We start from the raw sequence: 282,174 nt of genomic DNA, 5'->3' as shown, positions 1-282,174 counted from the left end.
CCCCCAACACGTGGCCATAGGAAGTGGCAATGAGGAAAAGTGGAAGCACAAGGATCAGCACCCCCGAGGTGGACAGCGCCAACTCGTAGGCCGAGGTGTCTGCGCAGGAGAGTTTCAGCAGGGCTGGCACCTCGCAGAAGAAGTGGTCCACGATGCGGGAGGCGCAGTAGGGGAAGTGCAGAGTGATGGAGGTCTGGACGGAGGCGTTGAGCACCCCTGCTAGCCAGGAAGAGCCCACCATGAGCAAGCACACCTGGCGCCTCATGAGCACGGGATACTGCAGAGGGTGACACACGGCAACATAGCGGTCATAGGACATGAGGGCCAACAGGATGCCCTCAGCCACGCCCATCAGAGTCAGGAAGAATATTTGAGCTGCGCAACCCCCGAAGGAGATGGACCCGTCTCCCTGCAGAAAGTCGGATGCCATCTTGGGGATGGTGACCAGGGGGAAGCCAACATCAAACAGAGAGAGCTGGCTGAGCAGAAAGTACATGGGTGTGTGGAGCCGGGAGTCCGTGCGGATCACGAAGAGCAGAATGGTGTTGCCCAGGAGGCCCATGGTAAACGTGGCAGCCACCAGGGAGAAGAGTAGCTGACGTGACCCTGAGTGACTGAAGAGGCCCACCAGAACGAAGTCAGAGGTCACTGATTGATTCACATCCCCCATGTTTCACACAACGTACTTTTGCCGCAGGAAAGACACCAGTTGCAAGAAGGCAAGTGAGTTTTGACCCACATGCCAAGTGCCACTGCTTGGCTGCCTGGAACACTATTATGAGGTCACAGCCAGAGTCAGCAGTTGGAAATTCCATGATTAATTAGCAATGTCTGTCACAGGCATGGTATGGGAAAGCAGGAACTTGCATCTCTGAATGAGATACTTGGCCACACCCCAGTGAAGAGCTACCCACTTATTCTTGAGGTCCAAACACTGAAGTCTCAGTCAAAGACAGTAACTTAGCTCTAGTAGAATGTCTCAATACCTCTCCTCCCAATAGTCCTGGGTCCAAAGCAGAGGTGAGAGTCCAAGAAGGCTGGTAGGTGAAATAGAGGATGATGAAGCTGAAGCAATTAGCCAAGGAAGAAAACAGAGAAAAGCCTGGGTCCAAGTGCCTGGATGACACTCTGGAGGAAAGAGAAATAGATGAGTAGCCTACCCTTGGTTATACTGAGGGTATGAATCTAGGGGGCGTGTGAGCCATAGAGGGTGGCTATGGGTGGCAGCAGGCTGGGAATCAAATGGCCTGGGTTTGGGTGGAGGAGGACAGTTGTCAGTGTACTCAGTGGTTATTGGTGACTTTGTTGCATTAGAGGAAAAGTAGTGACCTGCGGATGGTCAGACTGTAGGTACGCAGGGGATGAGGGTGGTCAGAGAGGGCTTCACAGAAGAGGAGGCATTGGAGCCAGGTTTTGAAGATCAATTAGGAGTTTTAGAGGCATCCAGAAGAAGGAAAGTCGTTCCAGGCAAAAGAAATAGAGCACATGGGATTGGTACGAGTTGGTGGTGCAACAGAGGTCAGATTAAAATGAGCTTGGATTCCAGCTCAACTGCTTTGTAGTAGCATGACCTTGAGTAGCTACTTAACTTGTTTCTTCATCCATAAAATGGGTGGCAATCATCTGTGTCAAGGTATAGTTGTGAAGATTAAATAAAAGGATGAATGTTGAGGAGCCTGGGTGACTCAGTCAGTTGAGCATCCAGCTGTTGGTTTCAGCTCAGGTCATGATCTCAGGGTCCTGGACTCCTAGGGTTCTCAGGCATTGGGCTCTGCCCCTAGCATAGAGTCTGCTTGAGATTCTCCCTCTCCCTCCCCCACTGCCCTCCTCCCCCCCCGACTTAAGTACTCTCTCTCTCTCTCTCTCTCTCTCCCTCTCTCAAATAAATAAAATGTTTTTAAAAGATAATGTTAACAGCTGACATGTGGCAACTGCTCAATAAATTGTAAATTATATATAATAAATATAATTTATATAATTATATAATGAATTATACATAATACATATAAAGTATATAATTGTTTTAAAATTATTACTAATTCTCTAGATAGGAAAAACATTAGAGATCACTGGCTGATGCGTGCTTAGCACGATGCCAGGCACATAAAACATTCTCATCAGTGTTGGTTTCTGTTATTATTATTTTTTTTTAAATTTTTTTAAAGGCTTTTATTTATTTATTTTTTAATTTTATGATAGTCACAGAGAGAGAGAGAGGCAGAGACACAGGCAGAGGGAGAAGCAGGCTCCATGCACCCGGAGCCCGACGTGGGACTCGATTCTGGGTCTCCAGGATCGCGCCCTGGGCCAAAGGCAGGCGCCAAACCGCTGCGCCACCCAGGGATCCCTTCTGTTATTATTATTATTCAACACTGTGGCCCCTTCCATGGTCAAGCCTGACCTGTCCAGTTCTGTCATCCTCTTTAGTGCTTCTCTGTGATTCCCTTGTCCATACTGTGTAGAAACCCATCTGCCCTTTTTCTAACCTCTAAGATCCCTTAGAGTCTTTAAAACTCCATTCATCCCCAACTCCGTTGCATTACAACAGGGTTTTCCACTGTGGCATTACGTGAGGACAAATAATTTTTTGTCACAGGAAACTGCCCTTTACATTGTATGAAGTTTAGCTGTATCCCTAGTTTTAACCCACTAGATACCAGTAGCACCCTCAACCACCACCCCTCATCATGGAAACCAAAACTGGTTCCACACGCGGCCAGACGTACCTAGTGAGGTAGAATCACCCCCAGGTGAGAACCTCTGGCTTAGAGACAGAACAACTGTAACCTGCACAGGCTTTACTCAAATCTTTTTTCAGATGTTTATTCTTAAATTGGATTAAGCTCAGACCCCACATAAATCCTGGGAGTATCTTACTATAATTACCATGTCTCCATACAGGAAAAAAAAATTAACTCTTGCAATTTCCTGCTATCTTATACCCAATCAGTTCCCCCAAACCACCAAGTATCCTAGCCAGTGAAATAGCTTTTACCACAAGCTCCTGTCAAGAGCTATTTAAGTGTCCAAATGAACCTGGTCTTACTCTGTCCACTCATACATCCTCACTCTCAAGAAGCTGACACAAACTGAGTACTGACTGTGTATCAGGCATCTGACTGAGTGTTTTACATGTTTAACACTAAAATCTTCAAGTCCTGGAGATGGATGGTGGAAATGGTTTCACAAACAATGTAAATATACTTAATGCCATGAACAGTACACTTAAAAAGCGATTAAAATTATAAATGTTGTTCTGTGTGTTTTACCACAATAAAAAAAAACCTGCCTGTAGGCTTTATTGATCTATATTTTTGGGATGAGAAGACATGGACAGGTTCAGAGAACTATAGTGACTTGCCCAGCACCACCTAGCAAAGTAACAGCCAAAATTCGAACAAATTTTGGAATCTGATTCCAAAGTCCCTGTTTTTTCCCTTGACAGTCCACATATCTCCCAAACACTGTAAAAGATATTTCAGGATTTGTTGCACATGTTCACATACTCAGCTCTATGTGCCCCCCAACTTGCCTTTCCTTTCAGGGTTCCCAGGTATTCCTCCTGTTATGCAAACACCCGGGGTTTTGAGATCTCTAGCCAGCAGTTTCTCAGTGGCTGGAGATTCTGGTTATGATGCCCTTGTGTCTTGAGCTTTTGACAAACTCTTTCCCAACAAGACCTCTTTTGGAAAAAGATTGCATCCACCCAACCTCCCCAACCTCTGCCCTGCAAGTCAGACAGGGAGAGCTGAGCAAAGCTAGCCATGACTCACTCAAACCTGGGCTGAATCATCTGTGACTCCTAAATCAGTACTTCTCTTCTGGGTTGAAGAGAAGACCCTGGCAAGTCTCCAACATGTGATTTTACCACTTCCTTTCCCATTGTCCTCAGTAATGCCAAACTTGGGTCTGGGGGTCCCTTTGCTGATTCCAAATGACTAGGGAAAAGACACTGGCATTATTTACCTTCCTGTTGCCCATACAACTCTACAACTTTCATATTTCTCCATCATGACCAGGCGTGATCTGGACCCTTGGTCACCTAACTAATCAAATGACAGTTTTCAGGACACTGTCATTTATATTGTTTATTTAATCCTCACATCCAATCACACCAGTTCAAGGATCCACAATAAAGCTTGCTCAATAAATAGTTGCTGAGTGAATACATTCTATAAGGGAAGCAATATTTTGGTTGGAACTAAAGTTATTGAAAAATGAGATGAGGAAGGGTATGTGACTTACCTAAACTCACACAACTCCTGAGAGGACAGGCTAGGATTTGGAACCAGCACATCCCCAGATGCTGCCTCTTTCTTGCAGCTCTTGTGCTCAGGAGGTGAGAACTGAGAACTCCTCTGGGGAATCACTGATGTGGATGGCCAGTCCTGAAGGTTTCCCAACTCATGCCAGAAGGGTTGTTCTGGTACCAGCCCCATGACCAAGGTCAGATGCCCATACCTGGCTGCTTCCAACAGCTCTTATGGAAGGTCAACATGGGATGACCTTCAACATTGATTGAACATCAGCGTAGTTGACCTTCTGCTCTCTAGAGACCTGGCCACCTTGGGTTCATAGCAATGAAGACAGAAAAGAATAAACATTCAATAAAACAAGACAACTGCCTGAAGGCTGGCAAATGTCAAAGAAGTAGACAAGAATTCATCCTTCCATTCTATTCCTGTCAACCCAGCTTCTCAACAGGGAACAATATCAGTTCTTCAGATCCATCCTGCCAGTAATGTCTAGTATCTAAATCGTGCCTGGACCCCCAATATCCCCACAAGCCTGGGTTCCAAGTTCTTGCCTCCAGGGTCTGGGTGTAGAGTAAAGGACCTTTCTCAATACCCCATAAGCATGTCAACACCTCTCATTCTAGGATAGTCCCTAATAACCTCCTGGATTCCAGAGTCAAGGGTTTAACCAAGGCTGCCTCTGTCTATGCAAGAATAGATATCATGTAGGGATGGGGGCTCTAGGGAGACCTTTTGCATAGGAAACCACTCTGCATCTCCCTTTCTGCAAGGGGGAAAATTAATTGCAGTGGGAGCCTAGAGCCCCTGATATTTTGTCCCTGGAGGTTGTGGAAAAATATTTACTCATCTCTCAACTACAAGAAGGATGGGCAGCACTAACGTGAATAAATGAATTTGACAGATGTCCCAGTATTTTTGTTTGGATCTAATTAGGAGGAGAAAATGAGGGAATCCATCGTTTCAAATGGATCCCTTGCTCCCCAAAGAAATTTTATGTCCAGGAGATTTCTTCTGAGTTAAATAATGAACCAGTGATGGTGGTAAAACAGCTACAAGACAGCTTCCCTGGGCTGTGATATTTCCTCCTCTAGACTCCATTCTTTAGGGGCTTCCAAGACTCAGGAGATGCAATGGCCCAAAGGTAGTTGTCCAATGGTTCTAGTGCCTGTGAGTATATTATGCATCCACAGCCAGAGCCAGAGGAAAGGGCAGACACCAGAGAGCCAAGCTACCCTAAGCAAGGATGCCCACTGAAGGAAGTCACAGACAAGCCTCCCAAGCCCAAGTGAATTATGAAGAGTGTTGCTAAAAGCAAAGGTGGGTCAGACAAGTGGCAACAGGGTGGAACCAGGATAGAAGCAGGAATAAGTGACATGTGTTAAGGACTTGATATACAGTAGGCAACTACCAGCAAATTCCTTGTGCCATGCCACCACACTTGACTCCCAATCCCATGGCAGACATTAGTAATTGGACTCATGGCTTTCTACCTCTAAGCTTGGATGGAACTTCTCAGCTCAGCACACCCTATAGCCACACCTTACAAATTGGATTTGACATTCCCATGACATCTTTCCAAGCAGATTCTAGAGCAGTACTCAAAGCAGTTGTGACAATCTGCCTGGAGATAGGGAGCTTATCTGAGTGCCAGAAAGTTACTCAACACACTGCTTCCTTAATTGAGAAAGTCTTGTTCTGGAAGAAACATCAGTTGAACTAAAGCTTAGTGATATTGTTAATTTATAATCTGTTTCAAGGTCCTTTTCTCCTCAAGGGCCAATACTAGCTCGTGGACTACACTTTGAGTAACACTGCCATAGGCCATGAGTTCCTTGACATCAAGGCTCCTGCTATTATTGATTTCTGTATCACTGGTACCCAAAGCACATGGACACATGGATGTTTATTGAACAGGGATAGCTGGAGGAGATAGGAGTTTGAAAAGAGAAATCAAGATATGGGGTAGTGAGGAGTGGGTCCTGAATCCTCAACACCTAGCATGTTGAACTGTGTCAAGGATGGATGGATGGATGGATGGATGGATGGATGGATGGAACAAGCCATGCTTAAAGTTATTTATGGCTGAACCATGTTGTTCTAAAGGATGGGGGAAGAGATGAAGATAAAGAAATTGTTACCACTCTAGACGTGTACCTCAAATATCAATCCATTGCATACCACCTTATTTGTTGCCATTTCCATGTGCCATCTTATTTTAACAGGTGTCTCCTACTTAGCATTAGTTATCCATTCCTGAAAATGACATGAACATAGAACTGTCAACTGGGACTCTCTTCTACATTCTTTTAAATAGGAAAGGTTGTATTTTACATCAACTCCAAACTTTCAACCAATTTTCTGAACTGTACCTAAAACTAGTAAAAAGCTTATATATTGGTAACAAACTCTTGTGTTAGGGTATGTAATACTTCAAACATCGCTTCCTGTTGACTGCAAAATGAACATGTTTATTTACAGTTGCTTGATATGAAGTGATATTTCTCTATTGCTTCCTTTTCCAAGATATCCTTCAGTCCCTCAACTCTTTGAGGACTCACTGTAGAAGTGTTTAACCTTTGCTTTTGCCAAAATGTAGAAAGCGCTGGGTCAGCACACAACAGCAGACAATGATTCACGTTGAATAAGATGTTACAATAATCTCTCTTAACGCTGGCAGTACGTGAGATACACACTCACCTTGGTTATCACTTGGCACACTTTCTCTATATGTTGCTTTCTTTAAAATCTTGTATTTCACTTGATGCAAATATAAACAATTCCCTGTGTAACCATGAGCCAGAAAACATATTGAGAGATACATACATCATATGAAGTTCAAGCATTAACACTAGGAGAGTTTGCATTCTCCTGGAAAAGATTAACCAGGTGGTCTGGTAGATAGTCTGCAGAATATACCTGTATTTTTCTTTAATCAACTGACTTTTAGTTGTTTTTTGAATTGACTTACTTTGCCCTTTTTTGCTGACAAACTATCATCACCTTTTTTCTTTGGACAAAAGCCTAAATTTAAGGAAATCACAAAGCAAGTCTTTTCTCGGTTTTTCTAGCTTTTTACTCAAGAAACTTTAAACCTACAGAAAAGTGGATTACCCATATGCCCTTCACCAATTGTTATTCTCTAACCATATAGCTTTATCTCTTTATATGGACATAAACACACACTTTTTTATTGAGACAAAATTCACATAAACATAAAACTAATCATTTTGAAGTGTATAATTTGGTGGAATTTAGTACATTCACAGTGTTATGCATCCATCACCTTGATCTAGTTCTGAAACATTTTCATCCTCTGAAGGAGACTCCATGCTCATGACGCAGTCACTCCCATTGCCCAGACTCTGGTAACCACCAATCTGTTGTCTGTATCCACAAATTTTATCTATTTCATATAAATAGAATCATACATGACCTTTTGTGTCTGAAATCTTTTACTTAGCATAATGTTTTAGAGATCTATCCATGTTGTAGCATTGTTATATGCTGAATCATATCCCCTTAAAATTCATATGTTGAAATTCCAACCCCCCAGGACCTCATTATATGATTGTCTTAAGAGATAAGGCCTTTAAAAGGTAATTAAGTTCAAATAAGGTTCTTAGGGTGGGCTGTAATCCAATATGACCCAGGTCCTTATACCCAGAGATGAGCCACAACATCAACAAGATGGTGGGAAGCCCCAGACTTCCTTTCCCATGTGGACACACCAAGCCAACAACACACGGATTGATTCTCTTTGTGAAAAATTCAGAGGCTAGTTGAGGGGGTCCTGCACCCCAATCAAGCATGAGACCAGCTGCATCGAAGCCAGTAGGAAAGTACATGACACCTTCTCCCCATAATGTCTCCCCCATCACAGTACCACACAATCAGGAGGAAGCTCCCAGCTCCCAGCTTATCCCTGAGAAGGTAAGGAAAGCACTAAACTATAATTCAGTTCTAATATCTAATATCTTGAGGGACTCCCCACGGGGTTGGTTTCTGTTTTGCCTGAGTCTGAGAACTGATGGGAAGGTGCTCCAGATGGGGAGCCACTGAGAACAACGGTGATGATTTGGAAAGCATACTCTCACTGGCCACAGACCTTTACCCACCTCAGCACAGAGCAAATAGAGCACAAAACCCAAATCCTGGCTTCCTATGGAGGGAAAGAATTAGAGCATTCATCCAACATTTGGGGTAGCTACCCAAAGGACTGGCTCCTATGAGAGTCTTTTCTGGGAATCAGCCAGTCCAAAAAAGAAAACAAAACAAAAGACATGCACAAATAACAACAAAATAAAACAAAAACTACCACTAAGGAAGCCCCAAGGATACAGCCGATCCAGATCACCCTAAATAGAAAACCAAAGCATAAACGAGACTAACTCATGTTCACAGAGCTTCCAATCACCTTCTTACCCAATTAACCAAACAGTATCTCGTACAAGAGACAGAGACCACAACAGTCGTACTGAAAATGAAAGCACTTTGGAGAAAACAGACTGAGGGAAGAAGACATCAAAAAAGAAACTCTTAGTAACATCAGAGCTATAACTGACTAGTATTCAGAGGAAAACTAAAAGACTGTATCTGTGAAGCAAGAAAAAGATTTTTTCCTTTTTTTATATTTATTTATTTATTTATTCAGAGAGAGTGAAAGAGAGGCAGAGACACAGACAGAGAGAGAAGCAGGCTCCATGCAGGGAGCCTGACGCGGGACTCGATCCCAGGTCTCCAGGATCACACCCCAGGCTGAAGGCAGCGCTAACCGCTGTGCAACCGGGGCTGCCCAAGATTTTTTTCTTTAAATAACAAAAAGATGTTAGAATTTTTTAGTGGTAGGAGAAATGAAAAACAATAGGAGGATTAAAATATAAAATGTAGGAAAACATCACAAAACAAAATTAAAAGGCACAGAGAAAAATAGTAGAGAAATGGTAAATAAAACAGAACAGGTGGCCCAACATATATGTATGTATGTATATACATATGAGATTCACATACGTGTGTATATATGTCTGCGTACAGTAAATTCCCATTCACAGAATCCATATTTGAGAACTTATCAACTTAAATGTATTTATTATAACCGAAAACTTAGTACTGCTGAGACCTTTATGGCCATTTGCGGACACGTACACAGCAGCAAAAAATCTGAGTTGCCTACATGTTTCTTCCCAACTGAGTTCCAACAAGGCAAAGCTCTGTCTTCTTGTTGCGCTTTCAATACCATAAGCAAGTGCCTTTTCACAGTCTGTTTAGTGCCTCGGGTTTCACACTTTTGTGTTTTCTTCCCGTGGTTTCACTGTTTAAATTGGCCGGAAGCATCGTGCCACACTGCTGCCTAGCCTTTTCACGTGCAAGAAGACTTTGCTGTGCCTTGTAGAGAAAATGCGTACGCCTGACAAGCCTCATTCAGGTGTGAGGTATAGTGATGTTTGGCTGTGAGTTCAGTGTTAGTAAGATCAATAGTATTTAAACAGAAACACGCATAACACAAAGTTATGTTTTGAATGGTTGATGAAAATGTTGTAACTGGAGTTCATCACTGTTTGTGGCAACTTTGTAGAACATAACAATGGCATTAAACAAAGAGAATCCACCACTGATTCCCTGAGCATCTTGCCATAAACCCTGTATGAGTTGTGTCTTTTATTCTGTATTTTTTTTTCCAGCTTCATGGAGATGTAACAGACATGTAACACTGTGTAAGTTCAAGGTCTACAATGATGGATATGCTTGAATACTGCAAAATAGTTACCACCAGATGTTTCACATCTCATAATCACTATTTTTGTGGTGAGAACATTGAAGATCTACTCTCTTAGCAGCTTTCAAGTATATATTATGGTATTGTTAACTATAGTCACTACTGTACGTTAGATCCCCAGAACTTACTCATAACTAGAAGTTTGTACCCTTTGACCAACATCTCCCCATTTCCCCCATCCCACAGCCCCTGGTAACCACCATTCTACTCTCTGTTTCTACAAATTCAGCTTTGTTAGAGTCCACATATGAGTGATATCACACAGTGTTTGTCTTTCTCTGACTTACTTAGCATTAGCATAATGCCCTCAAGTGTCATCTATGTGCACAAATGGCAGGACTTCCTTCTTTTTCATGGCTGGATAACATTAATATATTTTTTATATAATACAGCTATATCTTTTATATAATAAATTATGTGAGTGTGTGTTTGCGCGTGTGCGGATATGAAGCTTTACTATGAGAAGTTTTCCTTTCATCCCCCAGATGTCTGCAAGGCTCCAGACAATGCTCCTCAAAGTGGAATCAGCCAACTGGGAGCAGGAGCATCACCTGGAAGCTTGTTAGGAGGCAGATGCTCAGCAGGGCCATGGACCTGCTGAATCAGAATCTCTGGGCAGGACCAGAACTCTGTGTTTTAACAAGCCCTTCTGCAGATTGTCGTACACATTTAAGCATGAGAACCTGCTGATCCCAGAGAAGTGCCTCACAACCCCAGACTCCCAGTCCATCATTTCTGATTACCAGGGGGAATTAAGAATTTAAGATTTAAAAAAAAAAAAAAAAAAGGAAGGAAGGCAAAAAGGAAGAAAGAATATGAGAATGTTGAAGACCCAGATCAATGGACCTCCACTTGCTTCACATTAAGATCTCCTGGGAGCATTAATCACCCCTGCTTTGTCTCCATCTGCAGAGCTTCTGACTCGAGTCTGGGGTGCAGCCAGAACACGGGGATTTTTTCCTAAGTTCCTCTGGTGATCCTAAGATGCAACCAACCTTGTGAATCCCTCAGCAACTGAGGGAAGGTCTTAGCAGAAAGAAAAAGAAGCTGGTGGTCTTGGGTGCCCTCTCTTGGCAGGAAGCTGTAGGACTGGATTCCCAGCTACCGCAGGAGGAGGTGGAAGGCGGGTTGCCCACACAGGTTTCAGATAAGCCCAGCGCACAGATCTGAAGTCTGGATGATGTGTTTGCAAAAAACATGCCCTTTCAAGAGTAATGCCCATGTAAATCCCTAATTCCATTGCAGGGCTGTTGCTCAAATGTTTTCGTTTGTTTTTTAAGATTTTTTTTATTTATTCATGAGAGACACAGAGAGAGGCAGAGTCATAGGCAGAGGGAGAAGCTGGCTCCCCACAGGAGCCTGATGCAAGACTCGATCACAGGACCCCGGGATCACGACCTGAGCCAAAGGCAGATGCTCAACCACTGAACATCTAGATGCCCCTTGTTTTTTAAGATTTTATATATTTATTTGAGAGAGAGAGAGAGAGGTAGCAAGAGCTGAGGGAGGGGCAGAGGAACGTGCAGACTCCCCATTGAGCAGGGAAGCCTACGTGGGGCTCCTCCATCCGAGGACCTTGAGATCACAACCTGAGATGAAGGCAGATGCCCAACTGACTAAGCCACCCAGGTGCCCCATACTCAGATGTTTCCACTTACTGGTTACTCACACACACAACTGAAGTGCGCAATGCCTGTAATCTGTGTAAACCTCACAAAGCATGATGTCCTAGTCACTGACCCAAACACTTCACAGATAACTCATCCGTCCACATAGCTACCCTTTGAAGTCAGTACTATTATTACCTCTAACTTGCTAACAGGGAAGCTGAGGCACAGAGACATTTAGTAGTTTGTCTCGCAAAAAAGCGAGGGGAGCCAGGGTTTAAACCCCAGAAGTCAGCTCTAGATCTGTGGTCTTGGCCATGTCATTGCCTTGCTGCCTCAAATCATGATGCTCTCTGTCCTGTTTGCCGTGGTATCCAGGAATGAAACATCTACTATGTGCCAGACACAAGAGAGGAACCTGAGGCCAGTGGAGTCCCAGCCTCTATTTCTACTATTTCAGATGGATCTCAGACCTCACAATTTTCCAGACCCACACTCAGTCACTGCAGTCTCTCAGAGATCTGGGTTCAAATCTGCTCCTGTTCCATTCCAGCTGTGTGATTCTGGGGCAAATTACCTCACCTGTCTGAGCCTTTATTTCCTCCATCAGAAAAAAAATGAGCATACCACCATAAAGATGCAGTGAGAATTTACCTGACCCTCATTCCAAGCTAGCATCTAGCATCCCTCTCACTTGCCATGATGAAATGTTTATTTCTGTCTTAAATGACTATAACCTTAATTCACCAAAATACTCTTTCAGGGAGGTCAAGAGCCCATCCTCCAGAATGATGGGGAATAATGGCAAGCATTTCCCCTTTGGCACATAGCTGCATCACTAGCGATACCAAAGGCTGGGCAGTCTGTTCAATTCTTTACGGAACAGTCCGCCTGAACTAACATGCTGATGTTTAAAACTCCATCACAACCTCACGCTCATTACAATAGCTATAATTAAAAAGGAAAATGGGGATAAAATAGGTAAAAACAAGTGTTAAGAATGTGGAGGAATTGGGACCTTCTACATCGCTAGTGGGAATGTGAAATGGTGCGGTCACTATGGAAAAGAATATGATGGTCCCTCAAAACGTTCTCCACGTGCTTCCACGTGGGAGAACTTTGAGGAGCATGATGCTCAGTGAAATAAACCGGTCACAGAAGGACAAATACAGTAGGATTCCACTTCGAGGAGGTCCCTAGAAGAGTCACATCCATAGAGACAGAAAGTAGATGGTGGGAGCTAGAGGTTAGAGGAGGGGAGAGGTGGGGGGTTGAGGTTTCATGGGGACAGAATTCATTTCTTGCATACACATCATCCAAAAGAGGGTGCATTTTTGATGAAGGAATTGTCTCAAGTAAGGACAGCAGGTTTCACAACAGATCAGGAGAGTTGCCTCCAAATTTACTTTTGCTGGTGTTAAGTATCACCTGTTAATTAAAACAAATTATTAAGTGTGTGTGTGTGTGTGTGTGTGTGTGTGTGTGTGTGTTAAAAATTGCCAGCCCCGGTGCTAAATGTCACAGGAATATGAAAGTAAGAAGGCTTCATGTCCCAGTTGTGTCCGGATTTAACCTGGGCCAGGTTGAGTTTTTAATTAATTGATTGATTAATTTTGTGTGCAGTCTGACACATGTTTTTGGAAATGTTCATTTATTCAGCTGTTTCCTTTTTTATTTTTATTTTTTTATTTCTTTTTTTATAAATTTATTTTTTATTGGTGTTCAATTTGCCAACATATAGAATAACACCCAGTGCTCATCCCATCAAGTGCCCACCTCAGTGCCCGTCACCCAGTCACCCCCACCCCCCACCCACCTCCCCTTCCACCACCCCTAGTTCGTTTCCCAGAGTTAGGAATCTTTCATGTTCTGTCTCCCTCTCTGATATTTCCCACTCATTTTTTCTCCTTTCCCCTTTATTCCCTTTCACTATTTTTTATATTCCCCAAATGAATGAGACCATATAATGTTTGTCCTTCTCCGATTGACTTATTTCACTCAGCTTATACTCAGCTATTTCTTGAGGGCCCATGAACTTCCCCACCCCTACATTTATTGCGATGTAATGGACACTTAATATCGCCTGAGTTTAAGGTGTACAGTGTGTTGATTTGATACACCTGTATATTGTAAAATGCTTACCATTAAAAACAGAATTACCAAAAAAATTAAAATAATAAAAATAAAAATAAATAATAATAAAAATAAAAACAGAATTACCATATGATCCGGCAATCCCAATTCTAGGTGTATGCCCAAGAGAATTGAAAGCAGGGGCTTGGAGAGATATTTGCACAACCAGGTTCATAGCAGCATTATCCACCAGAGCTAGAACATGGAAGCAATCCAAGCATCCCTGGACAGATGAATGGATAAGCCAAATGTGGCGTATACACACAATGGAATATTGTTTAGCCTTAAAAAGGAAGGAAACTCCCTGGTTCTGTCCTGCCCCTTTTATCTTGCTGAAAGTTCCTTTTTGGATCCCACAGAGCCCCCCCTCCCACCAAGGGGAAGCAGAAGAAATCCCTAGAGAGGAGGTGGACCCCCTTCATCACCACCACCACGTGGTTGAGGGGAGGGAAGTCGGGGAAGGCTTTCAAGGGGAGATGGTGTCTGGCTGAGATTTGAAGAGGCAAATTCCTGCTCTGCGTGAACGGGGCAGGGAGACTGTGCCAGGTATGGGGGAGAGCAGAAGGATCAAAGAAAAATACAGGGGTGTCTCTGCCTTTCCTTGCCCCCACCCGCACCCCAAGCAGGCTTCTGTTTCCTTTAGGAAACCAGAAAGCCACACCAGCCAGCCGACCACCTTCTGATTAATATTCCAAGGGCTAATATTTTAAATTAATTCTAAGATTAAATTCTAAGGAGCCTGTGGCTAGCTCTCCCTTACCACACCATAAAGAGCTTCAAAAAAAGAGAAGGACTCTTGCATCTTACTGGGCTCGGGATCAGGGACCTGGATCAGAGGTCTCTCCTCAGGCACCCGTTAGCCCCCTCCTCCAAATTTGCCACTTTGGGGGTATCCAGAATAGACTAGTATTCTGGGAGCTTTCTGGGGCAGAGAGGGGTTTATCCTCACGCCCTCCCCTGTATTGTGAAGTCTTCTGAAGGGGGTAGCAGGCAGGGTGATGTCATAGACCACCAGCTGGCTTCTCTCTCTGCCTGTGCCTGCCCCTGGTGGGCCTCAGCCTTTTCTCCTCACACCCCTGCGCCCCAGAGGAAAGTAATCAGCTTGCCCAGTAGCTTACCCAGCCACCTGCAGCCATGGATGCAAATCAGTCCAGCTCCCCAAAGCCCCAGCCCTCCCCAAAGGCCTCCAGGGCTGACGTGAGCCCCAGCTCAATCCTGGTGAGCAAGACCCTGCAGGAGAAGACCCCCAGCATGGTGGGGGACAGGTTACCACCCAAGACCGGGGCAGTGGTCATCGACATGGGCACAGGCACCTGTAAGATGGGCTTCGCGGGGCAGGCCCAGCCCACCTACACCGTGGCCACCATCGTGGGCTGCCAGCCCAAGAAGCCGACCACCACTGGGCAGCCGGAGCTGGAGACTTTCATCGGCGAGGCCGCCCGCACACGCCCAGAGCTGACCTTAGTGCAGCCGGTGCGGAACGGCATTTTGGTGGACTGGGACGCGGCCGAGCTCATCTGGCGGCACCTGCTGGAGCACGACCTCCGCGTGGCCACCCGGGACCACCCGCTGCTGTTCTCCGACCCGCCCTTCAGCCCCACCACCAACCGCGAGAAGCTGGTGGAGGTGGCCTTCGAGTCACTGTGCTCCCCTGCCATGTACGTGGCCTCCCAGTCGGTGCTGTCCGCCTACGCGCACGGGAGGGTCAGCGGGCTGGTGGTGGACACCGGCCATGGGGTCACCTACACGGTGCCCGTCTTTCAGGGCTACAACCTGCCCCACGCCACGGAGCGCCTGGACCTGGCGGGCACGCACCTGACCGCCTTCCTGGCAGAGATGCTGCTCGGCTCGGGCTTGACGCTGGGCCAGCAGGACCTGGACACCGTGGAGAACATCAAGCACCGCTACTGCTACGTGGCCCCCGACTTCCCCAAGGAGCAGGCCCGGCTGGGTCAGGACTGCCAGCAGATCCTGAAGCTGCCCGACGGGCGGACGGTCACGTTGGGCAAGGAGCTGTTCCAGTGCCCGGAGCTGCTGTTCAGCCCCCCCGAGATGCCGGGGCTGGTGCCCATTGGCGTCCCCGCGATGGCCAAAAAGAGCCTTCAGAAGGTGCCCCTGGAGGTGCGGGCCGATGTGGCCCAGAACGTGCTGCTCTGCGGGGGCTCCTCGCTCTTCCAGGGCTTCGAGGGCCGCTTCCGCGCGGAGCTGCTCCGCAGCCTGCCCCCCGAGGCCCACGTGGTGGTGGCGGCGCAGCCCACCAGACACTTCTCCGTGTGGATCGGGGGCTCCATCCTGGCCTCGTTGCGCGCCTTCCAGTCCTGCTGGGTCCTTCGGGAGCAGTATGAGGAGCAGGGGCCCCACATCGTGTACCGCAGATGCTACTGACGCAGGGCGGCGGGGTGCGGGGTGGGGTGGGGGGCGGCAGTAAAGCTTCCCATACCCTGCCAACCCTGTCCTGCATTGCCCCTGGACCCAGCCCTGCCCACTCCTGGACCTACCCAGACATCCTGGTTCTGCCCTGCCCTAACTCCCCTCCCTTGATCCAACCCCAGAGACACCCAGCTCTGACCCCCCAAACCCACCCTCCCGGTGATCAACCCACAACACCTGGTCCTAACCCTGTCAATCCCTTCTCCTATGACCCCTCCTCCAAAGCACTCTCAGGCCAGGAGCTTGCTGAGGCCAACCCCAAGACATCCCCAGATCTTCATCCCCTAATCTCATCCCAATAATCTATTGCTTTTGATATAAACCTCCCCCAAGTTTCTCCTAGGCCTCTAAGCCCCCAATTAATTCCCTCCCTATGTCCCTGAAGGACCCCATCTCCATGACCTGTGCCTCCCCAAAGAACCTGCACCAGGTGCTCCAATCCCCCTCCCAGAACATTTCCATGAGTGTTTGAGTGTTCTAACTCCTAGGTGCGCCCTCATAATCTTTTCCCATTTCTAATTCCCCCTAAACGTACCCCCAAGATCCACTAGCCAAGACACCCTTAGCTCAAGCACCCCCAAATCCACCCCCTCCATGGTTTCCCCTGTGTGATTATCCAAAGTTCTCCTACACCCCGATATTCTGAGCCTCCCCCAACAAGTGCCAAAACTCCACACCCACCACAAAGATTCATGTTCTGATCCTCAAGGGTCTCCTCTACAATGACCCACTACAGGATCCCCCAGTGTCCAAAGCCCATCCCCCTGAGAGTTTCCATAGTCCCCCATAAATCTGCCTTCTCTGTATGATTTGTTCTTCCAGATTCCTTCCATCCATCCCACACCCATCCCCCATCCATACCGCCCACAAAGAACACTATGTTCTCCCTCCCCAGACCCCCAGATCAGCCTCACTGCTCTCAGCTTACCCCCTTGCTCTGTCTCCCACATGGTCAGCCTTACAATGTACCTTCTATCCCCCTTTCTCAGCCCTTCAAATCCTCCCAGGAAGGTTCTACTCCCCAGGACCATCCCATAATCACCTCACTAATGCCCTAGGCCCTCTCCTGCGTTCTGAACCCCCTCCCCACTCGCTCTCCAAAGACACTCTCCTAGGGTTGCCCCATGAGGGACACCCAGGACATTCTACCCCAGAGTTTTCAGACTCCCCAGAACTACACCCCCACAACCAGGCCAGATCACAAACATTCAGCATTTAACCCTCTTGCGTCACCTCCTCACCAGGCAGGTGCCTTTTATCCATAGCCTAGACAAGAACCCCACAGGTTACAGGCGAAACTTCTCATTCTTCCCGCAAGGGGGCATCACCTCCAAGCTCAAGGCACTAAGAATGGCATCACAATGAGAACCACAAAGACTGCAGCACACCAGTCCTCCCAGACGTCAAGTGAGACCCACCCCACACAGTGGTGACAGGGCACTGCCAGCCACACACACAGAAGGGATGTGGGACAGGCTGGGTCTCTGATGCTACAGGAAGTGAGGAGGATGCAGAAACTCCCACCAATCCTGAGCTGCTGGGTGGTCTTTCCTTTAGATCAGACTGAGGTCCCCCAACTCCAAACCTTCCCTGATGCAGAAATTTTCTCTACAACCCTTATGATATGCATCCCTCCCTTTTGGAACGCCCAGGGATAGAGAGCACATCACTTCAAGCCTATTGTTAGAAATCTCATCTCCTCCCTGGGGTAATAGGGAAACCTTGGCATTCTCTGCTTGCCACACCCTATGCGGAGCACCAGAGACCCTCATCCTCCCCGTGCCTACACACCTCCCTGGAGTCTGCTCTTCCATGTGGATCAGGGGCCCCATCCTGGCACAGGCTGTGTGCATTCCTGTCCTGGGTCCTATGAGAGCAGTACCAGGAGCAGGAGCTCCATATCATGTACTCCAAAAATAGGGTTTAAGGAGATATGTGTATACCATGTTGACACGAGGTGGACATGTGATGGTTAATTCTGTCAACTTGGCCAGGCAATGGTGCCCAGATATTTGATTAAACACCATTTTAGATGTTGCAGTGAAGGTATTTTTATTTTTAAGATTTATTTATTTGAAAAAAAAGATTTATTTATTTGAGAGCAAGAGAAAGAGAGAATCTCAAGCAGACTCCACACTGAGCATGGAGGCTGAGGCAGGGCTCAATTCCACAACCCTGAGATCATGACCTGAGCTGAAATCAAGAGTAGGACCCTAAATGACTGAGCCATCCCAGGGGCCTCTGTGAAGTTATTTTTTTAGATGAAATTAAGATTTAAATCAGTAGACTTTGAGTAAAACATTACCCTCTCATGATGTGATGAGCGCTGGGTGTTATACGCAACTGATAAATAACTGAACACTAAAAAAAAAAACAAAAACCACATTACCCCCTCATAGTGTGGGTGGGCCTCATCTAATCAGTTGAAGGCCTTAAGAGAACAAAAACTAACCTCCCCCAAGAAAGAAGGAATTTTGCCAGTTGGCTACCTTTGGATGACCCCTTCCTGGGTCTCCATCCTTCCAGCCTATTCTACAGATTTTGTGTCAACCTCCACAATTTTGTGGCCAATTCCTTAAAATAAATATGTCTTTCACTACATATGCATCCTCTTTGTTCTGTCTCTCTGAAGAACCCTAAGATACCTGCCAAGCCCCCTTCCTACCTCGGGACTTTTGCACTTGCTATTCCCTGTACTCACAGTGCTCCTTCCCACTTCCCATCTTATCAGAGGTAGCCCCTTCCTCAGGATGACACAAAGCCCAGAAGCCTAAAGAGAATGATTAAAGCAGTTGGCTTCATGTAAACATCAAAAAAAAAAATCTGCAAAGTAAAAATCACCCTGAACAAAATCAAGACAAATGACAATTCCTTAGAAAAACAAGTAATACCTCATTTTTAAATGACAAATGGAGAAAGCTATAACTCATAACACAAAGAGAAAATGCCCATGATATGTAAAGACCTCGTGGAGAGAATCAATAAGAAAAATACTACAACAGTTAGCAAAGGATATGAACCTTAAGCTCACAGAGAAAGAAAGACAAATGGTTCTTTGACCCAAGAGAAGTTACACAGTCTAGTCAGGGAAATGAATATGAAAACTATACTGCGGTATCATTTTTAACCAATCAGATTGGCAAAGACCAAAAGGCTTGATAACACCCCATGTTTTCGAGGCTGTGGGGAAACTGGCATTCTCTTACCTTGATGATGAGGAAGGAAGTTGGCACAACTCCTATGCAGGACAAATCTCAGTAACTACTTAAATGACAAATACCCACACCTTCTGGCCCAGCTATGGCACTTCCAGGAATTTCCCCTTCAGATATAATCACTCGTGTGCAAAATGATGTACACTGCACCACCTAAAGGTGGCAAAACATCGGAAACAACGTTAGGTGTCTCTGATGTCGTGTGACCATCCAGGAGAACAGGTTAAATGAATTTCCCTCAAACATAGAGGAATACTACATGACTGTCAAAAAAGGAACCCCAGCAAGCTGTGTCCACGGACACAAGGTGATCACCAAGATATATTTTGAGTGGGGAAAAAAAGGCCCAGGGGCACCTGGGTGGCTCAGTGGTTGAGCATCTGCCTTCGGCTGAGGGCATGATCCCAGGGTCCTGAGATCGAGTCCCACATCGGGCTCCCCACAAGGAGCCTGCTTCTCCCTCTGCCTATGTTTCTGCTTCTCTCTGTGTGTCTCTCATGAATAGATAAAAATGTTTTTTTTTTAAAAAAAAGCCCAAAAGGCTATGTGAATTCCATTTATGGGGGAAAAAACAGGAATAAATGAATACGTAGAGATTTGCTTGAAGATATACAGAACATCTCTGGAAGGTTTCACGAGGAACCTGAATTGCGGCTGCTTCTAGAAAAGACTTTCCCAGTATCCCATCCTAAGGGGCAGTCACTCATAGATATTTTTTCCTAACTGTCCCCCATGAAAATTTAACAGCACAAATCAACTGTGTATCTGTATTTCCGTGTGTATCTGTGCTTTATACTTGAAAACACATTTTCCCCACACTCTCCCCCAACTAATTTTTACCCCTTTGGGGACAATATCACCTCCACTGAGGGCTGATGCTTGTGGGAGGATAGCCTGAGCATCAAGACCAGAAGGGGGCTTCCCACTGCCCACCCTTATGAAGTATTAGAATTCTGAATCACGTGTTTATGGGTTTTTTTTAATATGAATGTTTCCTTTAAGTTCCTCTGGCATCCACTCAGGCAGCTCCAGCGGTGATCACCTGATTTGTTTGATCCTTGTTAATAGATGGGGTCTCCCACTGAGGCCATAAGTTCCGGGGCCCCACACGTGTTATGCACCCGGCACTCAATCGAGTCCAGGAGATAGATGTCTGTTGAATGACTGAATGAACGAGCCAGGAGTTCAGCTGAGCTTATAGGAATCCTCCTACGTAGGGGCCCCTCCCTCTCTCTCATTCTCTGGCACTGGTGTCAGACAGACATGAATTCCAGTCATGCCTCCTCACAGGCTATGTGGCCTTGGACAAGTGACCCGATGTTTCTGAGCCTCACTCAACACACCTGTAAAATGGGGGTGATATCAGTGCTCACTGCAGGGGGGGAAATTTGTAAAGATAAAGCACAACACAGGTGCTCTAGGAACTATGGAAAGACACATCTGAAACCGTCATTGTCTTTGGAGCTGCAGGGGATGGGGCTGTGATTTCTCATCTACTCTAGGTATTAGTGTATCATTAGAATGTTCTGCAATGCAAACACATCCATAAAAATAATTTCTTAAAGCCATTTCGAATAATACATAAAACTAACTTAATGCACTCAGTACACAGTAGGGGCCAAATAGATGGCGGCCTCTTCAACTAGAGTGTGCCAAAGATAGACCTCAAGTCCTCCAGCCAGCCAGCCAGCTGGCCACCAAGGGTCTGAAGACCCTCTTCCAAGGGTTTGAGCAAGAAGAGGATCCACCCAGCCACTGTCAGGGCTCACCCCAGGTCCAGGCCTTCTGTTCTTTGGGAGACCCAGGGGAGGACATATTTGGAGGAAGTGGGGGCATCCCATAAGGTAAAGCACAGAAAGGGATGGGATTAGGGTGTGGTAGGTGAGGGACACAGGGCCAAAGAGCACCATCAGTGCTTGTCTGTGTTTTAAAATGTGACAGCTTTGCTCATCAGGGGATTTTTTTTGCTTAGCTTTTTTTTTTAATATTGCAATAAGTGGTGCCTAGATGGCTCAGTCAGTTAAGCATTTGACTCTTGGTTTCGGCTCAGGTGATAATCTCAGGGTCATGGGATTGAGCCCTTTGGTGGGCTCCACACTCAGCACAGAGTCTGCTTGAGATTCTCAATCCCTGTCCCTCTGCCCCCCACCCTGCTTGTCCACTCATGCTCAATCTCTCTCCTCTCTCTCTCTCTCTCTCTCTCTCTCTCTGATAAAATAAATAAATAAAGTCCTTTTTTAAAATCGCATTGATGGGGGGATCCCTGGGTGGCGCAGCGGTTTGGCGTCTGCCTTGCCATGCCTTTGGCCCAGGGCGCGATCCTAGAGACCCGGGATCAAATCCCACGTCAGGCTCCCGGTGCATGGAGCCTACTTCTCCCTCTGCCTTGTCTCTGCCTCTCTCTCTCTCTCTCTCTCTGTATGACTATCATAAATAAATAATAAAAAAAATTTAAAAATCGCATTGATGGGACACCCGCGTGGCTCAGCGGTTAAGCACCTGCCTTCAGCTCAGAGCATGATCCTGGAGTCCCAGGATCGAGTCCCACGTCGGGCTCCCTGCATGGAACCTGCTTCTCCCTCTACCTGTGTCTCTGCCTCTGTGTGTGTGTGTATCTCTCATGAATAAATAAATAAAATCTTTTAAAAATAAAAATTGCACTGATGCCGGGGCCTGGGGGAGGGAGGTATGGGGAGTGACTGGAGGGGTACGGTTCATTTTGGGGCATGTTCTGGAACTAGATGGTTGCACAGTCTTGGGAATGTACTAACTGCCACTGACTTGTACATTTTCAAAAGGTAAACCTTAGGGTACGGGAGAGAATCTTGATGTAAAACACTTCTTTGTTTTTATGTTTTGTTTTGTTTTAAAGATTTTATTTATTCATGAGAGACACAAGAGAGAGAGGGAGACACAGGCAGAGGGAGAAGCAGGCTCCCTGCAAGGAGTCTGATGCGGTACTCGCTCCCAGGACCCCAGGATCACGACCTGAGCCGAAGGCAGATACTCAACCACTGAGCCACTCAGGCACCCCTAAAACTCTTCTTTGAACTATGATTTACCTTATAAACCCCAGGGATCTAACACCCAGTGCTGTGAAGACAGAGAGCAATGCTGTATCATCATCATCATCACACACTCGCTAAGACACTAGAACTTCGTTGCGCCAACCACTGAAAAGAAATGATAATTATGGAACCAAAAAGAGGTGCTAATTATGGCCACAACAACAACCTCATATTAATACCTAAATGTATCGAATGCAGCACACCTTAAGTTTGCAGTGTTATATGTCAAACCCATGTCAATTAAAATAAGAAACACTGTGCACTTTGATTACTGAGATTTCAGGTGGATCCTTAAGTTTTGCTCAGACAGATGCCTCACTTGCTGTGCCCTAATGCCAGCCTTGCAGCCAGAGACACCAGGGAGGTGGCGGGGGGGCTGAGACTGCCTGTTTGCTTGCGTGAGGCTGGCCCAGGAAGGAGAGACCGGAAGATCAGGCTCTTCGAGACCACGGCCGCAGGGCCTGCTTCCCACGGAAACCAGGAAATCACCCACACTGCTGCCCCCACCCACAGTGGGGCACCTGCATCTGCTGGGCCCACCATCACCCTGGCACAGCCCCCGGGGGAGGAAGAGTATAATTCCCGACAGACAGGGAATTGTGGCTTGAGCAGAACCTTTCATACACTCACACACCTATACCCTCACCCTCAGCTGTCACCTGGGCATCCTGAAACTTTGCAGGGACAGATGGGGCTGCCAGATGTAGGGAAGAAAAGGGAAGGAGGGCTGGGCTGGGTGACAGGGTTCAAGATTTGTTGCTCATTGATTTCCCCAAAACCCAACTGATGCCTGGCTAACCAAGCCACTTGGCAGTTACCCCACAGAGGGTTCATCTTACCTCCTGGGCTTTGCTTTCCACCCCCTTCTCCCTAGCCCCATGCCCCCCACATAGGCCAGGTTGCTATTCCCTCCTCCCCGTGAGCACCCAGCATACCCATCTTCCCCGTCCGGTCTGCCCCCCTACCTCGAGCCTCAGGAATCTCTTCTGCCAGAAGCAACTCTAACCATGCTCCTCTCACATTCAATATCCTTTTGCGGGTTATTTGCTGGTTCCCCACAGCCCTTGGAGCTAAAGGTTGTTCCCAGAACCCCACTGACAGCTGAACCAAAGCCCTGCTCACCCCTCAGGGCTCCTCACTGCACATGCATTCCATTCCTGCATACTTCAGCACTCTCCCGCCCACCTCAGGGCCTTTGCACAAGCTGACGCCTCCACCCAGAACACTTTCTTTCTTCCTCTCTCCTTAGCTGATGTCTATCCCTGCTTCAGATCTCACCTCTGGGAAGCCCTATGTGACCGCCCAGGTGGGTCAGGCCCATTAGCACCAACCTGATATTTATCAGGCTTACACATTCTATCTGCCTGTGTGACCCAACGCATGTTGGCCTCTCCCAGCAGACTATTACTTCCAGGAGGTAACTGGACCCAGCATGCAGGAGATTCAGGTTCTCAACCAACACTTACCTGTTGCTGATTTCAGAACTTTCTGCCCAGCAGAAGAAACAGACAATAAGTGCAAAGAGAAATAAGAATTTCAGATGGTGAAAAATGCCCTGGGGAGTTTGCAACAGAGCAATGTGACTGGTGATCACGGAGGATCTGAGAAGATGAGGGGAGAGCATTCCAGGCAGAGGGAACTGCAAGGGTAGAGGCCTGGTGGCAGGACGAGCTGGGTGTGTGTGAGGAACACAGCAGAGCAAGAGAAGGAGAGAGAAGAGGAGATGAGAGCAGGGAGGGGACGGGGCAGATGGGGACCTTACAGGCTGGGGCAATATTGAACTTTACCCCAGTGTTGTGATCTTAGAAAACAGAGAATGTTAGGGAATCCCCCCACCCTTTGTGTTCCAGGAAACTGTTACTGCAAGGAACACCCTCCCATATGACTTAGATTAGACTCCCGGATGCTCCCTGTGATGGCTGGTTTTATGTGTCACCTTGACCGGGCCACACAGTGCCCAGAATATTAATTATCCTGGGTGTGTCTGTGAGGGTGACGGTGTTTTGGGATGAGATCAACACTTAAATCAGTAGACTGAGTAAAGTAGATTGCCCTCCCGAATCTGGGTGGGCCTCATCCAATCAGCTGAAGGTCTGAATAGAACAAAACAACCGACCCTCCTCAGAATAAGAGAGAATTCTATCTACCTGATAGCCCTCGGACTGGCTTGCTGGCTTTTTTTTTTTTTAAGCCTTTGGCATTGAACTGAGACCCAGCTCTTCCTGGATCTCAAGCCTGCTGACTCACCCTGCAGATCTCAGGTCTTGACAGCCTCCACAATCCCATGAACTAATTCCTTAAAATAAATATATATACCAGGCTACAGGTATAATTCTAGACAGACGTAGATGTTTATCTGTCTATAGATCTATCTATCTAGATAGTTATCCGTAGCCTGGCATACATATATCTATCTATATCTACTTATGGATATCTAATAGATAAATATATACATAATATACAGACATTAATGACAAATAATGTATAAAGATATCTATAAATACCCACTGATCTAGATACATCTCTATAGATCTATAGATATGCATATTATATAAGTATTATACAGATTACAGCTACACGTAGAGATAGTTATCTATCTGCCTATAGATGTTTGGAGAAATAGAACAGTAGGACCACAGACACATATGTTCACACATCACCCTATATCATCCTATTGCTCCTGTGTCTCCAGAGAATCCCAAGGCAAACCCCCTTGTTTACCTACGACAAGGCCAGATGCAGACCCTCCAAATTCCTACTCTGCTGCCTCAGAAGTGATCTGCCAAAGTGCGGGTCCCCTCTGACCCATCAGCACGCAATGCCTGTTAACCAAACTTTGGTTAAGCCCCTCTCACTCCCCGCAGCACCCTGAACGTAGGTGCTCCGAGCCCGAGCCCGCAGACAGCCCCTCCAGAGAACAGGCCGGCCCCAGGGGCACACCCTCTGATCCGCTCTCCTATCACGCATCCCCCACACACACACACCTAGCTCTCACCGGCCTTGTCCACTTGTTCACACAGCAATGGCTTTGTGCCTAAGTCCTGAGAGGTTGCAGACCTTGTGATCGGATCGCTCACTCCCTTTCCTCTCCCTTGTCCTTTTGAATAAAGGCTCTTCTGACCGAACCCAGATCTGTGTTTCATTCACAGCTGCAGGAAGGCTTTGGATTTTCTTTCTAGGAGTCATAGGGAGCCCTGGGAGGCCGTGACGCATCAGGGCTACCTGAGGAGGTGCAAGCTGGTGGCCAAGCTGGGAAGCCGTAGATTCAAGCTGTGTTTTAGGGGATGAGTGGGTAGACCATGAGTTCGAGGCAGGTCTCTGGAGGTCCCCGAAACCTCCGGCACCATAAATTCCAAGAGTGTCACACTGTGGGGCTGTAACAGCCAAGGAAGGTGGCTCAGCATCCAGAGGAGCAGAGTAAGCTGGGGATGGAGGGTGCAAAGTGAGGTCATTCATCAGGAAGGCTTAAACCACAGAGCATCAGACTAGGGAAACTGAGGCACGGGGCCATGCAGCCACCCATCAGGGGCTAATCATCACATCTATGGCAGAGTCAGGCTCTGAACCCAGGTTCCCTGCCTCCCAGCCCCAGCTGGTCTCACTCTTGTCCCTGCTTCCTGTGGAACTGGGATTCGAATGACCCCTGGGTTTGAGCAGGGGGATGGGAGTGAGGGCATTCTGAGTGGAGAAAACAGAAGATAAGGTGCAGAGCCTGGAGCAGGGAAAGTAAGATGCCGGAAGTGGATAATAATAGCAACTAGCATTATCAGGCCCTCCCTACCTGCCAGACACTTCTCTAACCACTGGCAGGTGTTATCTTCTTCTTCACTCCTCCCTCCAAGGTAAGAACTCATCTCCACTCTACAGAGAGGGAAACTGAGGCCCAGAGAAGCAACGTGAGGCCTCAGAAGCAGTGCAGAGCCCTCTCCCCTCTGTCTGGGGACCTGGGCTGAGAGAGGGCAGTTCCTAGCCTCTGCCCCTTCGCAGCCCCCACCCAGGCCCAAGACAGGAAGACAGTGGCCAGGACAGCCCTGCTAGAGGATGGGGGAGGGGCCAGGCCAAACCACGGACAGGATTTCTCAGAATTTACAGTAAAGGGAGGGGAGGGGCGGGGAGTAGAGGCTGGGGGAGCCCCCAGGGCCCGCAGCAGTGGGGAGAGAGGGGGCAATGGGGGGCCCACACCTGTGGCCTTATGGGAGGCGGGCCCCTCTCCTCCATCCTCCCACATCTTTGAGCCTCCAGCCCAGGGGGTAGGGGCCACATAAGGGGAGCCTTGAGGGGACCCCTGCACACCCAGGCTCTAGCACAAGTGTGCATGCGTGTGCTACACTCAGGTCCAGAGCACACACATGCACACTCGGGCCAGAACGTGCGAATGTGCACGTGTATGTGAGTCATCCCTCCCCAGACAGGCCCAGGCATTTCACCTCAGTCCCCTAGGCACCCCACAAGGCCAGGGCAACAGGGATGCCTCCCCACAGCCCCCTGAGGGTCATGTGTCCAGCCCGGGGTCCACTGGAGGCACCCCCTCCCACATCCCCTCTGCTTGCTGCATGGGTCCCTGATCTTTCTCTCTCCCCAGATAACCCTGTGTCCTCCATCCTCCATCCTCCGGGCACAGGCAGGCTCACTGGCATTGTTTTAAATTGAGGTGATATTCACACAACACAAAATTCACCATTTTTCAGTGACCAGTTGAGTGGTATTTGGTGCATTCACAAGGTGGGGCAACCGCCACCTCACATTTTCATCTCCCCAAAGGAAACCCCATACCAAGTACACAGACTCTACTAGCTCTCCACTCCCAGCCCCTCCCGGCCACCAATTGCTCTCTATCTCTATGGATTTGCCTATTCTGGATATTTCGTATGAAGGGAATCACATAACGTGGCCTTTGGTCACCAGCTCCTTTCACTCGTGTTTTCTAGGACTCAGTTCAGATATACTCAGAGGGAGCTTCCTTGCCCACCCCCCTAGTCCCTGACTGCCCCCACCTCCTGCTCTCAGCTCACAGCCCTTAGCAGCATCTGAAGCAACCTATACATCTCATTCATACTCGTTCACTCAGAGTTTTTCCATCTCCTCAAAAGGGCAGGCGCCAAAGGGCAAGGAATTGCTTTCAATCTCTCTGGAAAGTCCTGAATGGATGGATGGATGGATGGATGGATGGATGGATGGATGGATGGATGAATCACCCATGTGACATTCTCCTTCTTCCTTGTCTCCCTCTACCCCACAGCATGGTCCCTGCTTCCTTGTCAAATGTCGACTCAATTAGACAGCCTTTATCATCCACCTACTGTGTGACAGGCCCCATCCCAAATACCAGGGTTCCTGTGGTGAACACAACAGAGAAGCTCCCCATCCCCATGCTGTTTTTGTCCTCCAGGAGGGACAGGCCATCACACCTGATGACACAGGATTGCACTGCACTCTAAGCTGTCATTAGAAGAATCAACTGTTCCTATCTGATTCGCTCATTCATTGAGTACCTACTATGTGTAGGGTCAACGTAAATAACCAGAAGCACATTAGAGCAGGTGTTCAGTGAAAGCCTTTCCTGAGAAAGCAGCATGTGAGCAAAGACCTGAAGATGGAAAAAGAGAATCATTCAAAGACGCAGGAAAAAGCACTATTGCAGAGGGAACAGCAAGTGCCAAGATCTGAGCAGAAAAGGACTTCACAGGAGAGAAAGCTGGCGGTGAGGCCAGCGCAGTGATGAGGGGTGAGATGGCCCATTCTCCACCACATGCATGTTAGGCAAAGCATGTAATGCTCCAAGCCTCGTTTCCCCATCTGCTAATGAGGATAATAACAATGAGGCCTTTTGCAGAGGGCAGGCGAGACAAAATTCAAGGCGTCCAGGAAATGAGCCCACTTGTCCTGGGTGACAGACTCCTGGGATCATGGTTATTGAGGGGCAGGTGTAAATCTCTACCTCCTTCTCACCCCCTGGCCTTGCAGGGCCGTCCTCCCCACTGTCGCCAGCTAGAGCCATCTTATCTCCAGATTAACCCCAGCTCTTCTGGTTTACCTGAGCACACCACCCCACCTCAGCTATTCCTGGTCACTTCCTCACTGACCTCCCCCACCTCAGCGGCCCTTCGCCTTTCTTGTGTCCCTCACATGCACCCAACAGCCTGTCCTCCCATGTCTGTCCAAAGTGGCTATGGTGGAAGGCAGCATGATTCCTCCTCATAGAGCAGCTTTACCCGCTTGCTCCTCAGGCCTCAGAAAGGGTCAGAATCGGGGATGGGATGAGCATCTTGGTTCCAAGGGAAGGCAGCATGTGGCTGCCCGTGGGGAGATGAGCTACACTGACACTGTGGTCAGTCACCCCCTTTCTCAGACAGTGAGCCACCTCCCCTGTGCTAATGTGGTGGGTTTCTTTATTTTCACTCAGCCTCACACGCCACAGGATGGAGTGGGGTGGGAGGAGGGACAGTTACAGCAGAAATACATTCAGAAACTCCCCGGCACCCCCATCTCACTTATAGAAAAAGCCACGACCCACAGTCCCTGCATAAGCAGCCCACTAACCTCCTGTCCTCACCTCCTCCCTCTCAACCCCTTGCTCATTCTTTCTTCACCCCCACAGGCCTCCTCCATGCTTCTCCAACTCATGAGGCAGAGTCCTGCCCCAGGACCTTCGAATGGATTGTTCTCTCTTGCCTAGGCAGTGATCTTCCTCCAATACATGCACAGCTCACTTAAGCCTCTGCTCAAATGTCACCTTCTCTGCAAGAGAAGGGACCTCCCCTCCCTATTTCAACTATTATAACCCACCCACTGCCACCTCTCCTAAGTCATCTGCCTCTTTTCTCTCCATGACACACAGCACCAAGGATTCTATTTTGCTTCTTTATTGATCTATCTCCCCAACTAGGCTGCCAGCACCGTGGAGGCAGGAACCACATGTTTTGTTCACTGCTCTTTCCTGTGCCTTAAACATGGTATATGATCAAGAAATATTTGCTAGATGAGTAAATTAATTTTTTTAAAGTAGGCTCCACATCCAGCGTGGAACCCAACGTGGGACTTGAACCCTGAGATTAAGACCTGAGCTGAGATCAGCTGAGTTGTATGCTTAACCAACTGAGCCACCCAAGTGCCCCGAGTAAATTAATTTTTTGAATGAATGAATGAATGGTTGTTATGGTTTAGCCCCGAAGCCCCTGATGACCAAAACAAAAACTGAAATATGGTTACAGTCTCCATGGGGATAAACAATCCAATTCCCAGAGGAAAGCCCTGTGCCAAGCCACATATGTACTTCTTCTCACTTAAACTCTATAAGAAGCCTCTGCAGGGTAAGTATATTCAGAATCTCCATTTACAGATAAGCTAGGGAGGCCCAATGATGTGCCTGAGATCACCCAGCCAGGACAGGATACTGCTCAGCTCCCAAAGCCATCTGCTCACCACTGCACCATCTTCTCCATAACTGGTCTATTGTTAAGAATCACCTAGATCCTAGCAAAAAGCATAGATTCCAACACTTTCCAGATTCCTAGAAAGTCTGATGCAGGAGGTCTATAACTAAACAAGCACCTCTAGGTGATTCTTCTGATCAAGAAAGTTTGAATAATGGCACTTCATACAACAGAATGAGACAGAAACAGAAAGAGGCTGGTCTAAATACTTAAATGTGAAAAGCAAAACTTAAAAACATTTCTAGGAACACTTAAGAAACTATGTCCATGACCTTGAGACATGGAAGGATTCTTTAACGAGACAAAAACATACAAACCACTAGAAAAGGTCGATAAATTTGAATACATCCCATTTTCCAACTCTTGTTGAAATAAAATACTCCGGGAATAAAATGAAAAGACAAGTCAGGAGAAAAAGTCTGTGGTGTTCCTATGTGACCTGGAAAATATGAAGAGCTCTGAGAAATCAATAGGAAAAAGGTTAAATATCCTGACAGAACAGGCAATTCATAGAAGAAGAAATCCAAGTGGCCAATAGATTTTGGCAAAGATGTTCAACAGAGGAATGCAGTTTAAACCATTTTACACCCTCCAATCCATGATTCTATTCCTGGGGCTACACCCCATCAGCACACTATGGCCAACCAGCCAAATCTGGCCACACCTGTTTTGAGAATAAAGTTTTATTAGAACACAGCTACACTCACTCATTTACATATTGTCTATGGCTGTTTTCAAGCTACAAAGACAGAGCTCAAAAAAAATAAAAAGAAAATAAAATTTAAAAAAAAGACAGAGCTCAATAGACACAACAGTGGCTGTCTGACCCACAAAGACAAAAGTATCTACTCTCTGGTCATACAGGAAAATTTGCCAACCTCTGCTCTGGATCGATGCTTCTTAAACTTTAATGTGCATGTGGGTCTTCTGGGGGTTGAATGCATTAAAATGTAGGTTCTGATTCTGCTGTTCTGGGAGGAGCCTAAGGGTCTACGTCTCCACCGGGTTCCCAGGCAAAACTGGGCTGCTGGTCCATGGACCATGATTTGAGTAGGAAGGATCCAGGTAACACAGATGTCAGCCATGATGTGTCTGTGAATCCTTGATAGACAAGACAGGGAACGTGTTGTCATCAGCATCTTCAATTCCTTTAATTTCTATCCCCAGCAATCACCAACCAAGCAGGCAGAATCTTTCATTCAATGTGTGGATCAGACATACCTGAAGCAGGAAGGGAATTTCACACTCATAGTCAAAAAGATCTCACTAGCCTTCGAGGATGGGTGTCAAGGGACATAATGTGGTTGTACAGTGTCCTAAAATTTGGCCAAGTCAACCATGAGTGTGATAAACACAACCTGCGGGGCCCACGGATCACTCCAGGGTGGGATGTGGCACTAACGGTCTTATAGCAGCAGCTCCCTGGAAGCCACATGGAAGGTTACCAGCTGCCCACTGTGCCTCAGAGGGCAGAGGCCACCCCTGTGGTCCCAGAGTCTATCACAGCAGAGTGTGATCAACACGACCTGGGTGAATGTTCTAGATGTTTATGCAAGTTTCCTCTTGTAAACTCTTCAGTCTGGAGCACCATTTGTCTCATCCAGGTTTTGTTTGACACACTGTAGAAGCGGAAATATATATTTGTTGAAAAGAATATATATTTGATGAATGAAGATATGTCATATTCACTTCCAAGAGTCACCATATATAAATAGCATTGACAAAAAAAAAGCCAGATCAGAGCAAATGGAAAGAATATTAAAGAATGAGAGGATATTCCCCCTGAAGAGAGCACTACTCTGGGGATGGGAACATGAGAGCTTTCTAAAAAGCAAAGAAAGGGAGAGAAGTTAACATTTGTTGTGTATAAAGTGCTATGCACACAATAAATGAGATTTAATCTTCTCAAACTATCTGCGGTGTGTGTGGTGTTCTCTCCTTTGGAGAGGAGGAAACAGGTTTCTACCATGCCAGCTACTTCTGAGCAGAGGGAGGGAAGGGGAAGGGTGCAAAGGAGTTCCAAGTGGCCCCTTGTGGCAAGAACAAGATTATAGTGGAAGTGTGCAGGAAGCAGGTTTTGACTCTAGAGAAGGAGTAGCGATGAGTTTTAGAGGAAGCGAGTTCTCCATTCCTAGAGTATTCAAGTAGAGACTAGATGAGCACCCATCAAGAGATTCTAGGGGTCCCTCCTAATGTGGAAAGTCTATGATTTGCTTTAGGCAGATTCTTCTCTGGGCTTTTCCAACTGGGGCTGGAAGGTTAAAAGGGACCTGAATGACCCAAGGGTGGCCAGCCCCTGCTCCTGTGCCCACAGGACATGAGCGAGCTAGTCCCGGACACCTCAGACACCAACCGGGTGGCACTGTCAAGAGGAAGCACCAAGCCACCCACATCTCAGCAATGGGGTGCTACACAGCCACCCCAACCCCCTTCCTCCCTCTCCCTTGAGCATTTTTTAATATCCCTCTGGTGAGAGCCAGAGCTTCATTAAAGGTCTTTGTGCAGGCTTAGCCACAGCTGTGTGGCACCTTTGCGTTTGAGGTTAGCTCCTATGCACCCCCAGTCTCCACCCTCCCAGCTATGAGCACTGGCTGGGGAGAAATAGGCCAGAGCCTCTTCCTCCAGGAAGCCCTCTTTCCTGCTTCCCCAGAACACTCTTGGGAGATAGGAATCTCCAAGCCAAAATCAAAGGCATTGGATATCTCCCCCACCTGCTGTGTCCAAGGGCAATGACAGTTAGCAGCACATCTCCTCAAAAGGGCAGTGCTGGCCAAGCCCCCCTGGCTACACCTGTGACCAGCAAGATGGGGGTTCCTAATAAGGTGCTTGTTCTCTGCTCCCACTGGAAGATCAAGCACTCGGGGTGGGGGTGGGAGATGACCTTGCCTAGTCCCAGTCTGGAACCAGAACTGAGGAATAAGCAGGTAGAAAGGGGCTGGACAGTGATGTGTGGTTTTGCCATGCTGCCCACTAGGCGCAGGGCTCCTGGTTGGCACACATCTGTGCATCCGTGACTCTGATAAACCCATAATGACCATGAATCGCCAGCCCCTGAGGCTTCTGGGGGATGTGCTAGAGGCCCAGTGACCCAGCTGGTCGGGGGCATCCAGTACTGAGAGACTGTATCAGCCCAGAGTGCTCCTTCTCACCCAGTTCTCCCCACAATCAAAGTTGGGGGAGTTTTATCCAGAATCTAATAAAAACTCTGACTTTTTTTCTTTAAAAAAGTGGTATCTGAAGGAGAAACTGGGGAGGGACAGTCTTTGATGACCTCTGGCGCTCCAGGGTCCCTTCTCCTGTCCATCCAGGAGTATGTGTGCTGGGCTGGGAAGCCCTCAGAGACAGTGCGCAGCCAGGGAAAGAGAATAAATGGACTCCCACCTCCACCCCACCCCCGATATTGCTGACCTGTTCCAGTTGTTCAAGACCCTGACCCAAGACCCAGAGGAAGCTATCTGAACTGGGTAAATCTGACTCCCAAACTAGCTGGTAAGCAGGCTCCCAAGGAGAGCCTAAGACACATGGATTCGACACCCTGAGACATCCCCTCCTCCTTCAGCAGGACCCTCAGTGTGTGTCTCTCCCCAAGGCCCCACCACTACTGCCAGAATAGGAACCCCGAAGCCAGGAGGGAGTCTTCACACTTGTCACTAAGCTGAGCATAGGGGGAGGGTCCAAAGATTATGAGTCGGGGGGCAGATAAATTGTAAAACTAAATGGGTGAGAGAATGAATGGATGAATAGATGGGCACGTGAATGAGCAACTAAATGAATAAATGAAGAAAAGAAGGGTGGATGGATGAAAGTCAGGGAGAGAGGAGGGTGGGAGAGAAGAAGGAAGGAGGGAAGGAAGGAAGGAGGAAGGAAGGAAGGAGAGGAAGGAAGGAAGGAAGGAAGGAAGGAAGGAAGGAAGGAAGGAAGACAGACTACCCAAAGCATATATTTTAGGCAGATGGGAACCAGAGTATGATCCAAGAGGAAACCCCATCCCTTCCTCCCAGAGGCCTAGACACTGAGAAGTAGACTCTCCCCGCAAAGGCCCTTGTCTGGAAGCTGAGTGAGGCGCAAGCGACTCATCTTCCCAAGACAAACCCATACTCAATCCCGACACCACCTTGCAGGCCTGGCTCTGCCCAGGGGAAGCTCTCAGAGGGGGCCCCGGCCATCCCCCCATCCTGGAGGTGCTCTGCCCAAGGTTTGGGACTTGATGCGCAGTTTGTGGGGCAAGGAGGGCTGAGGCAGGCCCTCGGGATGGTTCCCTGGGACAGGATAGGCCACCCCGGGAGGAAGCTCCATCAGATCTGCTGTGGGTGTTAGCAACACATCTGAGGGCCCAGAGGCCTGGCAACCAGAGGCCATGGGTGACCACAGCCCCCAGAAAGGCCTGAGCTCCGGTCTGGCCCCCCCACGTCCATCCAGGAGGTGATAGCTGAAGAAGGCAGCTGGGAGGGCAGCCTGCAAAGCCATGTCCGTTCTCTTGGGGTTGGAAGGAACAGGGTCCTGGGGGCACCTGGGGGAATTAGCCAGACCAGCCCACTTGTGAGCCATCAGGCAGCCCCGGCATCCTGGAACCCCAGTGTCCAGAGTGCATGGTCTCAAAAGGCAGCCATGGGAGCCAGGGAGGGAGGGGAGTGGCTCAGCCCTAGAGCGGGAGTCTCCAGTCCAGGGGGGCTCCCACAGCAGCGCCTGCAGAGGCAGGGTCCGGGAGCCTGCAGCAGAGGGCAGAAGGCCAAAGCGATGCCTGAGTGCCCACAGCTCAGCCCTGAGCAGAGCGTTCTCCTCCAGCAGCGAGGCCAGCTTGCCCTCAAGGGCCGCATCGTTGAGGCGTCGCTTCTCCCGGGATCTCTTGGCCGCTTCATTGTTCTTCCTACGCTTCTCCCAGTAAACCGTGTCCTTCTTCTCTTCGGGCATGAACTCCCGCTGCCGCCGCACAGTCGGGCCCCTACCCCGCATGCCACGCAGGGTCTTACTGCCACCCTGAGCTACAACTGGGAGGCTGGAGAGACCCACGTCCATGGCCACCTGGGGGACCTGGGGAACAGGAGAGAGGTCTTGGACAAGAGGCAGGAGGCTGACCTGGATGACTGTCCCTCTAATTTATCCTGTGATCCCATGGGTCACTGATGGGGGAGGACACAGGTAGAGTGGGAACCAGGATGGAGACCAGGATGGAAGCCGAGAGAGATATAATGGAAAGGGAAACTGGTGGGATGGTTTGGTCCCTGATGGAGCAGCAGGGGAGGCTGCCAGAGAGACCATGTGGCTGGAAAAGGCTTAAAAACAGACCACAATGTTTACAGAGAGGTAGCAGGGCACCATATTCTCAGGAGGATGAAGGCTCCTTTCCCAGGGTTCTTACCGCTGAGAAGGTCAGTTGACTAGCCAAGCGTTCAAGTCAATCTGAGTTCCAGGCTAAGTTCCTTGGGGATTCACAGGGAGATAGAAAGAAGGCTGAACCTAGAAAGAGAGAAAGAATGTGTGTCCATGGAGTTAAGCTGAGCCAAGCTGGGGGTCAGAAAATAAGCCACTACTCATCAGAACTGGGCCTAGGTTGTGTCCCAAAAATCTCCTCAACATGTGGCCAGAATTTTGCATCTGCCCATCCATCCACCCACCTACCCATGCATTTGTAAGGTGATATATTCATCTGTCCACTCACTCAACTGTCCATTTGTCCATCCTATTACCTACCTACTCAACCAACTCACCATCCTGTTACCTACCTACTCAACCAACTCACCATCTATCCATTTATCCACTTAGCCACTCATCCTCTTATTTGTCCATCCATCCACTCATTCAAACATTCATCTATCCCCCATCTATACGTCTACCACACACATGCTCATCCATCCAATTGTCCATTCGGTCACTGATAGATTCATTTTTTAATTGTAGAATCATCTATACGTCTACCACACACATGCTCATCTATACATCTACCACATCTATACGTCTACCACACACATGCTCATCCATCCAATTGTCCATTCGGTCACTGATAGATTCATTTTTTAAAATAATATTGTGCCTACAAGTAACAAAAGAAAAAAATAGACAAATTGGACCCCATAAAAAAATCTTAAAATTTGTACATCAAAAGATACTGCCCATAAAGTAAAAAAACCCACAGAATGAGAGAAAATATTTGTAAATCATACATCTGGTAAGGGATTAATATCCCAGAACCTACAGAGAATTCCTACAACTCAGTAACAAACAAACAACCTGATTCAAAATGGTCAGAGAGCTGGAATAGATATTTCTCAAAAGAAGATACTCTAATGGTCCATAAGCAGACAAGATGCTCAACGTCACTGATCATTACAGAAATGCAAATCAAAACTACAATGAGATACCATATCACATCCATCGGTGGCTACCACCAAAACAAAACAAAACAAAAGATAGGAGGTGTTGGCCAGGAAGTGAAAAAATTAGAACCCCCGTGCACTATTGGTGGGAATGTAAAATGGCGCAGCCATTGTGGAAAACAGTATGGCGTTTCCCCCAAAAAATTAAGAATAGAATTACCCTATGATCCAGCACTTCCACCTCTGGGTGCATACCCAAGAGAATTCAAAGCAGGGTCCCAAAGAAATATTTGTCCATCTATATTCACAGTAGCATTATCCATGATAACCAAGAGGTGGAAGCAACCCAAGTGTCCATTGACAGATGAGTCAATAAGCAGACTCGGGTCCATCCATACAATAGAATATGATTCAGCCTTAAAAAGGAAAGCTATTCTGGGGCTCCTGGGGCTCAGTTGGTTGAGCATCTGCCTTCGGCCTGGGTCATGATCCCAGGGTCAACACAGGATTGAGCCCCTCGTCAGGCTGCCTGCTCAGTGGGGAGCCTGCTTCTCCCTCCATGCCTCCCACCTCCTTGTGCTCTCTCTCTCTCTCTTTCTCATGCTCTGTCTCTTAAATAAATAAAACCTTTAAAAAAAAAAAAAGGAAGTCCATTCTGAAACCTGCTACAACCTGGATGGACCTCAGTGAAATAAGCCAGACACAAAAAACAAACACTGTAAGATGGCACTCATAAGAGGTACTTAGAGCAGTCAAAATCATAAAGACATGGGACGCCTGAGTGGCTCAGCGGTTGAGCTCTTGCCTTCAGCTCCAGTCATGATCCCAGTCCTGGGATCAAGTCCCACATTAGGTTCCCTACATGGAGCCTGCTTCTCCCTCTACCTGTGTCTCTGCCTCTCTCTGTGTGTCTCTCATTAATAAATAAATAAAATATTTTTTTAAAAAATCATAAAAACATAAAGTAGATTGCTGGGTGCCAGAGGGCTGAGAAAAGAGGAAATGGGGAGGTATGATTGAATGGGTAGAGTTTCTGGTTTACCAGTGTATAGGGGATGGATGGTAGTGATGGTTGCACAACAATGAGAATGTATTTAATATCCCTGAACTGTATACTTAAAAATGGTTAAGACAGTAAATCTTATGTGCATTTTACCACAATAAAAAAATTTTAATACTACCACTAATATGACTTTACTGAGTGCCAGGCATCTTGCCATCCATATATTCACTCACTGGTCTCACCCCTTCCATCATGAACTCGTCCCTTCCTTCAACTATCCAAAAAGTATCCCCGCTATGTGTCAGCCAGCCTTTCACAAATCCATTCATTCATCTGTGTATTCAACCATGGGTCCATCCATCCACCCAACCAGTGAAAAAGCAACCCATGAGGACTTGCCATGCACCTAGTTTTGAAGAACCAGAACAGTGAATGACAGAGGTGGAAAAAAGAATCAAAATCATGAGACTCCCAGCTCCTAGGGTTGGGTGCCTGAAAGGATGCCCGGGGTCCCAGAGATGCTCCAAGAACGGGGGAACATGTCCTTAGCATCAGCCCAGTTTCTCCTACTGGCTTTCCTGAAAGTTCTAATCCAGGGTCTGGGCTCCATTAACTTCCTTAGTTTCCTGAGCCTAAAGATCTCCTTACCTTCTGTGATCCTGATATGAAACAGGTTGAGAGAAAAAGAGAAACCCCAGAGCAAGTCATGGGGGTTTTCCTGAGAAGTCAAAATGGGCTCCAAGAAAGAGTAGACATTGAGATCTGGCATCCTAGTTCAGAAAAATCTATGACTGACCCTCATGAGGGCAGGTATATGTCTTTTTTTTTTTTTTGCCTAAAACTGTATCTCTGGTGCCAAGCATTGGTAGACAGTAAGTGGTAAATAAACATGGTTGAATGAATGAAAGAATGAATGAATAGATAAATGAAAACAGAACTTTGTTCACAAATAGAAAATATTTGGCCCTCCTAAAATAAGACAAAATCAGAGAGGGAGGCCAACTATAAGAGACTCTTAACCATAGAAACCAACTGAGGGTTGCTGGAGGGGAAGTAAGTGGAGGGGATGGGGTAACTGAGTGATGGGCATAAAGGAGGTTGATGTGATGAGCACAATATGCAATTGACAAATCACTGAAGTCTACCTTTGAAACTGATGAATGGAAGGAAGGAAGGAAGGAAGGAAGGAAGGAAGGAAGGAAGGAAGGAAGGAAAAATTTGGCCCTTCTGTTAACTGTCAATAGAAAACCATGAAGCCTACCACATTTCCCTTTTTGCTTTCGCCACCAGGAAGCTTAGCACTCAGTTTCAAGATAAACTAATAGCCTTCTTGATTGGGAAAGGAGTTTTTCTTCTCCAATGTTATTATTTTAAATTTAGTCTTTTGCTCTGTGCTAACAGCACTTGGCTTTTGAGTCTATGGCTGCATAAGATCATTCAGATCACATATGAAAGAGGATTGAGGCATAAATCATCAAAAAAAAAAAAAAACAACATTCCTCAGAACTCTGACCATGATTCTAAGTCCACAATTCCCAAAATACGTTGTCAGGAACCCCAGTGCCAAAGGTGCTCTGCCAAAGAAAAAAAAAAGATACAAAGCATTTAAGAAATACTGCATATCTTATTCTTTATATGAGAATCATTAAAGGCTCTGAATAGTCCTGAAAAAAAGGAAACCATATTTAAACTTTGGTTGATTTAAAGGTTCTCAAATTTTCTTTTTTACCCACGAAATACTTACTTTACAAAACACCTTGGGACATATATTTATTCATCCATACAACATAGTACCAGGTCCTACAATGGTTACTAGGGCAACAGAGGAAAATCAAACAGCCCCCTGTCTTCACAAAGCCTCATGGTAAAGGTGAGTGAGATGATAATGGAAAACACTAAGAGAGGGTCTGTTATCTGCCCAAGTCACACAGTAAGTTAGTGGCAGTACAAAGATTTGGACCCAATCTGTCTAATGTGTGGGTCTGCGTGCTTACAGCTCCAAGGGGATGCTATGTCTGGCAATCGTGGCAAGGCCTGGAGACAAATGCCTTTGTGGGGCTCTGCAGTCACCTGAGTGGCCAAGAAGTCCTAGTCACCAGAGGAACTCCCATGCCAGTGCCTGGGACCCCCTATGAGAACTCCTGGTTACTGGGGGGACTTCAGCACCAAGACCCAAGACCTTGTCTGAAGCCCAACAGGCATCTGGGGCCAGCTCCCCAACTGCTGGTGCTTACGGCCACGGGAGGCAGCCCCACACTGGCCCACGTTGCACAGGCTAGAGAAGCATCAGCGGTCCGTGGACCCTGATCTACTAGAGCCAGTGGGGAGCCCTAGGTTTGCACCTGCCTATGGCTCATACCCGGACTGTGTTCCCGGCAGCCAGACCCACTAACACATCCTTGTTCAGGAGGCCACGTTCACTGACCCCTTTCAGATGTCTGAAGCCACCACACCTCCTAGCAGGAGTGTATCATCCTGCTCAGAGAAGAAAACCCAGGCTCAGGAGCTTACCTGGCTGACCTGGGGATACTCAGCAATTTCACACTCCTTCCCATCCTTTCCTCCCAACCTGGTGAGGGCCACCACCAATTCGAGCCCCAGAGCCACTACTGACACCCCTGGCATCCTCCTCCCCTGGCCCCACTCACCCACCCCCGCTGATTCCCCATCCACACATGCATGCACCCCCTCCACACTCCCCACAGCCCAGGCTGCAGCCCAGGCATCTCCTATCCTACCTGAGCCCCACCTGCCTGCACCCCGCTCCCTTCAAATCCATCAGCAGCCCAGAGGAGGCTTTTCAAAACCCCACTTATCCTCAGCTTGGAAACCTCTGGTGTGTACTTATGAAAATGCAAGCATCTTAGGCTCCTGAACACATTGCTCATGCACACCTCAGTTTACCCTGTTTGCCATCCCACGATCTAAAGACACTGCATGAATGTTTCTTTAGAATGAACCAATAAGTGCATGAATGAGTATTTGAAAAAAAAATTAATGAGTAAAATGCAAGTGAATGAATAAGCAGATGAAGTAATGCTTGAGGGTCAGGGGCCCTGAAAGTGGGGTACAATAAGCCTAAATGAATCCTCTCTCCCCCTTCAAGGGCTGGGTGTGGGCCTTCCACTGCCCAGACAGCTCATATGAGCCCTAACCAAAACAAGCCCCTCGATAGGCTCTCACCCAGGGTCCCTTGTCCCTCCAGTCACAGCATTCTCCTGCCGCCCACCTGGCCCTGTATGGGGGGCCTCAGATGGTGTCCTGATCACCATTTCAACTTCAAGGATGCTGACAAGAGCCCAGGAATTGATGTGCACCAGCATGGAGGGGCCAGCGTCCGAAGGCACCATCCCGGCTCAGGGAGAGAGGATGGAAGAGAAGGGCAGGCAAGCCCAGAGACAACTGGACCAGGGGCCAGATGAGCTAGAGAGGGAAGAAATGAAGCCCAAGGGTCCTTTAAGACCAAGTCAAAACCAGCAGATGCCCAAAGAAGACAGTGTGGGCTGGCGGTCAGGTAGAGGAGGGACGGGGGCTCTTGCACCAAAACCAGTGGAGTAGATGAAGGCAAGTCTCACTGTCCAGCTCCCTTCCTGAGTACCCCCCTCCCTGTGGCTTGGCCTGAGCTCCCCTTAACCACCATCCCCACCTCCACAGGAACCCAAAGGGAGATGGGGCAGTAGATAGCTCAGCTGCCTGAATTTATTTAGAGAAGATGCAGCGAGGCCTGGGCCAGGCCGGGCCTTCCTGTGGTCACTGAGGAAGCACTCATGGAAGGTAGTGAGTCAGGGCACTCCTTGTGCAACAGCCTGCCAGAGCAGCAAACAAAGAAACTGGAAAAGGGTCTCCTGGAGAGAGACCGGCCCCAGGCAGTCCCACCCAGCCCCCTCAGCCTCCGCAGCCTCACCGACCTCCCCTTTCCGGTGGCAAACAAAGCTCTGCTTGGTCTTCTGGAGTGATGGGGCTCTCGTTTACTCTAAGTCAAGCCACTGTCAGGCTGCATGAGCGCTCAGGATCAAGGCTTTCCTGCAATGGAGCTACTACTACCCACCTTCACCAGACCTTTCCCTGTTTGAATTCATTCTCTCTGCTCGTGAAAAACTCCTCCTCCCTTTGGCCCCTAAATGCTCTGGGAATTTGATGGATTGACGCTCACATCCCCCCAGCCTCCGACTCTGGTCTGCTTCCCTCAAAGGAAAGCAGCTGTGTTGGTTGAGTACCTACTGTGTGCCAGGCACGGAACAGTGTCTCACTTTTCACTTATCACCACTCAGAGAACAAAATTCGGTCATTACCCTCATTTGACAGATGAAAAGACAGAGGATCTGAGAAGTCAAGTGACTGAGCTGCCTGGGTCAGCACTGCCTGAATACAGGTGAACGGGCTTCACAGCTCACATCTTTCTAATGCACCAGGTTACACCTTCCTGACTTTCTCTGCTCCTTCCACCAAAGACACAGTTTTGAGTTCATTTAGCACCTGTGACAGGTTGAGATCAGTGTCCACAGAGGGAAAAGGGATCCAAAAACCACACAGCTAACAATGGGATAGGGCTGAAATGAGCCCACAAGCCACCAGGATGATGCAATGGGTGACAGAGTTAAGACCTTCAGTCTGCTTGAACTGGGTTCAAATCCTTCCTCCTAGCTAAGTGTGTTTGGGCACATCACATCACCTCTATGAGCTTCCAATGCCTCATCTAAAATGAGGATAATAGTTGTACCTACTTCATTGGTTATATAAAGAATAAATGAGATCCTAAGTACTAAAAGCTGGTACATATAACAGTAAACTATCCACCTGGCCACTTCTTATTTAATGGTAGTGGGGGGTGGTATTAGAAGTCTCTCCCACTAGGCTTCCACTGAGCTGCCTCCATGGTTATTAATGTTGAAAATACCTATAAGAACCTCAGAGACCACTCAACACACTGTATCAGTTTATAGATAACAAAACTGGATTTCCTTTCAAGATGGTGGACCAAGTGCACACTGAGGCCTTCACATTCCTCCCCAAACACTTAGAAATGACAGGAAAATACTAACTTGAATGAGGGACCAAAGAAAAAGTGCCTTATGACAAAGGTGTGCCCACCCTTGTAAAAACGGGGCCCCTAATACATGAGATCAAAAGCACACATTCTCCAGAGACTCTGACCAAGGAGAAATATCCTGAGGAGATGAGGAATTCATGAAGTTCCCACAAAGTCTCCAACTGGGAGAATTTACATCAGAGGAAACAGAGTATTGACACAATCTGAAAGGAGTTTTGCAATGAATAGATTGAGAGACTCAAAAAGATAAAGGATAGAACAATGGATGCCTGGGTGGCTCAGTGGTTGAGCACCTGCCTTTGTTTGGCTCAGGGCATGATCCTGGGGTCCTGGGATCAAATCCCGCATCAGGAAGCCTGCTTCTCCCTCTGTCTATGTCTCTGCCTCTGTGTGTGTGTGTGTATCTCTCATGAATAAATAAATAAAATCTTTAAAAAAAAAAAAAGGACAGAACAATGGCCATAAAACAAGAATAGGAGGTTATGAAACAAAAATAGGTAGATTTTAAAAAAATCAGAGCTCAGATATGAAAAATATAGTTTCTAGAAAACAAAGGAAGTGAGTTCTCTACCAGAAGGGGAAAACAAAACCCGGAACTGGCAAGGACTTGCCAAGGTCACACGGGATTTTAGTGGTAGAAATGGAATCAGAACATGGAGCCCAGATTTTAGAGGACCAGAGCTAAGGCCAAACTCAGGAGCTGAGCCTTGGGGGCATTTATGGAAACACTCTTCAGGGGTGTCCTGTGATTCCTTCCCCCTGCTTTCTTGGGTTTTTTTTTCTTTTTTCCCTTGTATTTTAACATTGCCACTGAGCTGGACTCTATAGCTCCTCCCTAATGAAGAACAGAGCTTCCATCCCCTAACTGGTCAGGGTGGGACAATGGGTATGGAGAAATGGCCACCATTCTCCTCCAAAATTAAAATTCAGTATTACTCAGCCATCGGAAAGGATGAATATTTACCATTTACATTGACGTGGATGGAACTGGAGGGTAGTATGCTGAGTGAAATAAGTCAACCGGAGGACAATCATCATACGGTTTCACTCATACATGGAATATAAGAAATGGTGAAAGAGATTATAAGAAAAAGGAGGGGAACTGAGTGGGAAAAATTAGAGAGAGAGACAAACCATGAGGGACTTCTAACTCTGGAAAACAAGCAAAGGATTGTGGAAAGGGAGGTTCGCGGGGAGATGAGGTAACTGGGTGATGGGCACTGAGGAGGGCACACTTGAGGGGATGAGCACTGAGTGATACTATGTTGGCAAATTTAATTTAAATTTTAAAAAAACAGAATTTGAACGTCAAGAAAGGAGTTCACTGGGTCAAACTGAGAGAAGCAGCCAATACTGGCCATGGGATGCTGGACTGATAACATCTCTGAGCCTCAGATTCCTCAGCACTAAAATGGGCTCAAGGGTCCATGTCGCGTGCAGATGTTTTGAGAATTAAATAGAAGGTTGTATGTACAAGACACCTGGCATATCCAGGTGGTCTCACACGGAACACCTCCCTGGGGAGCTCAGCAATGCTCTTTTTTGAGTCCGTAGAAACCCCAGATGAGGACAGAGCTGCAGTCACTTGGGCCACCAACAGAGGAGACAAATTTAAAACTTTGAAAGAGCAAAAAAAAGGTGAGAAAAAAAAATGAATCAAAGGAGAGAGGGTAGGCTGACTTACAAATCCCCCACCTACGTGGTCAGAGGACAGCCCACAATCTTTCCCTTTACTCTGCGCTATGAAGGGAACTAAAAATGACCACAAACTCTCCAGTGGGTGTAAGCCTTCTTAATACTCACAGGCAAGAGATGACATTTGCGTGGCCAATGCACATCTGGAAAAACTGTTCACCTCCTTCCCTAACAAAATAAATACTCATTTATTTTCAACTACACAATGAGACACCAGTTGTTTTTGTTTTTCTGGCTGAAATAGGCAAGATTTAAAAACAATAAAACCCAGTGCTAGCAAGGATGCAGTGAGATGGGCACTTGTGTCCCTAGAAGGTGAACGTATATATTGCTTCCTGGCAAAGCAATTAAGCAATATGAAACAAAGTTGGACTCGCTCCCTGTTTGAGGAAAGAAGATGTCACTTCTCTCCCACTTGGATCATTGCTCCAGCCATCTCCCTATTCTGGCCTCAGGAGCCCTGGTGTCCCTCCTCAAACACAGCATTCCAGCCACTTAGAACCTCTTTTGCTTCCTGAAAAAGCACTCTCTCACCTCCACACACTATTTCTTCTGTCTTAAACATTCTTCCATGTGTCTCCCCTCTTCCCCAGCCAAATCCTACTCGTCCCTCAGGACTTCACTTGGATGTTACCTCCTATAACAAGCCCTCCCTCTAGGCTAGGCCAGGAGCCCCTTCTGGGCTTCCAGCATTCTGGGGTGGTCACCGCATCACCATCAGTGATCACTCTGGGTCTGTGTCCCTCCACCCCCACCCCATCCACAGATTCCCCAGAATAGGTACTTGATAAATACAGGAGTGAAATATTTGAAAGAGAGGGTATGCTCCACGTGGTCCCAGAAGGTTGAGGCAGGACCACAGATTGGGGGATAACCGTGCAGGCTGGAGCCAGCATCTAAAATTTTCTAGGGGTGCTTAGTCGGTTGGGGGGTGTCCAACTCAAGTCATAATCTCAGAGTCGTGAGATTGAGGCCCTCCCACCCCACCCATGAGGTCTCTTACTCTCTCTCTTAAAATAATGATGATGATGATAATGAATTTTCTAAAAATTCCTGCTTACTAACCCAGCAGAAGCTGCCTTGAGAGGTGATGAGCTGCCCATCACAAGAGGTGTGCAAGCAGGGGGCTGGAAACCACTCCTCTTGCTCTCCGACTCCTCCATTCCTCCTTGCCCAGATTCAGGGGGCCAGGGATGAAGAAGACGCCCTCCTCCCTACGTTGTTCCACGTGGCTTTCTTCTGACGCTGAAGACTGCCCAAGGAGGTCTATGGACCCACAGAGGCTGTTCCCACGGAGCTGGTACAGCCCAGCCCATTCCTCAGAAAGCCCGCAGAGTCCCAAGAGGCTACACTCTCACGGGGTTTGGGGAGCCTGATGGAGCCTTGGGGCCCTCTCACTCTGAGAAAACCCCTGCCTCATAAAAGCCCCAGTGAAACCGACCTCTAAAACCGAGAACCCTCTGTGGGAACTCAGATTTCAAGGGGAAAATGCAAGGCACTCTGGGACTGCAGCGGGCCCTACCCCTCCCCGCAGCCCCCTCCCGGGGCCCTTGGAGAGGCCGGAAGCCGTTGGTACTTCTGTGCCCAACCCACAAGCCCAGCTAGAGTCCCAGATCCAGGACCAGACTGAGAGGCAGGAAGAGGGTGGGGCAGGCATCAGGGTATCTGCCGTCTGTGCTGTGATCATGACACACTGCATGACCTTAGACAAAGGGCAGCTGCCCCATGAGCCTCAGTCTTTTCACTGTCGAATGGGTACAAGGTTGGTGCCTGGGTTGGTAAGTAACCCGGGTAAACGTTTAGTCCCAAAACATAGCAGGTGTTTTATTCTTGAACTCTCTGAGCTTCCAGGAGGTCCCTGGGGCTCCTGGGGTCTGATCCAGTGTCACCCACAAGTGTCAGCTCAATGGAAGTCGACCTCCTGAAACTGATGAGGAACAAAACTCATCTCGGAGATTTTAAGTCCTCGGCTCCCGGCTGCAAAGATCTCTCAGGCTCCACCACCCCCTCTGTTCAAACCAGAACAACCCCCAATATGAGAAGAGCCTCAGATCCTTGGGAGCCCAGGTAGGCTGGATGCCTGGCGGAAGGCCCCCTAACCAGCCTGGAAAGGGTGTCACCAGGAAAGGGTGAGGGCACCTGGCCCCAGTCACCACCCAGACAGTTCAGAGGTGCCCCACGTCCAACTAACTCCAGGACCCAGCCGATCCCTGCTCCCACTCAGGCCCTAGGTCTCTCTTCCGGGCACCTGCGTCCCTAAATGTCCCCAAAGTTGTCTAGACACCATCAAGATCCATGGGGCCCAACCCACGCATCTCGCCAATCCTGCTCCAAGCCTCGTGGCTGTGACTCCTCTCACTCACTCTGCTCCAGCCACACGGATCTCCCCTCTGCTCTCCCAACACTCCAGGCACGGTCCTGCCTCCTGGCTTTGCACAGTCTCTTCACACCTCCTGGAATGCTGTTCCCCCAGATACTCACATAGGGTCCCTTCCTCACCATCACCATGAGGTCTCTCCTCCTCAGGAGGATCTGTCCTGACCCCTATGGGCTAGATCACCGCCCCCACACACATACACCCTTCATTTCCTCTCCTTCTTATCCCGCTTGGTGTTTATCCAGGGCACTTGCCACACCCTGACCTTTTCATTACTGACTGTGGCAGTCCCTCTGCTGATAGAATGCTGGCCCCTCAGTGCCTAGAACAGCACCTGGCACACAGTAGGTGCTTAATAGCTCCTTGTTGAGTGGATGAATGAATGTATGTGGACAGTGTCAATTCTCACAACCTCCCTGGGGGTCAGGTTCTCCCCTTTCTGCCACGGAGGCTCAGGGAGCTCACAGGGCTGACCACACTGTCGCGGGCGGGTTTGGAAGCTGGACAGCTGGACCCCAGAGTCCACCCTCCGGGGATCTGAGATACAGCCCGAGGTGTAGCAGGTCCCAGAGGCACCTTGACACCAGGACGCAGCTCCTGGCTTGGGATTCGGTGCCCATGGAGGCCCAGGGCCTCAGGCTCCGTCCTGTGAAATGGGCCCAAGGATGTGCCAAGAGAAAGACCTCCTGGCTCCGGGAGCCCTGCCCTCCACCCCAGCAGTGGCTGTCCCTCCTCTTGTCCCTCCTTCACTCTGTCTCCGGAACTGCGCTCAAAGAAGCATCCCACTTTCCCCACCCCAACCCCAAGCCTGGAATACACCTTGTTCCCGGAGGCAGGCCAGAGCTGTGTCCCTGTGGCCTTCGGGGGGCAGGGCCTGGAACCCCGTGACTTCTCTGGGTTCTGAAACACCCACTGGCCTCATCCAGGCCCTTTCTGGGTGCTTAGCTCTGCCTGTGCTAAGCACTTTACAGACACTATCTGCCAGAGGGATCTTTTCACCACACAGATTATGCCACTTTCCAGCTCAACACCCTCAGCAGATGAAGACCGAGCTCCTTCGCACTACCTATGGAGCCCCCACGTGGTCCTCACGGGGCTGGTCCCCTCTGTGCTCCAACCACTGGGACTCACCACAGGGCCCTTGTACCTACAGTCCTGCTGCCTGGACCGCTCTTCCTCCTTTCTCCCTGGTTTCCTCATTCTCATCCTTTGCAACTTCTCCGGGCAGGTGCCTACTCGATGCTTACTGAACATCAGGTGTTTCTGCTTCTTAGCATTGATTACCTAAGTAATTTCACATTTACTTGTGTAACTTATCGACTAAATCTCTCTTTCTCTCATGAGGTGTTTCTCCTCCCCAGTGTATCCCCTGCCCCAGGGCCTGGCACATAGTAGATGCTTGATAAATACTTGAATGAATGATTGCACTGGATCCCATATCATCCCCAGGCTCCCATTCTACAGGTGAGGAGATGGAGGCTTGTTCCTGACTCCTCCCCCAGGCAGCCTCCTACCCCATCTCCAGCTCTGGCCAGTGGTTCAGACATTTGTTAATGTTTAGGGATGTGTTTGGTTGTCATGACAAGGGGAGAGTGTTACTGACATCTGGTGGGTAGAGGCCAGGGATGCTGCTCAACACCCTGCAGCTCCCAGGACAAGCGATTATCCTGCCTCGAATGTCAGTGTGTGGTGGAGAAACCCTGCTTTAGGAGAAGTGCCCACACCCAAGCCCAATTGATGGAGACCAGCTAGGCCTGGGGCCGGGGACCATGCAATCAGAATCAGTGCTAGCTGTGACACTAGGTCCTAGGATCGATTTCGCCTGGACCCAGCCCACTGTTTCAGCTATAAACAAAAAAAAAAAAAAAAGGCACCATCAGAAGACACTAACCACAGCGTAAAAAGACAACCCACGGAATGGAAGAAAATATCTGTAAATAATAGATCTGATAAGGGATTAATATCCAGAATATAGAGAGAATACCTACAACTCAGCAATAACAACCAAAAAAAAAAAAAAAAAGCTCAAATAAAAATTGAGCAAAAGGCTTGAACAGACATTTCTCCAAAGAAGATAGAATCTACTTAGCCAATGAACCCATGACAAGAGGTTCAATATCACTAATCATTTGGGAAATGCACATGAGAACAATGCTGGCCCTCGGGCAGTGTGGGTTGGACCTCGCGGGTCCACTCATGCAAGGGTTCCTCTATAAACACCGTCCAGGACCGTAAACGCACTTTCTCTTCCTTATGATTTCCTTAACAACATTGTCTTTTTTCTGGCTGACGTCGCTGTAAGAACACAGCCCACGATACATGGAACACACAAAATCGGCACTCATCACCACCGAGGCTGCCGGTCAACGGCGGGCTGATGGTAGGTTTTGGAGAGCCCAACATCGTACGTGGATTTCCCACTGGGGAGTGGGGGAGGTCCCACGCCCCCAAATCCCACATTCAAATGTCAGCCGTGCAGTGAGATACAGCCTCACACACATGAGGATGCTACTATCAAAAAAAAAACAAAAACAAAAAACAAAACCAGACAATAACCAGCACTGGCAAGGACGGAGTGAAACCAGAATCTTCGCGCACTGTTGGCGGGAATACAAAATGGTGCAGCCCTTGGTTGCGGAACACAGTACAGGGGTTCCTCAAATACTTAAAAATGCAACCACCGTACAATCCCAGTTCCATCTGGGGGTCTAGGCCCAAGAGGATTGAAAGGAGAGACTCAAAGAGGTGTGGGCACACCCATGTTCGCACCAGCAGGATTCACACAGGAGGTAAAACGTGGAAGCAGCCCCCAGTGTCCATCGACACGTGGATGGAGAAACCCAGTGTGCTCCATTGACACGATGGAACATTCCACCTAAAAAGGAAGGACGTCCTGATGCCTGCTACAACCTGTATGGACCCTGAGGACACCCTGCTTAGTGAAATAAGCCAGTCACAAAAGGACAAATGCTGTATAAATCCACTGACATGGGGTCCCCAGAGGAGTCAGAGACCTAGACAGAAGGTAGGTGGTGGGCGCCAAGGGCTGAGGGAGGGGGAGGGGAGTTAGTATGTAATGGGGCCAGAGATTCAGTTTGGAAAGATGAGAAAGTTCTGGAGATGGATGATGGTGACAGCTGCACAACAATATGGATGTCTTTAAAATCACTAAATAAATAAATAAATAAATAAATAAATAAATAAATAAATAAAATCACTGAGCTGAAAAAAATAAATAAATAAAATAAAATAAAATAAATAAATAACTGAGCTGTAGACCTAAAAAGGGTTAGAAGGGCAAATTTTATGTGTATTTTACCAAAGTTAAAAAAATTTTTTTTGAAAAAAAAAAAAAGATGGGGAAACACCATGCAAGTGGGCATGTCTGGAGGACCCCAGACATGTCCAGCCCTCCAGGGCTCCCACCTCCCATAAGGTAAAACCCCAAGTCCTCCTCGAGGCTCAAAAGGCCCCACACAATCTGCCCCACACCCTCCCTGCCCTCCTGCCTTCATGTCTCCCCTTTGCTCACTCCACATGGTCCACAAGGGCCTTCTTACTGTTCCTCCAACACACCTGGCCCAGTCCTGCCCCCAGGGCCTTTGCACGGGACATGCCCTCCCATTTCAACATCTGCATGGCTCATCCCCTCTCTCAATGTCCATGACTCTCTGTGCAGGACAGAGTTGTTGCACCCACCCAGTCCCCTCTAGGTCAGACTTGAAGTCTGGGGAACAAGCCCTGAGCTAGGCAGTGGGTTGTCTCTGAGACACAAACATCCAGGTGGTTTGCACCAGGTGAACCAGTGATTTCCACCCTTGGTGCCAACCATGGCTGGGTGCAGGGTGTCTCACCGGCTCTTCCCATCTGAGCAGGGTCCAGAGACTCCCAGGCACCTGCTGCCACCAGATGGCGGGCACAAAGCAATTGTTCAATAAACATGTGGATAAAAGTGCATTGTGAAGAGACAGAGAAGAGAGAGAGACAGAGGAAAAGAAAGAGATTCAGAGAGAAGCAGAAAAGGCAGGAAGGGCAGAGAGGGAAGGAGAGAGGAAGGCCTGCAAAGAGAGAGAGAGAGAGAGAGAGAGAGCAGATTGCCACTAACCCACGAATTACAGCCCCACACATGACAGATCCCAGAGGTCTGTAACCTCCAACTGTCTGCAACAGATGCTCACTCCCGTCCTCACGGCCACTGGAACCTCACAGCACTTGCGCTGGACTCCAACAACCCCCAAATCTTGACCACGAGTGCATCCCCACAATAGTCAGACCCCACAACAGACAGACCCTGAGGACACGCGCCCACAGGTCTCCATGGCAGCTGGACACCCCCCCCCCAACCACCACATCCCGGAACACAGTGGGAACCCTCACCCCCGCCAGTGACAAACCCGACCCTCCCCTACGGCCAGACCCCTAGACGACCACACCACAGTAGACCTTCCCAGGTCCCCGCACACCCTCTTTCGCGATGTTGGCCTCTACTCGGTGCGCCCTCCACACACACACACACACACACACACATACACACACACCAGTGGGTGTAGTTACCTGTAAGAACCGGCACGACCAGGTGATTTTGGGGGTTGCATGAAGCCTGTGATTTTCCACCCCTGGTGCTGACCAGGCGATAGCAGCTGTCTGCGGCCTCCTAATGTGGAGGACAGGGGCTGGGTGTGGGGGCAACACCCCCAGATGGAGCAGAGATGAAGGCGGGAGCAAGGAGAGAAGGGAGCAGAAGGTGGGGTACACAGGGAAGGTGAGCTTCAGAGCCGCCCACTGGTGGCTGCTAGAGGGCCTTCCCCCAAAATTGAGGCAGGTACAGGGGGGTGAAGCCAGACACTCCCACCCGCCGCTGCGTGAGTCCTGGACCTAGCTGCCACCCCACCGGCCAGCCCTTCCTGTCCCTTCCCTGGGGCCACACCATGCAGGGTCTCCCTCAGGGCAGCCGGGTCAGAGGACACAGAGCCCAAGAGGGGAGAGGACGGGCCCCTCTGAGTCGGAGAGAGGCCTGTCCTCCCTCGCCCAGCCAGGAGCAGGGCTTGGATGAAGCCACAGAGACGTGGCAGACAGAGACAAAGAGACACGCAAGTAGGGAGACACCCAGAGAGAATCCCAGAGAGCCAGAGACCCCCGACACAGAGAGAGACACAGAGAAAGACAGAGAGAGCCGAGGCAGGGAAGCTGGAGGGAGCAGAACAGGCTGACACAGAGACAGTGTGAGAGAGACAGAGATGGGGGGGAGGGGGGGCGGGGGGCGGGTCCCCGAGGTGCCCCCGAAGCCCTGGACGTTGGCCAGCCCAGGTGGGCCTCTACCTGCACACGGGGCTCACGTCCCAAGTCGCTGTTTCCCCAGCAAGCCCTGCGTGAGCACCGAGCCACACCAGCTGCGCGGGGCCTCCAGACTCCTCCGCGGTGGAGGGAGTCACCAGCGCTTCCGTGAAGGTGACACCCCGGCCCCCAGCCTGCAGCTCGTGGCTTTCCCTGCAGAGCTGTCCCCCCCACCTGGTGTCTGCCCAGGGAGCAGGTGCTGTGGGCTGGCTCCAACCCAGGCGGGGGTCACTGGGGAGCCGACAGCCCCACCGGGAGGCCACAGAGGGAGGGGGACCTGCTGGCCTCACCACTGGGAGCCCAGCAAGGGGGCAGGTCTGGCTGGCCAGAGCTAGAGCATCTCATTGCACCCCACTAAAACCCTTCTAGAAGGATCGGAGGGGCCAAAGGAAGGGCCCCTTTCTCTCCTTCCATGTGGGGATGCTCTCCTGCTCAAACATCCTCTGGGGCTCCCCACTGCCTTTCAGAGATTTTCTTATTCCTTGCCCTGGACATACCCTCTCTAAGCCACAGGAGGAAACGAGCACAGAGCAATGTAGTAATGTGCCCCCAGGGGGGGAAACGAGGCCCCATCTTTAACTTCAGTATGAATTTTTCTGAGTGGACATCAGTAAATGGGGATGGAAGGGTTTCCGGGCAGAGGGAACAGCACGTGCGAAGGCTTAGAGGTAAGGACTGCATGGATATGCTTGGGGGATGCTGGGAGAGAGGTCAGAGCTGCTTGCAGGAAAGCCTTCGCACATGGGCCCTGGGAGCGAACAGACTGGGGGGGCAGGGTGGGGGTCTGCAGGTGGAGAGGAGCCTGAGGCAGGCCCCACGTCCTGGGCCCCCCCACCCCTCACCCCTCCCCACCCCACCCCCACCCCCGCTGGATTTGAAGATCCGCGGAGGTGAGATTGCTTGGGCCTTGACTTGGGAACAGCGGCACCTGGTGGGTACCGTGTGGAACTGCACCCCCTTCGGGGGTTCATTCAGGGGGTTCATTCACGAATAAATAAAATCTTTAAAAATAATAATAATAACTCCCCCTGCCTGTAACAGAAATTCACCTTCAGCAGATAATCATGAAATGGAAAACCTGTAACAGCCACAAAATAAACACAGATGGCGAAAATTTAATTAATATCCTTTAGAAAAATATGTACAAAGTGGCCAGTAACTAAGTGGATTTTATTTTTTTAATAATAAATTCATTTTTAATAATAAATTTATTTTTTATTGGTGTCCAATTTGCCAACATACAGAATAACACCCAGTGCTCATCCCAAGTGCCCCCCTCAGTGCCCGCCACCCAGTCACCCCCACCCCCCGTCCTCCTCCCCTTCCACCACCCCTAGTTCGTTTCCCAGAGTTAGGAGTCTTTATGTTCTGTCTCCCTTTCTGATATTTCCTACCCATTTCTTCTCCCTTCCCTTCTATTCCCTTTCACTATTATTTATATTCCCCAAATGAATGAGACCATGTAATGTTTGTCCTTCTCCGATTGACTCATTTCACTCAGCATAATACTAAGTGGATTTTAATGAACCTGCAAACAGCACAGTGTGGGAAGCCACTAAGTCATACCACTGATGTACCATTTTCTTTTCTTGACTCATTCATTAGTGTTAAAACAAAAGACGATTTAAAAAAAAAAAGTTTTCTACACTTTTAATACCTTACGATTTGGTCAATTACACTGCAAAAAAAAGAGAAAAATAAAGAAATAAAAAGAATAACTTTCCATTTTTAAGTAACTTTCCATTACTCCAACTCAGCACTGTAGTTCATGTGTGAAATAATATTTACACTTGCTTGCCACCGAAAAATATTGTCTCATGGCTTGCAGTGCTTCCCTGGGTTTGTTTTTTTTTTTTTTTAAGATTTTATTTATTTATTCATGAGAGACACAGAGAGAGAGGCAGAGACACCGGCAGAGGGAGAAGCAGGTTCCCTGCAGGGAGCCTGAAGCAGGACTCGATCCCAGGACCCTGAGATCACAACCTGAGCCAAACACAGATGCTCAAACACTGAGCCACCCAGGCGCCCTTGCTTCCCTGTTTTAATAAACACAAATCAAATCTCCAACTGTCATGGAAAAATACAAAATGATAATCATTACTATTAATAATACCATTTATTATTATTATTATTATTATTTGCTGCCAGCATGATTACTAAGTGCCCTGCACTGTTCTGATCCTTTACACATAATAGCTTTCATTCTTCACCCAAACCTATGAGTCAGGTACTATTATTACCCTATCTTACAGAGGAGGAAACTGAGGCACAAAGTGATCAAGGTAACGGATCAGAGTCACACAGCAAGGAAGAGGAGGATGGAAATATGAGTCTGGAGGGTTCGTGTTCTTGATGTCTGGGCTCTGTTGGCCTAGACTGAGATCAGGAGGAGGGTGGTCAGGGACCACTGTCCTGAGGACATGGCTCAATGGTTAACCGAGAGAAGATGGGAATGGCAGGCAGAGGGACAAGTGGTGGGGGACAAGTCAGGAAAAATTCAGTGATTTGGAGGAATGGAGAGGAAGCCTATGAAGCTGGAGCCAAGTGAGGTGGGGACAGCAGGGGGAAATGAGGTGGAGACTGGAGCAGAGGCTGCCTCATCTGGAACCTCAGGGACCCGCTAAGGCTCCACACAAGGAAGGAGTGACTCAGGCTTCCTCTCTCCTGCCATGCAGCCTCACACATCACCTGGAATCAGTCAGGTGACCCTTGGGTATAAATGACAGAAGCAAGAGACTGGATCTCACACAGGAAGAGGGGTCCGGGCATTCTGGCTCTGCCCACCCCTTGGGAGAATTGCCTTCCCCTCTCTGTGCCTCAGTTTCCTCATCTGTGCAATGGGGATAAGACAATATCTAAATCAGAAGGTTGTTGGAAGAATTAAATAGGTTAACACAGGTCAAGTGGTTAGAATAAGGGTCTGGATGTAGTAAAGGCTACATAATGTCACACATCATTATCTGCCTTATCACAATAAAGATGACAGTCTAGCAGCTGCAGGTGAAGTTTGATCCAGGTGCTCCCATGCTATCATCCAGGCTCTGCTGTCTTCCCGCTGCTATCCCAGGCTGCCTGGGCTTTATGTTCTGGCTCCACACAGCCCTGCGGTCCACAACATGGTCACTGCCATTTCTTTCATCCTCAAACCACACTGTCTAGGGCCAGATTGGGAGTCTCTTCCAGTTGACCCAAAGAAAAAAAGGTGGGGCGGAGAGACAGGAGTCCCCAGAATCCCCAGTCAGTCAAGTCTCCCTGACTCTCATTGGCTCCGAGTGGGTTACAGGCCCATTCTTGAGCCAATCGCTGTGGCCAGAAACATGAGGTAGAGGCCGGGAGCTGAGGTTGGAGGCAATCCCAGCTTGGGGGTGGGGAGCAGTGCATGGTCAGAAAAGAAATTCAGGGTCCGATCTCTACTCCATTGGCCCTCATGGGCCCTGTGCTGGAGTCTTAGTTCAGTTACCCTACTCTGCTGCAGCCCCCACACTTCACATCAAGTTAATTTCACGGCACAGAAGTGGGGAAACCAGCCTCATGCTCCCAGGGAAGGGGGGGTCACTTTCAGGCATTTATTCCCATCGATGCCCCCCAATAACCCACCCCTTTCCCAGCTTCCACCCTCACTCCCCTGCCCCAAAGACCAATGAGGCAGCTCACACAGGACAGAGGCTGAGTTTATTTTGAGAACTCGTTGTCTGGGGACTTGTAGGGTCATCCTTCAGTGGCCAGAGGAAGGGGCTCCTCAGTGTAAGGAACGCCCCTTCCACTCCAGAAGGACCTGAAAATACCAGGGCAAGACCAGGCTACACAGCCTGTGTGGGTCGAAGAGGACCCATCCGCTCCAGGTCTTCCTCCACCCCACATCCCTCCTCCCCCAGCCAGAGAGGACAGAAGGGGGGATGCGAAGGTTAGTTTTGTGCCAACCTGGCTAGGCTAAAGTACTAAGTCATTCAAACACTCATCTGAGAGTTGCTGTGAAGGCATGTTATAGATGTGATTCCCATCTTCAATCCCTTGCCTTTGAGTAAAGCAGATTACCTTTTGCTATGTGGGTGGGCCTTGTCCAATCAGTTGAAGGCCATAAGAGCCGAAACTGGTTTCCCAGAGAGGAAGGAATTCTGCCTCAAGACTGCAGCATGAACTCTTGCTGGTTTCCAGCCTACCCTGCAAATTTTGCTTCAGCCAACTGTTTAAAATAAATCTCATAATATATATATTATACACATGTGTATATATATGCACATATATGTACACACACACACACACACTTATATGCTACTGGTTCTGTCTCCCTAGAGAGCCCTGACCAATAGAGAAGCCTCACCCCCTACTACTGCCAAGCTTGGGAGAGGGGAGGAGTTGAGCTGACCCCAGCCAAAGTGAAGGCTCTGATTGTTAAGGGGAGGCAGAGAAGGTTAAGCCAGGTCATGAGGGTCTCCAGCCCCAGGCAGGCAGAAGCTCAGACACCCATATTCTTGGCCCCCTGTCCAAGCCCCATGGGCCCTTTGGCCTCACTGGCCAAAGTGTACCACTCCACCGTCAGGAAATCTGAATGATCCCCCCATCTACAGAGGGCAAGACCAAGTAGAGTCAGGTCACAGTCGACACCCCCCAGAACCTGACCACAGGCAGGGTGTGAGCAAACGCACCCTTAGGGGGTCAAAAAAAAAAAAACAAGTGATGGCATGTTAGGGTACAGAGTGACAAAGAGATTCTTAGGTGTGAAAACACTGGGTGTTAGCCTGGTGAGGAATTCAGTCGTGGCTGTGTCAACCTAGCACAAGGACAGCTATTGACACTGATGATGGGGCCACCCTATGTTGAGTGTTGGCTGGTGAGGACCGGGGAACAGAACTCACTGGGTGTCAGGGCACCACTGCACAGGGAGCCGGCCTCCAAGGCTGGACTAAAGGAATGCACAGCGAGGGCCGGGCACTGGTCTGCTCTGTCCAGGATCCAGGGGAAGCTTGGTGAGCTTGGCCAGTGGAGAGTTGGGGGGTTAGAGGAAGGGCTGTCGACATCCATGCACCTTGCAGGGTGTTGGAGGTAGGCCCCTTGGGTATTGGGGCATGTTGGGTGTTTTCTGATTGCAGCTAGTTACCAGATGTTGGAGAAGACACATACTGCCCCTTAGGGTGTCCTTTTGTTGGACCATTTTGGTGTTTGGCTGCCAGACCTTAGATGGTGGCCAGTATCTGGGATGCAGGTGTTGGAACACCCACACATCACATCAAACACTCGTCTAAGAGTTGCTGTGAAGGCATGTTGTAGATGTGATTCCCATCTTCAATGCCTTGCCTTTAAGTAAAGCAGATTATTTTTTGCTATGTGGGTGGGCCTTGTCCAATCAGTTGAAGGCCATAAGGTACAGCGCAGCAGCCTGTTTGGGTGAGCACCTTGCCAGTCGTCTGACAAGAAGTTGGGGTGTTGACAGCAGTGGGATTTGGGATGTTCACATGTTGGGCTTCAGCCATTCAGAGGTGGGGAGTCAAGGCACTGAATGCTGGGGTGCTTCAGTGTTGGCCTCAGGACTGGCCAACGTGTTGGCACTGGCTGATGGGAAACTGGGACTTTAGATGCTAGAGATGCTAGAGTATTCACCTGTGCCCTGAGTGTTGTTCCACGTGTGGGATAACAAGATGCTGAAAAAAAAATGATGGAGTATCGCAGGGCCAACGTGTTGGATGCCAGCTGTTGGGAGCCGGAGATTGCAGATGCTGGCACACTAAGGTTCTGGAAGTGTCCACAGATTGGGTGTGTGGGTCTTGGCCCAGTTGCTGCAGGGTCAACGCGCTGGGGGGTTGAGTATGGACATAAGAGAGCTGGAGGTGCTGAGTGCTGAGAAGACCACAAACTGGGTGAGGGCCTTTGGGTGGGACTGCATCGGCCAGAGATCTGTTGGAACCTGCTGATCGGGCTCCAGGCACTGGGGAGAGCAGGCTTGGCCTTCCTCCCCCAGGTCCAGCAGTGGATTCGGCTAATCCCTTTCCCTAATGAGTAGACTCAGGAGTGTGCATATTTGGGGCAGACACCCTCATCTACCCTTCCCACACAGCCCTCACCTGCCTTGTAGGGCATCCAGGCATAAAAGGAGACCTCACCTATGGTGACTCAGGACATCCAAATGTCACAAAGGCTGGAGAACAGGGGATAGTTAGTGCACTCCGGTATATACCAATGGACCAGTCCATCCTCATCTCTCTGGGGGTAGGAGGTGCTACTAGGATGGTACACAGGTTCAGTCACTGATGTCAGCACCCACTGCCAAGGAGAGACCAGAGTGACCTTGGCATTGCCTGATTGACAAACAGGACACTAAGGGGCCGCTAAGAGAGTAAATCCTAAATGCTCTGACCACAAATAAGAAATGGTAATTATGTGAGGTGATGGAGGTGGTATCTAACACTATGGTGGTGATCATGGTAATCACCCTGCAACATGCAAGTATATCAAAGCATCCCACTGTGCACTTTAAACTCACACAACGTTATAGGTCAATTATATCAAAGCTGGGAAAAAAAGAGTAGGTACAGATTAAATTCAGGGGAAAAATGTAAATGCGTAACAATTGCTGATGGATTAAATAAATTGAATCATCCATCCAAAAAATATTTTTAAAAGATTTATTTATTTATTCATGAGAGACACAGACTGAGAGAGAGGCAGAGACACAGGCAGAGGGAGAGGCAGAGACACAGGCAGAGGGAGAAGCAGGCTCCTCACAGGGAGCCTCATGTGGGACTCGATCCTGGATCCCAGGATCACAACCTGAGCCAAAGGCAGGCACGCCCAACCACTGAGCCACCCGGGCACCCTCCAAAAAATGTTTTTAATAAAAATTTAATTTGAGGGCACCTGGGTGGCTCAGTCGGTTGAGCATCCAATTTTTTATTTCAGCTCAGATCACAATCTCAGGGCCGTAGGATCCGGCCCCACACTGGCTCCACACTCAGCACAGAATGTGCTCAGGATTCCGTCTCTCCCTCTCCCTTGGCCTTTCCCCCTCACTCACATGTGTGCTCGCTCCCTCACTCTCTCCCTCTCTCTCTCCCTCTCAAAACAAATAAACAAACAAATAAAATATTCAAATAATAACAATATAATAATAATAATTTCTCAGTCCCAGAATCACCTACTTGCCTGGTATGAAGAAATCCGGCTAAGATACTGGGAAGCAGTGCCCAGGTCCCTTCTGGAGAAACAGATGATAAGATTTCTGGATACCGCATTAGCGTTCACTCTGATTGACAAGACGTGATCGTATGATTAATTACCAAGGATGCGACTTAAAAATCCACTGTGATTTAGCCCAACGCTTCACAGAAGAATACGGGTTTCAGGAACTTTCATGAACAATGACAGTAAGGGATGGACCACATTCTGATGTTTAATCTATTTTATGTTGGGCTGAGGATCCTTTCCAGCAGCATCAGACATTTGCTATAGACTCTTCCCTTTTGATTTGTCACTTGCTACAACTGGACTCCTAAAGGAACGTTTAATGGTCACGACTATGGCATGGTTAACAATTGGTGGCAGAGGTCACCCTTGATGTTTGAAAAACAAAAACAAAACCTAAAACTAAATGTATTGGCAATCTAGACACGGTTTATAGCTCGGAACTATTTCCACGTTCAGAGGAATGAGAGAAATCTGACAAAGGAATTATTAAAACCAAGTTGAAACTCTTTTTTAAAAAAAATCACCTTACGCCATGATTCCCAAATTGACACCTCTGTTTGCATCCTAGGTGGCCCCTGGCGACATCTCAAAGGTCATGTGACCCGGTTGTCTTCGCCAGCTCCGTTCAAGACACATCAGTTCTCCACTCGCTCAGGCCAGGAGCATCGGGGGGTCCTCAGCATCTCTCTACACCGCATATCAAATCCCTCAGCAAACCCTAGAAGCTCCGGTTCAAAATCTAGCCAGAATCAACCCACTTTCCTCCTCCTCAGCCCCACCTGGTCCTATCCTATCATGGCCTACCTGGACCAGTCCTGGTCCCCAGGCCACCCCTGTTCCCATAGTCTATCCTCCCCACACCAGCCCCCAGAGGGCACCCGTGAGCCCCTGAGCCAGGTCCGCAGCCCTCCAGGGCTCCCACTCTCCTCAGAGTTAAAAACCCAAGTTCTAAAAAAATAAAAAATAAAAAAACAAGTTCTCCCTGCCTCTCCGCCCCCCTCTCTCCCCTTCCCTCACTCTGCTCCAGTCACATGGGCCTCCACGTAGTTCCTCCAACTTCCAGGCACAGTCCTGCCCCAGGGCCTTTACATGGGCTGTTCCTGTGCCTGAACCACTGTTCCCCCAGATATCATCAGGCTCCCTCCCTCACCTCCTTCATATCTCCTCAAAAATCACCTCCTCAGAAAGGCCTCCTCTGATCCCTGAGCTAAATAACCACATCCCTCCTCTGATTCATTCTCTCTCCTTCTTATCTTGCTTTGTGTTAATTCAGGACACTGATCACTATCTCCTATCTCATTACTTACTGATTTGGGTAGTGTTTGTCTCTGCCATCATCATGCCAGCTCTTGTAGGGCAGGGACGGCTCCTCTCTGTGTCTCCAATGTCTCAAACCGACGCAACTGCCTCGGATCAGATCTCAACTTCATCCCCTGCCCGGCAGTTGGGACCTAAAGCAAATGTCCCATGTCAAGTGGGGATCAGTCCAGCCAATGAGCTCACACAGTGGTGGACATGCAAAGTGCCTGGCATGAGACGGGTGCCCAGTCAGTGCATGTCTACGCCAGGTGTCCTCGCCTATGCATCAGCATTTTCCCAAAGGTGTGCATACACAGGCAGGCCTGCACCTGTGAGTCTGCACACCTGCATGTCTACCTGCAGGCAGGACACACACCCAGAAGCAAGTCAAGTCAACCGCCACAGGCCAGGCCGAGCCCCCTCTTCCTCCACCCCGTCCAGACCCAGTGCCCAAGGACCCCACTCTGGTCCTGGCACAGGCCCCACCACACCCCACCTCCACCAGCTTACCTGGTTCAGGATTGGATCTTCCAGCTGAGTTGAGGGTGTCCGTCGACTTCCAAGGCTAAAGGTCATGGGTCAACACGGTCCCAGCCGTGGGGGCAGGGGGGTACCTCTGCTGCCACTATGAAACCCACAGTTTTTGGAGGACTCCACAAGGACAGTGCTGGGAGGGGGCTCTCTTCGGCTCCCCAGAGGACCCCTCCCCTCCATCCCATCCCTGCTGGGGTCAGGATTCATCTCACACCCACCCAGCTCCACCCTGGAGCCCTCACCTCTGGGATGCCCACCTGACCTGCAGGGACCACTGTGGGTGGGTGAGCCAAGAGTCCAAGAGGAGCAGCCCTGGGGGAGGCCAAAGGGACAGTGACTGGTGTGGGGGTCTCCCCCATTCAACCCCTGGCGACTCACCTGAAGCGGCGGCCGAGGCACCATCACCTTTACCATCCGGGGCAGGGGCTCCTCTTCTCCCATCACAGCACTGGACAGACAGGAGAGCATTGAGCCTCAGGAATGCACTAGTGCCCACCTGGCCCTGACTGGGGAGGTTTCCCCGTAGATCAGGAACAGCACAGGTATGTCCTGCTCTTTCTGGGGGTGGAGGAACAAGACAGGGAAGTCACCCCAGCAGCCACCTGGCCTCCCTCCTGTGGTGCCCCCCTTCTGGGCCTCAGTTTCCCACGCACACTTGTGAGTTCCACACACCAGAGCTTCATGGCCAAGCAGCAGGGACTTGGGGAGGCAGGGCAGGCCCCACCCAACCTCCAGACCTCCAAGTAACAGGTGGAAAAAAGGAGTGGACGAGGGGATGACAGTGCTCACAGGCAAACACTCCGTTGTCTGTGGCAGTCACTGGCCATCCACAGCCAGACACCTGCCCATCCCCAGGAGGCCCTAAGGCCACTCACAGAGGGACACGCCGCCTCCATCAGCTGGGCTTGAAATCATTCTCTTGGAGAAAGGAAGAGAGTCATTTCCATACTATTAGCTTCTTCCCCCCCCCCCCCTTAAGCTTTTATTTATTTATTTACAAGAGACACGGAGAGAGAGAGGCAGAGACACAGGCAGAGGGAGAAGCAGGCTTCCTGCGGGGAGCCTGATGCAGGACTCGATCCCAGGACCCAGGAATCACGACCTGAGCCAAAGGCAGACACTCAACCACTGAGCCACCCAGGCGCCCTTCCATTCCATTAACTTTTTGCGACTGTCATGACATTACTACAGACTTTGCAGCTTAAACAACACAAAAGTATTGTGAGGTCAGGAAGTCCCTCCCAGGGCTCACCAGGCTAAAAAGGTATCCACAGGCTGTGCTCCCTTCTGGAGACTTCAGGGAAGGATCAATATCCTTGCTCATTATGGTTTGCTGGCAGATTTCAGTTCCTTGAGGTTTCCTTGCTGACCGTCAGCTGAGGGCCATTCCCAGCTTCTAGAAACACCTGCATTTCTTGGCCCATGGCCCCTTCCTCAGCTTCAAAGCCAAAGCAACAGGCCAAATCCCTGTCACCCTTCAAATCTCCCCTCCCCTTCTTCCGTGTTGCTTCCGTCCCTGCCAAGGAGGGTTCCCTGGTTTTAAGGGTCCATGTGGTGAGATTGAGCCACCCAGATGATCCAGGATCACCTCCTCATTTCAAAATGCATAACTTTTATCACATGCACAGAATTCTTTTTGCCATGTACATGTAGGGGAATATACTCAAGGTTCTGAGGATTAGGACGTGCACAGCTTGGGGGGGGTGCTTTTCTGGCTGCCACATGCACACGGACACCACACAGGCAGACCCCGGTCCATGGCTGGCTCCCAGGGCACCTCCATACAAATTAGAACAAGTCACCTTGTCATCACATACACTTCAAAGTCATCGCCATGGACCAGCTTAGAATGAGACCCTTGACTGCCCTCTGCTGGAAAGTAGTCAAAATAAATGTACAAACCCACCATGTCTCTGACGTGAAGGGAGCCCCTCAAAGATGGGGCCCTAGAAAGGAAATCAGTGCCCTCGCCCAAGACATATACACAGAGAGAGCACCTGGGTGGCTCAGTTGGGTGAGCGTCTGCCTTCGGCTCAGGTCATGATCCTGGGGTCCTGGGATCGAGCCCTGCATTGGACTCCCTGCTCAGCGAGGAATCTGCTTCTCCCTCTCCCTCTGCCCCTCTCCCCTGCTTGTTCTCTCTGTCTCTGTCTCTCTCTCTCTCTCTCTCTCATAAATAAATAAAATCTTTAAAAAAAGAAAAAGCATATACACAGACCCAGTTAGAGGTGCACGCCTACTCCCTCACATCCCACAGTGAAACCAGTCACCATCTCCCGCCAAATACTTTTGTTTTGAGTCACCGGTGCAAGGGTTGAGTCTAGGGCTCAGTGAAGATTTCCAGCAGAGGAAGGAGGACAGCTCATCTGGGGGGCGGGGGTGGGGGTGTGTCTGTGGACTTTGTGGGCAGCTGACCGCAATCACTAAGAGGCCACACTCAGGATTCCAGAGGCTGGTGGGTGCTAGACAATAGGAAGTAGCCACTTGGATGGCACACAACCTCGGAGGCTTGGGCCCTGCCTGTAAACACGCATTCCCCACACTAATATTTATTGAGCGCTAACTGCATGTCAGGTGCTGTTCTAAGGCAAGAGGGAGACAAGACAGGTATGAGCCCACCTTGCCAGGGGATACTTTTTTAAGCCAAAGAACAGAGAACTATCCCCAAAATTGCCGTGGCAGGGGACAACCCCATCCCATCCATCCCTGGACAGCATGTTCCACTGAGAACAGCGCAGGGAAAGACTATACGGTTCCCAGGCCCACTATAGTCTGTTCAACCCTTAATGCAGGTGAAAGGTGGAGAGGTATGGAAGGGGGAGGGAAAGATGGGAGGATGCAAGAGAACCCCAAGACAGAGAAACACAAGTACCCGATACAGAGGAGATCACTTGCCATAACTACACTGGTGGGCTAGCTTGGAGATTTAGACTCTGAGAATAAGTTCTCTTCTTTGGAGAAACAGAAACACCCATTAGGACCAAAACTCTCTAAGTTTTAAGCTGATAACTCAATACCCAGTCACACACCAGCAAATGGGTCTGGGATGCTAAGAGAGAGGAACAAAACATAGCCTCAACATTTGGCAGCTCCTCCATCAAGACGTGGATTCTGATTCTCTACTTCTTGAATCTGAGCTTGACCATGTGACTTGTCTTGGCCAATGAAACATTAGCAATCACGCCACAAGGGGAAGCTTGAGAGGTGCTTGCATGCCAGACTTGCACCCTCTGCCTTCCCTGGCAACTCTGCACCACAATGGGAATGAGTTGGAGCTCACCTGCTAGAGAGGCCACGTGGCAGGGACCCTAGGCACCGCAGCCAAGAGCCTGCTGACTACCAGACACATGCATGAAGTCTCCAAGATCGTGCAGCCCCAGCCAACCCACCAGCCAACTGCAGTCCCATGAGGGAACCCAGGCATGAGCAGCAGAAGAACCACCCCCACGGAGCCCAAATGGCCAACCCACAGAATCAGGGGTCAATAAATGATTTTTGGTTTAAGCTATTCCATTTTAAGGTGGTTTGTTAGTTCCCTGACAACAACCACACGGGCAAAGGCATTGGTGTGGTCACCATACATGTTTCCGTGCCACAAACTCTACTTTATTCACCACAGAAGTACTAGGTGGCGGGAATTCCTTAGTTCAAACTTCTACATGAGCTAGAAGTATGGCTAAGGAATCAACCTGTGTCTCTGCTTTAAAAAAAAAAAAAAACAACAACATAAAAAACTATAACTGGAACACCTGAGTGGCTCAACCAATTGAGCGTCCCAACTCTTGACTTCGGCTTGGGTCATGATCTTGGGGTCATGGGCTCATGCCCCACATTGGGCTCCACACTCAGTGAGGAGTCTGCTTGGGATTCTCTCTCTGTCCCTCTCCATCTGCACCTTCCTCCCTCTCTCCCTCCCTCCCTCTCTAAAATAAATAAATCTAAAAAATATATTATTATCTCGATGTTGCAGGTGGGGAAACTGAGTCATGGGGAGATTATATCATTTGCTGGTAAGGAGTTTGCATCCAGTTCCAACTCCCTGGCCAGTTGCTACGTTGGACTGGCACCCCCCTCTGTCACTATCTATGTACCTCTGAGCAAGGCGCTATGCTCTTGTGACTGTTCCCTCTCACATCAAATGAGAGTAGCAAAGGAAAATCAGAGGTGCTTAACCTGGACTGGGCAACCATGGTACCATACCACGTCCAAAAAAATCATCTGGATAAATATGCTGCGGTGGCGGGGGGGGGACAGGCAGTGAGTTAGAGGTGGTCTACAGATCTCATTCGATTCCCAGATGAGTCTGTGATCCAGAGAAGGTTAAGAAATACCAGACAGTACGCTATTGAAGGCACATTCCAAGGGTCAAGTTTCTATTCAAGTTGACACCAAATGCTACGATTACAATTATCCAGAAACCAAGCGAATGGTCCTGGGTACAACTCAGGCCACATCACAGCCGCGTTGAATTGTGGTCAAGGTTAAACATGACCCTGGTCTCACAGGCGTGAGCAGAATGTATCTTTCTGACCCACCCTGTGCCCTGGACTTGGAACTAGACCCATTCTGGGCTCTTCCCCACGTGTCACGACCTGCCCGGAGAGGCTCCTCTCACCCCTGCCCCCTGTGAGGTTCTGCTGCTTCAGCTTTGACCGCTGAGCCCTGACCAGCCACACCCTGAGAAAGCAGTTAGTGGTTATTACAGGAAGTGCCAGAAGAATCTACAGCAGACTCTGTCTGAAGCAACCCTTGCCTAATTTTCCAGGAGTCTGGCTCATCATGGTAACTGTTTCTGGTCCCGAAGTTTCCCCAGGGGGAAGCATCGCTATCTTTCACAACTGCTCACCACCAGCCCCACGGCCGGCTCTGCACCCGCTCCTGTCGCCCCCTGCCTCGACTTCCCGCAGCCAGCCCTGGTCCTCCTACCTGCCTCCAAGTCTTCAAGCCAATGTGACGTCAAAAGCACCTACAGCTGCTCCCAGGCACGACCCTGGGTGTCCTGAGCGAGACTCCTCTTCGTAACGACAGCCCAGTTCACCCAGTTAGTCTGGTCATAAACTTTGCTGAGTTGGACAAGAAGCATGCAAACTTTTCCTTTGGGTGGTGGAATTTTTGCCAAGCAACATCTTACAGAAGCTTGTTATGGAAGCCCAGGCAACGTTAAAACTGTCAGGACAGCAGAACCCTAGGGAGTGGCATCATGCGCAGGACCTGCAGGCATCGGGGTACATATGCCAAGATCACGTGCGGGCGGTCTGGAGAAATCAGGAATACGGGCCTGTTTCCCCACAGGGCAGGCGCCGGCTAGGTGAGCGAGAGCAAGGGTTCAGCGGGCAGGAGCTCAGGCCAAGAAGGAACCATGGGAACAGAGGCCCTGGGAATTTGCAGACATCTCGGGGAGGGCACTGGGCTTCCCGCAGGTCGTGGGAGAGAGGCAGGCGCCAAATCTCCGAGGCCCGGGTGACCCCAGCTGACATCTGGATAACATCTGTTATACAAAAGAGCCCGTCCAAGCCAACAAGCAGTAACCCCAGCAGGGCTTTCAAACACCCAGCAGAGTTTTTTACATAGCTTTGGAGAGATTCTTTTACAACAAACTCACTAGCAGCCACCCCGCTCAGCTGTGGTTCAGACAAACCCCAAGCCCCACACATCCCCCACACATAATAACCTACTACTTAATATATGTTTAGCCTCAGACACTATACTATCCCTTTACACGTATTAATTCATATAATTCCTATAACAAATCCTTGGGGAAATGCTATTATCATCCCCATGAAAGCCAGAGGGAGCTGCCTCAACATCCTTCCACAGAGAAGGGCCAAGCCCCTCCCCACAGCCCACAAGGCCCTCCAGGCCCTGCCCCTGTCACCTCCCTGCCCTCACCTCCCCCCTCTCTCCCCCCTAGCTCATTCTGCTCCAGCCCCAGGCCTCCTCAGGCCTCCTCCCTGTTCCTCCAACAAGCCAGGCCCAACCCTGCCCCGGGACCTTTGCATGGGCTCTTTGCACTGCCAGAGATGCTCTTCCTCCCCTGAAGCACAACACAGCACACTCCTCACCTCGCAGGACTCTATCCAAATGCCACCTTCTCAGGATGCCTCCTCAATCTAAAACTACAACCCTCTCCCCATGTACACACACAGCACCTACCACCATCTGACATGCCATATACTTAATTCTTTCTTGATTGTTGGTGTGGCCACCAGAGCAGGGATCGGTGTCTGCTTTGCTCACCGCTCACCAGGCCCCTCCAGGGCCTGGAGTAGTGCCTAGCACACCGAAGGTGCTCAGTAAAAATTTGGTGGATGAATGAATCCACAGGGGAGAAGGACATAGAGGCAGGAAGAAACTAAGCAAGTCACCCAAAGCCCAGGGTCCTTTTTTTTTTTTTTAAGATTTTATTTATTTATTCATGACAGACACAGAGAGAGAGGCAGAGACACAGAGGGAGAAGCAGGCTCCAGGCAGGGAGCCCGACGCGGGACTCCATCCCGGGTTTCCAGGATCACACCCTGGAGCTCAAAGCAGCGCTAAACCACTGAGCCACCCGGGCTGCCCAAAGCCCAGGGTCTTAAGTGCAAGAAGCCAAATTCCAACCCGGGCAGTCCGACTGCGAAGTCTTCCTAACCACTATGCTCCTCTTCCCTGAATACATCAGTCGACACCTCCCACAACCGTACACTGCGGCTAGCACACGAACACACGAACACGCTCACAAATACATGCAACCGCCTGCAGCCAGGAGGAGCCGCAGGGACCTACCACAGGTTCGCACCCTCACTCCGCCCCGCACTCAGCCCCTAAGGCACTAGCCCCCAGACCGCAACACCTCAGGCAGGAACCAGGCCTTGGTGCGTACCAGGCGGGGGGGGGGGGGGGTGGTAAGGCGAGCTCGTCCTCCTCTTGCAGCGGCCTGTTGGGGTACCAGGGCATCCGCTCTTGGGCCGCTCCAGCACGGAGTTGCTCATCAGGGGTCTGGGCGGATGATGGTCAGGTCCAGCGCAGAGCCCTGGGGAGGGAAGGCTGGGGACAGTGGCTGGCGTGGCCAAGGGCACAGCGATGCGAACCCCCTCCCACGTCTCCTGGGCCCTCCCAATGGGCAGCGTCCCCTAGGGTGCGTGGTGCAGGCCGTCTCCGTGACCCTTCCCCCACCCAGGCCTGCGCCCCAGCCCGGCCCCGGGCTTCTCCAGCTTCCAGGTCTGATACAGGTGGCCGCGCGCACTGTGGCACAGCTCCGGCTGCGGAAGAGCGCAGCCTCCCCTCACCCGTCACCCCCCTTTGCCGTGCATCTCCCCACCCCGGGGGCCCCAGGGAGTCCTCAGGCTCCTCCCTCGGCCCGAGCCGCCCCCCCCTCCACCGCCTCTGGTGCACCTTCAGCTTCCCGGGCAGGTGCAGAGTCAGCACCCAGGCATCACCCAAGCTGTGGGAGAGCATCCCAGCCCGGGAGTCCACGCCCCCTAGGCCTCCTCCCAGGCTGTGTCCCCCGCCTCCTGGGAGGGCTCGAGGCAGCAACTCCGCCTCCGTGACCCCGCCCTATGCCCGCCCAGGCCCCGCCCCCCGGCCCCGCCTCCTCTTGGCTTCTTAGTGCAGTGCGCGTGGTGGCTCGGGGCCGCGTGGCGCAGGCTGGCGAAGACACCGGGTTCCCCCTGGGCATCAGGTCCCTGCCACCTCCGTGGGCCTCTTCTGTCCCTCAGCCCCTCCGTGACCATTCCAGTCCCTGCCCCAGCGCAGACCTCTCGCTCAGCGGGCCGCCCCAGAAGCTGCCACCCAAGGTGCAAGCATTGCGCCCACAGCTTGCACAGGGTGCTGGCACCGACGGGCGGCTGGAGAAGGCCAAGGCCACCGAGCTGGTGGAGGCGCACACGGTGCAAGCCCGCGATGGGAGGGCCTGGCGCTTTGGGAAGGGCAGGTCGGTCTTACCTGCCAGCTCAGGTACTTCTGGGCCTCCACGCGGGAGATGCCACCAAGTAAGTAGCAGGTGCGAGCCCCGCACCCGCCTCCCTGCACGCAGTATGCCCCCCTGAGCCTCACTGAACCCTGAGGAGACAGAGGAGGCTTTGGGGTACGTGAAACCCTCTATTCCCCTTCCTGAACCCCATTCACCGGGGCCAGGAGTAGCGGAGCGGACCGAGCTGATGGTAGAAAGCCTGCTTTAAGCCAGGGTCGATTTGGAGGGGAGCCTCAGTCCGCTGGGCTCAGATCCGGGACCCCCAAGCCCACCTTTGACTTTTCAGAGAGCTTGTACGGAGCTCCCAGACACCCTCACTGGTCCCCACTCTCCCCATGTACCATGCCCCCCAGCACCTGAAACCATTTGCTACCTGCACAGAGATGTGTTCAACTCTTACTGTTTCAGCCCTGGTGTTGGAGATGGCGGTGGGGGGGGGGGGTGGCAATCAGAGCCTCTGCCCTCTGGAAGCCAACGCCTCAGGTGGGAGAACCAAGTACGATGAACAATTTAGAGCCAAAAGAATAATAATGACGGATTTCAGGTAAGTTCTGTAAAGGAAATAAACAGGAACTAGTGAGAGAAGACAGAAGCCTGTGGCTGGGACCGTCACCTTCTCTGACGAGGTGGCATGTGAGCTCAGATCTGAAGGATGGTGGAGCTGGCCGTTCAAACAGCCAGGGGACAGCACACCAGGCCCAGGTGGGGGACACTCCAAGGGCTCAGGCCCTGAGGCTGGAACAGTCTTTGTCCACCAGCGGGCTTTACTCCGCAGCCTTCCTTTCTTTCTCCCCCCTGATCTTCCCCGTCGGCCTTAGAAATTCCCCCGTCATCCTGAAAACCTCTTCCTTGCCCCACTCCTCTCCCATGATGGCCAAGTTTCTAGAAAGCATGAGCTACCCTGAATGTCCACCAACAGTGGGTTGGGGTGAGACATGCGATTGAAGGTTGGAACGGAAACAGATCCACATCTACCCATAGGAGAACAACAGGAAGTTTGTATGATCCTATTTGAGGGCCAGGTGATCAAAGACACTTGGATATCTAAATAGATATCTAGCAAGGCAGAGAACTAAAAAGTGTCTACACATTCCCCCCCACCATCCACTTTCCGGGGATGTGTTGATGTTTTCCATCTTAATCAAGGTTGAGTTACACAGGTGTCTGCATTTCTTAAAATACACGAATTATACACTGAAGACGTGTCTGTTTCTAGCAGGGAAATTTCACACCCTCCCCCATAACAAAGAAACCGAAAATAGTGAACTCTAGGTAGGGTGCATACTGTTTGGGAGTGACTGGTAGGACGAAATCTGAAAAACACCACTAACCTACAGGTGGAAGGAGCGGGGGAGGGAGGGAGGGCTGGAGAGATGCAAAATAAATGAATACAGCGGCGTGTTAATTGTAGAATCTAAGGGGGGCAGGGCAGTGTGCAGTTGTTTCCATTCTTCTGTATGTTTGAAAGTTTTTGTAATGTTGAGAACAGTAGCCACCAGTCATTTCTCTACTAGGCTGAGCCCAGCAAGGTCCCCCTGGCGCAGACCTGTGTCGGAGTCTTTCTCAGCTGTGCAATGGGAATATGAGGAAGCTTCCCTAGATTGAGGCAAGAATCTGGAGAAATCATAGCCCTCCTACACTGCTTGCACATGCCCCGTACCTTTTGGCAGTCCCTCAAAATGTTCGACATAGAGTTTCCATATGACCTGGACGTTCCACTCCTAGGCATCTATCAAAAAGAACTAAAAACAGACATTTAACAAAAAAAAAAAAATACTTCAACAAGAATGTTCATAGCAGCACCATTTACAGCAGCCAAAGGTAGAAACAAGCCAATGACTATCAATGGGTAAACAGACAAACAAAATGTGCTACATAGACATACAATGGAATATTATCCAGCCACGAAAAGAAGTCAGGCACTGATAGACACTACAACACGTGGATAAACGTTGTGCTTGGTGAAAGAAGCTTGTCACAAAAGATCACGTGTCCTGTGATTCCATTTCTACAAAATAACTAGAGTAGGCATGTCTATAGAGATGTTAAGCCTGGGACTAGGAGGCAGAGAATAGAAGGTGGGTAGAGGGTTTCTCTTATCAGGATGAAAATGCTCTAAAACTAGATAGTGGGAATGCTTGTGCAGCTGTGAGAATTGTGCGCTTTAAATGAGTGAATTGTATGGTATGTGAACTATATCCCAAAGTTATGCACGTGTGTGTTTGTGCATATGAGAGAGACAGAGACACAGAGAGGGAGGGAGGGAGAGAGTCAGGACTCCTGTCTTCATCCAAAAGAAATGAAGACTTTATGCTCATACAAAAACCTGCACCCAGGGACACCAGGGTGGCTCAGCGGCTGAGCGTCTGCCTTTGGCTCACGGGATCTAGGATCGAGTCCCACATCGGGCTCCTGCAGGGGCCTGCTTCTCCCTCTGCCTGTGTCTCTGTGTCTCTCATGAATAAATGAATAAATCGGGCAGCCCCGGTGGAGCAGCGGTTTAGCGCTGCCTTCGGCCCAGGGTGTGATCCTGGAGACCCAGGATCAAGTCCCACGTCGGGCTCCCTGCATGGAGCCTGCTTCTCCCTCTGCCTGTGTGTGTGTGTCTCTCTCTCTCTATCGTTCATGAATGAATAAATAAATAAATAAATAAATAAATAAATAAATAAATAAATTTAAAAATAAATAAATAAATGAGTAAATCTTAAAAAAAAAAAACTGTACCCAGATGTTTATAGCAGCTGTATTGATAATTTCCAAGTTTTGGAAAGAATCAAACGTCCCTCAACAAGTGAACTGGTAAGAGGTGGTATAACTACACCACAGAACACCCCTCAGCAATAAAAAAGAATAAAATACTGGCACACCCGCATCAGGGGTGAATCTGCAGTGCATTCTGCTGAAGGAAAGTACCCACACTTAAAAGGCTGCTTATGGTATGATTCCACTTACACTATATTCTGGAAAAGACCAACTATAGTGATAGCACATCAGGGGTTGTCAGGGGCTGGGGAGCAGGGCATATTCATATTTTGATTGAGGTTGTGGCACTACAGCGGCATGCGCTGTCAAATATCAGAGAGTTGTACCCTAAAATGGACACATTTTACTATATGTAAATTATTCCTTTTTTTATATATATAAGTAGGCTCCATGCCCAGCATGGAGCCCAGCTCGGGGCTTGAACTCACAACCGCGACATCCAGACCTGAGCTAAGACCAAGAGTCGGACGCTTAACCAATTATCAGCCAGGTGCCCCATACCTTGATTTTTTTTAATGAAAGCGAAAGGTCTGGAAGGGAAAAGACACACCATGCAGTAAAATCATAGCTGAATAGGAAAGAAAGGGCTGCCCGTGCTCCCCAGATCCACTTCCTTCCCCCTCGTCCTCTCATCCAGCCTTGAAGGCCCTGCCCCCTTGTCTGGCTGAGGCAGATGGCCAAGGACCATCCTCCCCTCCCTGTTCATCCCTCTTACTCGCCTTGTTGCTAAGTCCCATGAGCAGTGGGCACTGGTGAACACTTTCCTGCCTGAGGCTTAACAATTCTTTCTTGGGTCCTGATGCCATATCCCCACCTCGCCCCAAATTTCTGATGACTCAGCTCTGTCTTCTTCCAAAAGTTTCGTCCCCCTACCTGGGTCATCCTGTCTGTGGCTTCATCAGCTGCCAAAATATGAACCATGCCCATTTCCACCCACCCATCCAGATCTCTTTCTAGACGTCAGTTTGTGCTGATATCACCTCCTTGGATCTCTCCAAGCTATTCCTAATAATATGACCTGGATCCAGATCCGGCTCTTACTGCTCCTGTTGCTGGCTGAACCCCTAGTCTTGTGTCTCACATGACCTGTGCTCTGGGGTTCTCAAGGTACCACCTGGCAAGTCCTCTGCTCAGGAACCTACCATGGGATTAAAAATCTTAAAGAAGGGGAATCCTTGGGTGGCTCAGCAGTTTAGCACCTGCCTTTGGCCCAGGGCGCGATCCTGGAGTCCCGGGATCGAGTCCCGGGATCGAGTCCCATGTTGGGCTCCTGGCATGGAGCCTGCTTCTCCCTCTGCCTGTGTCTCTGCCTCTCTCTCTCTCTCTCACACACACACACACACACACAAATAAATAAATAAGTAAATAAAATCTTTTTTAAAAGAAAGCAAAGAGAGAGGCACCCTGCTGGCTCAGTCTGTGGAGCGTGTGACTCTTAATCGCAGGTCATGAGTTCGAGCCCCACATAGAGCTCACTTAAAATAAATTAATTTTATTATTTATTATTTTATTTGTTATTTACACCTGAGTAGCTCAGTTGGTTAAGTGTCCACTGATTAGGGTTCAGGTCACGATTTCAAGGTTATGAAACTGAGCCCCGTGTCAGGTTCCAGGCTCAGCACAGAGTCTGCTTGAGATCCTCTATCCCTCTCCCTCTGCCCCTCCCACTCATGCTCTTTAAAATAAATAAATAAATTTTAAAGAAAGAAAAGCAAAAAGACAACCTGTAGAATGGCAGAAAATATTTGCAAATCATATATCTGTTTAAGGGATTAATATCCAGAATATACAATAAACTACCATTCAATAGCACACGAAATCAATCCAAAACTCACCCAAAGCCTTGAACGGACATTTATTTGTCCAAAGAAGATGTGCAAACAGCCAGTGGGCACGTGAGAAGATGTGCAACGTTGTAAGTCATTAAGGAAATGCAAACCTAAATCACTTCACATCTACTGTGATGGCTATTAAAAAAAAAAAAAAGGAACATGCCAAGTGTTTGGTGAGCATGTGGAGAAACTGGAGCTCCCATGCACGGCTGGTGGGAAGGAGAAACAGAGCGGCTGCTGTGCAGAACGGTTTGGCATTTCTTCCAAACAGTACCCTGGGAGCTACCGAATGACCCAGCAATTCCCCTCCTGAGTGCCTACCCAAAGCGGGTTTTTGTACACAACAGATGACCAAACAGATATCTGTGCACAATTGTTAACAGTAGTGTTTTGGGGACACCTGGGTGGCTCAGCGGTTGAGCATCTGCTTTTGGTTCAGGGCATGATCCGGGGTCCTGGGATCGAGTCCCACATCAGACTCCCTGCGTGGAGCCTGCTTCTCCCTCTGCCTGTGTCTCTGCCTCTCTCTGCATGTCTCTCATGAATAAATAAATAATCCTAAAAACAAAACCCAAAAAACAGCAGCGTTCTTCACATCGACCGAAAGGTGGAAACAACTCTGTGTCCATTGACGGATGAACAGATCCACAACACGCGGGCCATCCGTACAAGGGAGTGTTATCCAGGCGTAAAGAGAGTGACACTCCAGTGCACGCATCTAAAGTGAAGAAGCTGGACACAAGAGGACAGATATTGCTTGACTCCACTCCCAGGAGGTCTCCAGAGGAGGCCCATCCACAGAAACAGAAAGGGGATAGTGGGAGCCAGGGCTGGGGGAGGTGGGGGGGGCAGTGCTTCCTGGGCACGGGGTCTCCATGTGGGGAGATGGATGATGGTGAAGGTTGCAAGACACTGCGAATTATGTAATACCACTGAGCCATACCCTTAAAAATAGTTAAAAATGTAAATTTTATGTTATGTGACTCTACCACAATTGAAAACAAAGCAAGAACCTGCCATGGCTCCCTCTTGAGTACCTCACTGAAGCTCCTACACTCCTCAGCCCTCTGCTCCAGGCAGCCTGGCCCTGCACCTTCCTTCTGGCGCACCCCCACGCTTCCATCACGCTGCCCCCTCCCCTGGGTGCACCATCACCACTCCTCTCCTCCCAGATCCACCAGCCCTGCCCTGCAGATGGTAGAGCTGCTCCCCACAGAGAACCAGGGCAAGGCAGCGCTGTGGGGGCTTGTCCCAGGACCAGAGAAGAGATGGGAGTAGCTGAGTTGCTTGCAGGGCAGGAAGCTGAGGCGGGAAACCGTCCTCAGCAGTTGGGAGGGCTCTTCCCCATGGTGCCAGCAGGTGCAGCTGCGGCAGCCAGAGGTGGATGAGGCCAGACAATGGCAGGGGGCCAGCCTGAGAGTCCTGTCAAGGTGTCCTGGAGACCATGCGTTTCCTCTGCTTTCTCGATTTTGCCCTGGTTTCCCCGCCTTGCTGGCAATGCCAAGGACAGCAGTCAGAAAAACAAGCACACTGCAGGACAGGCCGGCCCAGGGGCAGCCAGCCCCCATCTGCTCCACCTCCCTGGGTCTTGACGGCCTGCGCCCATCAGGGACACCCAGGGCTGAGGTCTGGAGTGACCAAGTCCCCAGGGTGCCCACAACCAGAGGCGCCGGGAGAGGCTGGACCCGGTGAAGATGAAAGGTCAGCGGGTCGACGCCCTGGAGCCACTGCGGGAGGGGCCGGGCCAAGGCCGGGCAGCTAGACGGAGGGGAAGCCAGGCCAGCAGACCATGTTTACTGTCGGAAGAGCAGAGCCAATCTTCAGCTTCCCACTGTGACCCTGGGCTTGGGCCCCAGGGGTGATCAGATGTTTCTCTCCTGAGCTAAACTCTGGGCCTCATCCCAGGGGACTCCTCAAGCCTTCCCAGAAGACCCGCCCACCTCGAAAACCCCCCAGAGATCCAGGGACATTATCCCGTCCAGGAGTCCTGCCTCTCCATCCCCCAGGAGCCGGTTCATCCCCCCCAGCCCAGCCCCCAGTCCTGCCTCGGCTGACCCCATGCAGCCTCATCCTGAGCTCCTAATTTGGCTGCCCTGAGTTTGCAACCCCACTGGGCCACCCCAGAGAGAGCCGTGGGACACCAGCCTTGTTCTCCGTGCCCAGGTCCTGGGAAGAGGAGGAGGAGGAAAGCTTTGATGCTTGGCCAGGAGCCCCGGCCTGAAATTCCACCATTCGTTTCCCCTTTGGGTTAAGGCAGTGTTTCCTTTATCTGTTCCAGGAACCCCGGGCACCCCCAAAAGCGCTGCAGAGGGAAAGAAATGTCAAGGGGGCAGCAGATACGTTCTGCATATTGCGCAAAACACATGGGCTTATGAAAACCTCTGAGAAGACCTGCACGGACCAACCCCATTTAGCTTTGCTTAATCCCCGGTTTGGCCACGGTTCCCTGGAACATACTCTGAGCATCCAAGGCCCCAATTAAATGCCCACTGTGAGAGCCCAGAGGGGTGATGGAGGCAGTCAAGCTGCAGAGAGAGTGAGTCAGTTTGACGGGAGGGAGGGAGGTGGCGAGGGGTGAGGGGGACACAGGCCTTGCTTGGGGATCTTGCATGCCACCCTCAGTCAGAGACCAGAAATGTCCCTAAACGTCTTCACTGCTGCCACCTTGCTCCTTGCTCCACCTCCTGGCTCTCTGACCAAATCCCCAGTCCTCCACCCAAGACCTCAGGCTCCCCCCAGAGCCCTGTCTCCTGCTCCTTCCCCCTGGCCCTGGTGGGACCCCCTGTGCCCATCAACAGAGCTATAGTAAGGGCGTCTGGGTGGTTCAGTCCATTGAGCTCAGGTCATGATCCCAGGGTCCTGGGATCAAGGCCCGCGTCGGGCTTCTGGCTCAGCGGAGAGCCTGCTGCTTCTCCCTCTCCCTCTGCTGCTCCCCCTGCTTGTGTTCACATGCGCTCTCTCTCTCTCTCTTTCATGTTTCTTTGTCAAATAAATAAATGTCAAAAATTTTTAAATAAATAAATAAATAATAGATTAATTAAAATAAATTACGAATAAATAAAAATAAATAAATAATAAGTTAGTTTAAAATAATAAATAAATTAAAACTTAAAAAAGAAAACCAGGGATCCCTGGGTGGCACAGCGGTTTGGCGCCTGCCTTTGGCCCAGGGCGCGATCCTGGAGACCCGGGATCGAATCCCACATCAGGCTCCCGGTGCATGGAGCCTGCTTCTCCCTCTGCCTGTGTCTCTGCCTCTCTCTCTCTCTCTCTCTCTCTCTCTCTCTCTCTCTCTCTGTGACTATCATAAAAAAAAAAAAAAAAGAAAACCAGAGCTACAGTGAAGACATCACCGGCATCATCAGCCCACGATGTGATTACACTATAAAGACCAATGACTGGGGTGGACAGGATGCTCTGTGGGCAGTGACGGACACTCCCGTGTGTTATTTCTGACATCCGGCAGGCAGACAGGTGGGACTGGCGATCACGGGTCACCACTTGGCCAATGTGCATTCCCAGGACAGTGAGTTCAATTCTGCTGTCTTCGAGAGACGCTATCTCGGGGTGGGGGGTGCGGGGAGAGGCCTTTACAAGTCAGGAGACAGTGGTGGGCTGGGAGGGACCCGGCTCATCCCAGTGGATGCCAGTGTGGACAGAAGACAACCTAGGATCCGGCCAGCTGCTGTCAACCAACCAGTGTCCCACCCAGGGGACACTGGGCAACGTCTGGAGGTAGTTTTGATCGTCAGAATTGGGGGTGCTACTGGCATCTGGTGGGTAGAGATGCCACGAAACATCCTATAAGGCAGAGGACAGCCGCCTAGTACCAGGACTTCTCCAGCGCAAAATGTCAGTAGTGCGAAGGCCAAGGGACTCTGGATCAGTCCCCATCAAGCTGGGGATCGTCATCATCATCACCATCATCATCATATTGACTAGCTTTAGTGCGCACTTACAGGGAACCAAGTCCTGTTCTCAGTGCTTTATACATATTGACCTTTCTTTTTTTTTTAAGATTTTATTTATTTTCTCATGAGAGACACAGAGAGAGAAAGAGAGAGACACTTTGAGGGAGAAGCAGGCTCCATGCAGGGAGCCCGACTCAATCCCAGGACCCCAGGATCACACCCCGGGCCAAAGGCAGACACTCAACCACTCCTACACATTTTATTTTCATCATGACCTCTTTCTAGAGGGCGGGTACTACTAGTGTCCCCATGTTCAGAGAGGTTCAGTAACTACCCCAGGGTCACACAGCTAGTAAATGTCAAAGCCGGATTCCAACCCAGGCTGCCCCACTCCTGATCCTTCTCTTAACTCACCCTTCCCCCTGGGGTGGGAGTCGGGTGCCTGAATCCATTGAGATCACAGTCTCCCTTGTAGCTGGATGAGAGCTCAAAATAAAGGTTGATTAAGATGGTTTATAAAATATCAAATTCTGTTTCTCCAATGCCTGTGTTTGAGGACTCGGACCCCTACACCTCCCTGAGCGGAGGCGCTTACAGGACCTTTTCTCCAGCGATGAGGAGGTTGACCTCTGTTCTAGTGTCAGAAGTCAACTTGCTTGACGGTGGGGCCGCTGGGGTCTGGGCAACCCAGGGCTGATTATTCTGGGAGAGAGTTCAGAAATCTGAGGGCAGCACAGCACAAGACACACGCCGCTGCCACCATCGTCGTCATCCTTGCTGTCGCTAATTTGAACTCATCGGTAACAACTGTCCCACACTAACTGAGCACTAACTGTGAACCAGGTCATGTCCTAAACCCCTGACATTCTTTACCCACTTAATGGTCCCAAGAATCCCGTGCAAGCGATATTATCCATCATCCCCCTTTTCCAGAGAGAGAGAAACAAGTTCCGAGGGGAAAGCCACATGCCCTGGGCCAGGCAGCAGGAGGTGTGACTCTGAGCACCTGCTCCTAACTCAGAGTTTCTCCACCTCCATACTGTTTGCACTTGGGTTCAGATCGTCTCGGGGATGGGGAAGGTAGGGGGTCTCGCAGCACCCTCGGCCTCTACCCACCAGATGCCAGTAGCACGTCCCTCAGGCATGACCACCAAAAATGTCTCCAAAAAAAATAAAAAATAAAATAAAATAAAATAAAAATGTCTCCAGACATCAGCAGATGTCCCCTGACAGGAGGAAGAACTGCCCCTAGTTGAGACCACTGCCTTGACTCTACACTTTGGGATGGGACAGGAGGTGAGGAGCATGGAGAGGTCTGCCGGCTGCAGCCCCTAGAAAAGTCTGGAGCCCGAAACCCAAGCCACCAATAACAATCAGTGTTATGGGGGCGCCTGGGTGATGCAGTCGGTTGAGCATCCATCTGGCTCTTGGTTTTGACTCAGGACGTGATCTCAGGGTCCTGAGATCGAGCCCTGCATCAGGCTCTGCACTCAGTGCGGAGTCTGCCTAAGACTTTTTCCTTTTCCCTCTGCCCCTCCCCGGTGTGCTCATGCTCGCGCTCTCTCTCTCTCTCTCTCTCTCTCTCTCTCTCTCAAATATATCTTTTAAAAAAATCAGCTTTATGACAATGTGGTTCTACAGCACCTACTATGTGCTGCATACCCTAGGTCTATCCCTTCATTTAATCCTCAGAAGGACCCCGTGACGCGAGGAGTGTGATTAAACCTACCTGCAAGCCAGAACCAGGAACAAAGAGGCGGGCTGACTTGCCCAAGGTCACGCAGCAGGTAAGCAGCACCGTTAGGATTCGAACCCAGGCTTCAGAATCTACACTTAAACACCACTCTTGCCTGCCTGCCCGCCCCAGTGGCCCTGCCAGGGCTGCACGGGTGAGGCTGGAGGACAAGTTAGAAAAAGAAAAAGAAGCTCTAGGCTTGCAGGTGGCACCTAAGGACCCTCCATCCCAAGAGTCTTGGGCCCTAACAGCTTGGCAAGGTTTTATCAGGCTCTTATGGGGTGCTGTGTGCCCTGGACCAGAAAAGAGCAACAAAACTGGTCTTGAGCTCTTCACCTTTCTGCCGAGACTACCTGCAATACCTCCCCCAGCCTCTCATCCAACGGCCAGGAGCTGAGCACCTATTGGGCGCCAATATTTGCCTTCACATCTAACAGATGCACAAAATGAGGTTCAGAGAGGCCAAGCAACTTGCCAGGGACACACAGCAGTGTGTGTGACAGGAGGCTCCCTGCTCCATCTCTCCAGTCCCTCATTAACCTTCAGAGCCCCCCCTCCCAGGGGCCCCTCCTGGGGATTATCTGCATTTTGTTTTTCAGATCCACAGTCCTGTTGAAGCATCCTGGTTTTGCAGGGTCTTAGGACCAGAGCACACATTTGTTTTTTCTAGAGATCTCTCTGCTCCCTGGGGCTGAGGCTGAAGCCCTGATGGGCCCAGCAGAAGCCCAGGGAACATGTGTCCCTTGGGGTCTTGGTGTCCCCTGGATGTTACCCCTCGGCGCATCCTCTGGAGCGGAAGTTGCATCCCTTGTCCCTCAGGACGTCCATTGATCTGCTTCTTTCTGCAGCTGGACCCCACCCATCCCAGGCCCCCTCATCCCATCTGGTTCTCCCAGTGGCCTCCCAGTTAACACTCGGGCCCCCCCTGCCGGACCTGAGCCACCCCGGAGAAGGGGGAGGGTGCTGCTCCAACTGGGCAGAACTTCCCCCCACCCCTGGGGATGGGAGATGATCCCCAATGCTAAGAGCTGGTTCTAGATGAAGAAGTCAACTTGGGCTTTGCTGAAGCCACACCCCCAGCCTGAGAGCCCTCCCTCAGATGGGCAAGATGTAAGGAGGTCACAGCCCCCTGGGGTCTCTCGCTCTCATTTGAGGGTGAAGGGGGATTTATTCAGCCTCTGCAGAGCGCCCCTGAGACCCGGCCATGGTGGCTGTAACAAAAGCAGGCTTGAGGACAGCCACTCACCTGGACGTGCCAGGGGCAGCACGGAGCCCCAGGTGGGGCAGGACAGGGAAGGTGCCACATCTGTGAGGCCAGCCCTCAGATCATCACTGTGACATCAAGAGCGATGTTCCCAACAGCAGGCCCCAAAGCTGAGGGGAGAAGGGGGAACCCTCCTGTGCCGGAATAGGGGGCCGGGGGGCGGGGGGCTGTGCGCAGGAGGAATCTTCAGGGCTCTGGAAACAGGGGGAAGGGAAGGTGGGCGGGTTGTGTTGCTTTTTTTTTTTAAGATTTTATTTATTTACTCATGAGAGACACACAGAGAGAGGCAGAGACACAGGCAGAGGGAGAAGCGGGCTCCCCATGAGGAGTGCGAAGCGGGACTCGATCCCAGGACCCCGGGATCATGCCCTGGGGCACCCAGGCGCCCTGGGGTTTGGTTTTTTAATTTTACCTTTTATCCCCAGCTTCACTGAAACAGAACTGACGCAGAGCGCAGAGCCCCGGTACATTCAAGGAGCGATTCGCTGGTTTGGGGCACTCCTATATGGCTCAGCTTCACCCCGATGCCCTTAGGAGCACCTGTCCCGCTGCCGCCTGTGCCCAGCACATCGGAGGTCTCCTGTCGCACGCTTGGGTGGCTCAGCGGTTGGCGTCTCCTACTCATCCCTCAGGCCTGCTATTAAATGTGCCTTCGGGGAGGGCCCTCCCTGCCCCCCTACATGGGAGAGATGGGGGCCTTGTCCACTTCACCTGGCCTGGGGCGGGCAAGATTCAGCTCGGTATTTCAGGCGGAAACATCTAGAGATGGGGGCTGCAGCCCCTGAGCAAGGGGACCGCCCACCCCCGCCCGGGCCTCAGCGCAGTGATCCCGGGGCCACCCTGGGGGACTCTTCGCCCTCAAGCTCACCTGCCTTCCCTCTGAGGGCTTTACCTTGGCTCTTCTTTTCCGGTTCTGCCACCTGCCGCTGAGCAACATGGAGCGAGTTACTCAGCCTCTCTGTGCCTCAGTTTGCTCATTTGGGAAATGGGTATGATGCCTCACAGCGAGCGCTTGGATTCCCGCAGTTCCTACAGACCAGCCCCCACCTCGGCCCCCCCCCCGCCGCGAGCAACGGTTCGCGCGCGCCCTCCTGTGGCCTCACTGAGTACTGCATCCCTCTGGGCGCACCCTACCCCCCCTTCCCCGCCCCCTCCCCCCCCCCGCCCCAGTCTTAAGGCTCTAAGTTACAAAAAAAAAACAAGCAAACAAAGCACTTTGTAAGTCAGTCCCTAAAAGAGGGACTGGCTCTCGAAAGAGGATGCACTGGCCACAGTAGCCTTCATCCCCCTAGAATGCCCTCACCCCCTCAGCTTCCCTCTTAACGATTATTTCAAATCGCACATGTCAATGCCACCTCCACCTGGAGCCTTCGGCGGGCTCCCTTCCAACTGGACACGGAGCATCGCCTGCGCGCCAGGCCCTGCTCTGGGCCCTGGAGATACCACCGTGGACCACGTAGAGGGAACCCTCATCCCTCAGGGCTGGCATCAGGGTGACGGAGGGAGAACCAACAAAAATAATCCACAGTGTCAGGTGGTGATGCGGGCTAAGAGTAAAATAAACCAGGAAATGGGAGAGAAGGTGTGTGGATGTAATCTGGAAGTGGGGGAAGGGGCAGGCCTCAAAGGGGGGACAGGGGGATGTTTAAGATGGGACTCCAAGAACAAGGTGGAGTGGCCATTGTGATATCAGGAGGAGGAGGCAGGATGGTGACCTCAATGGCGTTGCCATGTAGCGGCTCCTGACCGTGTCCCCAGTACCTGGGCCAGCACCTGGCACAAAAAGGTACTCAATAAAGATTTCATTGAATGAAAGCCCAGCTATGGGCTTCAGGATCAGCTTGTTCAAGGCTGAAATGATGGCCCTGGGGCCATAACCCTCCTCCACCTAGTGGCTTTGCTCTTACAAGAAGCCTCTCCCTGTTGTCTCAGATGGGGACCCGGCTTCCCAAGTCTGTTTCCCAGGATTTTCCTGCAAGAGCCTGGACATGCCCATCCCCCAATGGATCCCTGTGGCCCAAAGATGGGGAGGTGGGAGTGACTTAGGACTGAGTCACATGCCCTATCCAGGCTACACCCACGGGGGAGAGGGAGACCCCCTGGGACATCTGGGGTGGCAGCTTGGTAGGAAGGCAGCTTTAGGGAAAGTGCGAATGCCAAGGCATCCACCTCTTCAGAGAAAGAGGTAAACAGAAGGCAGCTCTAGGAGGGCTCCCAGGGGGTCCCCCGGTAATGGAGGGGCTGCTGTAGAGGCCAGAGCTGGCTTACCTGGACTCGTTCCTCAAAGGGGGGCTCAAGAGGCAATGGGGCATGGAGTATGGGTAGTAGACCCAAGACCAGGCCGTTCCTCTCTCTGGTCTGGCCTGGGGTGAGCATAGGGTTGAAGTGGAAGGACGACCTCGTAGGAGCTCAGGGAGCAGGCTGGCATTTATGGAGTGACTGCTGTATGTGGGAGCCCTGACCTAACCTTCCAGAACAAAAGAAACAAATGTTGACTGTTGCTGTTGAATGCACCCCTTCCCCCCCACCCCCCAGAGGCCTGTAAGGTTGGTAGTATCCGCCCTGTAGGGATCAGGAAACCCAGACTCAGAGAAGAAGACCAAGGGTGAGGCCAGGCCAGGCTCTGCTTAGTTCCCTGCGGGTCAGGCTGGAAACTGGCTGGGGCTGTGAGGTTGGGGGTCACCTCTGTGCCACCTCCTGGGGCACCAGTCCCGAGCCAGGCTGAGTTGAGGCCTGTGGGGCAGGCGGCCCTGACTCTGCAGATCAGCCCCATCCCTGTGTCAGCTCCACATCTATTAAGGACCCACCCGAGGGGCGAATAAAACCCCCTGGGCCCCGGCTCTCATGAAACTTTCACCCTCCCCGTCTCTGGCCTCAGTTTTCCCTTCAGTGAAATGGAACCAGCCAGGCCCGCAGCAGGTCAGCCCCCCCAGAGGGCAGCTCTGGGAGGCCAGGGACGGGCTGAGATTTATTCAGCCGCCCCGGGCACCGTGCCTGGCACACGGGTGGCGCCCAATAAATGCTTGCTTGAGCAGGACTAGTCCTCAATAAATAACAGCTGTTGTCGACGCTGGCGGGGCAGGCGAGGCCAGCGAGGGAGGGGGGCTCCCCCCTCCCCCACCCTCCACCGGCGGGGGGGGGGCCCTCCCCTCCCCTCCCCTCCGGGCTCCATTCCTTCCCCTTGCCCCCCCACACCCCTGCGCTGCCTCCTCCTCCTCCATCCCCCACCTCCTCCCGCCTCTTTTCATTCAATCTCCCCTCCCCCACCCCTCTTCCCCTTACCCCTACCCAATTCTTCCTCCCTCCCCTCCCCCACCCGCTTCTCTCCCCTCCCCCACCTGCCACCTTACACACACACACACACACACCCGCCTCCCCCTCCTCCCCCCACCTCAGCCCCCCCCCGCCTCCCCCCTGCCTCCCCCTCCCCCCGCCCCCACCGCGGGGCCGGTCCGGGCGGGGCGGCCCGAGCTCCCGGGTCCCTGGCTCGGGTCCAGCCCGCGGCCCAGGCCGGGCGGCGGCGGCGGCGGCGGCGGGCGGGGTTCTGGCCGCGCGCGGTTTGGGGGTTTTTTATAACCCTGGCAGGCGGCTCAGGAAGTGCCTTCCCCGCGCCCCCTCCCCCGGCCACGCCGCCGCGCTCGCTCCCTCCCTTCCTGCGCAGGGCGGCGAGACGGCGGCGGAGACGGCGGACGGAGGCCCCGGGCGGGCGGGCGCGCGGCCGCAGGTAGAGGCGGGCGGCGCGGCGGGGAGCGGGCCCCGCGGGGCGGCGGCGGGCGCGGGGCGGGGCGGCGCGGGGCGGCCGCGGGCGACCTTGTGTGTCCGCGTCGGGCGGGGCGGGCCGCGGGCCCGGGTCTGTGGACGGTCCGGCCGCGGGGGCCCCGGGTGTGTGCGACACCGAGGTCACGCGGGCGCCCGCCTGGGTTCGTGTGCCGCCCGCGCGCGTGTGTCGGGGAGCGTGAGGGCATCCACGTAGGTGTGAGCGCTGCGAGGCTGCATGTGTGAGTCTGCACGAAACTGCCCACGAGCGTCTGGGTGTGTTTGACTTTGTGTGCGATGCTCCGGGGCGGGGTGTGTGTGTGTGTGTGTGTGTGTGTGCGCGCGCGCGCATAGGTGTGAGTGTAAGCCAGTGTGTGCACGGAGGCAAGCGTCTGCTCTGCGTGTCGATGTCTGGCGAGGTGTGAGCGTCTCTGTGCAGCCTCCGGGTGGGTCTGAGTGTAACAAGTGTGTGTACGTGCGCGTAAGTGAGCGTGTCCGGTGTGTTCGTCAAGGTCTGCGGGACTCCGAGTCCGCCCGCTGCCTGGCGTGAGCGTGTGAACGAGTGTGTACGTGTCTGTGTGTGTAGGCCCAAGTGTGTGTTTGTCTCCGGGTCGTCTTGTGTGTGTGAATGAGCGTGTACGTGCGTGTGCACAGAGGTCTGCAGAGTGTGTAGCCGTGTGTCTGGTGCGTTTGCCTCGGGACGTGTGTGTCCTGAGTGTGTCCTGAGTGTGCCGGGGTGGGAGTCCTTTGTGGGTGTGCGGTGTCCAGCTGTCCAGTTGTCGGCCCCCGGCTGCGCAGGTGGGGTCACCCTCGCGTGTCCGTCGCGCCCCGCGTGTGTTTGTGTGTCTGGGCGTGGGAGTGGCACCTTCCACCTCCCCCGGGTCGGTCGCCGAGGCCACAGCCGCCCGTCGCCGAGCGTCTCCAGCCCGTCGGGCGCGGGGCCTTTAATTAGCGGCCGGTCGGGGGGGACCCGCCGGGGCGCCGGCCCCCCTGCCCCCTCCTGCCGCAGGCCGCGGGCGGGCCTTTGTCTGCTCTCCCGGCGGGGTCTGCCCCCCGCCCCGCCAGATGCGCGGCGCCCGGCGGGGGGAGGGACGGAGGGAGGGGGGCGGCGCGGGGAGGCCTCTGCCCGGGCGGCCTCCGCGCAGGCCTCCACCGAGGGGCCGGTCTCCCCGCACGGCCCGGGAGGTCTGGGCGTGGAGCGGCGGCTCCTTCCCGGATCCTGGGCTGGGACGGAGCCTCGGCTGTTTCCGGGCCGCTTCCGCGCGGCATTTCCTCCTCCAGCGCTGGCACCGGCCCGCCGCGGGCCGCCTCCCTCCTGCCTCCGGGGAGGAGGGGCCGGGAGGGGCGGCCAAGCCTGGGCACGCGCGCGCGTGCGTGCGCGCGCACACAGCCACCCGGGCACACGCAGGGCCACACGCAGGGTCACATGGGCACACACACCACCCACAAAGTCGCTTCCCCGGTTACGCACGCACGCGGTCACGCGCACATCGCCGGGGAGACCCCCTGCTGGTGCCCCCTGGCCCGGCTGGGAGGGCCCTGGAAGCCCCTAACCCCCCACCATCAGTACCACTTTCTCCCCAGACCCACTGACCTGTTGCCACTACCCCCAAGCGCCACCACCCTGCAGGCCGGGCCACTGTCCGGTTTCCTCTTCCCTGCCTCGCTCTGGCAGATACCTGTGTGCCCTCCCCCTCCGGACCCTTCCCCATCCCCACCCACCCCTGCTGGGTCCTTCCACACCCATCCCCACCTGAGCCAGAAGCACAAGGGAGGCTGCGAGGTCGAGGAGAGGAGGGGCCCAGCCCCAGAGGACGGTGGTGAGGACTTCAGGGGTGGGGAGCAAGCAGGAGAGGCAGAAAGACCCTGCAGCCAGGACCAGAGCCACTGTGGGAGGAAGATTCTGCAGCGGGCCTGGCAGTGCAGGAAAGGAGAGGGGCAGGATTGGGGGCAGGGGGTTCCAGCCTCACACTGCTACGGAGATTGTGGCCACCTCGGCTGGGAGGGGAAAAGGGTTAAGGCAGGGAGAGGGTCAGGAGAACCTGACCAGGAAGGGGTTTCTTCCGAGCTGGTCAAGGTCTCCAGGATGGAATTGAGGAGAGGAGGCAAGAGGAGATGGGGGCAGGGGGAGGCAGAGGAGGGAGGAGGGAGCTTTGGTGAAGGACCAGGAACTGAGGGGGGATGGACTCCAAGAGGAGGTTCACCAGGGTCGGAGTATTCTCAGCCACCCCTGAACTTCAGACCCAGCCCAGCTCCTCCTCACTGCCCCCTCCCTGTCCAGGCGCTGAAGAAGAGGTGCTGAGGCCCAGAGGGGCTCACGCACAGGTGTCCCGACACCACGCCACCAACTGAAGCCCCCCAAAGGTAAAAAAACAAACCAAAAAACAAGGGGGTAATCATTTGCCCAGCCGAAGGGAGGAGTAGGGTCACAGAGTGTCTTGGAGTGAGGTCCCCATTGCTGGAGGGGTCCAAGCAGGAGCGGGTAATGTCAACTTCTAAGTCTGCATCTTGTTGAAAACCTGGCTCCGTCCCTCAGGCGCTGAACTGCCCTGTTTGGAGATCGACTCTCAGACTTGGCCAGGCTGCAAAGAAAACAAGACAGTGTGTGATTAAGGGGGAAACAGCACAGAAGAGGAGGAGGAGGAGGAGGAGGGTGGAGACCGGAGTGGGGAGGAGGGTTTGGCACAGGGTAGTGGCCCAAAGTGGTGTCTGTGCGCAGCAGGCTGGCCCGGTGCAGATGCCAGAGAAACAGACCTGCTGGGCAAGCCTAGAGCTTCCAGAAAGAAGAATCTGAAAGGAGAAGGAGCAGAACCAGGGGCCCGGCTGGTAGTACAAGGGTGGAGGAGAGGTCACAGGGACAGAGGCCACCTGTTGGGGTTCCCCGCCCCGCTGGCGGGGTGAATAGCACTACCCATGGCAGGGGATCCAGTGGCAAGGCCCAGGTCAGACGAGGTTCGTGGGGGGAGCCAAGGACTTGCTTCTGGTTTAATCTGGGCTGCAAATGCCTACTGACCAACACAGCCTTCAAGTGTGTCCGAGGCCAGCCTCCCCCTCGGGCACTCTGCCCAGCCACACTGGCCCTTGTGGTCCTGGGCAGGTCCAGCAAGTTCCTCCCTGCCCCCGGGCCTTTGCCCCTGCTGCTCCTCTCTCTGGGCACCTTCTCCTGTCTCTTCACATGATGAATTTCTTCTCCTTCCCCTCACCACGCCTGCTTATGAGCCTCCCAGTTATTTCTTCCGGAGAGCTTGTCACAAGCTGAACTCCTCTCACGGGGGTCACTCCCCGAGACAGCCTCTCGGTGGGCAGGGACGGGATCCGTACCATGCAGAGTTGTTACCTAGTGAACCAATCCTCAGGATTATTGTGGAAATGAAATGGTGTGAAAACACTCAGGCCAGTTGCTGACACGTAGTAGGTGTCCACAGAGCCAAAATCCCTGCGTATCCTAACAGTAGAGAGAGGATGAGGCAGGGGTGGGGGCAGGGGGACATCTGAGTGAGGAAATGCCACGGGCATCCTTGGGGATGGGAGTGAGGGGCCTTGGCACTGGCCACACCGGGCAGCAGGACCAGGCACCCGCCCCCCCGACCCACCTCCTCCCTCCCAGGAGCCCGGTGATGCTGCCCAGGCTGTGAACAGGGGAGGCGGTGCTGTGGGGGCTGCCGGCAGCCGGGGCTGGAGAGAGACATGTGGACACGTGGCCTCTATGGCTCCCGCCTGCCAGATCCTCCGCTGGGCCCTCACCCTGGGGCTGGGCCTCACATTCGAAGTCATACATGCCTTCCGGTCTCAAGGTAGGGGTGTCCAGGGGCAGCATGGGGAGGGAATAAGGAGCCGAGGAAGGGTCAGTGGGGCTGGGATGGCAGTCACTTGGGGGAGGGCCCTGGGGTCAGCGAGGTCAGCATCATTGCCCCGTAGCCACGCAACTCAGACGTGGACCATTCATTCCCCGGGCTCACCGCAAGCCTCTGACCCTCACCCACAGATGAGTTCCTGTCCAGTCTGGAGAGCTATGAGATCGCCTTCCCCACTCGAGTGGACCACAATGGGGCACTGCTGGCCTTCTCACCCCCGGCTCCCCGGAGGCAGCGCCGGGGCACAAGGCCAGCGACAGAGTCCCGCCTCTTCTACAAGGTGGCTGCACCGAGCACCCACTTCCTGCTGAACCTAACCCGCAGCCCCCGCCTTCTAGCAGGGCACGTCTCCGTGGAGTACTGGACACGGGAGGGCCTGGCGTGGCAGAGGGCTGCCCGGCCCCACTGCCTCTACGCCGGCCACTTGCAGGGCCAGGCCGGCAGCTCCCACGTGGCCATCAGCACCTGTGGGGGCCTGGTAAGCAGGAGGAAATGCCCACGAGTTTAGGAGTTAAGAAAAGCACTTCTAAGTATAGGTCTGGGAAGGAATCATGGTGGATGTTTTTTGTAAGATTTCATTTATTTATTCATGAGACACAGAGAGAGAGGCAGAGACATAAGCAGAGGGAGAAGCAGGCTCCCTGTGGGAGAGTCCGATGTGGGACTTGATCCCAGGACCCCAGGATCACGACCTGAGCGAAGGCAGATGCTCAACCACTAAGCCACCCAAGCGCCCTATGGTGGATATTTTTTTAAGCATTTTGAGCTAATCCAAAGGATTATTTTAGGATGCGGCTAAAGCAGAACTTAGAGGAAAATGTGTAGCCCTGGGGTCAGGCTGAAAATTGATGAACTGAACTTCGTCCTCAGGAAGTTAAAGAGGAAATAGCAACATAAAGCCAGGAAGAGAGAGAGAATGAAATCATAAAGACAGAGCAGGGTCCCGCTGGGAACCAGATTCTGATCCAAGCCCTCTGCCTACCCCCCCGACCCCCAGCACGGCCTGATCGTGGCAGATGAAGAAGAATATTTGATCGAGCCCCTGCAAGGTGGGCCCAAAGGGGCCCAGGGCCCAGAGGAGAGTGGCCCCCATGTGGTGTACAAGCGCTCCTCTCTGCGTCACCCCCACCTGGACACAGCCTGTGGAGTGAGAGGTACATCTGTCTTTCTGGGGACGGGCAGAGGGGCTGCATGTCTTTGGCTCGAGGCAGAGGTTGGCGGCAGCGTCTCTCCCTCCAGGAGGTTGGCAGGTAGCTATGTGCAGGGAGAAGGGGCAGCCAGCCAGAGAGCAGGACCGCAGGGCGGTGCAACAGCCCACCCATCACTGCCGTAGTCCGATGGCCCAGCAGAGAGTGAGACAGGCAGCTGGACAGCCAGACCGGTGCTCAGGTGTAAAACCGTCCATCTCCAGGATTACTGTGTGCCCAGGTGGTTACGCGGCCGGGGAGGGGCCGATACTGCCGAGCCACTGCACAGTGAGAGCAGGGTACAGAAGGTCCGATTCACAGTCAGACTCGCAGGAGGACAGTTGTATGACCAGACGTTCCGAAGGTGGGAGAAAAAGGAAGCGAGACGAGATAGATATCTACAGGGGCGGTTGTGCCAGTGCCGAGCGCAGGGACCTCACAGGGGGAATGCGATCTGACGTGTGGGAGTGGGACACCGTGGCAAACCTACAACCACAGTCAGTTGTAGAAGCAGGAAATGAGGGTGGTGTCACAGTCGGATGGCCAGTGGGACCGCCAGGCAGTAAGACCATCGGGCAGTGGGTTTCTACAGCTACCCAGTTGGGCAGCACGTTGTTGAGAACGTGGCACAGTTGGAAGGCCACAGTCGTAGAAGCGCACAGCTCCGGTGCTGAGGCAGGTGGCTACACACATATATTTGGGCAACGGAACTGTCAGGAAGGTGTCCGGTCATGCCGGTTGTTGTGGGGTCCAGGGTGGCTGTTCAACCCACCCGTTTGGCAGTGGGACAGCCACATCCTCATAGAACCTGTCACCGGGGTAATGGACCTTTTTGTAGGACTAGACATGGTACAACCAGGACACCCAGTAGCAGGAGAATGAGGGGTCTGACGGCCTATTGGGCAGATGCGCCATCAGGCAGGTTCTTGGACAATAAGAGCCGGCAACAGAATGACCAGAAATTGTCCATCCAGACGAGAAACCGTGGAAGGGGCGGCCGTGGTGGCTGCGCACCCTGAAGCCGCCACCTGCCAGGCCCCTGGGGAATGAAACAGAGCGTGGCCAGCCAGGCCTGAAGCGCTCGGTCAGCCGAGAGCGCTACGTGGAGACCCTGGTGGTGGCCGACAAGATGATGGTGGCCTACCACGGGCGCCGAGACGTGGAACAGTACGTGCTGGCCATCATGAACATTGTAAGTGCCTCCCCCTCCCTGGCCATGGAGCCCCGAGACCTGGAGAAGGGGTGTCATCATCCCCCCCACTAGCCGTGACCTGAGGCTAGGGAACCCGAATGGAGGGGGCAGAGTGAGAAAGGAAGCCCACGTGTGGCTAGAAATCTTGGCCGGGGGCCCACAGGCTGCTGGGTCCACGCTCCCAGCTCTTCTCCTTTATAGCTGTGTGCCCTCAGACACGACACTGCCCCTCTGTGCCTTGGTTTACCCACCTGTGAAATGGGATAATAACAGTACCTCCTTCACAAGGCTAAAGTGGTTGCAGCAAAGCGATAAAGTGCTTGGAACCGCACCTGGCACGCGCGAGGTGCTGTGTGAGCACCTGCTGCCTAAACTGAGGACACGGCGTGCGCATACTTGCCGAGGTTAGCAGTACACACGTGGGCACGCATCTGTGTGCAGCCGAACTGGCCTGCAGGCACCTACCTGTGACTTCACGTGGGTGACCTCGCTGACCCATGCTCAGAATCTCTCCAGTGCCCCTACCAGATGCCGTCAAGACTCTGGATCTCTCTGAGCCTCAGTTTCCACCTTTGCAAAAGGGTATCGTAATAGTATCCACCATGGAGGGTACGAGTCGGGGGGAGGGAAGCCAGACAGAGCGTTTGGCACACGGTAAGAGCCCAACAAGTGGCACTGTTGTTTCACTGAAGCCACAAGGGAAGAGAAAAGGCAGACAGATGGCCCGATGTGTTGACAGCATCGGGTGTGATGGTGCTATGTCCTGCCCTAGCCCTGCTGCGCCCCCCCCCCCACCCCGGACTTTCAGAGTTGTCTAGAACCTGCCAGGGTTTCTGTGGGTTTCCACATGGGACAGTGATGGCCCAGGCTCCAAGACCACTGCACATTGTGGCCTCCACTGCACATCTGTGCCCACTCACCCCAGGCCTCCTCCTCCTCCTCCCTCGCCACTGTCTGCAGAGCTTCCTGCCCCCCACACTTCCACCTTCTCATGGTGCTGCTCAAATTGGTACCTTTATTTTCTTTAAGATTTTATTTATTTATCAGAGAGAGAGAGAGTGTGTGCGCACAAGCAGGGGGAGTGGCGGGGGAGAGGGAGAAGCAGCCTCCCTGCCGAGCAGGGAACCCAATGCAGGGTTCAATCCCAGGACCCCGGGATCATGACCCAAGCCGAAGGCAGACCTTTAACTGACTGAGCCACCCAGGTGCCCCCAAATTAGTGCCCTTGGACAGCTGTGGAATGAGACCAAATGTGCACATCCCTCAGGCCACCCCTGGGCAGACACACTTGAGGCAGCTGCAGGGGTGCATAGGGATGGAGGACAAATGCACAAGCTGAACAGGGGTGAGTCAGAAAGCAATGGACTGGTAAGCAACCAGCACTTCGGGGGCAGGCTTACCCAGACACGAATCCTACTCGTGGCACCTCCCTGCTGTGTGTCCTAACCTCTCCGTGTGTCGGTTTGCCCCTCTGTAAAATGGGGATGACAAGGGTACCTATTTGGGCGGAGATCTACACAGCAGGCTTAGCCCGAGGCCCGGCACACGGGAGGTACTTGGTCAAAGAGGGCTACTGCCATCATGTCGCTTTTTGTCTTCTGCTCTGGGCTCCTCTTAAGACTCGGTCTCTCTTGTTTCTTGGAGGTCAGGTTGCCAAACTTTTCCAGGACTCGAGTCTGGGAAACATCGTTAATATCCTGGTGACACGCCTCATCCTGCTCACAGAGGACCAGGTGCGAGGGCCCCACCACCTGCCCCCAACACCAGCGCTGCCTGCCCTCCCCAGGGTGGCTGGCGCCCATGCCCCTGTCTGTCTGTCCGCAGCCCACCCTGGAGATCACCCACCACGCCGGGAAGTCCCTGGACAGCTTCTGTAAGTGGCAGAAATCCATCGTGAACCGCAGCGGCCATGGCAACGCCATTCCGGAGAACGGTGTGGCCAACCATGACACAGCGGTGCTCATCACGCGGTGAGGGGCGGGGAGGACCCCAGGACGTGGGCCGGGGGATCGAGTGGTCCCAGGGACCATCCAGGTCCAAGCAGGGGTCACTTCTGCTGGGAGATGGGAGAGGCTGAGGAGCTACAGCCGCCCCAGTGGGGAGCCAGGGGTGGGGAGGGGTTGCTGGGAGCCTGAGAGCTGGTGGGGGGTGGGGAGCAGGGGGAGGGCAGGCAGGGACAGTTGAGCCACTTGGGCACAGACACACTCATTTGCTCACCATCTCATTGATGCAGTGGGTCAGCCACTTACGCGCCCCCAGCATCCCCAAGGTCTGCTGGGGGCAGAGCACAGGGCTCCAGGTGAGAGGCAGGTAGTGCCTCCCAGGAGAAATGAGCCTCCGGAGATGGTTCTGGTGGCACCAGCAGGGCTTAAGGGAGGCCGCCCAGCCCCTGACCCCGCCCCTCTCCTTCCACAGCTATGACATCTGCATCTATAGGAACAAACCCTGTGGCACTCTAGGTACTTAAACCCTGTAGGCTTCAGGCCCCCATGAAGGCAGTGGACGGGGTGACCCCGGCCCTGGCGGGGTGGGGACCGGGCAGGGTGGATGGGCTGTCCTGCAACTCCTGAGCCCAGCCCAGCCCCCACGCGCCCGTCCCCCAGGCCTGGCCCCCGTGGGCGGGATGTGCGAGCGCGAGCGGAGCTGCAGCATTAACGAGGACATCGGCCTGGCCACCGCCTTCACCATCGCCCATGAGATTGGACACACGTGAGGCTGGGGACAGCGCAAGGGGAGGACGGGCCGGCCAGGCAGCTTCCTCGGGCACCGGCGGAGCTGACACTGCTCTCCCCAGGTTTGGCATGAACCACGACGGCGTGGGCAACAGCTGCGGGGCCCGCGGCCAGGACCCGGCCAAGCTCATGGCCGCCCACATCACCATGAAGACCAACCCTTTCGTGTGGTCATCCTGCAGCCGCGACTACATCACCAGCTTTCTGGAGTGAGGACGTGCCCGCCTGCCTGCCCACACTCATGCTCGCCTTGGCTGGGGAAGGGTCTGGAAGCCGGAGCTGCCTCTGGGAGGGGTCCTGTTCCCTGCAGGGCTGCGCCCCAGGACCCGCACCCAGCCGGGGCGCCCTGAGCCCTGTGCCTGCAGCCCCCTAACATGACAGCTACTTTCTTCTCACCGCAGCTCGGGCCTGGGGCTGTGCCTGAACAACCGGCCCCCCAGACAGGACTTCGTGTACCCAACGGTGGCACCTGGCCAGGCCTATGACGCAGATGAACAGTGCCGCTTCCAACATGGAGTCAAATCGCGTCAGTGTAAATACGGGGTAGAGAGAGCCTTCCTGCTTTCCTTCCTGGGAGGGGAGGGGCCGCAGGGGGTGGGAGAGCCGGGGAGGGGGTGAGCCCCCGTGGGGACCAGGGGGAAAGAGGTGCATGGGTGTACAAATGTCACGCACGCTCAGACAGTGACTGGGATGGAGAATGGGATCTCCTGGTCTTGCAGACCTCTGATTTGGGGGCTGGGCTGGGGAGAGCTTGGGCACCACTTCTCTCCAGTATATCAGGCCACCAGTGGGCTGCAGCAGACTCAAGTCCCAGGCCCCCTAGCTGGGCAGTTTTTAACCAAACATTCCAACTGGGGTGGAAATAGCTCCCTGGGACAGCCCATCTTCCCCACTTGGCAAAGAAACTGGATAGAGCCTTCCAAGGGCACCCTGTCTTCAATCCTCACATCCCCCACCAACTGGTTCACAAGATCACCCAGCCCCAACCCTTGGGGTTTCCTAACCACCCTCCTCACTCTTTGTGAGATTTAGATTGACATCCCGAAGCTGCATCCTTTCATAGAGAAGCAAACTGGGGGGTCCCAGTCCCAGCTGCCCCCAGGAAGCTGGAAGCCTACTGGCTTCCTCGAGATTCCAGAGATCAGTTTGCAGGGCCACGTCCAAGCTAAGGCCATGTTCACTCAACACAGGAACAGGCAGCTGTTCAAACGCCCTCTCGTCATTCCAGTGCACGACAAGGAGACATAGCCTGGAATAATTTTTCCGTAGTCTGCTCTTGCCCACCCTCCCCAACTTGGCTGGTAACCACAGCACCCTTAACAAAATTCCTAACAGATCTGGAAGCTACCCTTGAGCATCTGCTGTATCCCAGGTTTCCCAACAATGATGACAATGGCTGACATTTACCGAGCGCTCGCTATGTGCTAAGCATGTGATCTGTATCCTCTCCCTTAAACTCTTTCGACAACCCTGCTATTCCCACCTTACAGATGAAGGGACTGGGGCATAGGGAGGGTGCCTTGCCCAATGTCACAGTTGGAGAACGTGTCAGAGCTGGGACTCAAATCCAGAGCTCTCTGTGGCTCCAAATTTTATAATGAGGCAGGGGAGGAGAGGAGGTGCTGGAATATGGAGCACGGACCAGTGCTGGCTGTATGCTGAATTGATTCTTCCTTTTATTTCTCCAAGGAACATTTTCGTGGCACCCCTGACAAAGGGCAAAATTATTGACTATAACTTGGCTAACGTGTATTAAGAGCTGGGCCTAGTACCTACTCCAGAGATAGCTGTGGTCACTGTTACACAGTAACAGGGCATTTATGCAATCCCTCTCAGATCTACTCGTCACATGCCTCTCAGCCTTTTTTGTAGGCAAGGCCCATCTCCTAGATGAAAAAACGGGGTGGGGGGGTGTGTCCCTGTGGGAGCTTAAGTCTCCCAGAGTGGCCCAGAGCTCATTCACATACAACACAGCGCCTCCGTGTGGAGAGGAGGAAGAGTGGGACCAGAATAGCCATTCTCTTTAAGAGGTGTCAGAAGTAGGATTGGGATTTCCCCCCTCCCCCCACCCCGTGTTATTTTTACAAATGGCCAGGAGGACACAGGCCAAGTGAAGCCAGAAAACCAGGCTGAGTTTTTAGCTGGGACATGTCCTCTGAAGGAGCAGAAGGCAGGGACTCTGCAGGACGTTTGAAGGAGCCGGCTTGAGAACAACCTTCTGAACTTCTCATGTGTGTGTGCAAGAAGTGTCTCTCAGAGGCTGGCCCTTACTGCAGCCGTCGATTGGTCCAGTCCCAAATCGCCAAAACTTAAAAGGATGAGGTTCAAAGAGGAAATGACACATGATTATAAAAAGGAGAGTGAAGGATCTCCACTATGGGGGGGGGGGCAGGCCTGGGAGGTGGGTCAGGATGTATGCTAGAGGGTCAGAGATTTGGCCACGCCTAAACCCAGTGAGGTTTGTCCAGGAATATTAATCTAAAGGGCCCAAGTGACTTCCTGGGACTGGTCCAGCCCAAGCAGGATTCTGACAGGAAGGAGGGCAGATTTTTCAGGGGTGGCGGGGAGTAGAGGAATGTCCCACCCAAATCCAGCCTGCCCTTGTTCCTGTCCAGCCTTCCATAGGTTAAAAGCTTTGGGAGCTTCCTCAGTGTGGGGGAGGGGGGGCAACAAGGAGGACCACCAGCTGGAGAAAATTAGAGACAAGGCCTTTGACCTGAGCCACCTTCCAGGCCAGGGTGTTCAGAATTCCTTCCTCCCAGAGACTGCTTCACCCATCCCAGCAAGGAATGCAGAACCGTCTTCATTCCTCAGCAGGTCTGGAGACTCAGGAGGCACCAGCATGATGAGATCACAGACCCAGCCCATGAAAGGCCTGGGTTAGAGCCCAGGCTGCCTCTCATCAGAAGCTGTGTGACCCCTAGCAAGTGACTTGGCCCGTCTGGGCCTTGGTTGTCTCACAGTGTAATGGGGGTAGTAAGGCCTAAGGCTGCTTACGGCGCACAAGGACGCTGGCTAAGTGCCGCTCACAAGGCAGAGGGGAGGTCTCAGGCCATGCCCCACAGGAGGATCCAAGAAGGTTCCTTGAGACCCAGCCGAGGGGCGCGGGGGGGGGGGGGGCCACTGCTAGGCGGCAGTGAGGGGGTCACCGCCGGAGGGAGGTGGACGGGGGGCGAGCCTGAGCGGGCGCCTTGGCCCGCAGGAGGTCTGCAGCGAGCTGTGGTGTCTGAGCAAGAGCAACCGGTGCATCACCAACAGCATTCCAGCCGCCGAGGGCACGCTGTGCCAGACGCACACCATCGACAAGGGGGTGAGCGCCGGCCCGGGCCGCCAGCTGGGCCCCGCCCCTTGTCCTTGGGCCACGCCCCCGTGCTGCCGCGGGGGGTTTCCATCGGCTCTGGCCACGCCCCCTTCCCTTAGGCCACGCCCTCCGCGCAGCCGCGGAGGGGTCCAGCTGTTCTGGCCACGCCCTCCGTGCCGCCGCGGAGGGTTTCCATTGGCTCTGGTCACGCCCCTGCCTTAGGCCACGCCCCTGCCTTTGGCCCCGCCCTCCGCGCCGCCGCGGAGGGTTTCCATTGGCTCTGGTTACGCCCCTGCCTTAGGCCACGCCCTCCGTGCCGCCGCGGGGGTGGGGTTCCATCGGCTCTGGCCACGCCCCTCGCCCGCAGGCCCCGCCCAGGGCAGAGGCCGCCCCCTGCCCCGTCTCCGCCGCGCCTGTCCCAGAGCGAGTTCCACCGCCCGGCGGGGACCGCAGGCTTAGGCCGTGGCCCGGTGCTGCCTGTGTCCGGGTCCCCAGACCCCACTTGCACCCAAGCGCCCTTCCGTCCCACCCGAGGTGTACTGAGACCTCGGGGGTGGGGGGGTGGCGGGGCAGGAAAGAACTGCGGACTCGTCCCCTCCCACCCCCGCAGTGGTGCTACAAGCGCGTGTGTGTCCCCTTCGGGTCGCGGCCGGAGGGCGTGGACGGGGCCTGGGGCCCGTGGACCCCGTGGGGCGACTGCAGCCGGACGTGCGGCGGCGGCGTGTCCTCCTCCAGCCGGCACTGCGACAGCCCCAGGTCAGCCCTCAGGACCCTTTGTAAAGAGCCGGGGCGGGCCCGGCCCTCTATCCCCCCCCACCCGCCCCATATCTCTTCTGTCCCCCCCGCCCCACCTCTTCCAGGCCAACAATCGGAGGCAAGTACTGCCTGGGTGAGAGGCGGCGACACCGCTCCTGCAACACCGACGTGAGTTCCCCAGGACCCCAAGGCGGCATCCTCGGCCCCTCTTGCGCGCCCCCCCCCCCGCCCCGTGCCCTGCCCTCCCGACACTGCCCCAGGGCCCCCGTGCCGACCCACCCGGCACCCCCCACAAGCGCCTGGCTCCTTCCAGTTCTCAGTAGATGCCTCTCCCACCTTGAACTCGCTTGACCCCCACAACCTCCTCCAGCTATAGCGCGCCCCACCCCTGCCCCAAAGCTGCCACTCTGCTCCCTGTCACCAAACCCAGGGGCCACGTTTTGGTCCTCTGCTCACACTCCTTTCTGATATCTGACCAGGAACCTCGGCTTCTGTCCAAAACCCCCACCACTGTCCTGCCCTGACCCGAGTCCTGTGCTCCCAGCTCCTCCTGCTACACCTACCTCCTCTGTCTCCACTGCTGCCCCTTTTATAAATGCCAGGGTCCCCAATGGCTGGTTGGGGTTTCTGACTGCAAATGAGTCTGTGGGTCCACACCCAATAAGCACAAGGCCTACCGCAGCAGGGGTTGCTCAGAGGGCAGGGAGAGCTTTGGAGTGAGGGGTGGGTGGTCTTCTCAGCCCCACCTACAGGGCCTGTCTCCAGGAAGTCCCCACGCCCCCTCCTTTCTAGGGCTGCTGTCTCAAGAAAGGCCTCATGGTCTGAAACTAGAAACCAGAAACCCAGCCAGCTTGCCCTAAACTCTAATGAGTCACCCCCACTCTCACCTGGCCCTCCACAGCCTCCTCCCTGGCTCCTCTGCCTTCAGCTTCACCCCTTCAACCCATCCCTGTGCTAAGCATCAGTCTTCTGGCCTCAGGCCTTTGCCCTAACTCCATCCCCCACACCTGGCCTCCCTCCCTCTCCCCCTCTCTTGCTCCCAGGACTGTCCCCCAGGCTCCCAGGACTTCAGGGAAATGCAGTGCTCTGAATTTGACAGCGTCCCCTTCCGTGGAAAATTCTACACGTGGAAGACATACCGAGGAGGTGAGTGAGGGTCCCAGGAGGTCATGGGGCAGTGGAGGCCAGCAGCAGGTGGATACAGCATCATGGGGTCTACGGTGAGCACCCCCTCACCCAAGGAACCAAAGAGCCCAGGATGTGGCTCAACAGCTCCTCCACTGGACGCTGGGGACCCCAACTCCCTCTGCCCAACTCACCCATCCTGGTTGGGTCTAGGGCCCGTCCCTCTTTGCCTCACCTCCCCCATCGAGCAAGCAGGGAGTCCCAGGTGGCCTGGCCCTGGGTCTGACGGGGTTGTGCCCCCCAGGGGGCGTGAAGGCCTGTTCACTCACATGCCTGGCTGAAGGCTTCAACTTCTACACGGAGAGGGCAGCGGCCGTGGTGGACGGGACACCCTGCCGCCCGGACACAGTGGACATTTGTGTCAGTGGCGAGTGCAAGGTAGAGGGGGCTCCCAGAGAGAGGACAAGGGATAGGGAGTGGAGGGGGGCTCATTGACACTCCCACTTCCACCCCACCCCACCTCCCTAGCATGTGGGCTGCGACCGGGTCCTGGGCTCCGACCTGAGGGAGGACAAGTGCCGGGTTTGCGGTGGTGACGGCAGCGCCTGTGAAACCATCGAGGGGGTCTTCAGCCCAGCTTCACCTGCAATCGGTGAGAGATCCCCATTCCCTTTCCCTCTGCCCACTTGGTGACTGGGGCAGGATTGGCCCCATCACCATAGCCAGCATCAGCTACTCAGACCCAGGGGCCCAGTGGGGACTCCAGAAAGTCCCGGGGGCACAGCAATACCCCAGATCAGGGTCAGAGACTAGCTTGCACTCTGGTCCCTAAACTTTGGCAATTGAGATGCCAAGAGGGCAGGGACCTAAACCTTTCCCGGGAGCCTGGCTCTTGGTCTGGGACAGGGAGGGGTTGACCGCTCTCCATGGTCTGAGCTGGGGGCTTGAGGAACTCTGTGCTGGAGGAAAAAGCTAAGTCGGGGAGGGACACCTGCAGGGTGTGGTGAACTCGTGCTTCCGCACCTTGGGCTGAAGGAGAGAGACCCCAGGGAGGTCAGCGGGGGGACTTCTGGGAGCAAACACACAGTGAGGCCCCAGTGTAGGGTTCAGGGGATGGGGAGGGACCCAAGTCGGAAGTGATGGAGCCCCCAGCAAACCTAACTCCGTCTGTTAAAATCCCTGAGAATCACTGTGTGGGGTGGGGCCTCCACCGTGCTCCCCTCCCTCTGCGGGAGCCCAGCCTTGCCGCTCTCTGGGGTGTAGGGAGTGGATCGGACCATTGTGGTGGTCAGAGAGGCAGGACCGTTTGGGTTCAAACCCCAGCCCAGCCACTTCCTAGCTGTCAAACCTGGGCAAGCGGTTTAGCTTCTCTGAGCCTCAGTCTTAACATCTATAAGATGGGCGTGATGACACAGCTACTAACCAGGGCCAGAGCTGGGGATGCAGCGGGGTGTCCCTGTGAGCACCTAGTGTGGTAACAGTCAGCTGTTGCCTCAAGGGCCAGGAACGGGGGAGGTAGGCAGGTGTGGGGGAAGGGCCAAGTGGGCGACATCTGAGCTCCACTGTCCAGGGTATGAGGAAGTCGTCTGGATCCCCAAAGGCTCCGTCCACATCTTCATCCAGGACCTGAACCTCTCCCTCAGTCACCTGGGTGAGCTGGAGGTGGAGGGATGAGGACTGGGGGTCAGGAGGGGGTCAGTGTGGCTGGGGTTCTGACCCCTATGCTGTCCCCCTAGCTCTGAAGGGGGACCAGGAGTCCCTGCTTCTGGAGGGGCTGCCCGGGACCCCCCAGCCCCACCGCCTGCCCCTGGCTGGGACCACCTTTCAGCTGCGGCAGGGGCCAGATCACACGCAGAGCCTAGAAGCCCTGGGACCCATAAATGCGTCTCTCATCGTCATGGTAACGACAGCGGGGAGCAAGAGGACGTTAGCATCCTTGTGGGGACTAGAGCTTGGCTTCCCCTTGATGGCCCCCTCCCCCACCTCAGGTGCTGGCCCGGACTGAGCTGGCTGCCCTCCGCTACCGCTTCAACGCGCCCATCGCCCGAGATGCACTGCCCCCCTACTCCTGGCACTACGCACCCTGGACCAAGTGCTCGGCCCAGTGTGCCGGCGGTGAGGTCGGGGTGGGCTCAGGGGAGGGCACTGGTCACCGGGGCTGACCTGCTGGTCCTGGCAGGGCTGAGCGGGTCCCCTGCCCACCCCCAGGCAGCCAGGTGCAGGCCGTGGAGTGCCGCAATCAGCTGGACAGCTCGGCCGTGGCCCCCCACCATTGCAGTGCCCACAGCAAACTGCCCAAGAGGCAGCGCGCCTGCAACACAGAGCCCTGTCCGCCCGAGTGAGTGCCCGCCAGGTTGTGGGTCCGCGGGGAGGACAAGAGCAGGGGCGACAGTGCTGCTCAGGCCAGAGGAGCGTGTGCTCCCAGGCTTAGAGTGAAAGGGCTCCCCCCGGGGCGGGGTGGGGGTGGTCAGGGCTCTCCTGGAGTGAGTCAGAACCATGATGTTCTTTAGGCTCCTCCGGATAATCATGTCCGTGGGTGTGATGCACCCTCCCACCCCCAGAGTGGGTGCAGGGTGATGGTATTGAAGTGCAGGTTGGGGGTGCTCCCTGCAGAAGCAACAGGCTTGTCCCAGTTTCCAAAAAGATGGTTATTGGGGGAAAGAAGATGTGCCAGTACCCCGGAATCGGGGTACCATCCCCAGCCCGCTGGCTCAGACGCCCCCTCCCCGCAGCTGGGTGGTGGGCAACTGGTCGCGCTGCAGCCGCAGCTGTGATGCGGGTGTGCGCAGCCGCTCCGTCGTGTGCCAACGCCGCGTGTCAGCCGCCGAGGAGAAGGCGCTGGACGACAGCGCGTGCCCGCAGCCGCGCCCGCCGGTTCTGGAGGCCTGCCAAGGCCCCGCCTGCCCTCCCGAGTGGGCCGCCCTGGACTGGTCGGAGGTCAGCCGCCCCTTCCCCCCACGCCCAACCCACCCCTGTGCAGCGTGGGGTAGGGCCTGGGTCGCCCAGGATGGGTGCCCACGCGGGCGCCTCTCTGCGGCCACCAGCCCCGCCTGCTGGACCTAGCGCGCCCCCCACCTCCTCCGCTGACCCCTCCGGGCCCCCATTCCCCTGGTGCCTGCGGGGACTGGAGCGCCCACGAGCCGAACCCCCTCTCCAACTGCAGTGCACCCCGAGCTGCGGGCCCGGCCTCCGCCACCGCGTCGTCCTGTGCAAGAGCTCGGACCACCGCGCCACGCTGCCCCCCGCGCACTGCCCGCCCGCAGCCAAGCCTCCGGCCACCATGCGTTGCAACTTGCGCCGCTGTCCCCCGGCTCGCTGGGTGACGGGCGAGTGGGGCGAGGTAGGCCGGCGCCCTGGGGGGCGGGGGCGAGGGCAGGGGCGCCCCGGGGCCGGGCCGAGGCTCAGCAGCGACTCCCCGCAGTGCTCCGCGCAGTGCGGCATCGGGCAGCAGCAGCGCGCCGTGCGCTGCTCCAGCCACACGGGCCAGCCGTCCCGCGAGTGCGCAGAGGCTCTGCGGCCCCCGGCCACGCAGCAGTGCGAAGCCAAGTGCGACAGCGCGCCCCCCGGGGACGGCCCCGAAGGTATGTGGGACGGGAGCCCGGGGGACCCCAAGAGGGCCCCATCCAGGGGAAGCTACAGGAGAGCGTGGGAGTCCGGAAGTGGGCCTGGAGCGTCTCCAACCACCCAGGTGCCTTGCGGTGTCCCCTCCAGGCCATCCTTCACCACCCTCTCCCAGCAGACGTGTATTAAGCGCCACTGCATGCCAAGCTTTTTAGGATCCTTCTGGACACCCAAACCCAGGTCATTGCCCAGCCCCCCACCACCCTGCCCCCCACCTCCATGACCTTCATCCTAATTCATCTCCACCTGTACCATTAACTGCCAATTTTTTTTAATTTTCATTTGTTTAACTTATTTTTTAAGATTTTATTTATTTGTTCATGAGAGACACAGAGAGAGAGGCAGAGACAGGCAGAGGGCGAAGCAGGCTCCATGCAGGGAGCCTGATGTGGGACTCGATCCTGAAACTCCAGGATCACGCCCTGGGCTGAAGGCAGGTGCTCAACCGCTGAGCCACCGAGGGGTCCCTTTTTCTTTTTATTTATTTAAATTCAATTTGCCAATATATAGGATAACACCCAGGGCTCATCTCATCACGTGCCCTCCTTAATGCCCGTCACCCTGCCACCCTATCCCCTCACCCACCTCCCCTTCTGCAACCCTTCGAATTTTTTTCTTTAAATCAGAGTATCTCAACCTCAAGCACTATTGATGTTTTGGGCCAGATAATTCTTGGGGGGGCGGGGCTGCCCTAGGCCCATAGACTATTCAGCCCCACTCCTGACTTGGGTCTGTAACTGCCAACAGCGCTGGTGCCCCCAGTGGTGACAAGCAGAACCGTCTCCAGATCTGGCCAAATGTGCCCCTGGGGGACAAAATCGCCTTCCCTTGAGAACCACTGCTTTAAATGTGTACTTTTTTTTTTTTTCCACTTCAGTAAACTTATTTTCCATACAGGGCAATAGATCACTTGCTCTGGGCACTGGAACCAGACTGCCTGATTTGGGCTCCTTCCTCTGTGCCTTCTAATCTGTCAAGGGGGATAAATAATATCCTCACTAGAGGGGGTGCTCAAGAGGGAGAGGGAATAAAACAACCCACGTGAAGGCCTTATTTAGGCACGTGGCCCTGTCTCCTACGTCCCTGGCCAAGTGGGAGCCCGCACTATTGTCACAAACAGCCGGTTGATTACCATGAACACAAAATACACAAATACCCTGAAAAGGAGCGACTCCTCTGGAGCTCGAGGTCCTCCGTCTGTTACAAAGGGAAACGAGTGAGGATTACAGCCCCAAAGGGATCAAAAAAATAATTGAAAGGGAATACTTTTCTGAGGATTTCATGCTGGGTCCCAGTCCCAGACCCCGCACTCCCTCAAAGTCCTCCAGCAGCCTAGTGTCATGTGCAGGAGCCCCCCTTTACAGTTTATTATAAGCTCCCTTTGGGAGGCGAGGAGACCCGGGCACAGAGAAGCCGGGAAGACCAGCGCAGGCTGCAGACGCGCCCCTGGAGGAAGGGGGGAGCTCTGACCCCGCCCCCCCCTTCTCCCGCCCCGCTCCAGAGTGCAAGGATGTGAACAAGGTCGCCTACTGCCCCCTGGTGCTCAAATTTCAGTTCTGCAGCAGAGCCTACTTCCGCCAGATGTGCTGCAAAACCTGCCAGGGCCGCTAGGGGGCGCGCGGCCCCTGGAGCCACAGCTGGGCACCGGCGGGAGGGGACCGGCCAGCAGCTGGCCAGCCTGGAGGCGCCCCAGGGGGCGGGAGCTGGGGGTGCAGGGTGAGACGAAGCCGGAAGTTATTTATTGGGAACCCCCTCAGGGCCCCTGGCTGGGGGATGGAGAGGGGCTGGCCACCCCAGGGCCCCTCCTCGTCCCCTCTCCCGGTTCACAGTGAGACCCCCTCCAGGGTGGGCTTGAGGAGGGAACAACTGTTCGCCCTAGCGCCCTTTACACCCACTCCTAGGGAGCCCCCAATACTGCCCCCCCTTTGACCGGAATATGTACTGTGAAGAGTGGGGGTGGGGAGGGGGTCTGCCGGCGTCCTGCCCCCAGCACTGCCGATCCCTCCACTCTGAGCTGGGGGAGGAGGGGAGGGGGAGAGGAGGGTCTGTGTCCGCTCTGGGGGAGGGGGACTAGCACCACCTCCCTGATGCCCTCCCCCGGGCCAGACCAGCTACAGGGCTGAGGCAGAACGGGCCAGATCCACCACAACCTCTGCCCTGCCTGCCCTGGGGGGGACCCCGACATCCAGGCGCCCCTATCATGGTGCTACAGGCCCTGCCCTGGGGCCCACACACCCCTCGCCAGGAAGCCCTCCATCAATAAAGTTCTGTCTTGTGTAGATTTGCGTTACTGCATGTGTGTGTCAATATGTCAGTGTGTCAGAGTCACACGCAGTCCTTACCCTGAATGCAAGCAGCCGCGGCCCCTCGCAGGTGGTCCCCATCATCAGTCCCAAGGGGGCCTTTCACTAGCACAGACTAGAGCCCAGTGATTCTGCAGCTTCTCAAGGAGGGTCTCAGAGCTACCTCCCCACCTGCCACTTGGCACCTGCCATCCCGGCACCCGCCATCCCCGCACCCGCCCATCCCGGCACCCGCCCATCCCGGCACCCGCCATCCCCGCACCCGCCATCCCGGCACCTGCCATCCTGCGCACCCGCCATCCCCGCACCTACCATCCGGGCACCTGCCATCTCAGCACCTGCCATCCCGGCACCCGCCATCCCCGCACCCGCCATCCCGGCACCTGCCATCCTGGCACCCGCCATCCCGGCACCTGCCATCCCGGCACCTGCCATCCCGGCCACCACACCCCCAGGCACTCGGCACGCTCCTGCCGCACAGGCCTCGGGGCTCCCGGAAGTTCCACAATCTCCCACCATCTTCTGCTGGATCCCGGAGGAGGGGTGCCGGCTGCTAGAGCTGCTCCCCCCGCCCCCGCAGGTGTGCCCTCCCCTCTCCTTTTTCACCTGGTCAGCTCCAACTCGCCGTGTGGCCTCCGCGCAAGCGTCACCTCCGTGGGAAGCGCCCTCTGAAGCCAACAAGGGGAAGGGCCTCCTGCCTGCCCGCCCGCGGGCGCCGGAGGCATTGGTGAGGCTGCCCGGAGCCCAGCCCGGCGCCCAGCCCGGCGCCCTGCCCGAGATTCCGGGAGAAACGCGCCCCTGCCCAGATGGGGCCACTAGGGGGCGCGCGCCTCGCCCTCTTGTAGGCAGGGTGCTGGGTGCCGGGCGGAGCGCAGGGATACGGGGTGCTCGGCCTCCTCCCCGCCAGGCGGGTGGCTCGGAGCTGAGGACCCCTCCGAACTCCCGGCTCCTAGTGTCCAGAGGGGAGCGGGACGAGGCCGGCGGGTCTCCCAGGGTCAGGGTGTGGGCCAACACTTGATGACCCCTCTGTGTGCCAGGCCCTGAGGCGAGGGCCCGCGCCCCCATTTTATAAGAAAGTAGGGGGGCCCTGGAAGTAGCAGAGCTGGGGGGTATTAAATCCAGAGCTGGGGACGCCTGGGTGGCTCAGAGGTTGAGCGTCTGCCTTGGGCTCAGGCCGTGATCCCGGGATCCTGAGACACAGAGGCAGAAGCAGGCTCCCCACAGGGACCCCCCTGCAGGATCCCCGGACCTAGATCACACCCTGAGCCAAAGGCAGATGCTCAACCGCTGAGCCACCCAGGCGTCCCAATAAATAAAATCTTTTTAAAAATTCTTTTAAAATCCAGAGCTGACATCCAAAGTCTGAGACCTAACAGCTGCCCCTGGTTCCTGGTAACCTCCACCCATGGGGTCCTCCCCCGACACAGACACAGGTGGCTCCCCACTGGCCTTTCTGGAAGGAAGACCAGCAGAGGCTCTGGCAGAGGGGGTTTGCTCAGGGACGCCTACACAGACACACATCTGAAGTGGTTTTGAAGAGACCCGAGCAGCCCAAGAGCTTCCTGAGGCCGCTCTGGAAGAGCAGACAGTTCTGCAGCCAGCTGACCTGCACGCTGTTTGCTGCAGCACCTGGCCGAGGAGTTGGAGGAAGGGCCCTCCTGGGGTCTGGTGGCGGCTGCCAGCCATCAGGGACCTCTCCCCTCAGGCTCAGAGCCCCAACGAGCCAGTGCCCTCCCCTGCCACAGCTGCTGGAGCTCTCTCCCCGCCCCTGGCCCAGCTTCCCCCCACCCCTGTAGCACTGGCCCCTCCCCTAAAGGAAGTAGGAGGGGGGGCTGTTGTAAGAGGAACTAGGCCTGGGAGTCTGGTGCAGGAGCAGGAGCAGGAGCAGGGCCATGCCCGAGCCACCCCCCAGAACAGCCTGAGCCTATATCCCTGCCACCACGACCCATCCGGGCGCTCCCCCAGGGGCCTGACACAACCACCATGGTAAGTCCTTCAAGGGCAGGCAGGGGAGAGGGGGGCACCAGCCAGGTGGAGATGCCCTGGACACCACCATCAGAAGGTGGGGGGCCGTGGGGAGGGGCACAGTGGACACTTTGGGGGGGGTTCCCTCGCTGCAGCACAGGTGCCGCCAGCATCCTTCACCAGGGACCAAGCTCACACAGGGTGGTGCCGGGATGCCAGGACGGTGATGGGGGATCAAGGATGGAGCCGTTACTGGGAGGCAGAGGGTGGCCTTGCAGGATCACACAGTATCCACAGGGACAAGGACAGACCCCTTCCCCGGGGCTTGGGGAATGGGTTTCCAGCCCAGCTGGGTCCCTCACCTTCCCGTGTGGCCTTGGGCAAGTCACTTCCCCTCTCTGGGCCTCAGTTCCCACATATGTCATATTTGGAAGTCAGCTGAGCCGTAGAAGGCATTCAGGGAAACTCTCAGGACTTCAGAGGGTCCGTGGGTTCCGCCACTCCGAGTCCACAGCTGGGAGCAGAAGCGTGTCAAATGGGCGATGGGCTGTAGGGGTGTGCCTGCGTGAGTGACGGGGTGGTCCGGTTTCAGCGCTCACAGAAGCAGGAGACAGTGAGACCCAGCACGTCCACGCCACCACACGGACCCTTCCGACCAAGTACGGCAGGGGATACACCCCAGCCAGAGGTGTCAGCACCTGCTGAGGTTGAGATTGATGATGGCCACGGTGACAGGGTTCAGGAGACTGTCACTGTCATGGGCTAGACGCAGCAACAGCACAACACACGCGTCAAGAGAGAGCCCCCGGGCTGGCTAGAAAACTTGCCCCCACGGCTCCAGGCATCTGCAAGCCACTTCAGCTTTCATTTTTTGTCATTCTGTCAATGAGAGCATGTGGCTGGGACAGTCCCATTGCCAGCGGTGACAACTGCAGTGTTCCAGGCAGTTGCAGCAGGCAGCTGACCGAGGTGGCGACACGGTGGTAGACCAAGCAGCAGGCATTGGTTTTAGCCTGAGAGACAACCTCTCCTTATTCCAGAAAGCCGATGCTAACCTGGGCAACTCACCCACCAAACCATCAGCTAGCGCTCTGGGCTTGGGATGGAAATTCTTCGAAGAAGGAGCCAAGCCAGGAGGGCCCAGGAGCTCAGATGGGCAGACTTTGATCAAAAGAACACAGGAAATGATCTGTTACTTGAGAGAAAAGCCACCCACCCCTCCCAAGGAAGCCATGTGAAATGCTTAGTCAATGGTTTGCTTGGCCCAAGGGGTGTGGGAGGGGAGACTCCCCCAGGGGGACCACAGGAGAGGGAAAAAAGAGCAGACCCCATCCACAAGGCTAACACGAGGGGTGCTGATGGCCTCCTGGAGGGATGATGACAAGTGTCAGGAAGAGGGTGGAAAGATTCAATGAAACAACATTCACCAAGTGCTTTACGGGGCACCTGCCATGCGCTCCGCACAGTAACCATCGCTGTGGGTGCTGCTCATTCATTGCTGGAGCCAGTGGTGCCGGTGGGTGGAGGTGACTCATTCCCAGTCGCTGTCGGACCATGATTGTTGGGTTGTTGGTGCCACTGGTGGTGCTGGTGGTCCCCGCTGTCCATTGTCATGAGTTGGTGGTGACTGTGAGCCTCGTGGGGGTGTTGGTGGTGGAAGCAGCTAGTTGGATGTTTGTGGCGGGTGGCGGGTGGCGGGTGGTCGTCAGGGCTGGTCGGTGGAATGATGGCAGTTGATGATCACTGTCATTGTTTTTTAAGATTTTGTTTATTTATTCATGAAAGACACACAGAGAGAGGCAGAGACACAGGCAGAGGGAGAAGCAGGCTCCCCACAGGGAGCCCAATGTGGGACTCGATCCCGGGACCCTGGGGTCACACCCTGGGCCGAAAGCAGACGCCCAATCGCTGAGCCACCCAGATGCCCCAATGGTCACTGTCATTTAGAGCTGGGTGGTGATGGTGGCATTCTTTGGCCGTTGCTCATCCATGGTTGGTTGTCGGGGACAGTCTCTCGGGCTGCGTTGGTGTTGCCATGGCTGCCGCCCCCACCGTAGTTGATCAGGTGTGACTGTTGATGGCGAGGGCGGCTGTCGCGACCGTGGGTGATGCTGGGGAAATTGGTGGCAGACCTCGTCATATTTTCTGTTTGATGCTGACTGCTGGTGCCGGGACTGAGGCTATCAGCAGTTTTTGTGTGACTCTGACCATAAGCCGGGTGAAGGCAGCAGCCGGTTGTCCCCAGCTGGTGATGGTGGTGGAGCGAGGGAAATAGGGATCGTAAAGTACAGACATCAGGCCGGGAGACCAGTGATGTGGCTGCTTGGTCCACAGGTGCCAGCCGTGGGGAGGGACAGAGAAGGCCTGGGGCCAAAAGAGTTAGGACAGAGGACTCTAGAAGGACCAAGGTCCCCACCTGTCCCCTCCAGTTAGGCCGAAAGGAAACTGAGAGCGCTCCCCACCCCGAAGGAGGGGGACCTCAAGAACCTTTGAAGGTGAGAATGCCTTTGCACAGGCAGGCACGCAGGGTGTGGCCCCAAAACCCCACTGAGTTGGGGGAGGACAGGACCGGGGACACACCAGGGACCCGGGGCGGGGGCAGGGGCTGGGGGCCGCCCAGCAGCTGCTGCCTCAGTAGCTTCACATCTCCTTGCTGGCTGGCGACCACAGCTCGAAGGACCCCAACGAGGAAGGAAGTGGCTGTTTCGTTGTTCCCTCCAGTCTGAGGCTCTTCTCATCAGCACCCAGGAGAGCAGTTGGGGCAAATTGCAAAAGCCCCCTCATCCAGCCCTCCCTCCCGGCCTCGCGGCCTGCGCCCGCCCGTGGGACCCGCAGCTGGAGGCGGCGGCGGCCGCTCGGTGAGCGCAGCTGGTGCTCCCACCTCCCCAGCCTGACCTCATTGAATCCACCCCGTGAGGTCTATGGCGCTCGGTGTTCCCATTTGCCAGACGAGGAAATAGCCATCACTGTTTCCAGATGAGGAAATACCCTTCCCTCCCAGGGGGGGCCAGGTGAGCTGCTGTACCACCCAAAAGTGGCAGAGTCACTTTTTCCAGGAGTCAGTGACTCCTGAAGTCACCTTGACCTGCCACCTCCTGCTCCTCCCTACAAGATGAGGGGCTGTGGGGGACTTGGGGGTGCTGACCCCCATGCCCCAGGCTGCCCATCCCTCCAGCCTCATTTGGACGTGGGATTTCCACTCCAGAGAAACTGGAAGCCCCGCTCCCCATGCCCTCTGCCTTAGACTGGGGGGGGGGGTGTCTCTGAAGGAGTCAAACTTAGAAGCTCCCGCCCATCCCACCCCAGCCCTGACTCTTTCACAAGAGCCCCATCAGGTTGAGTCATACTTGACTTGTGGTCAACTGTGACCACAACATCTTCATTGCACCCACCCCCCACCCCCAAGGAAGAGACTTAGAAACTCCATTTCAACTTGATCTATGGGGACTTGGGAGTCAGAGAGAGGTGGGTACTCATGACACAGAGCCGGAGGCAGCCTCATCCCGACTGTACTTCGTTCATTCCTTCGCTCTCTCAACAAGCTTCTATCCACCAGCTCCTACATCCTCCATCACAGGCTGTTCACTTCCACTAAATGCTCTTGGGGTCACCAGCTGCCTTTTCCTGGGGCATCCAGCACACCCCTCCTCTGCACCGGCTCACAGAACCGAGGGAGGGAATTATTATGGAATCCATTTTACAGATGGGAAAACGGAGGCTTGGAGAAGTCAAGTGGCCTCCCCGGGGTCACATAGTCAGTTAACTGTCAAGCCAGGCCTCACACCCAACCGGTCCCAAGCCAAAACTCTTGACTGTCTTTCCACGCACTGTACTCACTTGAGCAAAACCTCTCCCTCTACTGCAAACAACCCATGGTTTTTGGCCTCACAGGGGGCTAGGAGTGGATCTAGAGGTTCCAATGCCCAGGGGCAGGACATGGAGAGAGAGAATGGCTCAGGCTGCAAGAGACAGAAGGCCACTCAGCTGGCTGGGGAGAAGGAAGAGACAGGAAGAGGAACCGAGTCCTTGGGGCCAAGAGACCAGCCAGACACAGCCAGCATCAGGGCCTCTGACCTCACAGAAAGGAAGTGGCCTTGAGCTTCGGCCGAGCTTGAGGGGCCCAGGAGCGTAGAGACCAAGTCGACCCACTGGGAAAACTCTGGACAGATCCAGTCTTGTCCCTGCCCCATCTTCCTCTGCTCTGAACCCAAGCCCAGCCACCTCTGACCCGGACCAGGCGGAGGGCGACAGATCCTGTCTCCCAGATCCTCCTTTCGTGCTGTGTGACCTTGGGGAAGACAGCTAACTTCTCTGTGCTACAGTTTTCTCTTCCACAAAGTGGACCTAGTCATAGTACTGATCTCAGTATGTTTGGTAAGGTCATTCTCGGAAGCAGCCTAGACCGCAGTGTGGCACAGGGTAAGTGCCAGTGGGGTGCTAACTATTGTTATGATTGCAGTTGGTTACCATAGCTAACACCTGAGGCCCCTCCCCTCAGAGGTCTTCAGCCGAGGATCCACTTCCTGTCACCCCCATAAGCCTCCCTGTCCCCCCACCCACCCACTTCCCCACAGACCTTTGGCTCAGAGCAAGAGCAGAGCCTCCCCCTGCCCCGCCACCACCTACAACACCAGTCCGTGAATGATACCCCTTTGCTCCCAGATTTCATCCTCTCTTCTCCCCAGCACACTCTGGTCTCCCCATCCTGAACACAGGAAGCCTGCTCCCTGACCCCTCGTCTCCCCACAGCATCTTTCCCTCTTCCCCTTCTCAGCCAGGTGGTCTGAAAGCCATCCTCACTCCCCATCTGTCTACACCTCCTGATCTCCCAATCTGACTTCTTTTTTTTCTTTTTTTTTTTAAAGATTTTATTTTATTTATTCATAGAGACAGACAGAGAGAGAGAGAGAGAGAGAGAGAGAGAGAGAGAGGCAGAGACACAGGCAGAGGGAGAAGCAGGCACCACACAGAGAGCCTGACGTGGGACTCGATCCTGGGTCTCCAGGATCACGCCCCCGGCTGCAGGCGGCGCTAAACCGCTGCGCCACTGGGGCTGCCCCCAATCTGACTTCTGAATGAGGTCGCCAGTGCCTTCCACGGGGGCCCCTCTGAGCCTCCGGGGAGCTGGACACACTTCGGTAGCTCAGGGGACCGACCCACGGCTCCTTGCTTCTCCCAACCCGGTCTTGTCATCTCCAGGTTTCACGGTCCCACCTGCCTCCAACCTCCCAGCTGACTCTCTGCTCAGCCTCTACCACAGGCGTCCTCTCCAACCCCTGCACGATGTGGCTCCCACAGCTTTGTCCCCCCACCATCCTCCCCCACCCGCACCCCAGGGGTTCTTCGCACCCAGCACCCCCTTCCTATAACAGACCCCTTGGCCGGCCCCTTGAATCCCCAAATTGCAATTCACAGACAGTGAAACAACGCATAGCCTCCCAAAATAATTTCAAGATTCAAAAATAATTCATGTGGCCTCCTGTGATACGGAGGAGAAAGCCACTTGGAATAAAATATGCACAGAAAGATGAAAGTGCTCCGGCCAGTGGCCCACAAACTCCCCCCGGAGCCCCCAGGTGTTCACACCGGGACAGGTGTACCTCTCGCTGACAGCGTGAGCAGCGTGGGCTTCTGAAATGCTGATCAAATCTTGGTGAAATCTGAATAAAACCAGCATCTCCCTTGATACAGGGTAGCCTGGAACATGTGGTGGGAGTCGGCCTTGCAAAGCAAACATCGATTTTTCTGTGTGGACAAAAAACAGAAGTTGATTCTAGGTTCCAATGATTACAAACACTTTTGTCACTTAAACGAGCATCTGCTGGGGTGGAGGGGGCACTGCGGTCAGGATGATGATTTGGCACCCACAGCCCACTTAAAATGCCAGCCTCCTCCAAAATGCTCCCACAATTCCTTTTTTTCTTTTAAGATTTTATTTATTTATTCATGAGAGACACACACAGAGAGAGAGAGAGAGAGGCAGAGACACAGGCAGAGGGAGAAGCAGGCTCCATGCAGGGAGCATGACACAGGACTCGATCCCAGGTCCCCAGGATCATGCCCTGGGCCGAAGGCAGTGCTAAACCGCTGAGCCACCCAGGCTGCCCTGCTCCCACAATTCTTAAAGTGTCCCCAGGAGCAGTACAGACCCGGCTGAGAACTCTCCAAGCTGCTGACAATCGAGCCTGAGTTCCCTTGCTCGGCATTCAAGGCCCTTCGGGACCTGGCCCCTGGCTGACCTCCCCTCCATTCTTTTGCCCGCTCTCCCACTCTCCCACTGGTTCATTCAAACGAGCTCTGAGACCACGTGCCGCCGGGCATCGCCCGAACCCCCCCATCCCCGGGGCTTGCACAGCAGAAGGCGCAGCCCGCGTGCACGATGTCCAGGATGTGCGCAGGGCCACAGTGAGGAGGCCCCGGGGGCTGCGGGGATCCAGCTGGCCTGGGGCGGGGAGGGCTTCTCACAGGAGGTGACACCTGAGCCGAATGCGAAGGCCGGACTGGCACGGCCCAGGCAGGAAGGGTGTTCTGAGCGGAGATCTGAGCATCAGCAAAGCTCGGAGGTGCCCAGGGTAGGGACTGAGAAGTTTTCCCTGCGGTGGTGGGTGGGGGATGCGGGGGGTCCCACCACACGGTAGGTGCCTCAGAATATTTTATGGATGGGAGAGTGACGGGACCCCACAGACAGCTTCTCAGCCCCAGAGTGAGGAGACCCTACGAAAAACTCTGACTTGCTCAGGCCGGAAGCAGCAGGGGTTCGAGCCCTTGCCCCCCGCATATGCTCCCTCCTCTGCTCTCGGCTCCTGCTTTGGCACCTTTGCTGGGGAGGGTCCACAGTGCCTGGGGCACCTTTCCTCGCAGCTCCTGGCCAAAGTCCAGCCCATACACACCCGTGGGGCCCGGGCTGCTTGTGGGTGTACACGCAAGAGCCCGGCCTTTGCTGTCAGACGGATCCAGACTCGAATCCCACACCCTTGGAAACAATTTAGCTGTGTCCGTAGTCAAGTGTCAAACACCTCTCGAGCCTCAGTTTCCGTCCCTAGACCCCGCCCCCCGCCCCGAGCTGCTGTGAGGACTTCACCCCGGCCCCCCGCCCCGCATCAAGCACGTCCTAGGGGCTGGGTGCCCTGGGCCCATCCTCACAACTCCCTGGGCCAGAGAGGAGCACCCGCCCCTCACCCTGGTTTGGATTTTGCACCCCCAGAGCAGTTACTCCATCGCGTGAACCCTGGGAAGTGAGGCTGCTTCTCCCATTTTACAGACGAGGCCACTGAGGCTCAGAGCAGCGTCGTATCATCTGGATTAGAACCCAGATCTACCCCCACACCAAAACCTGTGAACAATCCTCAGTGGCCCTGCCCCGGCTGTCAGGGTGTCCAGAATCTGAACGTGCACCTCCCCTGCTCAGGAATCCTCCAGGGTCCCCAAGAGAGACTGGCCTCTCCCCCACTTCTGCCCTACACTGCCCCTCCTGCTTCACCCCTGCCCGCATCCTCTCTGCCAGGCCCACCGTCTCCCTTCCCTGCAATCTATGTGACAAACACTGGTCATCCTTGAAGACTCGACTTTGATTCCCAGCATCCTTCGCTCTAAGGGTTTTCCTCTGAAGCTGGGGCTGCTTTCTTTGCCCTAGCTCCTCGTTCATCCTTCAGGTCATCCCTTCTAGAGCTGAGAAAGCGCTGAGAGCCAGGCCCCGCCCTCCAAGAGCTCCTGGTTGAGAATGAGGGGCTTCCCCGAGGGGGGACATCCTGTCCAGGCATGAGCACGCCTGCGAGGGCAGCTCCAGGCCGCTGACACCCACCTGTCTGCCGGACTCCTCCACGGCAGGGGTGTGCCGATCAGAGTGCATCTGAGCCAGGATGCGTCGGTGTCCAAGGCACTGGATGAGCTAGGCAGGCTGAAGAGGGAAAACATTCCAGGCAGGCTTCCTGGAGGAGGGGTCTTGAGGGGATCTGGTGTCTGAGTCTCCTCCCTGGGGCTTAAGGAAAGTCTCCCCTGATTAAAAAAACAAAACAAAACAAGAACAATGACAAAAAAAAAGGGAGGAAATGAGAAGGCAAAGCTGTGGGGGCACAGAGGACAGAGGTCACAGACAGATCTGCTAGGATGTGTGACCCCGAGAGAGGAGAGGAGGAAGGAGGCCATCTAGAGGTGGAAGGCTGGGCGGCAGGTCAAACGCCACAGAGAAGTCGGGGGCTCAGCCCGGGCCTGGGCAGGGAGAGCGGGCTGAGGAAGTGGGCGGAGGGAGGCTGAAGGAGAAGTGAGAAGGAGGGTGAGTCAATCCCCCCATCAAGTCACCCGCCAACTCCGTCCCCCTCCCACAGCCCCCCCAAGCACACCCTGCCACCCGCCCCCAAGGGCCTGGCATCACCGTCTCCTCCATGACAGTGGGACGCAGAGTGGAGGGATGGGAGGACGGAGCCCCCCCTTTGAGGTGGGGAGCCTGGACTCAACCTCGCCCACCTCCCCTGGTGTCCCAGGATTGGGGCAGGAGGCCAGCAGATGGCCCAGGGGAGGCAGAACCAGAAGGAGGTGAGGCATCAGCGCCACCACTGCCCCACCCCGCCGCCCTGCCCCCTGCGGGGGCTCACTCCCATCTGGCCACCCCCCCACACGCAGGGCAGCAAGGAGCGCTTCCACTGGCAGAGCCACAACGTGAAGCAGAGCGGCGTGGACGACATGGTGCTGCTGCCCCAGATCACCGAGGACGCCATCGTGGGCAACCTCCGCAAGCGCTTCATGGACGACTATATCTTTGTACCCCGGGCCGTGGGCAGGGACAGGCAGATGATGGGGACAGGGACAGGAGGGTGACTGACCAGTGGGTGGAGGGACGGCAGGTGGATGACCGCAGGGAAGGGTGGCAGCGGGACTGCAGCACAGAAGGGACACACAGAGGCCTGAGCAAATGAACAGTGGGAGGGATAAGCAGTGAGAGCACGGGGGGGGGGGTGCGGGGGCAGATGCAGTGACAGCAGGGCTCTGCTTGGGGACGGCTGTGGTCCTCACTACTCCCTCAGGCCTGGGCCGCTCAGCCACAGTGCCTTTCATCTCTCCTTTTGAGACCCAGCCCTGTTTCTTCCCTAAGTGACTCAGAGCACATCCGAGCATCTCCACCTGAGCAGCGGGGCCCCAGAGGCCCCCGGGGCATTAGGATTAGGAGACAGGGGCCCATAAGGAACAAAAGCCAGAACACCGCAAAGCCCTTAACCGCACCCCAGACCTACATCGGCTCTGTGCTCATCTCCGTAAACCCCTTCAAGCAGATGCCTTACTTCACTGACCGAGAGATCGACCTCTACCAGGGCGCGGTGAGCCTGGGGCCAGGTGGGAGGCATAGCCCCAGGACCCCCAGGACCCCCAGCCCCTGGCCCTGGGCTGAGACCTGATCTTCTCCCCAGGCCCAGTACGAGAATCCCCCACACATCTACGCCCTCACAGACAACATGTACCGGAACATGCTCATCGACTGTGAGAACCAGTGTGTCATCATCAGGTACAGAGTGGGGGGGCCCCACATACTCCTGCCCAGGCCCCCAGGACAGCCTCACTGCCCTAGGGAGGCTCACTCAGAACTCCTGAGCCGCACAGAACCTTACTGTCCCTCTCTACCCTTGGCCCTGCTTTACTTTCCTTGTCACCACCTGGCCCATGATACGTTTATTTATTCATTCTGTACTGTCCATCTGTCCATTCTAAATACCAGCTCTGAGACGGCAGGGATTTTTGTCTTGTTCGCTACTGTTTCCCCAGAGGCTGGTATGGTGCCTGGCACACATTAGAGAATGAATGAATGAATGAATGAATGAATGAATGAATGATCAGGCACTAGAAAAGGTATTTACCCCTCCCAACACCCCCCTCTCTACTGGCTGCTGATCATTCTCTCCTTCACCCACCCCCAGTGGAGAGAGTGGAGCTGGGAAGACAGTGGCAGCCAAATACATCATGGGCTACATCTCCAAGGTGTCTGGTGGAGGCGAGAAGGTCCAGGTGAGGGGAGAACAGAAGGACAGGTTGGGTCCCCCCCCCACCTGCACAGTAGTTAACCCCCACGATCACCTACCTCGTCCTGACCTCTTGCCACCTCCACCTGCCTCTGCCCCCAGCACGTGAAGGATATCATCCTGCAATCAAACCCACTGCTGGAGGCCTTCGGCAATGCCAAGACCGTGCGCAACAACAATTCCAGCCGCTTTGTGAGTCTGCAGCCCCCCCTTTGGAGTAACTGCTCCCTCCATACTGACAGGCATGCACACCTGTGTTCCCACTAACAGAGGAACTAGCTGCTCCTCGATGGGAGACTCACTTCCTGCTTATGGGAGACTCACTTCCTGCTTATGGTCCGTCTTAAAAAGACTCCCCGACTAGCCGAACGGTATAGAAGCCTTGACTGGCCTGTTGCTAACATTCTTAAATATTTCCCTGGCTGCGATCATGCTACATCCTTTCCTATTCACAGCTCAGTTCCCAATTTATTCTCTCATTCATTCTTTCTTTCAACAAATCGTTCTCGGGCTCCTTCTTTGTGTCGGGCGTTAGCACTGAACCAAATGGAAGACAGACTAGATCCACAGGTCTGGATTTATGGTCTGATTCTGACACTATTTAGATTTGTGGCTTGGCAAAAAAAAAATGTTTCAGCAGCTTAAGCCTCCTAAAGCTCCTGTTCTCTCATCCATAAAATGGGGATGATGTTAATATCCATCTCACAGACCTCAGTAACTGCAGTACAACACCTACACGTGAGAATGATTTAACAAATTCCATACACTAGTAAGGTCTTTATTCCCCTAAATATTATTAATGATATTTTTATTTTCTAACGTATTTATCATGTAATTATATTTGAAGTACTTTCCTCAATGTTTTATTAAAAATTTTAGGGGATCCCTGGGTGGCGCAGCGGTTTGGCGCCTGCCTTTGGCCCAGGGCACGATCCTGGAGACCCGGGATCGAATCCCACATCGGGCTCCCAGTGCATGGAGCCTGCTTCTCCCTCTGCCTGTGTCTCTGCCTCTCTCTCTCTCTGTGTGTGTGTGTGACTATCATAAATTAAAAAAATAAATAAAAATAAAAAATAAAAATTTTAATGGGGCACCTGGGTGGCTCAGTCAGTTGAGCGTCCAACTCTTGCTTTCAGGGTCCTGAGTTTGGTACTGCATTGGGCTCCATACTGTAGGCGTGGTGCTTACGTTTTTAAAAAATTAACACAGAGATCTCTGGGTGGCTCAGTGGTTTGGCGCCTCCCTTCGGCCCAGGGTGTGATCCTGGAGTCCCGGGTCGAGTCCCACATCGAGCTCCCTGCATGGGGCCTGCTTCTCCCTCTGCCTGTGTGTGTCTGCCTCTCTCTCTCTCAATCTCTCTCTCTCTGTCTCTCATGAATAAATAAATAAAATATTTTTTAAAAAAATAAAATAAATAAAAATAAAAAAATTAACACAGAAAAATTGGGAGATTAGTATAATGAACACCTGCTGCCCACCTCCTAGATTCTATCATTAACATCTTGCTATACCTGCTTTATCAAATCTCCATCTGTTCTTTTTTTTTTTCTAAGTAAGCTCCACACCCAGTGTGTGGCCTGAACTCACAACTCTGACATTAAGAGTCACATGCTCCACCAACTGAGCCAGCCAGGTGCCCCTTTCCATCTTTTTATTTTGGGGGGTGCACTAGAGAGTAGACAGCAGACACCATACTTTGTGCTCCACCAACACTTCAGCATGCAGATCATTAATTATAATCCAATATAAATTTCTTTTATTTCTTTCATTTCCTTTAAAGTAAAATTTGCATATAGAAAACACATCAATCTAAAGTGGACTGTTCACCAAGTTTGGAAAAATGCATGCATCTGTGCAACCAAAACCCTATCAACATGCAAAGCATCACCGTCACTCCAGAAAGTTCCCCACCCCCTTTCACCTTTACTGTCAATCTCTATTCCCACCTCACCCCAGAAGCAACCTTCCTCTGGGTTTATTTTTTCCCACCATAGATTAGTTTCAACTGTTCTAGAACTTCATATAAATGGAATCACGCAATATATGTTTTCAAGCTACTGATACACACAAAAACATGGACAAACTACCAAAACATAATTATATTTTTTATTATTTTATTGTACAGTAGAATAGGTATATGTCCTGTAATGGGATGATGTCATGTGTATCGTCATTGCCTGGAAGTGGCAGAAAGGAAAAGTAAGGGGGCTTCTCTGCCCTCCAACCTCTGGCCAAAGTAGAACCAGACATTGTCAGAGACCAAGGAAGGGGTGTGTGGGGCCCTCACTCTGGGCTCAGGGACACCCAGGATCCCTGACACCCGCAGCAGCCTGCAGAGACATGGAGGCCTCTGTGTTGTGGTGGGAGGACTGGGAAACTGGTCAATAAAATGGGGTACTTCTATGTGCCAGGCACAGGCCTGGATGCCCTGATGAGGGCTGGAGTCATTAGAGGAGCAGCTTAAATGCTGAAGGGAAGGAGCTGATGCAGAGTGAACGTCCCTAAGTGGGAGGTGAAGAGAGAAAAGTTAGGTCACACGGGCAAGAGAGGGACAGTCCCCCACCTGCACCCCCCCCCCGGGGAGGGGGAACCCTGGGCATCTAACATGGCTCTCTTGGCTTCAGGGCAAGTACTTTGAGATCCAGTTCAGCCGCGGCGGGGAGCCAGATGGGGGCAAGATCTCCAACTTCCTGCTGGAGAAATCCCGAGTGGTCATGCAGAATGAAAACGAGAGGAACTTCCACATCTACTACCAGGTGCAAGAAAAGGGGCCGTGAGGCTGGGGCAGAGGGAGGGCCTGAGGGGAGACAGCAGGAGGGTCAGTGTCCAGGAGCCCATGGCAGCGAGGACTGCGGGGGTCACAGGGCTGCACCAGTCCATGTCAGATGCATGAGCATCGCTCGTCCTCCAGCTGCTGGAAGGAGCCTCCCAGGAGCAGCGGCAGAACCTGGGGCTCATGACCCCCGACTACTATTACTACCTCCAATCGGACACCTACAAGGTGGATGGCACGGATGACCAGAGCGACTTCAGCGAGACTTTGGTGAGTGGTGACCACCACTCTAGAAAACCGAGGCCCAGAGAGGGGCAGGGACTTGCCTAAGGTCACACAGCAAGTGGAGGAAATGGGCAGGACAGGGATCCAGGTGCCCTGACCCCTGTGTCCGTGCCCTGGCCCCAGAAGCCTAACCCAGGAGGGCGGGGTGGAGGTGGTGATTGGTGGTACAGGTTCTGTTCTGTTGCGCCTGCAGAACGCCATGCAGGTCATCGGGATCCCCCCCAATGTCCAGCAGCTGGTCCTGCAGCTTGTGGCGGGAATCCTGCACTTGGGAAACATCAGCTTCTGCGAAGATGGGAATTACGCCCGGGTGGAGAGTGTGGACCGTGAGTGTGGGTGCTGGGGAGGGCCAGGGGGCACATCTGTGCATGAGAACTGCTTCCTCCTAGTTCACCCCCGGGGGGTAAGGACCCATGAGGACAGTATCTGTGTCACTGGGCAAAATGGGGAGAGACGGGAGCTCCAGAGGAGGCCCAAGAGCCAAAGTGGCCGCCCCATGTCCCCCACCCTGGCAGTGCTGGCCTTCCCCGCCTACCTGCTGGGCATCGACAGCACACGGCTGCAGGAGAAGCTCACCAGCCGCAAGATGGACAGTCGCTGGGGCGGACGCAGCGAGTCCATCGATGTGACCCTCAACGTGGAACAGGCGGCCTACACCCGCGATGCCCTGGCCAAGGGGCTCTACGCCCGCCTCTTTGACTTTCTCGTGGAGGTGAGGGGGGCCAAGGCATGGGAGAGGCCCTGCCCCCAGACCGCCTTGGGCTCAGACTGCCAAGTAGGGAAGGCAGGCTTGACTGTCACCTCACCGATTCCTGGCAATGGGGGGCACGGCGCAGGGGCAGGAGGTGATCAGATGGAAGATGTAGGGAGAGGCTCCATCTGGCTGTGGCATGGAGCGCAGGAGGGAGGCGGCTGCTGGAACCATCCAGGCCTGGACCTGGGGGCTGTGCGGGTGGAGACACGTGGGTGCATTTGGGAGCCACGAGGGGGGCTGTCAGGAGGACAGTGGACAGGAGCGGAAGGGAACGGGACGTGTCACGGCAAAGGATGATGACGATCCCATCATAGTCAACCTTATGTAACACCTAGTCTACACCAGCGACTGTCCTAAGTACTGTTACATGTGTCAATTTAACTCCTTAATGAGGCGCTACAGAGTAGCTGCCATTATTACCCCATTTTGAAGATGAGAAACTAGAGGCTCAGAATGGTTAACAGGGAAGTGAGCTTCCAAGGTAGGAACCCGGATGTTTTAACTGGGGGCGGGGGCCTAGAGCCGGAGAAGGCTGGAGAGAAAGTACCATGAGAGGACGTAGCCTGTGACGGGGACTAAATCACCCCAAGAGAGTGGCAAGCTGGCCCTGACCCGCTGTCCCCACCCACCCACGTTGCAGGCCATCAACCGTGCCATGCAGAAGCCCCAGGAGGAGTACAGTATTGGTGTGCTTGACATTTATGGCTTTGAGATCTTCCAGGTACAGCCACTGCTCCCCAGCCTGCCCCCATCCCTCCCTCAGCCTCCTGGGGTGGCCTAGTGGCCCCAGGAGCTTCCGGCATCACCCCACTGATGGCGGCACCCTTTGCCTCCCATGGCAGAAAAACGGCTTTGAGCAGTTCTGCATCAACTTTGTCAACGAGAAGCTGCAGCAGATCTTCATCGAGCTCACCCTGAAAGCTGAGCAGGTGGGCAGGGGCAACCAGGTGGCCAGGAGCCAGAGGACGCTGGGGGTGGGGGCCAGGACCATGATGGTTGCTAAGCAACCAGGGGACACCCCCCCACAACCAGCCACCCATTCCAAACCTCTCTTTGCTGACCTGTCCAGGCCCCACCATGAAATCTCCTATGGAAGGGGTCTCCTTCCTCTAAACCTTTACAAGGGCTGGGGCATAGCCTCCTTGTTCATTCCTCCAATGAGCACCTGCTGTGTGCCAGGCACTGTTTGCAGTGCTGGGGACACTGCTGTGCAAGAGATGAACAAAAATTCCGGCTGTTTTCATCCTACCCATCCCTCAGAAGCAGAGCCTGAGACAAGGATTCAGGACAAATATCAGAAGAGGAATGAGGAAGGGGGGAGACAATTTTTTTAAAGCGGGGTGGGGGGCGCCTGGGTGGCTCAGTCAGTTAAGCATCAACTCTTGATTTTTTTTAAGATTTTATTTATTTATTTGACAAAGCAAGAGAGCATGCAAAAGCAAGGGGGAGGGACAGAGGGAGAGGGAGAAGCAGGCTCCCCACTGAGCAGGGAGCCCAATGTGGGACTCGATCCCAGGACCCTGGGATCATGACATAAGCTGAAGGCAGACACTTAACCAACTGAGCCACCCAGGCACCCCATGTCCAACTCTTGATTTTGGCTCAGGTTATGATATCAGGGTCCTAGGATCAAGCCCCACATCAGGCTCCCTGGTCAGTGAGAAGTCTGCTTGCAATTCTCTCTCCTTCTCCCCTTCTCCCCATTTGAACTCTCTCTCTCTCTTCTAAAATAAATAAATACTTTTTTAAAAAAATCCAGAATAGGGTGTATTAATGAGCAGGTTACATAGCAAGCAATTGGGATCAATTTCTGCTAAGCCCTGGGGACACTTCATAGCACGGAACTCAGAGGTGACCCACCCCAGAACCGAGGGAGCCAGGATATTTATCCACCAGCTCCTGTCTGTCTGTGTCAAGGGATGTCAGGGGCGATAGTTCCGGGATGCCCCACACAGGGCAACAGGCTTTGTTACTGGAGACAGTCCTAAGTGATGAAATAGGGAGATATGGGAAGACACCTTCCACACCTCCTTCACCACCCTTGAGAAGCATGCATTCTAGAAACATACAGAGACCCACCCTGTTCCTGTCCTCTTTGCTGCCCCCAGGAGGAGTATGTACAGGAGGGCATCCGCTGGACCCCCATCCAGTACTTCAACAACAAAATCGTCTGTGACCTCATTGAAAACAAGCTGGTGAGGACTGAGCCAGCTCTGTGGGTCTAGCTGGGCCCAGAGCAGGGCCTGGGAGAGGAGGAGAGGGTTAGGGCCCTTTCTCTGTTCCTGCCCCCTACTGGGGTGCAGAAGGAGCACACTTAATATCCCATCAGCCACCTCAACCACTCACTCTGCCCACCGCTTGTATCGTTCACTCAACAAACCTTCCCCAGGGCAGCCCACTCAGGGGCAGAGGGGCTAACCCTGATAGGACCCCCACCAGGACATCCCAACCTGGGAAAGGTAAGAGGCATGGATCCTTATGGGGTTCCTCACCCCACCCTGCCCCCCAGGAGCTTCCACAGCAGTCCCCACACCACCACCACCCCACTTTTGTTCTTGTATTTGGAAACCCCACCATCTCCTCCACTCCCTCCCTGTTCCAGGGAACAGGATGGGGGGACACTGATCTGCCACCCGCTTCCCCCACCCGCAGAGCCCCCCAGGTATCATGAGCGTCCTGGATGATGTGTGTGCCACCATGCATGCCACGGGCGGCGGCGCTGACCAGACCCTGCTGCAGAAGCTGCAGGCGGCAGTGGGCACCCATGAGCACTTCAACAGCTGGAGCTCTGGCTTTGTCATCCACCACTACGCTGGCAAGGTGACCCCCTCCCAACTGACCCCCAGGAACTAGTCTGGCTCCCACCCTGTTCCCTCAGCTAGGGCTGCAGAAACCCTCACTGGCCCTGGACCAAAGTCTCAGCTCTTCTCACTAACAGGACAGCTCTGCCTAACAGGAGAAAAACTCCCTACCATTGAGCCACATTGGGCATCAGACTCTCACACCCCAATCTGAGCTGCAAACCCCACTAACCCCCTGATCCAGGACATAGCCTTCTGACCCAAACTCAAAGACCCCAGGCCCAAGATGTAAGCCATCACGCTCCAAAATGAGCCGGAGCACCCCTACCCAAGACTATAGAAATCTGCTGGCCTCTGACCCTGGCCACAGTCCTCCTCCCCAGTTGACAGGACTACAGACCCCTCCCATTGACCTTAAGTGGGTGACCTTAAGACACCCCCCAGGGATCTTCTGGTCATCCTGCAGCCCACTGATCCCCAAACTGAGCTAGAGCTCCTGTGTTCCCTCAACCAGGACAATGGAGAACCCCCCACCTTGGATGGCAGACCTAGCCCACAAGCCTGACTGAACCCCCCCCCCCCGCCATAGATCCCCAGCCAGTGCTGGAACCCTCCTGACATGAACCCCAAGCCCTCAATTGACCACACACAGATACTCAATCTGACCTCTTCACTTCAGATCAAACAGCAGACACCCAGGAACCCTCTACCCGGGCAGTAGCACCTCATCCCCAATCCGGGCTAGAACTGGCACCTCCTCCTGCCTCTGACCCAGGCTGCAGCCCCAACCTTCCAATCTCAACTTGAACATGAGACCCCCTGGAACCCCAAGCCCATGCTGCAGCCCCCTGCCCCTTATCGTGAATCATAAGTACCCGCCCATCCTGTCAGCATAGGGTGGGTTCCTATGGGACCCCTGACCCCCTGGGCTGTAAGCATCCCCCAAAACTCAACAGCCCCTCACTGCCCCCAACACTGTCTCCCTCCAGGTCTCCTACGACGTTAACGGATTCTGTGAGAGGAACCGGGACGTTCTCTTCTCTGACCTCATAGAGCTGATGCAGACCAGTGAGCAGTGAGTGGCCTCCGGGCACCAATCCACTTCAGGATGGGGGGGGCTCCATCTTCCTGAGAACTCCCATCATGCCACAGACTCTGTGGGGGTGGCTGTCTGCAGAGACAGTGTTTCCAGTGACTGGCTCTGATTAAACAGCAGCCTGGGATCCCACAGGAAGAAGTAAGGACAGTGCTAGGGGCCGTGCCTCATGGCCCATGCAATGCATCCAGTGCCTCCTGTGCAAACCCAGTCCATGCAGGGTGTGGACGGTGTCCCCTGACACACCGTGAAAACACATCACACCCTGCATTTTTCCGTATTGACATGTATGGATCCATCTCCCTGGCCACAGCTGCATACCAGGTTTCCTTTTTTGCCTTTTTAACCTCCAAAATTTATCCAAGCTCCACTGTGTTCCAAGTACCATGTATTTGAACCTGTGGGGGATGGAGCCCGATCAGGTCAGGGAACACGGCTGCTCTCACTGAGAGGAGAGCCAAGTGGGGAGAGAGGTATTGGACTAGAAAAAAAAAAAAGGTAAACACAGCATTGCATGAAAGTCATAAGAGTCACCCATAAAAAATAAATTTATTAAAAGAAAAAAAGTCATAAGACAGTGGTCCATAAGAGGCTGAAATTAAGGCTCCCAGACCAGCAACACGAGCATCCCCTGAGCTGGGTACAAATGCGGAATTTCTCTCATGCTCCACCCTAGACCTACTAAATCAGAATATGCATTGTAACAAGTTGCCCCCGATGCCTCCTCGAGAACCATGTGCACATTTGAGTTTGAAATTCCGTGATCTAGAGCAGCGCTGTTACATCCCCGTCCATGTAGAATCCAAGCTTTAAAGTCACATCATAAACACACACACACACACACACACACACACACACACACAAATAATAATATAAATAAATAAATAAAAATAAATAAAGTCACATCATGACTTTAAAACAACCTTCTTGGGGCCCTTGGGTGGCTCAATCGGTCAAGCATCTGCCTTCAGGTCAGGTCATGATCTCAGGATCCTGGGATCGAGTCCTGCCTCGAGCTCGCTGCTCGGCGGGGAGTCAGATTCTCCCTCTCCCTCTGCCCCTCATCCAGCTAGCGCTCTCAAATAAACAAAACCTTTATAAATAAATAAATAAAATAAAACAACTGTACCTTCTTCAGGTACAATATGCATGCCATGAAATGTGCCCAACTTCAGAACTGATTTTCAGGAAATGTATCGAGCTGGGCAACCATGACCACTACCTAGTTGGGAACATTTGCATTAAACCCGAGAGATCCCCTCATGCCAAATTGCAGTAGACCCCTATTCCCATTACAGCATAATTTTAAATTTCCTAATAAGCACAGTTAAAAAGTAAGAAGGTGAGAGGCACCTGGCTGGCTTGGTCGGAAGGGCATGCAACCCTTCATCTCCGGGTCGTGAGTTTGAGCCCCACCTTAGAGAAGGGCAGAGATTACTTAAATAGATAAATAAACTTTAAAAAAAAAAGTAAAAAGGTGAATAGGTGACATTAAAAAAAATGCTTTCTTATACCCAATAGACCCAAAATACCACTTTGACATGCCAGGCATATAAAAATGACTAATGAATGACTATGAATGAATTATGAATGAATGAACTGCATTCTCGTTCCCCACACTGTGGTACTCCTTGAAACCCGGTACGCATTTTAACGCTCACAGCCCATCATGATTTGGCCAGGCCAAGTCTCAAGGGCCCCAATAACCACCTGTGACCAGGGGCTGCTGATACTGGAAAGCACAGAGCCTTGGTTCTCAAAGTAGGGTTCCTGGACCAGCGGCAGCGCTATCACCCAGGAACTCGTTAGAAATGACTGGGTCCCAGCCCGGATGTGAATGAGAAACTCCAGAGGGGCCAGGTGGGCACCCAGTCAGCCGTCCTTGCTTCCACAAGCTCTCCTGGCGATACTGGTATCCACTGGGGCAAGCCCTGGACAGGAAAACGAAGTTGATAAAGGGCTAGAGAGGGTGGTGGGCATCACTCATTTTTTTACTTTCTTTTAATTGTGTTGAGATACGGAAAACATAAAGTCTACCTTTTCACCACGTTGGATGGTACAGTTCTGTGGCGTTAAGCACCGTCACAATGCTGTGCCACCACCCCTACTCTCTCCTTCCAGAACTTTCTCATCCTCCGGGGTATGTAGGGATTGAGCAGCGCACTCATTCTGTGTCACGGTGGTCAGGGAAGATCTCACTGAGGAGATAAGAGAGGGAATCGGGAGCAGACCAAATGCTTGTGTCTGAGCAACTCCCTGTTGGTGGCCAATTAGACGGGGACTATCTATGGCTGTCACCAGCCAGGGCTACAGCAGAAAGCACCCTTGTCTGTATCTCCTTGCATGCACACACACAAACACACACACACAAGCCTGAGCATGTGGGATCGTTCCTCCAAGGGGTCCCTGCCCCTGTCGCCCAAGATGCTGCACCACTCAAGAAATGCTCCTGCGGAGCTGAACTTGGTTCTATTTTTCTTGCAACCCAAGTCATGCTTGGAGATGGAGGCAGAAGCAACAGAGTCAATCGATCAAGGATCCAAAAGGACAAAACCAACTCCCCGCTTCTCACCATTAGCCCCCCAATCAGGGAGAGCCCTACTCTGCAGTGTGCCCTCTAGGTCCCACCCCACCCCACCCCAGGCAGCCCCACCCCTGGGCAAGGGCACCCAAGGTTCGGCTGCACGTCTGACTCCTCCTGTCCTGTCTAGGGCCTTCCTCCGGATGCTCTTCCCTGAGAAGCTGGATGTAGACAAGAAGGGCCGCCCCAGCACCGCTGGCTCCAAGATCAAAGTAGGCCCGGGGCCGGGGAGGAGCACTGGGCATGGGCAGGGCTGTGTGTGTCTCTCCTCGTCCCTCCATCCATCTCTCGCACGTCCTGGGGCCTCCGCCCCCTTCTCTGGCACCCTCTGTGCTGCACAGGGGTCTTCTCTAAGCTCTGGGACTTGGCGGGTTGGACCAGTTTCCTTGAACTCCCCCTAACTCTCTAAACCCAAAAATGAACCATCATCTTAATAATTTTTTGGTCTTTTGGTTGCCACCATTTAAATTGTGGTAAAATATACATAAAACGTACCATCTTAACCACTGTTGAGCGCACAGCTCTGGGATAGGAAGCACATTCCCATCGTGCACCCACCCCCACCATCCATCTCCAGAACCTTCCATCTCCCCACAGAGAGACCCTGTCCCCCACCCCCTGCCCCACCCCTGGCTCCCACCATCTCCTCTCTGTCTCTGTGGACAGGCCTCCTCTGGGGACCCCCTGGGAGTGGAATCACAAAGGATGTGTCTTTTTGTGACTGGCTTACCTCACTCCACATTATGTCCTCAAAGTTTGTCCAGGCGGTGGCAGGTGTCAGGATGTCCTTCCTTCTTAAGGCTGAATAATCTTCCAGTGTGTGGACGGACCACATTTTTCTATCCATTCCTCCGTGGGTGGACACCTGGGTTGTTTTCATCTCTTACCTATAGTGAATAGCGCTGCTATCAGCTGGGTGTCCCATCCTAAGAATGTTTTGATAACCAGGCATTGAGCACTGGTCAGTGCTGGCGGCAAACTCTTCCACCTGGGGGATGGGGAGACCAAGGCTCAGAGAAGCACAGTCACTGCCCCAGATTACACAGCAGAGCCACAGTCCACATCAAGGTCTCTCATGCCACTGTCTCCAGTATCCCCTCCACCTGGAACAATTTCCTTTCTAGTCTCTTCCAAGAGGCTAAAATGTACCATCCAAGACATACATACACACATATGATTCTTTACTTCCAAAGTAGTGGTCCCCTGAAGACAGGCAGGAATGTCCTGTGCAACAGGTACTTCTGCGTGCTCAGGTACTCCATCAGCAAACGTTTGCTGAGCACTTACTATGCGTCCGATTAAGTGGTGAGTGCCGCAGATGTGAGAGCTCCTAGTCTGAGGTTCCAGGATCAGAGTGACATACAATACCAAGTCCCCGTGCTGTGTGCTAATGGAAGTATGCAGAGACCAAGGACACCTGACCCCATGGCTCACCAGGAGCCAGCCCCCCACCCCACTCAACGGGTCTCTGTCTCTTGGGCCTGTATCCAGGGTGGGAGGAGAGAGGGTCCAAGGGTCTCCTCATGTGCACCACCCGCTGCCTTCTCCTCCACCTCAGAAACAAGCCAATGACCTGGTGGCCACGCTGAAGAGATGTACACCCCACTATATCCGCTGCATCAAACCCAATGAGACCAAGAAGCCCCGTGACTGGGAAGAGAGCAGGTAACTCCCCCCCGGACCAATCCACACAGCCTCTCCCCTAGACTGACCCGTCTCCCAGAACCCACCCGGAGTCATGTGTGACCCATCCCAAGACTGATGGAGGCTGACCCCCAGGACCAGCGCAGAACTCCCAGGGTCCTAGCGCTGACCAAGACCCTCCGGACTGACCGGGTGCAGGTTGGCCTGAGTGCAGGGATGACCTGAGGGCGGGATGACCTGAGTGCAGGGATGAGCTGAGGGCAGAATGACCTGAGGGTGGGATGACCTGAGTACAGGATGACCCAAGGGCAGGGATGATGTGAGTGCAGGATTACCCGAGGGCAGGGATGATCTGAATACAGGGATGACCTAAGTGCAGGGATGAGCGGAGTGCAGGGATGAGCTGAGTACGGGATGACCTGAGGGCGAGATGACCTGAGGGTGGGATGACCAGAGTGCAAATGTGACCCAAGTGCAGGGATGACCCGAGTGCGGGATGACCCAAGTGCAGGGATGACCCAAGTGCAGGATGACCCGAGTGCAGGGATGACCCGAGTTCAGGGGTGACCCGAGTGCAAATATGACCCAAGTGCAGGGATGACCCGAGTGCGGGATGACCCAAGTGCAGGGATGACCCAAGTGCAGGACAATGCAGGAACGAGCACAGTGCCCTCAGCCCCAGACCTGAGGACACATCCCCTAGAATTAACCCTGGAACTGACCACAGAACTAACAGAGCCCTCCCCACACACACAGAACTGACTGCCAGGCTGACCCCTGGCACCGGCACTAAAGTCACCCCCCAAACTGCCCCCAGCATGAATCCAGACCCAGCGAGCCTCCCATCTGCCCTTTCAGCCCTGCCCAGCAGCACCCACCCACTCCCAGGACTAGGGAATACCCCCCCCAGGGGACTCACTGCCTTTCACCCTTAGGGTCAAGCACCAGGTAGAGTATCTGGGCCTCAAGGAAAACATCAGGGTGCGCCGTGCTGGCTTCGCCTACCGCCGCCAGTTCTCCAAGTTCCTGCAGAGGTGAGGCACCCCCACCCGGGCCCTGGGCCCTCACTGGCAGGGACCTGTCCCCCCAACCCTCCCATGTCCTCTGCCTCCAGGTACGCCATCCTGACCCCTGAGACGTGGCCACAGTGGCGAGGGGACGAGCGCCAAGGGGTCCAGCACCTGCTTCGGGCAGTCAACATGGAGCCAGACCAGTACCAGATGGGGAGCACCAAGGTCTTCGTCAAGAACCCCGAGTCCGTAAGTGTGAGAGAGGGGCAGACACCCGCCTCGCCGCCAGGGCTCCGGTCCTGCTCGTCGGAGCCACTTTAGGCCTCAGGCATGTTTCCTTCCCACCCCGCGAGTCTCAGTTTCTCCATCTGGAAAGTGGGGAGAGTAGTGGGCACCCTGCCGGACTGGGGTCAGGATCAGACAAAACGGGAAGCACCCTGTCCAGTGGGTGGACGTGGCAAGTGCTCAGAAGAACCCCAATCCACTGGGCAGCCCATGGTGGCCAGCAGGCAGGTGGAGACACACATGGCCACCTGCGGGGACAAGCCACCTGCGAGGGATAAGAACCCACAGCTTATCCAGAACGGCTTTTGTCCCTCGTTTCCTTCTTCCCATCCTTCTCTTTCCTCCTGCTTCCTTTTTCACCACCTTCTTTCCATACTTTCTCCTCCTTTCTCTTACCTCCTACTGTTCCTTCATTCCTGAACACGTTAGGTCCCCAGGCCTGAGACTCAGGTCCGTCCAAGTGACAGTTTGCTTATCCCCAAACCTGCCCCAGGCCCTCATCCATCAAAGACAAGCCTCCTTCTGCATCCTCCAAGGCACAAGTAACCCCTCTGGCACGTTACGGTCAGCTCTCAGCCTTCTACCAAAGGCTGGGGGCACCACCACCCACTCTATGCTGTCTCTGCCTCCAGGTGGAAAAAAAGTCTAAGTAACAAGGACAAGTCTGTTCTGGGGACGCAACCCACAGCTCGGTGACCAGAGTTAACAATGCTCGGAACCTGCTGAGAGTAGATCGTCCCTGTTCTCCCCCCGACACACACACACAAGAAATGGTAGCTACGTTCAGGGTGGGGTGCTAGCTAGCCCATGGGGGTCATCATCCTGCAATACGCACATGGATCAAACCAACTCATGCCACACCTTAAATTTGCACAAGGTCATACCTCAATTATATCTCAATAAACCTGGGTTTGTTGAGAAAAGCAACAGTCACAAGGACAGCAAAGAGCAGGGCCAAGGGAGACGCCGGGCTGGCTGTCGGCAGAACATGCAACTCTTTTTTTTTTTTTTAATTTTGTAATTTAAATTCAATTTGCCAACGTATAGTGTAACACCCAGTGCTCAGTCCGTAAGTAGGGCGTGCAACTCTTGACCTCGGGGTTGGAAGCTTGAGCCCCACGTTGGGTCTAGGAGAGATTACTTAAACGTTAAATCTTTCCAAAATAAATAAATAAAAAGGCAGGGAAGGGCCTGCCTGGCCACCTGCTGCCACGCGAGGATTGGGCAGTAAATGGGGAGCGGGCCCGTAGGCATGAGCTGGGCTGGTTCACCACACTCCCGGGCCAATCTTCCGCTCCCAGCCTGGGCCAAGCTGGAGCACCGAGGAAAGGTCTGCTGCCTGCCCGGGGCCCGGTTAGGTGCCTTGTCACCTGCGTGATGATGGCACCTGCCCTACTGGCGCCTCAGGGACTCGAGGACAACTAGGAGCTTTTCAAGATGGTTCTCTTGATGTTACTATAACCTACCAGGAACTGACTTCTCACCAAACCAAACACATGACACAGTGGGGTGGAGACTCTGGAGATGTCACAGGTACAAAAACAGTCTGTCAAGGCAGGGGGCGGGGGGAAGGGGGGCTCCAGGCTGGCTCAGTCAGTTAAGCATCCAACTCTTGATTTTGACTCAGGTTATGATCTCAGGGTCATGTGATTGAGCCCTGCATGGGGGGCTCCATACTCAGTGGGGAGTCTGCTTGGGACTCTCTCTCCCTCTCCCTCTGCACCCTCCTCCCCAGATCATGTGGGCACTCGCTCACTCTCACTCTAAAAAAGAAAAGAAAAGAAAAGAAACCCAAAAAACCCCAGTCTGGAATTGCATTCAAAGCAGATAGCTCGGGGATCCCTGGGTGGCTCAGTGGTTTAGTGCCTGCCTTTGGACCAGGGCGCGATCCTGGAGTCCTGGGATCAAGTCCCACGTCGGGCTCCCTGCATGGAGCCTGCTTCTCCCTCCTCCTGTGTCTCTGCCTCTCTCTCTCTCTCTCTCTCTCTATCATAAATAAATAAATAAATAAATAAATAAATAAATAAATAAATAAATATAAAAAAAAGAACAACAAAGCAGATTAGCATCACAAACCAAAACTGCCTATCACTAAAACTGCACCTGGAACGATTTGGTTTGTAACAGTTGAGAAAGAAAGGAGGGAGGCAGGGTTAGAAAAAGAGGATGGGAGGGACAGAGAATCCACCTTGCCAAATCCAACTCCGAAAGAAACATGTAAAAATTAAAAAAAAAAGAAAGAAACATGTAAAAATTGACCCTGAAGGGGCACCTGAGTGGCACAGTCCATTGAGCATCCGAATCTTGGTTTTTGGCTCAGGCCGTGCTCTCGGGGTTGTGAGATCCAGTCCCACAGTTGTGCTCCGTGCTCAGCACAGGGTCTGCTGAAGACTCTTTCTTCCTCTCCCCTCTGCCTTTCCTTGCCCCCGCTCTCTCCCTCTCTCCAATAAATAAATCGCTTTACAATTTTTTTTAAAGTAAAAAAAAAAATTTTTTAAAGTGACACTGAAAAAAAAAAAAACCAAATAGACAAAGCTAGCACTGGCTAAGACTATATAAGGTAAAATCAAATTCTGACAAAGAAATGCAGTCTGCAAAAAAAATAAAAAAATTAAAAAAAAGAAATGCAGTCTGCACATTTTGAGGTGGAGAAGATAAACTGGCTGAAAATAATGAAATTCACAAAGAGAAAAATTTGGTGGAAAAGAATTTGTAAGAAAAAAAAAGACTGAAAATTTTCACAGGACAAAACTGATCTTGATGATAATCATTTTAAATTTTTTACCTTTTTTTTTAAGATTTCATTCATTTACTTGAGAGAGAGAGAGCATGAGCAGGGGGGAGATCGAGAGAGAAGCAGGCTCCATGCCGAGCAGGGAGCCTGAAACGGGGCTCGATCCCAGGACCCCGGGATCATGACCCAAGCTGAAGGCAGGTGCTCAACCAACTGAGCCACCTGGGCGCCTGAGAATCATTTTAGTAAAATGAAAACAGAAGAAACAAACAAACATGGGAACGGTTTTATGACTGTTTACAACTGTGCTATATCAAAGATCCAAGAATTAAAAAAAAAAAAAGATCCAAATGGAGTTGGCGACTTTCTCAACCAAAAATGCACTTAACATTGGGATGATTCGGACTTGGATTCTTTTTCTTGTAAACATGGACTCAAAATATCCTTGATGTTTTACACACCTGCTGGCTGTCACTGCCCGTCATGCTTGGTGTGTTCACTTCCTGTGGCTGCTGTTAACAGAATACCACGACTTGAGCCAACAAATTCATTTTCTCATGTTTCTAAAGGCTAAAAATCCAAAATCAAGGTGCTAGCAGGGCCGTGCTCCCTCTAAAGGCTCCAGGGAAGATCCTTCCTTGACTCTCCCTAACTTCTGGTGGCTGCCAGGCATCCATGCCATTCCTGATCGCTCCAACCTCCGCCTCTGTCATCCCATGGCCTTCTTGTGTTTGGCTCCAAATGTCCCTCTTCCTAGAAGGACACCAGTCATATTGGATTGAGGGCCCACCCTACTCTAGCATGACCTCAAAGACCCTCTTTCCAGGAAAGGTCACAGTCACAGGTTCTGGGTGGACATTGCGGGGGAGCGCTATTCAAACCAGTACAGTAGGATAAGCTCAGATTTGGGGCCTATCTCACCCACTCAGGCACACACAGCCCTGGCCTCTGCACATGAAGGAGATGAATTTTATTTTATTTTTAAAAAGATTTTACTTGTTTGAGAGAGAGAGAGCATGAGAGGGTAGAGGGGTCAAAGGAGAGGGAGAAGTAGACTCCCCACCGAGCAGGGGAACCCAATGTGGGGCTCGATCCCAAGACCCGGGGATCATGACCTGAGCCAAAGGCAGATGCTTATCTGACTGAGCCACCCAGGTCCCTTGAAGGAGATGAATTCTATTTTTTTTTTAAAGATTTTGTTTAAGAGAGAGAGGGTGCCACCTAGGCACCCCCAAGGAGACAGATTTTAAACTCTGTAGACAGGAAGATTACTATCCCAAATTGAAAACGAATCCCCTTCCCTTAGCAGAAATAACGAGGTTGCAGGACACTTGTCCCATCTGCCCTAAACAGCTAAGGGAAGAGAGGACTCCTGGTTGACTGGCTCGCCCCCAGTCCTGCAAGTGCTCTATTCATACCTGACATCCTCTCAGCAAACTCCAGAATGCACTCACGTGCCCTCCAGACACCCCATACAGGGAGGTGTTACTTGGATATGCTTTGCACACAGACCCACTGACCCCATAGGATATTGGCCTGAGAAACAGAGGAATATGGAAACTCCACTCTATTCCCTACAGGTCGTGAAACTGTAGTCTTGGTGGGGGGTTTTCCTTCCTGGTGAGAAGATCCCCACCTTTCGTGAACACATAAATATCTACAGCTTTAAAAGTTCCCCAAGGGGATCCCTGGGTGGCTCACCGGTTTAGCGCCTGCCTTCAGCCCAGGGCCTGATCCTGGAGACCTGGGATCGAGTCCCACATCGGGCTTCCTGCATGAGGCCTGCTTCTCCCTCTGCCTGTGTCTCTGCCTCTCTCTCTGTATCTATCTCTCATGAATAAATAAGTAAAGTTTTAAAAAAATAAAAATAAAATAAAGTTCTCCAAGATATATAGATATATATTTTCTTTAAGATTTATCTATTTTAGAGAGAGGGCATGAGCAGGGGGAGGGGCAGAAGGAAAGGCGGGGAGAGAGACAGAGAGACAGAGAGACTCCCCACTGAGCAGGGAGCCCCAGGAGGGGCTCGAACTCACACCCCTGAGATCATGACCGGAGCCGAAATCAAAAGCTGGACGCTCCACCAACTGAGCCACCCAGGCACCCCTCCAGGGTATATTTTTCCAAGTGCACCTGAACCAAGGATCTACAGAACTACTTCAGTCCTTGCTGGGAACACTGGGGTTTCTGGAAATCATCAACCACCTTGGTCAGCAAAGCAGGCAGCCGGGCTTTTAGCAGTGATGTGACATTTGCATACTTGACAAATCCCTCTGGGTGAAGTGCTACTTCTTTTTCTTTTTTTTTTTTTAAGGTGGAGGTTTTTGTTTTTTTTTTTTTAATTTTTATTTATTTATGATAGTCACAGAGAGAGAGAGAGAGGCAGAGACACAGGCAGAGGGAGAAGCAGGCTCCATGCACCGGGAGCCCGATGTGGGATTCGATCCCGGGTCTCCAGGATCGCGCCCTGGGCCAAAGGCAGGCGCCGAACGCTGCGCCACCCAGGGATCCCGCTACTTATTTTTCTTAATACAGCCTCATTTTACTTTCAGTATTTCCCATTTTGGTATTTCCCCGATCGACGCTGTCCCTTCTATCGCTAAATCTGAGTACAACATTCCCCAGCCATCTATCTTATTCCAATAGGTTGTTCTATTCTTTGCTCAGCACCCCGTTGTTCTTATTACTGTAGATTTAGAACTTTTCATATCCAGTGGCCTCCCCTCCTTGATACGTTCACTGCTATTATTCTAAGTGAAGAGACATCCTTCGTGGCATTTCTACTCTGACTTGCTCCAATACAGTTTATTCCCCCAAGTGCCCTCTGGACTGAGACTCTTGAAACTCAAAAGTCTGCCCTCTGCAGGCGCTTCTTTTCCAAGGCTGGCACGTATGGCTGTGCAGGTTGTACACTCTACAACCTGCACAGTCTCCAGGTACATCACAATCCTATGCAGCAGATTGTCATATTTATGGTATTCTGGTGGTGCTCTAAGATGCACATTGGTCCGCCTCTTTTAACATCTCTGAAATTGGGGTGTACCTCCCATGGGTGACATATGAGTGCATAACTTGACAGTGTGAGAAACTGTGATGTTATACCATTTCTGGCAAGGCTACAGAGTCCGTAAGAGGCAGAGCTGGGATTCGAACCCTGCAACACCAGCCTAGAGTTTAATTTAATGCAGGGGCTTATGCCCCATAGTGGGAGGGAACCCTGGGTTCAGTCATTTGGAGGAAGGAAAAGATCTTTTTGACCATAGAGTATGAGCACGTGTGCAGGTGCCCGCAAGCAAGAGCAAGTGGACGGGGTGGGATCGAGGAAAGACCCACTGCCCTTCCCTCTGTCCCAGCTCTTCCTTCTGGAGGAGATGCGAGAGCGCAAGTTCGATGGCTTTGCCCGCACCATCCAGAAGGCCTGGAGGCGCCACGTGGCGGTCCGGAAGTATGAGGAGATGCGGGAGGAAGGTGAGAGGCTGCAGAGGGATGCTCAGGGTGGGGACAGATGGACTTGGAGGAGTCGGGCCACAACCGCTGCCTCCCTGCCCCTTGTCCCCACAGCTTCCAACATCCTGCTGAACAAGAAGGAGCGGAGACGCAACAGCATCAATCGGAACTTCGTCGGGGACTACCTGGGGCTGGAGGAGCGACCAGAGCTGCGTCAGTTCCTGGGCAAGAGGGAACGTGTGGACTTCGCTGACTCGGTCACCAAGTACGACCGCCGCTTCAAGGTGAGGCACTAGTAGGTGGGCGCGTCTGGGACTCTGGCCCCAGCCTGGCACCCCCACCACAGGTACACCCTCACACTGGCCCAGATACACCTGTCCACAGGTATATATTCACCTAGCCTGATACACCTGCCCCATCACAAGTATGCCCTCACCTGGCCCAGACACATCTGTCCACAGATAAGCATTCAATTAGTGTAGACACATCTAGCTATTAAATATGTCTTCATAAATAAATAAATAGATAGATAAATAAATAAATAAATAAATAAATACAATACAATACAATAAAATAAAATAAAATAAAATAAAATAAAATAAAATAAAAATAAATATCTCTTCACGTAGCCCAGACCGACCTGTCCATCACATACATCTGCACCTGGCCAGACACAGCTCTCCACAATTACACACTTGCCTCACCCAGAAGCCCTGACCACAGGGCCACCCACACTTGTCCTGGACACACCTATTCATTAGATATGCCCTCAGCCAGTCTACGTAGATTTGTCAATTAGACATATCTTCACCTGGCCCAGATACACCTGCACACAGGTACACTCTCATCTGACCTGGGCACCCATGTCCAGCAGGCATACCTCCACTATCGTGTACCTGTTCACTGGCCCAGAAACCCCTCTCCAGCCAATATACCCTTACTTAACCTCCTATCCCTTATGTAATGTAAGTCCTCATATACCTTCACATGGAGGAAAACCCTCAGCCGACCTGTCCCTCACCTGCCAGCACCACTCCCCTGCCTGGGGGTGATGCCCTGGAGCCAGGTTGCCCAAGCTCTGGGCTCCAGCCACCAGCTCTGCTCCTGCATCCTCACAGCCCATCAAGAGGGACTTGATCCTGACGCCCAAGTGTGTGTATATGATCGGCCGGGAGAAGGTGAAGAAGGGACCAGAGAAGGGCCAGGTGCGTGAGATCCTGAAGAAGAAGCTGGAGATCCAGACCCTTCGGGGAGTTTCCCTCAGGTGAGGCCAGGCCCTGGCCTGCCCGCTTCTCACCCCGTCTGTCACTCTGACCATCTAACCTACCGCTATACCTGGAAGCCTCTCTTGGCTCTGTCACCTTCACCTGCCCCCACACTCCTGATCCTTATGAGCCAACAGCACCTGCCCCCTCACCCCACGCTTCTCTGTGACCGTCTTCCCCAGCTCCTTGCCACCTCTCCCCTTTGGCCCACCTGCGTCACCTCCCGCTTGCCTTCCCCCAACGCTCCCCGACGCATCTCACAGCTCAGTCCTGCCACCCTCACTACCACCCTCACCTGCCTGCCTGCCTGCCTTCCCACCCCTCCCCCAGCACGCGGCAGGACGACTTCTTCATCCTCCAAGAAGACGCCGCCGACAGCTTCCTGGAGAGCATCTTCAAGACCGAGTTCATCAGCCTCCTGAGCAAGCGCTTCGAGGAGGTGGCGCGGAGGGCCCTGCCCCTCACCTTCAGCGACACGTACGCCCCCCGCCACCGTCCTCGGGCTGCGCGGGGCACAGAGCCCCCCTCCCGCCCCGCGGCCCCGGCCCGCCTGGGGGTGGGCGTCCCCGCAGCTTCCTCCTCTCCCCACAGACTACAGTTCCGGGTGAAGAAGGAGGGCTGGGGCGGAGGCGGCACCCGCAGCGTCACTTTCTCCCGCGGCTCCGGCGACTTGGCGGTGCTCAAGGCGAGCGGCCGGGCGCTCACAGTCAGCGTGGGCGACGGGCTGCCCAAGAGCTCCAGTGAGTCTGCGCAGAAGGGGGGCGGAGCCAAAGAGGCGGGCCCTATGAGGGCGGGGCCAGTGCGGGGACCAATCAGGGCTGTGGGGGCGGAGCCATTGGGGCTGGCCGGGAGCCGGTGAGGGCCGTGGAGGGGTGGGCCTAGAGACACTGGAGGAGGAGGACGCGGCCACGGAGAGGGCAGGATCAGAGACGTAGCCAATGAGTGGGAGGGAAATGTGGAGGGGGTGTGGCCAGAGAAATAACCGCCCCCCGGAAGTGGGCGGGCCCAGAGAGACCCAATGAGGTGGGCCGTTCGGGGCGGGGCCAATTCCTGGGCAGAGACGGAGTTCCAGTAACTATGGGGCGGTGCCTATGCACAGCCAATGAGACCAGAGGGCGGGGTCTGGGGCGGAGCCAGAGTGACAGGGACTTGTGGGCGGGGCCGAGAGCCTGCTGTGGTCTGGTCCCCCACTCAAATTCCCATCTCTTTTCCCCTTTCAGAGCCTACAAGGAAGGGAATGGCCCAGGGAAAACCTCGAAGATCAGCCCAGGCCCCTGCCCGGGCAGCCCCTGGACCTCCCAGAGGTGAGGAGACGCGTCTTCCCGTGCCTCTTGTGTGTCCCATGACCAAAGCCATCTGTTGCCCGCTGCCAACAGATGGAGCTGACCACTCTGTTCTCTGCGCAGAACTCGCCACAGCTCCCCATCTTCCACAGAATACAGACGAAGCTCAGTTGGATATTCAAAGCCCTTCAGAAGCCAACCCTAGCCAACCACTGACTTCTTCTCTCCTCCCTTCTTATACTCTCCTGTCGCGCAAACTACATCTTATTTTGCCAATTTAACAAATTCGTCCTTGACTTCCAAGGCTTTGCTTGGGCTCCTTGCTCCTCTGGTCTCCCAAATATCCACTTAGCTTGAGCTCCTCTTCATCCTCCAAGAGCCACCCACAAAAGTCCTCCTACAGAAGAGGATGGAGGAAACTTTACCCCTGCAGAGCCCTCTGGGCCAATCCTTAGCATGCTGGTTTGAGCATACAACTGGCTGCCTCCTCCCTCAGACTGGGAACTTGGAGCTAAGTGCTCCCCAAATCCTCCTATCATCACTCTGATAAATGCTCCCACCCTTGCTCCTGCCACAGGCCTGAACCACAATGGGGTGCCCCCTTCTGGCAGAAGGGGGCCCCTGCCCCTGGAGATCACATCTGGAGGGGGCTCCCAGCAGCCTCTCCGAGGCCCTCCATCCGGGGCCCTGAGGGCCAGCAGACGGCCCCGGGCACGGCCCCCCTCAGAGCACAACACAGAATTCCTCAATGTGCCTGACCAGGGTGTGGCCGGGTAAGTGGGGAGAGAGGGCAGCCCAGGAGGTGGGAGGTGGGGGTGGGTGGACACGGGAGCATCTGGGCTGTGACAAGCGCTTCCTGTGCCCACAGCATGCAGAGGAAGCGCAGCGTGGGGCAGCGACCGGTGCCAGGCGTGGGCCGACCCAAGCCCCAGCCTCGGACGCACGGCCCGCGGTGCCGGGCGCTGTACCAGTATGTGGGCCAAGATGTGGACGAGCTGAGCTTCAATGTGAACGAGGTCATCGAGATCATCTTGGAAGGTACGCGGGCCAGGGCAGAGGTGGGAGGAGTCAGAGCCCTGACACAGCCAGGCAACCGCCCCCCCCCCCCACCATTCCTGCACACCCTTCGGAGGAGAACAGAAGCCACCAGTCCCCACCAGAGATACCCTCTCCCAGGCCAGTGGCTGCAAAGGCTAGGAGGCCTTGGGTCCAGAGGGTTCCTCCTCAGCCACTCTGGGGGCCTCACAGCAGCATGCCCAATCCCCCCCTCCCCGGCCTCATTTTTCTCTCCTGTCAAGCACGGGGTTAATACAAGAACCTACTTCAAAGAGACCCCTTGTGAGTAAAAACTGTGTCATGTCTGGCTGGCCCAGGCCATCTTCCTACCTCAGTCCCCTGGGCTGCCCTCCCCACCAGCAACACCCTCTGTGGGTAAACAGGGAGCCCCAAAGGAATCATTCGCTGGTCCATCGTGAGGAGGGAGGGCAGGCACCTGTAGAAAGAGAGGATGAGGGATGAGCACGAGAGAATGGTCTAGAACATGGCAGAGTGTGAGGCAGCAGCAGGAGAAACCATGCGTCCAGCCATCCCTCCCTCCCTTCCATCTGTCGACGATTCTCTTTTCGGAGTCTGCCTTCTGCCACGCCAGTGGCGATGAATAAAACAGGCGCGGAGCCAGCACGAAGGCTTTCTCCTGCCTGGGCTGGACGCCGCCTCACACTCCCTTCTCGCTCACAGATGCCTCGGGCTGGTGGAAAGGCCGGCTGCATGGCCAGGAGGGCCTCTTCCCAGGAAACTACGTGGAGAAGATCTGAGAGGGGGCCCGGGTTCACCTCCTGCCTGCCTGCCTGCCAGGTAGCCAGGCCCTGCCAGCGGGGGCCTCATTCTCCTTGGCCGCATTAGCCAGAAGGTCCAGTCCTGTGGCCTCCAGCCCAGGCCCTGGGTCTGGGGGTCACCACCGCAGCCACCCCAGGGCCCTGGCCTCCCCCATGTCACATGCGTTGCCTCCTGTGTCAAACAGGGCGAACAGCAGAATCTACCTCCCAAGCTGCCTCATGAGTATAATTGAGTTGTGTCTTGTCTGCAAAGTGCCAAGCACAGTTGGGGGCACCTTAACAAGTGAGACCTCCCTCCTTCTGTCATCACTGAGGCAGTAAACCTTCGCCAGGCGAAAGCCTGAATCGATTTACTGAGCGCTAAGCAGGGAACTACCTTCTCACAACGCTCTGAGGGAGGAGCAGCAAATACCCCAACACAGGTGAAAAACCGAGGGCTGAAGTTTTGTCACTTGCCCAAGATCCCACAGAGCCAAGCCTTGAACTCGTGTATACCCCCACCCCACCTGTCCCAAAGCTGGAGTTTGTCTCACCTGCTGGCTCACCCACTCTTGACCACTTGTGTCCCAGCCTTCCTTCCTGCAGAAAATAGTCTGGTGGGTCCTGTCAGCTTTGAATCTGCCATCCCCAGACCCATCTGGGACCTGGCTGGACCCTGAGGAAAGAGGCAGGTCCCACATGGGCCTTCACAATCCAGCCTGGGCCACCCCTGGCCCTTGTCCCCCACCCCACATCTGGGTCTTCTGGGCTCTCCCTCATCTGGGCTCAGGATCGGTTCTGATATTCAAGGGCCCTGGGTTTCTGTACCTGTTTCATGGGTTTAGGGGGTCAGTCTGACGACAGGTCTCCCCAGATGTTTCCAAGCCAGCGATGGAGTCTGAAGCTTTCATATATCCCTGAAAATGCAGTCAGAACTGCCAGGGGTTCTTGCCATGGTCTGAGCCTAAATATCCCGACTTTCCAAATGGATACCCACTCCGTGCTCAGACCCTCAAAGAGCAGCAGGTCTGGGAGAGAGTGGGAGCCAGACCACGGGTGGGCCAGAGAAGGACAAGGGGCTGGGGCAGGGGATGCAGAGAGAGAGAGTGGGCATTGCTGGAAGACCCAAGAAGGAAGGAAAGGGGTGGGGTCAGCAGATCTCGAGGGCAAACAGCACATACAGAGAGCTAGGCGTGACAGGAGGACTCCGGCAGGGCAGCCCCAGTGGTGCAGCGGTTTGGCGCCACCTGCAGCCCGGGGTGTGATCCTGGAGACCTGGGATCAAGTCCCATGTCGGGCTCCCTGCATGGAGCCTGCTTCTCCCTCTGCCTCTCTCTCTCTCTCTCTTTGTATGTCTATGAATAAATAAATAAAATCTTAAAAAAAAAAAAAAAGGAGAACTCCAGGCAGAGGACAGGAGGTATAAGAGAAAGACTGGCAGCAGAACCTTCTGCAGGATCTGAACCTTCTTCTGTACCTACCTTGGGAAGCAGAGCACGGCCAGGGAGTAAAAAAAAAAAAATCCCAAGGTTGCATATGGGTCTCAACAGCTCTTTTATTAGCCAATCATTGTACAAAAGCATCTAACCAGTCCCTTGGATGTTCCTGGCTTCCTCCATCTCTGATTTTCACCCCTTGGTTGCCCAACCACCACTGTGTGTGTGTGTGTGTGTGTGTGTATGTGTGTGTGTGTCTCCACAACACTTAGATGTTAGGACAGGCTGGGGAGGAAATGCAGGAACCACCAACCTCATCAGCTGGGCACTTCCCGGTGCTGAAGAGGAATCAGGGTTTCGACCTCCCTTCTCTGTCCCTGAACTCACCATGCAGGCTCCCTGCCCCCCTGACATTTTAGGGTACAGCCCTGGGGCCCCACTGCCGTGGCGGTCACCCCATTTACAGGAAGTAAGGCCTTCTGGGCCTCACATCTAGGTTACAGCATCTTCAGACTGCAAACCTCAGAATCACCTTGGCCCTGCCCACTCCACCCCCCCCCCACATCCTGTTGACTTAGAGAATTTCTTAAGCAAGGCCCCCCCTCTCCCTTCCTTGGGTCCTGTCCTTCTGAAGCCTCCCCCTACACTTCCCCAGATTGCACCAACCTCCAGTCCTCACACAAACACACCTCTACCCTGAGTCAAATGACCTGGGCTTTTTTTTACATTAATGAGTTTTCAACTGTGTTGATGATAATCCAAAAAACTCCACATTTTTTAATACTCTAACAGCACAAACTATGAAAAGCCATCTTTCCATCACTTGAAAATCTGTTCCCTTCCCCAGGTGTTTTTTTTTTTTCTTTTTAAAAGATTTTGGGGAGCCCAAGTGGCCCAGCGGTTTAGCGCCTGCCTTCAGCCCAGGGTGTGATCCTGGAGCCTCGGGATCGAGTCCTGCGTCAGGCAGGGCCTGCTTCCCCCTCTGCCTGTGTCTCTGCCTCTCTCTCCTGTGTATTCTCATGAATGAATAAATAAAATCTTTAAAAATAAAAAAATAAAAGGTTTTATTTATTTGACAGAGAGAGCACAAGCAGGGGGAGCAGCAGGCAGAGGGAGAGGGAGAAGCAGGCTCTCTGGTGAGCAGGCAGCCTGATGCTGGGCTCAATCCCAGGACTCTGGGATCATGATCTGAGCTGAAGGCAGATCCTTAACCCACTGAGCCACCCAGATGCCCCCTCTTCCAAATTTTTTAATGTTTCCTTCCAATGGGATTCTCTGCACATAAAGGCACATAAGTACATCTTACGCACACAGATGGAAATACACTGCACATAAAGTCCATATTTGCCCAGAACTCAACAGATACCTCTTGAATGTTAAATAATGTATTATAGAGACCTGAGATCAAAGATCCCCTTTACCATCCCCCAACTGCCCATCCTCCAAACAACAGCCAGGAATCAGATGGTGGATAAAAATACATCAATGGTGGGAATAGAAACCACACTCCTTTCCAGGGTTCACAAGGCCCTGTGTGACCTTCCCTGCATCAAGTTCTCTGATCCAACAGTGAGCTGCTCCCCTCACTGGTCCCTAAGATAAGCTTGTCCCTCTCTACCTCAGGACATTTGCACAGCTATCCACTTCCGAGTATCTGACCTTTGATCTGCTCACTCCTTCCTGACCATCCGGTTACAGCTCAAAAGTCAACTCACAGAGAGGCTTCTCTCCCTTCTCTGTGTTTGTTTGTTTGTTTGTTTTCCTTTGTGGCATTTAATATAACTAAGGCGGTTTTCTGCATTTGTTGATTCATTGTCTATTTTCCCATTTTAAAATGTGAGCAGGCCCCTGAGGTCAAGGATGTCTGTCCTGTTCATCTCTGGGTCCCCAACGCCTAGTACACAGGTGACTCGCTCCACGCAGGTCCACCCAGGGGTCTTCATCCTTAGGCTACACCTGTCCGGGGGAGACAGCTTGCTTCCTGCCCCTGGCTATCACAAGGAGCCCGTTCCAACGGGCTAAGAACTAAGTGGGCTTCAGAACTAAGTGCATTGACAATTTTGACGGTCACTGCGGATTTCCCTCCGAAGAGGCTGCCCAACCAACACGACCTCTTCAAAAAGAAGAGCGGCTGAGAGCTGGTGACCGGACGGGAGGGGACAAAGGTAACCATTTTGCAGACGAGAACAGGATTCTAGGCCAGGATCTCGGAGCACAGGGTCTTTCCAAGGCGCCCTTCGACAAGCCCGGCTCGCACAGACGCAGACGCAGCGCCGCCGGCACAGCTCCCCACGAGCGCCCAGATCTCAGGCCCCGCCCCCCGAGGGGCGCCGTGCGCAGGCCCCGCCCCCGATCTCGCGAGAGCCGGGAGGCGGAAAATGGCGTCGACGTGAGCGCGAGCCCGCGGCCGCCCAGGGAGTCGCCGCAGCCTCAGCGGGAGCCGCCGGAGCCGCAGGAAGAAGAGGCGGAGCCGGGTCGAGGATGGTGAGCGCGGCGCCGGGGGTGCGGGCGCGGCGAACCAGCGGGAACTGGCGGGGCGCGGCCCTGTGGCATGCGCAGCCTCCGGCCGACCCCGCCCCCACATCCGGGCACTCGCCCGTCGCTGGCTGTCACTTGGGGAACGCCCCACCCCCTGCTTCCCTGCGCGGCTGCGACTGGGCCACGCCCACCGGGCTGGGCTCCGCCCCTGGTCCTTCTGCATCCGGGGCCCTGGCACCTCCCGGTTCGACTGCGCCCCTCCCGGCGGGCGGGTGGATAGACTTCGGCCCTCGGGTAGTGCGCTTGATCCCTTCTGGCCCCTCCAGCATGTTCTAGCGGTGCCCTGTTCAGGGCCCCATCTTCGTAGCCTTCGCCTCGCCCTCACCCTGTAGGCCACGCCCCTGCTGTGTCGGGGGTGGGGGTGGGGGCGGGCATCCCCCCCCCCGTCCCAAGTTAGGGACGAGGGACTGCTTCTTCCATAGGAGTAATTCCAGACAGTCACCCCTTCTGCAACTGGGACCCCTCCCAGAGGATGGGAACACAGGAGGCTCAATCCACCCTTACCCCCGTCCTCCCCGATGGTGACTCCTTAGAATGGGGTCTGACCTGGTGATGTCTTGAGGGCATTCGCTGCTTCAGGAATGTTCAAAGGTCTGGTGGGGGGGGAGGTTCCCCTGGCTGGTCCAGACCGACCTGGGCCCAGAGGGGTTCTCTCTGCCTTTTCCTTTCATTAGGAGGAGGAACCCTCGGGGCCCAGCCCGGACATGCCGGCCGCTACAGAGCCCAGCTTCACTGAGACTGACAAGGAGGTGCTGTCTCCAGCTGTGGCCGCCGCAGCCACCTCGTCTTCCATGGGGGAGGAGACAGGCCCTGAACGGGCAGCCACACCCCCAGTGTGGGACCGCGGAGGGCCTGGGGGGACCCAGCAGGGTGGCCCCTCACCCCCAGACAGTGGTCAGCCTGGTCCTGGATCCAGCCTTGGCCCGACCAGCACAGTCTCTGGGACCAGCGAGGACCTGAGGCCTCCCAGACGTCGCCAACAACCAGGTGATCTGTGATGGAGCCTTCTGGAGGGTCACAGGCCTTGGAACAATAGAGAGGAGTACAAAGTATCTCCAAACTTGGGCCCCATCTAGAGGGAGTCACCATTTCCTGAGCGAGCACCCAAGTGTATGCCAGGCTGTGGCTACAGTGATGAGCTAGGCCATCCCAGCCTCTGCCTTCCGGGAGCTCAGTCTGGTGGGGGAAGCAGATGGTAAAGGTGCTGGTAAGAAACCAGTAGGGTAGTTCCAGCCTCATCTGTGCCTCTTCGGGGCATAACTCTGGAGAGCGTGGACGAGAGGACAGTGGGTGACACCTCCCCTTCTGTGCTTCCTGCAGGGAAGCAGATACCCTGCTCCAGCCCTGGCTGCTGCCTCAGTTTCCCCAGTGTTCGAGACCTGGCACAGCATCTGCGAACCCACTGCCCACCCACACAGTCCCTGGAAGGTAGGGCCAGAGTAGGCGGTAGGGATGCAGTTTGGGGTGGGAGGCAGGCAGCGCCTCCAGGCCAGCCTCGGCCACCCCTCTCCACTCCTCTGTCCTTTATCCCTGTCCTGCCAGGCAAGCTCTTCCGCTGTTCCGCCCTGAGCTGCACCGAGACCTTCCCCAGCATGCAGGAACTCGTGGCACACGGCAAGCTGCACTACAAACCCAATCGCTACTTCAAGTGAGACACCCCCTATGCCGACTTCCACCGGTTCAGGCAGCTCCTCCCACCCCTGGTTTGATTGCCACTACCTGGGGTCCAGGCCTTTCTCTCCCTTCCTAGTCAACAGGGAGGTGGGTTGAGTCTGGTAGTGGGCGAGCCCTCGGGCAAGCCCTGCCCTTACCTGCCCTGAAAGAGACCCTGGTTACAGGACCCCGGAGACCCGGGGGAGGAGCGAGGAGCTTGGAAAGGGCGGGGCATACGTGGTGTGTTTGCACCCAGTCTCTCCTGACGCCGCTAGAAGAAAAGTGGCCACCTAAGTCAAAATTGAAACTTCCTTCCTCGTTTTCCCAGGGCAAGGACCCAGAGGGGTCCGGAAAGGTCGCAGCCACACTGGGGGGCGCTTAGAGCAAGCTTCTCCCCCTGCAAGTGGGGGATCTGTGATTTGGGCCTTAGGCTCCCTTACCTACGCCCGTCGCGCGGCAGCTCCCCAGGTAGCGTCGGATAGGCCCTACCCTCGTCCCCCAGGAGACCCAGCCCAGCCCTGTGCCTGCCCCCAGGTGTGAGAACTGCCTCCTGCGCTTCCGCACGCACCGCTCGCTCTTCAAGCATCTGCATGTTTGCGCCGAGCATGCGCAGAGCCCAGCCCCGCCGCCACCCCCCGCCCTCGACAAGGAGCCGCCGGCGCCCGAGCGTCCCCCGGAGTCCGACACCGCGTCGGCGCCGGGCCTGCCGTTCCCGCTGCTCGAGCCGTTCACGACCCCCGCCCCTGCCCCCACCGGGCCCTTCCTGCCCTACTTGAACCCCGCGCCCTTTGGCCTGAGTCCCCCACGCCTGCGCCCCTTCCTGGCCGCGGCGCCCGGGCCGCCCGCCTCCAGCGCCGCAGTCTGGAAGAAGAGCCAAGGTGAGTTGGGAACTGGGCCGCCTGAAGGGCGAGCCGGGCGCCCCCGGGACTCCTGACCTTGACCCGTCCGTTTTTCTCAGGTGCCGGCGGCAGCCCGCGAAGACCCCAGGGCGGCTCCGACACGCCCTCAGGTGCGTGCAGGTGACCACCGGGGGAGGGGAGGAGGGGATTGCTGTCTGCGCCCTGCGGGGCCCAGGGGACGCCGGGAGCAGTGTTGCCCGCCCCTTCCCAGGGGGCTAGAACTGCCACCCCCGAAATACAAGAGCTTTGCCTTAAAAATACTGGCCCCGGAGCCTTCATCTGCGCCGGCGTTTCCGTGTAAAACCCGCGCCCGGTCCACCAGTCCTTCCCCTGCGGTGGTTCCAGGGATAGGAGTGGGGGATTCGGAGAAGCCCAGTTTAGTGCCCCCGATTACAGGAGGGAGCACGCCCGGGAGCACTTGGACCAGCCAGGCCAGACCAGCCAGGTGCCCGGGAGCCGACGGGGAGGCGGGGAGAGGTCCGACCCGCACTCCCCCGCGTCCGCCAGCCTTGGGGTGGACGGGTCCTCGGGCCGGGACTGACGGGGTCCCGCCTGCCCGCAGGGCACGCGGCCCCGAGCCGCATCGTGTGGGAGCACACGCGCGGCCGCTACTCGTGCATGCAGTGCGCCTTCTCCACGGCCTCGCGGCCCGCCATGACACTGCACCTGGAGGACCACCGCGCCGTCGCCCCCGCGGCCCCGGGGCCCGGGCAGCCGCGCCCCGACGCGCCCGCGGGTAAGGCGGAGGAGCGCGCGGGTGGGGAGGGCGGGGCCCCGGAGGCGAGGGGCGGGGCCGAGGCTCAGGCGCCCCCTCCTCTGCCCCACCCAGACCCGGCCCCGCTCGCACCCAAGGTGTCTCCGCTGCTGTCAGAGGGGGACTGTCCCGTGTTCTCGCCGTTCTGAACCCCGCCGCGCGGGGGGGGGCGGGGCGCGGCTGGACTGTAGGGTGTGGGGAGTTTTGTGATTTTAACGGAGCTTAAGATGGAGAGGGTGGGGGGACGATAATAAAGGAGGCGCGGTGAGCCAGCCTGTGCTGTGTCTGGGTCCCTTGCCCCTCTGATGCACAGCAGGCCAGTCCAGCAGTCCTGGGGTGCTCGTGTCTGGGGAGGGGACAGGCCTCCCCTCAGACTCACTCCTGCCGTCACCCTAACGCTGGGCCCCCGGTCTCCTCAGTTTTACTCCATCCAGCTGTAGTTGGGACTGCCAGCTCCCGTGTCTTGCCCCACCATTTCCAGAAACCAGGTGGGAGAGAACATCACTTTTATTTGAGAAGTCTCAAGGGTCAGTCAGTAGGACCGGCTGGGAGGCTGGTCCTGCTGGAGGCCACACCCACCTCCCCCATCCTGAGGCCAGTGTGGACTCCCAGGTGACAGGGTTGAGGTAGTGGTGCCTGGGCCTCTGGCTGCAGGCTTTGTCAAGGGCAGGCTTTGTCACTGCCCTCCAGACCCTCAGGAGGAGAGCTGGTCAAAGCCTGCCCCAGGGAGCCTGAGCTCCCTTCCTCCTCCCCCTCCCCTGTCTCAGTCTTCCAGCCATCTCCTCTGCCATCTCCTCTTCCCTTCCTTTTTGAGAAATCCGTCCTGGATCAGGGGTTAGAACCTGGGGCCACACTGCTGTCCCAATGCTGTTGTCACCCAAACCCAATGGGCCAAGCCTACCAAATTGGAAGTCTTAGGAGCCTTGTTGGCAGCCGCTCTTCAGAGGCTCCTCCTGCGTCTTGCTCCCTTCCACCCCCCCTGGTCCCCCAGCCTAGGTCCCTGACCCTCTTCCCCCTCCTCAGGCACCTGAAGCAAGCCTCCTGCCCTCTTCCCCAGTCTGAACACCACTGAAAACATGTGTCTCTTCTCCTTGCCTTCAGTGGCTCCCCACGGCTCTGGATGAAGACCTTGTTCTAATAGCCCACAAGGCTCCTTCGTGAACCTCCCCCACGCCCCCATCCTCAGCCTCCTTGAGGTTGAAAAGCTCCAAGCTCCAGAGGCCGTTCTGCTTCTTCCGAAGGGGAGGTTGATCTGAGTGCCCTTAGGATGGGCGCACCTGCATCTGGGGGCCTGACTGCCTGCACAGCCGCCAGAGCTCTCACAAGGGGCTTCAGGGCTGCCCTGTCACTGGTGGGGTTGTAGCCGAGACTCCGCTGGCTCAGGCCAGGGGTCTGCTCTGCCACCAACTCTGGGCCCACTGAGGTAGTATCACTCAGCACCTGCTGTGGGGCTAGCTGGGATATCAGGGGGCTTTGGGGCTCCAGGCCCCTGAGCTGCCCTCTTCCGAGCCAGAAGCCGTGGAACCAGGACTTTGTGACCCTGGAGAAGGCTCAACCTCCCTGCATCTCACTTTGCTAGTCCTTAAATGGGTGTCACTATGCTTAACCTCTGGAGTCCTTGTGAAGGTTCAAAGAGGGCCTGAGGAGAGAGGGTGGGGGCTTGGGAAATGTTTGTGAGTGATTCACGTCACTCTAGCCACCAAGCCCATCCCCCCAGCACAGAACACAGGAAGGAGGGATCCCTGGGTGGCGCAGCGGTTTGGCGCCTGCCTTTGGCCCAGGGCACGATCCTGGAGACCTGGGATCGAATCCCACGTCGGGCTCCCGGTGCATGGAGCCTGCTTCTTCCTCTGCCTGTGTCTCTGCCTCTCTCTCTCTCTCTCTCTGTGACTATCATAAATAAATAAAAAAATTTAAAAAAAATTAAAAAAAGCTTTAAAAAAAAAAAAAAAAAACACAGGAAGGAGGTGGGGTGGGATCAAGGGGCCTATTTTACAGCCAGAGAAGGTGAGGCTAGGAGGGTAAGATGAATGAGCCGGTCTGGCTGCAGTTCAGTCCCTGATTCCGTACCACCCTAGAAGCTGGGGATGGTTCCCAGCTATAAGAAAACCCAGGCACTGAGGCCCAAAGGGCACCCTCCCCTTTTCCCACATCTCCAGTGCTGTCTATCCCCCAGCACTGCAACCTGTCTCTGAGGTACCAGAGTCCCTTTCCCCATCAGGCCCCTCATTCAGCCACCCTCAGATCTAGGCAGTGCCACTTCCCAGTCTCTCCGGAGCTTCCCAGAGAGTCCCAGAGCCATCCTGGTCCAGGTACCCCACCCTACTCTACCCATGTAAATGCAACAGCCCCTCCCCCCAGCAACCTGAAACTGCCCAGAGGCCCAGGGACCTAGATCATGACCTGGCCTGGGAACCCTGCTCACTCCAAAAGCAACTGCCTACTGTCGCCCCCTACCACCCATGTCCAGCTTTTATAGCTCCACTGGGAAGTTTGCTCCCAGTGTCCCTCCCGGGCTTCCGCAGCCCCTGCCCACCCTCAGGTCAAACTGGTCCCGTGGAGGGCTCCCCTCCCCCAACTATAAGATGCCTGACAGCTGAGTCTTAGGGCCCTGGCTCCGCCCAGCAGAGGGCGCCCGGGAGTGTCAGTCTTGAAGGGAGATGGAAGGACAGGCCAGCCTATCGGTGCCGTCGTCCACTTGGCGGGGCTGCCCCAGCGGGAGGCAGGCTGATGAGAGACCGGGTTTATGATGACCAGGCTGACCCTCTCCAGGTGGCTTACAGTCAGCTGAGTCCGGCCAGGTGCCTGCCCACCATCCTGCAGTTGTCCAGCACCAGCCTCATCACCGGACTGGGAGAGGGGAGATCAGGCTCCTGGGCATATGTCCCATCCTGGCCTCCTGACTCCTCCGTGCACCCCTCAACCCCAGGATTGGCCGCTGCTACCGTATCTGTCCCCTGACCAAGACCAGGGCAGCCAGGTGCACGCCCCAGGCTCTTGTGCAAGGATCAAATGCGCCAGCTCTGGTTCCTCACTGCCAATGCCCCGTGAGCTTGGAACCCCAGGATCCCTCCATAGCCCTCCCTCCACATGCTCGCCCCAGCGAACACCTCCCCTGCCTACACCCCAAGGCAGACCCTGGCCTGCCCTACTTTGGGCTTCTGGTTCCTCAGCTCCATTTGTGGAGCCTCCTGTCCAAGTTCATGGCGGCACTTTGCAGACCAGCCCCCAGCCCCCAGGAAAGCTCCAGACAGAAAGGGGAGTGGAGAGGGGTGGTGGAAACACCTCCTGGGGGCTGTGGGGGAACAGGGCTTGCGAGGGTGGGACCCGCCAAACTACGAGTTCCCGGCTGTAGTGTTTTCACATAGGGTGGCTAGCCCTGGAGCCTGGGAAGTCACTAGCTTGTCGCCAGGATCCAGTTCTTTAGCTGACCTTCATTGGGCACCCACTGTATGACCTTGGCCAATAATCACTTGTTTCATTAGTTCATTTCCCTCGTTCACCAAACACTGGGAGGGTCAGTCAGCCTGTAACCTGCCTGTGCTGGCTGGTCCCAGAGACCCAGAGAGGACCCACTCCCACCATCCCTGGTCTCCCAGGACTCCTGTTCCAAGTGGGGGACCCTCATCTGGGAATGTGACCCAAGATCACTGCACCCTGCCAGTGCAGGGATGGGGTTGGGCAGGCACAAAGGCACTAGAATCCTCAAGCTGTACATCTTAGACACAAAAAGGCAGAGTCATTCCCAACTGTGTGGCCTGCGGCCTCCATGGGCAGGGAAGTAATGAACGGCTCCAGCCGGGAATGCAGGGTCCTCAGGACAGACCGGACCCTTCTGCACCCTCGCTATTGCTGGGCATCGCCTGGGAGGTTTAGGAATCTGATGCTCCACCATGGATCTGAGGCAGATCCTGCACTTTAATTGGGGTCCCAGGGTGACTCATGGGCACATTAGAATCACCTTGAGTGTTAAGAAGTCCCTAGGCTCAGGGCACCTAGCTGGCTCAGTCGGAGTGTGAGTCTTGATCCCGGGGTTGTGACTTCAAGCCCCAAGTTGGGTGTAGGGGTCACTTAAACTTAAAAGAAATCCCCAGGCTCAGGCCAGTTAAGTCAGGATCTCCAGGAGCTTCGTTCCATCTTTTTGCAAACTCCTAAAGCTATCTGCACATATACCTAAACTGGAGACTCAGGGCTCTGCACACTCTCCTGAAGTCACTGACCTCCCACAGACCAAGCCCTGCACTTAGGGCTCGCCTCACACCCCCACAGCACAAGTCTTGCCTGCTCCCTTCACCCCCTCTCCACTGCTCTGCCCGCTGTCCCCATTTCCCTCCTGGCCCTCAGGCACCCTCCCCTGCCCCGCAGAGAGTGAGGCCTAAGCTACTGCCCCCCACCCCACCACCACATCTGCCATCCCAGCTGGGCCCTCTGCCTGCCGTGGCTGTCCTCAACCCATGTGACATCTGCCCCTGTATGTAATAGGGAAGTCTTGCTCAGAGCTGAGAATCCAACAGTGGGGAAGTGTGGAAATGAGGCAGGCGGATGAGGCAACAAGGGCCAGCAGAAGGGCCTCACCCATCATGCTCCCCCAACTCCCGAGCCTCCTGGCCCAGAGCTGACCATGCCCCTAACTCACAGAGCACTCCCCCGCCCAAGAAGGCCCTCAGGGCCTGGCACCAAGTCCTCCCTGGAGACCAGAAGTCAGCCAGCCCCCAGAACCACACAGAGTCAAGAAACTGGTCACCGTGTTGGGCATGTGCTGACAGCCGATGCACAAAGCACAGAAACCATGGAGACAGTAGCAGGCAGGACAGGAACTCAAGTGCCAGACAGGATCTGGGGACAGGCAAGGTCTGTCTCCGCCTCCTTTCCTTCCTCCTCTGCCCTCCCCACCCGGCCAGCATCCCCTACCCCCGTGGGGCCCGTGGAGCAGAAGCCTCAGTCACTTCCTGAAGGCAGCGGCCCAGCTTGGGTCCCACTTGCCCTGTGGCCCATCACCCGCCTGCAGCCATGGTGAGTGAACCCTCAACTGTAGGTGAGCCCCCACCCCACCGGGGAACAGCAAGGACATCACAAAGGCCCAGAGGTGGAAAGCAGCCAGGACGCACCACTGGGTCAGCCGGGGCCCAGGCTGGGGCTTCGACTTGAAAAAGGGGAAACAGGCAGACAGTCCAGACGACTCTCCTCGCAGGTCAGCATGAACAGTACCCTGGTCACAGGAGGCCAGGGTGAGCATGGGGGCAGCTTCCTGTGGGTCACAAAGTGGGCCATGTACTCGCCACCCACCCCCCGCCCCAGCAGTCACCCAAGGCATGACCTGCTGACCCGGATTTCTCTGGTCCTCTGGGTTACCTGGGAATCCTTACCCCAACCCATCTGTTGGTGGACTTTCATAGGGGGATTTCCAGCCGTGGCTGGAATTGCTACCTTTACTCATTCTCTGGGTGGGGAAAGGAGGCACAGACAGGAGCAGTCTCCATAGTTCTGTCCTCCAGCCCCGTCTCCTAGGCCCCAGCTGAAGCCAGGCGTGGGGGCCAGCAGCAGGGCCACCTGTGGTCCAAGCAGGTCTGGCCTACTTGTGCACCCACCTGTATCCGTGACAGAGCACGGGGGCCGGCAGATGGTACCTGGGACAGACGAGGTGTGCCACGGGTGGCGCACGTGCCTGACCATGCCGCTGCCCAGGCCGGCCTGCCACTGCTCAGGGGACTGTGAGCACCCTGACCATCCACAAAGGGTGTCTGGGACTGGGAGACAGACCCTGAGCCCACAACTGCCTCCAGGTCTGTGTCTCTTTACGTTTTTCTGTGTGAGTCTGTGATGATCGGACTGGACGTGGCTGACTGTACACCCGTGTCCTGTGTATTTATGTCAGTAAATACCTGCACTGGGAGGACAGCAATGAGTGAGCCACGTCCTGACCTTCACAGGGGCTGGGGGGTGGCGCAGAGAGAACAAAAACTAAAAAGGCACATTTGTGAAATAATGTAAAATAAACCGTCTGATGCACAGGGAGTGGAGAGTAATGGGAAGAGGAAATCAATTTTTTTAATAGGGGTGGTCTGGGAGGGAGGCCTCCCTAAAAAGAAAATACCAGCAGAGAACTGGAGGTGCAAGAGGCAAGACGCAGGCCATAGGGAGAACTGCCTGGGACTAGGGGCAGGAGAAAGCGGAGCTGGGGTGGGAGAGAGTGGGGGAGAGACCAGCCCAAGGTGACTGGGTACAGGAGGCTGTTCGGCGATCTAGGGCCTTCATGAGGTCTTTAGCTTTTACCATGGGGAAATGAAGGAACGTTGCCAGATTTTGAGCAGAGGGGCTTCCTCTGGCTGCTGTGTGGGAGGGGCCTGGACAGAGATGGGGATGGGGGGGCGGGGGACATGGGGGAGGAGCCTGAGTTCCTCCAGCCAGCATGACGGTGGTACAGGCAGTGAGAAGTGGTTGGATTCCAGATGTATTTTGAAATCAGAAGAGAAGGCACTAGGGATACGGAGCATGAAAGCACACGGTTATCTCAAGGACACTTGGAAGGCACCACCAACTGAGGGGGAGGCTGTGGGAGCAGCAGCCTATGGGGGAGCAGCAGGAGCCCGGGTCCTAATGGGGGTGAGGCTGGGGCATATGCAGTGCTAAGTGGTGAGGTCAGGACTCCAGGGAGCCTGGAAACAAATGTGAGGGTCCTCAGCCAAGGGCAAAGGCTGGCAACGAGGAGCTAGGAGAACCCTGCCTGACTGGCTCTATGTCCCTTAGGGGAGCCATCAGGACTTCCGGAGCCTTCAAGCAAAGTTCCAGGCCTCTCAGCTCCAGACCAGCGAACTCCCCAAAAAACCCCCAAAGCCTGAGTTCAACAAACTCCTAAAGAAGTTTCCACCACCTGAGCAAAGCGAGCACCCCAAGAAGCTCCCACAGCCAGAGTTCCACACAGTACCCAAGAAGCCCCCGCAGCCCCATTGCACCGATCTCCCCAGAAAGCCCTCCAAACCTGAGTCGAGTGAACCCTCCAAAAAGTTCCCACAGTTCGAGACCCCTCAGAAAGCCCCACGGCCTGAGCCTAGCAGGCCCCCACTGGAGCCCAAGCCCAGTGCCTTCCCTAAGAAGCTCCAGCAGCTGGAGCCCAATGGGACCACCCCAGAGCCTTCACAGCCCGATTTTAATACCCTTCCCAAGAAGCCCCCTCAGCCCGACTTCAACGTGCACCCTAGAAAGCCCCTGCAGTCTGAGGTCAGTGGCCTCCCTAAGAAATCCCTGCCACAGCCTGAGTTCAGTGAGGTCCCTCAGACGCCCCCCTGGAAGTCAGAGTCCAATGAGCACCAGCCCCACTGCTCAGAGCCCGACTTCAGTACATTTCCCAGAAAGATCCCAGCCCCTCAGCTGAGTGACCTCCCCAACAAGCTCCTGCACCCTGATTTTGGTGACCTCACCAGGAGGTCCTCAGAGCCTGAAGTCAGTGTGTTTCCCAAGCGGCCACGGCAGTCTGAATTCAAAGCACCCTCCAAGAAGCTCCTGCAGCCTGAGCTGGGGGCCCTCACCAGGGTGTCCTCAGAGCCCGAGTTTGGCCTCCTCCCCAGGAAGTTGCTGCAGCCTGAGTGCCAGCAGCCCCCTCGAAAGTTCTCACAGCCCGAGCCCAGTGCTCTGCCCAAGAAGCACCTGCACACGGAGTTCTTTGGTGATCTCCCTAAAAAGCCCCCACTCCCTGGCTCCGTCTCCGAGAGCTCACTCCCCGCTGCTGTTGCGGGCTCCCGCCCCAGGCTCCCACTCAGCCCTGGCTTTGGAGCCAGGGAGCAGAGATCAGGAGCTCGCTCTCACAGTGGAGGCTTGAGGCTGGGCCTCCAGCCTGGCCACCCACCCCGGCGGAGGCCTCTGCCCCCAGTAAACAGCCTAGGCCCCCCCCCAACCAAGCCCCCACTGCCCCCTGGCCCCAGGGATGTCCAGAGCTTCCGAAGAGCCGCAGCCGCAGCCACAGGTAGGTCACGGCAGCCTCCGCAGAAAGCTGGGAAGGTAACGGCAGGGCCTGCCTCCCTCCTGCTCTCATCCTTCCACAGCTCTGAGGAGGACCCGTTCTTCTGCTGGGATCCACCTCCAGGCCCGACAGACTCAAGACATCCTGCAGTGAGTGTGGGGAGTTAGTGGGTCCTGGCGCAGGTTTAAGGCTGAAAGGGGCCCTCATCTCAGGTTCCTACAGGGACCCGGACGAGGCCTATGAGCTGTATGACGACGTGGAGCCCACGGACAACTCCAGCCCCAGCCCCATGGGCAGAGGTTTGTTGGTGGTGGGGCTGAGCCCTCAGCCAGAGCATCCTGCCCAGGCACCCGGGGACCATTCATTGCAAGGGCACATTCTTCCATGCTGTTGCGGCAAATCTGAGGGACAGTCCATCTCGCTGGCAGTGCCAGGGGAGAAAGTGGAGGGCAGGAAGGGCCTTTTAGAAAGGCCATGCCAGCTCCTGACACAACAGTAGAGGTAGGGCAGCCCAGAGGCCAACACCAGTGAACGTACTGTGGCCAGGGCAGGGGTGTGGCCCAGGGTGGTGGCAGGCGGCATTACAGAGCAGTGGAAGAATCAGAAAGAGGATTTGGTGGCATGTGATGCAGGGGCGAGAGGGAGCAAGTGAGCTCATGACACGGATGAGGCCCAAGTCAAGCTTGACACTTGGGTGCAGAGAGGAGGTATCCCTGAGTCGGGGACAAGGTGTCAGGTTCCATAGTAGACTTGTTGCACTGGAGGCGCTTGCTGGATGTCCAGGCAGGACTTGGGCCTCAACTGAGGCATGGGCTGTAGACAGAGACCCTGAGCCTGCAGTCCTAGACACTCTGTGCTCAGGTTCCTGAGGACCTCTCTTTCTCCCTTCTTCCAAGTCTCTGCTCCCGGAGAGCAGGATAATGGCAAAGCAGACCTGCCTCCAGCACTGCTGTAGGTTAATGCTTTCACCAATTTTTTTTTTTGGGGGGGAGTGACTTTCATTATCATTTCAACATCACTGAACATGTACAGCCGCCCCCCCACCCCCAAGGCAACAGCATGCCCTTTTACAGAGGTGGAAGCCTGAGAACCCCAGAAGCAACTTGCCCCAGTTCACAAAGCCAGCAGACAGGAGCCCAGGCCCTGTGCTCTCAAGACTTCCCTGCCCTATCTTTGGAAGGGCTTCCTACAGGGCAACCTTTTATTAAGGGTGGTGCCTTTGGGATGCTGCTGCCATCCCCCCCCCCAGCCCCAACACCAAGTCTGCTGCCTGTACTACTCTTTCCCAAGCCCCTTCTGCTTCTCCTGGGCTTTCCTCAGGGGCTGCTTACAAAACTGTCTTAGTAGAGCTTCCTGACAAGGCTCCTCCTGCTTCCGCTCTACTGAGGCTCTTGTGACTGGGGTCTGGGGGGCCAGTCTTGGAGAGGGATGTGGGGAAAGAGGCAGTTTGCTTCCAGCAGCTTTGAAGGTATGCCCCCCCCCAATTTTCCCCAATCCCCAAACAGACCAAGAACATCCCGACTTCTGCTCACTGTCCCTGCCAGTGGAAAATCGTCTCCCCATTCCATGCCAGTCATTCTGCCAGACTCCAACAAAATAGACTTCTCAAATCTCTCCCTTCTTGAAATACTATGTGGGTCCTCACTGGTAGTACACTGTCCCAAAGGCTACTTTGCACTCTTCTAGTCCAGCCTCCCACTTTGCCCTACTTGGGAATGGTAGCAGCCCCACCCCAGAGGTTCCTTCCACAGCTGGGAGCTCTCCTGGAAGGGGCTGGGGCCAGCACATGTAGCTCTTTCCCAGATCTCAACAGGTCACCCTTAGAGCCTCCCTTACCTGTGTGCCTGATTAGGGTCACACTGCCAGAAATTTGGGCTGCAGGTGTGCCAGGTCTGTCCTACGCCACAGTGCCCAGGGGCATGCTCTACCCCGTGGTGGGTTTATAGGGGTCCTGGGGTCCCTCTGGGAGAAGCGGGAGCAGTTGGAGTATCCTGGATGAGACTGGAGATAGCATCATCATCTGAGCACCAGGATGTGGCTGGAGTCTGGAGCAAAAAGCCAGAGGCTTCAGGTTCTGGATCCTTCACTCAACTGGTATTCACGAGGCTCTTGTAAGCCAAACCCCGGGGCCAGCAGGCTCCTACGTGGAATGCTGGCAGGTTGCCAGAAGTCCGCACTCACGGGGGAGACCCCTCACAATAGTCTCAGCAGCAGCCAGGCCAGTCCATGAACCCCACCCCATCAGCCCCTTCTCAGACACCCACTTCATTTGCTCTGGGAAATGCCTTTGCCTTATTTTTGACCTAAATCCTAGGACAATCCCCAGAAGCCAAGCTATTCTAAAAGACAGACATAAAATGGCCTCAAAAGCCTGCAAATAAATCCTGCCTTTATCATTTCCAGCCAGATGACCTTGGAGCAGGACTGCTTTACCACTCAGAGCCTTTATTTCCCTCATCAGCGAGCTGGGAATGACATTCTTGCCTATTATCCTAAGTAATAAGATCGCTGTGAGGGTTAAGTGAGTTTCTGCAGTAAGCAGTTCCTGCTACACCTACCATGCAGCAGTTCAGAAAACAAAGGCAATGCACTAGAACTCACAACCCCCAAGAAAGGCCTCCAGGGAAGACGGACAGTTGGCAGGGTGGGGGTTGGGAGGGAATGGATGTCCTAAAAACTGACATAGGAAAGGCTCATTCAAGATCAAGTCACCAGTGTCAAGAGGGAGGCTGAGCCAACAGTCCCTGCCCTAACTCAGCGCTCTGACTGCTCCCAGATGAAGTACCATTTACCCAGCAACCCCCCAGGCCACCACAAGATCCAGAACTCAGGTACGGGGCAGGGGGGTCATCAGCCCGCCAAGGGCATGGAAGAGGGAGGGACTGAGCTCTGGGCAGACAGGAAGGGGGCCCCTGGGAAGCACACCTTGTTCAGGAGTATCCCAATTCCTCAGGAAGGAAAAGGCCCCCCAGCCACAGCAGTTGCCACCCACAGACCTGAAGTCCCTGAAGCAGATCCGGAAGGCAGAGAAAGCCGAGAGGGAGTTCCGGAAAAAGTTCAAGGTGTGAACACCAGAATCCTCTAAACAAGAGCCCTGGGAGATCTGGGCACAGCCCCAATTGACCAAGACCCCACATATTCCACCCTCAGAAAGAAGCTGGGGTTCCTGGGGGGACAGCACAAAAGCTCTAACATATCCCTCCCCAGTTTGAGGGGGAGATAGTGATTCAAACAAGGATGATGATCGATCCCAACGCCAAGACACGTCGTGGGGGTGGCAAGCACCTGGGGATCCGGCGTGGGGAGATCCTGGAGGTGATCGAGTTCACAAACAAGGACGAGATGCTGTGCCGGGACACCAAGGGCAAATGTAAGTCAGCCAGACCAGGAAATCTTAGGGCAATGGGCTACCACCAGGGGGGCTACGAGCTCACCTATCCTGTTCTCTTTCACAGATGGCTACGTACCCAGAACAGCTCTACTGCCCCTGTGAGTGTGGGCCCTGACTGGGGGTGGAGGGGAAGGTGGGGTGGTCAGGGGGACAAGGTGACCTTTACTGACCAAACTGTGCTCTCTGCTAGGGAAACGGAGGTGTATGATGATGTTGGCTTCTGCGGTATGTAGATGCTCTGGGTGGGCTGGAAGGGACCACAGTGCCTGGAAAGAGGTAACCCCCCACTCCACCATCCCATTTCCCTGGGGCTGCTCATTAGCTGTGTATGGGGAGAGGAGTCACTCCAAGTCACCCTTCCTCGGCAGAACCTCTGGAGAGCCAACCATTCCCCCAGGGAAGATAAGGCCCACAGGTGTGGGTCCCCAGGACAACCTGTCAGCCCAGCCACCCACTAAAGCAGGAGTTTTGGAGACCAGACTGGCAATCACAGAACCACCCAGGCTCATGCCTGACTACATACATGAACCACATAAAGCTCCTATTTAAAGCGATTTTTGCTTCTTGTCTTTTCTTTCCCTCCTGACACAGTGGAGTCATTATCAGACACCTGGGAGTCTATGAGGTTGACCACATCCCTCCACTGTCTCAGCCCTCAGGGATAAACACCAGTAGCAGTGTGACAGGGAGAAGGTGGCAGAGGTAGGACACCACATCCAAACATGACAAGCAGTGGTTGCAGCTCCACACAGGCTTTATGAGACCACATATTGGGGAACAGGAGAGTTCTAACCAAGTTCTAATAGAGCCCAGGAATCACAGTCAGCCTAAACCACTACAGGACTAAATATGCTCAGAAACTCGCACCGTGCTTGGTCTGCTGTAGCAAAGAAAAGCTGCCATGGACTGTGTTTTGATCTTGGACGTCCCAGCCTCCAGAACTGTGAGGAATAAATGTCTGAGTTTATAAGCCACCCAGCTTATGGTATGTTTGTTATAGCAGCCGAAATAAGACTGTAACAAAAGCCAAACAGGAAATAAGCCTGAGACAATTTCTGTACTCCAAAGAGCAACTGTACAGGAGGGAGAATGGCTCTCAGGACCAGTAATATCCAAGTGCTTTGTTACCAGCACTGGAGAATTCAAGTCCACTCAGGACTCAGTTTCCATGAGAGTTCTCCTCGAGTGGCCAGGGTCCATGTCCTTCACGCTCAGGAGTAATGGGAATGAGACCCCCCAGTGGTCACAGTTCTAAGGGTAGAAAGAAGACTGACTTTAGCTCCTCAAACCTCAGGGGGTGCCCCACAACACACACGCAAAAAAGCAAGCATCTTTTCAGGAACTGGTATTTATTATCAAAGTCATATTCGATGTCAACAAGATGCCACAACTACAAAAAAAATTGCGCACATTGCAATCTCAAATGCAAACAGTCAAATGGAACCCCGGTCATTAAAAAAGTAATTCAAATTACCCCAAAAAGCAACTGAATTTTTTAAACATCTTTATACATCCAGCCAACAAATTAAAATGGTTAACAAGAAAAAATACAAATTCAGAGGTCTGGTATCGATGTTTAAAAAAGGCAACTGCTTAAGCATTTCTATCGATTCGAACATCAATCTCTCGGCCACTCAGCTTCATCCCATTCATCATCCGGCAGGCTCTCTCAGCCACCTCTGGCGACTCAAACTTAACCACACCGCACCCCTTGGACTTCCCGTTCTCCATCTTGATGTCGGCATACAGCACGTGGCCTGGGCACAGGGAGGGAAGAAGAGACCACAACTCATCAGGCAAACCCAGAGCTCAGCCTGTCTGGGCTCCACTCAGTCCAGATCACCTGTTGGATTTCGGTGGACAGAGTCAAAAGGGAGAGCGGCCCTGGCACACAAATGCTCAGAACACAATAGCTGGAATCCAGCGACTATGGCCCTTGGCCATGTTGCCATTCTTCTGCCAACAGAACCACCATCTGACCCATGATAAGCCTTCATGGCAGCTTCAAATGCATACCCATACACTTGAGAAAGTTATAAAGGTGGCTGTGTGAAGCCAACCTTATAGGTGCTTCATCTTCAAGACCCCATATCAGAGTATTTACAAAGCCATCATGAAATAATGGGACATTCTGTATTGTCCACACATAGACTGCATCCTAATTTGAAAGTGGGGTTCACATATTCATTCAAGCACTGATTAAGAATCCAGGTATGTGTCAAGCACCATGAAACAAGTCTGTAAGGGGAAGAGTTAAGGACATGACCATGTAGCCCTATGTTAGATGGCCCTCATTTCTAGAGCCATTAACTCAGCCCAAGGGAAGGTCAACATCTAGAGGGATTCTCGGGACAGTTCTAAAATACTTAAGCTCACCAGAAGATAAGCTCTCACTACAACAGCTTAAAATAAAGCACTTTTGGAGAATGGCACTTGCAACTCCGGGTTCAGAGACAGGAGAGAGATGAAAAAGGATGGACTAAGTTACAAAGGGACTAGTGAGCTTCTCGTTAGCAGATGGGCACCTCCAGGCATCTGAGGCAGGAGAGCAGCCTGATCCAACATGACTTTTCAGAATACCTACTACAAACTAAAGAATGGAGAGAGGGCAAGAAGGCACGTATGGCTCAACAGCTGCCCTAAGAGAAGAACCAGGAGAAGCAGCAAAGTGGTGCAATCTGAGCTATCAGTGAAACAGGAAATGAAAAAACACTGAGGAGGCCTTGACCCAGCAAGCCACCTGGACTTGTGGCTTAGGCCTGGGGCTCCCACTTGACATGGTTTAAAGAACAGAGGTGGTGGGAATGAGGAGCAGGGATTCACCCGGGGACAACTTCACTTCCTTTCGGCCACAAAGTGAGCCTTTCAGAATGGTGGCCTGCTGTGGCCAGAAAACCAAAACCAGAGCCCCTCACCTCATTCACAGACAAGCTCACCCCTGGGAACTTCTGGGTGAATGCTCTTTGAGGCATGAACCAACAGTACAGTGGTAGAAAGCAACCTCCTCTCAGATGTTATTTTACTCAGCTTTGTCACGGAGAAACCACGTGACCTTGGGAACATGACTTTGCCTGACTCATCTGCAAAATGGGGACATTGCCTCCTTTCAAAAACCATAAAAGGAGAAAGATAAGGTTGAAATGAGAACACACATAGGAAGTGTCTGACACATAAGAGGAAACTCAACAACCAGCTTGAATATTTGCACAGGCAGAAAAATGGCAAGTCCCACTGGTCCTTGAGTCACGGCAAGTGGCTGTGAAGACCAGGATGGGAGCTTCACTGCACCCCTCAAATGCATCACTAACAAGCTAAGACTTCTGAAGCCACAACACATGGAAGCACCTAGAAAGCCTTTCTCAAACACTTACCACATTCGTTGAATTTGTCTTTTAGCATCTTCCATGTAAAATCAAATGGGAGCTAAAGGGAAAAGGAAAAACTGATGAGTGATACAACCAAATCCTAATATCCTAATGCATAAACACCAGGGTCTCTCAGGGAAACTTTCAGGAAACAGGTGATCAGCAGAGAACAAAATACACCTGTCTGGAATGAGGCTCGAAACCAGCACACCAAGCGTACTCCCTTGTGGCATTATCTCTCTTCAAGAGGACAGTCGCCTGTGGTTAGAGGCCCCAAAACCACTCAACAGTAGCTGAAGGTGGTTAACTTGGTATAAAGATGATGCAGATACAGCCCTTTGTCCCTCTGTCATGCCCAGGTGTAGTGGCTCTTCATGCCAAGGGAGTCCAGAAGCTCAGGTTGTTCCCGAGCTCACTCACTGTTGGTTCCACCTAGCAGTCCGATAACCCAGGGCTCCTGATGCACAGTTCATACACTCTCTCAGTCCTTCCTTATCCTACTAGCACCAAATTTGGGGGACAGTAGCAAGGTGGCCTTTTGTATTGCTACCCTTCCTGCTGAAGGCACCGACTCTTGACTTCAACCTGTCCCCTCACCCTTCCTCCCTTTGTGCCTACCACCACCATCAAGTTGCTGAAGAGCCACTTACATTTCTCACAAATATCTGGCAGGCCTTCCTGGCCACCCCAGGAGCATGGCCTCCAGCTCCGCCAAAGGAACCTGCGAAGCTTCCTCCAAAGTTGCCACGCTCCATCTCGATGGCGCGGTCAAAGCTGGCACCGCCACCGCCACCCATGGCCAGGCCCATACGCTCAATGCCAGCGCCTAGGGCTGGACCCATGGCAGGACCCATGCGCTCCAGGCTGTTGGCGCCCATGCGCTCCAGGCCCATGCGCTCGAGACTGTTGGCGCCCATTCGCTCTAGGCCCATTCGCTCCAGGTTGTTGGCGCCCATGCGCTCCAGGCCGGTGGCCATGCGATCCATCACAGGGCCCATGCGCTCCAGGCCAGCCCCCATGCCTGCGGGCACCATGCGCTCCATGCTCAGGCCCATGCGCTCGATGGCAGGGCCCATACGCTCTACACCAGAGCCCATGCGCTCAATGGTCTGGCCCACACGGTCGATGGGCGCGGCCATGCGCTCAAGGCCAAAGCCCATGCCGGCACCCATGCGCTCCACGCCAGAGCCGATGCGCTCCATGGTCTGGCCCATGCGCTCAATGCTGGAGGCCATGTGGTCGAGGCCCAGTGGGCCCATGCGCTCGATGCCAGAGCCCATGCGCTCAACTGAGCCCATGCGGTCCATGACCAGGCCCATGCGCTCAATCTCGGAGCCCACACGATCCATGCCATGGCCCAGGCCTGCGCCCATGCGCTCCATGCCGGCACCCCCAATGCGGTCAATGCCAGGGCCCATCCTCTCGATCCCAGGGACACTGCCTCCACCTCCACCTGGAACAGGGACACAAAACAGAGGCAGGTATCAGGGACTTGCACACTTGTGTGCACACCATGCCAGGAGGGTGACCTGGGTGCAGAGGCTTACACTTCACAAGCTCAACCACAGTTCAGGAATTAAGTCCCACAACAATTTACCATTAGACATCCCTCAAATGTCAAGGCTTAACTGTTGTTAAGGCAGGGTAGTGAGGACACTGTTCTTCCTATTTCTATGCCACAGCTTACATTTCTATAGTAAAATTTAAAAAAGGGAGAAATTCTACCCTGGAGGACTTGTGTCAACAACGTTCTCCACCATTACTTCGGAAGCCCTAGTACTTCTAACTATCTTTGTGAGCCATGGGTGTCAATTCCCAAGAACTGTGAGGTCTCCCCACCAAATGACACTGAGAAATACTCTCAATCAAAGCTCAGAAACCCCACCCTGAGTTGGTCAGTCTGTAAAATGGATTACATGGATTGTATGTGACAATTCAAATCACTCACAACCTTTACCCTCTCCCAGCTTGTCCCTCTCAGATGCCCTGCTGATGGCCAGTCTGGCTGCATTTCCTTAGCACCTCCAGGCATAAAGAAGCTAGTATACAGCCATGTAAATAAAGAGTAGATAAAGAAAACAAACACCAATATAGACCCTCTATGTCTAGATAGACAGGCACTTCCAGGGAGCCTTACTCTGTGAAGAAAACCACCAAATAACTTGTGTATAACTCTGCTGGCTTTAGAGGAAAAGAAGTCAATGGCATTGCAGAGTAGATTCTAGAAGAGATCTAAGATCAGTTCTCGATGCCATGGTTTAGCTGGACACATGCTTTCGTGTCAGCAATGCAGTGACCCTGTTTTGCTGGTAACTCTGTAGAAGGTGGGGCTGGCTCCACCTCCAAGGCCACTGCCCACCACTTTTCCACATTCAGAGCCTCTAAGGGTCCCTTCTCACTGAAGCTTCGCCATCACCACTGCCACCTGCCTCTAAAAAAGGTCAGCTGAGTCCACAGCCAGCCCATTAGTGACCCAAGCATCCCAGTCCAAGATGTAATTCAAGAAAAGGAAACTCAGAAGTTTCTGTGAGTCTCTGGCTGACATCACATGTCACTCCACTTCTCCATTTCCTCAGCTGAATAACAGCACACCAAGTTGCAAAATATAAAAATTTAAGATTAGTCTTTTTTGGGACACCTGGGTGGCTCAGCGGTTGAGTGTCTGTCTGCCTTTGGATCAGAGTGTGATCCCGGGTTCAGGGATCGAGTCCACATCAGGCTCCCTGTGAGAAGCCTGCTTTTCTCTCTACCTATGTCTCTGCCTCTCTCTCAGGAATAAATAAATCTTTTATAAGGGGGCGAGGGGATATTAGTCTTTCAGAGCAAAAATTTCTCAAAGTATTTAAAAAAGCAAGATACTAGAAAGGGCAGTAGCATGCTCAAGAATATCATTAATCAGGCTGACCCCCTGGATGCCAACAGCAACAGAGAACAAGGGGAAAACGGTGCCCACATGGAGTTCTAGTATCAGCACACCACAGAAATAACCAGCAAGTGGAGTTACCAAGGAAATGCCAAGACACTCAGAGCCATGCGGAAGTGGGGCATTCAAGCTGGAAAAGTTCATTTAGTTTTAAATACCCATTTTTTTAAGAAGTGTATTAATGAAAAGATATTCCCAAAATGTTTACAACACTCATCACTGGGTAGTGAAATTGCTGATATTTACTTACTTTATAATTTTCCAAATATTTATGAGTACATGTGTATAGCTTAGTAAGCACTTGTTAGATTTGGAGGTAGTATACCTTTTATCAGGTATTTACTTTTATGAATTTACAATTTTACAGTATTTAAAACAAAGGCCCCAAATTACATGGAATTATAATAACAACAATGGCTAATGCTTACATATAGCACTTATACAAATACTTTTTTCTATGCATTAACTCATTTACAACAACCCTATGAAGTAGGTACCATTATAACCCCGTATTACAATATGGAAAACAGAGAGGTTCAGTAACTTGCCAAATGTCACACGCTAGGAAGAGACAGAGCTGGTTCCCACCCAGGCAGTCTATTTTAGAGCCCATGCTTTTCACCACTACACTCTTACTATCCCCAGTAATAACAACCTATTCTAAAAATCAAAACATCAAAACTAAGCGTTTCCTACCTCCTCCCTGCTTTGCAATGATCTCTCCTCTCTTCAGTGCATTACTTAGGATTTCTAAGGAAATCAGGAAGAAAAAAAAATTAGCCAAATTTCTCTACGATAACAGAAATTTGTTTAATACAGATTCCAGAATAAGAATATTACTAATTTAAAAATAAAACAAGGAAAGGGGGGAGGGATTAAGAAATACACATATAGACAGGATCATTTTACTGGAAAACCGTAAGAGTCCTTGATGATGGGTCATGATTCTAGGTTCCCATGTAGCTCCAGAGTCTGAGGCTCAGTTGGCAAGACCATCTGGGAATGCGCCCAGCAGAGCTAAGTAAAGAGCCAGTGTGCACCAATGAATTGAACTGCGAACATCAGAGCAAGAATGGGGGTGGGGGGTAGCATAGTTTTCTAAAGCTGATCCACACCCTCAGTACTCAAACTGAAGCCTGCACACACCCACCAGATTCGATCAACAACTCACTGTTATCTCTTAGCAAACTCAAGCTATGGCTATACTGTCAAAGTCCTGAAAACCAGCAACAATTGCATGCAGTGCTGAAGTATGACCTTACCAACAAGTCATGCACGGAAAAGACTCCAGCAGGTGGAGCCCACCAGCCCCACCTGGAAGGAGCTGGGTGTGACAGTGACAGACAAAGCTTTAAGAAAATAAAAACCCTACCACACAACACTTCTTCTCAAATAGAAAACACTGTTGCTTATTTGCCAACAATTAATCCAAACCTCTTTCAAGTTTGTTTAAAGCTATGTGGTTAGCGTTAGCTTTTAAGTTTCTTCTCAGCCTTCCCCTGTGTAAAGACATTTGTACCCACTCCCCTCTACAGTCCCAAAGTGTGCTCAGCAATATGGACAAACAGCCACAGAATACATCTCATTTTATGACTAAGACCACAGAGATTAACCCCACCCCCACAGCTGTTTCTGGCACTACAACTACCTGCGCTAAAGGACAGATGTGGGAAAGCATACCTAGAAACAACAGCCCTCCTCCAGCCTGCAAGCAGTACAGGGCTTGCTTATTCTCCCATGACACCTGAGGTCCTGCTCAGCATACCCAAGCCCAGCTTCACTTTCCTAAATCAGCACTTAGATCAAAATATTCCTCACAAAAGCTTCACGATCGGCGCACCACTGATTTGAAAAGAAAAGAAAAATCCTTTATTGGGTATTCACAGACCTCTCTGCTCTGACTCTGAACTTGAATCTGTTCTTCCTGCCCCAGGTAGACCCTCATGTCCAGGCCTCTGCACATGATGCTGTTTGGCCCTCTCTATCTGCCAGTATATTCTCTAAGTTATGCTGAACCCTCTTGGACACCCAGCCCCATCCAGCTTAAACTGTACCTCCTGCCCAGTCTTCTTGCATTCCTGCTTGGATCCAGTGCTCTCTGAGCAGAACATTTCTATCAGCCATGTAGAGCACTGCTTTTTCCAAATCTTAACAGAGAGAAAATAGATCACCTTTGTGTATTGCTCACATGGCTCCCAAAGGCCTAGGAACCAACATTTCCACCAGCACTCTCACTAGGCCTCTGGTGCTGCCCTGTGCCACTGAGCATCATCTATCTCCTCGGCTGCACCACCTCCTTCAAGATCAAGGACCACATTATCTACATCCCTGCACCACCAAGCACAGTGGCTGCCAGAAACAAGGGCAAAGATCTACTGCCTTGATAGTAGAGAAGGGACACTGAATGGGGAGACACTAGAGCAAAAGGAACCAAAACGATTCAACTTTCAAGTGAAAAACAGAGAAATCAAGAACTGAATAAACAAATCAAAAAACCCATCTAGGCCACACACACACACACACACACACACACACACATAAAAAAAGACCATCCAGGCCAACTGGTATGAAACACCACCTTAAACTTAGACACCTTTTTACTAAATTGTGCCTATCACAAGTAGCAGCAGGGAATTCCAGAACAAAGCCCTGTTCTCTTGCCCATGTCACTTTGGGAGGTCACAGGACAAAGAAATACAATAGTCTCAATCAGAGGAAGTGGCAAAGTAGCAGGAGAAAGCAAGCCCTACAGATGATATTTCAGGTTGGGACTAGAGGAGTTACCACCTGTTGCCATGAGAAATACTGACCTCACCAGATCTACCTCTTGTGCCACTCCACGAACCAGGACAAGGCCTCCAGCCTCACCACAGAGGTTGAGAGGCACCACAGACCAGTGAAAGATTAAAGGCCTAAGGCAGGAAGAAATCCCTATGGAAGCAAAGCATATGGCCATCTTGTTCTTCTCACCCTCAGTATCCACAAATTGCTATTCGCAACCAAATGACAAGTTTTTAAATATTTTCAAAAATATTCTGCCATTCCAGGACACAAAAACAAAGTCAGTCATAAACAAGAAACTTTTAGCTGATCCAGTCACATACAAATTTATGAACTCATCCCTAGAATTCTAAAGCTTTGGAATACTCTAGAATAAAGCTAGTCAGTCGTATCTAACAAGTAAAAGAAAAAAAATGTAAATCTTCACTACCAGCATAGTAAGACACAAAAAGGTCCTTCCAGGTACCTAACTGCCAGTAGGGAAAAAGAGAAAAACAAGTCTCCAGTTCCTGATTTTCATGGAGGACACAACATGAAGATGGGAATCCTACAGATAGTTTACAGAAGCATCTGTCTCACTGACAAGCCAGATGATGAATCTTTCCAGGACGTTTGTAAATTCTAAGAATATATCTAATACAAACTACACAAGAGGGCTTAAAACCTTCCCAACTTAATGGGTCCCCCAAAGTCAGAGGCTGAGCACTCTGAGGCGGTCCCATGGAAGCTTCACATCTGTACAGAATGAGAAGCAGGTAAGGATGGGGCAGAGTATGGATCCACACTCCAAAGCGCCTTTGAGAGAAACTGAAGAGCCCAAAACTGGACAACCTCTTTGCACCATACTAATGAAGAATTAAGCTGGCAGATTCTCAGAAACGTCTAAATTCAAAAAGAGGGGGGAGAGAGACATTCCTTGAGAAGAAACCACTTTGCAATCTAACCAAAATTGAAAACAAGAGATCCTCTGCACTTAGGCCCAATCCTCCAGGCCTTCCAGCATCAGAAAATCCCCCCCAGTTTCCTGGGGCCTCTTCTAAAGGCACCAGCAAACACACCATGCCAACTGTTAGACTATCACAGTGCCCTGGACAAGGGGACTCACACCCCATTCAGCAGGGCCTCAGAAACCTCCACCACTCCAGAGAGCCAGTGCTGTGTAAACGCAGCAGTTTGAATTCCCACAGCAAACACCTTATACCAAGGCAACCAAAGAAGCCACCTGAAAAAAACTAAAGAAAAATTGATACCAATAAAAAATTCAAGGTCCAGAGTTTTTACATAGGTCTATTTTTTAAAAGACTTTGGAAAAACAGCTGACTTTGCCTAAGAGAGAACCCCTGACCTGAGGGTGAGCCCCACCCACAAGGGGCTTTCTTACCCATTCCTCTGCCAAGGGGCTCGCCAAAGCTTCGAGACATTCCCATCTTGTTTCTGGCAAAGTCTCTCTCAAATCCTCCACCCATGCCACGCTCCATCTCTGTGGAGAAAAATATTACCCTAGGCCTTTCCAGGAATACCACTGTGTTTTAGACATGATAAATAACTACAGGCACGCAACAGCCACCACCAAATCAGCATGTTCACTCTTTCTACGAGGAACCATCATTCGTCCTTTATTCCTTAAAAAAGTCACTTCGAGTCAATCCCTAAAAACTATCTACCTTTAGTCCATTAAGGACTGACCAACGTCCACTCTAAGCCTCACTTGTATGGTATACCAGTACCTACTCCTACAGCAAATGGCATGGGCACATGCTGAGTCAAGGGCAGGCTGCAGCAGCAGCTACCACCTCCCCGCCCCGCCTGGGGCTTTCCATGTGCTTGTAGTTCATAGAATCCTCCCAACAGCCTGCATACCTGTATTCTCCCTCCAACATCACTGCCCCCATACAAAGAAAGGGAGGCTCAAAGGACTTAGTAACTTGACCAAGGTCACATGCCTGGCAAGGGGTGAGGCAAAGGTTAGAACCTAAACCCAATGCAAGAATCCATACTCTACTAACACAAGCATATCCGCACAGAATATAGAAACATGCCTGCATATAATAGGTCTTCCCTACTAACAGAAGTAGTTTCCTCTACACAAGGATGTTGTTAACTTTGTTAATTTTTCCTATGCTGACAGCAGGACTTAAATTTTATAACGTCTTTTAAAAGCTAAGGTCTTAGTTTCTATGGGGAAAGCCTTTGATGATCTCATCACCGGCTACTTCTTTCCTCTAAAGCAAGACTTAAGATGTGTAGCACACTGTGTCTCCCTCCTGAACTGAGAGGGCCTTGAAAAATCTAATGTTGCTCCTTAAAAATCAAGGTAAACAGGTGCTATATAATGATCACCTTTACTTGTACAACTACCAAAAATGGTTATCTACAGATCAAGTCCCTATACTTTCAATGAAGTGAACAAGTCTACCAAATGCAGGCTAGAATTATGAATTAATTAGAAAATGCCAGCAGAAGGGTGCTTGGGTGGCTCAGTCTGTTAAGCATCTGCCTTCAGCTCAGGTCACAATCTCGGGGTGCTGGGATCGAGCCCAGCAGCAGGCTCCCTGTTCAGCAGGGAGTCTGCTTCTCCCTCTCCCCCCCACCTCGTGCTCACTCTAATAAATAAAAATGAATGAATGAATGAATGAATGAAGAGAGAGAAAGAAGAAAGAAAGAAAGAAAGAAAGAAAGAAAGAAAGAAAGAAAGAAAGAAAGAAAGAAAGAAAGAAAGAAAGAAAGAAAGAAACGAAAAGATTTTAGCAACTGGTGAACTTGCTTTTCAGTTTGAATTGACCCAACTGAATCTCAGGTTGGCAGTGTGCCATCTGCTGAAAATGTAACTAACTTGCACAAGCCTGCATGGGGTAGGCAGAAGAAAAATCTAAAATCTCAGAGTGGTACTATAATGGACAATGCTCTGCTGTGCTCCTTTAATCCCTATCATAAGGGCATAAAAGGCGGCAGCACTTTGCCCCCTTGAGATAAGGAAGTCCTATATAGGCAGCAAAGGCCTCAAAACTCATCTTCCCAAACAAAAACAAAACAAAAAACAAAACTCATTTTCCCAACTGTCAACAGGCTCTACAGTTCAGGGAGCCCTCTGTGAATTCCAATGTACTACCCAAGAATTCCAACGTACTATGAGAAAGAGAGAGAGAGAGAGAGAGAATTTCCTTGTCAAATATTATACCACATCATTCTTTGGTATTTGATGAGTTTTTAATTTATAATTTTTAATAGCCATCCTATAGGACTTGACCTCTACTGCTGACTGACTGACCCTGAGATTCTGATTTCTAATCAGTCTGGTGTCAGCACCTCCAACCATAGTAGATGCATTATGGTCACCAATTAAACACTAAATTAAATCAAAACATCTTTATCAACTTTCCCCCTGATAAAGTTGATTGCACTCAGAACACAGCTCAAGTGGAAGAAGTCCCTATTCTCTACTTCAGAGGATGATGAGGGAAGACCTGTATCTGAGAACATCTAAGAATACTGCATCAGAACACATCCTCCCACTGTAGCTCTCCATGAGAATCAGCACTTTGAACCTTTGGTCAACAGGCCCATAACTGTGACTGCTGCATTCCACCTGCCAGATTATCAAGGACTTTGCTCATACTACTCAGCACAGCCCCACCCCCTCTTCATCCATTTCTAAATCACATCACTCCACTCCTCAGCAACTCCAACTCCTAATGACTCATCAATTTTGAGCAAACACTCTACCAAGCCAGATTCCTCCAACTCTTTTTATTAGAATTCCTATACACATCACGAGCTACAGGCCAGCCAGAAAGCACACTGGAAATGCAGACCTTTGTCCCTTCATTCCTGACTAATAGTGAGGACTTCCCTACAGCTCTTTATCATCTAAAACAAGGCAACCCTCCCCCATTAAGAAGGGCAGTTTATTCATCAGAATTTTCCTTCTTTCCAGCTGACAATTAAGGTCTATCCTAGTAGGATTCTCACTTGCTCTACTCTCTCTTCAACACTAAAGGATACTGCAGGTTAGCAAAGAAACATTTAAATGCAAATCTTTAATGACTTTCCATCTCAGAGAAGCTTATGTGTATAAGGAAAGCTATATCCCCACAGGTGAGGTGTCAAGGAGTAAACCAACCCCAGAGGATTTTCAGAAAGACGGAAGGGTTCCCCAAGGCCCTAATCAGGAGGGGCTGAAGCCCATGCTGGAGGCAGTTCTAAAAGGCAGAATTACAGTGTAATTAAAAGCCAGGCTCTGGAGCCAGATAGCCAGGATCCATATCCCAGTATTACTAGCCATGTGACCTTAGGCAAGTCACTCTCTGGGCCTCAGTTTCTGATGAAATGATAAAAGTACCTACAAATCACGTGGTTCTTGCAAGGACTAAATGAACACACTATTATATTTCTATTAAGGGGTTGAGAAGGCTATAAGATCTGTATGATAGCACACCAAAACTCCCACTATATAAATGCTAAATTAAATCAATGTCTCTGCTCACAACTCAAGAGCAGATGAGAGCAGATGATCAAGAACTGATGTAGTCCAGCACTCCAGGGGATATATGAATTTGATCAAAAACTCCAAAGAAACTAAAAAAACTAATCCCTTACACTTAAAGACAATTTTAAAGTGAGAAAGATACCTTTAAAGTGAGCAAAATACAACCACACTTATCTACAGGATGCTTGCTAGTGCTAGAGACAATGAAAAAGTTTTATTATTTTATTGGGTAATTATGGGGGAATTCAGAACACGGGACATACATTTAGTGACTAACAGGATTAACACTTACCTACTAGGAAGTCTAGCTGCTGAAATACAAATGTGATTTTAATAACATCTAAGGCAATTCAAAGACATCTAATTAAATAGAAAAATGGAAGGGGCAAATCATTCATTAAAAAAGGGTTTGTTGCCTCAAGGTCACCCAAGAGTCAACAGCCAGTAGGGGGCAGGTTTAAGCAGAAAGAAAACACAAGTCTCACCATTTATTCTGCCCATGTTCATCCCAGATCCAAATCGACCCATGTTTTCCATACCGCCACCAAAAGGTCCCTCCATGCCTGCAAGAGATATTCACATTTGAGCACCATTTCAATGAGACTGTTTACACTCATCGGAAAAAGAAAGATATTTTCAGGAGTTTCATCTTGGGCATTTTCTGACAGGAACTTCCTTACCAAGTGTAAGGACTTTAGGAATAAAAATGCTACTGCCCTTGCTAAAATCACCGTCTTCAAAAAGCTAATCTGATCCAACCCCCTCAACAGACAAGCAAAGAGAGGCCCAGAGAGATGGAGTGATTTGCCCAAGGTCACAGAGCTAGTTAGTGAGAAAGCCAGAACCAAAAGCCAAGATACCCACTGGATAGACTGACAGGTAAAATTAATTTCTAGACTCCAACTTTTTGGAAATCAAAGCAAGAATTCATGCAAGGCTTAAGGGAAAAGAAAGAGGAAAAGTGAGAGAAAACCATACCTAAAAGTGATTATATTTGTACTTCATTTTAAATCTCTTACCTCCCATTTTATTTATTCCAAATCCTATGCCTTCCATTCCCATTCCTTAAAAAGAAAAAGTCAATGCAAACTAAAATTATGTCAAAGCAGTAACGTTTGAACTTAAAAAGCACAAGAAATTCCAAATCAGCAAATGAACAAAAAATATTCCTGATTATGAACATATTTTAATTGTAAAAGAAAAGGAGGATGGAGAGGGCTCTCCCATATCACCTTTCAAACTATCGCATCCCAAGAAACTATGTCTTTAACAAAATAATCACCATGTGACTCAAAATTCTCTAGGGCCCACATACAGTTTTAACAAAAAATCAAGTCAGGGCATTTAAACATGATATATAATTACTGGATACAAACTGAGGAATACTCTTTTTTTAGAAGTTCATTTTAGGGAATATAAGTCTTAAAATTTCCTTTGAAGATAAAATTCTCTAAAAAGCAGTTCTTAAAAACACTTGAGGCTTCCCTCCCCGCCACCCCAAACTTTCTTCTTTGGTGTGTGTGGGGGGGTGGGTGGGCGGTAAACTGATAGGGCCATATTCCAAGAAGGCCCAGGGCATAGAGGTCAGCCCAGAGTTTAATGTGGGGAGAGATAAGGGACAGGCAGAACTAACGGTAGCAGGGTGAAGGGACATCCATCCTGCAATTCAAAGGATTTTAAGAGAGCTCTAACTCTGTAGTCATAAAAATGAAGTAGTTCCTAATAGTATATAAATGTCTCCTGCCTAGAATGAAAATGCTTAACAGCAAAGTTTAAAGCATATTCTCCACAAAGCTCTCATTCATTAGCTACTTCTTATCTTTTTGAACAAAGACAACTCTGAACACCAGGTCTTTGTGGCCTGTGACAGCTACGTTGTCATGCAATGAGGGCCTCTGTGCCTTTTTATATCCATCAATGCCCTTACCCTAGTCTAGGAGCCGTTAACACCAGGCAATGGCCCAAAGGGTGTCTGGGTAACAGACTGTGGCAGTGCTATGGTCTGATGGTCAGGAGACCTACATTCTCTGTCACTAACTGATAGTGTGACCTTGAGCAAGACCAACTCTCTGGCCTGCCTCCTTTTATCAAATAGCTTAACTAAGCTCGGAAGGTCATCCAAGGATAAAATGCAAACGTATGGTAACCTTAGAAAAAAGGATTCAAGTCAGTAAAAATACAAAATATTGCTTTTATCAAAATGAATCAAATGAATGAGGGAATTCTGCCCCAAATAAATCTTTATTCCATTTGAAGTACTTAATGTCTAATTATTCTAGTAGTTCACTTGAGTCACTAACTTCCCCAGAAATCTCCAAAGTACACTGTAGTTCTCACCTGCGGGTCCTATGTTTCCCATGCCAATGCCTTTATTCAGGTGATTGGCATCAATAGGCTGTCCTCCTGGGCCTAACCCCATGCCAATACCACCAAGTCCATCTGAAAAGAAAAGAGAAAGTTGGAACTGTAGATTAGACTTAGAAAAGCATATCCTTCCAAGGCAAAAAGTCTTTGTTTACTGTGTTGTAAATGTCACACTCCATTCCCATCCATCCACTTCCACAAGCAAACCTAGGGCCTAATTCGAAATTCAACACTGGTACATTTGGGAGCTATCCCTTTCAAGATGTAACTTGTCTCTCTCTCTTTTTTTTTTTTTTAAGATTTTATTTATTTATTTGACAGAGAAGGGGGCAAGCACAAGCCAGGGGAGCAGCAGGTTCCCTGAGGAGCAGGGAATAGGATGCAAGGCTCAGAGCTCATCCCAGGACCATGACCTGACTTGAGGTGAAGGCAGAACTTAATTAACTGAGCCACTGAGCCACCCAGGCACCCATCAAGGCATAACTTTTCATATGCAATTAGATTTGAGTTTGTGATATATATAAAACAAAGACAAGTTAAAAAAAAAAAAAAACAGGCCTCTTAAAAATTACAGAAAATTACGAACTCACATGTAAAAATCATGGACATTTATTTACTTCCTGTATCTCAAACTGAGAAACACCTGATTATAAAAGACAATTAACATCAGGTGGCCAGCAGCGCAAATATACCTAATCTCCACCTCCCAACCTGGTACCCCAAAAGACTTTTCCCAAGAAAAAGCAATGCTATAAACCAGCCAATTAACACTGGGCATACACTGTTCTCTGACTCCACTGTGGGCTGTTTTCAAAACAGTGAAGCTCGTGTATCTTCTGCCCAGAAAGCTTCCTAATCTGTGGGGATCAATATACACAGTTCACTCTCAACTCCATGCTCCACAAGGCAGGGATATTAATAGAGACTGGTCTCAAAATAGCCAACAAGACCTGATAGTGTAAGACATTTGTGATGCTCTGAGTGACCGCGGTCTGAGGCTTAAACCAAGATCAGGTAAAATATTTTTAAATGGGAACCAAATACTTGTAAATGGGAACCAAAACAAAACAACAAACCCTGATACCAAGGGGGCCTGGGTGGCAAGGTCATGATCCCAGGATCCTAGGATCCTAGGATTCTGCTCCCTGCTCAGCAGGGAACCTACTTCTTTCTCCCTCTGCTCCTCTCCCTTCCCCTGCTCTCTCTCACACACAGGCTTTCTCTCTCTCAAATACATAAATAAAAAATCTGGGCAGCCCGGGTGGCTCAGTGGTTTAGCTCCACCTTTGGCCCAGGGCCTGATCCTGGAGACCCGGGATCGATTCCCATGTCAGGCTCCCTGCATGGAGCCTGCTTCTCCCTCTGCCTGTGTCTCTGCCTCTTTCTCTTTCTGTGCATCTCTCATGAATAAATAAATAAAATCTTAAAAACAAAAATCTTAAAAAAACATACACACAAAGAAACCCTGATACCAGTTCCCAGATATTTAATCTGTTTAATGGCCCTGTGTTTTTAAATTGCATAGAAACAGCAGCAAGAGATCACCAAGGTTACTTACTCCCCAAGGCTGCCTCTGAAATGTGGTGGGAGACCAAAAGCCATGGATAATGGACTCCCTAGGGTCCAGTGTGTGCCAGCCAAGGCTCCCAAATAGCCCTCATCCCACCTCCTCCAGGCACAAAAGTCAACAAGAGCCATCACCTTGATCCTGGGTTACCAATGCCAAGTGGTCACATTCATTAGGACAAAGAACTATGATCTTTCTCTAAAAAAATGTTAATTTTCAACAGATAAGCCACGTTCTACTCTTAAAGCCACTGACCTCCCCTCAAAGTCCACCTCCATTATGCTTCCATAATGTTAAACCAAAAAGGCATTCATTTTAGTGTTCTAGTCTAGGCTCCCATTCAATTCAATCTAATGCTGGGCCTTAGGCTTGACCTCCTCCAAAACCCAGACATTCCCTGGCCCTCAGAACAGACCCACTCCACCAGCATCACCTAGTATAAGTTCTCCCAAACACAGTACAAGCAAGGCCCCCTTCTCCTGTCACCTAACTCCCAGGCTTCCGTGTGACTCCCTGGCCCTCCCACTGCTGCCTATGCTCAGGCTTGTCTCAGTCCTGTGGGCTTGCCAGAAAACATGCCTAGAGCTTCACTCATACGCACTATTTCCATCTGTGAGGTGATTAGTCACCTAGCCTTCCCTGTCACAGGACAGACTCCCCCTATATAAAAATCTGGATGGGGAATCTCTGGGTGGCGCAGCGGTTTGGCGCCTGCCTTTGGCCCAGAGCGTGATGGCCCAGAGCGTGATCCTGGAGACACAGGATCGAATCCCACGTCAGGCTCCCGGTGCATGGAGCCTGCTTCTCCCTCTGCCTAGGTCTCTGCCTCTCTCTCTATATATATAACTATCATAAGTAAATTAAAAAAAAATTAAAAAAAAAATCTGGATGGGGCAGCCCAGGTGGCTCAGCGGTTTAGCACCGCCTTCGGCCTAGGGTGTGATCCTGGAGACCCAGGATCGAGTCCCATGTCAGGTTCCCTGCATGGAGCCTGCTTTCTCCCTCTGCCTGTGTCTGTGCCTCTCTCTCTCTCTGCGTGTGTGTGTCTCTCATGAATAAATAAATAAAATATTTAGAAAATCTGGATGGCTGCACTTCACATTCCGTAAGATACACCCATTCAAAGTATATGGTTCAGTGAGCTTTAGGTTTAGTTGGGGTTGCATACAACTATTACCACCATCTAATTCCAAAACACTGTCATCACACCAAAAACAACTCTCCACTTACCCCTCTCCCCAGGCAACCACTAATCTACTTTCTGTTGATGGATTCACCTGTTTTGGACATTTTCTACATATGGAACCAAGAGTCATCCATGCTGTGGCAGCTATCAGCACTTGATTCCCTTTTATTACTAACACCCCACTGTATAAATTTACCACATTTATCCACTTATCAATTGAAATCATGTTGCTAGGAACATCCACATATAAATTTCTCTGTGGACATAGTTTTTGGTTCTTTGGAGCACACCTAAGAGTGGCATTGTTGGGCCATACAATACTAACCAATCTGTTCTGAACCCAAGCGCAACTTGGTTTTAATTCACTATGCAGTTTCTGGTTCTTCCTCTCACAAGACACTTTCAAAACACCCAATTACATTCTCTAGGATGTAGTCTACCTCACCACAAAAGTAATCCTAACAACCTTCCTAAGCTATGAATTTCTGTTCATTTTTTTTCTTAAGATTTTATTTATTCATGAGAGACACAGAGAGATGGGGGGGGGGGCAAAGACACAGGCAGAGGGAGAAGCAGGCTCCATGCAGGGAGCCCAATGTGGGACTTGATCCTGGGACTCCAGGATCGCGCCCTGAGCCAAAGGCAGATGCTCAACCGCTGAGCCACCCAGGGATCCCCCTCTGTTCATTTTTCACCCTGAAAAATAGATATTAAAACAAAAACAAAAACCTTTTTGGAACTTTCCTTCAAGAACGATCAAGATAACTGCAGAATACCACGGCACAAACTCAAGGGTAGTTTTCTGGTTAGCCTTAACCAAATTCAAAATCTAAGCCATATTGACACTACTTACGGGGAAGTTGCTGTGGACGCTCAGGAGGGAAAAAATCTCCTTTTGGTAAGGCCCTTTCATCCTGAAAAAGTAAGTAAATAAATCTTAGTATTTCTTGAAGCACAGCTTCCAACAGCAAAAGATGGAAACAACTCCCAACAATAGAGGACTGGATAGGAAATTACAATCCACCCGTGCCATGGAATAACACACAAATCTAAAAAAATATATGGAAAAATACCTTTTGTATAAAGGAGGGAAGGATAAAAATATACATCCATGTTGCTATGGGGAATGAATGGGACCTGGGCAAGACTCTCACACTGCATCTTTTTCAGGCATTTTGACTTTTGAGTCATGTAAAGCAATTATCTACTCAAAACACCAAATTTAATGTTTGAAATAACTACAATACCCCTTACAATTCATTTTATATTCTTCCTGAATTTGAGCCCTACCTAGATTGCCCCCAGCATATTCTAGTCATGCATGTATTAATTCATGACCCGTGGCAAAGCCACAGCAGGGCTAAGGTTTATAGTGCTGAAGTGCTTCAACAGAAGTTTAAAGGCTATATGAACCAAAGACTTAATATGTTCACAACAGATATGATACTGGCTAAACTTTCTAATGCAATACAATGAAAAGCAGAAATCCATGTACATAACCATTCTTTGATCACTTTCTTAAGCAGGATACTCAACTGACCCCCATGCCGAAAACAAGCAACTGTGCAAAGGAAAAAATACCTGAAGAGCTGCATGAGCAGGCAAAAAGTTGTTTCTGTCCTATATTTGCTCAACATACTGCAGACTACTTTAACATAGACCGATCCATAAATGGATCGGTAGAGTCCCTATGCATACTCTTAATAATCCCATGTTTTTGCTGGAGTTATTTGAAAGTATTATGCAGAAAGAGAGCCTATTAACTTACCATTTTCACGTGCATTGGTCTATCAAATAGCAGTTGACCATTAAACATAGCTGATATTACAATTAAGGTTATTTCTTACAATTCTAAAAACATGCACAGGAGAGAAATACATGAGAAAAATACTTCAACTGCAACCAGTCCCTCTCAGTAGTGAACTTATGAGCAATTCTGATTTTTCATTATATTTTTAAAATGTTTCTATAAACAAACAAATAAATAAATAAAAATGTTTCTGTAATAAGCATAAAAGCAACAATAAATAAAACTCAAGGGTGGGAGGGGGAGTAAATGTCAGCTTACTTCTTAGGTGTGGAGTTTCATTTGTATAACCCTACACTTCTCACCAGATCATCCTCTTAAGTACTGGCATGAGTATTCTGTAGGTGTCCAATGGGTACCCCACCATTTTTTGAAGCACCATATTTTCTGTGTAAGATACACACTAATAGACTTAAGCTGAGTTTAGTGACCGTGTCCATGTATGGCATTTTACACTGTGATTACAAAGAGATAACTCTAGGGTCAGAGACAAGTGCTTCTTCTAGAATGAGTCAATCCAGCGGAGAAATAGGGCCAAGAACTTATATATGAAATAACAATATAGAATTTCTCTTCTTTATAGACTTCTCCCCTCAAACCATACTCCTCTAAAAAGAGAACGATGGAAAAGACCACTCATGGGCATGTGCCTTTTTTCTCCCTACGCAGTACCAAATCCATTCGATCAGAGAGAACTTTCAAATTCCACAGTAATGCATTCCCTCTAGTCACTCAGGAAATATTAACATACAAAGTTACCACTTCCAAAAAGAAAAAAAAAAAAAAAAACCCTATTATTAAAGACAACATTTAGGCCAAATTGTTCACCAAGAGTTAAATTCTGATAAAAGGATACATATGGCTTGCACAGCTTCAATGGACTGCTCAAAAGTAACAGTGCCTATTCCACGACTTTTTCCATCTTTATCCTCAAGAATGTCTGCTCGGACCACCACACCAGCCATACTAAAAACTTCCTTCAGCTTCTTCCAGCCAACTTTATAATCCAGCTAACCAAGACAAAGGAGAAAAAAATTCTCAATGCAGACATCTTTTAGAAAAACCATTTTCATTATATGAGTGCAATATGCTTTGGATCGAAATAAACATTTAAAAATAACGTGACATTATTTTTATTATACTGGGTGCCTGGCAGGCTCAGTCGGTAGAGCATGTGGCTCCTGATCTTGGAGTCATGCATTAAGCCCCAAATGGGTGTAGTGCACTTAATAAAAAAGATTTTAATAAACATAAATAAATAAATAAAATTTTTAAATGTCACAAAAATTTATCACCTGCAGTGGAATTTTTTTTTTAATTTTTATTTATTTATGATAGTCACAGAGAGAGAGAGAGGCAGAGACACAGGCAGAGGGAGAAGCAGGCTCCATGCACCGGAAGCCCGACGTGGGACTCGATCCTGGGTCTCCAGGAGGCGCCAAACCGCTGCGCCACCCAGGGATCCCTGCAGTGGAATTTTTCAAGTAGGATTATGAAGCCTGGCCTTAACAGCTATTCACTGTCTCTTTCCTCTGAAAGAACAGGTTAAATCAACTCATACCTTTCAAATTAATGCTTATTTTGTGAATATTTAAAAAAAATTTTTTCTTCCCCAGCTTACGTTCACCATCATCCTCCCCAACCCACTTTCCTTTAAAAATATTTCCCTTTGCAAATGGCAAGAGCATCATCTTTCATCCCAGACACAAGAAGAAGGGAAACATCAGCGCTGTGGATATACTTTTCCGACCTGAACCTAAATAAACCCACAGGAAATGCAGACTCCACTACCACTTCTGTAACCAGAAAAAGTCAGTAAACATGGTCCCAATAGACCATTGTCAGGCCTGTGACGTATCACTACAGTAATCACTATGGCAGAAAACCCAACTTCAAAGCACAGATCAAGAAAAGAGCACACCCTCCCCCTTTCTTAAAAAAAAGATTTTACTTATTTGAGAGAGAAAGAAGAGCACAGAAGGATAGGGAGAAGTAGACTTCCCGCCAAACAGAGAGCCTGACATGGGGGTCCATCCCAGGACCCTGAGATCTGACCTGAGACGAAGGCAAATGCTTAACTGACTGAGCCACCCAGGCACAGAAGCATAACCCTCTTTAAATTTTTTCTTCTCAAACATCAGAACTACTTTTATAACATATTAACAACATTATTTCATAAAGTTCTGATTTTCTACTTTAGACAATGTTTCTGTTTACTTACATTTGCTACAAATACCGTGCTTCCAAGTCTTCCAGCCTGTAATGCATGGATAATCTCATTTGGGATGTTAGGATTATTTAGGATACTGGGTGGGATATTAATCATTCCTGGGCCACCTGGTCCCATACCCATCCCACCGGTCGTAGCCATCACCTTTTGCATTGCTCTCCTGGCATGTTCACCATCAGGATCCTAAAACAAGCACAGAAGTGTTAGGTTTAACTGACTCAGTGATAACTAAGATCATGATCTCACAAAAAGTGATATTCCCAAAACTCCAGAGATTGAGAGGTTGTTTGAAAAGCATTTCTTGAGATCTATAACAAGAAATTCAAATGAACTCAACCATCAGGCTAGGAAGAATTCCAGCCAAAGGAATGAGGAAGAAAGAAACGGTGTAAAATTTAACTCTCAACTTAACTGAAAGGGAGGTGGGGTAGGGTGGATGACATGATTAGTTGATATAATATAGAACACTTCCAGACGGAAATAAGATCTTCACAGGCTTGGTATAGTTGAGTCTCACTAATTTTCAATGGGGCTTTGTAATTTCTGATAATCCAATCAGTGATTTTTTTTTTCCCAAAGTTTGAAAACGCAGTTCTAGATCACCGAGGTACTCCAGTCCTTCATGTTATTCAGGCGTTGGACTCATGTAAGGTCTGCATAGGTTTGTGAAACTCTGGCATTGACACTAGTCTTGAACTCTTTGCCCTTTCATCAGGTGTCTCTTCAACACACAGAAACCTTAAACCCTACCACATTCTCCTGAGTTCTGAATATACTGATTTTCCTCTAAGAAAAACTCAAAATGGGATCCCTGGGTGGCGCAGCGGTTTGGCGCCTGCCTTTGGCCCAGGGCGCGATCCTGGAGACCCGGGATCGAATCCCACGTCGGGCTCCCGGTGCATGGAGCCTGCTTCTCCCTCTGCCTGTGTCTCTGCCTCTCTCTCTCTTACTGTGTGCCTATCATAAATTAAAAAAAAAAAAAAAAATTTAAAAAAAAAAAAAAAAGAAAAACTCAAAATAAGTCAGGGAGAGACGTAATTGACAAAAACTTCCCTCTCCCTCAAAAGAGAAAAGATCTCTGGTTTGGATTAGATATGAAAGTAGATTAATGATAAATTCGCTTTAAAAAAAGAAAAAAAGGTTGACTAAGAATAGGGTTCAGGCTGGGTAAAACCGTAGACGAAGATTCCCTTAACGTGTACGTGTGCACACACGCGCACACACCATGTGGGCTTGGTCTGAGTACCCCTGATAAAACAAGGCAGGCTGCTCTAAGCCAAATCACAGATGTTAGGAAGGCAGCAGTTGCTCAGGATGTGCTCGGCCACTACTCCAAAGTTCTTATAGGAGTGACTACTGAAGCCTGTGACTGACCCTCTTCATTAAAAACAGGTTGGTCTGCTCCGTAAAATGTAGTCAAGGACTATGTGTGTCTTTTCCTAATTCCAAACAGGGACAACTCGACAATTATAAATGGTATCCACATTGTTTCAAGAGCTTACTTCTTTGACTTTCAGTGGTCTTCCACTCAGACTATGCTTGTTTAGAACTTCGGCAGCTTTTTTCATGCTTTCTTCCATCTTGAATTCAACAACGCTATGAAGAGTCAAAAGGAGATGAGTGAAACCAGTCCTGCAATTTAGAAGGCTCAATTGCCAATAAGTAACTAGACAATACTTACGCACATCCCTTTGGAGGAAGCCACAGACCAGTCAGAAGAGCAAGGAAAGGGGAGAAAAAAAAGAAAAGAAAAGCATAGTAAATATCAATGACAATTATATAAATTACAAGTATGATTTATGTAACAAAGTTAGTTTTTAAATTAAACCCTTCTAATGGGAAGCTCACAGGAATGTCTTGCCTAGCCTTCCTTATTAAAAGCTGGGCTCCTTATTCTCTCCTCTGCCTGCACATTACCAGCATTGCACTATACTTGCTGAGGTTATAAGCAGACCTAAATTCAGGTTCTCCAAGAAATCACACAAACTTTAGATCTGCTTCTCTCTGTACTCAAATCAATTCCTTATCATACTCCTCCTAAATCCATCCCTTCCATAAATTAAAGCTCATCCTTTGATTATTCTAAGCCATTCTATTGCACGACAAAATAATTTATTTTCTCTTTAAACTAGGCCAATTTTAAACGTTCAGGTTTTAAAATTTGTTTTACAATTTACTGGCACAAAGGCGACTTTTCGGAAATCTTTGGTTCACACAACTTTCAAATTCAGCAAACGACCAAGAATAACATTTTCTAGACAAGAACACACGTTTTACATTAATATACCACCGCTAAAATTCCATGCATAATTCACACACAGCCAATTCCTCTGTTAACAAAGAGACAATGCTGCTATTGGTCCCCAGTTATCCAAATTGGGCATCCAAACAGAATACCAAAAAGCTCTTTGGCCAGCCATTTGGAAAAGCGGGACTCCCATTTGCAAATCCCCTCCCACCCCACTCAAATGTTTGGCAAAATCAAACATAGCTACTATAACATGAGCACTCACTGCCTTCCTGATTTCATTCGATTCCACGCCACCATACAGTTACATTTTTCAAGTAGTAAATCCACAGAAGAAATTCTCTCAGACACTTACCCTTGACTTTCCTTCAGCGTCCATTAAGAGCTCCACGTATGTTACCTCACCAACTACAAATCAGTTTCCAGACGACACATAAACCAAGGGAGAAAAGCCAAGAAAACAATGGGAATTTAGAACAATCATCAGCAACCTTGTATGGAGCCTCTGCCTTATAAGAAAGCCCAGAAACACTCCATATTCTCTAAACCACCAAACTAGGCATTACAGGTGTGCAGTAAAAGTAGGTGAGACTCATTAACAATTATGTCCTTGATTTTCCTCCCACCACAAACAAGCTATTTCCACAGATTTCCATATCAATTTCCCTGTCTCGAATACTCAATCATGACTAGAGGCAATCCAAATCTATCGGAAAGAAGTCTGCATGATTCACTCTTTTGGGGAAAGGAGGAAAACAGTTGTACACAATATAATCTCATGGGTGAAAGCAGGCAAACTGCACACAAGCTGCAATGCCACCGAACCGAGCTTCAAATGCTAAATATAAGAATGTGCAAGTATAATACGCTCAAAGGCAAACACACAGTATGGCTGACTACATGGGTGCAACCATGCACTCACTGGAGGGCCACGTGCTTAGTTTAATGCTCTGTTATCTTGAAATCCTTAATTTTTTTAACAAGAGGCCTTGCATTTTCATTTTGCATGGGGCCCCACAAAATCTGTAGCTGGTCCTGCACATGGCATCAGGCTCCAGAACTGTCAAGAATAAGATATTTGAGTATCCGATCATAAAACCAGAGCAGCATCTGGATTCTCTTCAGTGAATTAAGCCAGGCTTTATCTTTCCTGCCAACCTTCCCATTGAAAAATACAAATGCAAATTTAGAGTTCAGTTTGCAACTAAACAAGTTAAGAAGACTCACCAGATTGAGATTCGGAACTACACAAAGGGAGGTGGGGAAACAAAGTATTTCAAAAGATTCAGCAGATTTTCCTCAAGGTTTGGATTGCCAATTCATGACCACCAAGACCAGATTTTAGAACCCATCAAGAAGACAACCACCAAAATGGCTGCTGAACTTGAAGATGGCACAAAGACAACAGTAATTAAAAGTGTTAACTTGGAGAAAACAATCTCTTAAGCAGGTTCTCCAAAGTCAAGAAAGTGCTTTTGTCCTCAGGAATATTCTTTTTTTTAAAGGATTATTTTTATGATAGTAAAGTCTTCTCCAATTCTGTGTTCAACTTTGGTTTAACAGTACAAGGGCAAAAGTAAACCTCTAATGGCCTCAACAAGTCCTGCCTATTCTAAATCCTTTGCTTAAAGGATATTCAAATTACGAGGATTTTTAAATTAATAATAGCAAGGAAAGATTTAAACGTAAGATAAAATTACTTTTAAAATAAAATTAACAATTTGAAGGGCATGTCTATTAGTAACATATTTGCATGGGAGTTGACAACAAGGCCAAGTATTCAAAGTCACCTCCCCTTGTCCTTTCATGGAATGTTACAGAACCAAACCAGCACTTTGCACAAAACAGGAGAATCAGTGCAAAGAAATGAAGTAAAGTATAGGGACTGGTATAAATTTTGGAGTTACATACTCCAGTGGGACAAACTGAAAATGATCACAGCCAAGGGACAGTCAGGCAAATTATCCTTATTTTACCCAGACAAAAGTAAAGCAATTCCAAAAAAGGTGGCCATTCCTGAGGCCATGTTTTTAAAAAGCCATTCATTTCAACAGCAGCAGCCATTTGAGGACCAACAGCCTTATCTCCACTTTAATAAAAATGCCAAATAGTGTCAAGACAGTAAGAGACCTCAAATTTATTTTCTACAAGCTGTGACTACCATCTAGTAACCTTAAAAATAAATCATCACAATATCTAACTCAAGACAACTGTAACTATGTTGTCAAATATCAAATACTGTTGCATATAAGTTTCTAGTCTGTGTCCATAAAGACACTTTATCAAAAAAAACTGTCACTGCAATCTAGAAACCAACCAAGTCCAAACCAAATTTTTTTCCTAAAAAGCTAGGTTTAGAAATTAGGACTTTTCCACTTAACATTCTAGTGATGGCACACATCCAACTTCAATCCTTAGCACCAAAACTGCTGAAAATGTCCCTTTTTGTTTTTCCCCAAATGGTATAGTTGTTTAGTAAAAACAAAAAAAAAAAAAAATTACATTAAAAAGCCCCTCGTCCTATCAGTTCAGCCACAGGTTAGGCAGTCAGTAGTGTTTTTCCCAAGGGAGCATCGATAATAACCATGATCCCTCATACATTCCCAACTTCTACCCTGAGAGACTGCATCAATTCAGAGATGTAAGCAAATTAGGGTTACAGGATCTGCAAGATGTGCTAGTACACACTTTAATGAAGACCACCCCTCTTTTAGTTCTACAGTATTAAAGACCCGTTTAGTGTGGTCAGTACAACTAGCAACAAAACATTGAAGATAAAATTTGCCACCTATGCATAGTCTGGTCACATCCAAAAAAATGAAGTTTAAAAAAACAAATCAACCAGAGCAGATGCTTTACTACTGAGAGACAGAGGTAACAAACTGGCCATAGCAACAGTCTTGCCCAGATGGAACTCACGGGCATTGATGGATAACACTGTTGCTCCTCCCCCTTCCTGCGCACGGACAGGATCCATGGAATCCAAAAGGAGCTGTTAGTAAATTCTACTGCAGCTTTAAACATCAAAACATCCAAACGAAAAAACTAAAAGTGAAAAATCTAATACCAGATGTTTTCACCTACCTTTTTTAAAAAATGCTCCAACAAATTACCTTTAGCCAACATTTACAATTTAAAACATTGCCTCGGGCATAAAAACATCAAAAGGATCAGAATGAACAAGCAACCCAAGTCAGGCAGACACAAGGAGCTGCTGTGATTTAACACACCTGCATAAATTTTTTTTAAATCACAAACAGTACCTATAATCTGTGTTCTCATTTAGTCTGAAATGGACTCAAAAAATAGAGGGAGTACAGAGGCCAAAACTTCACTGAAGAGAATTCATATGTGAAAAGGTCTATAATTTAAAGGCGAGGGTAGAGAGTAAAGGCTCAAAAAAAGCAGGGCACGTTATTGAACACTCATCCCTCACGTGGCCACTCTGATAGAGGGGCACAGAGTACCAATGCGTACTCTAATTTGGGAAGCTCATGTCTTTAATATACAGACAACTCGAAACCTGGCAAAATAACTACAGAAGGACCACTTGATTTATGGATGAGCTAGAAAAATTATTGAGCCCATTCTTGCTTCTACTTCCACAGCAACAGGAGAAGAGCACTACTTCTCTAACTGAACCAAAAACTAGTACTTACTAAGTGAAGGCAGGCTACACAGTCAGGGTTCAACCCAAGTTGCCCAGAGACACAAATGTGTTAGCATAACAGGTCTTCACAAAGTGCCAGCTGAATTTCCAGAAAAGGAAAATATGAAGGAACAAATAGACTGGATGTGGATTTTTACTTCAACTGAAAATAAAATTCGGCTCCCTAGAACTCACAATGTAGGTTGTCTTCAAGAGCCAACTACACTTGGACTACACTTGCCCTCTGGGCCTCAGTTTTCTCTGGAATTTGAAATTTACTTAAAGCAATCCATCAGGGGGGATCCCTGGGTGGCTCAGCAATTTGGCGCCTGCCTTTGGCCCAGGGTGTGATCCTGGAGTCCCGGGATCGAGTCCCACGTCGGGCTCCCGGCATGGAGCCTGCTTCTCCCTCTGCCTGTGTCTCTGCCTCTCTCTCTCTCTCTCTCTCTGTGTGTGTGTCTATCATAAATCAATCAATCAATCAATCAATCTTTTAAAAAAAAGCAATCCATCAGGGGTGCCAGGGTGGTTCAGCAGGTTAAGCTTCTGACTCTAGATTTTGGCTCAGGTCATGATCTCAGGGTTGTGGAATCAGGAAACACAGGGCTTCCACACTCAGCATGTGGAATCTGCTGGAGATCCTCTGCCTTTGCCCTTGTGGGTGCTCTCAAGTACACATGCTCCCTCTCTTGCTCGCTCTCTCTCAAAATAAATCTTAGGGGAAAAAAAAAGTGATCCATTAAATGAAGACAGAAGGATTAAGTGCTTAAAGAAATCTTTGCTTACACAAGTTAAACTGACTGCTGGTAAACTTGGGATTTATAGAGAGTAAACTCCATTACTGACTTTCCTTTATTCCTCAAACTGTGCTCCATGTTTACTCACTGCAGGTCCAACTCAGGCCTGTCTCTTTACAAATGCCCTACCTCGATGGAGCCAACTCCCTGGTTAGGCCAGGAGAACAAGCAGCCTAATAATGAGCTTTCTTCATCGACACAGGACTTCACAGTAATGTGGCACAACACTATGTTTAAAATCCCCAAGGTCACCTTTTTCCCCCAGTCCTTATGGCCAACGCTTTTCATGTGATCTCAATCTGGCCGATGATGTAAATCAGGCAGGCTGTGAGACTGTGAAAGCATCTGCAAACCTGGTGTGACAATCTCCAATTCTAATCTATTACACTGGCTCTCAATTTTTTTTTTCAATTCAGCAACTCTTTGGTGTTCACAGCAGCCATTTGTTCCATGTACTATCTGTTAAAAAATCAGCATGATCAAAAGGAAGAACAACAGAATCCTTTCCTTGTTCCATCAGGACACTTAGAGCAGGAAGGGGAAAGTTCATCATTCTATTCTATAGGCTGCAAAAACTGTTTAATCCACATCCCTAACTTGGGGGTGGAGGATCCGTAGCAAAAAGAAAAAAAAAGGCAGCCAGACTCAGAAGGAGACAAAGCTCTCAATACATTTTCTCTTTAAATTTAGCAATGCTAATTTCATGACAGTGGTGCCACCAAACAAGCCTTATTACCCCATCCAGGGGAAAAAGCAAAGTGACCAATCCACATAATACATGTATCTTTAGTAGGATCTCCTGGAATGCTACTAAATGCTAAAATTTAAGACGGAGAATATACATTTGGTGGCCAAGAAGGGCGGAAAGATGAATTAGGGAGGGGTCCTGGAGGCAATCTCAAGGCATGATTAGCCTTAGAAAAGCTCCTGTCTTGCCCCCTTCAAAGCTACTAGATTTACTTCTGAGAGACCGCAATTAGATAGTATGGCAGGGACAGGACATTTTCCAGACCTATAAGTTGAAGACAACAAATACTAACTTATTCAGATGGTTTCCTGAAACACCAGAACTCTTAAAATGCAAACCTATCAAGAGTGGTTGGGTTGTATGTAATAAGCCAAGTCTCCGTTGCTGGCCCACTCTGGAGAGGACTTTGAGACCCACGCTTTTAGGGTGTTAAGTGCCCCTAACTGCAATAACAAGTCTTCAAAAAATGAAAACTTACTTGCAACAGGTTTTAAGTAAATACTTCAAATTTCAAATAACCACCTAAACATTATCAGTATACCAACACAAAAATATAATTGCAACTTTAAACCTCATAATAAAAACATGAACATTTTTAAGGAGACCTATATATGTGAACAGTAAAATTCTTCAGAAATCACATGATGAACAGAAGTATTACCATGAAATTACCTTTCTCTTATGAATCCCTTTCGCCCACAATACTACACACGTAATTTAAACAAAAATAATTATTTAACCTATACAGGGGAGCTCTAAACAAGAACATTTTAAGATTTGTTTATAATAACTTATTTACTGCACACCTGTAATTCTAAATTACACCACCAAAAAAGTACACTGAAAGGGCTGAGCCAGGGCATTCGTAGCAGTATGCCAGGAGAATATGAGAACCAGTTTGGAAGTATCCAAATAAACCACCAGGCTGGCCCCACACTTAATACAGTGCAATAGGAAATTGAGGTGAACTGCTTCTACATCCAGAAACGTCATGGCTGCTGCTACCAGCTTAAGGCTTCCAAAACTGAATTACTGAATGGTAAAGCAGTAAAAATGTCACCTACTTTATCCATCATGTCCCAAAACTGGTTCACACACTCCTAAAAATAAAAAAATAATTTGGCCTGCAATCTCTTACAAAATTCTACAATTGCATTTTCAAAGCCACATTCCTGGTTCTTGGAACTACTATACCTTATTATCAATGAAGTATCAATTCAGCGGTTCAACCAAATCACGAGAACACAAATTTTTGGGGGTTATTCCAAAAACAAATTCGAATGAGACCCAACTGTACTGTACAGAAATTCTAAACTTGTATTGAAGCAGCAGTCCCAAAAACCAAGAACACTGCATCTGGGATGCCACATGACACGCCCTTCAGACAAAAAGAAACTTCACTCTTGCCCTAGGAGCATTGGCAGGAATGATTTGGCTGATCAAGGCAGGAAAACAAATCTCACACCAAACGTTTTTCCATCCGTGTTATCTGGAGAACTACTACATGGGAGCAGCCTACGTGAATGTACAGAGAAGTTCACAGTGCCTAGTGCTTCTGGCATGTCATGGTCAAATTAAGTGATGGGACAATGATGGCAGTGGGCCCGTCATAAGTTCAAAACCCAATGCTGGAAGCACCAGTACAAATACCAAAATGGCCTATTCCAAGTGGCATCTCTGCCACTGAAATGTTAAATCATTTGACAATTCAAGCTTGAATCTCTTTTCATTATGAATGCTCCAGAAAACCAATACCTTTCAGTCCTTCAAAAAGACTCCATTTAAGGGTAATTTGATTCTAGGTTTCCCTTGGGGGAGACCTCAAGGCATCAGACAAATTGTCTCTATCAATAGTTTTGTCTAAACCAGGGCTGAGCAATCTCTTTAAGCCCTGAGTGCCACCAGCAGGGCCAAGAATCAGGAAAGAAAGGAAGACAAAAGCAGCAGATCAAGAATGTGGAAAGAAAGAGGATACATATGGTGTGCAAGGGTGTGAGGCAGAGGACCATGGAGACAACCAGCCTCCTAGGACCTCCTGGTGGCAGCAGAGCTTCAGTTGCTTCCCCTGCCTTGGGCCAGAATCTGGACACTGGGCCACTACTAAAGTGCACCTGAAAGCACAGAGTTAGGTAACAGATGCCTTATTTTGAACTCTCCAATTGCCAATCTAACCTGGGAATCCTCCCCCCCCAGGGGGGGGGCTAACAGTTTAAATACAAGCTAATGTTTTAGAATTTAGAATCTGAGCAGCACAAGTTCCAACTACCAAATTTTGATCCCAGGAAGACATCCAAAGAATTTAAACAAACTACCTTCCCTCCAGAATTAAAAAGCTTAAAAAAAATTTTTAAGGAAAAACCTCTCCCACCTATTATGAAGAAATCAAAAAATTTCCTCAACACAAAGAGGCTCCCCTCAAGCTTAATCGAAGCCCTATTAACCATATTAAGCCAGTAAATTCATTTGTAGGCCAAAGGACCATACAAACCACCCTGTTTGACACACAGGTGCATGACCACACAAAAAAAGTAGGGTGGGTAAAGCGGCTTAACTCTCAAGCCTGGACAGAACACATGCTCTACCCAGATCAACTTCCACTGACAAAAAAATAACCAAGGAATTAGCCACAGAAAAGATGACACATCAACCTTCTTACCCTACTCGACCACCAGTACCATTACCTTTTTCTTTAACCAGGTCTTTAAGTGACTGCCATTTCACATCAAAAGGTATGTTTGTAATGAAGGCTCTGTATCTTTTAGTTGGATTGGCATATGGCTCAAAGCGATTGCCTCCTCTTTTTATGTTTTTCTCCTTCCTCTTCTCATTCTGAGTAGGTCGCTCTCCTTCACTGAATTCGAAGGGAAAAAAAGGGTCCATATGTTAGCACAATATGAAAGACAGTATTTGATTTGCCAGGTTTACAATTCCACGCAGTTACATCTAACACAAGACTAATATTGACTTTCGTCTGACACATTCAAACTTAAGTACTCATAGAACAAAAAGGTACAGTAGCGCACTCCTTAAAACCCACCAATCAAGGAGCCCAAGAAACTGTGCTCTGCTAACCCTTCATACATTCCTAGGGGCTTTAACAGAGATGGGAGCAAGAGGCTAACTCCCTGTGCAAGGTGCTTTAATTTCATGCCAGAAACCGGAAAACAGAAGGGAAGATTTGGAAGACTTCATAGAACAGAAATGAGCTGGTGCATATAGGCCCAATCAACTTTAATTTCACAAAACGATCTTTTTGGTGTGGGGGGAAAAACATTTTTTTTAAGTAGGAATATAAAATGGTGCAGCCACTATGGACAACTTTAGCAATCACTCAAAAAGTTAAAACACACAATTACCATATGACCCAACAATTCCACTCCTGGGTACAAATCCAAAAGATGTGAAAAGAAGGAGCAGATACTTGTACACCAAATAGCATTATTCATAAGAGCCAAGAGGTGGAAACAACCCAAGGGTCCACCAACATATGAATGGAATGAACAAAATGTGGTATAGCCATACAATAGAATATTATATTATTCAGCTGGCTGTAAAAGGCATGAAATGCTGATAGATGCTGCAACACAGATGAAGTCTGAAAACATTATGCTAAGCAAAATAAGCCAGGCAGAGAGACTGTCTCTAACAGAAGAAAGGTTACCATAAGCTGGAGAGAGGTGGGAACGGGTAGTTACAGTTCAATAGATGAGAGTTTCTGTGTGGAATAAAGTTCTGAAAATGGACAGTGGTATAATATATAAGATAGAACTTAATGCCACTATACACTTAAAATGGTTAAAATGGCTAACATGGCAAATTATATATTATATATATATCCACCAAAAAAAGGATCCTTTTAAGGGAAAGAAGCCATTCCCTATACTGCCCTAGGAAAACCAGAAGTCTGAGCAACCCAGGTAGGTAAAAGACAACACACAAGGTGAAAAGATTCCACCTTCAGCAAAGAGTGAATGAATACTTTTTTGGCATGGCTTTTCCTATAATACTCTTTTACCTTTGTGAGTCAGGATCTTCACACTGTAACACTTCATATCTAAGCTCTACAGATACAAATTCGGCATTTAGATTAGGACAGATTAGGACATGACAGAAGTTTCACAAGAAAAGCAAACTTCAAAAGCACAGAACCAGACATCAGGCTGGGGGTCTAGGCCATAGCACAGAGAAACAGACCAGTGTGTACAGCCAGGGCACCATGCACTGGCCAAGTAACCCTCTTCCATGAGTCACCCACTCACGTTCAGTCCTCTGTGACCACAGGCAGACACCTGTGAAAGGTGACTAGGAACAAGGGAATCCAGCAGACACAGGAAGTTCCTCTCACTTCCCACACTATGTCCTATACTTTCTGCTTACCAAGCCCTATGCTTTTCACCAGTGAAAATCCAGCAACTCCCAAACCACAGAGTCTAGCAGACTTTGTGATCCATGACAAAAATGGAAAAAAACAAAAAGCCAAAATTATGGCATTAATGATTTATAAACCTACCTTTATTTATTTAAAAGGCTGCTATTTATTCTAGGATATACCTTCCTTGTGTGGGAGAAGTAGTGTTCAAATACCACATGACAGAGGACTTTTCTTTAACATATTAGAATTAAAAAATAATTTTAAGTACACTATACACCCAACGTGGAGCTTTATTGACTTCAACAACCCTGAGATCAAGAGTCACATGCTCGGGATCCCTGGGTGGCGCAGCGGTTTGGCGCCTGCCTTTGGCCCAGGGCGCGATCCTGGAGACCCGGGATCGAATCCCACGTCGGGCTCCCGGTGCATGGAGCCTGCTTCTCCCTCTGCCTGTGTCTCTGCCTCTCTCTCTCTCTGTGTGACTATCATAAATAAATAAAAAAAAAAATAAAAAAAAAAAAAAGAGTCACATGCTCTACCAATTGAGCCAGCCAGCCATTCCACTTGGAAAATTTTAAGTTAGCAACTTTTTGTAGCCCCAAAGTTACTGTTTTTTCTGCTGGTCTCTCAGATCCAAACACAAGAGTGCCAAGTGCTAACCCAATGAAGGTATCCTCCTACGTAAAAATAAGGAAAGACGTTTCCTCCATGATTTTAAATATACCAACTTGCAATAAATAGACCTCCTTCACTGAGGCTGGCAGACATGGAGGGGTATGGCTACTCGAATCCCCAAATACCTAGAATTCTACTCTGTCTACCCCCAAGTTAACAACAGGTCCTCCTCAGGCTGGCTGCACACCACAAACAGATCTCAAAGGAAACCCTCAACCATCACAGAGGCCACCCGTCTACTTCATATGAAAGTCCCACACCAAAGTCTGCCAAACAGAGTGTATTTGCCTATGTGTCTCTTAGCGGTTAAGAAGTGCTAGTAAAAAAATAAGATAAATTTAAAAAAAGAAGTGCTAGTAAAAATTCCTCAAATGTAAATCAATCTCCATCCACGCACCTCTAGAGAGGGTCTGTGGATAGAAATGTTTTTAATATAACTGATTTCTTTTGATATCCATACACTCTATAACTTAAACAAGTTCTCGGGGCAGCCCCGGTGGCTCAGCGGTTTAATGCCGCCTTCAACCCAGGCGTGATCCGAGAGACCCGGGATCAAGTGCCAAGTCAGGCTCCCTGCATGGGTCTGTATGTATAAATAAATAAATAAATAAATAAATAAATAAATAAATAAATAAATAATAAATAAATAAATAAAGATAAAAATAAATAAATAAATAAATAAATAAATAAAATCTTTAAAAAAATACTAAAAAAATATTTTATTTATTTATTCATGAGAGACAGAGAGAGGCAGAGACACAGGCAGAGGGAGAAGCAGGCTCCATGCAGGGAGCCTGACTCGGCACTTGATCCCGGGTCTCCAGGATCACACCCCGGGCTGCAGGCGGCGCTAAATCACTGTGCCACCGGGGCTGCCCTAAATATTTTTTTTAAAAAGGGTCTTATTTAAAAAAAAAAAAAAAAAAAGCAAGGCACAGTAGTAGCTCTACTCTGGTCTGTGTTTTTCAGACCTGCTCAGCTCACCTATTGGTTACAAAAGGTATAACTAATCACAGACAAAGCAGGTAACAAAGTGTCCGTCCATATTCTGCAGATGATATGGCTAAGAATAGGCTAGCTACCCAATCTAACCACAGAAGCTAGGTATTTGGTTTGGGGTTAATCCACATCACATGGCTCACCATCAAGAAAGCAGCTCAAATGGATTATGTCCAAGGTGTGAGCACAGCACTCTACCCAAATCCTTCTCTGGCTAATCATTTCCAGTCTCTGAGAAGTTTTATCCTAAGTAAATGAGGTTAGAACTATCTCGTCACTTCCAGCTTCTTAGAAAATTTACCTTTTTGTAAACCCAATCACCACTAGCAACTCTTTTTTTAAGTAATCTTTACTCTCAACATGGGGCTCAAACTCAAAACCCTGAAATCAAGAATCGCATGCTCTCCAAACTGAGCCAATCAAGCACCCCCTTCTAAAAAGAAGTTTTTTAAATCATCTCCACACTATCAACCCTTCTTGACAAAAGTGTAGACCACCGTCAAAGAATTCTCACTCAAGACATGTATTCAAGTATAGCTAATATGAGAGTTTCAAAAGTGGTATCCTGAAAAGCTCATTTTTTAAAATGTCCAATCCCATTTTCTCACTTATCTTTGGGATAAAATTAGGGGAATATTCTTCTCTAGTCCTAAGATATTTATAACACTTAACTCTAAAAACTTTTTAGAATCACGTTTTTATAAGTGGATTATATTTTTACATTGACAAAATTGCTTATTTCCAAATTCAGATTATAGACATTAAAAATATTAAACACACACCTACCATATGACCCAATCATCTGCACCTAGATACTTATCCAAGAGAAAACAAAGCATATATCCATACAAAAACTTGTACCGAAGTGTTCACAGCAACATTATTTGTAATGTCCCAAAACAGGGAATCTATCTACTAAACAGGTAAATGAAAAACCAAATTGTAAAAAAAAAAAAAAAAAGAAAAACCAAATTGTAGATCCATAAATTGAAATACTACTCAGCAACTAAAAGTAATAAACTATATACAACAAGAATGCATCTCAACACAATCATACTTGAGGAAACCAGGCAACAAAAGGGTTACAATACAGTATGATTCCATCATATAAAATTTTATATTTGATAAAATCTAATCTGGCAAACTAATTCGTAGCATGGTTTCTCAACCTCAGCATTATTGACATACTGGGCCAGAAGCTCTGCTATGTGGGGCTGCCATGGGCATCTCTGACTTCTCCCAAAGAGATAGCAGTAGTAACCCCATCCCTCAGTCTTGCAGATGAAAACCAAAAATGTCTCCAAGACACTTTCAAATGTCCCCCTGTCCAGGGAGGAAAGAGGAGAGGAAAGAGAAAAGAGGAAAGAGGAGAGGAAAAGAAAAAGAAAAGAGAAGAAAAGAAAAGAGAAGAGAAGAGAAGAGAAGAGAAGAGAAGAGAAGAGAAAGAAGAGAAGAGAAGAGAAGAGAAGAGAAGAGAAGAGAAGAGAAGAGAAGAGAAGAGAAGAGAAGAGAAGAAAAGAAAAGAAAAGAAAAGAAAAGAAAAGAAAAGAAAAGAAAAGAAAAGAAAAGAAAAGAAAGAAAAAGAAAAAGAAAAAGAAAAAGAAAAAGAAAAAGAAAAAGAAAAAGAAAAAGAAAAAGAAAATCAACCCCCTTGAGAACCACTGATGCATACTGATTGATGGAAAGCTGATCTAGGGTTGCCTGGAGGTGGGGAAAGAAGGACTCAGAAGATTAGAGGTGAGAAATAACTGCTGGGGGTACGGATGTATTTATTACCTTGACTCAGCTAGGGATTCATAATACACTTATGCTGCATATTATCATGCTGCACATTTCCAATATGTGCAGCTTTAGATGTTTAAGTTTCTACTTATGTCTGTTAAATTTCTAATCTAATTCCAATAACTTGACTTGTAACTCCAACAGGAGTTGAATATGCAGAACATATTTGATACTTTATGTATCAAATGTAGTATCTTTCAAAGAAAGAGAAACCATAATAAGATCTAACTAGGCCAGCTAAATGTTTTACCAATATTCTCCTTGCTAACTAGCTCTCAATTCCCAACTGCCAATGAACACTACCCATTTTGGCACCCAATCATCAACCTTAAGTTCTAAATAGACGCATTATTAAAAAAAAAGTTTTCTAACATTCTATCAACATATCTCACGATACATCAAAAAGCCACCCCAAGATATAAGTACCTTCCAAGTCATAAAGACGAAGTAGGTTTACTATGACTTGGGAGCTGTTTCACTGATAACGCTGCTCCACCATATTAGAATTACACTGTACTTAAACACAATTAAAAAAACAGTGCCTGCTCCACAAAAAAAATTGCTCCATTTGCTGAATCCCTACCCTCTCTTATGCTTCCATAGCACTCAACACTCTCATTACTTTCAGTTTTTCAATGAAAGGTGTAGTCTGAAATGGCAACCCCAACACCCTGAAATTGTGATCACATCCCCTGAGAAAGAGACTCTTCCCCCACACCCCCAAGCCCCTTGAGAATCATCCCTTATGATAGGTCCTGAGTGCCTCTAATGTATTTAGTGCACAGAGCAACGACTCAGCCCTATTCGAGCTCCAGGTCCACCACTCAACTATCCCTGCAACTCAAGCTCTCCACCTCTCTGGTTCTTTACCAGCAAAACCAGCATAACCTGTATCCAGGGTAGCCCACAGAGATGCTGTGAGAATCAACAAACAACCTAACAAAAAGCAGCTTGGTAAACGTCCAGCACAGTATCCAAAGGGGCAGCACTACAGGTGGCTAAGCAACACATCTAGGTCTGAACCCCAATGTCTTTGTTAGGCCTCAGCTCCTTCCTCTGTAAAAAGGACATAACTGTCCACACTTTACAGGTTCAAAGGAGATCTGGCACCCAGACAGTAACTGTGGCACTGATTTATTTCTGTACCAACAATTTCTTTTTTTTTTTGTACCAATAATTTTAAGGGGGACTAATTCACTCCTACCTAGCCTTTCACTGTTACACACAGTGATTTTTAACAAGCCCACCAGGGTGGTGGCTGAGGATACTCAGGCACTGTACTCATTACAGAGTATCTAACAAGCAATTCAGCTTTCAATTCTGACTGTAAAACACGGTCACAGGAGGATCCATCTGAGAACCCCAAAAAGAAAGAAACAACCTAATCTTTGCAGACTAGTTTCTCTTTGCTAGCTATGAATAAAATCAAAGAGCAAAGTTAAAGTGAAGAGCCGAGGTGGAAGCATGCATTCAAATAATCCAGAAGCCCCTCTAAAGTTGAACTCAGTCTAATGTGCCTCAAAATATCCTTTTTTCAAGTATACAGTTTTTAAAGTACAGCAAACACTCAAATCATTGCAAAGTGGAAAACATGGTTTAAATAAAACATTTCAAATAAATAAATAAATAAATAGATAGATAGATAGATAGATAAATAAATAAATAAATAAAACATTTCCGGGCAGCCCGGGTGGCTAGGCGGTTTAGTGCCACCTTCAGCCCAGGGCCTGATCCTGGAGACCCCGGATTGAGTCCCACGTGGGGCTCCCTGCGTGGAGCCTGCTTCTCACTCTACACGTCTCTGCCTCTGTCTCTGCATCTCTCATGAATAAATAAAATCTTACATACATACATTTCCAATGACTGTGTTTAGACAGGTAGTACTGTGGAACCAGGTACAGCCTTGGGAGTCTAGATGGCCACCCCTAGACTCTGGGTCAATTTCCTTAACCCGAGGTTTCTCAATTGTTTATAAAAATTTTTTTCTCAGTTCTAAAACAGAGTTAACACAATGTTACCTCCCTGAGAATCTATACTAAATATATTTTCTTAATTTTTAAATAACCTCCATCTCCCAATTTTCTTTCAGCCACAAGATTAGTCTAGAAAAGGCTAAGTCACTGATTTTAAATATATGGTGCAATCTTTACTTAAAAGCGGGTGGGGGGTGGGGAATCCCTGGGTGGCTCAGTGGTTTAGCACCTGCCTTTGGCCCAGGGCGTGATCCTGGAGTCCTGGGATGGAGTCCAGCATCAGGCTCCCTGCATGGAGCCTGCTTCTCCCTCTGCCTGTGTCTCTGCCTCTATCTCTCTCTGTGTGTCTCTCATGAATAAATAAAATCTTAAAAAAAAAAAAAAAAAGCGGGTGGGGGGGGATGGACACATACCTAAACCTATTATAGTCCTCTAAAATGAATGCCTTTTCTCCCTTACTAAATATGCTTACTTCTGAATCAAATCAATCTTGATGGAAAATTTCTCATCAAAATAAAACAAATCCTCCTCCCACACCCAGAAAGGGAACTGAAAAATAAGCTTTCCTATCTGGGGTCCTCAATCAAGTTTGCTCATTGCCTTTTTGATTTACAGTACACTCCACTCCTGGTACAGAGAGGTCAGAAGAACTAAATTTTACCCTCAAATCCCATCCCTCAAAGGCTTTCAAGGTAAAAATCAATATTCCTTCGCCTGGAATTCACTGCCCACCAGCTGGCACCCAGTGTTTTAGCATTAAATGCTACAGCAGCATCAGTTTTTTACAAATATGCAAAGCATAGGGGATCCCTGGGTGGCGCAGCGGTTTGGCGCCTGCCTTTGGCCCAGGGCGCGATCCTGGAGACCCGGGATCGAATCCCACGTCGGGCTCCCAATGCATGGAGCCTGCTTCTCCCTCTGCCTGTGTCTTTGCCTGTCTCTCTCTCTCTCTCTCTGTGTGACTATCATAAATAAATAAAAATTAAAAAAAAATAAAAATAAAAAAAGCATCTCTCTTTAAAAAAAAAAAAAACAAATATGCAAAGCATATACCCAAATCCCTAGTCTTTGGGCACTCCCCTCCGTCCCTCCCCCATTTAACTTCTTTCATCCTTCCCCAACCAAAGATACAACTCCCTGCCCCTAGCAAGTTAGGTTGGAGGGAGAGTGGCCCTGCCAGGTAACTCCTTTTACTTCAATCACAGTGTAATTACCCTACTACTGAAACGTAAATTGCTTCCTCCTCTGGGCAAGAGCTTTATTCTAATGAGCTCGGTTTCTAGAGCTTCCTCATACCAAAACAAGGGAAGAAAAATTTAAAAAGAAAGGAAAAAACAAAAAAAAAAGTTTTCCACAGGCCCTACAAAATAGTTCTAAATGTTACTACTCCCCAAAATATCCACTATTAAGCAGTTCTAGACTCGGGGTTCTTTCCAACAAGGGTTATTTTATCTCTAAAGTCTTCAGGTTCTTCCTAATAGTCCACACGTTAAATCAACCACTCACAAAATGACTACTTGAAAATGAACAGTGGAAAATGGGAAATCTGAAAAATGTACCCCAGCTGCTATAATCTATAACTAAGCCATTAATCAAACCTCACCTAACAAGGTAAGGTTCTAGCAGCACTTCATCCTGTGACAAATGGTTTGAAAGAAAAAACAAAAACAAAAACACCAGAAATAAATGCATCTTAAAAGGCCCCCAAAAATCCTACTAGGCTCCCTAAAAGATGATAAAAAAAAAAAGTCCAAATGAGCACATCTCTTTCCAGTGTTCAACAGTAAAGTGTTGGGAATATACTTCCAGGATGCCTTCCTGTTGATTTCCCAGGACCAGCAACCATGGTATTTTGCTCCTCCTCACCTAAGGAGAGAAAGTTTTACAAAGCTGGTATTTAGTGAATGCTCTTTCACATAAAGCCTATTTAACTGCATTCACTTTCTATCTCCACAAACTCTAGTTATGCATATTAAGAATCTGTGGGAGGGCAAACTCAAACTAAGAGACAGAGACCCTATAACAGAGGTTAGTAATCAGAAGCTGGGAAAGGGAGAGAATAGGAAGTTCCTGTGTACGGGTTCCAGTTTGTAAGATGATAAAAGTTCTGGACGTGGACAAGGGAGGACAGCTGCACAATACTGTGAATGCGCTTAATGTCATTGAATCGCACTCAAAAAAACGATTAAAACTGTGAATCTAACGTATGTTACCATTAATTTATAAAAAAAAAAAAATTTGTAGGAAGCCCAATGTGTGCCCAGAATTCCCCTCTCCTCCCCGACAGCGTTGGTCGCAGCCACGCGCAGTCTCTCCGCGTCTTTCAGGTGCTGCCATCCGAAAGGGTGGGTTTCCCGGGGACACGAGATGACGTTTTAAGGCTTTAATTGAACTTGAGAATCCAAGGAGCCCGACAGAGCCCCAAGCTGGACTAGAAAAGGTGTCGAAGTTCGCAAGTCGGTGAGCCCGCCTAATGAGGGGAAGGAAATCTTCCTCGGGAACAAGGAAGAGGAGGTTTCTCTCCTCTCCACTCCACTCCACCCCACCCCACCCCACCCCCCGCCGGCCTTTGTTTGCTCGCTTCTAAGGGTGAACACTGAGCCGCAGATCCGAACTCTCTACAATTACCTACTGCGCACCTGGGAGGAGCGAGGGACGCCGCGAGGGACTCGAGCGGGGCCCAGAGCGCAGGGCTGGCGGCGGTTCCGACGAGGCTTCCCCGCAGGGCGGGGGAAGGGGGATAAGGAAGAGGAGGCGCCCCGAACCGGCCTCGCGATCGCTGCCGAAACCTACCCGCCGCGGCTGCTGCCGTTTACCGGGGCTCCCCGCGCGCCAAGTCCTGCGCGCGCACTCCCTCCCCTCCCCCCACTTTACGGATCGGGAAACTGAGACCCTAGGCGATGGGGGCGGGGGGCGCTTGTGAAACCACTCAACCCAAGGTCACCCGACCGGCCAGCGGGCCGCCGACTCGGCGACTCCCCGGCTCCCGGGCCCGCGCCACCATCCCCGTGCACAGGGGCCCGGCCTCAGGCCTCGGCGTCGGGCTCGGCCTGCGGGGGCCTGCGGGGGCCGGCGGGGGAGGTCCGCGGCCTGGAAGGAGGAGGCGACCCTGGAGGCGCTCACGAGGCCGCCCGGCTTCACTCCTCGCGGCCTCGGCCGCCCGCACCCGCGGCAGGCCCGGCGGGGAAGGCCCGGGCCTCGGCCGCGCCGGTGGGAGGCCGCCAACAGAACTAACGGAGCCGCCGCCGGCCGCCGCGAAGGTGCCCGGCCCGGGACGAGGAGCCTTGGAGTACTCACCCCTTCGGGCCCGGAGCCCCGTTGCCGCTTGGCACGCCGGGCGCGCCGCTCTCCTCCTCCATTTTGGTCTCCGTCGTCGCCACCTCGGCCGCCGCTTCGACCCCTGCCGCCATTTTCTCCGCGTCTGGGCTTTGTGTGAGGGAGCGGGATGCGAGGCGCTGCGCCTGCGCGCTCACGTGACTCGGCGCGACCAGTAACGCCTGCGCGCGCCGCCGCCCGCTCCCGCCTCGTCCCCCTCCGGCCACGGGCCACGCCCCTGCTCCGGGGCACGCCCCCGCCGCGCGCATGCGCACACCGGCAGCTGTTATTCATTCATTACCGTATCGGATTTGCGTTAGGCACCGACTGGATACTCTACCCCGCACCCCCCCACCCCCCCACCCCCGGCCCCGCTCTCTAAGTCGGGGAGGGGAGGCACCTCCCCACCTCCTGACGCGGAGCTGCTCACTCCCAGCTTCCTGTAGTCAGAGCTGGCGCAGACAGGCAGCAGAAGTTTTGTTTACTAGAATATAAAGGAGGAGGGTAGGACTCAGGCCGGGCCAGGCAGGACTGCTGTGCAAAATGCTCTCTCCCTGAGCGAGTATCATCATGCACCAAGGACACCTGGGCTCTGTCTGGCCTGTCTCCCCACGGGTTGGGAGCTCCTGGGTGCAGAGCTCACAGCCTAAGTCCCTCCCACTGAACCTGCTAACCAACAGCTGGAACATGTAGCTGGGGACTCACGGATGTTTCTTGAGTGAATGAACAAGCAAGAATCCCAACATGATAGAAGAAATGAGTCACAAGGCCAGGAGAGCCCATTAACCTTACCTGGGGTCCCCTTGCTGCCTGCCCCTGGATCCCTTTGTCCTGAAGACTTGGCCCTGTCCAAAAACAGGTTTTCAAGGGCTGTTATAGTTTGTGTCTTGGGGCAACCACGTTGGCCTGGAAGGTGCCAAAGCTGAGGAAAGTGTTTAGAGGCTTCAAGCTCCCTTTCCCCACAGCACCACCACCACCACCCACCACCACCCCCACTTCAATATCTCCCATACCTTGAAATGCTTCACTAGATCTTGCAGAAGTTCCCACCCAAACATCGAACTCTCTCTATGCTTATAAAGGGGAAGTTTTCTTTACCCCCCTCTCACGGAATGGCTATATATCATCAAGTTCTGGGGGTAATAGCTCATCTGCCACACCCTCCCAGCTGCTTGATTTGGCCTGGTGATTCTGATCCTGGCTGAGAATTCCAGGTCCAGAGAGGAAATCCAGTAGCCCAGCCTGACACGGAGACTAGGCCCCATTCCCATGTATTCCTCAAACTTACCCATCTCCTAGAATTCCCTTCTATCAACCATCTTCAAGGCCTTCCTCCTACTACTCCACTTCTGCTCTACTAAAATCCCCTGTACATGCCAGCTCTTCTCCCGGGGCTGCACTGGTATCTAGGCTTGCCTTCCTCTCCCTTAGACCCCTCCTAGACTGGAGGGATCTCTGGGGGCAGAAGGAGCCTCACTGACCTCTGAATTCCCTTGCTCAGGAAGGCTCAGAGATGATGGAAGAGGCCACGCCAGTCTTGGCATGAGGGAGATGAGTCCAAATGCAAAACAGCAGAGACAAGAAGCCACCTGTCTCTCCAAGACAGTCCCTTCAAGAGTGACTGTGACCGGAAATCAGGGACAAGGCAGGCCCTGGTTGAGGAGACAAAGTCTTCCAGGCTAGGTTCCTGTGGGCTGATTGCCTTAACACTGCCCACATTCCTGGGTTTTGCCATCTCCCAAACTATGATTTTCACCACACTGTCCTTTAATTGACACACTTTTTTTTCCTTTAAAGAAATATGTTTTTATATTTTGCTTTACATCACAGTACATTTTGGAAACTTGCTATAGCTTACTGTAAAAAATAAGAGGATGATGCTATTAAAGTGGAAATCCAATTGTGTTGCAGTGCCAACAGCTCTGAGCCTAAGACTTGCTCTCTCTTGGGATCCCTGGGTGGTGCAGCGGCTTGGCGCCTGCCTTTGGCCCAGGGCGCGATCCTGGAGACCCGGGATCGAATCCCACGTCGGGCTCCCGGTGCATGGAGCCTGCTTCTCCCTCTGCCTATGTCTCTGCCTCTCTCTCTGTGTGACTATCATAAATAAATAAAAATTAAAAAAAAAAGACTTGCTCTCTCTTTTGCTAGGGTTAAGGGGCACTAAAGACTGCCTCACACCAACCTACAACTTTCTCCTCACTGTAATTAAAAGTGTTAGAAGAGGGCCTCGGTTAAGTGTCCAGTTCCAGGTTTCAGCTCAGGTCATGATCTCAGGGTCCTGGGATCGAGTCCCACATCAGGCTCCCCACAAGGAGCCTGCTTCTCCCTCTGCCTGTGTCTCTGCCTCTCTGTGTGTGTCTCTCGTGAATAAATAAAATCTTTTAAAAAGTAAAAAAAAAAAAATGTTAAAAGAGATTTGCAGAGGAAAAACCTTTCTCTTTTCATGATGGCACATCCCGGGGCCTCTACAATGTCGCCAGGGATACATTCCAAAGTTGGCCCCAGAGAGAAAGGTGCCAGGTCTGTGTAGCATAAAAAGCCACAGAGGGTAAGAAGGGCCCTGAACACCAGCCGAGCTGAGGCCCCTGGGTATGATCTTGTTCTGCAGACCACCAGAAGCCTACAGAGACCTGCTCATCTTCTCAGCTGCCTCTCTCCTGCCCCTCTGCCCCTTGGTCACGGGGCTCCAAGCATGGTTCATCTGCCATGCTGCTCCTCCCACTGGCCGCATGGGTCCCAGACTCCAGGCCTTGGCTCTCAGCTGTCCCTCCACCCCCGTGGCCAGGCTGGCTTCCCCTTGTTCTTCATCCAGGGCAGAAAGGCGTTTTCTCTCTCTCTAGGTGAGCCACATACCAGATGGGCATCCATGCAGAAAAGAAGAGAACATACTAGACACTGTGCTAGGCCCACTGGAGATGGGCCTAGCATCCCCCACTGTTCTGAGCCTCTGTTTGCTCATCTGCAATCGGATTAACAAGAGAACCCCAGAGGCCCTCTTTTGGATCTGCTCTGAGTAGTGACTGTGGCCCAGTGCAGGGGACCCTCACATGCACAAAGCTCAGAAGGAGCTCAAGAAATAGATGCTGTTGCTAGAATGACCATATTCTGCTTCTTTTCCTGAGGCCTCCTGGAAGGGGACAGAGCTCAGTACTGAGGCCATGTGGATTGGGGGTCAACCCAAAACTGCTTCCTAGAGACAAAGGCTTCCCTGTTCTAAGCCTCAGTCTCCTCTGTAAAATGGAGCTAACAGCCCTTCCTGTGACTGAGGATGGACAGAGGGAGGACACCTGTGAAGGCTCAGAACTAGGTAATCCTCAATAAGGAGGGACATTAGTGATTAGGAGGGCGGAGGGCCCAGCAGGATAGCTGGCCCACTCCAGGTGCAAAGTAAATGGAAACCGTTCTTCTTTCGTGTGTTTACTTGAAATCGTTTATTATATTGCCCTGCTACCTGCTCTTTGCTCGAAAACTCGGGCTTTGCTTCTTCCTGTCTTGTGCCACAGGTCCCTCAAAACCAGCTGAGGGTTGGGTGGTTGTTGTTTTGTTTTTTTTTAACTTGACTCCCGTCAGGTCTCAGGTGCCTCACTCTGAGGCCTCGGTTCAGAAATGTAACTAACAAGTCCGTTTGGTCCAGCAAGGGCTCCTTTTATTCATTCGGGGTGGGTTTTTGAAACGCAGTGCAACTTTATAAAGTCAAGGGTGCCAGGAAAGCGAGCCTGCCAGGTGCAGAGAAGCGCAAGAAGCTTGCAGAACCTCCCAGCCCCATGGGCGCCCTGGTTCACCTATGGCCGTGGCTGCTGGCCCCCAGGGGCCGGGTGGACCTCAGAACGAGATCAGGGTGCCTGCTCTGTCCAAAGCTCAGGACCATGTCCATCTGTCCTCGTGTACAACAGTGTGCAAAACAAGTGGAAAATATCTTCACATGGGAATCACAGAATCAGCTCCGCTTGGTGTCTCTTTGCCTAAAAAGCATTCTGGCCGTGCAGGAAGGGTCGGGCAGTTTTGTCCTTCCAAATACCAGGGCGTCGCCAGGTGCCTCTGGCCCTGCTGGGCTGGCCTTCACACGGGGGTCTCCTCTGCCACCTTCTTCAGGAGTCCAGCTGCCAGGGAGGAGTGCTGGGTGCCCTCAGAGCCATCTGCATCCCGGATCTTCAGGCGTACTTTCTGGTTGGTCCTTCTCCACTCGGAGTACAGCTGGCAGTGGTAGCGGAAGGAGACCTGCAGGGCAGCATGGGGTGGGTGGGAAGACTAGCCGGCTGGTCTCTACCCCCTCAGGAGGGAACCTGAGCCCATGTGGCACCTGTTGTGGCCCAAACCCAGGCCAGGCTCATGCCTCCAGAAGCAGAGGGTGTTCAGACATTTCTCACACAGACCATGTACATACACCCATTCACTCTCCCAGGAAAGCCGCCCACCAGCACTCGGGACCCTGCAGAGTGAAGGAGTCTGCAGCAGGGAGCAAGGAGCTCCCTTTCTGTTTCTCTCAGGATGGGACTGAAATGCTACAGCCTCTTGGAAGGGATTCACTGTCAGCAGGCTAGAGACTTGCCAAAACTCAGAAGCCACCATGAAGATGTCCTTCAGTAGGTGAGTGGACAAACTGTGGGACATCCAGACAAGGGAACAGTACTTGTCACTAAAAAAGAAATGAGCTCTCCAGCCATGAAAAGACATGGAAGGACATCCAATGCATGTTACTAAGTGAAAGGACCCAGTCTGAAAGGCTACAAACTGTAGGGTTCCAACTCCCTGACATGCAGTAAAGATGAAACTATGAAGACAGACAATACAAGGATCACTGGTGCCAGGGATTGGGGGGAGGCAGGGATGAACAGAGCACAGAGGATTCTTAGGGCAGTGGAACTACTCTGTGTGACACCACAATGCTGGATATGTTCATTATCTATCTGTCCAAACCCCCTAGAACGTACAGCACCAAGTGTGGACCCCAGTGTAAGCCAGGGGCTTGGGATGATAATAATGTGTCAATGTAAAATGTCTATTGTAACAAAGGCGCCCCTCTTGTGCCACGTTGCTAATGGAGGAGGCTGGGTATGGGGAGGATATCCTGAGAGCTCTCTTTATCTTCTGTTCAATTTTGCTCTGAGCCTGAAACTGCCCTAATAAACTCTATAAAAACAATTTGGTGGCGGAGGGAACACCTGGGTGGCTCAGCGGTTGAGCATCTGCTTTTGGCTCAGGGCATGACCCCGGGGTCCCAGGATTAAGTCCCACATCAGGCTCCCCACAGGGAGCCTGCTTCTCCTTTTGCCTATGTCTCTGCCTCTCTGTCATGAATAAATAAAATCCTTAAAAAAATTTTTTTAATCAATGTCAATGGTCCATAGTCTTTGATCAAACACGTTCCAAGAAGCATTTGCACAGGTGGTACTCAAAGCACTGTTTGTAACAGGGGGAAAAAAAAGGAAGAAAGGAAGGAAGGAGAAGAAAAGCCACATTGGAAAGAATCCCAGTGCCCATCAAAAGGGATTAGTTAAATAAATATGGTACATCCAGACCATGAATGACTGTTGGGTGGCTGCCTTTTTCTTTAAAGGACATTAGCAGAGTGAAAGCAAACAGACTACGAAGCAGTACCTATGGTTTTATGCTGTTTGCATTAAAAAAAAAAAAAAACACTAGTGGATGCCAATACTTTCTGAGGAGAGAACATTCTCGTACCTAGACAACAGGGATTATACCTAAGAGGTGAGGCTGGGGGTGCTCCTCTCTGGGCGAGGGTTCCAATGGCTGCCAGAAGCCTGAACCACACCCGCCAGTTGGGCCCCAGTCAATCCCAGAGGCCTTCCCTCTCCATCTCTTCAGCTTCCTGTCTCTCTTATCCTCCTGCTGCTTCTCTCCCAGTCTTCTCGTCTCTTTCTCTTCCTCCCGCCCTCCCACCCTCCCTCTCCCTGATCCCAGTTGGTCTTGCTGGGCTTGTGGATGGCAGACAGACTCTACACTCAACTCCGCCAACAGGTACCCTCGTATCCTGGGAGCCAAGGCTCACACCTGACTGATGGTTTCCCCGGACCCTGGTTGGGCTCAGAATCCGGAGCTCCATGAGATGCCGAGAATTGCTTCCACCCGGGCAGAGGCAGAGGCAGGCAGGGAGGCCCCCAAGCCTTTGCCCAAACCCCTGGCCTGCCTGCTCTGAACCAGAGACCCCCAGATGCCTCCAGCTGGCAGCCACTCACCAGCGTCCAGAGGACGTAGATGGTGAACAGGGCAATGGTGAGTGCGATGAGCCCCACAGCCTCAAGCCGGCTGTGGAGCCGAAGGTGGTCCTGGGCCCCGCGCAGGCACAGCCAGCCCGAGATGGCAGCCAGTGGCGTGATGAACAGGAAGCATACCATGTCACAGCACAGCGTCCGCTTCTCTGTCCGAGGCCCCGGGTCCTTCAGCCACTGCGGGGTGAGGGGAGGAACTGCTGAGGTGGGCTTCATACCTCCCTCCCATGAGCCCGGGGCCTGGGGATGGGGTGCAGAACCACCAGGCCTGGCACCTCCGTCCACAGATGCCCATCTTGATTGGAGGGCCCTGCAGGACCAGCCTCCTGCCAGCCACCCCCTCTGTCCTTTCCTTTCTTCATATACTTATTGAGCCTACAATGAGCTCACAGGCCCCACTAAGTGCCCCCATTGTACAGATGGGGGAAACCGAGGGCACAGACTGACTCATTTGTGCAAACTCACACTAGTCATCTGCAGAGCCAGAACTGGAACCCAGGGGGTCTTGCCACAGGGCCTGTGGGTCCGTGGCTGCTGTGTTACGCTGCCCACCACAGACGAAGGGGCAAGAGAAATGGGCAGAAAAGAACAGAAGAACATCCCTCCCATGCTAGGGCAAGAGGGATGAAATGGGGTGGATGGTCAGGGAGGGGATGGCCTCGCTGGGCAGGTGACAGTGACCTGAACCGAATGAGCAGAAGCAGCCACGTGAAGAACGGGGAAGGCTGCACCCCATGCTGCAGAACAGCATATGTGGGGCCCTGATATGGCATGTGGTCGGACAAGGTACAGCAGCGGGGGAGGCCCATGCAGCTGGAGGGTGAGGGGTGCAGGCAGGGGCTGCCTCTCCCACCTTCTGTTCTCCTAAAAGCCCAGGCTCCAGGGCAGCCCTGGTGGCTCAGCGGTTTAGCGCCGCCTTCAGCCCAGGGCATGATCCTGAGACCCAGGATCGATTCCCAGGTCAGGCTCCCTGTATGGAGCCTGCTTCTCCCTCTGCCTGTGTCTCTGCCTCTCTCTCTCTCCTCTCTGTGTATTCTCATGAATAAATAAATAAAATCTTAAAAAAAAAAAAAAAGCCCAGGCTCCAGGCAGGACAGGGGCCTTTCCAGAAGCTTGCCCACCTCTCCACCCAGCGACATCACTGGGGAGCCCTTGGCTGGCCCCTTTGAAGCCAAGCCTGGGGGAGTCTGGAGGGCATCCATGCTGCCAGCAGTGCTTGGGGAACAGTGTGGTAGCCACCACGCCTGGGAATGCTCATCTCAGTCCTGACCCATCATGCTCAGACTAAAGTCTAAGCTCCTGGGCACAGCCCACAAAGCCCAGAACAGCTGCCACCGCCTCCTCTGGGTCACCCTCTTCCTCCTGTAACTCGCTCCACCCCAGCAACCCAGGCTTCATCAAGAATACCAAACTCTTCCTGGCCTCAGGGCCTTTGCACTTATTGTGCTCTTCCCCAGGTTGGGGCCCTTGTGGCATTGCCAGCTCCTCGTTTTTCAGGTCTTGGCTTCAGGGGTGACCAGACGGGGAGGGGGCACCAGGTCTGTCAGGTGTGGGTCCCCAACCCCATCAGCAGAATCTTCCATGGGGGGAAGCAGGAGGTCTGCCCTAGAGAGTGAAAACTCCGCCTCCAGCCCCAGCCTGCCTCCCCTCCGCCCACTCCAAGCCCAGGCTCCCAAGCATACCTCTGTGAGGGGCCGGGGCCGCTTCTCCACTGCAAACTCCGTGTGGCACAGCTCACAGTAGCTGGTGTTGGATGAGGAAAGCCACCTCTCCAGACAGCTCTGGTGCACGGCACCCAGTGTGCCCGTGCAGCCACATGGAGAAAGCAAGCTCTCCCCATTTGCTCCCTCATGGCAGATCCGACAGAAAGGACCGTCGCTAGACACAGAGATAGGGCACATGAGTGACCATCCAGCCTCCTGCCTGTGCCCACTTCATAAGCTCTGCGCTGCCCCTAGGCTGCCACTTGGCAGACTCCTACTCATCCTTCAATGCCCAGCTCCAAACATCCTTTCCTTTGTAAAGCTTTCCCAAATTCCCAAAAGTAGAGCAACGTGCCCTCTCCCCAGGGTTCCTGTGGCACATCTTTGAGGCCCAGGCGAGCATCTCTTATACCCGTCACCCATCCAGCATCCACTCCTCCCTTTCCTGCAATATCCCCTCATTGTCCTGGGCAACCAACCCACTCTCAACTCTTGGTCCCCGAGGCCTGGAGCAGCGCTCTCAGCAGCCCTGATGACCTCAGGCTGGACCGAACACCACCCACCCCTGGTCACTGGGACTGATTCAGGGAAAGGCGTGTGTGAAGCAATCAGAGTACCTGGGAATTAATTCCTGAAATTCTCTCTCTCTCTTTTTTTTTTTTTTCCTGTTTGTTTGCCCCTAAACTCCAGAACGAGAACTATATCAGCAAGGCTGATGTAAGTCTGGAGCTGCTGGCAGCAGTCTGGTCCCCACATGGAGTCTGTGAATGGTGCCAAACAGAGAAAAGCAGGGCCAAGCAACAGGGAAAGACAAATTCTCAAGGACATCATCAAAGGCTCTGGATCTAGCCACACCTGAAGGCCATGCTACCTGAGAAGCCTGTGCATCCAGGGAGAGTAGGTCCCCTGCTCCTGTGTTCTAGTTAGGCTCAGAAGACAGACACAACAAGCATCCACAGGAAGCCACTTCAGGGAAGTCTCAGCCCCAGCCTGATCTCTGGGGATACCGGGTCCTTCCTGGGGCAGCTCAGGGCTGTGAGAGGTGTGGCCTTGGTGGGTGCAGAGGCTGTCCAGCAGATGAGTCATTGTTTTCCAGACATTTCTGCCTAGAGAATAGACTGCAGGAACACACGAAGGAGGTGGAGCAGGAGGGCTGTTTCCCAGATAACACCAATTTCCCTTCTGAAACGGTTCTCTATCCTCTCCTCAGTGTCCCCTGCTGTGGGGCAGAGCCTGGCTGCTTTGAAGCCAAAACCATGAGCGGATCCCTCATGGCTACTTTCTCCTCAATCCTGTGCCGGGGATGCTGCTGGCCCCTGCGATGTCAAAAGGCTGCACCCGGCTCCACCCTGATCCCACACTGCCCCTGCCCAGAGTTAACAGGAAAGGAATCCCTGCTCTGAAAGCCGATCCCAGGAAGTGCAAGGGATGAGAACCTTGAGGAAGAGCCATGTCAGTCTGGGGCCTGTCCCAGGGAACCCTACTTGAGAGTAAACAAAACAAAAGCAAACCTGATTTCTTACTGAGCACTTACTATGGACCATGCACTATTCTGAGTGCAGCACAGAATCTGTTATTCTCACACGGAACCTGTAAAGAAGGTGCTATTTTGCTCTCCTTTTACAGATGGAGAAACTGAGGCACCAAGGGGTGGGGGACCCCATTTGTGTGAACTCACATAGCTAGTAGCCCGTGAAGCTGGGATGTGAGCCCAGGACATCTTGCTCCAGGGCCCATGTCCCCTGAGTGGCTATGCTACACTGCCTGTTCCACATGGCAAGACAAGAGTAGTGGGCCTCGCTCATGAAATCCTGGCAGGAAAGTAACACAAATGACACAGAGGAGGAGGAAATGGGCTAGGAAGTGGGGGATCCTCAGGGCGGCTGCCCAGGGCACACTCCAAGGGCAGAGAGAAGGGAGAGTGTGAACCAGGAAGCAGAAAGAAGCCATGTGGAAGAGGCAGCAGGGGAAGGCCACGAGGAAGGGCCGGGGGTGCAGCAATGCTCTGGGAAGCTTTGAGAAGGGCCTGGGCTTGTTCATCGCCTGGTGGGCAGAACGCCAAAGGCTCAAGAGGATGAGAATCCTCTGGACAAACAGCAGCCTTCTCTCTGGGAGGGTGGCTCTGCCCTGGTCCTCAGCCTGGGCAGGTTTGGGATGAGCTATATCAAAAATCAGAGGGGAGGGGTACCTGGGTGGCTCAGTCAGTGGAGCCTGTGACTCTTGATATCAGAGTCATGAGTTTGAGCCCACGTTGGGTAGAGGGCTGAGCCACGCCTGGGTGGCTCAGCGGTTGAGCATCTGCCTTTGGCTCAGGGTGTGATCCTAGAGTCCCAGGATCAGTTCCCACATTGGGCTCCCTGCATGGAGCCTGCTTCTCTCTCTGCCTGTGTCTCTCCCTCTCTCTCTGTGTGTCTCTCATGAATAAATAAATAAAAATCTTTAATTAAAAAAAAAAATCAGGGCAGCCCCAGTGGCACAGTGGTTTAGCGCCGCCTACAGCCTGAGGCGTGGTCCTGGAGACCCTGGATCGAGTCCCACAATCAGGCTCCCTGCATGGAGCCTGCTTCTCCCTCTGCCTGTGTCTCTGTCTCTCTCCCTCTCCGTGTGTGTCTCTCATTAATAAACAAATAAAATCTTAAAAAAAAAAGAGGTGAATTAAAAAAAAAATCAGGGGATCGCTGGGTGGCCCAGTGGTTTGGCGCCTGCCTTTGGCCCAGGGCATGATCCTGGAGTCCCGGGATCGAGTCCCACGTTGGGCTCCCAGCGTGGAGCCTGCTTCTCCCTCCTCCTGTGTCTCTGCCTCTCTCTCTCTATGTCTATCATAAATAAATAAATCTTCAAAAAAAAATCAGAGGGGAGAAGCCATGAACAAAGAAGCCAAGGGGCAGATCAAGAGGGCTATGGTCTCATGGGCATGGCTGTCCTGACCACATCAAAGTCACAAAGGGACTTTCTGCTCCCTCCGGGGATGGCAAGACAGGCTGGTGGGACTAAAGGAGCTTCTCCCCTTCTAACCCAAGCAGGAGCTCTGGTTTCAAGCATCAGCAATGTTCAGGGACCCTGGCTGGTGTCCGCCCCACTCTGGGCCTTGGTTCCCCCACGTCAGGAGGGAGACTGAGGCAAAGTGCAGTCAGCTCTGGGACACCTGGGTGGCTCAGCGGTTGAGCATCTGCCTTTGGCTCAAGGTGTGATCCCGGGGTCCAGGGATCGAGTTTTCCATATCTGAGTGCAGCACAGAATATATATATATATCTTGCCACAATAAAAAAAAAAACTGGAAAAAAACTTATAAATTAAATCTGGGTAAATAAACCTAATGACAATGTGGAAAACTTAAAAAATTAAAAAGAAAAGGGTATCACTTAAGAGTTTTGTTCCCGGGGATCCCTGAGTGGCGCAGCGGTTTGGCGCCTGCCTTTGGCCCAGGGCGCGATCCTGGAGACCTGGGATCGAATCCCACGTCGGGCTCCTGGTGCATGGAGCCTGTTTCTCCCTCTGCCTGTGTCTCTGCCTCTCTCTCTGTGTGTCTCTCATGAATAAATAAAATCTTTAAAAAAAAAAAAAAAGAGTTTTGTTCCCTTAGCCAAGCTGGTGGCTGTTTTAAATCTAAATCAGTTAAAATGGAAAAAAAAAAGGGGAAAGTTAATGCAAATTTGCATGCGGTTTACTTAAAATTCCTTTCCTTGAGCGCCTGGGGGACTCAGTCAGTTAAGTGTCTGCCTTCTGCTTAGGTCATGATCCCAGAGTCCTGGGATTGAACCCCGCATCAGGCTCCCTGCTCAGTGGGGAGCCTGCTTCTCCCTCTCCCTCTGTATGCTCTCTCTCTCTCTCTCTCTCTCTCTCTCTCTCAAACAAATAAAATTTTTAAAACAAAACTCTTTTCCTTGAAAACAATGACAAATAGGGTACCTTGGTGGTTCAGTGGTTAACATCTGCCTTTGGCTCAGGTCGTGATCACATCGGCTCCCCGAAGGGCACTTGCTTATCTCTCTGCCTATGTCTCTGCCTCTCTCTCTGTGTCTCTCATGAATAAATAAATAAAATCTTGAATGAATGAAAGGAAGGAAGGAAGGAAGGAAGGAAGGAAGGAAGGAAGGAAGGAAGGAAGAAAGAAATGATAAATTGGCAAACCAGGCAAGGGCAGCGTCTGGATGGCTGGCACCAAGTCTTAAATATTTTATCAAATGCACATAGGGTGAGGGACGCCTGGGTGGCTCAGCAGTTGAGCATCTGCCTTTGGCTCAGGGCGTGATCCTGGAGTCCCGGGATCACGTCCCACATCGGGCTCCCTGCATAGAGCCTGCTTCTCCCTCTGCCTGTGTCTCTGACTCTCTGTGTCTCTCATGAATAAATAAATAAAATCTTTAAAAAAATGCACATAGGGTGGCAAACCCGAGGGCAGACACCATATGTGGACTAAGGCAAGGTACTCTCAGAACAGTGTAATGAGGAAGGTGTCCCCATCTCTGAGAGACGAGGGTAAAGTAACTTGTCACAGGTCACAGAGGCAGGATTTGAGCCCAGGGGCTGTGAATCCACAGCCTGCACTACAAACCACTTCCTTATAATGCCTCTCCAAAATACGAGCTACTGCCCACCACCTAATCTTCAGATTTCACCTGCCAATCTGGAATTTCCGCTTTCCTGAAGAACCAGACCTGACCAGCCAGGGCCTCTGTTTCTGCCCGGCAGGTATGATCAGGGCTCCTTTCTCGGGTTTATTTGCCCACCTGGTCCCTCTAGATGATTGGATTGCTGACCAATCACTTGGCCCCGAGACAAAAGTGAGCGAAGGCAAAGACACCTGCTTGGTCGCCACTCACCTTGACGTGTCCAAGGCTCGGATGACAGTTGAGAGGAGCCGGCCATCCCTTGAAGTCACCTGTGCCACGTACTGGGGTGGCCCGAGGCCAGTGGCCTCTACGACCTTGGAGAAGGCAGGGCTGCCAGAGCAGTCACACAGGGAGCCAGGGAGGTGACAGCAGTCACCGGTCGTCATGGCCACAAGGAGCCCAGTGTCCTCAGGGCCTGAGGCCCATGGTCCCAGGAGCCTGGGGAGAGACCAGCAGGGATTAAAGGCAAGATTATCGAGCCAAACACCCACCAGGGTATCAATCCAGCTGAGACTTGTTTGCCCAGTCTGTAAAATGGGGCTCTGTAGGGAACTGTGGGGGATTCAATGAGATGTCACCTGGAACTCAGCCCAGGGCTGGTGCACAGTAGGGGCTTGGTTATATTATCTCTAATGCTCCTGAGAGAGGTCAGCGAGGTCCAGCTCTCAAGGCTTGTAGGCCACCCCCAACATCACCTCTCTAGACACGGTAAGGGGCCCAAACAGTTACTGAGTGCCTGCTGTGTGGCAGGCCCTGTGCTTGGGGCTTCCCTGGGCTAGAACCATGCCCGCCAGCCACGTAGACGCTTGTTCTCCGTGGGCTGGATTTCTGGGGCTGGGATCAGAACATGTGAACCTGCCTTTGATTCAGATAGACCTGAGCTAGAAACCTGGCCAAACAGACCAGGATGGGGCATCACCTGATACCTCCTTGTCATCTCAGGCCATCAGGAAAATGGCTGAGGCTGGGGAGGACTCCTCCTGGATTAGCTGCTCCAAGCCAGGCCTGGGTCCTCAAGGAGAAGCAGTAGCAGTTGGCTGAAGACTTAGGCAGCCATCTCAAGTCTGCTCCAGGTCAGGGGGCTTCAGCAGTATTGTTCCCCCATCCTAGGGTCCGCCTCGCCAAAGGAGTCTTTGGCAGCTTTCAGCCCCATCCCAGAAGGAGCCAGTGAGACTTTGTGTGTTTCCCCTGAGAATTTCCTGGAAGTAACAGGCAATACAGGAAACCTGGTGCTTAGGGCCCCTGGGCTGAAGTCGTCTTATCCCCAGGCCTCTGTCGCTAGGAGCTCTGGTCCAGAGACACCACAAATACTCAGGCCAAGTCACACCCCCTAGTCAGCTTTTTGCCCAACCCCTGCCGGCCAAAGCTGAGCCCCAAGAGAGCCAGGGAAAAGCCAGCCTAAGTGATTGACTAACTCGTTTGCACCAAGGCCACCTGCCAATAGATCAGCACCCCCACAACGGCTGAGCCAGAAGCCCTCCTCCTGGCCCACTGTGCCCTTCTGAGCCTCCAGAGTTGGGCCTCGGCCAGCCAGATACGCAAATATCAGCCCAGAGGCAGAAGGAGCAGGGAGGAAGACTGCATGGCCCAGATAACATCCTCAGGGCAGTGTCGGGGGTTGTATATGCTGCTGTCCCTCCCGAGTGCCTACAACCAGAACTTCCGGCTCAACAAGGAAGGTCAACAAGGAAGCCTCTGGACTCTCCAAGAAAATGCACACAGAAGGGAATCCATTCTTCCCACCCCTCTAAGCATCGGCCTTAACATTCCTGCAAGTAATCGAGCACTGTAAAAATCATCACAGCTCCTGTATATTGAGTTTTGCCATTTCTGTTACTAGGGGAGGGGTCGGGGACTCCTCAGATCTGCTGATGCAAGGCCTGAAAATCACCAGGACTATGACAGCAGCTACAGCTCATTAAGGACCCACCACACGCTGGGTACTGAGAAGTGCACTGAACTCTAAACAGTTTCCATAAGTGTCCCCTTCAAAGATCACCTCCCTGGAGAGGTCTTCTCTGGCCACCCCGGCCAAAGTACCACTGGTGTCCACATTACTGCGCTCATGGTATGTGCCCCTCCCTGGAGAGCTGTTATTACTTCCCCTTCAGTGAGCTCTGGGAAGGAGGGACCGGGTGGGACATGCACTCCACTGTCCCTGGTACCTGCCCTGTGTTGGGCACAGAGTTGCCACATTAATCTCTCAGCTCCAACTCTGTGTAAGAGCAAGGGGTGGGGGGAAGAACCCTCCTGACTCCCATACCTTGGTCGGCCAGGGCCCGTGGTGGGAATCAGAGATGTCTAGAGGCTAGAGGTTTGTGCAAACCACAGGGGCCTGGGCTTGGAAGGGGCCAAACTCAAGGCCAGACTCAGTTCTGGGGCTGCTGGGCTGGGAGGGTGAGCCAATGCCTCAAGCAAACTTGGCCCAGTGCCTGGGGGACTAGATATCACAGAGTCCTCACAACAAATCTATGACATACGTCCAATAATTACCCTTGTCTGACAGGTAGGGAGACTGGGGCTCCGAGAGGGGCAGCTACTCGCTCAAGATCACACAGCTAAGAAGGAACAGTACCAAGATTTGAACTTAGTCCAGTGACTGGGTCTGGGACTCAAAAGACCTGGGTTCTTTTAAGTCTTGACTCTGTCACTGATTCTGTGTGTCCTGGGACAAGCCACTTTGCATCTCTGGGCCTCGTCCTTCTCTTTTGTCAAATAAGTTGATGGAGCTGGTGGACTGTGTCTGCTGAAGGGCTTCTTGAGAAAGAACCTCCAGCTTCCAGCAAAGCTTGTCCTTATCTAACCCCCCACCCCTTCCTGGGCCAATGCAACCTGCCCAGTCCCCTTTTCCTGAAGGCAAGAAACTAAACAAAGAGGAGTCAGAGGGCCCTAATGGTGTGGGATCTGGGCAAACTGCTTCACTCTCCGGGCCTCAGTTTTCTCGTCTGTAAAATGGAGGCCATAACAATACCCACCTCATCACCTATAATTATTAGGAAGTCAGTGAAAACTAGCTCTTCTTAGGACTACGATCATCAGCTTTACAGAGCTGCTGGAGAGTTTGGTGCCCCGCACCTAGTAAGTGCTCAGTAAATGCCATTGTTTTTAGAAGAAATGCGGAGCCTGTGAAATGCATTCATTCCTCTCCACTCACCAGAGAGAGGACACACACTCACCTGTGTGTCCTTCAGTCCTTGCATGGCCCTGCATTGGAGGAGGGCAGGCTAGAGCCCCGCTCTGCTCTCCTTGGCTGTATGGCCCCAAGGGAAGAGACTTCTCTGAGCCTCAATTTCTTCATCCGCACAACAGGGAACATTTCTAGTACCTTCCACCTATTATGATCCCTAGAGGATTAAATGAGCTAATCCTATAAATTCTGGAGCACCCACTAACAGCCAGGCACTCGGCTGAGCAAGTCCTCTGCAGACAGTGCCTGGGGTCATTGTAATGGGTACAATGGGTATGTTCCAGGCAGAGCTGCACGGGGAAGGAGGATGACAGCCTACTGTGCGCAGGGGTCTTTCCCCGTCCGCCGCCTTCTGAATTCTCCCAACGAGCCCCCTTACGCTGGCGCTGGGGTGACCCGGTTTCACAGACCGGGAAAGCGAGGCTCGGAGAGGCACCTACTGTGTGCGGGGCCTCGGGAGCCTCCCGCCGGCCTCAAGACGGGAAGTGCGATCCCCCCGCTCCGGGGCAGGCTGAGGCCGAGGGTCTGAGGCTGACCGTCCCGCCGGGGAGCCGGGCGCGGGCCTCGAACCCGGGGCCGGCCCGCGGACCCGCTCCCCCGCACCCCGCCCGCCCGCCTGTGCCTACCTGACCCGCGGCCGGGCCGGGCGGCCGCGCAGGCCCCTCCACTAGCCCCGGCCCCGGTCCCGGCCCGGCCGGTCCCGTCAGCGCCGCTAGCTCCGCTCCGGCCGGCACCTGCGTCCGGACACCGCCCGCCGAGCCGACGGGGCCACGGCCCAATGGCAACCGCCTCTCGCCCACGCCAGCCAATCCCCGCGCACGTCCCGCCCTGGGAGGCGGGGCCAGAGGCGACGGGGACGTCCTGGGCCGCACAGGCCCCGCGGCGCCGCAGCTGCTGGCTCCGCCCCCGCCGCGTCCTGGCTCCGCCCCCAGCCCCGGCTCCGCCCCCAGCCCTGACCCCGCCCCCTCCCGGCGGGGGACACGAGCGGGGTTGGCGGCGCCACCTGCCGGCGACCAGCGCTAGCTCCTAAATAAAACCGTTACAGCTTTGAACGTGACACCCGCAAAAGGATTTACAAGTGTGCATCACCTCCCTTAGGCTTCTCCTTAATCCTGGGAGGGAGACAGAGAGGAACCGTATGAGCACACTTTACAGAGGGAAAACAGCAGCCTAGAGAGGTTAGGGGGCCATGGAAGAGCCTAAAGGCAATGTCATTTATTCATCATTCACTTACTCATGTCACGGTTTCCTTCACCAGGTGTAATAAACATCAATAAGAGGGCCTGTTATGAGGCAGGCACTGTCCTAGGCTCTGGAGACACCAGGTTGGGTGAGACATATATTGTTGCCTTCGTGGATCTTTATTTAGGGAGTTAAGCAATTGTGTAATTAATTATTAATTACAAAAGTAATAAATTGTAGCAAGTGAGAGGGGGGGCATATTGTGGTATAATTTGGAAAGTCCAAAAATACTTCCTCGAGGGAGAAGCAATTGAGTTGATTACTAAGACAGAGCAGAAGTGAATGAAGAGAAAAGAGGGGAGAAGAATCCCAGGCAGAGAATTCAGGCACATGCAAAGATCCTGAGGTAGGATGGAGAGGTGCCTCAGTACTCCTTTCCCCTCCTGCCGTGCCTTTATGGAATATATAGAGCAGTTTGATTACCTCCGTTACATTCTGTTGTGTTGTACTAACTTTATTTTTCAAAAGTGAAAAGAGAAATCATGGGCAGCCTGGGTGGCTCAGCGGTTTAGCACTGCCTTCGGCCTGGGGCGAGATCCTGGAGACCAGGGCTCCAGTCCAGCGACAGGCTTCCTGCGTGGAGCCTGCTTCTCCCTCTGCCTCTCTCTGTGTGTCTCTTGTGAATAAATAAATATTTTTTTAAAAAAAAGAAAAGAGAAATAAGATTGTTTAAAAGGTTAAAGGGAAGAAATAGGACGAAGGGGAAAGAGATACAAGTCAGACTTTTATTTTTTGATTTTTTTAAAGATTTCTATTTATTTATTCATGACAGACACAAAGAAAAGCAGAGACATAAGCAGAGGAAGAAGCAGGAGAAGCAGGCTCCCTGCCAGGAGCCCGATGTGGGAATCGATCCCGGATCCTGGGATCATGCCTTGGGTCAAGGACAGACGCTCATTCACTGAGCCACCCAGGCATCCTTGAAGGTTTATTTATTCATAAGAGACACAGAGAGGCAGAGACACAGGCAGAGGGAGAAGCAGGTTCCCTGTGAGGAACCTGATGCGGAACTCGATCCCAGGACCCTGGGATCACGACCTGAGCCAAAGGCAGATGCTCAACCACTGGGCCATCCAGGTGCCCCCATGTTAGCCTTTTTATTTTTTATTTTTTTTAATTTTTATTTATTTATGATAGTCAGAGAGAGAGAGAGAGAGAGAGAGAGAGAGAGAGAGAGGCAGAGACACAGGCAGAGGGAGAAGCAGGCTCCATGCACCGGGAGCCCGATGTGGGATTCGATCCCGGGTCTCCAGGATCGCGCCCCGGGCCAAAGGCAGGCGCCAAACCACTGCGCCACCCAGGGATCCCATTTTTTTTTAATTTTTATTTATTTATGATCATGTTAGCCTTTTTAAAACATACTTTGGGGCAGCCCGGGTGCATGTAGCGCTGCCTTTGGCCCAGGGCATGATCCTGGGGACCAGGAGTCGAGTCCCATGTCGGGCTTCCTGCATGGAGCCTGTTTCTCCCTCTGACTGTGTCTCTGCCTCTCTCTCTCTCTGTCTCTCGTGAATAAATAAATAAAATCTTTTAAAAAAATAAAATAATAGGGCAGCCCCGGTGGCACAGAGGTTTAGCGCCGCCTGCAGCTCAAGGAGTGATCCTGGAGACCCTGGATGGAGTCCCACGTCAGGCTCTCTGCATGGAGCCTGCTTCTCCCTCTGTCTCTGCCTCTCATTCTCTCTGTGTCTCCATGAATAAATAAATAAAAAATCTTAAAAAAATAAAAGAATAAAATACACTTTGTGGGATGCCTGGGTGGCTCAGTGGTTGAGCGCCTGCCTTTGGCCCAGGGATCCTGGAGCCCTGGGATCCAGTCCCACATTGGGCTCCCTGCATGGAGCCTGCTTCTCTGCCTGCGTCTCTGCCTCTCTCTGTGTGTCTCTCATGAATAAACAAATAGAATATTTGAAAAACACATTTTTTATATATTTGGCTTTACAACCATGTAAATATCGTATATAATCATAAAACAAAAATTAAAATGTAAAGGTAGCTCTAAAAATGAAAATAAAACAAAGGAACTTCTGTATCCAGTTGGTAACAATAAAGAGATGAACACCTAGGGACCTTATTTATTTTTAAAGATTTTATTTATTCATGAGAGACACAGAGAAAGAGAGAGGCAAAGACACAGGCAGAGGGAGAAGCAGACTCCACGCAGGGAGCCCGATGTGGGACTCGATCCCAGGTCTCCAGGATCATGCCCTGGGCTGAAGGCGGCGCTAAACCACTGAGCCACCCGGGCTGCCCAGCCACCTAGGGACTTTAAAATACAACAATTTGACTCAATATACCACTTTTATAGTGTTGATGGTGACGTTGCAGTGGTGATTGTGAGCCTGTTGCATATTTCGTATGGGATAAAGCAAAAGCAAGGAAGTACTTACATTGATTTCAAGGGGATTTCCAGAGGGAGGGAAGGAGGTACAGATATAAGGTTGATTATGTTAATAAAAACCCTGTAGCCTTGAGTTTGAATGAGGAGCATCACAATATATTTTTATAAAAAGTAAAGATTTCCTAGCCCTGTCCATTGAAAAGATCTGAAACAGAGACTGATTTTGTTGCAATCAGCGCTCCTTAAGCCCAGATCATAGTCTCTAAATATCATTTCCGATTGAATGAACCAAGGAACATTGGGGAATGTTCTGAGTCTGGGGCAGGAAATGTACAGGATGAACCTGGCACAGTCTGATGTACCAGAAAGCACAGACGTTATCAAAGACGTTACCCAGTAAGGTAGTGTCAGTGGGAGTCAAGGAGAAGCTCTCACCGCCACAAGTGGGATAATTTGCCCTTCAGTAAGGACAAGGATTGCAGTAGATTAAAACACATCAAACATTTAAATCCATTTACAGGGGGCTGGGGACCCCTGGCTGGATCAGTCGGTAGAGCATGAGAATCTTGATCTCAGGTTTGTAAGTTCAAGACCTATGTTGGATATAGAGATTATGTAAAAAAAATAAAATCTTAAAAAAAATCCATTTACCGAGGTTTTAAAAATTCTTATCTTTGGGGCCCCTGGGTGGCTCAGTCAGTTAAGCATCTGCCTCTGGATCAGGTTGGGATCCGAGAGTCCTGGGATCAAGCCTTGCATGAGGCTCCCTGCTCAATAGGAAGCCTGATTCTCCCTCCCTTCCCCGCTTGTGTTCTCTGTCTCTATCCTGTCTCCCTCTCAAATAAATACATACATAAAATATTTTTTAAAATTCTTATCTTAAAATAATGTTGGGGCACTTGGCTGACTCAGTTGGTAGACCATGTCACTCTTGATCTCGGGGTCGTGAGTTCAAGCCCCACATTGGACAGGGTTTGCTTTTTAAAAAAAATGTCAAATTTACATAAAAGTTGCAGAAGTGACACACAGAGCTGCCATAGACCCTGTGCCCAGATTCCCCAGTTATTAACATTTCTAAACCCTTTATTTTTATTTTAAAAATTTGGGGGGACACCTGGGTGGCTGAGCAGTTTAGTGCCTCCCTTTGGCCCAGGGCTTGATCCTGGGATCCCGGTATTGAGTCCCACATCGGGCTCCCTACATAGAGCCTGCTTCTCCCTCTGTTTCTTTGCCCCCCACCCTGTGTCTCTCATGAATAAATAAAATCTTAAAAAGAAAATAAAAATAAAAATAAATTTTAATCTGGGATGCCTGGGTGACTCAGCAGTTAAGCATCTGCCTTCAGTTCAGGGCATGATCCCAGGTCCAGGATCAAGTCCCACATCAGGCTCCCTGCAGAGAGCCTGCTTCTCCCTCTGCCTGTGTCTCTGCCTCTCTCTGTGTCTCTTATGAATAAATAAAATCTTTGAAAAAAAATTTTAATCTTTAAGTAGGGTCCACACCCAATGTAGGGCTCGAGTTCACAACCCTAAGACCAAGAGTCGCAAGCCCTATATGGACTGAGCCAGCCAGGTACCCTGAATCCTTTATTTATTTATTTTATAAAGATTTATTTATTCATCAAAGACACACAGAGAGAGGCAGAGACACAGGCAGAGGGAGAAGCAGGCTCCCCATGGGGAGCCTGATGCAGGACTCGATCCTGGGTCTGGGGATCACACCCTGAGCCTAAGGCAGACAGACATTCAACAGCTGAGTCCCCAGGCGTCCCTATTTTTTTTTTAATTTTCCTTTTTCTTGAGCTTATTTTTTTTAGTACTCTCATACGCCCAGCGTGGGGCTTGAACTCACACCTGCGAAATCAAGAGCTGCATGCTCTGCCAACTGAGCCAGCCAGGTGCCCCTTTAGTGTATACTTCTTTTTTTTTTCCAGTGTTTATTTCTCAAATATAAGCATTCTCTTCCACATATTCACAGTACCACCTTCAAAATCCGCAGGTAAATATTGATCCAATATTACCATGTAATTCCTAAATCTTAAAGTTTCCAATAAAGTCCTTTAAAGCTCCAGCATTCATTCCAGAACACACTTTGTGTGTGTGTGTGTGTGTGTATATATATATATATATACACTATATATATATTTTTATAGATTTATAAAATATTTTATAAAAATTATTTATTTATATGTATTTATTTATATGTATTTTAAAGATTTTATTTATTCCTGAGAGACACACAGAGAGAGGGGCAGAGACACAGGCAGAGGGAGAAGCAAGCTCCCTGAGGGGAGCCCAATGTGGGACTCGATCCCGGGACCCTGGGGTCATGACCTGACCCAAAGGCAGATGCTCAACCACTGAGCCTCACAGATGTTCCCTTTGTATATTTTTCTATTCCCAGTGTCATGTATGCTGCAATATTTATTTAATCTTTACTCGTCTTTCATGACCTTGATACTTTGGAAGAGCATGAGCTAGTTATTTTGTGGAAAGTTCCTCAATTTGTGTGTCTCTAATGTTTTGTCAGGATTTATGTGTTTGGAACGGGAACTGCAGAAGCAATAAAGTGTTCTCGGTGCCTATGTCGGGAAGCAGAGAATGCTGATTTCTTCCATCACTCCCTAGACCAGCCTGGTTAAAATGATGCTATGGTTATATGACCATATGATAATATGGTTAAAATTATTTGAAATTAATTAAATATCTAGTTCCTCAACAAACCTTCAACCACTACATATATTAACCATTGATGACACTTGACTGGATCAATTTTTTTTTATTTTGTTGTTGTTATTTCAGACAAATAGGGTTTTGTTTTTACTTATGAGAATACTAGAGGAGGCTGGCTGCTGGCATTGGTTTGATGAAACAATGACTCTGAGAGTCTCTTGGCCTTTTCTCATGGTGGCGAGATGGCTGCTGCAGTTCCAGGTATCACATCCTCAATCGAGGCAGGGAGAAGGGAGTGGCATGGAGGTGTTAGCCAGGCCTGCCTTTTATCAGATAATGGTTGCCAAATAATGATTTTTCTGAATGTGCTAGCTCCCCAAAATGTTCCAAGGTGGCTTTTTCTTGTATTTTTACCTGTCCCAGCTCTGGAAGCAACCATTTCTCCAAGGAGCCCCGGTTTTAATGGGGAACGATATTTAAAAACCAATATCTGGGTCCCAGGTGTCCTGACAGCTACCGTGGTATCAATTCTTACTTTTCTCATTGTCATATGTATGTATGTATGTATGTACCTATTTATAGATATTTATCTACCTGTGTGTCTATCACCTACCCGTCCATCCATCATCCATCCATCTTTAAAACCATGAGTGTACACCAATAGCCATAATTCTTTTTTTTAATAGCCCTAATTCTAATCCAACACCAAAATTTACTCCAGACACTTCATGTGTTTCTAACCTTCCTTCTCTGACTCCCAGGATCCCAAATACATTTACTCATTTTTCTGCTTCCCCGACCCCTGCCATGTGAACCCTAACTCCTAGATACACTGATCAAGACTCAGCCCCAGACATATACATCCTACTCAATTCCATACCCATTGAGCACACTGATTGGAAGCTTGGCTCCCCAAAAAGGAGTTAAATTCATGCATTTTAAGTAAAAAAATAATCAGTCACTTTTGAAGGCTTCTTGGAAATCAACTCCAAATCCTGAAAATTAGGAAATTCGGACATTGACAAGAAAGGGAAAAAATTAAGTATTTATGCTGACCTTTACAATCTGTACCTCAGGGTAAGCACATAGATGAAGGGAAATTTCTCTTTATTCCAGAAATAAATGCAGGAGGCCAGATTTTGAATACAACCGTTTTGTAACCACTAATGGATTGTGAATCTAGGTGATGCTTTGCAGCAGCTACAAAGCATCACAAATAAGAGACACGCTGCCACCATCTGCCTCCCGGTATGTGCACACATCACCTACAAAGCGCTCAGCCCTAAATATGACCAACCTCTAGATCTAACTATTCATTTACAGGAAATGCAGGGGACAAAAGCACATGGTGAATAACACCATAGGTCCATAAAGATAAAATGCAGATTGGTGGTTGCCAGCGACAGGGGAAGGGGAAATGGGCAGTAACTTTAATGGGTACGGGGGTTTCTTTTTGGAGTGGTGATAAAAATCCCTAATTATAGTGTGGTGTTTGCACAACCCTATGCATGTCCTAGAAACCACTAGATATACATTTTAAAATGACTAAAATGGCGAATTTTATGTTCTGTGAATTTTATCTCAGATTTTTAAAAAGCAAAAAGGGAGAGACCATAGGGATGCCATTGGCAAAATGCTGACGCAACTACAACACAGATGACCCCTCCCTCCCTCCCTCTCCCCCTTCCTTCTTTCATTTTTACCTATTTATTTTTTTAAAAGATTTTATTTATTTATTCATGAGACACACACACACACAGAGGCAGAGACACAGGCAGAGGGAGAAGTAGGGTCCACGCAGGGAGCCTGATGTGGGACTCGATCCTGGGATTCCAGGATCATGCCCTGGGCCAAAGAAAGGGGCTAAACCACTGAGCCACCCAGGGGTCCCCCTTCTTTCATTTTTAGAGAGGGAGAGGGTAGAGGCAGAGAGAGAGAATCTCAAGCAGGCTCCATGCTGAGAGTGGAGCCCAACATGGGGCTGGATCTCACGACCCCGAGATCATGACCTGAGCCAAAACCAAGAGTCAGATGCTTAACTTACTGAGCCATCTAGGTGCCCCACAAATGATCCATTTCTTTAAACAGAAAGAGGGGGGCAAGAAAAATAAGAGATAAAAGAAGAATCTATAGGGACTAAGGAGACACATGAACCAACTGGAACAGGGTTTGGATACTGATTCAAACAAATCATTAGAAAATTTCAAGATTAAAAAAAAAAAAAGGGGGATCCTTGGGTGGCGCAGCGGTTTGGCGCCTGCCTTTGGCCCAGGGCGCGATCCTGGGGACCCGGGATCGAGTCCCACGTCGGGCTCCCGGTGCATGGAGCCTGCTTCTCCCTCTGCCTGTGTCTCTGCCTCTCTCTCTCTCTCTGTGACTATCATAAATAAATTTTTAAAAAAAAAAAAAGAAAGAAAATTTAAAGATAATCAGCACTTAGGGTACCTGGGTGGCTCAGTGGTTGTGTCTGCCTTCAGCTCAGGTCGTGATCCTGGGGTCCTGAGATCGAGGCCTGCATCGGGATCCCTGCAGGGAGCTCTGCTTCCCCTCTGCCTATGTCTCTGCCTCTCACTCTCTCTCTGTGTCTCTCATGAATAAATAAATAAAATATTTTTTAAAAAAGGATAATCAGGGGATCCCTGGGTGGCGCAGCGGTTTGGCGCCTGCCTTTGGCCCAGGGCGCGATCCTGGAGACCCGGGATCGAATCCCATGTCGGGCTCCCGGTGCATGGGGCCTGCTTCTCCCTCTGCCTGTGTCTCTGCCTCTCTCTCTCTCTCTGTGACTATCATAAAAAAATAAATAAATAAATAAATAAATAAATAATAAATAAATAATAAATAAAAAAGGATAATCAGTGCTTAGATATTTGATGATATTAAGAAATTACTACTCATCTCTTTAGGCATAATAGTATTGAGGTTGTGTTATCAAAATAAGTCTTTGTATTTTAGAGATATATACTGAAACATTTGGGGGGGAAGATGTCTAGGATTTGCACACAGGAAAGAATGGGGTGAAACCAGATTGGCTGAAGTCGGGTGGTGGGCATATGGGAGTTCATTAGACTATGCTCTCCACTTTTTTTAAATTATTTTATTTATGCATGAGAGACACACAGAGAGAGGCAGAGACATAGGCAGAGGGACAAGCAGGCTCCCTGTGGGGAGCCCATTGCAGGACAGGATCCCAGGACCCTGGGAACATGCTCTGAGCCTAAGGCAGACGCTCAACCACTGAGCCACCCAACCATTCCTCTCCACTGTTAAATAACATAATTTATTTAGGTTAACACAGTGCCTTGAAAAATTAATCACAGAATTACCATATGACCCAGCAATTCCATTTCTGGCTATCTACCCAAAAGAATTGAAAGCTGGGACCTGCTCACATATCATACACCCGTGTTCACAGCAGTGTTATCCACAATGGCCAACGAGTGGAAGCAACCCAAGTGTCCATCGATGGATGAATGGATAAACAAGAAGTGGGATATCCATACAACGGACTATTATTCAGCTTTTTATTAGGAAATTCTAACACCTGCTACAACATGGATGAACCTTGGAAGACATTATACTAAGTAAAATAAGCCAGTCACAAAAGAACAAATACCGTATGATTCCATTTACAGGAAGTTCCTAAGAGGAGTCAAATTCACAGACAGGAAGCAGACGGTGGGAGCCAGGGGCTGGGGAGTCAGCGTTTCATGGGGACAGGGTCTCGGTTGTGCAAGATGAAGGGTTCTGGAGGTGGATGGTGGGGATGGCTGCTTAATGCTGAATGTACTTAATGCCCCTGAGCTGTGCACTGGAAAATAGTCAAGACGGCCAATCTGATGTTGTGTATTTTACCATTAAAGAAAAAAAAAAGGCTTAAGAGCAGTGCCTGGCACTGAGCGAACATGCTGGGATTAATTTACTGAAATCAGAGTAACCGAAATAGCAACACTGGACTGTGACCCCCGAGGGGACAGTGTTGTCAGTCTTGTTCCCTGGTATGAGCCTTGGACCTGACCAGTCCACAGAGGCTCAGATTTGATCCTTGGGCTACCCAAAACCCTCCAGGGTGCCTCATTACTTCACTCGGCCTGCCTGAGGATGCTGCCCACCTCTGCCCTCCCCACGCCCACTAGCCCAAATCCAGATTCAGCACCCCCAGGGTCTGGGCAAATGGCTCCTGGAGTGTATGTGGCCCCATCAGATCCCCTGCTATCCTGTTGCTGGCCTTGGCTCGGGGTGCTCCCTGGCCTGGAGCACACACCCTGGCTCACTCCAACTCCCCTACAGGAACAGCCCCCTGTGCCTCAGGGCTCTTCTGGAAGGGCTGTCTGGGTTTGCCCAGCTCTCCAGGCAGGGCACCCAAAGCCTGAAGTTGGGAGAAAGCAGACCCCTGTCTCTGGTGGGTCTTCTAGGGGTCAAGGGCGTAAGTGGCTTCAGTCAGAGGGTAGAGCATCTGGAACAGCTGCAGGCACTCAGGTGAGAGGGGACACAGTGGGTCACACGGTCAGTGCAGGGATAGGATTGTGGGGATAGCGACATTCCCTCCATAGTAGGAAATGGCTCTGCCCACATGGACCAGGGGAGAAGCTGGACCCTGGGGAGAGGCAGAGGAACTTCAGGCCCCCTGCCTCCCCTCTGTCACCAGCGTCCTTCCACTGGGCCCTTCCCAAAGGTCAGTCCAGGATGGGGAGAGCAGGGGTGGAGCTGGCATCACCAACATCCCCTGGATGAGCCTATGGAGGCAGCTGTGGACAGCAGATGGAAGTGAGGACAGTCCAACCCCAGGGCCAGGAATGGGGAGCAGTGGGCTGGGAAGAAGCTGAATACATCCCCCAGGCACAGGGGCAGCTTAGAGAGGATACCCCCCACCACCACCAGGCCAAGGGCCCTGTGGTCAGCTCGTGGGCCTCTGCACTGTCCTGGGTGGCGCTTGGGCCTGGTCTTCCAGCTCCCTGTGGCAGCGGGACATGCGCCGCGAGGAGCCCCAGCCCCAGGCGTGGCCTCCTGGCAGAGAAAATGAAGACAAAGGCGCAGTGGCAGGTTTCTGTACAGGAAGTCGGATTATACATTTTAGTAACGGGCGGAAGAAATGAGGCATCGGGGCAACAGTGCAGGGGCCACAGGGAGAATAAGAGATCGAGAGCTGGGGTTTGGCGTCAATCTTACAAAGTGTATAAAGAATCTGTGTTTCTCTACAATAACAAAAAAACCAAAGGCTACAAGAGCGGTTGTATATACAAAACACGGAGATATTGCTTCACTTGCAAACAGGTTCCTGACCAGACAGGAGACAAGACAGAGGGGAGCACAGGGAGGGAGGGCCGGAGAGCGCGCTGCGTGCAAAAGGAAGGGGAGGGGGGAGAGGGGTCTTCTCCCAGCATAAATCTACAGGCAGGAGCTGGAGTCGCGCACACACGGGAGAGATCGAAGGCGTGTACCGGTGCTGGCTGTGCGTGGGGGAACGGGGGTGCCGAGAGCCAAGAGTGTCCGCCGGCCCTGGCCCCCTGGCGCCTTGCTCTTCGAGCTGATGCTCAGAACGGGGTTCTGGGTGGGGATCGGGGGCCAGTTGTCGGGCCAACTGGCCGCAGAGGGAGGGAGGTGATCGCTCCCTGGAGTCTGCCGTGGAAAATTGGAGAAGCCTGCTCGGTGTGCCCATCCTCCTTGCCTCTGGCTGGCCCTGTCCGTCCTGCCACCCTCCCCGACCCACCGCGATGCACACTGGGACCCAAGAAGAGCAGGTGCAGCAACCCGGGCTTCTAGCTTTCCTTGAGCAGGACAGCGGGTACCACTTGACTCCTGTTCTTCCCAGGCCCTGGCCAGCCATGCGGAGCTCGATGGGAGGGCAGGAGCCAGTCACAGAGGGACAGAGAGGGTGGGGCAAGGGAGCACAGAGAGGTGAGGGGCGGGCGGAGGACGAGGACGTGCACGCACGCTCGGACGAGGCGCGGGGCGGTCACAGGTTCTGGCAGCACTGCAGCTTGTTGGGTTTCTGTCCGTCGGTGGTGGGCGGCACGCTGATGTCCACCACGTTGTTGCCAGGGGACTCGTCATGGGCTGCGCGGTCTGCGATCTGCTTCTGTGACACAATGCGGTAGATCTCTGCAGGTGGGGGGGAACGTGGGGTGAGTGCGCTGCGTGCTCGCCCACAATGACTGTCCCCCTGCCATCTGGACCTCCCGCTCTCCGGGGAGCAGCCCCAAGGCTGAACCCAAAACCCCTCTCAAAGGCCCTGACTGTGCCCCCCATCGTGGCAGGGCAGGGGGAGACAGGCTCCCACCTGGTCACCCAATGTTGACTGTGTGCTCAGCAAGAACGGGACCCATGTCTGGTCACAGATGTACCCCCGGCCTGGCCTCTTGTCCTATATGATCAGAGGCCCCCTCCTCCCAGAATAAGCACCCAGGGGCCTTGGGGCTCAGTGTTCCCCTGGCTGACCAAGCTGGCTGCTCTCTGGTGGAGCCACGGCAGAGGGGCCTTGCAGAAGCTGGGTGGAAGGGGTCTCTACGTCCTGAGTGCCAGCAGGGCCAGGATCTGGCCTGATCCCTAAAGCACGCCACGTCTGTCCCGTGTCCAGACCGACTTACAGGTTTAAAGACTAAAGCTTCTCCGGCTGTGCTCTGGAGCATGCAGTCAGAGTGGCTGGTGCCCTTCCCAGGCCCCCCCACGATGGGCATATTGGGGTTACTATGGCCCCAGCCAGGCCCTGTGACCACCTGTGAGGATGTTCTTGAAAGCTTCTTCTACGTTGGTGGAATCCAAGGCTGAGGTCTCAATGAAAGACAAGTTGTTCTTTTCTGGAACAAAATGAATATGGCCCAGGTGAGCAGTGGTGGAGCAGGGGGGCGCTGCCCTGCATCCTTTCAGGGACCCTGCTTGCCTGCCCGCTTGCCTGGCCCATGAAATGAATGGTTGGGGCCAAAGGGATAGGATTGAGATGACCACACCTCAGGAAGGGGTAGCTGGTACCGAGGCCATGGCCACAGACAGAGAAGACGCCACGGGCCTGGGGGGCAGGGCAGCTGCCCGCCTTCCAGATGTTTCTCCAACGCCTCAGTCACCATCTCACTTTGGGGAATGTGGCCCCGGGGAGGCCCGGGGAGGCCCCCTGGCCACACCTGCTCCAGCCCAGCTTGACTCACCGGCAAAGGCACGGGCCTCGTCAGTGGGCACGGCCCGCAGGTGGCGAAGGTCACTCTTGTTGCCCACCAGCATGATGACGATGTTGCTGTCGGCGTGGTCCCGCAGCTCCTTCAGCCAGCGCTCCACGTTCTCATAGGTCAGGTGCTTGGCGATGTCATACACGAGCAGTGCGCCCACTGCACCGCGGTAGTACCTGTGGGGGCAGGGTGTGAGCCGGCTGCCAGGGCCCCCCACGACCCCCTAGCCCGGGCTCTATGGGCAGCAGCCCCTAAGCCCCCACACACAGAGCAGGAGGCATAGGGCCCACTCAAAGGTGGCCACTGCGGCCTCAAGGGAGACAGGTGTGTCCTGAGGTTCTGGCTCTGCTCCCCAGGTTCAGCTCAGGAATACGGAGCCAGAGGAAGAAGTCTGGGACCTGGGGTCAGAAGACACTCATAAAAAGGAAGAAGGAGAGAGCCACTGCTGGGCACAACCTCTGAGGCCCACCGTGGCTCGGCCAGCCTGACCACCAAGGAGACAGACGGCCACATGTCCACCCCGAAGGATTAGGGACATGAGAAGGTGACCAGGCTTTGGTGGAGGGAGTCCCAAGGACACAACTGGCTGAGGACCGCAGAGAGGTGACCCTCACCATGCAGCCAGCATCCAGAGAAATCAGAGCCTCAGAGAACTCCAGGGGTCAGAGGGAGCGAAGGACATGGCTACCCTAGGGTCACAGTGTGGCCAACACTGCGTATTGGTCTCCCCAACGGTCCCACAGTTCCTGGAGGTCCTGTCCCACCACCCTGGGCTGCCCGCTGTGCAGAGGTGTGCTCTCCCCTTCTCCCGCCCAACTCCTACCCATCCTTCAAGGCCCACCAGCCCACCGCCGTGGCTGCCTGCATTTCCCCAGGCCCGGCACTCACGCGGAGGTGATGGCACGGTAGCGCTCCTGGCCGGCGGTGTCCCAGATCTGCGCCTTGATGGTCTTGCCGTCCACCTGGATGCTGCGGGTGGCGAATTCCACGCCGATGGTGCTCTTGCTCTCCAGGTTGAACTCGTTGCGGGTGAAGCGTGATAGCAGGTTGCTCTTCCCCACGCCCGAGTCCCCAATGAGCACCACTTTGGGGGGCAGGAGGGACATAGGTGAGACTCTGCAGGCCAGCTTCCCCAAGCCAAGGCCCAGATACCACCCATGTGCACCTGCAGGACTGTCAGGGGCACCCTGGGTCTGCACAAACTTGAAAGTCAATGTCAGAGCAGTCGGAGCCATCCTGGAGCCCAAGGCACCACATTCCCTGGTGCAGAAGCAAACAGGGGCTCAGGACTTCTGCAAACACAGCCACTGTGGGTGGCGTAACACCCCAGCTGTCTCCAGTCCTTCGGAGCAGGGCTGCCCCCACTTCAAGGGCCGGACCCAGACATCTCAGCAGGTATGTCTTAACCTCTCTGGGCTGCCTTTTCCGCAAGAGGGGGACTCAAGGAGAAATGGCAGGATCAGAACTCCACAAGCACCCAGCATGCTAAGACAGGCTGGGGAGCGGTTATGACCAGTGTTCTTCCAGGTTCTTACCAGAAGGGTTGGTCTCCAGAGCTCTAAGTAACAGGAAATGAGGAGTCTCGCCCCCACGCCCACCCTCATGGGGAGCTGCTATAAGCAATCCCACATGCAGCCGTGGCACAGTCGGAGCTGGCTCATGCGGAACAGGAATGTGCCCTCTAGACGCAGCCATGAAGGCACAGAGCCTGCCACCCTGACGCCCCCAGAGGCAGCCCTTCCTGCAGAGACATCCGGAGCACGAGTCCTGAGCACAGCAGAGCAGGCCCCTCCAGCCTCTCCCAGTATCCTTCTCTCTAACAAGGTTCCTGCCCCAGCCAGAGAACCATTGCCCCAAGGGGCCAAGGCTCCCCAGGCTCTGTGGCAGGGACATTTGAGACCTCCAGGAGGAGTGTGAGCCCAAGAGGCTGTCCTTGGGCCCCAGGCACACTGAGTCTCATGTCTGTGTACGCACGGTGTGTGGGCCGCGCTGGCACCCCCGGGTGATGTGCAACGCAGAAGAAACAACACACAGCGGTCTGTCCAGACACGCCAGAGAGAAGCCACACGGATCCCCCACATGTGGATCTTGGGCTCTGGCACCCAGGGTGGGTCTGTCCAATGGGAAGACGTGGGGGCTGTAGGCGTGGTCACCCACAGCACCCGTAAAAAGCTCTTCCTCGAATGGATATGTGCATGCCCCAATTCCCACGGCCTCTGACCGCCTTCGCCGCCCCCACCCTGGTCCACACCAGCCGCGGACAGCAGCCGCGGGCCCGCGTCCTTGCCGTTACCCACAGCCAACCAGCAGGCTGTTTTCCTGGAGGCCACCAGAGGGCGGCCCTGGGCACCCCAGCCGGTCCCACCGCTGCTCCGCCCACAGCCCTCCCAGAGGGCGAAGTGCAAATTCACCCGCAGGCCCGGCCGGGCCCTCCCCACGCTCCCCCTCGCCCCCCCCCCGTCCCCCCCCCCCACTCTGCTGCGGCCACTGGGCCTCCTCGCCGGGCCTGGGAGATACCCAGGGGCGCCTGCGCTTCGCCGGCCCGTTCTTCCCCGGGTACCCGCCGGTGCCTGCCCTCCTCCCCGCCGTGCGCTCCCGCGGAAAGCCTAGCCCGCCCCCACGCCAGCCTTCACTTCTTTGTTTTCTGGCCATCCCGCCACGAGGGCGAGCGGCTCAGGCAATCCCGGGACCTGGTGCAGTTCCCCGCACACAGGAAGCATCCGATCGACGTCTGCTGGAAGAACAAATGCCAAAGTGGCTGGTGCAGCCTCCCAGGCCCACCTGCCTTCACACCGGGTAGCCGCCGGGTTACCCTCCTCAGGTGACTGGGGAGGAGCGGGCAGGCGAGGCGACCCCCAGGCCCCCGCACCCTCTCTGGGCTGGCTGCCTCACAGCCAAGAAGGCTGAGAACAAGAAGAACGTCTAAGGAGCCTGTCCCAAGAAAGCCCTCGATGGGCACCATGTCTCATAAGTCACAGGTGACCTTTATGGGTTAGAAAGCAGGCGAATCCCAAGCACAAGGCACTGTGGGCCCGTGCCTATTCACAGGCTCGCTCCGACCTCCTAGCCATGCTCACCAGACAGTGACTTGCCCAGGGCCACCTGGCTGGAAAGTTGGCCATCAGGATTTGAACCCATGCCTTCTGCGTCCAGGGCTGAACTCAGGGATCTGGGTGCAAGCCTCCTCCTTTCCCACCATCTGGGGCACCCTGGCCCCGAGTAGCTGGCAAACTCCTGCTCATCCTTCAAAATCCCTCAAGTCAGGCCTCTCCGCTCTCCTCAAACCACCATGTGGCCCGGCCTCTGTGACCTGCGATAACAAGACGTGTTCTCTGGTGACACCAGGTGAGCAATGGAAGACTGTGAGCTGACCTCAGAGAAAGGTGGAAAGAGGTGATGGACACGGGTCTGTGGCCCTCAACCACGCTGTGGGGCCCAGCACCCACACCCCCAACGCCTCACCTCCTTCCCACGGGGCCAGAGGAACCTGGCCAGGGCTGGAGAGGTTTGCTCACAATTCTTACACCCTCCGGAACAGAGCAGGAAATGAGCCAAGGGTCCCTGTCCTGTGGCCCCTCCAGCCCCTCCCGCCCTTCCCAGCCTCTAGCCTCAGGCAGCATCAACTCTGCCCTGGCCTAGCCAACAATCTCCTCAGCACCTCAGGCCAGGCCCAGCCCTGAAGGCTTTGTGGCTGCCTTCTCTGGGCCACCCCAGGAGCAAATGCTTGTACAGTTGGGGACACTCAGCCCAGAGTGCCCAAGTTGCTGGCCCTGCGTAACCCAGTGAGAAAGTGGAGGCCAGAGCAAGATGAGAGCCACCAGCCACTGCCCAGATGAACGGCGGGAAGGCCAGGCTGCTTGGACCCTCCCGGCACACGGCGCCCGACGCAGAGAGGTGGCCAGTGGGGCAGCGGCCAGGCTGGCCCCCCGTGCGGGCTAGGAATGAGAACAGCATTGTCCAAGGCACAAGTGACCCGTTGTCTTGGGGAAATAAAGGGCCCTTGAGGACACAGCCCGTAGAATTTCCACAGAAGTTGGTGGCCTCACTGGCTGGGAAACGGCCCCAATGGACGTGCCACTTGGCTGGCAGAGAAGGAGAATGCAGTTGGCAAAAACGAAGAGCTGGCACCTCTTAGAGCCCTGGGTCCTCTGACCTGCCCATGACAGTGTGGAACCCCTGGGCCCCACACTCTGACACCCAAGTGGGCTGAGTGGCCATCTGGGGGGGGGGCTGGCTTCCCTACCCCAGGCAGAGCAGGACCCTGTGTCTCCTCCAGGAAGCCAAGCCTTGACCACCCCAGGCCCCAGGGACCGGCACTTGAATGGAGCAGGGGACAGAGAGACGCCCAGTGCCGGGGCACAGGCAAGGCCACCATTTGCCAGTGGAGGAAGATGCTGTGCTCAGGTCCTTACCAGTGGGTCTGGTGGGGGCCCGGTGCAGGCTGGAGAGCCAGGAGGGTGAGCACTGGGGCTGGCCTGCTTCCTGGGGGCTGGCTGCTACTCTCGCCTCACCACCTTTCCCAAAAGGACAGTGGCACTGGGGAGGACAAAGCCCAGTGGACAAGGCCCTGGGTGACCACGGCAGCTCCCCGCTCCAACCCACATCCTCGTAGGCAGGATGAGTGGCTGGGGGAGCTCTCGGGAGTCCTTGGTGTCCCTTTGGACACAGCTGCTCCCACTGTGGATCCTGCAGCCTGGGCCACACCAGAGGTCAGGGGTGCCCCCAGGGGCTGATCTGTAGGCTGGGGAAATGGCCCATGGCTGACAGGATAAAATGTTAGCAGGAGGAACGTGAGGATCTATAATTAGGTACAAATAAACAACCTTTCTCCTGGGAGAGGCGGGAATGTGCAGGCAGGAACACAAACAGCATGTGGGGCAAGCACCCCAGGGGGATCTGTTGGCCTTGGTCTCAGAGGTCAGGGGAGCCAACGTGTGATGTGGCTGCCAAAACAACCAAGGCAGTGGCGGGAGAGCTAAAAGCAGGGCAGTCCGTGTCCCGAGGGAGAAGTGCCAAGGGAAGGCCACGGGGGTTCTCAGGAGGGTCTGGGGGACAGACCACGCCTCTATCTAACACTGTCTACCAGTGGCAGGTGATGTGTCCCTAGTGGCTTGCCTACCTGCTGGCTTCTTTCCTTCCTTATGTGCCAGACCCACAGAGTTTCCTTTTCCTGTTTCAGTAAAAAACTGAGGGGATTTCAAGAGAAATATGCGCAGATAGCACGGAGACCGCCAACAGGACATACGTGTAAACAGGAGGTCTCAGATGACCGCAGTCTGGGAAACACGGCCCTTGCGGGCTCGACTTTCACTCCTAACCCTGCCTGAGAAGGTCAGCAGGACACCTGCTGACTGAGAAAAGGAGGCTAGTGGGGGAGGGCAGCAGGGCAGGCAGCTCCTACCCCCCCCCCCCCCCCCCCCCCGCCTCCGTGCCAGTTGCTGCCACTGAAGCCAGATCTGTGCTTCCAGGAAGTGGACTCTGGAGATGAGTCCCAGGAAGCACACGGCCGCTCCATTGCCCCTGACCCAGTAACTGTACTTCTGGGAACATACTTCAAGGAAATAACCCAAAGGGCAAAAAGATGACTAGTGCTGGGTTATTTATAACAGCAGGCGGCTGAAAATAACAAGGGGGAAATGGCCATAGAAAGCTGGAGGTGACTACTGGGGGAAATGCCTCTGGCCCTGGCAGTCCACATACAGTGGGGTACCCAACCGGGACCTGGGGAACGGCCGCCTCTGGCCCCAGCTGCAGCAGGATGGAGTCCTGGCCACTTGTGGCCAGTCCCCAAAGCCCGGGCAGAGCTTCCCCCGGCTCTCATGTGATACCCCAGAGTGCTGTGGGCATCAGGGCCCTGGCCTGATACCTGCTGACCACACAGCTTCACCTGCCAGTGACATATGAGCCTGCATGCAGCTCCCCGGGCCCATGATGCTGCGTGAAAACTCTGGGCCTCTGTGTAGGCACTCCGCCAGCCCAGAAGCCTTTCACCACATGGACATCCCAGGTAGGGAGCGCGCCACCCCACTCTCCACATCCCCAAGGCCCAGGCTTCCAGCCCCAGCATGCGGGAGGATACCACAGACACGATGGTCAGTGATGGACATGGGCTGCGCTCCCAGGGGCAGTCAGGTTTCCCCAGTGAAGGGACGGTGCCAACAGCTGGTGTGAGAGCAGACCCTCACACTGCAGGCAGCAGAGTAAAGGTGCCTCAAGCGGGCCTAGGGTTAGCTTTCATGGGCAACCACTGTCAGCCAGGGAGCCCAGAACAGACCGCCCAGGACCTGGCCAAAGCCCAGGTTGGCACAGGAGGCACTGTGAGGTCAGTGACTTTTTTTTTCTTTCTTTTTTTTTTTTTTTAGATTTTATTTTGAAGTAATCTCTACACGCAAACTGGGGCTTGAACTTGCAACCCAGAGATCAAGAATTGCATGCTCTGCAGACTGAACCGGCCGGACGCCCCCAAAGCCTGTGACTCAAGTCAGGCCACAACCCCAGCGATGGGAGGAGTCTCCCCAGCTCCAGCCGCAGGGTGAGGGAGCTGGGCCAGCAGCAGTTGCCTGACCTGCCACAGCCGCACTGGAGGTTCCTAGAGCCCTCTGACCCTTGGGCAGGGACGATCCTCCAGCAGGTTGGCCGAAGCCCGGCCCATGGGAACGCAGGTGCGGGGGGAGGTGGTCTGCCAGGCTAAAGCCCACGGCTGACCTGGGTTCAAATCCTGATCCAGCATTTTTCAAATGTGCCCTGTCTCTCTGGGTCTCAGTTAACGGATCCACAGAGAAAAGAAGGTGGCTATTATCTCCTGAGCCCAGCACACACACTCCTCCCCCCACGCCAGGCGCCCCTCCGCACAGTTCTGGGTCAGCCCCCCCCCCATCCAGGATCCCCCCCATCACACATCTCAGCCCCTCGCGTCCTCTCGCTCTCCGGGCCCCGCCCCCAGGCGAGCTGCCACCAATCAGGACAGGCTCCTCCCACTCCGCGGAGCCCCACCCCGCGCACCCAGTTCCAGCCCACTTCTTGGACACGCCCTCCGCGCCTTAGCCACGCCTCCTGATGCCCCGCCCCCAGCACGGAGGCCGCTTGTTACCCAGCCCGGCCCGCCAAATGCTGGGGAGGCCCCGCCCCCTGGAGGCTCCGCCCCTAACGGCCTCTCCCACCGCTTGGGGCCCCACCCCCTCCGGGCCCCGGCCCCGCCTCGGCGCATCCAGGGCCCCCAGGCCTCCCTAGGCCGCCCGCTCCGCACGGCCGCGCACTGCAGCCCAAAGCTGGCCGAGCCCAAACTGCCCCGGCCTTCCCGGCTGCCTAACCGCCGGGCCCCAAGACTCGGGCTCCGGCCTGGGCCCAGCGGCCTGGAGCGCAGCTCAGCCCGCCCGCCCGCTGCCTCGCCGCCATCCCCTCGCCCGTCTGTGTCCCACCGACCGCACCTTTGAATAGGTAGTCGTACTCGTCGTCCCGGGTCCCCATTGTCCTGGCGCTTCCGGCGGGATCGGCGACTCCGCAGCCCCACCACAAACACCCGACGGGGGCGGAGCCGGCGCCGCACAGAGCGGCGGCTGGATCACCAATCAGAGGCGGGTGGCGTAGCGACGGGCACCCAGGGCAGCCAATCACAGGCGGAAGCAGAGCCTCAGGGGTGGGCACCGCCTGGGACCCACCCTCCTCGCCTTCGGTCTCCTGGAGAAAGGCGGAAGGAATGCGGACCTTTCTGAAGTGACGGCCGCGTCAGCCTATCAGAGGTGGACTCTGGAAGGCGGGGCGGAAGACTGCAAGAATGAAACAGATTGATGGCACGGGGAACCAATGAGAGGCTTGATTCAGGCGGTCCGGGAGTACCAGAGGACCTGTCCGGGAAGGGAAATGGGGCTACGTCCAGGTGATGTTACGCTATTTAACGTCCCGGTGACGTCATAGGTCAGTGGGCGCTGCTCTCTTTTCCCCCTCGCCGCCTCCTCCCCTCACCCACCTTAAAAGACCGTTTACAGGCCTTTGGGGGGGGGGGTTGGGTTTTCATCACTATATTTGAGTCATTAAGATACCCCTCTACCTCAATTTCCCCCCCGCTGCAGGATAGGAGAAACTAAACTTGATGAAATCTTTGGAGGCTAACTGGATTATCTCCCTAAAGACAAACCAAATCAACTTTCTGCTCTCTGTCATTAAGTCTTTTTTTTTTTTAAGATTTTATTTATTCATGAGAGAGGCAGAGACACAGGCAGAGGGAGAAGCGGGCTCCACGCAGGGAGCCCGACGTGGGACTCGATCCCGGGACTCCAGGATCACACCCTGGGCTGAAGGCAGGCACCAAACCACTGAGCCACCCAGGGATCCCCTGTTATTAAGTATTTAACAAATATTTATAAAGCCCTCCCTGCACGTCAGGCCTCTGCAGCACGATGCCCCCCTTCTCTATCCCCTTGCCCTGTTTTATCCCATCTCCCGCCCCGGAGGATTTATCACTACCTGACAGACTGCATATTTGTGGGGGCACCCGCCTGGCTCACTTGGTGGAGCAAGCGACCCTTGACCTCCAGGCCCTGAGTTCCGGCGGCACTTGGGCCCAGAGCGTATTTAAAAAAAAAAAAAAATGTACTTCTTTCTTGATCCATTCATGTCTTTAGTGCCCTGCCAACAGAACACAAGACCCATGAAGGCAAGAAGGACTCTGTCTGTCACGGCTGGTGCTGTGACCCCAGTGCTCAGCAACTATTTGATGGGTGATGAATAATGTAATCACTTTAACTATAATTGTAATTATTATAATTGCCTCGTGGACCTCACCCCTGTGTTTTCCAACAGGCATTCCAGACACTAATTTGGCCTCTTTTCCCGCATCCACTCCTCCTCCTGTGACTCCATGTCCCCCACACTACCCTCCACCTCTGTTCCCCCCACTGCCCATCTCAGGGCCAGAGGTCATGGACTCCTCTCTCTTCAGCATTTAGCCTCCTGCTTTTCCTGCCCTTCTTTCCTTCAGTTGTCTTGCTGTGTTCCTCCTCCATCCTACATTTCTGATCACTATTCACCCTCCCCCATCCCCACCACCTCAATCCTGGCCCCATCATCACTCCCTGGACCTGAGCTGTTGTCTGTCCCCAGATCTCCCTGCCCTGCCCTCACCCCACACAGTATGCTCTTTCCATTGTGGTCAGTCTTTTTTTTTTTTTTTTTTTAAATAAAGTAAGCTCTATGCCCAGCGGGGACTCAAACTCACCGCCCCAAGATCCAGAGTCACGCGCTCTACAAACTGAGAGGGTCAAGGGCCTCAATCAGAGGAGTCTTTTGTTTATTTATTTATTTATTTATTTATTTAAAAGATTTTATTTTATTTTATTCATGAGAGCCACACAGAGAGGCAGAGACACAGGCAGAGAGAGAAGCAGGTTCCATGCAGGGAGCCTATGTGGGACTCCATCCCAGGACCCCTGGATCATGACCTGAGCCGAAGGCAGATGCTCACTGAGTCACACAGGTGCCCCCAGAGGAGCCTTTAAAACATAAGTCAGACCATCTTGTTCCCCTGTTTTAAATTCTCTCAGTTCTGGGGCACCTGGATAGCTCAGTCAGTTGAGCGTCTGCCTCTCGCTCAGGTCATGATCCCGGGGTCCTGGGATGGAGTCCCCCATTGGGCTCACTGCTCAGGGGGGAGTCTGTTTCTCCCTCTCCCTCTGCTGCTACCCCTGCTTGTGTTCTCTGGCTCTCTCCATCTCTCTGTCAAATAAATAAATAAATAAATAAATAAATAAATAAATAAATAAAATCTAAAAAAATAATACAAATCTTTCAGTTCTTCCTTTAGTAAATCTTTACTGAGCACCTGCTAAGTGCCAGGCAGTGTTCTAGGTGCTGGGGATCCAGCATTGAAGAAGACAAAGTCCCAGCCCTCACAGATCTAGGAGTGTAATGGAGTGAGGCAGACAAGAAGTCAGTACACATTATGCACAAGATAGTTTCACAGTTGGAGGCGTGCAGTGAGGAAATGACTGGATCATGTGGTGGTGTTGCTCCTTAGCTAAGGACCCAGGGAAGGCATCCTGGGGGAGGTGGCATTTGCACTGTTTGGGGGAAGAGGAGGAGGTGCTGGGAACAGCATTTCTAGGGGGACACAACAGCAAGCAAGAGAGACTCCGATGAAGTCTGTTCCGACAGCCAGGTGGCTGTGGTGGCTGGAGCATGGGGTCCAGGTGTCAAGAGATGGGATGATGTGAAAAAGCGAGACTGGAAGCCAGACCAGAGTGGACCCTCCCAGGCCTTGTCAGCACACCCCTGGGTAGTTGGCTTGAAGCCCTGCCCATTCCTGCATACCTCCAGTTCCCTCTCCTGGCTTCCTGCCCAAATGCTGCAGCCAGGTGGGGCTATTAAATGGTTCCCTAGTGAACTTTACTTCCTGTCAAGGCTGCTAGACTTCTGCTTTCACTGTGCCCTCTTCCTGGAATGCCATCTCCCTCCCCCATCTTCTTTGTAGAATTTTCATCCTTCTTTAAAAACTGAGTCAAAAGCCATGTCTCTCTACCCTGAAGGCTTTTCTCCTGTCTGGGTCATGTTCTTCTGGCCCACACCCTCCCAGGATAGCTTATAGTGATATTAGTAATGATGAATAATATATATATATATATATATATATATATATGATGTGTGTGTGTGTGTGTGTGTGTGCTATGAGCCAGACACTGGAGTGCTTTTCATTTACTGCTATGTGAAATCCTTACAGCACCAGAAGAACAGAAAGGGGTGGGGTACCAGAGTGATCCCCCCTCCATTTTCCAGATGCAGGAACTGAGGCCATAGAGCTTTAATAGACTATCTCTAGTCAACCAGGAGAATAATGGGGCTGAAGAGCTCTGACTCGAGGTGGACGGGTCTGGAATCACATCCTGGCTCTTATTTGGTTCCCAGTCATCGTGATTATTCTCTGCATTGAGATGGAAGAGGTGGTGATGACAGGAGAAGGGACAGGGTTGGGGAGATAAGCTCTCTTGGCAGAGCTGGAGAATCAGGAGGGCATAGGTGAGGGAACCCCCTACCACCCCGACCTCTACAGATGGGACTTCCCACCAGTTCCAGCCACAGTGGGCTCAAGGGAGATTCTGCAAGCCCTCCTGGTACAAGACACCTCCAAACATGGAGCCTGGAGAAGGTCTGGCCTCCAGCTGAGAAGTTCATCACCCATACTCAGCCAGGACCCCAGGGAAATGACCGTGTCCCCAGCGCCGACCAGGAAGAGTCATGGGACAAGAAGAACACAGACTTCCCCAAGAGCACTTAGAAGGCATATTGGGAAGATAGGTTCTCCTATTTATTTTTATTTTTTAAAGATTTTTTAAATTTATTTATTCATGAGACACACACACACACAGAGGCAGAGACAGGCGGAGGGAGAAGCAGGCTCCATGCAAGGAGCCCGATGTGGGACTCGATCCTGGGACTCCAGGATCACTCCCTGAGCCAAAGGCAGACACTCAACCACTGAGCCACCCAGGTGTCCATCTCCTATTTTTTTTTAAGATTTTATTTATTTATTCATAAGTAGAATAGAGAGACAGAGACATAGGCAGAGGGAGCCTGATGTGGGACTCGATCCCCAGAACCCGGGATCATGCCCTGAGCCGAAGGCAGATGCTCAACCACTGAGCCACCCAGGCATCCCAGGTTCTCCTATTAAAACAGCAGCTGGATGGGGGCACTTAGGCACAGGCAGATGTTGTTTTTCCTAAACATGTGTCCTTGAGACAAGGTATCCCATTGTTCTAGCCACATGATATGAACGACAACTTTAGGCAGTGAATTAAAAAGCATTGAACCACATGCTGGGAAAGTCCAACCTTTTTCCTTTTTTTAAAAAAAAAATTAAGATTTATGCATTTATTTACTTGAGAGAGAGAGAGAGAAAGCACGTGAGCACACAGAGGGAGAGGGAGAAGCAGACTTCCCACTGAGCAGGGACCCTGATGTGGGGCTTGATCCCAGGATCCCAGGATCCCAGGATCCCAGGATCATGACCTGAGCTGAAGGCAGGTGCTTAAGCAACTGAGCCACCCAGGTGCCCTCTTTTTCCCATTTTTGAAGTATTATCTATCAAGGAGAGAGGTTTACTCTTTCTTGCTCATACCTCTTGAACGTTCTCTATCCCTCATCTCCCTTTCTTAAAAAAAAAAAGATTATTATTTATTTATTTATTTGAGGGGGAGGGGCAGAGGGAGAGTCTTTTTATTATTTATTTTATTTTTTATATTTTTATTTATGTGAAACACACACAGTGGTAGAGACACAGGCAGTGCAAGAAACAGGCTCCCTGTGGGGAGCCTGATGTGGGACTTGATCAGGCCTCAAGTCGAAGGCAGACACCCAACTACTGAGCCACCCAGGCATCCCAGGGAGAGAGAGTCTTAAGCAGACTCCTCCACGCTGAGTGTGGAGGGCTCAATCTCACGACCCCAAGATTACCACCTGAGCTGAAACCAAGAGTCAGCTGCTTAACCAACTCCATCATCCAGGTGACCCCCCCCATCTACCTTTCTTTCATTTTTAAAAAAGATTTAATTTATATATTCATGAGAGACACAGAGACACAGGCAGAGGGAGAAGCAGGCTCCATGCAGGGAGCCTCATGCGGAACTCGATCCCAGGACCCTGGGATCATGCCCTGGGCTGAAGGCAGATGCTCAACCGCTGAGCCACCCAGGCATCTGACCCATCTCCCTTTCTATACCGAGCTCTGACACAGGCTGAGAGCCTTCAGAAGGCAACAAGATCTGGCTAGAATTTTTCTTGCCCATGTTTTATTGTGAAAAATTTTTAAACATTTAGAAAAATGAAAAGCATTGTACAGAGAATATCTAGATTGCACTATTAACATTTTGCTATATCACATATCCATCTCTACTCCACCCACCCATCATCTTAATTTTGGTGCTTCTCAAAGAAAGTTGAAAATTTGGAGGGATCAAATGTATAGCATGGTGATTATAGTTAGCACTTGAAAGTTGCTAAGAGAGTGGATATTAAATGTGCTCACCCCACGAAAGAAATAACTATGTAATGTGATGGAGGTGACAGCTAACCGGATGGAGGTAATCATTTCACAATATACACAAGTATCAAATCAACACATTGAACATCGTAAACTTAGTGTCATATGTCAGTTGCATCTCAATATACCTGGAGAAAAAATAAAAATAAAAGAAAGTTGAAGATATCAACTTTCTCTCTAAACACTTCAGCATGCATATCATTAGTTAGAGTTCAGTATTTGTTTATGGCTCTTTTCGGTTTTGTTTTTTTTTTTTTTTCTTCCAAGGTGAAATTACATACAACGAAATCCAAATCTTAAGTGTACATTCACAGAGACAGAGGCATATGGAAGAGTAACCCACTTCTCTCAAGGTTTCACCATCACTGGAGAAAGCTGCCTCATGTGTCTCCTCAATCCTACCCATCTTTCCAGTATCAACCATTATTCATATTTTTCTCCCACTCAAAGTGATGGCCTCACTTTGGATCATCAATTAGAGGCCAACCTATCTGTAATGAGGAGGGACTTTGAAGGTAAGTTTGGTAAGGGCAGGAATCTTTTTGTTCACTGGAGTATCTCAGGTACTTAGTACCAGGGTTTGACATGTAGTAGAAACACAATAAATATTAGCTGAATATTTATTTGTTTGTTTGTTTATGTTTATGTTTATATATTTATGTATATGAAGCCAATTTTTAAAAACAAAGGATAATTTATGCAGATATGGTAAAAATGTGAAGAATTTACCCAAAATACTGCATTAATGTACACACTAGAGTTGTGCTGTCCATTATGGTGGTCATTACCCCTGTGGGGCTGTTGACTGGTTATATGGCCAGTCCCAACTGAGATGTGCCATAAGCATTAAAAAAACACTGGGTTCCAAAGATTTAATACAGGTGTGCCTCCTCAGTTGGTTAGGAGTCTGCCTTGGGCTCAGGTCATGATCTCAGAGTCCTGGGATCAACCACTATGTCAGGCTCCCTGCTCAGAGAAAGTCAGCTTCTCCCTCTGCTTCTGCCTCTCCCCCAGCTTGTGTGCACGCTCTCTCTCAAATAAAATATTTTTTAAAAAATGGACTTAGGGGCAGCCTGGGGGGCTCAGCAGTTTAGTGCTGCCTTCAGCCCAGGGCATGATCCTGGAGACCCAGGATCGAGTCCCACGTCGGGCTCCCTGCATGGAGCCTGCTTCTTCCTCTGCCTGTGTCTCTACCTCTCTTTCTCTCTGTCTCTCATGAATAAATAAATAAAATATTTTAAAACATTAAAAAAGGATTTAGTACAAAAAAAAAAAAGCAATGTCAACTATCTCATTAATCTCATTAATGACCTGTATATCACTCACATGTTGACATGGTAATATTTTGGTTATATTGGACTTAATAAAAAATCCTTTTTTTTTTTTTTTAAAGAGAGGTAGAGCATGTGAGTAGGGGGAGCTGGAGTGGAAATAGGGGCAGGAGAGGAAAAGAGAGAACCTCAAGCAGGCTCCAGGCTCGGCATGGAGCCAACATGGGGCTCAATCCCACAACCCGGAGATCATGGCCTGAGCCCAAACCAAGCGTCGGTTGCTCAACTGAGCCGCTGAGGTGCCCCAATAAAAATGTATTTCTAAAATTCATCTCATCTGTTTCTTTTTACTTTTTTTTTTTTTTTTTTGGAGAGGGCTGGGTGGAGGGGCAGAGGGAGAGAAAGAAAATCTTTTCTTTTAAGATTTTATTTATTTCAGAGAAAGAAAGCACACATACAGAGGGAGAGGGAGAAGCAGACTTCCTACTGAGCAGGAAGCCGGATGCGGGGTTGGATCCCATGACCCAGGGATCATGACCTGAGCCAAAGATACTTAACTAATTGAGCCACCCACACACTGAGAGAGAGAGAGAGACAGAGAGAGAGAGAGAGAGAACCTTAAGCAAGCTCCATGCCCAGCTTTGCCCACGTTGGGGCTTGATCTCACGACCCTGAGATCATGACCTGAGCTGAAATTAAGAGTTGGATGCTTAACCAACTAAGCCACCCAGGCATTCCCCTTTCTTACTTTTTTTTAAACTTTGTGTGTGTGTGTGTTTTTCCCTTTTCATTTAATGTGACTATTAGAAAAAAAAATTAAACGTGTGACTCGCATTATATTTCTCAGATGGCCGGATGCTAAAAAGTTCACTGTGATTCATGTATGTCAGTAATCAAGAAGGGGCTTTTATTTTCTCCACGAGTTTCCAGAAGGATTAAGTGTTTCAGTTTTTGAATATAAAACCTGACACACACATTGTGAAACAACGAACGAAGGGAGGAAATTAAAACCTGTTGTCGGGTGGTAGGACGAGCCAGTGTCGTCCTCAAAGGATCTGGGAGCATTCACCCTCCACCCTGGGAACGTATTTCTGTGGACTTTGAAACTGCCCACTTTTTAAAACAAACTGAAGAATAAAACAGAACAAAATGTTCTGAGGTTGCTTTTATTACAAGAATTCTGCGAGCTCCACCCGGACACCGCTGGCGCCGGCTCATCCCACAGCACCCACACACAAGGACACTGTGAGGGCGCTGGGGGCCCGCGGGAGCCCTGGTCCCCCAGCCAGTCAATGTGACTGAATCCTCCATCGAGGGCTTGTCTGGCTGCCCCCAAATGGTCCCTCTACGTCCCCGACTCCTCGGGCGGGCAAGAAATAGGTCTCAAAGCCCCTCGGTCTCACGCTTCCAAGGCCTGCAACCCTGCAGCTCTGTCCTCAGAGGGTATCACCTGCAGCCCCCCACCCGGAAAGGGGGCAACTCCAGTCATGAACTGCTTCTCTGTCCACGAGGCTCCAGAGGGCCCCTGTCTTGAGCCCCTGCCTGGGCAGGGAGTGGCCACATGCTGGGCCAGAGTCAGAGTCACTGTCCTCCAGGAGCCTGGCACCAGGCCCCAGTGAGGAAGCTAGGAGGCTGCCTCAGTTGCTGTGGGCTGGATCAGCATCGTGGTGGCCTGCAGTGGGTAGTAGCGGCCCCGCCAGGTCTTCCAGAAGATGCCCTTCTTACGCTGCTGCCGCTGGTGTGGGATGGAACGGAAGTACTGGCCGTTGAGGTTGGAATGGCCACAGGTGCCAAACCACCAGCCACCTGCCGGGGTCCAAGAAAACAGAACTTGGTCAGATGGGGGTCCTTGTGCATCTGCTGGGGCTGGGATGGAGATGAGGCCAGGTGTGGGACTTCATAAATTTTGGAGGGGAAGACATTTCTAATGATTGTCACACTGGGTCCTGAGGAACCCCAGGTGGTGACAAAGGAGTCTTGGGGGCTCTGGGCCCCCCTTTCCAGTCCTGTGACTGTGGCAAGTTACTTCTCTGTACCTGGTACATGGCTAATGTTTTTTATTTTTTATTTATTTATTTATTTATTTATTTATTTATTTATTTATTTATTTATTTGGCTAATGTTTTTAAAGACTTTCTGTGATCATCATCCAGTTTATATTAGACTGAATCTTACAAAATTACTAGCTTTCCATCATTTCTTGATCCACCAAAAGCAGTTTCATGCATTTCACTCTACAGGGCCTGGACTCTGTCTCCGATTTCATTTGAACAAGACAGGGTTTATCTTGGTGGCTTTGCCACAGGCCACAGCCACAATCCCACAAATGTCATTTCAAAATAGTGTTATAGAGTGGGAACTGTGGTTACACCCAGTTTTTAAAAAAGATTTTATTTATTTATTCATGAGAGACAGAGAGAGAGAGTCAGGGACACAGGCAGAGGGAGAAGCAGGCTTCCTTAGGGGAGCCCAATGCGGGACTCGATCTCAGGACCCTGGGACCATGCCCTGAGCTGAAGGCAGATGCTCAACTGCTGAGTCACCCAGGTGCCCCCTATACCCATTTTGAAGATGGGCAAACTGAAGGTGGGAGAGGGTAAGTCAGTTGCCTAAAGGCACCCAGCAAGTCAGCAGAGAATAGATGGGATTTGGTGTTAAAGGCAGGTCAGGGGAACAGTAAGGCGGGAAAGGGGAGGTCTTGCCCTTGGGGTGCAAGGCAGGACAGGAAGGGACAGAGCTTGCTCACCAGAGAGGCTCTTGGCACAGTTCTTGTCACCACGCAGGTCGTGGTCCTGATCCCAAGTGGAGAAGGGCAGGGAAAGGCCACTGGGCGCCACAGTGGTGGCCCCCAGTTCATTGGCCACAGGCGCCGTGAGCTGCAGGCTATAGGCCGTGTCCTCACCACCCAGATGGACGGGGAACTGCAGGGACTCCGCATTGCCCTCCCAGTCCTGAAGCTGCACAGCCAGGCGGCTGCCGCGGTCTCCCAGGATACGGTGCACCTTCTCCAGGCCCAGCCAGAACTCACCTACAGGGGAGAGGCCGGGCAGTGAGACAGAGCCGTCTCCATGGCCCTCACCCCCACCTCCGGGGCTCTGGCCCCACTAGAGACACCCACCGTGCGGGTCTCCAAAGCCAGCCTTGTAGGCTTCCCAGGGCTGATTAAAGTCCACGGAGCCATCCTGGCGTCTCTGAATGACAGTCCAGCCTCCATCTGCCCAGAGAGGTGCAACGTCATCAGGAGGACCCTGCTTGCAGGGAACCCTGACTCAAATCCGGAACTGCCTCTAAACCCAGAGAGGGCAACATTCCCCTCATTCATCCCAGCAGACCAGAGGAAGGTGGTCCAAGGTGGGCTGACCAGTGGGCCAAGGGGCTCAGCCTAGATGATTGTCCCAAGGACCCCACAGGGCAGGAGGGAGGGGGCAGCAGCAATCTAGAGAGCTTCTCTGGGCCCGCTGAACCTGGCTCAACCATGGGTCGTGGTAGGAGCTGCATCTGATAGACAACAAGGCCCATGACACGAAGCAGGGCACCCCAGGGGGCCAGTGTGTCCTACCTGCGGTCATCTTGCAGTTAACCAGGAAGGGCGGGGACCCCTGAGGCTGGATCTGGAACAGTCCACTTTGCCTCTCTCCTTCTTCAAACAGCTCTTGGCAGTCCCTGGGCAGCCCTGAAGGGCAGGCAGAGAGAGGGGAAGGGGGATTGAGGCAGGAGGATTCTCAGGAAACAGGCATGTCAGGGGCTGGGCAGTGGGTGACGGATATAAGGGGACAATCCTGGGTTCACCACCTGGACGGCTCACGTGCCAGCCACCATCCTCCCACACTGCACTGCCACCTCTGGCCACACGGCCCTCCTGGCACCACACACCCTCCTGCCACAGGGATTTTGCACGTGCCAGCCACTCTGCAGGGGACCCTCTTCTCTCAGGCCTTTCCTGCCTCATTCTAAAGATCCAAGCTTCCAGAAGAGATACCTTTCCAGACTCCCAAAGAGGAGCATCGAGGAGTTTGTGTGCTCCCAACCCCGGAGTCATCATCTGGTGGTCTCTCCTCCACTGACTAAGGATTCCCTGGGCCCAGGGACAGAGTGGCTTTGCCCACAGTCTGGTGTTTCACCGGTTTAACCAGCGCCCAGGCTGATCCTAGCCCACAGCAGGTGTTTAGTAGACTGGAGGAGTGAGTGAGAAGCTGGGCCAGAGTGGGGAACAGAGGGGAGCCCAGCAGAAGTGGCTCTGCTTTGTCAGGTGGGGCTTGCAGGGACAGAGGCCACACCTGGGCCCCCAGGTCTGGGAAGCATTGGGGCAGGACAGAGGATCCAAGGAGGAAGGGGGGGGGTGCGGGGAGGGCCCGGGGCGTGTTCAAAAGCTGGGGAAACCCTGCTCCCAGCCCAGCCGGGGAAAGTAGGGGAAAGGTCGCCCGGGGGAGGGCAAGTCCACGCTGGGGGGAGGGGGGGCGGACCCAGAGTGACTGGAGACCTCTTCCGGCCCCTGGAGCAGCTCCCCTTTCCCCTACTTTCCTCCCTTCCAATCCCCATGGCACAGGGCCAAACCACCAATGTGGCTTCCATTAACACCAGCTGTTTGTCTCTCCAGCTCTGACCCTTCTCCTACTTGGCAGGGCTGAGCCCCGGGTCTGGGAGTCCCCAAACCCACGCACCCCCCCTACCCCCACATCCCCCACCCAGACCCGCACCGGCCGGTCTGATCCCAGGGAGGAGGTTTGGGAGGGTGTACTGGACCCTCACTGGCCTGGGAATGGGGAGGAGGGGAGGGGAAGGGAGGAGGAGCCCTCAAGACAAAGGGCTGACAGCCAGCAACCAGCCCCAGGGTGTGAAAGGGGGGAATCCGAACTTTCACCCAGTTGGTTTCACCCAGTTGGTTGCACGCAGCCACTGATGCCAGGCTGGGGTGTGATGGGGTAGGAGGACCGTGAGGAAGCCAACCGGGTCTGGAGCCCAGAAGTTAGGGTGGGGGCAGAGGCACCAGGAGCTGGGAGCCTGTGCCAGACCCAGAGCTGGGGTAGGAGATTTGGGGCCATCTGGAAGGCATAATAAAGGACCCACAACTAATGATGGTGCCAGAGGCCCATTCTTTGTAGGAAGGGGAGAATGGGAAGGAGGATGATCAGGGACTTTGGGACCAAGAGAGGGGTAAGGGACTTGGATTTGTAAGAGATTCAACAGTGAGTGGTGTGTCTGGCCAGGGAGGGGGGGGTTCCCTGCCCTCGCCCCCCTCCTAGATCTACACTCCAAGAGACCATGGGGCAGCCAAGCTCAGAACCCTCCACTCCTTGGGGCGCCTGGGTGGCTCAGTGGTTGAGCGTCTGCCTTCGGCTCAGGGTGTGCTCCCGGGGTCTTGGGATCGAATTCCGCATCAGGCTCCCCCCAGGGAACCTGCTTCTCCCTCTCCCTCTGCCTCTGCCCCTCTGTGTCACTCATGAATAAATAAAAACCTTTTAAAAAAGAAAGAACCGAACCCTCCACCTAAGCAGCCATCTCTCTTCACCCAATCAGAACTCCAGGATCCCTAGTTAGCACCCTCTTGCGCTAGCACCCTCTTGCCCACTGCTGCACCCTCAGAGACCTTCAACCTTCAGGAAGGCGTCCTTGAGCAGTAACACCCCCTTCCCCACACCCCTGTAGCTCAGTTGGACCCTCTTCCCCAAACCCTGCCCCAGTTAGTGGCCAGCAAGGCATTGAGGGAAGCCACTGGCTTGCCAGGAAGGAGGAGGAGGTGGCCCAGCTGGTCAGGGGCAGGGATGAGCAGGGATGTCCCCCCTTCAGCCCCTTGCCAGTCAAGTGAGCCCATGGGAACCCAGAGCCAGGCCCTCTCTTCTTCCCAATAAGATGGACCAGACCAGGAGGAGGACAGGAATGTCAAGTGTATGTGTGGTGGCTGGGGACAGAGGATTGCCAAGGGACAGCCGAGGACTGGACACTCACGGTGCAGGCGGCTGATGTTGTGAGCAGGGCCCACGAGCTGTGCCATCTTGGGGAGCCTCTTCTTCCTGGCAGCCTTCGCCATCCCGTGGCCCAGATGCATGGGGCCCAGGAGGCCCACCTGGACAGGACAGAAGGAGGATACCAGGTCTGGGCTGGCGCTCCCTGCGCAACCTGACTGGTTCTCAGTCCACACCCACAGGGCGAGCTTCCACCTCCCGCCCCAGCTGGGGGGGGGGGGGGCATCAGGTACCTGGCTCTGCAGCTTCTGTATTTTCAGCTGCTGCTTCTCCAGGTGCCGCTGCTGCTGGGCCACCTTGTGGAAGAGTTGCTCGATCCTGCTGTTCTGCGTCTTGAGCTGAGTCTGGGAGAGCGCAGACGGCGGCCGTGAGGTCCGGGCCTCCCGCGCCCAGCCTCTCGGTTCATCCACCTGTCCGGCCCCCCAGCTCCCCCTCCCGGGGCACCCCGGGGGCATCCCCCGCCCGTCCACACTGTTTAAGACCCGGAGGGGAGCGCCAAGTACCTGCAGGCTGCGGAGAGCCTCGGGGGCAGCCTCGCCGCTGGGGCCCAGGCCCTCGGGGGCGCGCGGAGGCGCGGCGGAGCCCCCAGGTTCCTTGCAGGCTGCCCCGCAGGCGCCCAGACGCCGCTCCAGGGCGCCCAGCTGCCCCTGGGTGCGCTCCACGTGCTCGCGCAGCCCGTGGCCGAGCTGCAGGAGCCCGTGCGCCAGCACGTTCATCTCGTCCCAGGACGCGAAGCGCTGCGGCTCGGGGGGCGTCGGGCTGCCCCGCGCGCTCAGGAAGCCGGCGGCGGCGGCGTACAGCACCAGGGCTGCGGGGGCGCTCGGCGCTCGGTGCATCCTTCCCGGGGGCCGGGGCGCGGGCACTCGGGGGGCGCGGGGGCTCGAGATCCGAGGGCCGGAGACGCGGGGCGCCCTGGCGGAGACCCACTCGCGCGCAGAAGCCACCGGGGAGCCTCGGATCGCAGCCTCCAGCCCTCTGGGCTTCGCTTGGCCCCGCGACGTCCCCTTTTATAAGGCGGCGGGAGTGCTGGGGGGTGGGGCGTGCGGCCGGGGGAGGGGTTCCGTGAGCCCGAGGCGGGGTAGTTGAGGAGCGGGGGGCACGCCCCGGAGCGCAAGGCTCTGGCTCCTCCCGCCCGTTTCTGGGGCGCCTTCTCCGCCGGCGGTGGGAGACGTGGCTCCCCGCGACCCCCTCCCGAGCCCTGGAATCCCAAACCCCCCACGCCGCGCCCGCGCTCGGCGGGGACTGACGCTGCTGGCGGTACCCCTGACCCCCCCCCCAAAGTCAAAAGCCGGGAGAGGGCGGGGAGATACAAATAAGAAAGAGCCCTGGTGCGCTGAGTTCTGCGAGGCCGGGCGGGCGGGGAGCCCGGGACACCTCAAATCCCCGCCTCCGGAGCCTTCCCGGAGAGCAAGTGGCCCAAGACCAGGCTGGACCCTAGGGAGACGTCTCTGGGCTCTCACGCTCCTTCCCGCTCAAGGATCCGTCAGTCACTGCAGATGTGTTTGTGGGATCCTCGAACGTCTCTCATCCCACTTCCCACAACTCGGTGCCCCAGGGGTGGCCCAGGGTCTTTCTCGTTCGGGCACCCCCCCCCCCCGCAAGGTGCTCCCCCCCCAGGGCGCCCCCTCGACCCCAGGGTCTGCAGTGTCATCGATCTCTGCCTGTGTCAAAGTAGACACCTTGGAACAGGAAGGAAGAGGTGATACATGGAAAGAGGAGCTCTCCCTCATTCATTCATTCATTCATTCATTCATTCATTCAACAAACAGTCCTCTGTTCTCCGTTAGTAATTCCCAGTGGAGAGAGCCCAACACTGAGTCTGGGGTAGGGACAAAAGAAGGAACTAAGTGAGGCTGTGGGGCTGGACCATGTTCATTTCAAGAGTCTAAGCATTCTTCGAACTTTTTTTTTTTTAAGATTTATTTATTTTGAGACAGAGAGAGTGCGCCTGCGCAGGAGTGGGGGAAGGGCCGAGGGAGAGTTTTCCAAGCACAACACAGGCCTCCATCCCACAACCCATGACATCATGACCCCAGCAGAAACCAAGAGTCAGTCCCTTAACTCAGCGAGCCACCCAGGCACCCCCTCATTCAACAAACGTTGACCAAAGTTCTCCCCCTCCTGCTCCACCAGCTCCCCAATACTCTCTGTCAGGAAATTGAGGCAAAGAAAATCCTGCGTGCCAGGAAGAACCCTGGGCAGATTGGCTTGGAGCATGGGCCAGAAAAACATAGTTGACTCAGCAGGGCTCCGAGCCAGCTCAGCCTCTGGAATCTGAAACTGCATGCCCCGGGGCTGACGTGCAGGTCACCACTCCTACCCTCGGCCACCCGGGCCAGATGCCAGGATGGCTGATCCCGGCAGCAGTGACAGGCAGATGGGAAGGACAGGAAGGAAAAACTACAAGGAGTAGATCCAGACAGCCACCATCTGCCCTGGCAGCTCGCCTGTCCACCCCCTGGTCCTGGCTTCTCTCCGAGAGGGTGTTATAATTATCAGAGTGTGCTGTCTTCTTTCCTGGCTTCTTGCACTGAGAGAAGTCAGCAGTCAGTTTCTCAAGCTGACGATGGACTTTTCTTGATACACTTTGCAGGGACGGCTTCCTCTGTGTCATGTTTTGGAGGGTATAAAACATGCCAAAAGCTCTTAGAGGCACCTGCGGTGTACATGCTACAAAAGAATTTGTCCAGGGATACCTGGGTGGCTCAGCACTTGAGTGTCTGCCTTTAGGTCAGGGTATGATCCCAAGGTCCTGGGATCCAGCCCATAGATAGGGAGCCTGCTTCTCCTTCTGCCTGTGTCTCTGCCTCTCTCTTTCATAAATAAATAAATTAAATTAAAAAAAAAAAAGAATTTGTCCAGTGGCCGGGAGCTGGCCCTGAACTGCATCCTAAAAACTGCCCTGTGGGGGATCCCTGGGTGGCACAGCGGTTTAGCACCTGCCTTTGGCCCAGGGCGCGATCCTGGAGACCCGGGATCGAATCCCACATCGGGCTCCCGGTGCATGGAGCCTGCTTCTCCCTCTGCCTGTGTCTCTGCCTCTCTCTCTCTCTCACTGTGTGCCTATCATAAATAAATAAAATAAAATAAAATAAAATAAAATAAAATAAAATAAAATAAATAAATAAATAAATAAATATAAAAACTGCCCTGTGGAACATACCCTCTGACCCAGCAATGACACAGTCCCGCCAATCAATTGTTTCTTGAGTACCTACTGTGTGACAGCTACTGTGCTTGGGCCGTAGCAGTGAGTAAGATGCTCCTATCCCCATGTTGGCTACTCTGGTCAAAGCAAATAGCATTAGGAAGGTGACATGTATAAATAAAAAAAAAAAAAAAAAAAAAAAAAAAAAGGGATCCCTGGGTGGCGCAGCGGTTTGGCGCCTGCCTTTGGCCCAGGGCGCGATCCTGGAGACCCGGGATCGAATCCCATGTCAGGCTTCCGGTGTATGGAGCCTGCTTCTCCCTCTGCCCGTGTCTCTGCCTCTCTCTCTCTCACTGTGTGCCTATCATAAATAAATAAAAAAAAAAAAAAAAAGGAAGGTGACATGTGGCCTGGAATCTCTCACCAGACCAGGGAAGCAGTGAAATGGATTTTTTTTGGCCTGTCTATGGACAGTTGATGCTCCCTACTTTTGGGAGATTTCAATCTGGCACAGTACATGGTCTCATGGAGTGTCTTTCCTTTTTTTTTTTTTTTTAAGATTTTATTTATTTATACATGAGAGACACACAACCACTGAGCTACCCAGGTGCCCCGAGGAGTGTCTTTCCATCTGTGTCTCTAGAACCTAGGTTACTAGGGCTCCCTCAGTCAGTCTTTAGTAATCTCCAATCATTGGGTCTTCTGGTGGATGGGGCAGGAAGAGCTGATCTGTCGGAGGAGGGGCTGCTTATGGATAAAAGTAGCAGCAAACACCTACTGCGTCCATAACCTATGCCAGTATTGTCCTAAAGTGATTATGTACCCACTTAATCCTCATAGCAACTCCAAATGAGTTAGGAGCTATTATTATTCTATTTTATAGATGAGGACATGGTGAAAGAGAGATTAAGTACTTGTTCAAACTCTCACTATTATCTGAACAGAGCTAGGATTTGAAGTCAGGCTAGCTGACTCACAACTGTGTTCTTGGCAGCCGTGATATGCCACCTTTGTTCATAGTAGCCCGGTGGTCCTTGCCTCCTGAAATCCATGCCCTTATGTAGTTCATCCCTCCGGCTTGACCAAGAGGATATTATCGAAACGATGGTGTGTGCAACTTCCTAGGTTAGATCATTAAAAAAAAAAAAATGTGGCTTCTGTTTTGTTCTTGATTAGATCAATTGTTCTCAGAGAAGCTGGCCTCCATGCCCTGAGGACACTCAAGCAACCCTTCCGAGAGATCTACACTGCCTGATGAAGAACTGGACCCCTCCCCCAACAACAACCAACATCAGCTTGTCCACCCTGCAAGGGAGCTATTTATTTAGTTTTAGAGAAGGGGGGAGGGGGATCCCTGGGTGGCTCAGCGGTTTAATGCCTGCCTTTGGCCCAGGGCAGGATCCTGGAGTCTTGGGATCCAGTCCCACATCAGGCTTCCTACATGGAGCCTGGTTCTCCCTCTGCCTGTGACTCTGCCTCTCTCTCTCTCTCTCTGTCTGTCTATCATAAATAAATAAATCTTTAAAAAAAATCTTTAAAAAAAAGAAGGGGGGAGGGACAGAGGGAGAAAGAGAGGGAATGAAGGAGACCACCCCCCCACACCCCTCGGGGTTTGAGTGCAGAGCTGAACGTGGGGCTCGATCTCACGACCCTGAGATCATGACTTGAGCCAAAATCAAGAGTCAATGCTTAACCGACAGCCACCCAGGTGCTCCCAAAGGAGCTATTTTAGAAGCAGCTCCTCAGCCCCAGTCAAGCTTCCAAATGATGCAGCCTCGGCTGCATGGGTGAGCAACCTCATGAGATTCCCCCCCCAAACTGGAACCAACATACAGCTAACACAATAGGTAGCCAATACAATGGCCAAGGATTAATTAGTGCCAGCTCTGTGCCTGGTACTATTTGAAATATTTGACGTACATTCATTCACTTAGTACGCCCCATGAGGTTGGCATGGTACTGTTTTAATCGCCATTTTATTTTATTGTCCTAAAGATTTTACTTATTTATTTTTAAGATTTTTATTTATTAGAGACAGAGAGAGAGAGAGAGAGAGAGGCAGAGACACAGGCAGAGGGAGAAACAGGCTTTCCACAGGAGCCCTAAGTGGAACTTGATCTCGGATCCTGGGATCACTTCTGGAGCCAGAAGCAGAGGCTCAGCTGGTGAGCCACCCAGGTGGCCCTTAATCTCCATTTTAAAGAAGAGGAGGGGTGCCTGGCTGGCCCAGATGGTAGAGCATATGACTCTTGATCTCAGGGTTGTGAGTTCAGACCCTACATTGGGTGTGGAGGCTACTTAAAAAAAAATTAAAACAAAAAAAAATTAAAACAGAATAAAGAAAATTAAAGAAGCAGAGGAAAATGGGGCACAAAGTGGTCACATGACCCAAGAAAGGAAGTGTGAAGGGGCTAGTCTCCCAGGAAGACTGGGAGCTACTATTGGGCTTAAACCTGCTGCAACTGTATTCTGTTCTGAGCTCTGCCAGGGGCTGACAGTGGGTACAGTTAATGCCTCTCCCTTGAGTTACAATCCTGTCACCTGTCCACATTTGCAGAAGCCAACCCCCCTCTGCCATTTCTCCTCTAGGGCCCACCTGTTGCCCATGTTTTAGGCACAGACCTTGCATGATCCTACACTGGGCCCCATTGGCCAAACTCCCTGAAGATATGCTTGCTTTGATCTGCCCAGGATTTTGAATATCAGTAGCTTTCTAACGAAAATCTAGATTTTTGGTTTCCCTTGCAAAATTAGAAGGAGAAGCAAGGGTGATCTGCAGTCCTGTTCATTTGCAATGGGCCAGAACTGATGGGAAGTCACCTCTTTGGCCAGAGCAAGCCTTCCCACCCCGTCATTGCCCTGTGACGCAGTCCCTTCCATGCTGTCTTTTGCACATCCCTGAGGGCTTTGGTCACTGCCTTTGGGCTGGTGATTTTCCATTGCTAGTACCAGCCTCAGACCTGGGTGAGAGGGGCTTCTGTGATGGCACTGTGCTGTCAGGGTGAACTTCCCCCACCAGGGGAGGAGTTGTGGGAGCAGGAATGAGCTTACTGAAGCTTCTAGACCAGGGGTACAAAGTTTTCATTTAGTGTGATGAAGAAGTTCCGGAACTGTGTAATGATGATGGTAATACACCATGAATGTATATAACTTGTATAATTTAAAATGGGGGTGCTTGCTTCTCCCTCCACCTGTGTCTCTAACTCTCTGCCTCTCTCTGTCTCTCTCTGTGTCTTTCATGAATAAATAAATAAATAAATATTCAAAAAAAATTTTTAAATTAAAATGGGGGTGCCTGGATAGCTCAGTTGGTTAAGCATCTGCTTTCAGCTTGGATCATGATTGAGCCCCACATCAGGCTCCCCGCTTAGTGGGGAATCTGCTTCTCCCTCTCCCTCTGCCCCTCCCCGTGCTCATGCTCTCTCTCTTGTACTCTCTCTCTCTGAAATAAATAAAAGCTTTTTAAAAATAAGAAATAATAAAAAATTTAAAAAATTTTAAAAATAAAAATAAATAAGTAAAATGGGGGCGCCTTGGTGGCTCAGTGGTTGAATGTCTGCATTTGGCTCAGGGCATGATCCTGGGTCCTGGGATCAAGTCCCACATCGGGGGCAGCCCAGGTGGCTCAGGGGTTTGGCGCTCCCTTCAGCCCAGGGCCTGATCCTGGAGTCCTGGGATCGAGTTCCACGTCAGGCTCCCTGCATGGAGCCTGCTTCTCCCTCTGCCTGTGTCTCTGCCTCCCTCTCTCTCTCTCTCTCTCTCTCTCTGTGTGTGTGTGTGTGTGTCTCTCATGAATAAATAAATAAAATCTTAAAAAAAAAAGTCCCACATTGGGCTCCCCATGGGGAGCCTGCTTTTCCCTCCACCTATGTGTCTGCGCCCCTGTGTCTCTCATGAATAAATAAATAACACATTTTAATAAATAAATAAATAAAATGATTAAAACGGTCAATTTTCCATTATGTGTATTTCACCACAATAAAAAAAAATAATTGAAATCTTAAGAAGACAAAAAAGAAATAATAAATTTGAACCTGGCCTTTCATATCATTTTGAAGATACATTTAATAATATATTTAACGACTAGGATAGGACATATTTTATTATTTGACAGGGGTTGATTAATGCATTAGTTGCCTATTATTGCTGTGTAACAAACTTTCTCAGCACTTAGGGGTTCAAAGCCATATTCAGGGGCCTTGGTAGGGCAGTTTGTTTCTCTGGGGTCACTCAAGAGTCGCCTGAGCTCCACTGGGAATGTATGATCCAAGGTGAGCACTTAGTGCTGGTGGCTAGTGGGGCTAACAGCACCCCTCAGTTCTCCTCTGTGCAGCCTTACCAGCAGGATTGCCTGAGCTTCTTACATGGCAATGGCAGCCTTGCAAGAGAATAAGACCCAAGACCCAAGACCCAAGATGATTAAAGCCTTTGCTTGAATCTCATTTGCTGATGCCCCAACAGCCAAAGCTACACAAGGGGCATGGGTGTCACTAAGCATGAAGCATTGGGGGCCATTGATGAACACCCTATCACAGTTAGCTTCATGCAGAACTTCACATATTTAGATATATGGCATATGGACCTCCACTTATACTCTTGCACCGGCCCTGCAAACACTGGAGGGGACTTCTCCACTGTACCAGAGACTCAATGCAAATCAAGATCATGTCATTGCCCTCACAGGGATCCGGGCCCTGGGGGCCAGACCCAGCACTGGTTCACCTCCTATGTTCTGCAAATGTTGCTTAATTACCTATCATGTGCCAGGCCCTGTGCCATCTGGTGGGGATAAAACCCAGGGTGGGTTGACACAGTCCTGTCCTCAAGACTTCACAAATCGGTGGGGAGACCAGGGCCCTGGGATGGATGATCTACGTGGAGTTGAGTTGCAGTTAAGTTGATATCACATCACATTTTGTAGACATTCAATTAAACATGTGTTAACTTTAATATTGCAGATTTTTTTTCTTTCTAAATTTTTGAAAAGATACGCTTTATTTTTAAATCTCAAATGTTTTCATAGGAGCTTGAAAAGAGCTTACACTTTAGGTTCTTTTTGGAAAACCTTGCCCGAGGAGACAGATCACGTGATCCTGTAGTATCTTCCTTTTTTAAAATTTTTATTTTATTTTATTATTATTATTTTTAAGATTTTATTTATCTATTCATGAGAGACACAGAGAGAGAGACACAGGCAGAGGGAGAGGCAGGCTCCACACAGGGAGCCCGACGTGGGACTCGATCCAGGATCTCCAGGATCACACCCTGGGCTGAAGGTGGCACTAAACCGCTGAGCCACCCGGGCTGCCCTTTTTTAAAAATTTTAAATTTTGAAATAATTTCAACTTCTATGGACACCTAGGTGGTTCAGCTGATTAAGTATCTGGCTCAGGTCATGATCCTGGGGTCCTGGGATTGAGCCCCACATTGGGCTCCCTGCTCCCTGGGGGGTCTGCTTCTCTCTCTCCCTCTGCTGCTCCCCCTGCTTGTGCTCTCTCTCTCTCTCTCAAATAAATAAAACCTTTAAAAAATAATAATAATTTCAACTTACGGAAATATTGCAAGAAGAGATCATAGACCTCCTGTATACTTTAAAAAAAAGATTTTATTTATTTATTCATGAGAGAGAGACAGAGAGAGAGAGAGAGAGAGAGGGAGAGAGGCAGAGACGCAGGCAGAGAGAAAAGCAGGCTCCATGCAGGGAGCCCAATATGGGACTCAATCCCAGGACTCCGGGGTCACTCCCTGGGCTGAAGGCAGGTGTTCAACCGCTGGGCCACCCAGGCATCCCTCCTGTACACTTTTCATAGAGATTCACCAATTGTTAACTTGTCCAACTAGGTTTATCATTCTATCTATAAATTCCATGTAAATATAGATATAGATGTGTAATACACACATGCTATGTATGTATATATATGTTTATATATATACACAAATATTTTGAGAGATGCATATATCAAACAAATACTTATGGAAATAGATATACATATAATACACATATTTATATGTAGAGAACTACATATATAGAATATACACAGATTATATATAATACACATATATACATAAATATATATTTAATACACACATGTAGGGACATATTAATATACATATTAATATATATTATATATATAACACACACATATATATGTGTTATATGTAAAACACAAATTCCACATATACATGGAAAGAGCCACATTAATGTACAGAAACACATACATATGCATACATATAATATATATACAGAAATGTATATAATACATATGCCCATAGATATAAGATACAGGTATAGATAGGGATATAATATACACAGAGAGAGGGAAAAGGAAAGGTGATATATACTCAGCAAACATACACACACACATTAGTTTTCTCTGAATAGTGTGGGGGTACGTTGCAGACACGATACGCGCCTTTGCCTTCTGCTGAGACCAAAGCCACTCGCTTGGGCACCGCAGCCCGGTTCCCAACGCCAGGAAATGTGACCCTGACACATGGCCTGTATCTAATCTACAGTCCAGATTCCACTATGTCCTTGACAGCTGTGCTTTCTCTTGGGATCCCATCCAGGATCACATGCTGCATATTGTTTGTCTCTTTAGCACCCCTCAATCTGGACTGATTCCTTGGTCCTTCCTTGACCTTCATGGCATTGGCATTTCTGAAGTCTACACACCAGTTATTTATTGAATTTCCCTTACCTTGCATTTGTATGATGTGTCCTCCAGATTAGACATTTTTTTCTGTGCATACCAGGAAGCACGTGATGTCTTCATGTCGCTTCCTAGCACTGTTTATTGCAATTTTTAAAAATTAATTTTTTTATTGAGATAATTGACATATAGCATCATATTAGTTTCAGGTATACAACATAATGATCCTATATTTGTATAGGTTGCGAAATGATCACCACCATAAGTCTGATTACCATCTGTCCCTCTCCATAGTTACAAAACTTTTTTGTTTTTGTGATGAGAAATTTTAAGATCTATCCTCTCAGCAGCTTTCAAATACATGCTACAGGTAACTATAGTTGCCATGCTGTATGTTACCTCTCTGGGACTTACTTATTTTATAACTGGAAGTTTGATCTAAGGCTGATTATTTTACCTTTATTTTTATTTTTTAAAGATTTATTTAGGGCAGCCCCGGTAGCCCAGCGGTTTAGCGCCACCTTCAGCCCAGGGCCTGCCTGATCCTAGAGACCCAGGATCGGGTCCCACATCAGGCTCCCTGCATGGAGCCTGCTTCTCCCTCTGCCTGTGTCTCTGCCTCTCTCTCTCCGGGTCTTTCATGAATAAATAAATAAAATGTTTAAAAAAAAAAGATTTATTTGTTCATGAGAGAAACACAGAAAGAGGCAGAGACACAGACAGAGGGAGAAGCAGGCTCCCTGCGGGAGCCCAATGTAGGACTTGATCCCAGGACCCCAGGATCACGACTTGAGCCAAAGGCAGACACAACCGCTGAGCCACGCAGGCATCCCTTATCTTTAATTTTAATACTGGATGGTCAGTCATGGGGGAAGCAGGTGAACCTAGGAGAGCCCAGAAAAGGGACCAATCCCATCACACCAGGCTTCCTAGGGCAGAGGCCCAGAAGCTGACAGATACTAAGATCAACCAGGTGAAGAGGGTAAAGAATGGATGGCCCAGGTTGGAGGAAGAGCATGAAAAACACACCATAGCCTGGTTCATGTGCCCAGTCCATCCCAGACAAGCCCAGAGGGCACTGGGCCATATATGCAGGCACCCCAAGGAGGCTGCTGGCCTCTGCCCAGGGAATGGCCCTCACCACCTCCACCCACTGCTCATGCCCTTTCCTGTTGGCCTCTGGTCACATCTAGGTCACCAGGAAAGGTCAGCTGTGGAGCAGGAGGCTCAGAGGCTCAGGGGAAAAAGGATGAATCAGATTGTGGGTGTGCCCCCAGAAAGGAATGAGAAGGGCTCTCCATCTGCACCCTGCCTCGCAGTCCTCCTAGCCCGGGAGCTTGTGTGCATGTGAACCTAACAGCCAACAGCTCTGAATTCACTAAGAAGGAATAATAACCATCACAGTGCGCCTTTACTTAGCACTCACTTTTATAGCATCAGGCCTGTGCACAGTGCATCTAATGTCATTCTCAAATCAGTCCTGGAAAGGACGGTGTTCCTTTCCCTTTTTGATTGTTGGGAAGACTGAGGTTCAGATGTTCAAATACTTGGCCAAAGTCACAAATCTTGGAAGAGCCAAGATTTTAATCTAGTTCTTTCTAGTTCCAAATCACTGGATCTTTTTTTTTTTTTTTTAATCTTGACCTTTTTTGTAAGTGACCTTTTTGAATAGGTAATACATTTACATTGCACCAAACCCAAAAAGTCTAAAAAAGAGATGCTAGGGCACCCGGTGGCTCAGTCAGTTAAGCCTCTGCCTTCGGCTCAGGTCATGATCCCAGGGTCCTGAGATTCACTCCCTGCTCAGTGCAGAGTCTGCTTCTCCCTCTCCCTCTGCCTGCCACTCCCCCTGCTTGTTCTCTCTCTCTCTCTCTCTCTCTCTCTGTCAAATAAATAAAATCTTTTTAAAAAATTAAAAAATATAGCTGGAGAAGTCCCTCTTTCCTAATCATGAGTCCACACAAAACTTTGAGAATGTTTATCTGGATTTTTTTCTCCATCACTTCTGAGGGCTTTCTGTGTGTTTAAACATCCTCACTTAAAAAATTGTTATCGAAAAAAAATTGTTATCGAAAGAATGTTTGCACTCCCTTACAATTCATATGTCGAAACCCTAACCCTCCAATATGATGGTATTTGGAGACAGGGGCTTTTGCAGGTGATTAGGTTATAAGGGTGGGGCCCCCACTATGGCATTGGTGGCCTTATAAACTGAAGCACAGGGAGACTCATGTGAAGACGCATTGAGAAGGCGGCTGCCTGCAAGCCAGGAAGAGAGCTCTCCTCAGGAATCAAATCTACCAGCACCTTGATCTTTGCCTCCCCAGACTCCAGTACTGTGAGAAATAAACCTCTGTCCTTTAAGCCACTCAGCATATTGTTCTGGCCGCCGAAGATGACTAATACCCCAAGCTGAAGGTGAATCAACTCGGCCATAATCTGGCACATTTCAAGGGCACAATGTAATTGATACAGACACACGCATATGCCTGTGATACTATCACCATGATCCAGGTAGTGAACATTTCTATCACACCCAAGCTTTCTGGTGCTTCTTGGGAACCCCTCCCACTAGCTCCTCCCATTGTCCTGTGTACTCATGACTTGTCTTCTGTCACTACAGATTATGTTGCTTCTTCCAGAATTGTATATCAATGGAATGGGATAGAATGCATTCTTTATGGTCTGGCTTCTTTCACTCAGCATGTTTACTTTGAGATTCATTCCTGTTGGAGATCAGTAGTATATTTACTTTTAATGCTAATATGGATAAACCACAGTGGCTTTATCCATTCATCTGCTGAAGGACATTTGGGTTGTTTCCCAATAAATACAGTTGCTATGGACATTCACGTGCAAGATTTTTTTTAAAAGATTTTATTTAGGGCAGCCTGGGTGGCTCAGCGGTTTAGTGCTGCCTTCAGCCCAGGGCATGATCTGGGGGTCCTGGTATCGAGTCCCATGTCAGGCTCCCGGCACAGAGCCTGCTTCTCCCTCTGCCTGTGTCTCTGCCTATCTCTCTCTGTGTCTCTCATGAATAAATAAATAAAATATTTTTTTAAAGATTTATTTATTCATTTATGATATATATATACACACACACATACAAGGCAATGAGGCCCTTGGCTGGCTCAGTTGATAGAGCATGTGATTCTTAATCTCAGGGTTGGGAATTTAAGCCCTACATTGGGTGTAGAGACTACTTAAAATAAATAAATAAATTTATTTAATTTTTTACTATGTATGTATGTAATATGTATGTATATATACACATGTGTATATGTATGTATATATATATGTATATATATATATATATATATACACATTGTGTATGTGTGCAAAAAGGCGATTTTATTAAAGTACATGGACAGGAGTCATGGGCCGACTCATGCTGTCTGCTTTGAATATTTTTGCCATACAACAGTTTTATTTCTGTGTCGTAGAGAAAGAAGAAACTTTTTTTTTTTAATTTCTGGGTTTTAAGTCTCAAAATCTTACTTTCTCCTTTTCTTGTTGAACTTCAATGGTTCTATTTTGTGCATAAATATTTGATTTAAACCACAATATTTTAAAAAAGCAATCTCTACTCCCAAAGTAGAGCTAGGATCCGACTCAGGATCCCAAGAGTAAGAGTCACATGCTCTCTCTGACTGAGCCAGCCAGGTGTCCACCAAACCACAACATTTTATTTTAAAGATTTTTATTTATTTATTCATGAGAGACAGAGAAAGAGAGAGAGGCAGAGACATAGGCAGAGAGAAGCAGGCTCCATGGAGGGAGCCTGATGTGGGACTTGATCCCAATACTCCAGGATCACACCCTGGGCAGAAGGCAGGCGGCTCATCCACCCAGGTGTCCCAAACCACAACATTTTATTTTTCTTTTATTTATTTTTATTTTTTAATTTTTTTTTAATTTTTATTTATTTATGATAGTCACATAGAATGAGAGAGAGAGGCAGAGACACAGGCAGAGGGAGAAGCAGGCTCCATGCACCGGGAGCCCGACGTGGGATTCGATCCCGGGTCTCCAGGATCGCGCCCTGGGCCAAAGGCAGGCGCCAAACCGCTGCGCCACCCAGGGATCCCTCTTTTATTTTTTTTATAAATTTATTTTTTATTGGTGTTCAGTTTGCCAACATACAGAATAACACCCAGTGCTCATCGCGTCAAGTGCTCCCCTGAGTGCCCGTCACCCACTCACCCCCACCCTCTGCTCACCTCCCCTTCCACCACCCCTAGTTCGTTTCCCAGAGTTAGAGGTCTCTCATGTTCTGTCTCCCTTTCTGATATTTCCCACTCATTTTTTCTCCTTTCCCCTTTATTCCCCTTTATTCCCTTTCACTATGAATGAGACCATATAATGTTTGTTCTTCTCCGATTGTCTTATTTCACTCAGCATAATACCCTCCAGTTCCATCCCCGTCTAGTCAAATGGTGGGTATTTGTAGTTTCTAATGGCTGAGGAATATTCCATTGTATACATAGACCACAGCTTCTTTATCCATTCATCTTTCGAGGGACACCGAGGCTCCTTCCACAGTTTGGCTATTGTGGACATTCCTGCTAGAGACATCGGGGTGCAGGTGTCCCGGCGTTTCATTGCATCTGTATCTTTGGGGTAAATCCCCAGCAAAAACACAACATTTTAATCAACTAGTTACATCACCTCCTTAAAGAATGATTTGTTCTGGGATCCCTGGGTGGTGCAGCGATTTGGCGCTTGCCTTTGGCCCAGAGCGCGATCCTGGAGTCCCGGGATCGAGTCCCACGTCAGGCTCCCGGCATGGAGCCTGCTTTTCCCTCTGCCTGTGTCTCTGCCTCTCTCTCTCTATGTCTATCATGAATAAATAAAAATAAATCTTTAAAAAAAAAAGAATGATTTGTTCTAACAGTAACATTCAGGAAACAACCTAAGTGTTCCAACATTAGGGAAAAGATCTAGAATGCAACATACTTTCAAACTGCAAGCTAGTTCAAGGAAGCATTTAGTGACCTGGGAAAAACATAGGGTGTGTTAAATGAGAAATCCAAACTGTGTAACCAGTGGCACTGCAATTTCTCTTTTTAAACATGTTTATAAGAAAGGAAACTGGTGAGAGACCCACAAATGGATGAATAACAGGCAGTTCCTTAGGCACATTCATTCATTCCTTAGCATATTTACTGATGCTTGTGTCACAGAAGAGACAAAGCTGTGGACCCTTAATGGAAGTGTGCATCACCCCTGATAAAGCTGCCTTGCTGAAAATTCAAACTTAAATCTGAAAAAATGTCTAGAATTATTTCATTAGCCAAAATACTAACAATGAGTTACCTGTTACTGGCTTATGAGCCCTTGAAACGTGGCCAGTTCAAGTTGAGATGTGCTCTAAATGTAAACAACACACCAGATTTGGAAGACTTGGCTGGAAAAGAAAAAAATGTGACTATTTTTTTTACATAAATATTTTACTTATTAAAAATATTTTATTTATTTACTTGAGAGAGAGAGAGAGGGAAAGCACAAGTAGGGTGAGGGGTAGAGGGAGAGGGGGAAGCAGACTCCTTGCTGAGCACAGAGCCCAAAGCAGAGCTTGATCTCAGGACCCTAAATTCATGACCTGAGCCCAGTTCAGGCGTACTTAACCAACTGAGCCACCCAGGAGCCCCTGACTAATTTTCGATATTGATTGTGTGTTGGAAAAATCAAATTTTGGATGGGCTGGGTTAAAATTAAATGACCACAATAAGTTCACCTTCTTTGCTTTGCCTTTTTTTTAAAGATATTTTATATATTTATTTATGAGAGAGAGAGAGGCAGAGACATAGGCAGAGGGACAAGCAGGCTCCATGCAGGGAGCCCGACGTGGGACTCGATCCCCCGTCTCCAGGATCAGGCCCTGAGCTGAAGGCAGGTGCTAAACCACTGAGCCACCCAGGGACCCCCTGCTTTGCCTTTTAAAATTAAGGTGGCTATTAGAAAATTTACAATTACACATGTGATAACATTTGCAGCTCACGTTACACTTTTACCTACTAATTTTTATGAAACACAGGACCAGGGAACACCTTAAAATGACTCCACAGGGGTGTAGTCAGCTAAATTCAAACTGGGGGAGATGCTACAGGACAAATCTGTTTTCTATAACAAATACATTGCAAAAACAAAGAAACACAAAAGACAGTGAGAATATTTAGATCAAGAGATTTTTTTAAAAAAAAGCCACCAAAGGGTCCTCTAAAATCTCACTTGAGGGGATCCTTAGGTGGCTCAGCAGTTTAGCGCCTGCCTTCGGCCCAGGGTATGATCCTGGAGTCCCGGGATCGAGTCCCACGTTGGGCTCCCTGAATGGAGCCTGCTTCTCCCTCTGCCTGTGTCTCTGCCTCTCTCCTTTCTGTGTCTCTCATGAATGAATAAATTTAAAAAAATCTTAAAACAAATAAAAAAAGACATTTATTTATTCATGAGAAACACAGAGAGAGATGCAGAGACATAGGCAGAGGGAGAAGCAGGCTCTCTGAGGTGAGCCCAATGTGGAGCTTGATCCCAGGACCCCAGGATCATGACCTGAGCCCAACCCAGATGCTCAACCGCTGAGCCACTCAGGGGTCCCTAGATCAAGTGAGATTTATTTTTTTTAAGATTTTATTTATTTATTCATAGAGACACACACAGAGAGAGAAGCAGAGACACAGGCAGAGGGAGAAGCAGGCTCCATGCAGGGAGCCTGACGTGGGACTAGATCCAGGGTCTCCAGGATCACGCCCTGGGCTGCAGGCGGCGCTAAACCGCTGCGCCACTGGGGCTGCCCTCAAGTGAGATTTTTTTAAAAATTTATTTTTATTTTTTTATGATAGAGAGAGAGAGAGAGAGAGAGAGAGAGAGAGAGGCAGAAGCAGGCTCCATGCCGGGAGCCTGACGCGGGACTCGATTCCGGGTCTCCAGGATCGCGCCCTGGGCCAAAGGCAGGCGCGAAACCGCTGCGCCACCCAGGGATCCCCTCAAGTGAGATTTTAGAGGACCCTTTGGTGGCTTTTAGCCAAATGCAATGTATGGATATTTTAGGATCCTGATTCAAAGCATCTCTAAACTAATAAAACAAAAAATAACAAAACTAATGATAACATTTATGAGACAATTAACAATTTGAACACTTACTGGACATTTGATGGTATGAAGCTTTTTTTTTTTTTTTTTTTTTGGGTCTGGCTTTCTTTTTTTTTTTTTTTTTTATTTTATAAATTAATTTTTATTGGTGTTCAATTTACCAACATACAGAATAACACCCAGTGCTCATCCCGTCAAGTGTCCCCCTCCGTGCCCGTCACCCATTCACCCCCACCCCCCGCCCTCCTCCCCTTCCACCACCCCCAGTTCGCTTCCCAGAGTTAGGAGTCTTTATGTTCTGTGTCCCTTTCTGATATCTCCCACACATTTCTTCTCCCTTCCCTTATATTCCCCTTCACTATTATTCATATTCCCCAAATGAGTGAGAACATACACTGTTTGTCCCTCTCCGATTGACTTACTTCACTCAGCATAATACCCTCCAGTTCCATCCACGTTGAAGCAAATGGTGGGTATTTGTTGTTTCTAATGGCTGAGTAATATTCCATTGTATACATAAACCACATCTTCTTTATCCATTCATCTTTCGATGGACACCGAGGCTCCTTCCACAGTTTGGCTATTGTGGACATGGCTGCTAGAAACATCGGGGTGCAGGTGCCCCGGCGTTTCATTGCATCTGAATCTTCGGGGTAAATCCCTAACAGTGCAATTGCTGGGTCGTAGGGCAGGTCTATTTTTAATTCTTTGAGGAACCTCCACACAGTTTTCCAGAGTGGCTGCACCAGTTCACATTCCCACCAACAGTGTAAGAGGGTTCCCTTTTCTCCGCATCCTCTCCAACATTTGTTGTTTCCTGCCTTATTAATTTTCCCCATTCTCACTGGTGTGAGGTGGTATCTCATTGTGGTTTTGATTTGTATTTCCCTGATGGCAAGTGATGCAGAGCATTTTCTCATGTGCATGTTGGCCATGTCTATGTCTTCCTCTGTGAGATTTCTCTTCATGTCTTTTGCCCATTTCATGATTGGATTGTTTGTTTCTTTGGTGTTGAGTTTAATAAGTTCTTTATAGATTTTGGAAACTAGCCCTTTATCTAATATGTTATTTGCAAATATCTTCTCCCATTCTGTAGGTTGTCTTTTAGTTTTGTTGACTGTATCCTTTGCTGTGCAAAAGCTTCTTATCTTGATGAAGTCCCAATAGTTCATTTTTGCTTTTGTTTCTTTTGCTTTCGTGGATGTATCTTGCAAGAAGTTACTGTGGCCAAGTTCAAAAAGGGTGTTGCCTGTGTTCTCCTCTAGGATTTTGATGGAGTCTTGTCTCACATTTAAATCTTTCATCCATTTTGAGTTTATCTTTGTGTATGGTGCAAGAGAGTGGTCTAGTTTCATTCTTCTGCATGTGGATGTCCAGTTTTCCCAGCACCATTTATTGAAGAGACTGTCTTTCTTCCAATGGATCGTCTTTCCTCCTTTGTCGAATATTAGTTGACCATAAAGTTCAGGGTCCATTTCTGGATTCTCTATTCTGTTCCATTGGTCTATGTGTCTGTTTTTGTGCCAGTACCACACTGTCTTGATGACCACAGCTTTGTAGTACAACCTGAAATCTGGCATTGTGATGCCCCCAGCTATGGTTTTCTTTTTTAAAATTCCCCTGGCTATTCGGGGTCTTTTCTGATTCCACACAAATCTTACAATAATTTGTTCTAAGTCTCTGAAAAAAGTCCATGGTATTTTGATAGGGATTGCATTGAACGTGTAAATTGCCCTGGGTAGCATTGACATTTTCACAATATTAATTCTGCCAATCCATGAGCATGGAATATTTTTCCATCTCTTTGTGTCTTCCTCAATTTCTTTCAGAAGTGTTCTATAGTTTTTAGGGTATAGATCCTTTACCTCTTTGGTTAGGTTTATTCCTAGGTATCTTATGCTTTTGGGTGCAATTGTAAATGGGATTGACTCCTTAATTTCTCTTTCTTCAGTCTCATTGTTAGTGTATAGGAATGCCATTGATTTCTGGGCATTGATTTTGTATCCTGCCACGCTACCAAATTGCTGTATGAGTTCTAGCAATCTTGGGGTGGAGGCTTTTGGGTTTTCTATGTAGAGTATCATGTCATCGGCGAAGAGGGAGAGTTTGACTTCTTCTTTGCCAATTTGAATGCCTTTAATGTCTTTTTGTTGTCTGATTGCTGAGGCTAGGACTTCCAATACTATGTTGAATAGCAGTGGTGAGAGTGGACATCCCTGTCTGGTTCCTGATCTTAGGGGGAAGGCTCCCAGTGCTTCCCCATTGAGAATGATATTTGCTGTGGGCTTTTCGTAGATGGCTTTTAAGATGTTGAGGAAAGTTCCCTCTATCCCTACACTCTGAAGAGTTTTGATCAGGAATGGATGCTGTATTTTGTCAAATGCTTTCTCTGCATCTAATGAGAGGATCATATGGTTCTTGGTTTTTCTCTTGCTGATATGATGAATCACATTGATTGTTTTACAAGTGTTGAACCAGCCTTGCATCCCGGGGATAAATCCTACTTGGTCATGGTGAATAATTTTCTTAATGTGTTGTTGGATCCCATTGGCTAGTATCTTGTTGAGAATTTTTGCATCCATGTTCATCAGGGATATTGGTCTGTAATTCTCCTTTTTGGTGGGGTCTTTGTCTGGTTTTGGAATTAAGGTGATGCTGGCCTCATAGAATGAATTTGGAAGTACTCCATCTCTTTCTATCTTTCCAAACAGCTTTAGTAGAATAGGTATGATTTCTTCTTTAAACGTTTGATAGAATTCCCCTGGGAAGCCATCTGGCCCTGGACTCTTGTGTCTTGGGAGGTTTTTGATGACTACTTCAATTTCCTCCCTGGTTATTGGCCTGTTCAGGTTTTCTATTTCTTCCTGCTCCAGTTTTGGTAGTTTGTGGCTTTCCAGGAATGCGTCCATTTCTTCTAGATTGCCTAATTTATTGGCGTAGAGCTGTTCATAATATGTTTTTAAAATCGTTTGTATTTCCTTGGTGTTGGTAGTGATCTCTCCTTTCTCATTCATGATTTTATTAATTTGAGTCTTCTCTCTCTTCTTTTTAATAAGGTTGGCTAATGGTTTATCTATCTTATTAATTCTTTCAAAGAACCAACTCCTGGTTCTATTGATCTGTTCCACAGTTCTTCTGGTCTCAATTTCGTTGAGTTCTGCTCGAATTTTAATTAACTCTCTTCTTCTGCTGGGCGTCGGGTCGATTTGCTGCTTCTTCTCTAGCTCCTTTATGTGTAAGGTTAGCTTTTGTATTTGAGTTCTTTCCAGTTTTTGAATGGATGCTTGTATTGCGATGTATTTCCCCCTCAGGACTGCTTTTGCTGCATCCCAAAGATTTTGAACAGTTGTATCTTCATTGTCATTAGTTTCCATGAATCTTTTTAATTCTTCCTTAATTTCCTGGTTGACCCTTTTATCTTTTAGCAGGATGGTCCTTAACCTCCACGTGTTTGAGGTCCTTCCAAAGGTATGAAGCTTTTAAGTTATAATAATGCTACTATGGATATTTTATTTTATTTTTTAAAAGATTTTATTTATTTATTCATGAGAGACACACACACACACAGAGAGGCAGAGACACAGGCAGAGGGAGAAGCAGGCTCCCTGCAGAAGCCCAACGTGGGACTCTATCCGGGGACTGCAGGATCATGCCCAGGGCCGAAGGCAGGTGCTAAACTGCTGAACCACCCAAGGATCCCCCTACTCTGGATATTTTTAAAAGAAAGTCTTTATCTTGGGGTGCCTGGGTGGCTCAGTGGTTGAGCGTCTGCCTTTGGCTTAGGTTATGATTCTGGAGTTCTGGAATCAAGTCCCCCATCTGGCTCCCCAAATGGAGTCTGCTTCTCCCTCTGTCTATGTCTCTGCCTCTCTCTCTGTCATGAATAAATAAAATCTTTAAAAAAAGAGAAAGCCTTTAGTTCCTAGAAGGCATATTCAAATATTTAGAGATGATGGAAAATCTGAGATTTACTTCAAAATAATCCAGTTGAGAAGGAAGTAGGGAAATAGGAGGAGATGAAGCAAGATTTAGTTGATAACCTGGTGTTTATGGTTATATACGTTGCATATATATATATATATATATATATATATATATATATATTTCATTGTGGGAGAAGATATATATCATAAAATCTACTATTTTAACCATTTAAAGTGTACCATTTTGGGACGCCTGGGTGGCTTAGTGGCTGAGCATCTGCCTTTGGCTCAGGTTGTGATCCTGGGGTTCTGGGATCGAGTCCTGCATCGGGCTCCCTGCATAGAGCCTGCTTCTCCCTCTGCCTGTGTCTCTGCCTCTCTCTCTCTCTCTCTCTCTCTCTCTCTGTGTGTGTGTCTCATGAATAAATAAATAAAATCTTTTTTAAAAGAGTGTACAGTTTAGTGGCATGAAGTAGACTTCTCTATTTTCTTTTGCTTAAAATTCTCCACAATAAAGGTTGAAATAAAAATTTCAAGTGAGCAAATGATGATCAAAGAGAAATATGCTGGTAGGTCTAATTTTGAGTTCCCAAGAGGACTAGGGCAGCATTTTTTGTTTCTCTGTTTAGTTTCTTAAGTATCTATCATGAATATGTTAATTTTTAGTTTTTAAAAATATTTTATTTATTTATTCACGAGAGACACAGAGACATGCTCAGAGCTGAGCCACGAGGAGTCCGGAGATTGCTTTCTTATAACAATAAGAAAAAGGTTAAGTTGGCATTTTTTTGTTGGGAAGGAGCATCTCTTCCCAGATACTCCGCGGACAAGCGTCGCACCCCGGGATTTGGGCGGCGGGAGGCGTCCCCTGGTGGCGGATCAGAGAACCGACCTTAGGTTTTCCATTCCCCCTATTTCAGGACCTTGGGGAGGGGCGTAAGGTGCTCCCCGCAACCTTGTGCGCGACTCCTGAAGGCAGCGGGGCACCCAGGGTGGCCTGGGGGCTTGGCCTAGGAGGTGAGAGATTCAGAGGAGCAGTCAAAGGGGGAGATGGGGAGATGATGAGTAGCACCTCTCCTCCTCCGCCGCCTCTCCCCCCTTCCTCTTTCTTTTAGGCCATTCGTGAAACACTTATTGAGCACCTACTGTGTGCCACGCAATGGGGACTGAAGTCCTTGCCCTAACAGAAGGACCTGACACAATAACTGCGTGTGAGGGACGCGATAAGAGAAGTAAGGGGAATATCTAGGACATTACAAGGTGACGAATACTAAGGAGAAAAATATATCCAAGAAGGGAGTTTTTGCAATAGAGGAGGGATGCCTGCAATTTTAAGTAGAGGGGTAAGTCAAGCAGATAGCTGAGGGAAGAGCATTCCAGGCAGAGGGAACAGCCAGTGCAGAGGCCCTGAGGCAAGAACGTGGCTGATGCATTTGAGGAACATAAAGAGTGGGGCAGGGGGGGGGCGTGGAGAGAGAGAGAGAGAGAGAGAGAGAGAGAGAATTTGTTTCCCAAAGGTTTTGAGAACAACTCCCAGACCTGACTCCATCTTATACCTAAATACTTCAATTTATATCTTCTCATAAGAAAGACACTCTCCCTTCTGATTGAGGCCCCCCAAAATAATAATAATAAAAAATAAAATAAATAGATAGATAGATAGATAGATAGATAGATAGATAGAAAGACACTCTCGTACAAAGGGTTTCCCTGCCTTGTCGCTATTGGCTTTTGGACTGGAGAATTCTTTGCTGTGGGGGATTGTCCAGTGCAGGGTGGGATTTTCAGCATGCGTGGCCCCCACCCACTGGATGTCAGTAGCACAGACCACCCCCTGCAGCCTTGACAACTAATACCATCCCCTGGATAACAGAACTGCCTCAAGCTGAGAACCATTGCTTATACAACCGTGGTACAATGGTCACAATTGGAAAATTTAACATTGATATGGTATTGCTATCTAAACTACAGATAAAAAAAACCCCAAAACAAACAAACAAAAACCTACAGATAATGGGATACCTTGGTAGCTCAGTCAGTTAAGGGTCCAAGTCTTGATTTCAGCTCAGGTCATGACCTCAGGGTCAGGAGATCGGGTCCCACCTTGGACTTTATGCTCAGAGCGGAGTCCACTTGGGATTCTCTCTCTCCCTCTGCCCCTCCTCCGGCTCGGGTGCTCTCTTTCTCTAAAATAAATAAAAATTTAAAAATACACTAAAATATCTACAGATTGTGTTCAAATTTTATCAATCATCCAATAACATCCTTTAGAATAATTTTTATTTCCTGCTCTCTAGTCTATTCCAGGATCATGTATTGCATTTGGAGGCCATGCCTCCCCCCTTTTGAAATTAGGATTTAATTAATTTTTAGAGAGAGAGTGAGGGAGGGGAAGGGGCAGAGGGAGAAGGAGAGAGAGAGAGAGAGAGAGAGAGAGAGAATCTTAAGCAGACCCCATGCCCAGCACAGAGCCCGACGAGGGGCTCCATCTCAGGATCCTGAGATCATGACTTGAACCGAAATCAAGAGTCAGGTGCTTAACTGATGGAGCCTTTGCCTTTTAACTTGCTTCTTTCTCCTTTTTTCTTAAAAACTTTAAAGAAATATTTTATTTATTTATTCATGAGAGTCGCAGAGAGGGAGGCAGAGACATAGGCAGAGGAAGAAGTAAGCTCCCTGCACGGAGCCTGATGCGGGACTCGATCCCAGATCCCGGGGTCACGCCCTGGGCAAAGGCAGACTGTCAACCACTGAGCCACCCAGGTGTCCTGGATTCTTTCTCCTTTACTTGCCTTTCATGAGAGTGATTTTTTGAGGATCATAGGCCAGTCATTTTATAGTATGGCCTCTTTGGGGTTCGTCTGAGTTTTCCTCGTGATTAGACTGAGGTTATGCATCTTTGGGAAGAACACCACCGAGGTGATGCTGTGTCCTCTGTGCATTACACCAGGAGCCACATGATATTCATTTGCCCCCACCCCAGCCATTTTAACTGTGGTCACTTGATTAAGACCCCATCTGTCTGCCTCTCCTTGGCAGCCTTGCAATTTTCTCCTTTGTAATCAATATGCATCTTATGGGCAGACACACTGAAGCTATGCAAAGGTCCTGTTTCTCCTCAAACTTTCACCCATTAGTTTCTTGCCTGCATCTTTGTCCAGATGGGTTGCTTTAAATTGTTTTAAGTAAATACTGAATGAGGACAAAAGGCTGCTTTTAGCATATGTGTGAAGTGCAAGGAGTAACAATGCAACACACATTTATGTAACTGTCAACCGGGCTAAGAAGGGAACACAGCAGGATGAGAGATGCTCCAGCACCGCTCCTGCCTGGTGAAAGACACAAATTGTTCAAAGCTGGGGTGGTGAGGCAGGAGGGCAGCAGGGAAGCCTGGGGTGATGGGGTCCTGGGTTCACTAGACATGGACCCCCAAACTCTTCAGGTGGGAAAACCAACAGGATGTGGATCAGCTGGATTTGGAGTCTGGGGAGGAGGGTGGTGGCCAAGGATGGGGAAGGAAATGCTGCCCTTCTAGACTTCCTACTGGCGCCAATGAGCCCTCAAGGTGGGAGTGAGTGTTGGGGGGTAGGCACAGCCTCTCTGGGGCAGCTGGACATCCCAGGCTGGGGTGCGGGCTGCTCTGGAGTTTCCAGAAGGCCCTTGATCTGGCAACGGGGCTGAAAGTGGCTCCCAAGGGGTTCATGTGAGTCCTGGAGTGGCCAGGAGCCGCCCCCCTCCCTTCTCCTCTGGCTCAAGCCTCAGCTGGACAGGATGGGGGCAGAGAAGTGTCACATTTTCCACTCTGGGTGGTGTTAGGAATCTGGAAAAAAAATAATGTTTCACTTTTTGAGGAACTACCAAATCATTTCCCACAGTGGCCGTGTCATATTACATTCCCACCAGCAGTGGATGAGGGTTCCGATTTCTCTACAATTTCACTAACATTTATTTTGATAAATAGCCATCCTAGTGGGTATGAAGTGGTGTCTCATCATAGTTTCATTTCTTTTTTTTTTTAAAGATTTTATTTATTCATGAGAGACACACAGAGAGGGGCAGAAACACAGGCAGAGGGAGAAGCAGGCTCCCTGCAGGGAGCCCAAAATGGGACTAGATCCTAGGACCCCGGGATCACACCCTGAGCCAAAGGCTGATGCTCAACCACTGAGCCACCCAGGCGTTCCTCTCATCATAGTTTCGATTTGCACGGTCTTAATAACTAGTGATGTTGGACATTTTTTTCATGGGCTCATACAGCATTGTATTATATACAATATTCTTCCCTTATCCACAGGGCGTAAGTTCCGAGATCCACCGTGGACACCTGAAACTGTGCGGAGTATTGAACCCTATATATACTGTGTTTACATATACATACTATGTTTTCTCCTGTGCGTATATATCTATGACAAAGTTTAGTTTATAAATTAGGCACAAGAAGAGATTACCCATGATAACAATAAAATAGGACAAGCATAACAATATACTGTAATAAAAGTTATATGCATGTGGTCTCTCTCTCTGAAAACATCTTTTTTTTTTTTTTTAAATTTATTTATTTATTTATGATATTCACACAGAGAGAGAGAGAGAGAGAAAGACAGAGACACAGGCAGAGGGAGAAGCAGGCTCCATGCACCGGGAGCCCGATATGGGATTCGATTCCGGGTCTCCAGGATCGCGCCCTGAGCCAAAGGCAGGCGCCAAACCGCTGCGCCACCCAGGGATCCCTCTCTCTGAAAACATCTTATTGTGCTGTGTTCACCCTTCTTCTTGTGATGACGTGAGATGATAAATTACCTACGGGGTGAAGTGAGGTGAATGACGTTGGCATTGTGATCTAGTGTTAGGCTACTAGTGACCTCTTTTTTATTTTTTAAGATTTTATTTATTTATTCATAGACACACAGAGAGAGAGGCAGGGACACAGGCAGAGGGAGAAGCAGGCTCCACGGCGGGAGCCCAATGCGGGACTGGATCCCAGGTTCCCAGGACCACACCCCAGGCTGCAGGCGGTGCCAAACCGCCGTGCCACCGGGGCTGCCCTACTAGTGACCTTCTGACCATACATCAGGAGGATCATCTGCTTCCTGACCACAGTTGACCACAGGTAACCAAAACCACATAAAACAGGTGCCTGGGTAGCTCAGTTGGTGGAGTGTGCAATCCTTGATCGAGAGATTGTGTGCTTGAGCCCTATTTTGGGTGCAGAGATTACTTTAAAAAATAAAAATCTTGTCCTTCTTCTCCTACTACAGAGAAGCCCCCCCCCCCCCGCCGCCAAAAAAAAAATCCATAGAAAATAAATCAGTAGGTGGGAGGGATGAGTACTGTATCTTTTTTTTTTTAAGATTTTATTTATTTATTCATGAGAGACTCAGAGAGAGAGAGAGAGAGAGAGAGAGAGAGAGAGAGAGAGGCAGAGACACAGGCAGAGGGAGAAGCAGGCCCCATGCAGGGAGCCCGAGATGGGACACAGGCCCTGGGCTGAAGGCAGGTGCTAAACCGCTGAGCCACCCGGGCTGCCCAGGATTATTCATCTTTTTGATGTTGAGTTGTAGGAATTCTTCCTATATTCCAGACATTAATCCCTTATCAGGTATATGTTTTGCGAATATTTTCTCCCATTCTATGGGTTGTCTTTTCACTCTGTTGATAGTGTCTTCTGATATTGTATGATTATTGTGTGATCATTACATATATTATGTATTATATATAATATATTGTATGCGCATTATATGTATAATGGACATATGGACACAATTACACAATTACACACAGTTGGGATGCCTGGGTGGCTCAGCGGGTGGGTATCTGTTTTTGGCTCAGGGCATGATCCCGGATTCCTGGGATCGAGTCCTGCATTGGGCTCCCTGCATGGAGCCTGCTTCTCCCTCTGCCTGTGTCTCTGTCCTGCTCTCTCTCTCTCTCTCTCTCTCTCTCTCTCTGTGTGTGTCTCTCATGAATAAATAAATAAACATCTTTAAAAAAAATTACTAACCCAGTAACAAACATTCCTAGCACCCAAACTAATATAACTTCCCACCAAAAGAAACTAGAGTTAGAAAAAAAAAAAAGAAAGAAACTAGAGTTTTTTGGAGTCTCTGTCTGATGCAGGTCTAAGACTGAAGGTATCTGAAATGAGCCTGGAACATCTGGGCATAGGAGAGAACAAGAGCACCATCAAAGGTCACTAGAGACATTTTAAGTGGTTTGCAACCTGCAAAGGCTCCCAGTGGCCAGGTGGGCCCGTCAGTGGATTGAAACATGATGTGTTTAAATCCATAAGCTCATGATGACTTCTTTATTTTTATTTTTTCCTTCTCCAAGTTTTTATTAAATTCAAGTTAGTTAACATATGGAGTAGTATTGGTGTCAGGAGTAGAATTTAGTGGCTTGTCACTTAACATATAACATCCAGCCTTCATTACATGAAGTGCCCTCCTCAATGCCCATCACCCCTTAACCCATCCCCCACCCCACCTCCCCTCCAGCAACCCTCAGTTGGTTCTCTATGCTTAAGAGTCTCTCATGGCTTGCCTCTCTCTCTGTTTTTATCTTATTTTATTTTTCCTTCCCTTCCTCTATATTCATCTGTTCTGTATAATGACTTTTTTTTTAAAAGCTTCTATTTATTTATTCATGAGAGACATATACACAGAGGCAAAGACACAAGCAGAGAGAGAAGCAGGCTCCCTATGGGGAGCCCGATGCACGACTCGGTCCTAGGACCCCGGGATCATGACCTGAGCCGAAGACAGACGCTGAACCACTGAGCCATCCAGGTGCCCCATGACTTTTTTAAAATAAAGATTTTATTTTTTAAGTAATCTCTACACCCAACGTGGGCCTTGAACTTACAACCCTGAGGCCAAGAGTTGCACACTCCACCAACTGAGCCAGCTGCGCGGCCCCATAATGACTTTTTAAAAAAGCCTAATTCATCACCTTCAGAGGATGATGGGGAATCAATTCACTATCTTGAAAAGTGGTGTATAAAGGAAAAAAATCAAGCATGCATCTTGCCTCTCTTAGATAAACACGCCACTGGGTAGCCAAATAGGATGCAAATGGGAGGCATCTGGCAAGGGAGGAATTCTAGCTAGGGGCGCCTGGGTGGCTCAGTGGTTGAGCATCTGCCTTTGGCTCAGGGCGTCACCCCAGGGTCCAGGGATGGAGTCCCAGTTGGGATCCTTGCTTGGCACGTCTGCTTCTCCCTCTTTCTCTGCTGCTCCTTCTGCTTGTGCTCACTTTCTCTCAAATAAGTAAAATCTTAGAAAGAGAGAGAGAGAGAGAGAGAGAGAGAGAGAGAGAGACAGAGAGAATTCTAGCTTATTAGTGAGGAAGACCCGCTAGGAGGACATCACTATGTTGCAGCCCCAGTGAACCTCTAGCTCAACAGCTGCTAGCTGCACATGGGAGAGACACCGAGAGTGTGGGGGTTCTGGTGGAAGACCTCAGCAAACCTCATATTGTGCTGAAGGGGCAACCTGAGTCTGACCCCAGTTCCAGACCCAACTGCCAATTTGCTGGGAATGTGGACAGAGGGACAGAAGTGTGGGATCAGCAACCCCCAGACCGTGGGAAATGCTCCAGGACAAACAGCCTGAGTTGAGCCATTGATTTATTGTAAGGGAAGGAATGGGGGGGTGGATACTGTGAATTAAAAGAGACTTAAAAGACATATCATTTCCTTTTTGGATGGGCAAGACTAAACTACAGTGTCTGCAGACCCCTACTTGGGTGACAGGCTATTCAGAAACTTTACAAAGCCGTGATTATTGCAAAAGTCACCACAGTGGTTACTTTGTGGAATGAGGAGTCATTGGGACCAGGATGTGGGGCATGTAGGGGCTTTTGGGGTTGCTGGCGACGTGCTTCGTGTTGATCCGGGTGGAAGTTATCGTGATGCTCACCTTCAGGTCGATTTCTCAAACTCAGCGCTTTGACATTCAGGCCAGATAATTCTTGGTTGTGTGTGTGTGTGTGCCCTGTGCATCGCAGGATGTTTGGCAACATCCCTGGCCTGCCTCCACCTACTAGATGACAATAACAGCTCTCCCCCACTTCATCATGACAACCAAAGAATGTCTCCCAGATGTTGCTGGATGTCCCCTAAGAGCAAAATCAGCCCGGGTTGGGAAGGCCCTCTTTAGTACCTCCGAAAGCTACGCATTTGTTTTATTTCCTGATTCTGGCTCTGTATGTGCAGGTATTTTATTTTACGATAAAAATACTTTTAAATATCCAGTGGAGGGATCCCTGGGTGGCGCAGTGGTTTAGCGCCTGCCTTTGGCCCAGGGCGCGATCCTGGAGACCCGGGATCGAATCCATCCCACGTCGGGCTCCTGGTGCATGGAGCCTGCTTCTCCCTCTGCCTGTGTCTCTGCCTCTCTCTCTCTCTCTGCCTCTCTCTCTCTCTCTCTCTCTCTGTGACTATCATAAATAAATAAAAATTTTAAAAAATAAATCTCCAATGGAGTTTTCACGGGGAAACTCAACTGACATTATATGGTGGCGGGGGGGGGGGGGAGCAAGAAAAAAAGACAATGGAAATAGCCCAGGAATTTTGTAAAAAGGGGAGTATCAGATATTGAGCTGAATTATAAAACTATAAGAGTTAAAGTCCCTTGTTTGGGACGAACAAGACAAATGAAACTAGAATACACTAAGCTGCCTCTGGAGGGGCCTCATTTTATCAGATAAAGTCTGAGTTGCTTCAGAAGCACCTTTCTTGCCTGTCCCTCTAGCTCTCCTCCCACCAACACACTGACCTAGACAAAGCTCCCCATATATGGATGGAGCTTCCTATTTACCTTTGCATGTGCAGTTTTTCCCATTAATAAAAAATATTTATTTATTTGGGGGTGGGAAGGGCATGTGCTGGGGAGGAGCAGAGGGAGAGGGAGAAACAGACTCTCTGCTGAGCCTGATGCGGGGCTTGATCCCAGGACCCTGAGATTATGACCTGAGCCAAAGGCAGATGCCCTGGCTCCTCCCACGTGGAGCATAATTCTGTGTCACCACTGTTGGCTGCCTCCCTGGACCTTGAAAGTCAAGGATTTGCTCCTCCTTTTTCCTCCTATCCCATCCTGTGACCCCCCTTACCATAAACCCTATCTTGAAAGTCTATCCCCCTGTGCCTAAGTCTCTGCCTCTCTCTGTGTGCCTCTCATGAATAAATAAATAAAATCTTAAAAGTCTATCTCTGCTTCTCAGCTTTGTGGCCCAGGATGGTAGGAATTGTGACTCCTCAGGGACCTGCTGTGCCTGGTGTATATTAGGTGCTCAGTAAGTGCTAAATTAATTGTGAAATGGGCTAAAGAATTAAATTAATTTAAAATCATTCCCTGTGGCATCTGGGGGCTCAGCTGGTAGAGCATGTGACTTTTGATCTCAAGGTCATGAGTTCAATCCCCACATTGGGCATGGAGCCTACTTTAAAAACATTTTAAATACCCCCCAAATCATTCAACAAACATTTTTTAAAAAGATTTTATTTATTTATTCATGAGAGACACAGAAGGAGAGAGAGACAGAGACGCAGGCAGAGGGAGAAGCAGGCTCCCTGCAGGGAGCCCGATGCTGGACTCCATCGATCGGGGTCCCCAGGATCACGCACCAGGCTGAAGGGGGCGCTAAACCGCTAAGCCACCAGGGCTGCTCAACATTTTTTTTTTTTTTTTAAGATTTTTATTTATTTATTCATGAGAGACACAAATAGAGGCAGAGGGAGAAGCAGGCTCCACGCAGGGAGCCCAACGCGGGACTCGATCCCGAGCCTCCAGGGTCACGCACTGGGCCAAAGGCGGCGCTAAACCGCTGGGCCACCCGGGCTGCCCTCAACAAACATTTATTTAGCACCTATCGTGTGCCAGGGATCCCGGATGAAGCAGTGACCAAAATCAATCAGTTCCCTGTCCTAGGGTGCTGACACTTCAGGGAGACAGATGGCAAGCAAGCAATCACATAAGTGACAGAGATCCTTTCCGTTTCGGATAGTGAAAGTTGTCTTCAAGTTAATAAAACGGAGCCATGGGAAAGACAGAGACTGGAGAGGGACCACATTAGGCCTTTAGGGGTAGGAACACACAGGTCGAGCCCCCCCAGAATAGATGTCTACGTGACCATGTGCAGGGAAGAAGAGTTTAGGAGGATGGAAGAGCTTGTGCAAAGATCCTGTGGTAGGAAGGAGCCAGGGTCCCAGTACCTCCCCCACCACTAGGACCTGAGCATCGGTCCTTCTAGCTTCCACCCAAAGGAGCTTCGGAGCACACAAATCTCACCGGGTTAGTCTCCAGCTGCCTCTCCATGGCTCCCTAGCGCCCAG

At 51.1% G+C, this 282,174-nt stretch overlaps 11 protein-coding genes and 1 long non-coding RNA gene across 21 annotated transcripts in view; 5 read left to right on the top strand and 7 right to left on the bottom strand.

Moving 5' to 3' along the window:
* Positions 1-670, bottom strand: part of LOC129522231 (olfactory receptor 2Z1) — a 942-nt gene extending 272 nt beyond the window's left edge. Inside the window, exon 1 of the mRNA XM_055344358.1 lies at positions 1-670. This exon is cut by the window's left edge and continues 272 nt beyond it. Coding sequence (XP_055200333.1) covers positions 1-670 — 670 coding nt within the window.
* Positions 671-14,903: 14,233 nt separating this feature from the next.
* Positions 14,904-16,154, top strand: ACTL9 (actin like 9). Its single transcript, XM_055344826.1, has one exon. The coding sequence runs from the start codon at positions 14,904-14,906 to the stop codon at positions 16,152-16,154; it is 1,251 nt and encodes a 416-aa protein (XP_055200801.1).
* A 17,907-nt stretch (positions 16,155-34,061) lies between these two features.
* Positions 34,062-34,931, bottom strand: NFILZ (NFIL3 like basic leucine zipper). Its single transcript, XM_055343174.1, has one exon. It carries the CDS (start codon positions 34,929-34,931, stop codon positions 34,062-34,064), a length of 870 nt encoding a protein of 289 aa, XP_055199149.1.
* Positions 34,932-83,747: 48,816 nt separating this feature from the next.
* On the top strand, positions 83,748-103,959 carry ADAMTS10 (ADAM metallopeptidase with thrombospondin type 1 motif 10). 3 transcript variants are annotated; one of them, XM_055343564.1, is made up of 26 exons: positions 83,749-83,880; positions 86,194-86,276; positions 87,520-87,706; positions 87,898-88,244; positions 88,764-88,920; positions 89,928-90,145; positions 91,795-91,878; positions 91,970-92,115; positions 92,561-92,604; positions 92,749-92,854; positions 92,940-93,086; positions 93,279-93,420; positions 96,080-96,187; positions 96,789-96,934; positions 97,039-97,102; positions 97,978-98,080; positions 98,364-98,497; positions 98,588-98,711; positions 99,630-99,710; positions 99,796-99,959; positions 100,048-100,174; positions 100,268-100,397; positions 100,792-100,996; positions 101,223-101,399; positions 101,481-101,640; positions 103,182-103,959. In XM_055343564.1, exons 3-26 carry the CDS (start codon positions 87,619-87,621, stop codon positions 103,289-103,291), a joined length of 3,312 nt encoding a protein of 1,103 aa, XP_055199539.1. In that variant the 5' UTR covers positions 83,749-83,880; positions 86,194-86,276; positions 87,520-87,618; the 3' UTR covers positions 103,292-103,959. The 3 variants fall into 3 exon arrangements, with proteins under 3 accessions (XP_055199541.1, XP_055199539.1, XP_055199540.1); XM_055343565.1 differs by lacking the exon at positions 83,749-83,880 and adding an exon at positions 84,037-84,358; XM_055343566.1 differs by lacking the exon at positions 103,182-103,959 and having other exon boundaries at positions 83,748-83,880; positions 100,272-100,397; positions 101,481-101,616.
* Positions 103,960-105,856: 1,897 nt separating this feature from the next.
* Positions 105,857-141,459, top strand: MYO1F (myosin IF). Its single transcript, XM_055344942.1, has 28 exons — positions 105,857-105,969; positions 114,568-114,705; positions 115,170-115,259; positions 115,350-115,444; positions 115,854-115,941; positions 116,058-116,147; positions 118,580-118,711; positions 118,867-118,998; positions 119,207-119,339; positions 119,529-119,725; positions 120,408-120,488; positions 120,610-120,696; positions 121,876-121,962; positions 122,420-122,587; positions 123,558-123,643; positions 126,376-126,457; positions 127,804-127,910; positions 128,825-128,923; positions 129,004-129,148; positions 135,272-135,386; positions 135,480-135,649; positions 136,484-136,629; positions 136,961-137,107; positions 137,222-137,370; positions 137,851-137,934; positions 138,491-138,686; positions 138,782-138,951; positions 139,651-141,459. Exons 1-28 carry the CDS (start codon positions 105,967-105,969, stop codon positions 139,725-139,727), a joined length of 3,294 nt encoding a protein of 1,097 aa, XP_055200917.1. The 5' UTR covers positions 105,857-105,966; the 3' UTR covers positions 139,728-141,459.
* LOC129522591 (uncharacterized) lies at positions 125,222-127,119 on the bottom strand. Its single transcript, XR_008666911.1, has 3 exons — positions 126,976-127,119; positions 125,702-125,862; positions 125,222-125,595 (listed from the first exon to the last, which is right to left on the bottom strand). It is a non-coding gene; the product is annotated as an uncharacterized LOC129522591 (long non-coding RNA).
* Positions 141,460-143,489: 2,030 nt separating the features above from the next.
* ZNF414 (zinc finger protein 414) lies at positions 143,490-147,285 on the top strand. Its single transcript, XM_055343598.1, has 8 exons — positions 143,490-143,647; positions 144,376-144,688; positions 145,022-145,129; positions 145,244-145,349; positions 145,889-146,232; positions 146,313-146,363; positions 146,816-146,989; positions 147,083-147,285. The coding sequence occupies exons 1-8, from the start codon at positions 143,645-143,647 to the stop codon at positions 147,154-147,156; spliced, it is 1,173 nt and encodes a 390-aa protein (XP_055199573.1). The 5' UTR covers positions 143,490-143,644; the 3' UTR covers positions 147,157-147,285.
* A 125-nt stretch (positions 147,286-147,410) lies between these two features.
* On the top strand, positions 147,411-158,909 carry PRAM1 (PML-RARA regulated adaptor molecule 1). 2 transcript variants are annotated; one of them, XM_055343597.1, is made up of 10 exons: positions 147,411-152,020; positions 153,755-154,967; positions 155,047-155,113; positions 155,187-155,263; positions 157,741-157,795; positions 157,918-158,026; positions 158,172-158,334; positions 158,420-158,453; positions 158,546-158,631; positions 158,724-158,909. In XM_055343597.1, the coding sequence occupies exons 1-9, from the start codon at positions 152,018-152,020 to the stop codon at positions 158,586-158,588; spliced, it is 1,764 nt and encodes a 587-aa protein (XP_055199572.1). In that variant the 5' UTR covers positions 147,411-152,017; the 3' UTR covers positions 158,589-158,631; positions 158,724-158,909. The 2 variants fall into 2 exon arrangements, with proteins under 2 accessions (XP_055199572.1, XP_055199571.1); XM_055343596.1 differs by having other exon boundaries at positions 158,546-158,909.
* Positions 158,910-159,685: 776 nt separating this feature from the next.
* HNRNPM (heterogeneous nuclear ribonucleoprotein M) lies at positions 159,686-201,759 on the bottom strand. Of its 6 annotated transcripts, none has more exons than XM_055342866.1 (17): positions 201,605-201,759; positions 191,188-191,357; positions 182,746-183,720; positions 182,567-182,660; positions 181,209-181,247; positions 181,056-181,091; positions 179,691-179,844; positions 178,796-178,845; positions 177,881-177,941; positions 174,248-174,349; positions 172,930-172,974; positions 172,396-172,473; positions 168,806-168,904; positions 165,340-165,393; positions 162,371-163,173; positions 161,727-161,778; positions 159,686-160,112 (listed from the first exon to the last, which is right to left on the bottom strand). In XM_055342866.1, the coding sequence occupies exons 4-17, from the start codon at positions 182,642-182,644 to the stop codon at positions 159,949-159,951; spliced, it is 1,815 nt and encodes a 604-aa protein (XP_055198841.1). In that variant the 5' UTR covers positions 182,645-182,660; positions 182,746-183,720; positions 191,188-191,357; positions 201,605-201,759; the 3' UTR covers positions 159,686-159,948. The 6 variants fall into 6 exon arrangements, with proteins under 6 accessions (XP_055198841.1, XP_055198846.1, XP_055198840.1 ...); XM_055342871.1 differs by lacking the exon at positions 168,806-168,904 and having other exon boundaries at positions 182,746-182,753; positions 183,668-183,720; XM_055342865.1 differs by having other exon boundaries at positions 181,056-181,247.
* A 3,204-nt stretch (positions 201,760-204,963) lies between these two features.
* MARCHF2 (membrane associated ring-CH-type finger 2) lies at positions 204,964-218,099 on the bottom strand. 2 transcript variants are annotated; one of them, XM_055342640.1, is made up of 6 exons: positions 217,982-218,093; positions 215,088-215,367; positions 214,379-214,606; positions 209,535-209,730; positions 207,820-208,029; positions 204,964-205,840 (listed from the first exon to the last, which is right to left on the bottom strand). In XM_055342640.1, the coding sequence occupies exons 3-6, from the start codon at positions 214,552-214,554 to the stop codon at positions 205,682-205,684; spliced, it is 741 nt and encodes a 246-aa protein (XP_055198615.1). In that variant the 5' UTR covers positions 214,555-214,606; positions 215,088-215,367; positions 217,982-218,093; the 3' UTR covers positions 204,964-205,681. The 2 variants fall into 2 exon arrangements, with proteins under 2 accessions (XP_055198615.1, XP_055198616.1); XM_055342641.1 differs by lacking the exon at positions 215,088-215,367 and having other exon boundaries at positions 204,966-205,840; positions 217,982-218,099.
* Positions 218,100-227,117: 9,018 nt separating this feature from the next.
* RAB11B (RAB11B, member RAS oncogene family) lies at positions 227,118-238,340 on the bottom strand. Its single transcript, XM_055344469.1, has 5 exons — positions 238,195-238,340; positions 231,656-231,851; positions 230,750-230,943; positions 230,324-230,404; positions 227,118-229,709 (listed from the first exon to the last, which is right to left on the bottom strand). Exons 1-5 carry the CDS (start codon positions 238,232-238,234, stop codon positions 229,564-229,566), a joined length of 657 nt encoding a protein of 218 aa, XP_055200444.1. The 5' UTR covers positions 238,235-238,340; the 3' UTR covers positions 227,118-229,563.
* Positions 238,341-246,220: 7,880 nt separating this feature from the next.
* On the bottom strand, positions 246,221-251,996 carry ANGPTL4 (angiopoietin like 4). The gene is made up of 7 exons (XM_055343660.1): positions 251,535-251,996; positions 251,265-251,375; positions 251,015-251,132; positions 248,628-248,741; positions 248,187-248,282; positions 247,815-248,096; positions 246,221-246,874 (listed from the first exon to the last, which is right to left on the bottom strand). Exons 1-7 carry the CDS (start codon positions 251,865-251,867, stop codon positions 246,693-246,695), a joined length of 1,236 nt encoding a protein of 411 aa, XP_055199635.1. The 5' UTR covers positions 251,868-251,996; the 3' UTR covers positions 246,221-246,692.
* Positions 251,997-282,174: the final 30,178 nt, after the last annotated feature.

Source organism: Nyctereutes procyonoides, unplaced genomic scaffold, assembly GCF_905146905.1.
Source record: "Nyctereutes procyonoides isolate TBG_1078 unplaced genomic scaffold, NYPRO_anot_genome, whole genome shotgun sequence".
Lineage (NCBI taxonomy): Eukaryota > Metazoa > Chordata > Mammalia > Carnivora > Canidae > Nyctereutes > Nyctereutes procyonoides.
This window is presented reverse-complemented; position numbering and strand designations above follow the sequence as displayed.

What these genes read in the sequence shown, in the direction of transcription:
- ANGPTL4 (XM_055343660.1), bottom strand. Translation starts at nt 251,867, where the DNA reads ATGCACCGAGCGCCGAGCGCCCCCGCAGCCCTGGTGCTGTACGCCGCC. An exon ending in AGGCTCTCCGCAGCCTGCAG is followed by an intron (nt 251,376 to 251,534) that starts GTACTTGGCGCT and finishes GCGCTCTCCCAG; the next exon opens with ACTCAGCTCAAGACGCAGAA. An exon ending in TAACTGCAAGATGACCGCAG is followed by an intron (nt 248,283 to 248,627) that starts GTAGGACACACT and finishes CTCTCTGGGCAG; the next exon opens with ATGGAGGCTGGACTGTCATT.
- MYO1F (XM_055344942.1), top strand. An exon ending in AACCAGTGTGTCATCATCAG is followed by an intron (nt 115,445 to 115,853) that starts GTACAGAGTGGG and finishes ACCCACCCCCAG; the next exon opens with TGGAGAGAGTGGAGCTGGGA. An exon ending in CGGGCTGCCCAAGAGCTCCA is followed by an intron (nt 137,371 to 137,850) that starts GTGAGTCTGCGC and finishes TTCCCCTTTCAG; the next exon opens with AGCCTACAAGGAAGGGAATG.
- ACTL9 (XM_055344826.1), top strand. Translation starts at nt 14,904, where the DNA reads ATGGATGCAAATCAGTCCAGCTCCCCAAAGCCCCAGCCCTCCCCAAAG.
- HNRNPM (XM_055342870.1), bottom strand. Translation starts at nt 201,717, where the DNA reads ATGGCGGCAGGGGTCGAAGCGGCGGCCGAGGTGGCGACGACGGAGACC. An exon ending in GGGGCTCCGGGCCCGAAGGG is followed by an intron (nt 191,358 to 201,604) that starts GTGAGTACTCCA and finishes CTTCGAATTCAG; the next exon opens with TGAAGGAGAGCGACCTACTC. An exon ending in CATTGCAAAGCAGGGAGGAG is followed by an intron (nt 163,174 to 165,339) that starts GTAGGAAACGCT and finishes TCCCTGTTCCAG; the next exon opens with GTGGAGGTGGAGGCAGTGTC.
- RAB11B (XM_055344469.1), bottom strand. Translation starts at nt 238,234, where the DNA reads ATGGGGACCCGGGACGACGAGTACGACTACCTATTCAAAG. An exon ending in TACCGTGCCATCACCTCCGC is followed by an intron (nt 230,944 to 231,655) that starts GTGAGTGCCGGG and finishes CTGCCCCCACAG; the next exon opens with GTACTACCGCGGTGCAGTGG. An exon ending in TTTCAAGAACATCCTCACAG is followed by an intron (nt 229,710 to 230,323) that starts GTGGTCACAGGG and finishes CCCCACCTGCAG; the next exon opens with AGATCTACCGCATTGTGTCA.
- MARCHF2 (XM_055342641.1), bottom strand. Translation starts at nt 214,554, where the DNA reads ATGACGACCGGTGACTGCTGTCACCTCCCTGGCTCCCTGTGTGACTGC. An exon ending in CGAGCCTTGGACACGTCAAG is followed by an intron (nt 209,731 to 214,378) that starts GTGAGTGGCGAC and finishes CTCTGTGTCTAG; the next exon opens with CGACGGTCCTTTCTGTCGGA. An exon ending in GGCCCCGGCCCCTCACAGAG is followed by an intron (nt 208,030 to 209,534) that starts GTATGCTTGGGA and finishes CTCACCCCGCAG; the next exon opens with TGGCTGAAGGACCCGGGGCC.
- ADAMTS10 (XM_055343564.1), top strand. Translation starts at nt 87,619, where the DNA reads ATGGCTCCCGCCTGCCAGATCCTCCGCTGGGCCCTCACCCTGGGGCTG. An exon ending in CAAACCCTGTGGCACTCTAG is followed by an intron (nt 92,605 to 92,748) that starts GTACTTAAACCC and finishes CCCGTCCCCCAG; the next exon opens with GCCTGGCCCCCGTGGGCGGG. An exon ending in CGGCACTGCGACAGCCCCAG is followed by an intron (nt 96,935 to 97,038) that starts GTCAGCCCTCAG and finishes CACCTCTTCCAG; the next exon opens with GCCAACAATCGGAGGCAAGT.
- NFILZ (XM_055343174.1), bottom strand. Translation starts at nt 34,931, where the DNA reads ATGGACGTGGGTCTCTCCAGCCTCCCAGTTGTAGCTCAGGGTGGCAGT.
- ZNF414 (XM_055343598.1), top strand. An exon ending in AGTCTGGAAGAAGAGCCAAG is followed by an intron (nt 146,233 to 146,312) that starts GTGAGTTGGGAA and finishes CGTTTTTCTCAG; the next exon opens with GTGCCGGCGGCAGCCCGCGA. An exon ending in GCGCCCCGACGCGCCCGCGG is followed by an intron (nt 146,990 to 147,082) that starts GTAAGGCGGAGG and finishes TGCCCCACCCAG; the next exon opens with ACCCGGCCCCGCTCGCACCC.
- PRAM1 (XM_055343597.1), top strand. An exon ending in CCACAAGATCCAGAACTCAG is followed by an intron (nt 157,796 to 157,917) that starts GTACGGGGCAGG and finishes CCAATTCCTCAG; the next exon opens with GAAGGAAAAGGCCCCCCAGC. An exon ending in AGAACAGCTCTACTGCCCCT is followed by an intron (nt 158,454 to 158,545) that starts GTGAGTGTGGGC and finishes GCTCTCTGCTAG; the next exon opens with GGAAACGGAGGTGTATGATG.